Source organism: Salminus brasiliensis, chromosome 10 (genome assembly GCF_030463535.1).
Source record: "Salminus brasiliensis chromosome 10, fSalBra1.hap2, whole genome shotgun sequence".
Classification (NCBI taxonomy): Eukaryota; Metazoa; Chordata; class Actinopteri; order Characiformes; family Bryconidae; genus Salminus; species Salminus brasiliensis.
The window spans coordinates 21664627-21912460 of NC_132887.1; the positions used below are offsets into that span (position 1 = coordinate 21664627).

At 40.0% G+C, this 247834-nt stretch overlaps 4 protein-coding genes across 8 annotated transcripts; 1 reads left to right on the top strand and 3 right to left on the bottom strand.

The window, feature by feature from the left end:
* Positions 1 to 229: 229 nt before the first annotated feature.
* On the bottom strand, positions 230 to 63500 carry bahd1 (bromo adjacent homology domain containing 1). Of its 5 annotated transcripts, none has more exons than XM_072689692.1 (7): positions 63206 to 63500; positions 16563 to 18221; positions 11185 to 11558; positions 9180 to 9339; positions 6408 to 6487; positions 5999 to 6090; positions 230 to 4612 (listed from the first exon to the last, which is right to left on the bottom strand). In XM_072689692.1, the coding sequence occupies exons 1-7, from the start codon at positions 63297 to 63299 to the stop codon at positions 4426 to 4428; spliced, it is 2646 nt and encodes an 881-aa protein (XP_072545793.1). In that variant the 5' UTR covers positions 63300 to 63500; the 3' UTR covers positions 230 to 4425. The 5 variants fall into 5 exon arrangements, with proteins under 5 accessions (XP_072545793.1, XP_072545796.1, XP_072545794.1 ...); XM_072689695.1 differs by lacking the exon at positions 63206 to 63500 and adding an exon at positions 62592 to 62635; XM_072689693.1 differs by lacking the exon at positions 63206 to 63500 and adding an exon at positions 23093 to 23623.
* A 6121-nt stretch (positions 63501 to 69621) lies between these two features.
* ivd (isovaleryl-CoA dehydrogenase) lies at positions 69622 to 87122 on the bottom strand. Its single transcript, XM_072689702.1, has 12 exons — positions 86829 to 87122; positions 85664 to 85753; positions 84456 to 84507; positions 81723 to 81892; positions 81336 to 81429; positions 76763 to 76893; positions 76536 to 76632; positions 76313 to 76406; positions 76123 to 76204; positions 72738 to 72842; positions 72535 to 72607; positions 69622 to 71317 (listed from the first exon to the last, which is right to left on the bottom strand). The coding sequence occupies exons 1-12, from the start codon at positions 86955 to 86957 to the stop codon at positions 71184 to 71186; spliced, it is 1251 nt and encodes a 416-aa protein (XP_072545803.1). The 5' UTR covers positions 86958 to 87122; the 3' UTR covers positions 69622 to 71183.
* Positions 87123 to 89378: 2256 nt separating this feature from the next.
* itpka (inositol-trisphosphate 3-kinase A) lies at positions 89379 to 117170 on the top strand. The gene is made up of 7 exons (XM_072689703.1): positions 89379 to 89818; positions 103881 to 103977; positions 104130 to 104343; positions 109675 to 109879; positions 112150 to 112251; positions 113193 to 113264; positions 113399 to 117170. The coding sequence occupies exons 1-7, from the start codon at positions 89411 to 89413 to the stop codon at positions 113633 to 113635; spliced, it is 1335 nt and encodes a 444-aa protein (XP_072545804.1). The 5' UTR covers positions 89379 to 89410; the 3' UTR covers positions 113636 to 117170.
* A 640-nt stretch (positions 117171 to 117810) lies between these two features.
* ltk (leukocyte receptor tyrosine kinase) lies at positions 117811 to 195519 on the bottom strand. The gene is made up of 29 exons (XM_072689704.1): positions 195264 to 195519; positions 169828 to 169917; positions 165696 to 165845; positions 164425 to 164650; positions 159137 to 159276; positions 155769 to 155909; positions 152603 to 152752; positions 150530 to 150630; positions 149927 to 150087; positions 149645 to 149739; positions 147660 to 147749; positions 146933 to 147107; positions 143418 to 143568; positions 141297 to 141428; positions 140847 to 141003; positions 138518 to 138700; positions 137284 to 137382; positions 135012 to 135164; positions 134251 to 134364; positions 127778 to 127964; positions 126694 to 126784; positions 126530 to 126594; positions 125072 to 125201; positions 123506 to 123603; positions 123284 to 123376; positions 122405 to 122506; positions 122078 to 122212; positions 121818 to 121908; positions 117811 to 120814 (listed from the first exon to the last, which is right to left on the bottom strand). Exons 1-29 carry the CDS (start codon positions 195316 to 195318, stop codon positions 119843 to 119845), a joined length of 4527 nt encoding a protein of 1508 aa, XP_072545805.1. The 5' UTR covers positions 195319 to 195519; the 3' UTR covers positions 117811 to 119842.
* Positions 195520 to 247834: the final 52315 nt, after the last annotated feature.

Genomic DNA, 247834 nt, shown 5'->3' on the forward strand with positions numbered 1-247834 from the left:
CAGCACATGCAATCTTCAATCACATGCTTATGGCGTGTTATTACAGCAGGGTGCAGGTAAGTGTCTCTACAGCTACACTGTACATTTTGGATGTGATGCCATGATGAACAGACAGCAAATCTTGTTACATTCGCCTACAGTTCTGTTCTTCCAGTTTCCATTTTGGAGATTTGAGGTGTTCCAGCCTTAGCGAGTATAACGAGGAACATAAATAAAAAGCACAAGCATGTGAAACTCATATATTATTTATTCCATTTAAATATTTTCCTCTTATAATATACATTTCTATCTTAAATAATACAAACGCGCTGTGCTAGGACTGTAATTTTTCCAAGAATGCCCAGTACTTCCATGCTGCATTGAAATATATATCTGTATACACACACACACACACACACACACACACACACACACACACGCGCATACACTCACATCATTGGAGGAGCAAAGCGCTTGGAATTCATAGTGAGTTTTTGTACACCACTCGGAATGAACCTCCCACCTCCTCCTCGCTGCCCATTCGGAACAGAAATGTACACTTCTCATCCTGGAGCGTTCTACAGAAGCGATGACGATTCACAATGCTGAAGGCAGTTCAAAACACTCTGATTAAAGAAGAAAGACTATGTTAAGACTTGTTTTTTTATATTAAGGTTATATATGGCGATGGCGCAATGTAAGGGATCATCCTCTCTGAAAAGTCTGTCTCTATAGGGCAACATGAGCCATGTGCTGCGAAATCTGATTACTACAGAATATACAAAAAGCTCCATAGAAACTCCAGTACTGGGACTGTATCCCACCAGCATTTACCACTGCATGTACTGTGTGAATATGTCATGTTGTCTGGACTGTAAATCGAATATTTTTCACTTTACAGTGGGTACCAAAATCTGCAACCATCCTCAAAATCTGGTATCATTTGAGAAGACTGTTTCTATAGGGCCAGGGCAACACGATATACGTGCTGCGTTATGGGAATTCTGATCTTCAGGAAGTTTAAATACTGTAGTGATGCGATATTGCTTAAGTCTTATCCATTCTTGTCCTTGATGAGGAGTTAAAATTTCAGGACTGTGTTAAGCAGATGCTAATCCTCTTGGTCATTAGGTGCTAAATGAACAGCATCATTTTGCAGAGGGTCTTGATTACTACAGAATATACAAAAAGCTCCATAGAAACTCCAGTATTGGGACTGTATCCCACCAGCATTTACCACTGTGTGAACTGTGTGAATATGTCATGATGTCTGGACGGTAAATCTAATATTTTTCACTCTACAGTGGGGTACCAAAATCAGAAACCACCCTCAAAATCTGGTATCATTTCAACTCAGAAACAAAATAAAAAGAGAGAATGAGAAATTCAATTCAAGATTCTGCACGACTTCTATATATGCAAATGTAAGCAAATGTGTTACAAAAGCCATGTAATCACCCTTTAACACAAAGCTCAGATGCATTAGGAGTCTTATCCTTTCCACTTAAGCTCAGTGTAAGGTGGATTTGATCTACTAATCAGAGGCTTTTCCAGAAGCGGGTGTAGTCCATGCAGCTCAAGTGCAAGCTGTCATTAAAAGGTGGGACAGAAATACTAAGAAATTTAGATTTTTTTTTTTAAGATTCTGCTTTTCACTGAAGTTATGTAGATAATACAGTTGGTGTTAAAAAAAAATAAACAAAAAATGAAAAAAGTAATAAATCAGCACTTTCACAAGTGGTTTCAGTCATTTGAACCCCTCTGTATCTGCTAATTACTTATACAACCATTGTAAAACCACTACTTTCTGTGTAAATGTTTATATTAATTCTAATATTAGTGTTTTACTGAGTACATAAGGAGCTTTTTAACTACCAAATGCAGTGACAATTTTACTGCAGTCTGCTTTTTTCCAGGAGTGCAATAGATCAATCATCAAATATTGATTTGAAATATTTGTCAATTCCAAGCATCTGTTGGATGCTACTAATTCTTTTAAACAATTATCTGCTGATTCCAATATGATTCAGCTATCAATGTGCTGCCCAGACCAGAACAGTTTCATTGCAACACCTATATCTTGAAAGTACGGCATGGACTGTGTTTGCAATATACAGAGACAGGCATTTCACTCATCCAGTGATCCCGCTCTTCTTGAATAGCGATAGAAACATTTCCAAAGCAAAGAGTAATTTGTCAAAATAAAACAAACAAAAGTTACACTGACCTTCCATGAGAAAGAATACTTCTCCACATCCAGGAAAAGCTGTCTGAACTGAGCAAAAGTGGAAGCATTTCTCCCAACAAACAGAACAGTGGATGGAAAAGCTGACAATGGACAGACTAGAAATTTGCGATTTGCGTGCGCCTGTATACATTTTGGCCAATACCAGCGAAACGTGGGCATCGGACACGTTGAAGGGAGTCGGTTTTACTAAACTAGTACAGAAATCACATTTCTAGCTCTAGCACAACAATACAAGATTGACTGATTAGATACTCAGTTCTTTGAATAGTAAAGTGGAATGGATCGCCGAGGACACAAACACGGTGCTCAAGTTGACATGTTAAGTAGTTACTGAATAAAACCCACGACGGGAACGTCCTCCCGCACTGCATAAAGGCCGAACACGGGGAAGAAAGAAGGCATGCCTGTTAGAAAAAACCCTGCTAGTCTCTGTTCTTTCTGCATCGAGTTCCACAGCGACGGCTGGATATGGTGCAAATTCACTGAGGAGTTAAGCGGAGTGAATCGGTTTAAAAAGGCTGAGAGAGTGACCGCCAGAAATCCTGCTTCGCCACACCTCGGTAGTTAGTTACTCGACTCGCTAGAAAAGAAAAATCTCAACCCCCACCCCCTCCCCTCCCCTCCACCTCACTTCACCAAAAGGGAAGGGCTCATTCCAGTCCAGTGGCGCCACGCGTCCAGGTGATACTGCAGCCTGGAAAACCGGCAAAATGTGTGACGAAGAACTGCAGCTGATATTTTTCTGGCCTTTCAATCCTTCCAGAGTTCAACTCAAGGCCATTTTTATCCCTTTAACTTTTCTATTTCAGCAAGGGGAGAGTGGGAGGGGTCACTATAGTGCAATGAGAGTCATCAGGAATGGCTTTTAGCACAAACTGCTGCGTGGTACGAAACGAGCAGGGCAAAGGAAGCAAAGAGCCACGAGGGGGAAAAGAAAAGAAAACAAAAAAAAAATCAACCTCTGATGCTGTTGATTCTTCTCATAGCAGACTATCAACTATTAAAGGCACAAAAAGACCATATGAAACAGCTTTTTCATATCAATCTCACGCACAAAGCGATCACAAGTAAAGGGGAAAAAAAGGTGGGGGGTTGAGGACGGGGGGGGGGCGATGGCACGTACTGAAAGCAGGAGTGTTTTTTTCCATCTATTCACACGCTTGGAAAAAAAGAACAGCGTAACAGAGTGCCTCCCTCGGTTGGTAAATCTAGAGACGTTAAATTCTCTCTGTTCTGTATTTACACAAACAACAAATACACAGTATTTTCCCTCCGTTTAAAGATCAGTAGCAGGTGAAAAAAGTTGTGCTGATTGGCCCAGCGATAAGAGTAGTGCAAACTAATGACGGCCAGAGGGAGAGGGTTCATATGTAGCGGCGCAGTGTGAAAAGCTTTGGTTTGCTGGGAAAAGGCAGGATGTGAGGTGGGGAAAACGGGACACACTCTTCTGAAGGGTGTAAGGCAAGTCCTCATGAGTTACAGTAAGATGAGAGTTCGTTAAACAGACCTCCTTTTCATTGGTCGACCGACAGAGAAATTAGCCAACTTGCTTGCTGAGGAACCCCTGGGATATTTGGTCCACCACAATATATGTCTATGGTCCACCACAGCCCGGTATGACAGATTGGTACACGATTGGCCAACGGGTCGACAGACAGATCTGATTCAAGAAAGGAAACACTCACTCTTGGTCTTTCTACTTAACTATGGAACTTATTCTCTTCTTCCAAATTGCTCTAAAAATAAATATATTTCCACCTTATATCTATAAATAAATAGCTCTACAGCCAAGAAGGGCACATTTACAGTCAAGGAAAGAATATTTAGACCTCTAATGTACCTACAGCTTTGATATATTGTTTTTCCACACGCACACACACACACACATCCAGCAAGTATAAAAGATACCTATCAACAAATCAAATAAATAAAGAAGCAACTTCATTGACTGACAGATCACATCTTGGCCATCGATTTCATAGTTGTGCTCAAAACGCCATTATGCTAAATCACAAAAGGACTATTCCTCAAATCTCTTTCAGCTCGTACAAGAATGCTGTGGAAAGATCAACCTAACGTTTGTCAGTCCTGTGTCCTCTCAGGAATTCCCTTGCTAAGTGCGTTGATTGTGTCTTCAGCTTTTGGACTCTGGGTTCAGTGTATGGCTCCGTGTCGTCAAACCTGTCCTCTCGCCAGTGCTACTGCAGGTTCTTCAGCAGGCGGCCGTAGCGGAAGTCGTAAACGTGACGGCAGACGAACACCAGGTCCGGGTCCACGTCGGCTGGCACGCGGCGATGAGCTGGAATGGTGTAGTTGAGAGCGGGAGGGACCAGAGGGGCACTTTTGGGAAGACCCTCCTCGCGACGCTTCACCAAGGCACAAAATCTAAAATATCAAGTTACAACATATGAACATGGGGATGTAAATCTCTGAGCTCAATACTGGAATTAATACATGATTCAATGATTCAATTGATTCGCTCCTAAATGGAATCAGATGAAACAGATTGATTAATTTTTACATGTAATAATATAATGGGATGTAATAAGGTTGTTATCGCAATATTGACCTTTGCAGTACTGATGACTGTTAACTGCAAACTCTAAGAAACGAAGAGGCTCAAAGGGTTCTGTCGGTGATGCTGAATAATTCATCATTTTATTTTTGGTTTCATAAAGAACCATTTTTGTAAAAGAGAGGTTGGTGTGATGAAAGGATTTAAAGGATTCTGGAGAATGTTGATATTTGAACTCAACAGCAAAACACACACACTCCTCCCTTCAGTGTTTCTTCAGAAGCTCCATCCCTCAAACTCATGGCCATTGTAATTCGCTTTAGCTATGTAAGCGTTAGCTACAAATGCCGCTGCTAAGCAAAGCAGTTGTGATTATATATCACAAACATTCACAAATGAGCCAAAACGATACTGACCAAATTCTGAAGCAGCAAAAATAAGTCAATGTTACCAACCTATCGAGCCTTTCTAAGCACATTGAGGATATAGTCGTATCTTAAAGAACACCGGCACGTTTCGTTAGAAACAGTGTAATTAATCTGGTGTACCTAGATGAAGTGTAGCACTATTTGAATAAAAATCACTGTACTACATATGGGAGAGTATCTGGATGATGTTTTTAAAGAATCTGTCGTGCTAAATAATCTGTATCGTGAAAACGTTTTTAAATATTGTGATATCATATTTTTACCATATTGCTCAGTTCTACCTTATATGTTCTACAAGAAAGAAAAGATTGATATATTGTGATATTTAGTTTTACAATACTGCATCGATTCTCAAAAACACAGTATTGATCTTTGAAAGTTTACATGAGTGGCAAGCAGTTGTTCATTTTATGCTGTGTTAAAACCCCGACCACTAGATAGCAGTGTTGTACTCAGTCTTCAGATCTCTGGCTGTGTAAAAAGCCTGTGTAAAAAAATTCTCTTTTACTCAGATTTTCTGTATATGATGCTGGGTTTTTTATACTATGAGCATTTTCCTTAAATTTGATAAAGAAATTACAATATATCGTCTTGCTTATGGTATCACAATATTTAAACTTATTATACGTATTGCAATATTAGGTATATATACTTATACACTTAATCGTAACCCACAAATCACAGGATTTATGTGAACAAGGTGTTTAATAACAAGGTGTTTATTATAATGCAAAGCATTTCAAACCATCACAAAAGGTAGAAATAAAATAGTATATTGTGATTAGATATCATGCAGCCGCAACATCACTTCAAACACGTGGGACTTACCTACAATATTGTGCTAATGTCAAGACGTAGCACTTATCCTCAATGCACGCTACGCTGTTCTCGTCCTGATGTCGGGATGCGAAAATCTCATTCTGAAATCCCAGAGCACAGATAGGAAGCAATGATGCTCAAAATTTCAGCATATCAACCAGAGCAGACAAACAGAGCTGGGCACATGGGTGTCCAATTTCAAAACCACTCAAAAGAGCATTGTGACCCGACTGTTTAACGTTTTTTCCCCTAGCCGTGGTCTCCAGGGCTTATTGAGCGCAGAAAGCTTGCGCCGCCTACTTCCTCTCTGAAACTCATAATCAAGGGAAGTCAAATGTTTACACTTCTTTCCCATGGAGAACCACTCTGGGATGTACCACATTGATATTTTTTTCTTTTTCTTTTTTTGCCAACTCACCTCACAGTGCATGCTTGGATTGCGGCCTCCCTGAGTGTGCTCTGGACGGTAGTACCAAAACAGACTCATCATCAGCTCCCCTAAGGAGAACCACAGCACAGTAAAGCATATCAGACCAGTGCAGACATTGCTATAAATTTCCCAATCCATAATAAATAGGAGGTTTCCTATTCTGCAAACATACTGCTTTCAACCAAAAATGATGACGCCAAAAAAAAAAAAAACAAACCTGACAAAAAAACCTGAAAAAAACAAAACACAAACAAAACAAAAAACAAAAAAAAACCACTGTTGTTGCTTTGAACAGTCAAAATATATCAGTAAAAGTTACATTATACAATTTTATTTCAGGGTGACTAGATGATTATAAATATTCTATTATTATTATGACTATTATTGATGCAGCTTGATTTTTTTAAAACTTGTAAATAGTCACCCAGCCCGACCTGCCGGAAGACTGCCTGCTGAGGTCCCCTCTACCTGCATGAGACCAGCTGCCACCTACCAGTCCGACCAGCAGGACCACCCCCCACCACCACCACCCATGCCAGACCAGCGGCACACCCTCCTACCTCTGCTACCTGCCTAATGACCATGTTAAAACCTAAATGGACTCTTTAATTATCTGCCACTATTAATATTATCACTATTAACCATCATTACTCTCATTACTCTGACCATCACTGCCATGACTACACAAGTTATAATACTATGGACCCTCTTGATATAATACTGGGGGTCTTAGCTTTTCATGTCTTTTTATGTTATTTACTTTTTTGTCTTTTACTAGTTACTGATTGTGTAAAGTTGTTGACAACAGTTGTAAAAAGCGCTATACAAATAAATTTGACTTTACTTTTATTAGCCTTCTATTGTTTCTCAATCATTCATAAGCGTTCATTTTTATAAAACATAAAACATACATACATATCTGGGATGTCTACCAACCCACAAACTGTAAAAAATACTCTTTGTGGGCAGCTTAGGGAGAGTCAGTGTGTTTAAATGTGTGTGTGTGAACACAAGAGACACAAAAAGAAAGAAGCGAGGGAGAGACAGTGAGAGACTGACGGAGAGAAAGAGATGTGAACTCAAGGTGAAGTAACAATTAGCTAGCTGGTTGAAAGAGGGCAAATAAGAACAAATGTAGAAATAAAGTGAAGGAATTTGTGCAGTTATAATGGGTAATGAAAAGGATGGGAAGTGAGGGGTTAAGTGACCAGTGGTTCATTAGCATTTAAAGGAAAAGGCACCTAAACTCTCTATTTTGAACAAGGCTGTTTAGACAGGCTGAAAATGGATGTTGTTTGTGCTTGATTCTTTTACCATCTTGACCAAAGAACGACACAGTAGAGCTGGGAAATATATCATAAATATCGATATATTCAAAACCGAGATTTCAGATCATGCTGTTTTTAATGTTACAAATTAACAAAATGTCAAAAAAAAAAACCTAACTGAAACATTATAGTTTGGGTATTTCTTTCATATGACTGGCAAGCTGTCATCATATTATATCAAATATTGCCTATATCAAATGGGTTTTTCAGTCCAGCCCTATGTCACAGACTTTTAATTATGAGCCCAGAGAACCCTGCTGAATTGTGGAAAAATGTCAACACATCTTGTTCAGAAATGTAGCCAAGCTGACTATGTTTGATGACGCCTGGATTTTGACTAATGCTAGTTAGCTGCCTTTACCTGTCCAGAAACACTGAAACATCAGCATTACATTCCCCATCATCTCATCCTCCCCCTCTAAATTCTACCACTGCACAATCTTCCCACACAATGCCTTGCCAGAGTGGTGTTTTTGCTCTCTTCTCTACGCTATAATTACCTGCAACTGCTCCCCTAATTTCAAATGCTTCCTTCACCTGTTAGGATTCGAGACAAAGGGGTGTAATCATCCTATTGGAATGAGGAGAGGTGCCTCTCAGCTAGCATGATGGAAGATTGTGATAGTGCAGTGCGCCCTCAATTTGACAGTTTTATGTGGTTTTTGTGCACCTCCCCACAACGCACTCAGAAACATTAGTGGATTAGTGGAAATGGTCACATAGAAAATATGACAGATGCACGCAGACTGTAGGAAGGCGAACATTCCTATTAGATTTTTAGGAAATATGAAAATCAGAGTTTATTTGATTATAAAAAAATCAGAGCCAATATGTTGTCTTGTACAAATAATCGTACATTTAGAATATTTCGGAATGTCAACACTATGCCTCACCCCTAGTTGTTAGCAGAAGTGTCTAATTAGCTTAGCGTTATTAGCTTGCAAGAGATAAATGTTTTAGTAGCCTCAAAAAGAACTTTTTTTTTTTTTTAAGTGTACCATTGTGTGGGATCTGGCCTTGTTGCATTTCATGACAAATGGATAAGTAGAAACTTTACCAAGAAGACAGTGTCACTGATGCAAAGCACAAAAAGCTTCAAAAGCACAAAAGCTCATTTGAAAACAAGAGCCCCCTTTCAGAGAATCTTTAGACTGCTAAACATGACTAAGTGAGTAAGTATGTAAGTGAGATACAAGCCAGGTCCATTCTAATATCTAAAAAAAAAGCAAGCATTTAATGCATTTTACAGTAAAAATAATATTGTATTAAGAATGATAATAAATCAAGTTCTTCTTTCACCTGAAAAGTTCTTGTTACTAAGATTTGAGGGTTACTTAGGACAGCAAAGACTGGTCGAATATAAAACAGGCTTAGAAGAAGGACTCCTGATTTATTGTATTGGGGGGTTAATAATATCCTCTCGTGTGTGTACCTGACTCGGGGTCCTCCCAGAAGGCGGAGACTTTAGCCACATACGGGAGGGACTTCTTGCGAGGGCCAGAGCGCAGCAGCACAGTGTCTCGCACCCTGATCACCTCTCCGTCTCGCTGCACTCCTTCATAACATCTGCGCAGTGCTGGTGACTCCTCACCCTGTGAATCATCATAACAATCATCATACCAATCATCATCATCATCACAAATAATAAATAACTGCACACAAACAGCAGGCACATTATTATACTAGTATTGGCCTTTTTTAAGCTACAGTTGCTATTCATTTGGGGAAAACTACTCTTAATACTAAAGCCTTTTGTATTGAAAAGATGAAGCTCAGTATTGCACAACATAAATAAATAAATAAATAAATAAACAGTTTGTTTTTTAAGCAAGTACTAAAATTGCTCAAATATGATTAGAGTAAATCTGAAAAAAAAAAATGCTGAAAAAAACCCCAAAAACATTTATGCAAAACAATGATTACAAAATTAGGGACGCCCCTTTCCCAGCCAGTGGAGGGCCTGATCCAGGCATCATCTAAATTAGACTCCAACATGTTTGTGTGGGGTTTTTTTTAGCTGGGTCGCCGTAGTAGAAGTGCCATAATCAAACATCATCCACAACAAGCATCAGTAAAGCACCTTCTCGTTAATAACAGGAGTTTCCTGCAGTTTAACGCAAGCATAATGCCCCCGAACACACTGTAAAAACAAACTCCTGCAACGTCATTCACTCACAATGCACAACTGGTTAAACATGTAAACATCCTGCTTTACCGGTGACTGTGCTGTGAGCAGCTTCAAGCTTTAAAGCAGCATTTATCAGTGCGGGAGTATGGCTCCTGTCCACATTAGAAAAACGAGTTCATGCTGTTTTCACAACACTATAAAATGGCTATTAAGTAGTCCATAAAAACCCGGTGTATAATCAATATTAGACATATTATAAAATAGTCTTTTAGAGGACTGGGCTAGAATGGTCACATTGTGCACTTTGAACAAATTGAGTCATTACATGGAAGTATTAACTGCCTGCCCAACAGTGCTTTCCTCTATAGTGTGGTTGCATTTTCTATGAAAACTCAGACCGGATTGGATCTGTGCATATATAGAGGGATACAAAGGTTTGGGCACCCCTGGTTAAAATTCTAGAAATTAAGTAAGAATACTTAAAGATGAACTAATCTCTGAAAGTAAAAGTATTAAAGACTGAACATTCAATCTTTATAATGAATTATTTTTGGCACATTTGTTCTCACAATTAGGTACTGCCACTCAGCCCACCCGTTCGCAATCCCCCCAGCACTAGCAATGCTCCCATTCATGTGAAGCCAGTCACAGCCTCTTTTTGAACTGCTGCTCAGAGGAAAGCATCGGGTCCTCAACTCCACCACACCAGCCTGCTAACACTGCCAATTGTGCTCTCTCTGACCTCGGCTACTGGTGGCAAAGCCCCCCCCCCCTTTTTTTTTTTTTAGCTTTTTAAGCAAGATTACTGTAAATTCTTAAAAAAAAAGGAACACCAAAAAATTAGTTACCTAAGAATTTCAGCTTGTTTACCAAGATATTAGATCCTCATTAGCGTGGTAGGGTAATGCCTTGTTTACAATGATTGTTAGGAAGGGCCAGGTGATTTCAAAGACTCACCCAACCTTATCCCCACAAACAGCAGCCATGGGCAGCAGCCACAAACAGCCTGGCAAAAGCCCTATTTGACGGCAAAAGGCCCTTAAAAAGATTTAGCAGACTGTGGAGTGGTGGTGATGTTAATAAGTCCTGACCATGCAGGATGCTTTTAGCCTTTTTTTTTTGGTTGTAAAAGATTGAAAAAAAAAAATCTTACTTAAAATATTAAAGAAAATGTTTCATCTTTAACCACAGACGTTTTGTAAATCAGGCCGAAAAGTTACTCTTGCTAATCCAAATCTATGCTGAGTGCTACACTCACATCCGCCTCTAGTTTGCGCTGTGGTTGAAACAACAGAACTGGAGTACGTACCACTATGAATACTTCCTTTTCAGTGGCGGAGCCCACAGGCAGCCAGCCGTTGGTGGCCCGCCGCCGGCCGATTTTGGGCTGCTTGGCGGCGGGGCTGCCGTGGCCGGCTCCCAGCTGGCCGTCCTTCCTGTGGGGGCAGGCGGCAGAGTCCCGCATGCCAGAGCGCGAGCTCCCGGGCGCCTTGGCACTCTGAGGGCACTCGCGGCCCACGCGCAGCTGGACCTGTGGTCGTCCGGCATCAGGCAGGGGTGGCTGCAGGTGGGGTACAGGCTGAACAGCCGGGGGCACGCTGGGAATGGGGCAGACAGAGAGGGGCAGGGCTGGGGACATAGGGATGGAGGGACTGTGCTCGTCCAGAGGGTAGGAGTAGTCCTCTACAGAAACAGGTAAGTGAAAGCTTGTGGTTAGCATGTTAGACTCTAATAATGGCCTAATAAGAACAGAAAAAGGCAAAAAAGTCTAAGACCACTGGTAAAAATACCACATTTCCAACTGACAAACAAGTCATTAAAGGAGAAGTTTACCCATATCCATCCCTGTCATAAACATCTGCAGATTTATTAGGTTTGTCTCCGCACTGCAAAAAAATTGGCTTCTTAACTAAAAAATGTATTGAATAAGTAAATAAGTAAACTGTTGACAAGATAAAAAAAACAAGAAGAGGTTTGGTGTACTTAATTTCATGAATGCAAATGCTAGTATTTTTAAATAAATGAAATTCAGATCAATTTACTTCTTTAAATCCGCACTTAAATATGCATTTCTTTTGGCAACATTTCCACACTTTTTTTTTTAATACATGAAAAAAGACTGAAAAAACCCTTTTAAAACACTTTTTGTGAAAAGTAGTTTTGAAGTAGACAAATGGCTCCAGTTTTTGATTGGCTGCAAACAAAGCACACTCACAGCGTTCAAAGCTGGTACAGGAGATAATTTTATAAACAAATAATATATATAAGTATACATTGTATTATAGAATTGGGACACCCACTTTAATATATATTTAAACATAGGAATATTTCATCTTTATGTGAACAATATTGGGAGTTAGAGGTAACATAACACACACAACTGAAGAAATGTCTTAAAAACATTTATAAAATGTTATTAATAGAAATGTCATTTTCTCGTGATGCAAAAGTTAAAACACCCCCAAACTTATTACTACTTCAATTGCCTAAAGATGGAATCAGGTGCGGTTCATTAGCACTTCAGCTGCAGATGATTAGAACATAGTTAGAAATGATTTTGGAGGAGCCAAAGGCAGAGCACAAGATGCATTAAGAAGTCTCAACCCTAAAATGTCTTCATCTACAGGTAACACGTATCACAGCAGATGTTAAAGTACAGCATCTACCATCAGAAAGACACTACGCAAGTTTGATTTCCACGGGGGAAAAAAGGAGGAGGAATCCCTTGCTGAAAAACTTTCTCTTGGTCAATGTTTATGTTATTATAGCCAGGAGGGGGAAATACCAGCTATTAGGGCATAGGGTGTTGTAACTTTGTCCTCACTGGAAAATATTATTTTTAATAATTACATTTTACAAATGCTTTTAAAAAGACATTTCTTTTGTATGCGTTTAGTTTTATTACCTCCATCTCCCAATATTGTTCAAAAGAAGATCAAATGTCCATATGTTTAAATATATGTGTGTGTATAATTATATATAAAAAAGGTAAAGGTGCATGTATTTGTTACTGTACAGTGTACACTGTACAGCAAATGTGTCCTCCGCATTTAACCCATCTGTGGAAGTGAACACACACACACACACACACACACACACACACACACACACCAGGGGCAGTGAGTACACACACACCCAGAGCGGTGGGCAGCCAATTCCAGCGCCCGGGGAGCAGAGAGGGTAAAGGGCCTTGCTCAAGGGCCCAACAGTGGCAGCTTGCCAAGCCCGGGAATCGAACCCACAACCTTGTTATCGATAGGGTTGTGGGTTCGATTTCCGGGCTTGGCAAGCTGCCACTGTTGGGCCCTATGTATATGTAGGTGTACTGAAGTATCCAGTCACAAAAGTCTGACAGAAGTCTACAAAAATCCCAGTCTACAGAAAATTTCCTTCAGAATTGTGGCAGAAGGACGAAACTGACGGCCAGGGACCGTTGGCGGCTTTTAAGACTTGTGATTGAAAATGCAGTGATGAGCTCTAGAAGCAATTGTGTGTAGCCTGATCATTTTTGTGCAATGTCATTTGCAGGAGCCTGAAGTTACTACCACCTTAAACATGCAAGGATATCTAAAAACCGGGGTACATACAGCTGTTTTAGGTAGTAAAAATGCTCTAGCGCTAGCATGGATCAGCTTTAAATAAGGTCTTTAAAGAACGCCTCCTGCTACTAAATACTGCATGACATGTTTAACAAAGAGTCATTTGGGATTCAGCTGCATGTGCAAATGCCCCTATGTGACAGAGTGAAATATATAACTATGTGTAGAAGTAGCATATATGGAGTACAGAGCAATTTAAGCCCAAGAGCTGCACACACTGTAGTTAACAGAGTAACAGAGTTACAGAGATTTCCTCTGGTCTAGAAACAGTTGTCAGATTGAGGCGGAAAGGAAGATAAAACATTAGACACTTTGACCTTCTGGGGGGGGGTGGGGGGTGGGGGTCTTTAGGAAGAGCGTCTTCATCTATCTTAGCCAAGACAAGGGGCACAATTTGTGTGAGACAACTAGGACTCATCTGATAAATATTATAAATGGTTAAGTGTGAAATCAGGTGAACTTCCCCTTTAACATTTTCCATGTCACAATGTGGTCTCAGACTACTGGAATCTCCTTTATGCAAAACACACGTTATCAGCCCTGTGACATTTTCTTTTTATATACCATTTCATATTACCATTTACCATTTCAAATGCTAGCTGCTCTTTACCACTGGGAGCATTTCAATAAAAAATTGGTCCAAAATTACAAGGAATAAAACCTTGTTACTTTAAGTTACACTCAAAATGACAAATGATTTAGCCTTAATCTGAAAAGTTACCATTCTGGAAACGTGAGACCCAGCAATACAGACCAAATCGACACTGCATTTTGAAAGTGGCCAAGAGAAAATAAAATAAACGGCACCAATTTGCTGCAACACTGTCAGCCTAGGAACAGGTGGATGCTGTGAATCATCAAATTTGTTGATGAAACACAAGAACACTTCAAATGCCAAAAATACATGCATGAATATATCATTAAAATGTAATAAACAAGCAGATACATGAAACCACCGATTCCTGGCCCCAACAGCTATCACTTTGCTCTTGAAAATTTGGGCCCTCGTGTCTGTATGACACTTAAATGGAAAAGAAACATCCCAGATGGTAATTGGATGAATCAGCTTCTGAAATCATCATGTGGCGCATGTGATGGTGACTCTGCGCAAGCTAACGGGGAAGGAGGAAAACGATCAGGAGCCCCTACATCATGTATGCAGCCAGTGCAGCTCTGTAATCAGCAAGGAAAGCGGAGCCTCCTTTTAGTAGCTCTTTAAATAGCTGGGAGTGTTAACCTAGCAGAAGGCTGAATTAATAGACCTCTCAAGCGGTGACCGCGAGCCCAGCGATGACCCACAGCCGCTCATACGGCATGAAAATTGCGCTTTCTTAACCTCCAGACATGTTCTGGCCTTTTGCCAATGCATGTAGACCTCAAGCACGTCCATCCTCGCCATCCGGAAATTCAGTGGAGAAGTCAAAGGGCTCCGACTGAGGCTATGGAAATCAGCTTAACAGTTATTTACCTTCTTTCAAAGAACCCCTCGAATGGAGCCAAAGCAATGATACACTATTTCACTCCATAATCACACTCCCTTTATGAGGTCACGAGGGCGATGGGCAAACACAAATAAGAGCTAACGACAAATGAGCTGCGGATCAATCCTTTCGGAAACTGAAACGACCCTGATCGCTTGTCCTGGCCTCTCGGCGAGGAAACTGGCCAGGCACGAGAGGGAAAGTGCAGCTACTGCACATTCACTCAGCCGTGAAGTCTTCGTGTTAGTACAAGGGGGCTCGTATGCCTGCAAACAAGGAGAAAGCACTGGCGGAGATGTGCGCTAACCGCTGTATGATCTGGACCGGTATAATGGGCGAATAAAAAGGCAAGGCTGCAAGGAAATTACCACAAAACGTCTTGGCGGCCTGTCAGTCAGTCAGTCAGTCAGTCAGTCAGTCAGTCAATCTCATCATCGATTTAATGGATGCTTACATTTAGCATTCTGAAGCCCACTGACTTTTTCAAAATACTTAGAGGCCATTTATTTATTGAGGATGTCCTCAGGCTGGAATACGGCACTCATTGGCTGACGTACTCTTTCATTAGACTGTGGCGCAGAGAAAGTCGAAATCATCTGAACTTTTTTTTCCCTTTTTTTCGAAGGCATCCTTCGGATCATCTTTTCACTGCAAACCTATATGGCTCTCCCTCCTACTGGGACTGCATTCTTCCTCTGTTATCATTCAAATACATTGAGTCGGCTCCTCTTTTAGTGCTGAAACAGCCCCCAGTGTGTAGGCAGCTGTGGTTTCTACCTCCATGTGAAAGGCTTCTGCAGAGAAACTACATCAGTGCTCTGCCACTGTGATGCGGAAAGCTGTAGTTAATAACTGCTAAAGTCCTGCAGGCTGCTGCATACAGTGTGTAGGTATGTATGGTGTTAAAATACACACAGTTTATGCTGCTGTGGAACTCCTTGTTCGGCTACGGTCAAACTTCCCTGGCAACGAATGGGAGTAACGTGAGTACTGTAAGTATTAAGAAAGCCCTCAAGCGTCAGATTACCAACTGATTAACAACAGAGAGTGAAAAGTCAGGTTGGATAACCCAGCCCGGGTGGTTAAAAAGCAACGAGGAGAAATCCTGCGAGGCTTTCGTGGCAGTGCTGAGGTCGCTAAAGCTGTTGAGAGACCACAGCTGCCATCTTACAATGAACAGCCAGTTCAAGTCTCCTGCCAACAAAAATAACCAGCGTCCTGTCCACCTGTGGCAATTATTCATATTCAAACCAGCCGTGAAAAGACAGCAGTGAACAGACCGGCACGGTGGAGTGGCTGCTTAAAGGGGCCGAGGGATTTCATCATTAGGTCGCAAGTCATTACTCTCTTTACAAGTCTATGAAAACATCTCAATGGCTTTTATTTTTTTTTAGTTTAGCTTTTTGTGTCACACAATGTGTCGGGGCATGCCTTGGGACTTGCCAGTTTAAAGATTGTGCGAGCTAACTCTTAAAGCTCCCTTAGAAATAGATCCCTATCCAGATAGTAATTAAGAGTGCATCTCTAAGGCATTATGCCTCACTAAAGGCTGATTCTATTGAGATGATAAAGGGGGACAGATTTTCATCCCAATTGCCTGGTCTTACCCATCTTGATTTTGTGGCTGCAGCTGGAGCATCCGCCACTGAATGAGCAGCCCCTGCTAGCGATGGGCTGCGGCGGTCTGTAGGCGTAGCTGCTGATCCTGCAGGGTTCCCCGTAACAGGTCCCAACAGAGTTGCAGTATGCTGGGTGAGGGATGCCTGAGGGGTGGGAAACCGGCGAGGGCAGTAGTTTGGGTCTCTGGATGCCAGTGGGGCACAGTTTGATTGGGGACACAGAGGGGGGAACATGTGGTCCCGGACTTGTGCTCACAGGTAGCGTGGAGGTTCCATGGTGGGCGATGTGGACGTAGTAACCAGGGTAGCATGAGTATGGGTGGGTGCCTATGGTCAAGGCAGGATGTGTCAGTGCATGAGGGGATGGAAGGAACCCCTTTACAGGTGGTATAGAATGTTCTTCCGATTCAGGATAGGCCTTTTGTCCAAGGTACAGGGCTAGCCGGTGGCAATATTCCACAGATCTCTCCTGGGAGCAGCAGTAACAGGAATTTACATCAGCCTCGGTTTTCTCCTCTTTTACAGGCTTCAAGGAGTAGCCCAGCATGGACCTGCATTGGTAACCAGGCCTAATGAAGCCATGGCCCCCAGCTGTGCCTTCCCACATCGCTTCAGATTGGAGGGCTTCTTTCTTGCAGAGATCGCAGCACTGTTGCGATACCTGCAACTTGGTGGACTGGCATGGTGGACTGTGCTGCTGCTGCTGCTGCTGCTGCTGCTGCTGCTTTTTCAACTTTACCTGGGTCTGTTTTGTTCTTATTCCTCCATTGCCTGGCTTGCAGTCTGTTTTCGCTCGCCGCTTAGCTCCAGAGGAAGTGCTTGTTAGTTTCAGCAGGGCGGCCGCATTCAAACCCGCTAGACGTCTTGGAGCTGGACTATTCAGACTCAGTTGGTCCACGTGTTCAGATTTTGGATTCGCCTTTTTGGCTTTCTTGGGATTTTTACTTTGCTCCGTCTCTCCGGGATGCGCACGTTTTCTCCCTTCTTGTCCTTTCCTTGAACCATCAGCCTCTCCTTTTGGAGCTTCAGAATCACCCTTTGGAGGATTTGCCTGCTTTTTGGAGAGTTTTGATGCCTGCTGAGGGTCCTCTCGGAATAACAAAAGACTGTTTACTGCCTCTGCATTGAGAGAGGCCAACCGTCGCTTGCGAGGCTCCAGGAGAAGCTCTGTATATAAGGCAGTTTTGTCAGGTTTCGGGTTGCTTTTTGGTCCAAGCGCTTGCTGACAAGCTTTGCAGGTCTTCTTGCGACACTTGCAGGGTATGAGCTTTCCCTTCTTTGCCTTCACCTTGCGTTTGCCTCCCTCACTTTTAGACAAAGCCTTCATGCTGCTTTTACAAGTCCCGCCTTCCTCTAAGCGGGTCAGTACCACACAGCAGTTTAAGGTGCCCACTTCACTCATTCCCAGCCTCCTCCTGAGGGGATAAAGCTTCCGGTCTCTATCTGCACTTTGCTCTTTTAGTTGCGTATCTCCTCCTCTTTTAGAGGAACGTCTCTTCGTCTTCCTTTCTTGCACTGGGCACTCTGGCCAGGCCCTGCCCATGGTTTCAGCATGTGTCTGGCACCTCACCTGCTTCCTGGATTTACTCTGATATCTGCATAAAGAATCCCTCTGCCGCGCATGGGTCATCGGAGTCCATGCAGATTCTGCAGGGAGAAAACAATAAAATGCACAAATTGCGGTGTTGTGGACACAAAAGGCAACATGAACACAGTGGTTACTTCATTCAAATTATGCTTTCTGTTATAGCTTTGGCTACTGGCTTCAACAGTTGATACGGCAGACTATGCAAATTACGGACGGATCTCATGAGCTTAGCTTGGTCTGCGTTTTCAAAACCTCCAGTTAAATATTCTGCACATTCTCTAACCCACTCACACCTAGAAATGCACATACAGCTATAATACAGGCCAAATAGGCCTTTTTGCATTGGTTAATATTCCTATTTGTAACTGTATGTCAAGATATAGGCTATTACAGTTACAATCTTCTGAAGTTTGAGACTCTTCCAGAGGCATAATGTTCATTAACAATATAACTGGGCTTAATACCTTAAAAATGCAAGGTATGCAAGTCACCTTTATTGGAGACTCTACCTCTAGAACCTCTAGAATAGAACATGCATGCTTTTTAAACAACTAATAATTTCAATATGTAGCACAATTCACATCTGACATGAAGTGTAAAGACCTTGCACATTGCGATATATATATATATATATATATATATATATATATATATATATATATATATATACACACACACACACACACACACACACACACACACACACACACAGCAACAATTAAAAAAAATACATGGATTTTCACCAGATTTCCCCAGAAGGCATTGACCCAACACATTATAATTATTAATAATGCATTGTGTATGCCAGGGAAAATGAGAATTATGCAGTGTCACTATTGGGCATGCGCACATTATATTGTACAACCCTACTACAGTCATGAAACAGCTCTCCACGAGTAAAATTAAGTGTGTGTGTGTATATATATATATATATATATATATATATATATATACACACCCTTCAAATAAACACTCTAGTCCATAAAAATGACATACAAGAAATGCTGCATAGAAGTCTGCAAACCCAGAACTCAAGGTCCTAGTTTGTTTGCTTTATGGCTAATGCAGTCTATTGTCTATGCAGGACTCTACCACTGGGAGCCACTTGTCACCAGGACAGTGCTGTAGGCATAAAAAACAAAAACTACACACATTCACACATTGTAAGCTCCATAAACAATGCAGGAATCTACAAGATTGTACATGTATTGTGTAATATTGCACATATATGCAAACCACTGGTTCACAAAGTGCATAAACAGACATTCAGAAGTATAATCATATAAAGCTTCTTCTTAAATGGCCTATGTGTGAACACACCAATAAACCATACACCCACTGGGTGCTGTATAGCTACATATCTTCAATTTGCTTTCTGGATAACCCCATTATTACCATTAATTTAAGGGTCAAAATTAAGGGTCATTCAGGGCATCTCGTTTTAAGCCTGCACATACTGTGCAAATAGGTGCCATTTTTAAAACCTGCACTTAACAGCAATCCGAGGTGTACTTTAAAAGCTAAATCTTCCACATAAGTAGCTTAATAATATTGGACAAGGGCACACGGCAAGGCTAGATTTTCTTCGGATACAAGCATGACTGTTCGGAACGAATTCGGTGACGTTCTGTGCAAAGTTAAACCCCTTGAAGGGGTTGGCTTTTTATACCTTGGGATTTATTGATTCGTTTAAGGACAAGCCAAGAGTGAGGGAAACCACCTGAGACATTTTAGACTAATTTGGCTCCATATGAAATGTAAAACTACCTCCTTTGACCTATTGACATGTTCTTAACACTAGCCCTCCAATTCTATAAAGGGAATTCATGTCCTTGAGCTTTTCCAGGGCAACGTTCTGGCTCGACGCAACAGCCAGTGACTTTTGTCATCCTTTAGATTAGACGTGGTGTCCTTCGGTGTTTAATTAGCGCAGTCTTTCCAACGAAACCTAAAGCCTAAACAACTTCAAAATCGGCTGTAATGTAGTCTTTTAGCCCAGCAGGAGGAATACCCCACTGGAGACGTTTAATATGGATTTCAATTAGGCGGTTAAGGAATCTCAAAAGAACCCTGTCTGAAATACAACACGACAACACAACAGTGGGAAAGCTAAACATGGCCAGGAAATGGCTTCCAAAGAAATGATTATTCTGGCATTTCCCTATACCATTATTTTTCAGCTGTCCTCTTGCATACTGCTATTTCTGTTCACTCAGCCATGATGACAAATAATGAGGAGTAGGAAATCTATGGTTCGAAGAAAAACGGCCTGTACTTCACGAGGTTATTAGACAAGTGATTTAATCCATAGTTGACATTAATGTATTGGAACAAATCTCGCAGCTGTCTGATTTACGACCGTGGCAGGGGTAACGTTTACTGAAATACGAAACTCCACTCAGTTAGCAGCTGACAAACCCACAAAAACACTGAGCAGAAAGTGGCTTGCAGTTTTAATCGCCGATACCCCTTGGCTTTCTCTGAAGTTCTCTAATGAACCCACCTTTGGTTAAAACCACTGCAAGAGATCAAAACTAGGTGTCTGGGTGTGTTTTGCTGTGCATGCACCCCTGCTCTAATGACTGGGCTTTTAATAAATTGACTATAAATTCGTAGACTAGTGGGTTTTTTTTTTTGTATTGGAGAGTTCTTTGAGAAATCCCACAGAAGAACCATTCCTGGTTCCTTAATGCACTATTTTATGAAATAATGGGAGCGTTAAATGTGAAGAACATGAGACCATGTGCTCTTCACATATACATCTCTTTTGTTCTATGGGTTCTACTAGAGAACTTTATTTAACCTTAACTTCACTGCGAGGGTAACAGGGTCCAGGGGGCACAATGTTTACAAAGCAAATATAGCCATTTTACTTATTATTCAACCCCCCCAATGAACCTACATTAGTTTTAGATGTAATGTAATCTGAGTTATACATATTTTTTAATAATCTATCCTAGCTCAACATGTCAGGTGTTAGGCAGTGTAGTCATAATCATTTGAATCAATAACTTTGTATGATGTAGCTATTTAAGCAAACTTGGATCGGGACACATTATATCAAGTTTGGATTTTTGGGTCTCGTTACACACTGAGAAACTACAGGTGAGCAATTTCCTGACACTTCTTCGTTATTGCGATAGATTATAGGCCTCTCACAAAGCATTTCTCTGAGATATTGTGTATATATCGTCAGTAGTTAAAGAACACTGACCGACGACATGATTTATAAAAGATAGAGCACAATCAGCCCTGATTATATTATTAGTGCAGCACAGTGTGTAAAGCACTGTTTATTTTTTTTGTATTCATACATAGTTATTATTGATATCATTTTTGAAAGCTGCACGGATTTGATATTTTATCAATTTCATGCCTTCAAAAAATAAGTAATAGGTAATACAATGTTATGTATCAGTTTTCACCTTTAGCGTCCACCCCTACAGGAACCCCCACCAACAACACTGTATTGCTGAACTCCTGCACTTCAGCTTCGGCCCTGGTCTGCAGTCATAAAACGCATGAAGTGGAAACGTTGAAATAATTCAATAGTTCAAGTGAAGCACACGCAACCCAAGAAACACTAATTTCATAATTCCATGCAGACATACAGTAATGGATGTTCATATCCAATTAACCACTACTCTCCTATTCCAACTGCCCTGGTTTTATTCCAAATTACAAAAGACAACTGATATTATCCAGGCCAAATCCACCACCACCACCACCCCTCCCTCCCTCCTCCTCCTCCTCCTCCTCCTCCTCCTCCTCTCCCCTTCCTCTTCCTCTTCCTCTTCAAAATCTTGTTCAGTTTCTAATCAGGCGTGCTAAAGCGCCCAATCCACATCTCGAAGGTGGCCAAATCTGGTAGCTAGCACACACACACACATATATAGACCCATTTGGAATCTGCGATCCTTTTGTTGTATGCCATTAAGAACTGTTGCCAAAATCTAGCCCACTGGCTAGTGAGCTCTTTTGGGAGGCTGTCTATGGAAGCGATATATAGAAGTGGATGTCTGCATGTATCCGGCTAGAGTGCTAGGTCTGGGAATACTGGGAATACTGGGAATATTGGGAATACGGCTCCAGAGACGAAGTAGCCTAGTTGTTCTGACCTCGGTGCAAATTGGAATTAACTTTGAAGCAAAGTAATCTGCTGATCTCCCCCCCTGTCCCCCCTCAGTCTCTGCATCTGGCTGAGAGGAGGAGACGCAGACGAGAGCCGCGTGCTCTTGGCTTTGATTAAAATAATCGTGGGGTCTGGAAAGCCCACGTTCTGAGACCTGAAGAGGAGAAGAGCTGGGCGCAGATCACACAGGGCGTAGCACTGGACTCGAACTGTGCTTTAAATAAAATCACGTTTGGGCTCCAGCACACAATCTCAATCTCCGTCCAGCACCAGAGCCCCGGCACCAACACCAGCATCGCCAACAGCACCACCAGCACCACCAGCACCAACAGCAGGCAGCCGCACCAGCTCGCTCAACCAAACGAGAGCAAATCCCATCCATCCAGTCCGTTTTCGCCACCAAACAAACACCACCACCACCATCATCATCATCATCCGACCACGAGAGTCGACCACCGAGCTGAGGAGGCTGGCTGTCGGTCCTCGTGCACTCACAAACCCGCGCGGCTCGACATAAAAAAAAGAGCAGCTCTGGAGTCCAAACGCGAGCCGTTCAAGGACTTTCCAAACCCAACAAAGCCACAGGCTAGTGAATGTAGGCTATGTACTAACGTTTCAGACGGGTTATCTCTCTACTCCAACCACCCCTTCCTCCTCCTCCTCCTCTTCCTCTTCTTCCTCCGTCTCTTCCACCACCTCCACCACCTCCTCCTCCTCCTCCCCCGGCAGAGAAACAGCAAAGCAAACGCGCATAAACATAAACCAACATAAACCCCATTAGCAAAGCTCTCGGTTTACCTCACAGCCTTCACCGTGTCGGCGGAGCTCCGAGCGAGAGGGGCATCGCGTTCCGGAACACGGGGGGGGGGGGGGGGGAAGTTGCTCTCCTCTCGGCGGCTAAAACGACATCGATGCTCGGCGGAGAAGCGAAACGAGGGGAAGCAGCAGCTGACAAGACACGTTGAAGCGGTGACCTACTTCCGAAGTAGCACGCTCCGGGTAACGTTCACGAAAGCTGCCGCGGCGCCGGGGACCGCGAGAGAGCCGCTACGCTCTCGGTGGTTTTAAGGGGTTGAGTGTGAACGGAAACCGAAAACGGAGGAGAGCCGAGCGGAGCTCGTCAGTTGTTAACAGTTTGCACGTAACGGAAGGGTCGGGGAGCCGCGCTGTTACGTAATGGACTGCCAATTCAGCCTCTCCCAAATCTCCGGAGACTCCGAGGCTGAGCCGGAGAGTGGCGAATCGATGACGGAAAGAGAGAGAGAAAGAGAGAGAGAGAGAAGGAGAGAGAGAGAGAGAGAGAGAGGAGAGAAAGAAAAGTTTGGGCTCGTCAACTTAATAAAGTCTAATTCAGAGAGGACGAGAGAGAGAGAGAGAGGACGAGAGAGAGAGAGAGAGAGAGAGAGAGAGGGAGGACGAGAGAGAGAGAGAGAGAGAGGGAGGACGAGAGAGAGAGAGGGAGGACGAGAGAGAGAGAGAGAGGGAGGACGAGAGAGAGAGAGAGAGAGAGAGGGAGGACGAGAGAGAGAGAGAGAGAGAGAGAGAGAGGGAGGGAGGACGAGAGAGAGAGAGAGAGAGAGAGGGAGGACGAGAGAGAGAGAGAGAGAGGGAGGACGAGAGAGAGAGAGAGAGAGAGGGAGGACGAGAGAGAGAGAGAGAGGGAGGACGAGAGAGAGAGAGAGAGAGAGAGAGAGAGAGAGAGAGAGAGAGAGAGAGAGAGAGAGAGAGAGAGAGGAAAGCTGCCACCGGCAGCAACGCCCAACTTCTCCCCTCCTTTTCCACGGTGTTCAGCTGCAGTTGGGAGTTTTTCCTCTGGAATAAACAGAGACACTCACTGCCTGCAAGATGCTTCATCAGGATTCGGGCATGTCTCCTAATGTCTCCCAATGTCTCTCAATGTCTCTCTCTTACCCCCTTTATCCATACTCTGTACACCCCCTCCGCTCTCATGTATAATAACCCCATTCATCTGCATCACTGCTCTTATCACAGTTCACTTGTGTGACTGAAAGCCAGCCTGTTCCTCTAAAAATACACGCCAACATTTGGAAGTAGGTGGCTCTAATGGGAGAGTAAGCATGGAGCCCGCACTCTTACTCCAACTCTACAATCGGCAGAAAGGGTTCTTTCACTAACAATAATAGTGGAACCCTTTATGGTGCTATAGAGAGCCGTTTTTTTGAGGAACAGGGTTCCTCAAAGACTTAAAGTTCTCTGTCCTGAACAGCCGACCAACTAATCGCATGGTTCTTCTATATGCAGCCATTGCCTTTCTTAAAGACTTTCCTAAAAAAGATTTTACAGAACCACAAACAAGAAGATCAACATCACAGAGAAGAACGTTTAATCAGAGAATCAGAGAATCATGGCTCTCCAGAGAAACCTTCCATAATATTCAGCCAGAAAACCTACAATGGGGTGTGGGGGGTGTATTATAGCTTGATACTTGATGGCAGAAATGCACATTTCTTTGTGATACAAAGTGATGCCCACCAAAGTGGTGTAGTCCACCAGGGGTGCATTGAAATCCTATAAGCTGATCTCTCATTTGATATTATTGCAACAGCAGCAAAATCCATTAGGCCCAGACTACAACCACTCCAGGGCCATTAAGTATAAATGTTTGTATGCAGGCCAGTGGATCTTAATGTTCCCCCCCAAAAAATATGACAATAAAAACAAAAAAGGATGCTGGAGCAGAACACTCTTGTCTTGTCCACCCTGCCGTGGTCAGTGACATCTCACACTCGCTCGGTTTTCTCACACCATCTCATTTGCATATGGCCTGCACGGCTGAAAAGAATAATGAAGAAATTTCAGTCATCGCTGATGTCCAATGGTAACCACATATCTCCATTTTTATTCGTCCGTTTTTGTTTGAAACCCGTAGCTGCTTCTGTACACAGTGTAAGTCATTCTGGATGAACAGAATACTTTGAATAAACTCGGATTTTACAGTATCGTCTGTTCAAAGTTAAGACCATGTTTGCCTTCTCTTGTAAAGTCAACATTTGGGAGACACATAGTTTTCACCGGACAGTGATAATATGCACTCCTCATAAAGGGTACTACAGAGGGTTCTTTTAGTGATGCCACTGGAAATCACTTATGGTTTTAAAAAGAACCATGACTGAACCTTCAAACTGGTAAAGAACCCCTAGAAGGTTTGTTTTCTTATGGTTTTCAAAGAACTCTTTTTTTTAAGTTTAGCGTTATTTGTAAGTAGAAAGCAGAAAGTGTAGAAATACTACACTGGGACTGCACCTATACACTCCACCTTTACATCAAGTGAAGGTTCTTCCCACAAAGTGGTTTGTCAATGGCCTCCCTCAAATAAGCCTTCGTAACATCTTGGACACTAATATATATATATATATATATATATATATATATATATATATATATATATATATATATATATATATACACACACACACACACACACACACACACACACACACAGTATTATTATATACAGTATAAAAACATGCATCTCTAAAATTATGACTTTACAGAAAAGTACAAAAACAGTATAAAAAAAAACAACTTCAGAGCATTTCTATTGGTCCATTCATCCAGAATGATTTACACAGCGTACAGAGAAACTACAGGGTTCTAAAAATGTATGTATATATATATATATATATATATATATATATATATATATATATATACATACACAGCCCCACTACAAAACCTTCCAATTGACTTGCCACATCTCTTCCATTAATTTTATAAATTCCAGATCCCGGACGTAGATAAATTTTGGATCGTTATGGAATATTCTGCTTTAAAAGTACTAAGCAGTCACACTGTGAGAGAAAAAAACAGAAATCCTGTATGTTTTATCATGCATGGCAGCCCTCTGAATCATAATCAAATTGAATCGTGAGGTGCCTGGAGCTTCCCACCTCTAGTAATCATTATTACAACAAAACAAACTGTTGAACAAATACAAAAACAGCAGCACTTCCGCTACACAGCCTTCAAAATCGGAGACTGCTGGGTACACAACTGGTTTCGTTTTACACAAACATTAAAAAAAAAAAAATTAACATAAACAGCAAGAAAAAAAAAATATAGGTGCTGTAAACGGTTCTTTTAGCAATGGCTTTTGGATCCATAACAAATGATGATTGTAATAGAGATGTGTAAAGAACTGTTTATGGGTCTATAGACCCTTCACTTCATGTAAAGGTTTGTAACAAGTTTAAAGGTTCGTTACACTATGGCATTGCTCAGAGAACCAGTTGCAGCACATTTAGTTTTGAGAGTACACATAAGCTTTTTCTTCACACTTGACATAAATCTACATATTTGTATTTATTAAAGGTTTATAGGTAAATTTTGTTGTCATTTTACCTTAGTAACTGCTACAAAATCTGACGCTAGCCAAAAAAAATAAGCGTTTAAGTGCGAAAAAATACTAAAAATGTGACTTAAAGCTGTAACTTTACATGATACTAGCTTTATATGGTACAGAATGCCAAGTAGCGCTTTTTACAACTGTTGTTGTCATAAAGCAGCTTTACATAATTAGTAATTAGTAAAAGACAGAAAAAAAAATAAAGTAAGAAAATATGGAGGATCCAAGACCCCCAATGAGCAAGCCAACAGCAACAGGGGCAAGGAAAAACTCCCTCAGAGCTGGAGGAAGAAACATTGGGAGGAACCAAGACTCACAAGGGAAACCAATCTCCTCTGATCAGAACTATTTATAAATTATTGATAAAAGTTACCAAACCATCTATACTATTGAATGGAATCAATACTACCACAGCCATCACAGATATAGGAGCCTTCAGCTGAGGAACTGCTGGGTGTGGCTAGGGTACACTCATGGCCTCCAGAAGACGGACCTTAGCAACGGAGTGGGCGGCATTAGTCATCCGATTTACCATAACATACTGCACTCATATCAAGCACCTATCAAGGCCCATTAGCGCTGAGAGGGGAAAGGGCTCTACTTCAGCTGCTGGCCTTCTTGCATCCATTTGATGGTAGGCGAACGACTGTAAAAGTGAGCGAGTGAATGAATGACTAGAGATTAATGAGCGAGTGATTCTGTTGCTGACGTGAGAAATGCGTAAGTGTTTTCGAACTTTGATCAAATAGAAATGTAGGAATCGCAGAAAAAAGCGAAGAGTCTCATTAAAGGTTCTGTATGTGATCCTTTGTGCTACAAATGCTTTGTTTTTAGCCACTTTTGTAACTTTAGCCCCGCCTCCCTCCTCCCGTTCGTGTTCTCAACACACCGTTGCAAAGGCCAGAGAAAGCGGCTACTAAGCACAGCCTAGTATAATGGAGCACTTACATAAGGAGCCACCGATTTCGCTCCTGTTTTCAGTTCATTAATTACTGAGTCCTGCCTGTGTACTCTTTTTCCTGCAATTCCGGTCTTTACCTGACTGCTGTGCTGCCGCGGCTATCCTGTTCCATTTTCCGAGTTTTTTCCAGTGGAGGAATATTAGGACGGTCGCTTTCAGCTGAACGTTTCGAACTGCACGTGCAGCCAGACCAGCTATGGAAAACAAAAATAATAAACAGCGAACAACACAAACAATGATACAACACAAACACTTCATTCTCTGCGTTCTCTCCACTACCTCTTTACATAGAAAGGAATGGTTTGTTGCTCTATTGATGTTTAAAGTGCCGGATAGATCATCTTTCGATTATCACACAAGTAGCCTTTTAAGTCGATCTGGTTAAGAGCTTCAGCTAAATTTTGTAAATGTATCTTTGCTTTAAACCACTTTTGGATGCTTTCTGAAGTTTTTGCTGTCCTTTATTTTCTCAGACACAGACCCAACAAAGATCGAGTCAACTTTTTGCCATTAAAACTGGTTGAACATGCGATTTCTATATTGCCGGCAACTGTAACTTGCCAAAAAATAAAATAACAATCACATGATGTTCTATGTGGAATGATATCAGATATGACTTTTTCTCTGCTGTTTTGTATTCATCCCATTCAAATAAAAGAAATAAACATGTGAATATCAAAGCATTTATAATTATGACCGATTTCTGAAAGAAGTGCACTATATTCCTAAATATTCTTTCATTACACATCAATCAACACCTCCAGCAGCACACAGAGAAAAGATTAGATGAAACATCCAAAACGGCTGTTGCTCTTCGGCCTGCGGAGAGGTTAAACCACAGACACTAAAGACGCGTAACATCATACTGTGAAATATAAACACACACAAGTCTAGTCATGATTCTTGACTGTAGCTCTCCCATACAAATACAGATTTGAAGGTGGCTCTTCTGATAAAACCAGTTACTTTCAGCTTCCACCGTGCTGTGAAGGCATTTATGACCAAAATACACGGAGTCTAAAGTAGGCAAATAACCGAATGCAAATCCAGAAATCAGAAATGAACAGCTTATACTCTCTAAACAGACACAAATACAGATACCAACAGGAGGCGAGCAACGTTTGCTTGTTTTGTTCAGGCCTAATCTCCAGATTCTCTATACAGTGTGCTTGCTCGTGTGTATCTTCGGCTGCCTCTCAGAAGTCTGGATGAATCTTCAGATCCTGTCTGCTTTCCTTGAATTTTCCTTATCTGTATTCCATGATCACAGGTAACATAACAGTAGTGCTGACTAACTTACAGATCCAGGCTACCAGATCAGTTAAACATGTCTTTCCATGTCCCTTTCCAGCAGCTTCATATACTCCATGCAATCCATACACTATGTGGCCAATAAATAAAATAAGGGGCCCAAATTAAATAACTGCTTTTCCTGGCTGTTTCCGATTTCCTACACATGACTGGCCATTTCGGATTTATATGTGTGTGTGTGTGTATATATATACACATACATACACACACATATAATTATATATATATATATATATATATATATATATATATATATATATATATATATATATATATATATATATATATATAACACTGTCTGTTTGAACATTGTTTTGGCTATTTTGGCATTTGTTAAGCTTTAAATTTAACAAACATTAATTGGGAAAGCATTAACAGTAGCGTTAAGCTGTTTCCGGTCGAGTAGTAATCAACGGATGAGGGTATTGCCCATTACTAAATACAGCCATAATTCAATCAAATACACTTACCAGAGTATCCACTCTATCAACATTAATTACGTTCTCCAGCTGAAAAGCCTTTAGTCTCGTCTTGTCATTTCTAAAGAAGCAGCCAATAAAATAAGTTAATCAGAACCGGAGATGCAGGGCTGAGCGGTGGGACAAATTTACTCATGTTTGTGATTTAAAATGCTAAACTCCCTTATCTTGCTAATGTCTACAGAGACCTAGCGGTAGAATTAAACCAGTCAGATTATACTGTTTATTAAACTCCTTGTTCAGCTCAGACGTGCAGAGTCACGCAAATGTTTTGAACTAACATGCTGGAGGTATATCTTCCAGATATCTTAACGGCCCTCCTGCTGGCTGTGCTGAAGCCCAGTTAAGTTTTTTTGAGAAATGCTGAAGACCAGCAAACATTCTGTTCTGTTAAAAAAAAGAAAGAGAAGAAAAGGTGACCGTCACAGAATTATATGAGGTTAGATGATACTGATCGGCCAATCACAGAGAAAACTGCCCAGTTCCGGTCACCAGCCGATTGCTCTGTGCATCTGCATGATGCAGTAGTGGTCAAAAGATTTACATACACTCAACATGGGCATGAATATCATGGCAACATTGGGTCTTTAATGATTTCATTAAGTGTATATCGTTCTTTTTTATTTTTTTTGTTTTTCTCAAATTAATACAGGGTGAAAAATATACATAAGCCCACCAAGATAACTGATTATATAGTTCCAAGGTCCCAAAATGTCTTAGGCCTGCCATGACCAGGTCCTCTTAACCTTCTGTTAGTGCTCATGATTGACTACAGCTGGTAGCTTTTCTGTGCCCACATAAAGAGGGTCTGTTGGACAGCTGTTTGACTGGACTTATCAACACACAGTATTACTGGAAAGTGCAAGGAAGTGGAAGTCTTTTGGAGCCATTTCTAAATACCAGCAGATTTCAAGATCATCAGTTGAAACAACTGTGTTACGATCTAAAAGTTACAGAGTCTGAAAAGCCTGAAAGAAAATTTGGTTTGAACTGAAGTAACCTTGAGAAATTCAAATTAAATAACATCACATGATGCTCTACGTGGAATAATATCAGATATGACGTGGTTGGTGTGGCGCAACAGATAACACCACTACCTGCCACTGAGCTGCTACACCATGTGGGAGACTGGGGTTTGATTCCCAGTCTGGGTGACTATGCAGCGCTACACCAATAAGAGTCCTTGGGCAAAACTCCTAACACTACATTGGCTCACCTCTGTAATACGAGTAACCTTATAAGTCACTCTGGATAACAGTGTCAGCCGTAAATGTTAATGTAATGACTTTTTTTCTCTGTTGTTTTGTATTCATCCTATTCGATTTCAAGAAATAAACATGAATATCAAAGCATTTATAATTATGACAGAAACATCCAAAACCCTTGAACTGATGAAACCCCACTCATGAAGCTGTACCAGACATGGCTTTTTAAAGGAAACCGTTTATATTTAGGGTCAAACTCAAGCAAATTCAGCCACCTCTTCAGAGCCTTTAAGTGTATTTTCAGAAGAACAGGCTGATTTGACACACGCAAGTGAACTGCAGTAGCAGCAGCGATGCAGATGAACGGGGCTCAGCGAACGTGGTTATTCTGCACCACAGTGAGATGACTGAGAGAGGACACTGACATGCATTTCACGAAGGACCAATTATGAACTTAATGCTGAATGTGCAGAGATGACAGGCAGGAAACACAGGCTCATACTATCATCCAGCGTGTCGACCTAATCACATCGCACACTCTGACGAGCAGTCTGTGCAATTAGGATTCATTAGCTTTGTCAGCATGTGACAACAGTCAGTGTAACATTCCGTCCATCTGCACGCTGACATTTGAAGAGCGGAGCTGTCACTTTACGCGCCGCTCCAAAGGTGCTAAGGTTAACACCGTGAGTCATCCCCCAGAGTGCTGCCGCCCTACCCTGACCGACACGAACTCAGCGGGCAAAGGTTCAAGCGAACCCCAACAGCTGTCGGCAAAAGCACCTCATTACCAGCAATTATACACCTGAAGTCAGATCCCCTTCAGTGCCGCAGAGGCGTTGATCTAGATAAAAATGAACATCGTGACTATTTGAGCTCATGCTTTGAGCTCCTGCTTGCTCACTTACACACCAGCTTGTTGAACTATTGGCTTGTGTTTTCTTCTCTTAAAACCGCAACAGTGGAAACCTTACAAGGACTTGTAAATGCTAACCAGACACAAAACATATTTCCAGAAATTTAACTGACTAGTTATTCCATTTTGCATCCAGTGAAAGACAGCTGGGTACCATGAGTAAAGTACACTAACTGCTATGTATTTGGCATTATCTCATAGATGTACTTATATATTATATATTTTTATTACGGATGCACCGATACGACTTTTTCTCTTTTCCAATACCAAATCCAGATTATCAACTCTGACTTATATACTCGATAGATGGCTATAAATCCTGATAATCCTGATAATAAGAGGAACAGCATGTACTGGTTTAGTATCTGCACATCGGAAAAGCTTCAGAGTCTATGAATCAATGAAAATCACCACAATGCAGTAAGCAAGTTGGGAAGCATAATCTTGCTAAGCTCAACCAAACAGCTTTTTATTTAGTGTTTAAAATTCACATTGCATTACAAGTACACGTCTGTATGTAAAAAGATACCAAACTTCAGTGTGTGGCCTTAAAACAAGCTGCTTAAACTCTTAAACGTTTGATTTTAGAAGCAAAAACACCACATGGAAAGAATAAGAGCTAAAAGTTCCACTAAATGTCTGTTTAATGGTAATGGTAACTATTTAAGACTGGCTGTTTACTGATTGTTTAAACGTTTGGTTTCATAATGTATGCAAACCAACATTTTCTATGTAAAAAAGTATGGCGTCAGTAAGCTTTATGGTATTGGTGCTCTCTATAGCCAATACCGATACTGTTTTTAAGTGCCAGTATTGGCTCAACACTAATTTTAATATATACACACATTATATATTCAACATATTAATTCATAAAAAATGCTGTATGTTGTGTTATTAATTTTCTCATCACAGATTGGAAGAAAAATACAAATACTAAATAAAAAACCTGTGCAGCGCTATCAATATTGAACATTACTTCCATTGGAAATCATGTTGAACTCATACATAGTTCATTATATATATATATATAATATATATATATTTATTTATTTATTTTACACACATATCGACATTATAATCGGTCTTACATCACACTATTTCTGATAAAGGTAAAGCGAATCATATCTGTTTAGAGAGGCATTCAACCCTTCCGCAAGTTCAGTCCCACTGGTGGGATCTGCCGTGGCTGGTCCCTGGATAGTAGAGCCCCACACTGGGTTTTGAACACTAAACCTAGACATTTCAGCTACAAATGTACTGCAAAAATCAGATTATAGCAGTAATAAGCTTCAATTATCCGTCTACCCTGTCTTTTGGAAATGTGCATTACTGCAGTTGTGTAAACAGAAACGAATGCAGGCTTCTTATGAAGCAAATCAAAGTACTTCTGCATTAAAACACCGTCATATAATGACAGATTTCATTTAACTGTATTTGTATGAAGCTTTTTACAACTTGCATCGTCACAAAGCAACTTTACAGAATCCGTGATAAGAAGACATGAAAATCTAAGACCCCCAGTGAGCAGCCAAAGGCGACAGTGGCAAAGAAAAAACTCCCTCGGAGCTGGAGGAAGAAACCTAGGAAGGAACCAAGACTCTCAAAGGGGAGCCATCCTCTTCTGGTCTGAACCATTTCTAAATTATTGATCAAGATCCCCCACGTAAGACTGTTCTACCGCTCAGGTGTGCAAAACAACATATTATAAACGTAATAATCACAATATAGTATAACGTAATATGATCATAGTAGTGATGGTAAGAATAATGGTGGTTAATGGTGGTAATAATAACAGTGGCAGATAGTTAAGAGCCAATGTAGACTTTAACACGGTCACTCACAATTTTTCTGATGAAAATTATTTTACAATGACTTCCAGCATGTCTCTGCCAATCAGAGCCCCACTAATCCCTTACTCCTGGGAAATGTTCCTCTTTGTCGGCCTTGCTTCTGGTATAAAACAAGCTTGCCTATTATGTGCTGTGAATATATGAATATTTTATGCAGTGTGCATTACCACGTGCAGCTGGCCAGCCAAAGCTGAACCACGACTGAAGCATAGATGACTCACTACTTCCTATGTCACTTCCCACTACACAGGTAATGAAACTATGGCTTGTACACCCAAATGGTGCAGTACATAATAGTTCCATTAGACACATAATGCCCTATATGGGCGCAGACGTCATTATTCAATGACTTATATAGGCTACTTATAGTATACACTGCACTGGGAGTAAGGAGCCATTTGCAATGCAGCCTACGTTTAGCTGATGCAAAGGGATGATGATGAGCTTATTCTTTATTTAATAGTGAAGACCAACCGAGAGAGACTTTAATAAGTGAGAGCCTGGACTTACCTGAGAAATCTTTAACTGGTGGCAAGGTGTAAATGGAGTATGAATAAATCTAACCTAGAATTTATCCAGATATGGAATGGATCAGGACTGGATCAAGTGTTCAGGGCTGGTTCAGGGCCTGTATAAACATCAGCTTAACTGTTAATAGGTAGTCCGTAATGCTGCCATAGGCTGGCTGTGTCCCATCATACAATCCTTTAGTGGAGTTTAAATTCTCTCAAGTGCACTTCTTTAAATTGCTGTCTATAAAGCAGTGAGCACTGCCACTGAAAAGCTGCTCCAGTCTCCACAGTGCATGTGCTATTTTTAAACATGCAACGTGCATTTAAGTTAAAAACAGGGATGTGTATTCTGAACAACCTGTGAAAATGCTAAATGGCAAGGTGACTAAATCTAACCTAGAACTTATCCAGATATGGAATGGATTAAAAAGCCTTACAGATACAGAGGTCCAGGGTTGAGTAAACATGCATGAAGATTAGCTTAACTGCCACGCGTTGTGGCTGGCTGTGTCCCATCATACGGTGCCCAAAAAAATCCCAAATTACTGTTTTTAATGAGGGTTCGCACCCCGCTGGCACTACTCTCTGAATTCAAGCACTACTCAATTTCTCGGAGAGTCCCAGCACCACACAGCATTTCTGCGATCACTGTGTCAAACCAGACCCACAAACTCATGTCATCTATTATGTGCTTTTATGGTCTTGTTCTGGGTTGAATTCCCTGAATTAGCCACACACTTCGTTAAATTGTTGTGAGCACTGCCACTGGAAAGCTGCCAACACATTTCTAAACCATCCATTTAAGTTGAAAACAGGGACGTATGTTCTGAATTATGTACATCCTCTAGCTGTGTTGAGCAGAGCTGGGAGACGATTCCTCGAAGAACACTGGATGTTCTTGAACATTAGCTTATCTAATTTAAAAGTCTTAAATCCCTTCACTTAAAAGCACATGCACAATAATACGTATAGCTACTGTGCATCTCCTCTGATACTCTTGGACCACTGGACTGGACATCAATCCCCTGTAATTCCTACTAATCCCTCCTAATTCATACTACTAGCCATAATAGTGTATGTACTTCTTAAATACTGTAAATTCTATTGTTTACATGGAGCCACCATTGCCCCAAACCAGATGCTTAGTGAGTGTTTAATGTCCCTCAATAAAATAAATTATTAATATAGTGCCTGGTGCATGATATTTTGGCCTAAAACCATGACATCGTAGGGAGGTATAGTACATGCAGTACAAGGCATTGCAAGGATAGTTCTCAAAAAAGAAAAAAAATAATAAATGTTTATATATAATATATTTTCTATGTCTGTAAATGTAATTACAGACAAAACTGCAATTAGATAATTTAATTTGAATTAAAAAGCATGTCACATCATGCTTTCATGAGTACATCCAAGGTATGGTCAATAAAATAATATGAAAATACTGCCCATGTAAAATACCAAACACAATTAATGCTTTTAAACTGTTCTTGTTGCTTGTTTGACAGTTCCAAATGATTAAACATTAGAAAAACGAAATATTGTAACACATATTTTGCCACTCTGTCCACCCACATATTGCCCTCTGTGACTAAACAGAGCTGGGAATCAAATCTGAAAGAGTACAAGGGGTTTGCTTTGAGATTTTGTATGAGGTTACACATTACAAGCCCTTACACTTTCATTTCATTAGAATTAGCATTAGAACTGTGTTTAGTAGTGTCTAAACTTAGAGATATATTTGAATTATTAGTCTATTCAAACTAGCTGAGGTTTTTCCTGGGTAAATAGCAAAGTAACTTTTGTAAATGTAAATGTAGTCCACTCTCCTTCCACTCTACTCTGTCCTTCCCAGCTTTAACAACTATATGAGCATCCAATGAGCAACAACAGTACAGCTGTTGCTAGTATAGCTCGGACACACATGAATTCTGCTTCTGTAAAGCCCAAAAAAGAAAGGATGAACCATAAACAACCTTGAGCCCAAAGAAAACAAACATGACCTCGAACAGCTTAAATAATTCTCAGAAACTCAACGAGAAGAGTAACAACAAACATTTACAGTGGTTCCAGCAGTTACTGGAGCAGATCACTATACGGCCTACTTTTTCACTCTTTTGCTGAACTCTACTGGACCAAACACGTGTGACACCACAGTAAACCTGCCCAATGTGGAACAGCGAGTTGCCTCTGTTAGCTTAGAGTGAAAAAATCTATTTGAGAGATTTGCTGCACAGTGAGGAAGACCAAAGCGGATGAACAAACACGCCTGTGTTTGGACCAAACCATTTGGAACTGGTTTGGCTTCAATGTATCTGACCTTTAACAAACAAATGATGCAGTGCAAGTTATATCATCATGCTGTGTCGCTAACGGTGAACACACCACCAGAAGCCTTTGTTTTATCTAAAAAAAAAAACAATGTGTGTGAATATGAGGATGCCTGCAGAATGCAACAGAGAAGGGACAGTAAAGGTACAATCCCACTGCAGCATAAAGGGAACCAAATCCAATCATTTTACCTATATATGTGCAGACAGGACAGCCAAATCCCTTTAGCAGGCCCCAGCACCAACATTTATAAGAGCAAACAGAGCTAATTACTGCAGACTTGTTTCATTCATTATTATTTTAAATAATAATTAGTATTTGAGTTCAACAATTATGTAAATTCAAGTCATGTCCAAAAACCCTTGTTTGAGAGTCTACATCTATGCTCCATAAATGGTGCACAGTGCTTGGGCCCTGATGATTGCCACCTGCACTCTAATTGGAAGACACTCATAGTGGTTATCACAGTCTAGAGATGGAAAATAAAAAAATTAACTGGTTATGTATCAGAATCTGCCAATATTTCTCTAACTAGCCAATCCCGAGAGGCGATCAGATCATTTAGAATCAGAATCAGAATCAGAATCTCTTTATTTCACCAAGTATGTTACCCATACAAGGAATTTGTCTTGGTGAGAGCAACACGCATGACAAGTAACAAAGAAACACAGAACACAGTCTTAAACTAAAGGAAAATGACACTCAACAATAAATAGGGTAGGGGATAAATTAAAAAAAAGTAGAAAGTACTAAAGGTAATAAAGGTAATAAAGAGCTGAAAAATATATTTACAGAAAAGAAAAGGACATCTGTACAGGTGTGCAAATAGTCATAGTGCAAAATAGGCAGGAACTGCAAGTAAGTTACGTAAGTTATGGGTTACAGCAGCTCTGTAAAAGGGTCCTCTGTCACAGGACACTGCAGTTCCTTGTTCAACTGCTACTCACTACCACTGTGAGTACACACTGTTTGATCACTAGTGTGTGTGTGTGTGTGTGTGTGTGTGTGTGTGTGTGTGTGTGTGTGTGTGTGTGTGTGTGTTTACTGCATGGATGGGTTAAAGGTGGAGGCCAAATTCCATCATCAAGTTCCAACACAAGTGGTGAACATGGTTCTCTAATCATTAAAGTCCTGTTGTACTAAACTCCCATGTGCTGGATCCACCACTAACCAAATACCCCTCTGTAGAGTACATCACTCAACCCAGTACAGTGAGTAGCCGGATACAGCAACACGGCTGCTGAAGTCAAGGATGCAGTTTTTCTGAGCTGAATTACTCACAGATAGATGATGACTGGTCGAGGGCAATACGCATGTTAGATAGGGAGTCTTGCTGTTTGCTAGGCTATGTGTATCATGTCTGTATGTTACTCCGATCCCGAGTTATGAATCCTAGAATACCTCAGGAATCGGGGTTCATTGAATGGATCGAACCCATCGATCAGCCTAATGATCCGATACCCGATCCAGCTAATTTTGTTAGTATTGGGACTGATATCGGATCCTAGTATTGAATTGGCGCATCCCTAATTGTCCCCAAAACCACTGGGCGGTCCATCTCTACCACAGTACCCATAGAATTAAATATATGTTCTACATCAATTACAGATGAAAACTAATTCTTAGTTGGTTGTCATGCTTAGTAAAAATGCATGGAAGACAAGCGTCCAGACTTTTTTTCTGTCCTGGCACCAAAGTGGTGGAAGGAACTTCCCCTGGGTGTCTAAACAGCAGAGTCGCTCGCTGTCTTCAAACGCAGACTGAAGACCCACCTCTTCAGAGAGTACTTGGGCGAATAGTAGAGTGGTCACCTTATTGACTTGTGTTTAGTAGTGTCTAAACTTAGAGGTATCTTGGAATTTTTAGCCTTTTCAAACTAGCTGAGGTTATGCTTGGGTAAATAGCAAAGCACTTTTGTAAGTTGCTCTGGATAAGAGGGTCTGCTAAATGCCTTAAATGTAAATGTAATTAGACTAGTTTCATTAGATGAAGAGCAGCAGAAGTAGAATAAAAATCACTATCTGAATAGTAGTTTTTAAGAATCTGTTGGTACTGGTGTTTTTAGTCTGTGATTACGTGCATTGTGATAAATATTGTGTATCGCAAAAAATATGATATAGTATTTTTACCATAATCGCCCAGCCCTTTTCTGTAGTTGAATTACCTAAGAAAACACAAGACTGGATTAGACAAAGGCCCAGTTTCCCAAAAGCATCTTAACTGGTAGAGAGAGAAAATTCAGTGCGATTCCTCACCGACCATTTAGGAATGATTTTTGTGATGAGATGCTTTCTAGGAGCGTTGTCCGAAGCGATATTGGCCAACCCTCAGCATTAAAGTACATGGATTGGACTAGAGAGAAAAAAAAATGCATCACAACATACCTAGACACATTTTCCCCCGTATGTGATGCTGATAAATTTTTAGATAGTCGTTTATCTGAAATCTGACTTCATTCCTGCTAACAGTTAGCCTACTGATCAAACCAGACTAATTACACAATTTGCCCTGCAGTCAAAGACAGACCTAGCAGCCTACTAGTACTTCTACTGATTTACTGTGGAAGACTGAAGGAGTGCATGTGCACGTTCATTTGTTTGGCTGTGTTGGCCCAGACTTGCGGATGACAGTTTGCCACCTCTGATCTGACAGGACATGACACAGGAAGCCTTGTTAGCTGTTAAGCAGCCTGTCTTCAAAGAGACGATAGATGTGAGGCAGCATGCCTGGGAAAAATGACAAGGATGACTCTTTCTGAGCGTATTAACAGATTTTGAGAAGATTAGAGTAAAGAAGGGGGAAAAGTCTAATTTTTAACAGCTTTCGAACACTTCTGGTAACAGGAAAGCAGTGCTCGTAAAACCTGGACTCTCCTGCAGCTCGGTGAGGACAATTGATTTAAAAAAAAAAAAAAAAACGAAACAGAAGCTAGGACTTTCTCTCTTTCTTTTAGCAGGACATTGTGTTTTTGGCATGTGAGGCTTTGCAGGCCAAGATCTTGGATGTTTGCAGTTCGAGGCCGGGGTGCCTCCGCCGCTTGGAAAGCATTTTGCGCGGCTCATAAACAGGATTTACCGTCCTCTCAGTGTAAACACTTGAGAGGCGATAACAGACTGAAGTGTTCCTTGCTATCCTTTGCATCCACCTTAGCTGCACGCCCGCAAACAGCTGAGTCTGGTTTAAATGACCACCTTCTTCACCCTTCTTCACTCACACACACACCCCCCAACGCCACTTCCTTTTCTTTCTCTAAACCCACTAGTACACCTCACAGCTGTGGTTTTGGAACAGGACCAGGTTAAGCCTGATGGCTTTCAAGATTAGCCATACGAAACAAATTATCACTCTTCAAACATATGCGAGAGCTGGAAACCTCCAAAGCCCCCCCCCCCCCCCCCCCCCCCCCAAAAAAAAAACAAAAAAAAAAAAACAAAGTCTTCAAGATAATGAAAAGCATTCTGCAGTGGCGCTAACCTCGCTGAAATATTAGCGCAATGTAATGGAACGGCTTCTGATGCAGCCTAAGGAATTTCTTGCCCTGGAGGATTTCAGCTGGGATAAAAGCTAGGGAGCTAATGCGAGTCAGTGGCTACAGGCAGCACCAGCACAGCGGGGACCGAGATCACCTAAGGATGAGGACATGAGACAAAAAGGCATGTAAGCAAACTGTTCAAATGTTTTTTTATGGGCAATAAGAGTTTTCGGCTTGTAAAATCATCATTAGCATAAAGTCAAACAAACATGACTTCAGTAAAAAGTAAAAACTAACAGGAATCATGTTTTCAACAAAGCAGGTTAAAAGGCTTTGGAGGTAGTCTGAAGAACACAGGTTAGGGTTCATATTTGTCCCTGGTTCTCTCAACCACTGCATACATTTGTTTAAAATGAACCAGCAGGCAACCTTATTTATGTTGGTGGTTAGGTAGGTAGGAAGGCAAGTAGGCTGGTTTAGTAGGTAGGTAGGTAGGTTGGCAGGTTTGGTTGGATGGTAGATACGTAGGTACAGTAGCTGACTGGTTGGTTGGTTGGTAGGTTGGTTAGTTTGTAGGCTGGTACACTGCAGATAGAACAATTTTTTTCCAGATTTGTCCCTGATGTTCTCAACCACTGCATACATTCGTTCAAAATGAACCAGCAGGCAGCGTTACTTATGTTGGTTGGTAGGTAGGTAGGCAGGTAGGTAGGCAGGTAGGTTGGTCAGTCTGGTAGGTGGGTAGATTGGCTGATTGGTAAGAAGGTAGGTTGGTTGGTTGGTTGGCTGGTAGGTAGGTTAGTTTGTAGGCTGGCATATAGGCTGGCTGGCTAGTTGGTTAGTTAGTTGGCTGGCTGGTAGGTCGGTCTGGTAGGTGGGTAGATTGGATGATTGGTAAGCAGGTTGGTTGGTTGGCTGGTAGGTAGGTAGGTAGGTAGGTAGATAGATAGATATGTAGGTACAGTGGCTTACTGGTTGTCTGGTTGGTAGGTAAGTAGGTTAGTTCATAGGCTGGTAGGTAGGTTGGCTGGCTAAGTGGTTGGCTGGTAGGTTGGCTGGTAGGTAGTTGGATTGGTATATCGCAGATAGAACACATTTTTTTCTTCCAGATTTGTCCTGGATGGGCTCAACCACTAGATAGGCTGATTGGTAAGCAGGTAGGTTGGTTGGTTGGCTGGTAGGTAGGTAGACAGATAGACAGATAGATAGACAGATAGATAGACAGATAGATAGACAGATAGATATGTAGGTACAGTGGCTGACTGGTTTGGTGGTAGGTAGGTTAGTTTGTAGGCTGGTAGGTAGGTTGGCCAGTAGGTAGGTAGGTAGGTGTGAGTACACCAATATATTTGTCAGAAGACCTTCCGTTTCCTTTTAAAATCAACATTTTCGATGGGATACTTTACTTCAAAATACTCCCACAAATGCAAGTCATTGACTGCAAACAGGATGTGTAATTTTCCTAACAAAAGGACAATTCTCTCTTTCTGTAAATTTGCATTTTCAGTAGACACTCTTATCTAGACTTACGATAGAAGGCAGTGCAATGTGGTGTTCCAGCTTGGACAGGGAACCGAACCCAGCTACCCAACTGCTTTTTGTGTCATGGCCTGGGGCTTTCATTCAGTTGTTAATATTAAGACTCCTAAGCTAAACCTAACCTAAACCGCCTGCACTGCACACACACGTTGCTTTTCTCCAATAACAATCCTAAAATATCAACCAAATAAAGGTAATCTGAGACTTACTTCCTTAATACATGTTCAGCTCCGTATTCCTGCTCTGGGAGTAAATATGAACTCTGAGCTCTTTCCAGTGTAGGCCTGATTTTATCACTGATCCAGAATCACTGGGTTGTGTGCCAAATTCCTGAGCAGGAAAATCTATTCCCACTTAGATAAGACTAAAGAAGCACTGTGCACTGAGTGGAATTGGGACAGGAGTCCCAGAGCGTTTAATTGGCTTTGCTGTCTCTTGGTGGGTAGGATGCACTGTGATGCTGGCCAGTGCAGGCGCCGGTGAGCTGAAGTAACAGAACTGGTAGTTAGTGTTCCCCTCCAAGCATGTTCAGCTGTCCAATGAAGTGATTGACTGTGTTCCTGGGACTTGGAGGAATGCTAACCATGCTAACCATCACCCTTCCAGCAGTGGTAGCATACTGTGATAGAAATATGTTAATAAAACCTGAATAAAACCAGTTAAAGTGTTTGTTAAAAATGTTTTTGTCTGAACTAAGGGACTACCATTACAGTAAAGGATTTTAATAATGAAACCCCTTAAGCATCATGGGCATGGGAAGGTGTTTTGAGTTTGGGCGCTGACTTATTTTTTTTTTTTTTAGCAGCAAATGGTTACATTTGTCTCTATTTGGATAATATATAATAAAAAAAGAAAAATAAATAAATAAATAAAACAAATAAAAAAAATCTCTCTATATATAGGCTACAATAACAGTGAAAGTAAACCATAAAATAAAAACAACAACACAGCATAGCCCCTGGCTGGCGGTTATCTATACACTGCGTGCACAATTATTAGGCAAGTGAGTATTTTGACCATATTATCCATATACTTATATATTTTTTAACTGCAACTTGAATAAACTTGAATGCTTAATGGTTTTAAGCATAGCAGGTGATGTGTGTCTGTGTAATTATGGAGGGTGCGGCCTAAGGAGGTCAACACCCTATATCAAGGTGTGCACAATTATTAGGCAGCTTTTTTCTTTAGGCAAAACGGGCCAAAAAAGATTTAACTGACACTGAAAAGTCTGAAATTACCAAAAGAGGGATGCAGCACTCTTGAAATTGCTAAGATATTGGGCCTGATCACAGAACCATCATAAATTTTGTTGCCAAAGATTTGAGAAGAATCAAGCATTAAGCTACCAGGAACCCGTTATCTCCCAGTTCTGTCATATTCCAGAACTGGAGTACAAGAAGTACAAGATGTTCAGTACTCAGAGACATGGCCAAGGTAAGGAAAGCTGAAACCCCACCACCACTGAACATTACACATAAGCTGAAGCATCTAGACTGGTCCAGGAAATATCTGAAGACTTTTTTTCAAAGGTTTTATGGACTGATGAAATGAGAGTGACTCTTGACGGACCAGATGGATGGGCTCGTGGCTGGATCAGTAACGGGCACGGAGCTTCAGTTTGAGTCAGACACCAACAAGGTGGATGTGGGGTACTGGTATGGGCTGGTACTATTAAAGATGAGCTGGTTGGACCTTTTCGGGTTGAAGATGGGCTCAAAAATCAACTCCCAAGCTTACTGCCAGCTTTAAGAAGACACTTTCGTTAAGCAGTGGTACAAGAAGAAGTCTGCATCTTTCAAAAAGACAATGATTCTTCTGCTGGACAATGCTCTACCACATACACCACCAAGTACTCCTCTGCATGGCTAGCCAGGAAAGGCATTAAAGATGAAAAACGTATGACATGGCCCCCTTCCTCACCAGACCTGAACCCAATTGAGAACTTGTGGGTAATTTTTACACGGGAAATTTACAGTGAAGGAAAACAGTACACCTCTCTGAAGAGTGTCTGGGAAGCTGTGGTTGCTGCTGCACAAAAAGGTCATCGACAACAGATCAAGAAACTCCATGAATGGAAGGCTGTTACTGTATAGAGTGGCTATATCGGTCACTGATTTTTTTTTTTTAATGTCAGAAATGTTTATTGGAAAGTTTTGAGTTGTTTGTTTATAATTCTCACTTGAGATGAAAATAAAAAAGGGGGATGGGTAAAATGCGTGTTTTTCATTTAGCTGCATAATAATTCTGCACAATAATCGATATCCAATAACTGTGCACATATAGATATTCTCCTAACAAAGCCAAAACCTCATGTTTACTTTCTTAACCATTCCTGTTTGAGGTTTGTTACCATTTTGGATTAACCGAGAGCACTGTAGTTAATGATTAATACAAATAATCCTCAAAAATAAGACTTGCCTAATAATTGTGCACACAGTGTAGGTGTTCATATTTTGAAATTGCAGGATTTATATGCTGTAAACATGACATTTATTACTTATTATTTACACTGACAGCAAAGGCTGCTAAACCATGTCAAGACCCACCAAATCCTAAGCAAGATAAACATTAGCTAACAGGATTACAAGTTATCCTCTCATCTCCCCACACAATGTGAGGTGTGGCTGGATGAGAACGTACTGCAATCTCACAAGCCTTAAAAGATGCACACCCTTATCAAACATAGCTGTATGTATTTCTGTCCTCCAGATTAACATTATCAGCATAACTGCACAAATCATACGGCTTTGGCTTTACTGTAAATTGAAAAGCCAATTAAAAGACTACACACACACACTACACTAAACGGTTGTCTACATTAAGCTAATTGTTATTAGGAATTGAGACTACGAAGGGAGATCTCCTTAAATCACTGAAACGCTAATTCTACTGTGAATGAACGCAACCCTGGGAGCCATTGGCATGATTAAAGTTGATAACTGCCTTTGTTTGTTTAGGAAATATGGAATGTGAATCAAAATACCAGAAATACCCCCCCCCCCCCACACACACACACACACACACACACCCCGAAATACCCCAATGTACACCTCAACAGTAACGCTGTTTATAAAATACACATGAAGACCAAGACCAAGAGTCATTTAGCCTAATTCTGTCAAATGCACCGTGGAAAGAACCATCAGAGCTTACGCGAAGCAAAGGGAGATGTAGTGCCCGGCTACATTCCACGTTGTGTAAATTTGTGGTGGTTATGGACCATTAGTCCAAAAGTCAATTTGCTGCACATAAGCTTCCTGTTAGAAGAGATCACTGACGATTTGCTGAGCTCTTTATCTGCCCGTTCATACATGTTTGATTGACTCTTTTCCCAGAGGGTGGTAATCCACGTTAAACAGAACTTCTGTCAAGTCAGCGGCTCAGAAAGTTTGATCTGCAAAAATGGCTCTTGATGAGGTCGCTAAAAAACTGAATCAGAATCAGAAATACATCCCAGGAGGGAAATTGCAGTTGTTTCAGTTGCAACGGAGTAAACACTCTATAAAGTAAACAATCTATAAAGTAAGCACTATAATGTATAAAGCAATATAAAGTTTACACTACAAAGTGTAAAATGTAGAACAAGGAGAAAGATTCAAATATGTACATGTTTATAAATTATATGAATATAATAAAGTGGCAGGAACTGTCATAAATATAGAGCATGCTGTATAAAGTAGTTCAAATATTGCACCTCTGAAATTAATGCACATATGAACAGTATCATTTGAGTATTTACTGTATATAAAAGGCCAGTGGGGTTTACTTTTGTTCAGTGTATTTTTTTTATTATTCAAGTTAATTAGCCTTCTGGTTTTTAGCCTTTTGGATGCCATATCTACACTACATTACCTAAAGAAATTCCATCATATAAATGTGAGGCCAATGAAAATCTTACAGTACTAAAAGCTTGCATTGTACACATGCTGAAACATATGCTATTATATTCAATGTGAAACACAATAAGCAATGAACCTATACAAGTCCCAGTCATGCAAAATATATATAAATCTTTTACATAAAAACGATAACATTAACATAGAAAGCAGTGGCTTTTACATCAATGTGTCCATCACAACTCTCCAGAGCTCCTCATGGGAGTCTAGTATTAGTTATACACTGCTAAGGGAACACTTAAACAACACAATATAACACAATATTCGCCACTGGCGCTCTGTGCTCTTCACAGATGAAAGCAGGTTCACACTGAGCACATATGACAGACGTGACAGAGTCTGGAGACGCCGTAGAGAGCGATCTGCAGCCTGCAACATCCTTCAGCATGACCGGTTTGGCAGTGGGTCAGTAATGGTGTGGGGTGGCATTTCTTTGGAGGGCTGCACAGTAGTTATGGTAAATCAGGTGAGCTTTTTGTGAGAAATTTCTTGTTCCTTTACTGTATTTACATTAACCTGCATCAGTTCTAATGTGATCTGGTGTTTTTACTGTAAAAAATCTTATTGCTGAGATTTTTAATATTTTTTGATATAAACATGCCTTGACAATTATAGAATGTAAAAACCAGAGGCCACATCTAGGTGGATTAGCATTACAGAGAAGTCTAAAATATTTGCAGAGGGTTAAACGCAGTGAAGCGAAACCAGCACAGATATTTGGCTCAGCAGCTACAGCACCAGGCTGTTGATGACAGGGTTGTGGGGTCGATACCCAGGCACAGCAACCCTAACCCTCTCTGCTCCCCAGACACAGCAGCGACTGCGATGTGTGCTCACTGTCCAGTGTGTGTATGTTTGCTCACTAGTGTATATGTGTGTGTTCACTGCGGTTTGGGGAATTTACCATTGTATTTTATAAATCTAGCCCAAGTTTACCCCCTCAAAAAGCCTTTGGACCACCAGCGGGCCGAAAGTCTAAACTTCTACTACTAAAGGATAGCCCCACTGGTTTGTACAGAAGTGTGTAATAAGCCTTTCTGTTCATAACATCATTCTGGGGATAACATCCAGAAGAAAGAAAAATCCTGAATGCCCAAGCCAATCCTCCAATCTAAATTCATTACAGCTGATCATCCAATAAGACAAGTACAGACGATCGTATTGTAGGCATCTCAAAGTATCATCGCAGATGACAGCCAGTGCCAGGAGGAGGGTGTGTTACAGTGTCACGGTTTTACGGTTAGTCACTGTGTAGGATCAGATGGTTACCTCAAATTGGATGTAGACTATATTTGTAATCAGAGCTGCACAGTGGCCACCAGCTGTGTGAGAGAAGCTTGTTCAACTTCACTAGAATCTAGAAAACTTTGATTTAGAATATCCTTGCTCTGCTCAACCCCTCACCTCTCCAGCTGGAAGGGACACTGGGTCAGTGTGGTCAGCCGGGGGAGGATGTTAAAATGTGGTTACTTTGGATTGGCTGGTTAGGCCAGCTCTTGTTTCAAACCGTTATGGTCAAATAAAAAGAGGACCTCTGAGTTACACTCTGAGAGACAATCCCAGGGGGTAGAGATTGCTAGGGGCTCCTTGCTAGGGGCGCTCTGACTTTCTCTCTTTCTCCCTCTCTAATTTACCCACTTTGATTCTTCCTTTTATTCTCTCCTATTGTCTACCAGGTTATTCATAATGTTGCCTCATTTACAATCTACAGTATGTGGTAAAAAGCCTCGTTACTGCATTGTTTACTCTTCTAAACGGTGATTAAAAGGATAATGTCATGCAAACCCCTAATAGTTCCCATGTGTTATTCTAGTAACATTATTATATTTACAGATGGTGTAGTCTGAAAACAGCACTAGTGTCTTATAACAATGGAATATCATTAGCTTGGGTGACTGTATGAAAAAGTCTCTAATCTCCTTAAAAAAAAAACAACTGTAGCTGTTTTTTTTTTTGTGTGTGTTTTTTGTTTTTGGCAACCGACAATAGTTATCCCTTTGAGAACTACCACCTTCTTATTACTGACAAATACCTCAAATAAGAAAAGATCAATAAAAATAGGCAATTTAATGTGGAAAAGGAAAACATTTTTTAATTTATTGTTTATTTACCTTTTTTTTTATCGTTTTGATTTTCATAAACAAGATACAACCCTGTAGGTTAGAAATGTACTCTGTCCCTAAAGAGCTTTCCCTCAGAAAAATAAAGGAATCAAATGTGCAATTGGGCCTCAAGTTGCTCGATAGATTTAAAGCCCTATATGGATAGGATTAGTTTTACATGGGGAGGTGGGGTAATGTAATTATTACCAGCTTTACAACAAGCCGTAAAAACAGCATTGGGTTATATTAATCATGTGCAAATTGACATATCCTGTGACTTTTCTTAAGAATGAAGACTCTAGAGTAGGCATTTAGTATTGTTGTGCATGGCAAAGTCAAATCCAGAAGACGAGCCCAAGGACCCCCCAGAGGCACAGCGCCTCTGCCAGCTATAAGCAAGTCATTGTGGAGCACAACTTATAGCCTACATATGTAATATGAACATTTAGCCGCTAATTTAAATGTAATTATTACTATTAGTGGGTTACGAGGTTGGTTAATGTCATGTTTTTTTGGAGGCGACGGCAGCGTGTAAATCAAATGGCCACTCCCCTCTCAGTCATTTATGCTGAGATTTCTTATCCTGTGCAAATCGGTCATCATTTATTTACATTCGTCCTGTAGTGAAACTATACTATTCCCCCTCACAATGTAAAACTAATCTCATTAAATAGGGCTCTAGACTAAGAGTGGCTCAGCAGACTCTTAAGACTAAGATCGCAAATTCGAATCTTAGATCATGCTGCTTTGCCATCAGCAGCCAGAGCCAGAGACAGCACAACTGGCCAGCAGGCCAGCACTGTGGCATCTGTGGCCTGATCAGAGCTGGGGCTTGGTGATGCTAAAATTGGTGGCAGTTTGAAAAAATAAATAAAAACGGTGGCTGTCTGAGTTTGTAACATTGCAAGTGATGGGGTCCTAGTGAGTGGGTGGGTTAACTGGCTTAGCTCAACCTGCGGAGATAATTGGGTAAAAATCTTTAAAGGAAAAAGTGGTGATGCTCTTATGGTAAAATATTTTTGTGCTATATATGGTTGTTCAATACCATGACAATGTGATATTCTCAAACCACAACACCCTAGACATAGGATACCTAAAACAATTCACTGTATATAACCATTTTTAAAGGTTCTTAAATAGAGCAGTCTACAATAGGGTTTCCACAAAGCTGAAGAACCCTTTAACCAAGCAAACAACAATTTAAGCATTCACATAGTTTTTTTAAGTTGTCATGGTTCTGCATAGAACCCTTGAAGAACTCTTTTTTAAGCATAGGCTATGGAATGGAAATACGCTGAAAGGATATGCTAGTACAGAACTTACAGGTACAGGACCTACTAGAAATGTTCTATAAAAGTGTGACCCTAACATTTCAATCTGACAAAACATCTATTAAATATCAATTATATGTAGAATGAAAGGTCTTTATCTCTGCTTTTCTGTTTTTTGTCTTCATGAACTGTCCTAGGTCGCACTCTGTCTTTATCCCAAATAAATCCTTGCCCCTCTCATCAGTTCCAGCTCTTTCAGCTGCATATTAATAATCAAGACACAATCTGGCTATTGTTGGGATCATGCAAAAACCTTAAAATCTTCAACATAGCAACTTAACAGGAGGCAAAAAAAAAAAACTCTTAACTATCAATGGAAGTTAATGTAATGTAAATTGTGTGACAGCTAAGTTTGGGTAGCAACATAATCCTTGCAACTGCATTATGTAACCATAATACAACAGTAACTGATTACTGTGAAAAAGAAGGGGTGTCAAACGTACAGTCCGATAAATGTATAATCTGGCTCACCAAATAAATTCAGAATCCATGCTCTCAGCACAGACTATTTCATAGAGCTCAGAGCTTATAAGAAGAAATCCACTCTCCCCAAACCACACTGACCTAAAGGACAAAACAGAGAGACAGTCAAAATCCTTGCCATGGCATTACGCACGACAGTAATCGATTACTGTGAAAATGTAGGGGTGTCAAACACACGGCCTGATAAACTTAGAATCGGGCATTTCTATTTTTCTTCATGAACTGTCCCAAATCCTTGTCCTTCTCATTAGTTCCAGCTCTTTCAGCTGCATATTAATAATCAAGACACATCACCAAACTAGACAGAAGACCTTGAAGACACTTTTGATGCCATATGCCATAGAATAAAGTGAACATGAAAAATAAATATGCTAGAATTTCCAAACGGTTGATCAGTTTTGGATAAAAATACTAAGCTGATGGGCAATTAGTCACACCATAGTGACTGTGTCTACGTATTTCTGAACTGAAGTGTTCGAGTACGAGCCAAAAAAAAAAAAAAAGGTGTTACTGTCAAAGAACATTGAATTTTTGGTACACAGACATCTAGGCAAGCCAATCCTCTGTGCTCAAAGAGCATCCAACAGTGAAAGCAGAGTAACGGATTACATCTTTTTAAAGACATTTCCACTGTAATTGCAAAACCAAACTTATTGCAGAAAATGGGCTTTATGCTCCAGTGACTACCTTTCTAAAAGACTCTCATATATAATCCCTGACAGTGCACAAAGCACAAAGTGATGGTTTCTCAGAAGTCAAACCATTGGTTTTTATTTGAACTTACGCTGGCCGCACTGAGGACTCACATAATAAACGCTCCGGTTCGGCCAATCCTAATATTTACAGGGAAAGCAATACTCTTGAGTACCCAAAATATTGGCAGCTCCTTATACTGCAGCCTCTGAAAGCAATATGCACAGAGAACGAAAGCTGTTCTAATCTTTGTTCAAGCTACTTGTTTCATTTCCTCCTGGCCTGAACTTCAAGGTTGCCATCTACCTAACGCCACAATTACTGTGGCTTCTTATTCAGTAAATCTGCTATCTGTATGAGGTCTTGGAGAGCAATATGTACCAACATTTCATCCGTTTCTTTTCCATTTCAGTTTCATCTATGCGGCGTTTAAGGGTGAGCGAGAGGATGCGTGTGGAAGGCAGAGCTGCACAATATGGGTATTGTTGGGATCATGCAAAAACCTTCAAATCTCCTACATAGCAACTTAACAAAACATACTTACCATCAATGGCAGTTAATGTAAAAAGATGCTATTAAGTCATTCTGGAGCTTTTCTATTGGACCATTCATCATAAAACTGCCAGACTGAAATGATCTAAAAAGAAAGGGAGATATAAGGTTTTTTTTCGGTACCCGATACAGCCTGATAAATGTACAATCTGGCCTGCCAAATAAATTCAGAATCCATGCTCTCAGCACAGATTCATTCATTGCTCTATAGAGCTTAGCCTCTTAAAAGAAGAAATCCGTTCTCCCTAAACCACACTGACCTATAGGACAAAACAGGGAGACGGTCAAACTCAAAAGCAGAGCCAATCAGAATCTCTATTTCAGGCGGGGACAGAACAACAGAGAGTCAAACCCAGGGGTAGAGCCAATCAGAATCTCTATTTCAGCTGGGGGCAGGAGAAAAAGAGAGTCAAAACCAGAGGCAGGGCCAATCAGAATCTCTATTTTTAGCTGAGGGCAGGACAACAGAGAGTCAAACCCAGAGGCAGGGCCAATCAGAATCTCTATTTTTAGCTGAGGGCAGGACAACAGAGAGTCAAACCCAGAGGCAGGGCCAATCAGAATCTCTATTTTTAGCTGAGGGCAGGACAACAGAGAGTCAAACCCAGAGGCAGGGCCAATCAGAATCTCTATTTCAGCTGGGGCAGGACAGAAGAGAGTCAAACTCAGAGGCAGAGTCAATCCGAATCTCTATTTCAGCCGGGGACAGGACAGAAGAGTCTTAAACTTCGAGGCAGAGCCAATCAGAATCTCTATTTCAGGCGGGGGGCAGGACAACAGAGAGTCAAACCCAAAAGCAGAGCCAATCAGAATCTTTATTTTTAGCTGGGGGTAGGACAACAGAGAGTCAAACCCAGAGGTAGAGCCAATCAGAATCTTCATTTCGGGGAGGGATGGGACTTCTCCCAAACAGTGAAAGCAGTGTGACTGATTTAGTGAGAGAACTGCTCCAGCTCATTACTCTGGTCATAAACGAATATGAACACACAGTGTGTGGAACTTACTAAATGTCCATCACAGCAATTTTGGTTCCATCAAGAAGCATTTTGGTAAAGAAGCCAAGAGTGTGAAGAACCTTTCACCTTGGTAAAAAACCTGGACTTCTTTAAATCTTGAAAATGTTCTTCACACTCTCACATCTCCTTTACAAAAAGGTTCTTCATGGTTCTTCTTTGGCATCACTCAAAGAACCCTTTACGTTTTAGAGTGCGTATTAGACAGGACATGTGTTTCAGGGGGACATGAGGTTAATTGGATTTTTATCCAGTGTCTTTTCTGCAATATGTTATCCTAAAGTAGCAGAAAGTAATCAGATTGCGTTACTTTAATATTAGTAATCTTTTGTATTATGTTACCATTACATTTCTGAACAGATGATCAATAATCTGTAATGGACCCAACCCTGGTGTCTGTGATCATATATAAATGCAATGTTGGGAAAACAAACTATTGGAGCTATTGGATACTGTAATGAGGATATGAGAAGTAATAAATTGCTAGAATTAATCTCTAATATTACAGATGTGCAGTAAATACAGAGATGTGTAGTTAAAAGACAAATCTAAGCCAACACCATAAACTACACCCCCCATTCATTACTGTGTGAAAAACTGAAATCACAGCTGCAAGAACATATTTGTGCACCGAAAGCCTCATAATTTCTGTTAATTACATTAATACAGATTATATATTTAGACATTCCAGAATTATTGGGTTAGTTATATTACCCCCATCCCTAACTATTGTTCAAGATTTTGAAGATTAAATATTCATATGTTTAAAAATGTTAAAAAATAAATAAATTAAAATAATGGCCTAATTCTTTTCATGAGCATATGGGTGACTTCACAAGTAAAGGCAAAAATGTCCTTAACTCTGAATAAACTCTTATTTTACATTAACTTCCATTCAAAGTCATTTAGAGCATTTCTATTGGTCCATTCATCCAGAATTATTTACACAGTGAACAGAGCAGCCACAGGGTTCAAACCATGCAAAACACTAAGAACGGTCAAAAACGGAGATACATAGTTTTCACTGGACAGCAGCGATATATAACATTTGTCTGCTACTAGTTTCAAATATCAGTTTCTATTCATCTGCTAAATTTAAGACATTCTGGAGAAAAATAAAAACACAACATAGTGAATATGCCAAATTTTACTTTCCCCCACCCAAATATATGAAACCAGCAAATAAACAGTTATTACGTATTAAAATGGGCAGATTTGTAGCGGGTGTGTATTTATTTTATTTCATTTAAATTAGGAGTAATCTGACCAGAGGTGCTCCAACGTTCCCAGAAAACTGTACAACCATGTTTGTTTTGCTCCGTTGTGACAGCAGCCATTACTGCTTGACACATTTTGCACACAACTGTGGGAGTGAGAATAATCACCACAAGCATTTTCACAGGCTAGTAGTTAAGGACAGAGTAGTGTTTGAGCAGTGTGTGTGTGTGTGTGTGTGTGTGTGTGTGTGTGTGTGTGTGTGTGTGTGTGTGTGTGTACGGACAATTTGCAATTTGCTCTGTAGCAGAGTTCAAAACCCCTTCACATGTCTGCTCTAACATATGTAATGTCATTTGGTCAGTTATGTCATGGCAGTCCCTGCAGTTTGTTGATTATTCAGATTACAATGTTGATGAAGAAAGGAAAAGATGAATTCTGAGGCCCTCTTGGAGGCATATTGGGACACCTGCTCATTCGGCGTTTCTTCCCAAATAAAGGATATTTCAAATAAATGGGGTAATTGTCTCTACTGTGCAGGGAAGGCTTTCTACTAGATTTTGAAGCATTGCTGAGAGGATGTGATTGCATTTAGCGATGTTAGTAAGTGTTAGTAAGGTCAGGATGTTGGATGACCACCACCCTAACTCATCTCAAAAGTACTGGCTGGAGTAACGGCACTCCAAAGAACACAGTTCCACAGGGGCTTTATAACCTTCTAGCTCTGCCTGGCATCAGGCATAGTGCCAACAGGTTCATGTTTATCTGCTCCAGAGAGTCCTATTCTATTGGCATTACTTCTCTACAGAAGCAGGGCAGGCTGTGTGTGTGTGTGTGTGTGTGTGTGTGTGTGTGTGTGTGTGTGTGCGCACATTTGCACATCTGCGTCAGCAATGGGTGTAACTCAAAGTAGCTGAATACGTTCATTAGAAGGAGCGTCCACAAATACAGTGAATTTTAAAGACATCCAGATTCCACAATCTACACAAGCTCAGTGCATTGGAGTTATTTTCATGCAGAATTCTATAACTCCCTTTATATATTGTCACCATCATACAAAAAGCATCCATTTTTCACATTTCGACATAGTGTGTTGTTCTTTACATTGCGTCCAACTTCCACAATGAGTGGGCCAATAGAAATGCTCCAAAATTACCTGGAAAATAAGAGAATTTGTGTTTTTATTTAAAAGCACGCTATGCCGCAAATTTCTGTCAGGTGTACCGTTTTTCTATTCATCGGGAAAAAAATCAAATGTTGACAGATTTCTTTTATTAATTTAGTTTTATGTTTAACAAGAAATAAAGAAGCAGGATGATGCTGTATTACTGTTTAAACTGAAATAAAAGAATTAACACATTTTGTAATTAATACAGGCGTGCTGACTGTCTCAAAATTCCACACATCCATATGGCAGGCATATATGTCTGCAATATCATCTGTAGTGTCTCTTATACTGATTAAATGCTCAAAAATATGTTCCGATATGGGGGAATGATGATGAATAGGGGAATTTTTGGTATTGAGCCACATCCGATTAGACTGACAAATGGACAAGCGCCAGGTTTAGCTTAACCAAACTGCAATGTGAAAGCAAAACTAACCAGATGAAATGTTTACAGTAGAACAGAAGCATTAACTTGGACTTTCAGGTGTGAAAATGGGAAAACAGGGGAAAATAAGATAGAGAGGTAGAGAATAATGGTCTAATGACTGGGGAAAACAATTGACCATTTTAATGGGACAACTGGAAAACTGAAGACTGTGTGTTTAGGGTTGAATCACACTGATGGATTTTCTCAGCTTGATGTTGATGATTTAGTCGCAGTGGTCCTCCACAGCAGATCTGGACAAGAAACTGACCTAAACACAAACTGTTGCCAAAGACCCCAGAACAACCTCAAACATTTTACATAAACACACACACACACACACACACACACACACACACACACACACACACACACACAAGTGTTTTAAAGACTGAGGGCAGATAGCTGGTCAGCAGGGCTTCCTATTATTATTCTGAAATGAGAAGATTAGTGACAATCTTCAGATAATATTTGCTATTATTATTATTAGGTTTTGATTTTTGGTTGTTTTTTCATTATCTATCACTCTAAGAACCCAATTGACAGAGATAACTGATCAATGACAGAGCCTCACTCTGTTGGAGGACATGAGAAAGGTGGAATTGTGTGTAGATGCTTATCTTAAGCCCACAGCTGAGGATTGTCCGATAGGAATACCCCTCAACTATTTTCATATAGGACATGATTGGATTGACTTCTTGCTCAATTTATTTTAACTTCATTAATTTCACTTCAATTATATCTTATCACAAATCCTGCTTTGTGGTATACCCCATAAGAGTGTGTTAAGAACCCTATAGGAGTGTGTTAAAAGCAGAACAGAAAGCTGGAGGTCTTTAGGCCTCTACATGACCCAGACAGTACACCCAGCACAGTTAAAAATAGGCTCAAAGAACTCATGCTAAATGCCTGTTTAGCAACTTCATGTCCACAGGTGACAGCAAAAAGTAGTCATCAAAATGTCATGGGTGACGCAGGAGTAGTACCCACTGGAGAACCGCTGAGGGAAACCCATTTTTAAACATGAAAAAAAGGGGACAAAGAAGCTTGTAGTAAACCACCAGCTTTATGGTGCAGTACAGTTTTGGTGCCTGTTGGAACTACAATTAAAACATGCGTTTACAGTTTTTCTTTCTTAGAATAAATACAAAGAAAAGCAATAGAAAAGGCAGTGATTTTATGAATGTTAATGTGTTTCTGTTTTTAGAGCTGTCCTCATGGCACACTAGTGAAGATGGAACTTGTTGTTTTTACAGTAGAGAGCTCACGACTCACTTTGCAAAACATCTAAAAGTAATATTTTCCTGGAAAGTCTCCCGCATATTGATAGCGGCTCCATGATGCTGATCATTATATATATATAAAAAAAGATTCCAGCAAATGAGCGTGACACAGCTACAAGACCTTAAAAGTTGTACAAATATAACAAAGTCTGGCTGGGATTTCTAAATTGAGTGAAATGTCCAGGATTTTGCATTTATTTCAATTTAGCTTCTACATTCGAAAAACGTAATCACAAATTTAAATATTGTAAAGGCAAATGTAAATAAACTCAATGTGTATGCAATGTGTATAAACTTTATGTAAATGAAAATGTAAATAAACAATGTAAATATTATAAATGCAAATGTAAATAAAATGTAAATAAAAGCAAAATTTTAAAAAGCCCATGTGTATAAACTCAATGTAAATAATGTAAATGCAAATATAAATAAGTCAAATGTAAAAAAAGCCAATGTGTATAAATGCAATGTAAATAATGTAAATGCAAATGTAAATAAACACAATCGGCACCAAAAGCTTCAAGAGTTAAAAACAATAATTATTTCAGTCACACCCACAGTTACGGCCTGTCAAGCGTTCCAGGAGGACTGAACAGTGTCCAGTCAAATAATTTTTATATACGGCTACCAATTTGTTTTGTTGTTGCTTTTTTTATATTTATTTTACTCGTGACACTTGCGAGTTGAAACATAAGGAGGTAATTGGTTCATATTGCCTATTAAGGTTATTTATTAGTCTTAATAAATTATTAAATGTGTTAATGTTCATCATCATAGCTGCATGGTTTTAGAGGTATTTACTCCTCCCACCCTCACACATACGACTGTGGTAGAGTGTACGACTTAGGCCTATTTGAAGCCCCCCTGCCACAATTTCCCGACCAGGGTAGACGCCTAGCGACCCAACTGTCCTCTTTTTTTAAAAACCAAAACATGGTCACCCTAATCTAGCCTAAGGATACATAGTGGTGTTGTTTTTTCTAAGCCAAACTTACAAGCCTTATTTAGGTGCCCAAAACTGGATATTTCGATTGTACTCCAGTGGAACCTAAAAAAATCTCCTTCTAACACACAGGCTCCTTTGAAAGGTTTAAGCCGTAGCCGTATCTAAAATAGCCATATTTTTCCTTCAAACATCTGCAAACTCACTCAGCGAAAGGAGAAGCCGAAGCACTGCAGTTTGGGAGGAAAGCCGTAATGTGGACAATGTAGAAACATACCTTCAAATGAGTGTTTGACATGGGCAGACACATTCCACCCACATGTTGTTTACCAGCCTGCTCCGGCACAAAAAAAAAAAATAGGCAGCATGAAACATGGACTAGTGTAAAAAGCAAACAGAGAGAAGAAGGCTGACTTATTCAGAATACATATCTGTCCGTATTGTGGAGTTTTAGAAAAATATATACACACCTAAACATTTTATCTTGGGAGCCAGATGTGCTGTTCTGCACATTTCTGTAATAGAGATGTACATGAATTTGAAGAAGAAACTGAGGCTATCCTCAGTTAAAAGTTTACTACATAAGCTGGTCATGTTCTAGACGACACTACTGTGACCATGACCAACTAAAAAACACACCAAACACACACACACACACACACACACACACACACACACACACACACACACACACACACACACACACACACACAAACACACAAACTGTAGGCCCAATTGGTTGCATAGACCTTAGATGTACCGAACATGCAGACAGCTGGATAGCTAGCTAGCTCAGTAAGATTCTCTTTAGCTCAGCAGGTTGCTCAGAGTTGAAGAGAGGCCGGAGGCATGTTAGCCTTGTGATTGGTCAGGGTTATGCCGTTGCTTTTCAAGCTGCCTGCAACAACATCGCAGGAGAGAGTGCGGCCAATTGTGCTCCCTCAGACTCCGGCTGCTGATGGCAAAGCGGCATGGCTCAGGATTCTTCAGCAGCTTGTTTAAAGGCCACACACTGACGTTTAGTCCCTTTTTACATAGAGATGTGTACCTGAATGTGAAACTGCTGCGTAAGCACTTTTTGTTTCTAAACTGCCATTTATTTCACTGCTCTGAAATGCTGAGACGCTTTAAATGTGCAGTTCCCCAACCAGTAAATGCTGTTCTTTCAAGCTTATTATGGCTTTTTTGGGATAAGATATAAAGAAAAGTACAGCCTTTAAAAATGGAACACTACAAATATGAGAATTTATTGCCATCTTTTATGGAACCAAAATGGTTCTTCAATGGAATCACTCAAAGCACCCTTTATAGCACCTTCATTTTTAGGAGTGTGGGCGGCGTTTAGACTCTGACCAGCAGTATCTTCTACAGTAAAGCCAAAATGCTGCAAAACATCCACCCAGAGCTCCATGTGCAGACAGGGGTGTACAAAATGAGAGAATAGGTACTGTCTCTGAAACGTACTCAATTAAGCATATACAAAAAGTACATACCATGAAAAAAGACTTAAAAGTAAAAATCAAAAAGTATATTTCACACTAAATGATTCAGGAAACTGAATCATTTTTTTCCCTTTATCATTACAGTAAGTTTAATTCACAGTAATAAGCTGATCACACTCCACATAACCCACATAACTTTTTTCAGACAGTCCTGGAAAAACAAGTTAGCAAAGTTAATTTAATGTAATAATTTAATTTTACAGCGATTAGAGTATCCTAATAAAAAAAAAGAAAAGAAAAATGACAAAAAAATGCTTGTGTTCTTTATGATTGGTGTCATGGCGTGCTAGGTCAGACACAGAGGGATGAACACTTGCAGAGATGGAATTAAAGCCAGTTGTTTAGGGCAGAAGGCAGAAGAAGCAGCAACTATGGGGTACAAATGTAAACACAACACAAACGTGACAAACATTGGGGGGGGAAAGGAATCAAAAGGGGGCACGAAAGAAATCCTGCTGGCAGAACCTGGGTTAAACACGGGTTAACTTAAGTTGCGACTGCCACTAAAACAACAAAAGGGGGAAGAGCTGGGAGACCAGCTACTAAGCGAAAACGGTAAGGCCGACCAAACCTGGAACTGCAGCGTGCTGCCATGAGCCAGGTCGCCAGTGAATCCTGACAGTGAGCGAGCCTCGCCTCGCAGAAAACTTCGATAGCAGGGTGACCTGCTCCGAAGCTGACCTCAACACACCTCTAGTCATACGGGGAACCCCTCGGGCGACCTCAAGGTTCCAAACGATAAATTTCTCGGCATTGAACCATGGTGTTGAGGCTCCTTAAGTACCCCCAGTCCCAGGTGAAACACATGAACCAAACAAAAGGACAATGAACAATCAGAACTGAATCATGAGTCGACACACGTGAAAAGAACCAAACACACATGAACACGACCATGACGAAACTAAGGCGGAAGTCCTTATTTGGGCCTGTGGGCGGCGGCTAGGGATCGCCCCAGGGGAGGGCGCGATGACAATTGGTAACAAATACTCTCAGTTAGGGCTGTGTATTGACAAGATTGTGGCAATATGATAAGTATGGCGATACAGGAGTTACTATTCTACAAATCTATTGTAATATATTCGATTTTTTTTTAATATATAATAACATACACCATCAAATGCATTAAAAAAGAAGAAGAGTTTAAAGAAGAGCAAAAAGACAAGCTGACCTTGTATTCAATTAGAACAGTGGGATCTGAAGGCAGTACAATACTGCTATCTAACACTGTCTGCCACCAATCTTTACATGTAAATATTCATTCAAACAATGACTGTTTATGAGAATGAATAGAGTATTGCACAGCTTAATAGCACAATACTTTGATAGATCTAGATTTCTGCCACCTCTTAATGCCTAAATTAAACTTAGGGCTACAGAGATACTGTACTTTGTCCTTTTTGAATAAAATTAAAACCTGAGTAAAGTCCAAATTGACCAAAATACCATTAATGTATACTAACAAAATGCAATTAGCTCAATCAAAACATTTTCAATATCAATACAAATCAATAAGCAGATTTTCTTCTTAGATTTTAGGATCCATGAAGATTTGTGATGAAGATTTCTGTCAAAATTCTAACATATTGGTAACTGACCCATTCTCTGACTGATTCTAAATAATAAAAAAAAGCCTTCCAACAAAGAAGTGTCCCGCGCTCAGCCTTAACTACATTTTACACTCACTGAGCACTTTATTAGAAAGATCTGTACACACACTCATTCCTGCAAATGATCTAATCAGCCAATCGTGTGGCAGCTGTGCAATGTAAAAACAAAAAAGCACGGAGATACGGGGCAGGGAGAAGGTAAACATGAAGAGTCCTTCTACCATTGTGGTGGCAAATGAGGTACGAGTGATGGTATGTAATTACAGTGTGTCATCAAACAACATCAGTAGAGCTGTAACACCACTGACTGTACGAGCACTGACCGGGTGACTAGACTCCAGCTTTTCTACAGTCACACTGTATGTAGGACATTACAAAAGCTGCATTCACATTCTATTTCCATTTCAACACCTCTTATATTTCCACTGTAAAACCACTGACATGCTCTTTAAAGGTGTCAGTATTGCAGCAACTGCTCAAAAATATGAACCAGTCTTTTTTTACCCAATAATCCATATAACAGTCTTTACTAGACCCAGAGACACACAGGTGAACCATATAGCACAGTCTTTACTAAGAGCGAGAGACAGACAGCTGAATCAAATGACAGTCTTTACTAAGAGTGAGAGACAGACAGCTGAATCAAATAACAGTCTTTACTAAGAGCGAGAGATAGACAGCTGAATCAAATAACAATCTTTACAAAGAGAGAGAGACGACTGAACCGTATAACAGTCTTTACTAAGAGAGAGAGACGACTGAACCGTATAACAGTCTTTACTAAGAGAGAGACAGACAGGTGAACCATATATCACAGTCTTTACTAAGAGCGAGAGACAGACAGGTGAACCATATAACAGCCTACACTAAGTCATGCAATAGTTTTTACAAACACAGAGAGACAGACAGGTGAACCACATCCCAGTCTTTACTAAGAGCGAGAGACAGACAGCTGGACCATATGGCACAGTCTTTACTAAGAGCGAGAGACAGACAGTTGGACCATATACCACAGTCTTTACTAAGAGTGAGAGACATGGTATTCAACGTAATGTAAAATGTAATGTAAAGTTAAGGTAAAGGTAATGTAAAGGCGTACCATATACCACAGTCTTTACTAAGAGCGAGAGAGAGACAGCTGAATCAAATAACAGTCTTTACTAAGAGCGAGAGACAGACAGCTGAATCAAATAACAGTCTTTACTAAGAGCGTAAGAGAGACAGCTGAATCAAATAACAGTCTTTACTAAGAGCGAGAGACAGACAGCTGAATCAAATGACAGTCTTTACTAAGAGCGTAAGAGAGAGACAGCTGAATCAAATGACAGTCTTTACTAAGAGCGTAAGAGAGAGACAGCTGAATCAAATGACAGTCTTTACTAAGAGCGAGAGAGAGACAGCTGAATCAAATAACAGTCTTTACTAAGAGCGAGAGAGAGACAGCTGAATCAAATGACAGTCTTTACTAAGAGCGAGAGAGAGACAGGTGAACCATATAACAATCTTTACTAAGAGCGAGAGATACACAGACGAACCATACAGCAGCCTTCACCAAGTCATGCAACAGTCTTTACAAACACTGAGACAGACAGCTGAACCATATAGCACAATCTATACTAAGAGTGAGAGATAGACAGCTGAACCATATAGCACAATCTATACTAAGAGTGAGAGACAGACAGCTGAACCATATAGCACAATCTATACTAAGAGTGAGAGACAGACAGCTGAACCATATAGCACAATCTATACTAAGAGTGAGAGACAGACAGCTGAACCATATAGCACAATCCATACCAAGAGTGAGAGACAGACAGTTGAACCATATAGCACAATCCATACCAAGAGTGAGAGACAGACAGTTGAACCATATAGCACAATCCATACCAAGAGTGAGAGACAGACAGCTGAACCATATAGCACAATCCATACCAAGAATGAGAGACAGACAGCTGAACCATATAGCACAATCCATACCAAGAATGAGAGACAGACAGCTGAACCATATAGCACAATCTATACCAAGAGTGAGAGACAGACAGCTGAACCATATAGCACAATCCATACCAAGAATGAGAGACAGACAGCTGAACCATATAGCACAATCTATACCAAGAGTGAGAGACAGACAGCTGAACCATATAGTACAATCCATACCAAGAATGAGAGACAGACAGCTGAACCATATAGCACAATCCATACCAAGAGTGAGAGACAGACAGCTGAACCATATAGCACAATCTATACTAAGAGTGAGAGACAGACAGCTGAACCATATAGCACAATCTATACTAAGAGTGAGAGACAGACAGCTGAACCATATAGCACAATCTATACTAAGAGTGAGACAGACAGCTGAACCATATAGCACAATCTATACCAAGAGTGAGAGACAGACAGCTGAACCATATAGCACAATCCATACCAAGAGTGAGAGACAGACAGCTGAACCATATAGCACAATCTATACCAAGAGTGAGAGACAGACAGCTGAACCATATAGCACAATCTATACCAAGAGTGAGAGACAGACAGCTAAACCATATAGCACAATCTATACTAAGAGTGCACAATCTATACCAAGAGTGAGATTCAGACAGTTGAACCATATAGCACAATCCATACCAAGAGTGAGAGACAGACATCTGAATCATATAGCACAATCCATACCAAGAGTGAGAGACAGACAGCTGAATCATATAGCACAATCCATACCAAGAATGAGAGACAGACAGCTAAACCATATAGCACAATCTATACTAAGAGTGCACAATCTATACCAAGAGTGAGAGACAGACAGCTGAACCATATAGCACAATCCATACCAAGAGTGAGAGACAGACAGCTGAACCATATAGCACAATCCATACCAAGAGTGAGAGACAGACAGCTAAACCATATAGCACAATCCATACCAAGAGTGAGAGACAGACAGCTGAACCATATAGCACAATCCATACCAAGAGTGAGAGACAGACAGCTGAACCTTATAGCACAATCCATACCAAGAGTGAGAGACAGACAGCTGAACCATATAGCACAATCTATACCAAGAGTGAGAGACAGACAGCTGAACCTTATAGCACAATCCATACCAAGAGTGAGAGACAGACAGCTAAACCATATAGCACAATCCATACCAAGAGTGAGACAGACAGCTGAACCAGGTCCCCCTCTTCCCTGAGAGTGAGACAGCTCTCATTCAGAGCAGCTATTGCTGACTCCGGGCGCAGCAGTGACAGTGAGCCTGACAGGCTGGTGAAGTTGGACTTCAGCTGGAGTTCCAGGTTTTTCCACACAGACACAAAGAGAGCGGCGTCGAGACCCGTGATGGTCAACAAGAGCCAACACCTCCATGTAGAGGCTTCCCCCGCCAGAGAAAGTTCTTCATTTCTGACAGGGCTTTATTTATTTATTTATTTATTTATTTATTTATTTACTGCTGTTATTTTCAGGGATCACGAAACTCCTCATCACGACACACAGCAGTGCTCTGGAGGCAAGCGGACTAGTTCAGCCAGTTTGAACAGAATCGCGCTGTCAAACCAGACCTCTCACCCTGCCTCAACAACAGACCCTGGACTCGACGTCTGTTCTTGGCAAAGAGGAGCCAGCAATTCCCCGAAAAACACAACTTCGCCACCGTCCAGTGCTCAAACTACAAAAGCCCAAAGACAGCCTAATAAACTGCAGAGGCGAGCTGTGCAGCTCGGTCGCCACTCTGAAGACACCCACACTTGTCATTCGCTCTTACCTTGCCTTGCCTTCCTGGGTAGGTGGTAGACGAGACTTTCCAGCTTCTGCGAGCGCGTGGAGCTCCGGCTGCTCAGCGCAGTGTTTCGGTTCATCCACAGTTTCCTCTCAATCCTCTTCGACGGCTGTTTTCCATTCACTACCGCCCGGATACGCAGTTAGCTCACCTCCACCGGTCCGCTCTCATACCTGCAGCCAGCAGACGGACACTTTCTCCGTGCTCGTTTTCATTTTTTATTTATATTTTTTTTTTACATAACAGCACCGTCCGCTCCCTCGGTGTTGACGCATCACATGTCAGGACAATATGGAGTTTCTTAAAGGGCCACGGTGGCTAAAAAAAGAGCATCGACGGCCAACAAAGTGTGTCTGTCAGGGACGTCTGTTTAATGTGTAATGTTTAATATGTCTGTTTTTCTCACTACAGGGGCTAATCCTGCGGTGAAGGGTTTTAAGCTTTAAGAGTCTCTGCGTGTTGAAGGCAGAGCTCTCGCCACGGTGGTGGAAACTAGTGGTGGTGATAGGAAGAGTCCGGACCGGCCAATGACTCTAAAAACTAGATTACAGAAAAAAAAAGATTATTAAATAAAATAGTTATAAATACACTGCCTGAAGCCTGAGACACGTTTTACAACTTTTACTTTACTTTACTTTCAGTTTACTTTAATTATTTTAATTAATTAATTAATTAATTTATTTATTTATTTATTATTTCTGAGGTTTAGGCATAAAGTATAGTAGATAGATAGATGTAAAAAAAAAAAAAAATTAAATTAAAAAAAAAAAAAAAAAAAAAAAAAAAATATATATATATATATATATATGCATTTGAAACCAACTGGAGATGAAAGACAGTGCAGTTATGAAGAATAAGGAATGAATAATGTGCCGGAGGAGTGGGTATGAGGCAGATGACAATACTGAATAAATATGTGCATATATTGATATTTATATAAGTGTCAGTAGTGTCCAGGAGTGCATGTGTACAGGATGTACAGTAAAGTGTAAATAGTGCAGATTAAACCTATGATTAGACATAAGAGACTCAGTTCTCCGGCCCCACTGGGAAGAGAGGATGACGGATGAGGACTTGAGTCTCTTACCAGTACCAGTCAAAAGTTCTCATTCAATGTTCTTATTTCTTTCATTTTCTTTTGTCCTACATTGTAAATTATTACTGAAGTCATCCAGACTATGAAGGAACACATAAGGACACATAAGTGTTCAACAAAGCAAAACACTCTGTGAAGCCTTTAGGTGGGCTATTATCTGGGGTGCTGTCAATTTGCGGTTTCTGAGGCTGGCAACTCTCTGATGAACCTATCCTGTGCAGCAGGGGTAACTCTTGGTCTTCCTTTCATGGGGTGGTCCTGATTAGAGACAGTTTCATTATGTTCGATGGTCTTTGCGACTGCACCTGAGGATGCTTTTATAGCTCTTGAAATTTTGTGTAATAGAAGTGACTGAGCAACAAATGATAGATGTTAATGGTCATTTTTCTTGACTTAGTTGAGTAGTTCTTGACATAATATGGATTAGAAGATTACTTAGATAGGGCTCTTCACTGTATACAAACTCTACCTCTTCACAACAGGACTGATGGTTTCAAACACATTAAGAGGGCAAGAAAATCAAGTAGTTAACTCTCGACAAGGCACAGCTGTTAACTGAAAGCCATTCCAGGCAACCACCCCATAAAGCTGACTGAGAAAATGCCAAGATATGCAAAGCTGTCATCTGAGCAAGAGGTGCCTGCTTTGAAGAATCTAAAATATAAAACATATTCTGGTTTTCTAAACCCATTTTTGTTTACTAAATAATTACTAAATATGTTTTTTTTGTCATAGCTTGGATGACTTTAATATTATTCTACAATGCAGACAATTTTAAAAATAAAAAGAAAACACTCAATTTAAGGTGTGTTCAAACTTTTGACTGGTACTGCATGTTCATGGTGGAGTGGAGCAGGGCATGCAAGGCATTGTATGGCAAAATAGTCCTCACCTTTTTTTTCTGTTTTTGTTTGTTTGTTTGTTTTTACCAATGTCAACATTACATCTTCATGAGCACAAATATATTTAAAAAATAGGAATAAGACAATTTGATGAAACAAAAGATGTTTATAGACTGTCCAAATTTGAACGTATATTAATGTGTCTATTATGTACATAGAGAGTATTAAGTACATAACATTTTCAAGTTATTTTGAAGTAAAAAAAAAAAAGATAACTTTGGTGGCCACATTAACTGCCATTCATATTTTGGTCAAATGTAAATAGCATACCAAGATCTTTTTATGGGCCAATCGCCAGGCTGGCCCAAAATGCATGTCCGTTATTGTTTTTTGTCAATCAAAAGAGTTTCAATGCAGAATTTGTACAATCCAGAATTTACAGGTCTATCAACAACACCAAGCCACCCTGGGCAAATTCTGCCTGCCTCAATGCCTCTGATACTGCCACCACCATGCTTAACAGTTGGGATGAGGTTCTTATGTAAAGATGCAGCATTTCGCTTTTCATTTACACCAAAAAGCTTTATTTTGGATCATTCTCTTCCACCATCCTCTTCTCTTTGCTGTTCTTCCATGCACAACCAGTCTTGTTCAGTGTTTGCTGGATGGTGACATAAAAAAATGCTTCTCCTATGCTATTTTCACATGCTTTTTCTGACAAGATATTTAATTTTGTATGATGTTGTTGTGTGTTATTGTGAAATAAAAGTAAGACTATAAAGTCACAATTGCAGAGCTTGGAGTCGGAGACGGACATAAAGGCAAGTCATTTATTAAACATAAAAAACAAGGTAAAGCAAAACAAGAACCACAGAAACACAAACGAACAAAAGAACACACACACACAAGAGACCAGACCAGGACCACTGAAACTAAGGGACTACTTATACTAAGACCAACAAGTACCAGCTGAGACCACAAAGGAGGCACAGGTGGTAACACTAATGACCAGGCGGGGCTAAGGAGGGCTCAAGGAGCAAACACAGAGCCATGTGCTAAGGAGCACATGGAGGAAACCAAAACAAAGTGACCGACATGCACAAATAGGACAGAAGCGTGACACATTTGTAATAATTATTATACTTTTTTAAAATATAGTCTTGGGATTAGATGAAGATCTGATCACTATTCAGCTCAAAATGTATGCAGAAATACTAAAATGTGAAGGACTGTGTATGCTAAAGAGGAATTCCACAGGTTTTTTGTTTTAAAAAAAAAAAAAAGTAAAAGGATAACTTGCTTGTCCAGCAGTAAAGAAAGTCCTTCAGGGCTGGGTTTACCAAAAGCCTTTTGGTGCTCAGTACAAATATCAGCTTTAAATGGTAAAGTGAGCATTACACTAGACTGTTTAGCAGTTAACCGCATGTTTAATGCCTATAAAATCTTCTGGTTAAAAACATAGACACAGAAGACACATCTATATTAACTGGTGGTTTTTGGTTAGCCCTTTTCTTAACCCCTATTTTTTATCGCCACCACAAAAAAAAAGTCATTAAGTTTCTCTAAAACTATCATTTCACACCAAATGACTCTAACCGGATTTCTTTGGGAAGTCTGAATTCTGCTTGAAAGGCTGGTGGAATGGAGTACACTGCAGGTTCTTCGGATTACTGCACTACTTCAACCAGCGGACGAAATCCGAAACCTTCAGCACATACGTCTTTGAGAAAGCTGCATTTAGAATTGTTTGGGGCAGGTGCTGGTGAGGAGCCATTAAGGAGGGCTGCTGTCTTCTGAGGCTGTGCCTGCTGAGAGATGCATGAGGGCAACAGCTCCAGTCCAGCATCAGTAATATGAGACGGGAGCACATAAGGAGCCAATACCCCAGAAATTATGTCTGTAGAACGAGGATAAAAAAGAACAGACAGAGAGCTAGAAGTGCTGACAACAAAATAGAGGCATTGGAGGAGCGCAAGAGCACCAAGAACACGTCAAGGTTGTTGTTGCAGTCAACATTTCACCAAAATACACGAGAATACCATATCTGCAGGCAATTTGGAGAACTGAACTAGCTAGAATATGACAAAGCAGCACAAATAGAGACAAATAGAGTGATTTTTCTTTATGTAATCATTCATTATGAAAATCCTACCTGAAGAACATGCTTGAGCACATTATTAATTTATATTTGCATATATATTTATAGTAGTGTTTTTATATATATATATATATATATATATATATATACTCTGGAACAGTGGAAACGAGTTCCTTGGAGTCACAAATCTCGCTTCTCTATCTGACAGTCTAGCAGTCTAATGGCCGAGTCTGGAGAATGCTGGAGAAAGTTTGGTAGAGGAGGGATAACGCTATGGGGTTGTTCTCAGAATGGTTCTGGTGGCTTTTCCAGGCAAACAGGGTTATGCAAATAATGTTAACAAACTGGGCTGGGCCCGTTTTTCACAGTGTGGTTAGCTAACTAACCACATAACCATTCAGATAGAAGGTGTGATGGCTTAGGGACTTGCTGATATGTGACCTTTGTGCTGCAAGATCCAGGGTTTGTATTTTATGTATTTTTATAAATATACTTTATACTTCCAGTACAGAAATTGGTGCAAGCAAGTACAAGGATAGTTGTCCCAAGTGCATTGATCATTAGTGTGGTGACAAGTACACTTTAATGTACTGTAGTCTAATAAATTTGGCATTCTTCAGTCAGTCACAGCCCTCATCCAACGTCGCTACTGCAATGTTAGCACAGCCCCCTTGCTAGGCTCACCCAACAGTGGCATCGTAACATTAGCCTGGCCCAGCTCGCTTAGTGGAAGCTAGCATTACATTTGCGAGGCCAAGAGCAAATTGCAGGGTTTCTGTATTACAAGACAATTTGTAACAGCAGTGCTGGACTTCGTTCATGATTTTGCTATTTGCTATATTGTTCATTATTTAGCTATCCATTAGCATAGTGCTAACTGCATGCCGAAGTCATCATACACTCACATCAAACCCCACTGAGTTAGTTTCACACAGACTTGTTTTAAGTGGATTCCAACATTATTTGGCATGCTACATCTATAAAATTGCACTCTGGGCATAGTTTAAGACAAGTGTGGTTTATGCAATGCTAACGGACGAATTACGACTTCAGCAAGTTAGCCAACATTAGCTAGCTACAGTATCCTAGAAGCTGTAGTTCAAGACTAAATAGCTGCCATATAATCATTACGAGACGCCATGCAATTCATGCAAGTCATATTTGTGTAAAATCTTGTAATATTAATCTACTGTATCTCTAAGTATCTCTAAGCTTGTCTAAAAATGCATGTGGTGGCTCAAAGCACACCTACTGCAGGGGGAGCCCAGGAGCGAGAAAGGACAATTCTCGCATACTGCTGCTTTAATGGGGATGAACTTTCGGGATGAATAATTCCATCATTGAGTAATTCAGAGAGATTAGATGTGAAATGCTTTGTTCCAGAGAAACTTACCAACTCCTCCTTACAGAAATCTTATGTAATATATAATATATATTGGTGATAATATATAAGTATTATTGGTTATGCTTTGGTCAGTGTACTAATTTTCTCTGCAGGAATCTCTATGCCCTGAATTTGTTTTAAAAATGATTCTACCATTAAACAACGTCTCAGGCTTCAGGCAGGGTGTATGTTTCCATTTCCATGTAAATGATTTACGTGAGGTAGCTTTAGAGGCAATGAATCCTTCAGACATCTGGTTCTTATCACCTCAGTTCTGGCTCGGTAGGATTCTCAAGGTTTAAGCATTCCTCATCAAACCACATTAAGTGTGTTTGTTTACGTCTTATCCTTTTACTTATACAGGAATATTGAAATATCGGTGGAATTCCATTATGAGTGCTGAGTAGTTTATTGAACTGCAGGGGAACTTCATAGTACATCCAGCATTTATCAGCATAGCAACACATGAAGTGTTTTAGCTGCTGAGGTGTGACCGATCAAACAATAAACACAAAAAATGAATCAGTGACTAAACTGATTCCTCTCTTCATAAATTTAGGAGTAGAAACAGGAATCTTTATGAAGTGAACATACTCCGGAACATGCATGCATATACCATAATCAGTATATGTAACTGATTAAAACGTATTTATTTAGGGCTTCAAGTCATCACTACAACCCAAGGATCACTGGGTCGTGCTGGGTCATGCTGCCTGCCAGTCTGATTGGCCTTTTCCTCCCTACATCACCTCAGTGTGATGCTGGCCACCACACTGCATCAGACCTGGGTACATGTGTGGGAACATGTGATCAGGTACGAGTGGGTTGCATAATTATAATAATCTAAAAATAGGGATGTAAATTGGGTAAGAATTCAAATAAAAAAATAAATCAAGTCAAAGTCGAGTCGAGTCAAAGTGTCACTAGTTACTCCACACCATACTAACGTTTTCACACCCCACTAATATGCGTCAATAACACTTTGATTTATTAACACAACAGTTTGATTTATTAAGACTCACAACAGAAAGACACTAAAGATGCACTGAAGACAGACGTGCTTTAATTCTTCACAAAAGAACATGTAACCAATGTGATGTCAAACTAAATTTCAGATTCAGCTACATAATACATTAAAGGTGTAATGATATACAAAATTGTTCACAACTAGCAATCATATCAGGGACACCACTGGATGTCCATTCCCTATATGCACAATTTCCTACTATAGAAACACCCAAGGCAAAGTTTGTGTAGTGTGAGCAGTATGTTTTTACAGGGCACAGCTCATTTCAGGAAATACTATCACTCAGTAAGTGGAAACTCAGTAACGCGCAGCAGGTCCACTGATCTATTCACCCTTACCCGGCATATAATGCAGATATGAAATAGAAATACAATCACCAACCCTCCACCTGAAGATCTACACCTGCATGTTTCACCGCCAAACTAAATCTAACACACTTTATTCAGTTAATCAAGGACTTCTCAAAGCAATAATCAGACAGATTAATAAGGGGGTAGGGGGTCGATTAGGATAATAGATAAAGGGCTGCAGGTAGACAGCTTCCCAGGAGAAGGGTTGGTGACCAATTCTTTAGAAAACTGACACGTTTGGGACTTGAGGTACTTCAGGACAGGAGGTTGGAGACCTGTGGATTACAGGAATGCTCCAAATACTTTTAACCTAATCTCAATCTGCTGCATCTGTAGCCTGTGGTCAATTATTACTGACAATAATTTCAATGCATTTTCTTGTACTAACACAGAAAACCTGACGTGCTCATTAAAGAAGCCAGGGGGAAGTTGCTGTATTCATACAGTAATCATATTTTGTATCATTAAAAAAAATAAGAGTTGAACGGATCAACAAAGGAAGCTGTACATTTTGTTTCATTGGTTATTTTAGAGATTGCCTGTTTTGTCAGGGGGAAGAATTTGTGGTTAAACATTAAAAGGTACAAGAAAATCTCAGGGAGAGCAAAATGAACCAGAGCAGTGTTGCTCCAGTGTTAGGAAGTGGAATGACGCATCATAAGAACACCTCAGGCAACAAAAATGTTCATGTCTTTCTTGTCATAAGGCCTGTATTGTTTTAATGACTGTAATTTTTAAAACATTGTTACACAGGTCATATATTTCAAACTAACTTGTATTATGAATATTCATAACGTTACTGTTACATTTTCCACTTTTTGACATAATATCTTTTACATTGTGTCAAAATGTCATGATGAATTGACCAATGAAAATGACTTTTGATGAAAATGAAAAGGGTTTTTCTTTCTCCTATTAAGCAATCATTTTAGAGCTACAAGGTTTTTGTCTGAAATTAATATTTAATTTTGAGTCAATGGTTCTTGTCCAAGTAGAAGAAAATGTCTAAATTATTGTCTGTGGGGACTGAACTGGATCCCCCCCCCCAAAAAAAAAACATTTATCCGATCCAGCGTTAGATCTCCACGTGGCATTTGTAGCTTTTTATTAGAAGAGTAGGACTTCGTGTAAGGCATTGACAAACAGCTTGCCATTTGGTTGTGGTCCTATTTGAACATGGTGTTGAAAGCCCTGCCAATGACCATCCTTCGAACCTCGCTGGTGCCGGCGCCGATCTCATAGAGCTTAGCGTCCCTGAGGAAACGGCCCATTGGGTAGTCATTAATGTAACCATTTCCACCTGTAGGTACAAACACAATCAGGATCATGGAATAAAGAACTAGGCAAGTACAACCCTGCACTTTCTGTAGTGGGGGAGGGGGGGGGCAGTGGAGGGAGGATTGGGTGGTTGAGTCTACTTGGCTAGACCTAATTGCCAAAGGGCATGTTTCTCCACAGAACAGTCACTTTAACTACCCCCTTTGTTCCCTTATTAAATATTTTATATACAGAGCATTTCAGTGTTTAGTTACGTAGTTTATTGTAAGAATTTCTTTTCCCATGAACATTTGATTTAGTCAGAACTTTAAAAAGCTATGGTGTAATCAGCCAATCAAAAGTCGAACTACTACTAGTAGTACTACTACTACTACTACTACTACTAATAATAATATCATAATGTTTAATTGTGTTTATTGTGTTTGATCATTTATAGATGGTTCCTAATTCTGCCAGTGACCAAGTGCGGGTCCCCCCCCAAAAAAACAACAAAAAAAAAAAAAAAAAAAAAAAAAAAAAACTACCTTTCTACCTGGAGAGCTAAGAACTAAGAACTATCTGGAGAGCTACCTTTCTGCAGTTGTTGGCTCTAATCCAATCCCACACACCCCATTTAGCCAATCAAAGACTTAAAAAAGCAGTAAGTTGGATCAGGTAGGGCAGATTAGGTTTGGATCCAAAGACTGTGGAAAGGTAGCTCTCCAGGGGCAGGTTTAAAGACCACTATAGAACAAGTTAAGTCATCTCAACTTATCGTCATACTTTTTATAGGCATGATATCGGTTTGCAGCACTGGGAGCGTTTAACCAGAGCTGCTCAACGACTGCATTTCTACACAGTGGGATTCAATTCACAAGTGCAGTATTAATGCAGAATCAGATCACCCAACATGCTTAAAAGTTCAGGTATGTTCATGTGTGGCAATCTTAGAGACTTGCTCTGATTTTCATTGCAATTATTTAATGAATTATTATTTTTTAAAATAAACTTTTACGTTTTCTTGGGTGATGCTGCAGCAGTCTGCTTTCAACAAATGAGCACATGTGTAGCCACTGATGCAGCTCGTTATGTATGTATTCATAAAGTCATTCTTAACCAAGGCTGCATTTGCGGTAGTAGTCCCTGGTGAACCCTAAAGCTGGAAAGAATAGCTACTGTCTGCAGAAAACCCACCGACCTGGAAAGTACACAAAGAGATATGCTTTACACTTCCTGCAGCGCACACTGCCAGACACTCACCCAGGCACTGAATTCCGTCCAAGGCAACTTGAGTCGCGTTCTCAGCACAATAAAGGATTACCCCAGCACAGTCCTACAACAACACCACAAATCAATACCGCCGCTACGGAACCTGGAACTGCTGCATGCTTCCAGTTCAGGGGCGAAATAATGATTTGCAAACAAAGTAGTCAAAGAGGGACAATTGTTTTAAATGCACTCACCATGCCGCTGAAGTGGCCTTTGTCGCAAGCCCGGGCAACGTTGTATACATACTGACGACATGAACTAAGCCGCGTGTACATGTCAGCCATTTTTCCCTGCATCAGCTAGAGGATATATAGAAAGGATAAGCATTATTATCCAAGCTCATGTTTAATAGAGAGGGGAAAAAGGTTCTCTATCCCGGGGGGAGGGGAATCTATGCACTGTAACATGTTTTTTTTTTTTCTCTCTAATGCACTGGATTCAACACATCAGCTCTTCGCAAAGCCCTTCGTGAACTGAATCAGGTGTGTTAAAGCCAGGATAACACTGTACAGTCCACTGGTCGCAGAAGACTATAAAAGGAAATCCACTGATTAAACCCTTAAAGCACTTTCTGTACCTTCATCTTTGTTTTGTAAGTCATTTTAGTTCTTTCTGTAAAGAAAAAAAAAGGAGAACATGTTCTTTCTCACATAATTCCAAAGGGCTACAGCAAAAAGGAAGTGTGGAGTACTTTGGCTGCTATTGTAAATGTCATTATTAGCCCTAATTAGCAGCTGGATGTCAAAAGTCAACAGAATATTCTTCTGTGCTTCGGATATTCTTAATGCGTCTTAACCATGCCTACAAAATTGCTGCTGCTGGACATAGCCAACCAGCCCCTACCCAACTTCACTATTACAAGAAATATATATATATATATATATATATATATATATATATATATATATATATATATATATATATAAATGAATTAATTAATAAACTGCCAAGTTGCTTGAATATACAAAGCAATTTTAGTCCCATCAGTTAACTGCCGATGTTCCCAAATCAGGTAATACTATTCAAACTGTAAAGCTCAGGGTAACTCAGGGTTATCTGAATCCTTCCGTTAATTTCACTTTCACTCAAGCCTGAAGTGGGATGGGATGGGGGTTAACATTTTGCCATCTGTAGTATACAAAAATAATGGCATACATTATATAGTAGGCCTATATTATTAAAAACCTGAAATGTAGTATTAAAGCCCATTATACTTGAGTACTTGGTTAACCATTCAAGGGTGAAACACATCTTAATTTACATTTAATAAATTAATAATTAAATGATGTCACCAAAAAAAACCTAAACAAAACAATAATAAAAACAAGAATACTTTAACGTTTCAAGCTAATAAACTAATTAATTTTATTTAATTTAATTAATTAATTTTAGCTAATTAGCTTAAATGATAAGAGCTGTAACTACAATACAAGGAAAAAACATACCAAAAAATCTGAAATTATTTAAGTCAATTCTTGATACTATACTCATTTTAATTACATACACAATATATTGTAATGTTGACAAATCAAGACAATGTTTATTTAGAAATAACTTACCAGCAAAGAGAAGCATAACTGGGTCACAAGCCACACACGGTCATACTTTCCATTTTACACTAGTGATTACACTTATACAAATGATTTTTATACAAATGGTTTAGGACTCCCCATATCACATGAGAATGAAGTGCTTCCATGGTGACGCTAGCATATGCTTCCTCCAAGATCCGAGAAGCCAGCCAACAGTTTCATTTTTCAATTGCTGCTACACAACGTCACTGGACAGCTTAACACACTTGAAGGACAGGACTAACTGGCATCACTGGGGATCTACCTGTGCTGCTATTTTAAAGGTTCCAGATCATGCACATTGCGCTTACATGGAAAAGTCAGACTTGAATGTTGCACTCGACCGCATTGTCCTTAGGTTTCAGAAAATGCATACAGACAATTACTTTCTACATTCTCCAACAACAACAACAAAAAAAGAATGTAGAAAGACTGAATGCAGGTGGTGTAACACCAAGTTAGAGATTTATACAAGATATCTTCAAAGATGGGCTGTGTGAATATTTTACAATCAAATAAAAAGCTAGACAATAAAGCTAGACCCTTTTCTGTAGCATTCTTCACAATACCATTAGCAACAGCTAAATACTCTTTGCCATGGTTGACAAACATTCAAGCCTACATATATATCCCCTGAATTAGTATCAGTTAGCAGAGGTCATCAAGGTGCACAAAAGTCAAGTTGTTGAGCCTCTCTTACAAAATAAATACCTAGAAGCAAATTACAAGCAATAGTGACTGAAAAATCACTAAGAAACGTTAATGAAACTTCCAGAAATATCCATGTACATACATTTCATACAGAATTCTAGCCTCATCATAGTAACGAGACAGCTCTTATTGATATTCGTTAAATATACCTGTTCTACCACTCCTGTGTCAATGCTGCCGTTGACATCATTAACTATTAAAGATTTAGATTTAGACTTGTGAACTAGTTTGGAATCCCCAGTCCTAAAATGGTTCTTTTCATATCTGCCAGGCAGGAACTAATCTGTCGAAACAGAAAATCATGTCTCTGATAGTGTGCCATTGACCTTTGGTGTCCCCCAAGGTTTGATCCCTGAGCTGCTCTTATTTTATTTAAATAAGCTTCCTCTGGGCTCATTCCTACAAGACTACTGGATATCTTATCACAGCCATGTAGACAATACTCAGATTTATGGTGGCCCTCTTCACCTTATCCTCTCCAGTCCCCTTGACTCACTTTGTAAGTGTACTGAGCACATCACTAACTGAATAAGAAAACAAAACATTGCAGTCAAATAAAGATAAAACAGATTATTTTACACATAAGAAGAACAGACTAGCTGCCTATCTGGATTCGAGAGCCCTCAAGTCTAAAGAACTAGCGGGTAACCTTGGCATACTAAAACTATATAAACAATCAACAACACTGCTAATGTTGAATAACTGTTCCAGCCCTCATTTGAACAGAGCTATCAAAACCAGGTTTGCACATATTTCCCAGACAATACACGTTATATTAATGCAACTACAAAACACTGTGAACCATTGTTATGGACATTTCTGAGAAATCAGATATGTGGCCATCTCAGGCTGACTATTGTATCTGATGTTAGGTCGGTATCCAGTGAAAAAACACATGCTGGCACATCATTCGCTGAGGAGAAGAAAAAAAAAAAAACTATAGACGATGGCAGGTTTACAGTCCAATGCTGTACCTATTAATTCTAGGAAGTCATCAGCTCATTCGAAGAGGCAACACAGCCAACACAAAATCTATCTCAGCCATTCTGGATAACAAAACATCTGGATAATAAAATATCCCTCTTGTGCAACACCACAGCTGTCACCTAAAACAGTACAGCCCCTAATCTAAAAAATAAAAAATTAGGTAAAATTCACAAAATCAGAGGAGATCTCCATTCATAAAAATTCAACAACTGACACCTCATATCATATGGTATCAATTAAAATGCAAATCACTTGCCCTCAGCGTATAAAATGAAGCATTTCTGATGATAAATTGCTAAATCCAACTCACCTGGAAGAGGCCGATCTTTTGTCCAAATGCTTCTCGCATATGCAGATAGGGAATAGCGTGATCCAACACAGCTTGCATAATGCTGTTAAAAAAATAAATAAATAAATAAAAAGCCCAGAATAATGATCCACAGTCTACTCAACAGAACACAAGAGTCTGTTCTAATGCAAGTCAACAGTGCAAACATTACCCTATAGGTCCAGCTGAGAGCACTAGTCTCTCCAGGTCCAATCCGCTCATCAGCACGTACACACCTTTGTTCAGTGGGCCCAAGATGTTCTCCTCTGAAATCAGCAATGAACTTTATACACAAAGACGTACAGCAGCAGACGTACCAGAAGTACAAGGCTCACAGGAGCAATTCCACTTTGTCAAAAGCACTTCACTGCCATCATTTGCCTTGACACACACACCTGGAACCTTGCAGTCCTCAAAGATTAGCTCACAAGTGTTCGAGCCCCTCATTCCCAACTTATCCAGCTTCTGTGCAGTGCTAAATCCGGGCATTCCCTTTGAGAAACATTTAACAAGGTAAACATTCAAAAAAGACATCATTGCTGGGAGTTACGGAGAGCCTCCCAAGCAAAAACAAGACGATTTCATGAGAAGTAGGTCGGGGTTAAAGCCATATCTCACTAACCTTTTCTATAATGAAAGCAGAGATGCCGCGGGCAGCTGCCTCAGGGCTTGTCTTTGCATACACGATGAGCACGTCTGCATCTGGCCCGTTCGTAATCCAGAACTTATTACCATTCAGCACATAGTGGTCACCTAAAAGGGCACAGCAGTATCAAAGCTAAAGAAGGGGGGGTATATGAGGCAGCCCATCAGGGGCACAAAAGCGGCAAGAGGTTTAAAAGCTACAGTGATGAGAAACAATTCCTGAAAGGTTTAGTCATGCATTCATAATCATATCTATGCAGAAACTGGAATTAAACCATTAAACTAATAGTTCAGCAAAAAAATCTAATTTACATACTTTTTTCTTACGCCCAAAGCAGCCAGGCTGCCAAGACACGTTTGCTGTCTGAAGGGTGGTTCTTCAGTTTTGCACTGGAGCTAAAAGGTTAATACTGCTAAAACGAAAGGAAAGCTTTTACGCACTAATTAGCATTTTGTGCTGCTTATGTGGTGTCTGAGTCCCAGTGTGGCATACTGTTATCTGTAGAAATGGACAGAGGTACAGAACTGAAAGCCCAACAGCCCCACATCATGCGGTATGAGTCTCGACGCTACATAATGCCATAAGGTAGCTACATCAGCTCATAGCTCCAGTAGGTAATAAATGAGCTCCATAGCATCATAACCACAGTGTCATAAAGCAGGTATATAGGCTCATGATCCAAGTTCAAGTAGCGTCATTAAGCGCTAGGTTAAGCACGTCATAAAGCAACTACATTAGGCTCATAACCAATCATTCGTCATAAAGCAACTAGGCTTAAACCTCATTAACGCCCCCCCTCTCTATAAATTACCTAAATTTGGCAAGCTTGCCTCATGAAGCAGCTACATGAGCCTCATAACCACACTAGTCCATTAAGTAGCAATATTAGGCTAATAGCTCCAGTATGTCATAAAACAGTAGTATTAGAGTCATAACCCCAATACATCATAGAGCAGCTCCATTAACATTGTACCTCCAGTATGTCATTAAGCAGCTCCATCAGCAGCGCATACCTTAGGCATGTAGGCATGTCATAAAGCAGCTACATCAGCAGCTCATACCTCAGGTATGTCATTAAGCAGCTACATCAGCAGCGCATACTTCAGGCATGTCATAAAGCAGCTACATTAGCAGCTCATACCTCAGGTGTGTCATAAAGCAGCTCCATCAGCAGCTCAAACCTCAGGTATGTGATAAAGCAGCTACATCAGCAACTCATACCTTAGGTATGTCATGAATCAGCTTCATCAGCAGCTCATACCTCAGGCATGTCATAAAGCAGCTACATCAGCAGCTCATAAAGCAGTTCCATCAGCTCATATCCCAGGTATGTCATAAAGCAGCTCCATCAGCAGCGCAAACCTCAGGCATGTCATAAAGCAGCTCCATCAGCTCATATCCCAGGTATGTCATAAAGCAGCTACATCAGCTTATAACTCAGGTATGTCATAAATCAGCTGCATCAGCAGCTCATAACTCAGGTATGTCATAAAGCAGCTACATCAGCAGCTCATATCCCAAGTATGTCATAGATCAGCTACATCAGCATGTCATAAAGCAGCTCCATCAGCTTATACCTCAGGAATGTCATAAATCAGCTACATCAGCAGCTCATACCTAAGGTTTGTCATAAAGCAGCTCCATCAGCAGCTCATATCTCAGGTATGTCATAAAGCAGCTCCAACAGCTTATACCTCAAGTATGTCATAGATCAGCTACATCAGCATGTCATAAAGCAGCTCCATCAACGTATACCTCAGGTATGTTATAAATCAGCTCCATCAGCAGCTCATACCTCAGGTATGTTATAAATCAGCTCCATCAGCAGCTCATACCTCAGGTATGTTATAAATCAGCTACATCAGCAGCTCATATCCCAAGTATGTCATAGATCAGCTACATCAGCATGTCATAAAGCAGCTCCATCAGCTTATACCTCAGGAATGTCATAAATCAGCTACATCAGCAGCTCATACCTAAGGTTTGTCATAAAGCAGCTCCATCAGCAGCTCATATCTCAGGTATGTCATAAAGCAGCTCCAACAGCTTATACCTCAAGTATGTCATAGATCAGCTACATCAGCATGTCATAAAGCAGCTCCATCAACGTATACCTCAGGTATGTCATAAATCAGCTCCATCAGCAGCTCATACCTCAGGTATGTCATAAATCAGCTCCATCAGCAGCTCATACCTCAGGTATGTCATAAATCAGCTCCATCAGCAGCTCATACCTCAGGTATGTCATAAATCAGCTCCATCAGCAGCTCATACCTAAGGTGTGTCAAAAAGAAGCTCCATCAGCTCATATCTCAGGTATGTCATAAAGCGGCTCCATCAGCAGCTCATACCTCAGGTGCGTCATAAAGCAGCTCCATCAGCTCATATCTCAGGTATGTCATAAAGCGGCTCCATCAGCAGCTCATACCTCAGGGGTGTCATAAAGCAGCTCCATCAGCAGCTCATACCTCAGGTATGTCATAGAGCAGCTCCATCAGCTCATATCTCAGGTATGTCACAGAGCAGCTCCATCAGCAGCTCATATCTCAGGTATGTCATAAATCAACTACATCAGCAGCTCATACCTAAGGTATGTCATAGATCAGCGACATCAGCATGTCATAAAGCAGCTCCATCAACTTATACCTCAGGTATGTCATAAATCAGCTCCATCAGCAGCTCATACCTCAGGTATGTCATTAAGCAGCTACATCAGCAGCGCATACTTCAGGCATGTCATAAAGCAGCTACATTAGCAGCTCATACCTCAGGTGTGTCATAAAGCAGCTCCATCAGCTCATATCCCAGGTGTGTCATGAATCAGCTTCATCAGCAGCTCATACCTCAGGCATGTCATAAAGCAGCTACATCAGCAGCTCATAAAGCAGTTCCATCAGCTCATATCCCAGGTATGTAATAAAGCAGCTCTATCAGCTTATACCTCAGGTATGTCATAAAGAAGCTCCATCAGCAGCGCAAACCTCAGGCATGTCATAAAGCAGCTCCATCAGCTCATATCCCAGGTTTGTCATAAAGCAGCTCCATCAGCTCATATCCCAGGTTTGTCATAAAGCAGCTCCATCAGCTCATATCCCAGGTATGTCATAAATCAGCTGCATCAGCAGCTCATAACTCAGGTATGTCATAAAGCAGCTACATCAGCAGCTCATATCCCAAGTATGTCATAGATCAGCTACATCAGCATGTCATAAAGCAGCTCCATCAGCTTATACCTCAGGAATGTCATAAATCAGCTACATCAGCAGCTCATACCTAAGGTTTGTCATAAAGCAGCTCCATCAGCAGCTCATATCTCAGGTATGTCATAAAGCAGCTCCAACAGCTTATACCTCAAGTATGTCATAGATCAGCTACATCAGCATGTCATAAAGCAGCTCCATCAACGTATACCTCAGGTATGTTATAAATCAGCTCCATCAGCAGCTCATACCTCAGGTATGTCATAAATCAGCTCCATCAGCAGCTCATACCTAAGGTGTGTCATAAAGCAGCTCCATCAGCTCATATCTCAGGTATGTCATAAAGCGGCCCCATCAGCAGCTCATACCTCAGGTGCGTCATAAAGCAGCTCCATCAGCTCATATCTCAGGTATGTCATAAAGCGGCTCCATCAGCAGCTCATACCTCAGGTGTGTCATAAAGCAGCTCCATCAGCAGCTCATACTTCAGGTATGTCATAGAGCAGCTCCATCAGCAGCTCATACCTCAGGTATGTCATAGAGCAGCTCCATCAGCTCATATCTCAGGTATGTCACAGAGCAGCTCCATCAGCAGCTCATATCTCAGGTATGTCATAAATCAACTACATCCGCAGCTCATACCTAAGGTATGTCATAGATCAGCGACATCAGCATGTCATAAAGCAGCTCCATCAACTTATACCTCAGGTATGTCATAAATCAGCTACATCAGCAGCTCATACCTAAGGTGTGTCATAAAGCAGCTCCATCAGCTCATATCCCAGATATGCCATAAAGCAGCTCCATCAGCAGCTCATATCTCAGGTATGTCATTAAGCAGCTCCATCAGCTCATATCTCAGGTATGTCATAAAGCAGCTAAATTAGCCTTGGAGTTCCTGTAATCAGTACATATTAGGCTCACAGCAGGAACATAAAGTCATAAAGTAGTTCCATAAAATAAAGCACATTCCCATAGACTATAAATGTACGTAAATATATTCATGACTAATTGTATTTTTTTTTTATCTCACATGATAAAATACATATTTTTCGGGTTAGCTTTAAATCGCTAATACATTAATGTGGCTATTTTAGCCTTGTAGCAAAACAAAACAGATAAACACAGGGTAAGGGGAAAATGACAGTCGATTAAGCTGGTTGGCCAGCATGACCAGCCTAACCATGCTGGTCCACCAGTATGACTAGCTTGATCACACGGTCTTTAGCCAAAGCTAAATTCTTTGGGCATAAATCATTCCAAAAAATAACCAAGGACAAAGTCAAGGTCTATTGTGGACGATAACAGATCCATAAAGCAGAGTGGTGGATGGGAAGGGCACAGCTCACCCTCTTTCCTTGCAGTCAGCTTCATGGACACCACATCAGATCCAGAGTTGGTCTCACTCATGGCCAATGCACCTACATGTTCTCCTGTTATCAACTGGAAGAAAAACATACAGCGAATCATGCTGTTCATGCCTCTTCGTTTTAATGTACAGAGGCTAGGAAATCTTTTTAGAAGGTGTTATGAGAGCAGTCTGCCTTTCTGTTTACTTTATCATAATTATCATTTCATTTTAATGAAGACAGACAGATGGAACACATCTGAACATCTGTCTACATTAACAAGGGATACAGAGAGAACTGTGAACCTTGTTTAATTTGCCCTAAACATTACAGTTCACGCAGCTTCCCTCATACAGACAAAAAAAACAACATTATTTAAATTCCTACCTTCGGCATGTACTTCTCTTTCTGCTTCTGGTTGCCATTGCGCACCAGCTGATTGACACATAGATTAGAATGTGCACCATAGCTGAGCCCAACAGCTGCAGACACCCGAGACACCTCCTCCATCACAATCACATGATCAAGGTAGCCCAATCCCGTGCCTCCATACTCCACTGTGGGGAGAGAACATGGATGAAGAGAGAACAAGCCTTACCTTGATGACTTCAGGTGAAATCAGGTTACACCAGAGAACTTGTAGTGAGGAGAACTACCGCTGGATTATGTCTTTTGGTTTCTTTAGATGCTAGAGAGTCCAAAATGAATAGGTCAATGTGGTGAGCATGAAGAGCCAATAAGAACTCATGAGCCCTACGACTGTTCAAACATAGCCACATATACATAACACATTCATAAAGACTCTCTCCCGCTCACCCTGTAGTGTTCCTTAGGTCATTTTTTAGTAGAACTGAGGAACAGGAAGAGGCTGGGCTTCTCACTGACTGGCTTTGGTTAAACTCCAAAGATAAAGATTCCAATAGCTGTTGTATAGACGCATGAATAGAGGGTATGCATGTAATGTCACAGTTGGTGGGAGTCACTGCGGCCAAGCCCACTAAGTGGCAAAAAGACTGACTGTTTGGCAGTGTTAGAATTCAGAGCGAATGCCGCCAAGTACCAAACCATGGGGAAGAGCTGTTGTGTGACTGACTGTGCAAAAAAGATTCAGCAAGAATTCAGAGCTATCCTTTTACAGACTGATGAACTGCTGCAATTCGTAGAAACAGCTGGAATCCAGGCATCAAAATGTGTAGGAGCTCACTACTTGGTGATGTTACAGTTTAAAAACAAGCAAGGGGAAGGGAAAAAAAACCAACAAAACAAGCCCACCATAGTTATCAGCTTACCAACGTGCTAAGTTGAATAAAAATGGAGAGCAAGCAAACCTGGATGAACCAGTTACCTAAATGTGCCTGAAAACAGTCGAAAACACTCCCAAGACCATTCGCTCAACTCTGTGTTCTCGGATATGAGGTTTTATCCTTTAAACAGATGTGATTTGAGCCTCTTTTAGCTGAAAGTTCCTGGTTACACATTAATATCCATGGACTATGGGTTTTTTAGTCATTTTGATGGATCAATACAGTCCAACTGCCTTTAATTCGAGCAGATAATCGCTTGTTCCATTCCTGGTTTGGCCATTTCTTCAGGTAAACGCAGCCATGCTGCAGAATACTTTGCCCCTCAGTTCGACTGGCTCGAGTCGTCGTTCCCTCTGGCATCAGTGGCCAGTGCGAGAAGTCAATTCTCTGTTAATCTTCACTACAGGGGTTCAAGTACATCCCACAAAGTTAGCGGTTTCTGAGATGCTTCCACCCTTTGCCTGATACCCTATTACCATGCCTTTTTGGACATCAGACAGATCGTGTCCATTACAGTCATTCTGAACACTGCTACAACTGACTGGTGTGCACGCATTTTTAAATGTGCAGCAAACATATGGCACCTGTTGCGTTCCTGGTCGAGTTAATTCCAAACCAGGGGTGTGGGCATAATATTCAGATATGATGTAGACAGTAGGCGAAAGGGGATAGCATCTCAGAAACCACTAACTTTTTGGGATGTTCTAGAGCCGCCATAGTGAACACCTAATTACAGTCCACGTTTTTGCTCTAGATGTAGCACTACTTGTTGCCAGTTTGGATAACTCACGACTGTCTGGGGTTTCCTGAAGACTTTGCTTTAGGGAACCAACAGTGATGGAACCAAGACGGTGTTGTGACATATCCTATCCCCACAGACACATCTCATCCCCTCTGACATCATCTTACAGAAGGACCATTTAGGACCCAATACGTTAGTCAGCAGCTGGTCCACCCCCTTGACTGTATTAGCTATCATGCTACTAGTTAGCCAGTCAAGCTTATTCCCCTTCAATGGTATTAGCTAGCATGCTTACTGTTTAGCCAGCCAAGTTGCCCCCCACCTTCACAGTGTGTTTAATCTAGTGGTTGTTGTTTTTCATTTTATCACTTTATTATTTTATATGGATCCCAATTACCTGCTGATCTTGCGCAAGGTTAGCTCGATAGTGGACAGCAAGTGCATGATAGCTAGCTTTGCCTGTTGGTATCAGCTTTATACGCCAGCGTAGCAACAACAATATTACATTGTTGAACTTAAAAGCTAATATGTGATCCACATTTAATAAACAAAGGTAAATAACAATGCTTTATCCAGAAAAAAAAATCTCAGCAATGATCAGTAAATCTTAAATTTTGATCTGGCTTAAGTATGACAGCCGCGTGAAGATGGCCAAATAATCACGTAAAAGATTTTAACCGATGAAACATTTGGGGGGATAGGATGTGTCCAGGGGGAAAGAATGTGTCACGACACCGGCTTTCGATAGAACCCTCGGAGTACCTTGCATTAACATGCGTTTCATGTATAGATTTTATATCATTAAAATAAAGCCTAGTTACAGAAAATGCATTCCATTTACACTTGTGTTGAATATGGTCCAGATACATCTGCATGTGCTCAGAGCGTCCAATAGCAATATGATCACAGTGTGTCCTAGGAGTGTTAACATCTGGCTTATCCTGTGGTCAAACTGGAACGTGATCCAGTCACCAAAAACACACATGTTGATGCAAGGTGTAAACTGCCTCTTTAAGACCCTCTCAGATACACGTTCTTCCACATCTGACCAAAATAGCTGAGAAAATCTCTTGCCTGGAGCTGTGATCCCAAGCAGTCCGAGTTCACCCGCCTCCTTCCAAAACTCCTAAAAAAGAAGAAGTTCACTTAAATTGAGTTTCACCATCTGTGTGCAAGTTCACATGTAGGGTAGTTATAAAGCAAACATTTACCAACACATTTAAGCATGACTAAACTAAAAAGTGGTGCACCACTCAAGCCAGTTCTTACTAAGCTTTTAGCTTAGCAGCTACCAAACATATTACACCACTACCTCCTGACCGGGTGTAAGTGCTAAGTAAACACAAACCACTTGAGTGCCTTTTCTGGACATTACCTGGTGGAGCTGTATGTCATTTGTATAGATGATAAACCAGACTTTATCTTGCCAGCCCTCCTATTACAAAGTCCAGGTAATGTCCAAGTGAGCCCATGTTTGAATAGAGCAGGTCACTTTCTGGAGAATTCACAGTACCTAAACCAATGCATAAGATCTCCCGTAGTAAGAGGGCCCTGTGGCTGTACGCTAGATGTGTGAAAGGGAAATTCCTGGAGTTCAAATGTGAAAACAACCACAGAGACCATGAAGAGAACACACACGAAAGTCTATGTTGATTACTTAAAGCAGAAAAATGCGAGAAATGGGCGCCCCCTACATTTGGGAAGAGTAATTCGCGCTTTGAGCCTGCACTGATGGAGGCACTTTACACGTGCATTTCTGGACAAGCTGGAAGAAACAGAACAGTCACTAAAAGTGAAAGAAGCATGTGGACTGACACGGTAGAGTAATATTACAAGATCTGATACCAATATGGTATGCAGCATTATGCAGAGGTACGCAGTTCTTGCAAGTTTTGGCCTGTCTGTTTTACACAGTGAACTGTGCACTGTGCCGAGCCTGGAATAGCAACGATGGAGACGTTATTCTCCCTATTACAGGCCAGTGGAGCAGCACAATGATTTTATAGCTGTTTAATATAAGGTAGAAACGCTACTTCAAGACCATGTGAATAATGTTACTTTAATTTAGTTGCAGCAACTACACACAAATACTTATCCCCCTAGGCTGCGGTTTCACCATCAGCCCTAATCAGTACACTGTTTAAAACGTTCAGCTCCAAACTTTCACATATCTTTTATTTACATTATGGCATTTGAGAGTCAAAGAACCCTTTGTAAGTCCTTTACAGCAAAATGTACAAGATGTCAAGAATGCCAACAAGGGCACTTGCGTGGTAACTTACCCTCATGCGTGGAAACTCATTTGACTTGTCAATTTCATCAGCATAGGGGGCAAGCCTTTCCTGACAGAACCTCTGAACTGTCTGTCTGAGCTGGAGAGAAGAAAAAAAGAACATCAGCGAGTGTTGACCCAGCTGCTCCCAGCAGGTGAATTTAAACACGCAACGCCGAAGTGCCTAAGCATCGACCCCAATGGTGACCAGAGTTGCAAAGGTGACCGTAGAAGAAAAAGCATCTGGCAGTTCATACACACTGCAGAACGTGGTCACAAGCATCTACCAATAGAATGGATGGCTCTGGGACAGCTGCACATGAGCCTGAGATTCAGCATACCCAAATCTAAAGCCTTATGTGAGGCAGTGGAGCTGCATTCTCGAGATGGACCACCACCTAGTGTAAGTCTTCTCAGAAGAGTAGAGGCTGTTGCTACAGCAAAGTATGGGGGGGTGGGTGGGGGGGTCCCTAATAATATCTCTAATTTCAGATGAATCAGTAGTCGGGCAGGTGTCTACATACTTTTGGACATACCGCCTTGAGTTTTTTTCTCTATTCCCATTTGGCAGAAGCATATTTAAATATTCTAAATATCTAAACATACTTTATGGGCACCTAATGTCACCTTTAAATGAATGGAAAGGTGCTTCGACCAATCAAAACCGTCCGTGCGAACACGCCCCCCCCCCTTACTCCACCAGGACCAGCATCAGTGTCGCCTCTCTAAAGCGAGTCAAACTCATTTTAAAAGACATTAACGGGGTGTAAGATGTATAAAAAATAAATATAATTTGCTGTTACATTTGATAGCATCCGCTCAGAGCTATTATCAAATGATGTACAAGGTCACGCGTGACGTCACACATAGGCGCTACCTTGCAAGCCAGACGACAGTCCAGCAGTCCTGCAGAGTTTCTGAAGGACCTGCATAAGACACCCCCCCCCCTGCATAACCTAACATACCTGATATAGCCATTAAAGTATATAAGCAGGTGCTGAAGCCCAGCCGTTTATCTAGCTAGCTGACTAACTAAGCTATCAACACCACTTCATTCAGATGCACACCGTGCCTGCAGATGTAGCTAGCGGTGTGAGCTATGTGCTCCATGCCGGCCCGTGGTTCTGATCAGAGATCCCGACACTCATGACAGTATTTACTGAGGCTCTGTCTACCTGGATTTGCTCATCTGTGAGCCCGTTTACGATGTCGTCCACGGGAATAGCTCCAACACATCCACGTCGAGGAACAGAAACAGCTGACAGTCTTTTTGCAAGTCGTAAGACTCCCCTAGCAGCAAACATGGTGGAGCAGCAGGGGGGTAACAACTGGGGCAATGTTTAAAAGCAAGTGTTTAGAGCAGCCGGTCAATTACACAACTGTCTTACTGTAAACACACACACACACACACACACACACACAGCCTGCTAAGTAAGAGCTCAGACTTCTCTTATTCTGCCGCCTCTGATCTAAACACCATACATGTATACTGCCCCCTATTGAACAGGAGGAGGTCGCTTCTCTTCTGGGGTCAGAAAACTTGCAAATGAGTGAATTTCGAGGTTGCTGTGATTAGCATGAGTGTGGGTCACGTAGACAGGTCTTGTAATAGCTACATAACTATTATAACTTCATCATAAGAGAATGGTTTTATACACTCTTGTGAAACAAGTGCTGCGCTGAGTGAAGGGCCTGGATTTTCCGGAGTCGACTCTGACTCCCGACTCTTACCGCTGGAATGAATCAATGAATCATTATTGAACATTTAAACTCGTTTAAAGTATTTTAAAGTTCTATTAATTATATTATTCATATTATTAAAGTTTTATTCCGTTGAAAAAATGTTTATTTTCCGCTTTTCACGAAACTGTCTTTTCGCCTTGTTTGAATTTCTCGTTCCACCTTAAATGGGTCTACAGGCGCCTGAACGCTGCATCTGCGACCCGCATGGGTGTGGGTGACGTAGACAGGCCCTATGGGACGTAAATAACATAATCATAAGATAATGATTTTTTACACACGTGTATATTTATGTTAGAGCTGATGCAAAAAGTAGTAGAGCAGGGGTGAGCATGGTTGTATATGGTTGTATTTGAAGTTTTCGAAGGAACAGAATTAAAGTCATCACGTGGGACTGTCTCTCTTCAATGTCTGTTTAATTTTCTATGAGTTAATTAGTTAATCTATTAGGTTATGATATCCTATATATATATATATATATATATATATATATATATATATATATAATGCACATTAAATAACCTCTAAACTATGTTTCCTAACTCCAACAGCACAGTACTCAAGCAACCAACCCAACAAAGTGAGTACTTAAGTGCGAAAATTAAATACATTTTATATAATATAAAACAGTTATACCGACCCTACCGTGGACACACAGCCGTACACACTTGTTTTGTCACCTAATTCAAAGTACATGAAGGAGACAGGGCGCAATAGGACCTGCGGGAGGCGCTGTTGCTTCTGCTCTGTTGCTTCCTGAACTGCTGTGGCTCTTTGGCTGCTGCGCTGAGTGAAGAGCCTGGATTTCCTGGAGTCGACACCGACTCCAACTCTCTTGCCGCTGGAGTGAATCAATAAACCATTATTAAGCATTTAAACTAAATTATTTAAAATAATTTAAAGTCAATTTTTATTTTGTTAAAATACGTTTTATTTTCCTCTTTTCACGAGGCTGAAGTTGGCTTATTTGAATATTTAGTTCCACCTTAAATTGTGCTACAGGTACCTTAACTAGTGTTCTGCTAGTAAACTGCTGCACCGTTTAAGGTGGAAGGGGAAATTCTGAATAAAAATAATGTAAAAAAAAAAATTATTATTTACATGTTTATTCCTATTATTTGTAACCCTGATTTTTTTTTGGTTAAAAAAGAGGTTTCTGGCTTTCGAGATTTCGAGATTTGATCCTGTTCATCTTGGCTAGCACTAGCTATTTTCAGATGGACATGGCGAGTACATTAAGAGTTTGACGAGAAACCGATAATGTCGTTAACCGCTCCCTATTCTTCTATATCTCTGTTCAATATTTTACAGTTCCTTTAAAACTCATCTAAAGACATTTTATATATTTTTTGTTCGACACTATATTCTTAAAGTGCTTCTAAAATATTGATATTCGTTATTATTAATTATTATTATTATTATTGATATCATGAGTGCCAATTGCCCCAAATAATCATAATTAGGTCACTTTTTCATCTGTTGCTGCTCTAAACAATCAGGGCGAATATTTAGGGAGGCTAATTCTCCTGAGGAAAGCCTGCCCCAGACCCCCACGCGTTGAAGAGTTAGCTCCCCTCTCTGTAAATCCGCCCCTGCTCCTGGTCAGGGCTGCTGCCTCGCGCGCAGGTGCTGATGAGGAAATGAGCGCGCGCTGAAGAGTTGTGTAAAAGCCAGCAGAGCAGCAGTCAGGAAGCAGCGCGCGACACAAACACGGAAGAGCCGCACAGAACGCGCCGCGCCGAGCTCGAGCGCCGAGCTGCAGCCTCGTCTGATTAGCGCTGCGCTGCGGGAGGCGAGGGGGCAGAGGGTGCGTGAGCGAGCGGAATCCGCGCACCACAACCCGGGACCACCCCTGTGACTCGAAAGAGAGCGCGTTTAAAGGCACGGGGTCGAAGGTTAATGAGAGAAGTTTGTGCAGAGAGTGAAAGTGGCAGGCTGCTGAGGAGGGTGGGGGGAGGTGGAGGGGGAAGGGGGGGTCAGAAGGAGTGACCTGTGGCTCGTCGCGTGAAGCAGCCAGATGCCCAAAGAGAGGCGGAGGTCTCTGAGGGAGGCCGTGGCGTGCAGGGCTTCTCCTCTCGGGGACGGCGGGGCGGGCAAAGAGCGCCACTTCTCCACCGAGCAGTCGCCCATGGAGGAGCAGGAGGAGCAGAGCCGCGACATTCCCGTGCAGAGCGGGCCTGGCAGAGGCGGCCTCGTGCCGCAGGTGACCATCACGGCGGCCACGGACGGGCAGATGGAGCAGACTGAGCTGGACGCGGACATGGACGAGGTGAACGGACCTCTGCGCCGCAAGCTCTCCAACTCCTCCATCTCCTCCACCGGCTCCTCGGCAGGGCTGGAGGAGTCTGAGGACGACATACTCAGCGATAATGAGACCAAGAGTAAAGGGATCATCACTCTGGAGCATCTGGGAGACGCTGGAGAGGTGGGTTGTTGCACTTGTAGTGGGGGTTGTTCCCCACGGCCATCGTGTTGTTCAGAGCGTCTGTGAGGACCCTCTAGATTTGAGTCAGAGAGGATGTGAGTAAGTTAAGTGTGTTTGTGAAGAGTGAGGAGCAGCAGACTGACAGGGAGTCCAAGGATCTGCGGTTTGATTTGCTTTAGGCTGCTTGAACAGCTCGAGGGCAAAATATCTTACATACAGTAAAGTGATTTTCTGGATCCAAAGAAGAGTTGAGAACTCAGAGCTGCTGAGACTGTGATTGGAGGAATTCACGCTTTGTGTGTGGTTAGAGGAGTGGATGGGGAACCTACTGAACAGTGTAAAATACTGAGAATATACAGAATAGTGAGGAGGAGAGATGGTGAGGTTTTACAGCAGTGGAAACACTGGTAACATGCATGCAGGAAAAAAGATCAGTGGGAAAATCTTAAAGTGGGAAAGTTAGAATTATATAAACGAGAGGGAACCTTTGCTACAATAATACAAATGATGGAGAACCTTCAGAACAGTATAAAAGGAACATTTGAACATTGTAAAGACATGACAGACCGAAGGACTGTGAAAATGTGGGGAACCTTCAGAACTGTCTGACAAGATGGCAAGCTTAAAAACTGTGTGATGTGCTGGAAACCTTCAGAACAGTATAGAAAGCTGGGAAACCCTAAAGGACTTACTAAAACATACTGGGAACCTTCAGAACCGTGTAAAAGATGACAAGCTTAAAACCTTTGAGGTTAAAAAAGGCAAGGAACCTTCAGAACCGTGTAAAACATTAGACAACGTAAGAACATATTGGGAAGCTTAGGTTGTAAAAATGGCAAACTAATAAACTGGCAAAAGGTGAGGAACATTCAGAACAGTGTAAAAACATTAGAAACCTTAAGGACGTATTGGGAACCTTCAGAACCGTGTAAAAGATTTAAGCAAGCTTAAAAGCTGTGTGACGTGTTGGGACGCTTCACACAAGTGTAGAAAGCTGGGAAACCTTCAGAATAGCGTACAAAGTTACTTACATGAGGAAATTTAAGTACATACTTGGAACCTTCAGAACCGTGTAAAACATTAGACAACGTAAGGACATATTGGGAACCTTAGGGGTAAAAAATAGCAAGCTAATGACGATGGAACCTTAAAGAGTTGTGAAACCTTCAGAACAGTGTAAAAATATTAGAAATCTTAAGGATGTATTGGGAACCTTCAGAACCATGTAAAAGATGGCAAGCCTCTAAACTATGACAAAGGTGAGGAACCTTTAGAACAGTGTAAAAAGATGGCAAGCTTAAAAACTGTGACGTGTTGGAAACCTTCAGAACAGTATAGAAAGCTTGGAAACCTTTAAGAACATACTGGAAATTTAAGAACTTACTGGGAACCTTCAGAACAGTGAAAAGATGGCAAGCTTAAAAACTGTGAGGTTAAATAAGGTGAGAAACCTTCAGAACCATGTAAAACATTAGAGAACTTGAGGACATATTGGAAACCTTCAGAACCGTGTAAAACATTAAAGAACTTGAGGACATATTGGGAACCTTCAGAACCGTGTAAAACATTAGAAAACTTGAGGACATATTGGAAACCTTCAGAACCGTGTAAAACATTAGAGAACTTGAGGACATATTGGGAACCTTCAGAATCATGTAAAACATTAGAAAACTTGAGGACGTATTGGGAACCTTCAGAACTGTGTAAAATATTAGAAAACTTGAGGAGATATTGGGAACCTTCAGAACCGTGTAAAACATTAGAAAACTTGAGGACATATTGGGAACCTTCAGAACCGTGTAAAACATTAGAAAACTTGAGGACATATTGGGAACCTTCAGAACCGTGTAAAATATTGAGGACATATTGGGAACCTTCAGAACCGTGTAAAATATTGAGGACATATTGGGAATCTTCAGAACCGTGTAAAATATTAGAAAACTTGAGGACATATTGGGAACCTTCAGAACCGTGTAAAACATTAGAAAACTTGAGGACATATTGGGAACCTTCAGAACCGTGTAAAATATTGAGGACATATTGGGAATCTTCAGAACCGTGTAAAATATTAGAAAACTTGAGGCCATATTTGGAACCTTCAGAACCGTGTAAAACATTAGAAAACTTGAGGACATATTGGAACCTTCAGAACCGTGTAAAATATTGAGGACATATTGGGAATCTTCAGAACCGTGTAAAATATTAGAAAACTTAAGGACATATTGGGAACCTTCAGAACCGTGTAAAACATTAGAAAACTTGAGGACATATTGGGAATCTTCAGAACCGTGTAAAATATTAGAAAACTTGAGGACATATTGGGAACCTTCAGAATCATGTAGAACATTAGAAAACTTGAGGACATATTGGGAACCTTCAGAACCGTGTAAAACATTAGAAAACTTGAGGACATATTGGGAATCTTCAGAACCGTGTAAAACATTAGAAAACTTGAGGACATATTGGGAACCTTCAGAATCGTGTAGAACATTAGAAAACTTGAGGACATATTGGGAACCTTCAGAACCATGTAAAATATTAGAACACTTGAGGCCATATTTGGAACCTTCAGAACCGTGTAAAACATTAGAAAACTTGAGGACATATTGGGAACCTTCAGAACCGTGTAAAATATTGAGGACATATTGGGAATCTTCAGAACCGTGTAAAATATTAGAAAACTTGAGGACATATTGGGAACCTTCAGAACCGTGTAAAACATTAGAGAACTTGAGGACATATTGGGAACCTTCAGAACCGTGTAAAATATTGAGGACATATTGGGGAACCTTCAGAACCGTGTAAAACATTAGAAAACTTGTGGACATATTGGGAACCTTCAGAACCATGTAAAACATTAGAAAACTTGAGGACATATTGGGAACCTTCAGAACCGTGTAAAATATTGAGGACATATTGGGGAACCTTCAGAACCGTGTAAAACATTAGAAAACTTGAGGACATATTGGGAACCTTCAGAACCGTGTAAAATATTGAGGACATATTGGGAACCTTCAGAACCGTGTAAAATATTGAGGACATATTAAGAATCTTCAGAACCGTGTAAAACATTAGAAAACTTGAGGACATATTGGGAACCTTCAGAACCGTGTAAAATATTGAGGACATATTGGGAATCTTCAGAACCATGTAAAATATTAGAAAACTTGAGGACATATTGGGAACCTTCAGAACCGTGTAAAACATTAGAAAACTTGAGGACATATTGGGAATCTTCAGAACCGTGTAAAATATTAGAAAACTTGAGGACATATTGGGAACCTTCAGAATCATGTAGAACATTAGAAAACTTGAGGACATATTGGGAACCTTCAGAACCGTGTAAAACATTAGAAAACTTGAGGACATATTGGGAACCTTCAGAACCGTGTAAAATATTGAGGACATATTGGGAACCTTCAGAACCGTGTAAAATATTGAGGACATATTGGGAATCTTCAGAACCGTGTAAATTATTAGAAAACTTAAGGACATATTGGGAACCTTCAGAACCGTGTAAAATATTAGAACACTTGAGGACATATTGGGAACCTTCAGAACCGTGTAAAATATTAGAACACTTGAGGACATATTGGGAACCTTCAGAATCGTGTAAAATATTAGAAAACTTGAGAACATATTGGGAACCTTCAGAATCGTGTAAACATTAGAACACTTGAGGACATATTGGGAACCTTCAGAACCGTGTAAAAGCTGGCAAGCCTCTAAACTATGACAAAGGTGAGGAACCTTTAGAACAGTGTAAAAAGCGGGGAACCTTTAGAAACCTGTTTGCAATCGACTGACATCAGTAGTAAAAACTCCTCAGTATGGCTGGGTTCTGTTTGTCAGATAACATCCCCTCTTTCTGATCAAACAGCGCTTGTTTGCAGTTATGGGAAACACCCATAAGATATACCTGCTGTGCCCTGAATCATTTCACAGAGGGAGCCTCGTGACGCAAGAGCTTGCTCCCTAATTAGCATTACTGGCACAGAGGGACAAGGTGGAGTGACACCTGCGTAAGCACCGGAGCCCCACGAATCATATTAAACTGACACACGTTGAGCTGTTTCAGACCTGTAATTAACCAAGTATTTAGAAACCAAACCTCTCTGTAGTTGAATATAGATCATCATCGTAATCATTATGATTTCCGAGAATTTAAGCTATTATTATCCACAGCAGTAAACCAGCCAAAACCTCAACGGAGGAGAACTGTACTTCAAGAATGTAGGAGGTTGGTGGACCCTGTTCACAGATTTGCAGCAGCATTTAATACTTCCTAATGGAAATCATAAAATAATATTTCATTAGAAGAGTGCCCCGCTGCGCATCCTTTCATCTGCCGAGCGCCGACAGTCGTTCTGGATACAGCCACTGCGCATCGTGCGCTGTTGCTCAGTCACATCCATAGAAGGCCTGAGCTGTCGGTGTTCTTTAAACATGCGCTGCCTCTCGAAGTTCGGAAGGCTCGTCTGCACAGTGTCCATGCCAAGCCTTCGGAGAAGTTCCACGCCGCCTGCTGAATGAACGGAGTGTGTTGATCCCTTAGTCATGCTGAAACATTCCACCCATGGGAGGAAAAACAGCGAGCCGTGTTTCTTTTTTTTAAAGAGTGCTCCAGACGAATGGTAATCTCAGCGGTTTCTACAGACTGCGTAAGGAACCCCTGACAGTGCTGTGGCATATCTGCTGCAAACAAACCTTTAGCCTTGTGACATTTAAGTCAAAGCCACATCGTGCAGCAAACAACGTTTTCACTACCTCTTAAAAGGGGAACAACTTGAGGCCTGTTGAAATGTCGCTCGGCTGATAATCACAGTGATTAGAACGGCTACCCTTGATATAGTCCACACTTCATTTAGCTCTCTCTGTTGCACTAAACCTTTCTATTGTTTTAGTTGAACTTATTATATGAGGAGTCTGCAGAATCTACTGTGAACTGCCGTCTTAAAAAGGAGCTTCTTCAGGAGTTCTTCAGTACAGGCTTAAATGGTTCTTTTTTATGTTGGCAAACCTCATGTTCGTATATGGGTCTTGAAAGAACAGTAATTAGAACAGCTTCCCTTGATATGTTTCACACTCAGCTGAGTGCTCTTCATTCAGCTCTTTTCATTATATTGGACATTTAGACCCCTTGAACTATTTACATGACAGGATTATATTATTATAATATTAATATTACTATGGACCTTCAGGACAGTGTAAAAAGTTGGGAAACCTTCGAAACAATGTAAACATTGGGGAACCTTTAAAACAGTGTAAAACATTGGGGAACCTTCAGAACAAAATAAAAAGTTGGGGAACCTTCAAAACAGTGTAAAACACTGGGGAACCTTCAGAACAGTGTAAAACATTGGGGAACCTTCAAAACAGTGTAAAACACTGGGGAACCTTCAGAACAAGGTGAAAAGTTGGGAAACCTTCAGAACAGTGTAAAAAGCTTGGAAATGTTTAGAACATTGTACAAACATGGAAAAGGTGTATATATATATATATATATATATATATATATATATATATATATATATATATATATATATATACCTCTCTTGAACTCCTTAAATAGCAAGGTTATATTATTATTATATTAAAATTACTGCAGGGGCCTTTTTAATATGCAGGCCTTCTTTATAGGCCTCGTTTATATTGTTCTCTAAAGAATCTTTAAAAAATGGTTCTATATATCCATACAATGATTGCTCTCTTATTAAACCCCCCTTTTTGTAAAAAGCTAAGTGTATATTACTATTGTTAATATTGTTATTGTTGTGGTACATTATAATACAATTGTTACATCTCTTGTTTTCCTCTGAAAATGTAGCCAAATTAAGTAGCACATGCAAACAACAACACCTGTTTGTATAGTAACTGGATAATGTTTATAGTATCAACAAGACCATATGTCAGCCTACTGTCCTGTTATTTATTACATTTACTTCTGTTAAAGAAAAAAAAGCAGTAAACATATCACCCATCCTGAAATTATGTTACATTTCATCCTAATCGTCCACCCTTACTAGGAGTTATTCAATAAATAAAAATAATATTCTAATAAAATAAAAAAAACATCTCAAAGCTAATACCACAGTGTGGTGTTGTTTTAATATACCTGTTTTTAATATTCTTCTCCAGTTAAAAGAGAATTCTCAACATCTCAGAATGGTTCACACTAGTGGTGATAGGAATCAGCTGTCTGAAGAGATTAACGCCTCTGAAATCTCCCTCACATTGCATGATGCCCGAAGAACTGTTTTATGAGTCCTGAGATCAAAACAGAGAGGTAGATGCAGGGCATTGTAAGGCAATATAGACTAGAAATACACTGATACAAAATTGGGCTTTGAGTTGATACAGCGTGATTCAACTATGTTAGAGGTTACAAAGGAATCAAAATCTTGCCAGACCAAGCAGTCGTGCTGAATGTATGTGCTACCGCTTAGCCTACCACATTTCTGTCACGACCCACTTTTCTACTGGTGGTTTTGGATAGCTAGTACAATGGCTATATGTGGTTTTTCTCATTGCCACTCGTGGGTCCGATCACCAACATATTTAGTAGTAATTACTTTCAGTAATAATAATAAGTAATAACACAAAGATGAGCTGGAATTACGCAATATCTGCTAAGATCAGCTGAAGGAAATTGACAATGGAAAGCCCCAAAAAAGTAGAAGAACTAAATACACGTGATTGTATTAAGTTATTTATTGATTAATCTAAAGGATCTCCTCATGGACACGCTGTACACATGCATCTGTTGACAAGCTGAGAGATACAGAACCTACATCTGATGTACAAGGACTGAGGCGGCAGAGTAATATTATAGAATTTTACACAAATATCAGTCAGGTTATGTAGTTACTACAGCATTATCCAGTTTTGCAGAAGGTTTTGTGCAGCTCCACCAAAGTTCCTACTGCAGTGTAGTATAGTATTTGCTGCACTGGCAATGGCAAGGATGCCATTCTCCCTGTTTTTCCTCTCAGTTTTTTAATAAATTGATTATAATACAGTAATATATAATAATATAATACAGTTTTTTTCCTTTTTCTCCCAATTTGGTACTGCCAGTTAACCCACCCCTTCATAGCTCCACCTAGCACAAGCAGTGCTCCTAACACAAGGAGGGTATGGACTTCTTCAGTACATGCAAAGTCAGCCATCACAACATTGCCAGGCAGCTGACAGGCTCAGAGGAAAGCACTGTTTCCCCAGATCAACAGACGCCTCTGCAGCCAGTTGTGCTCTCTTGGACTCCGGCCGCTGATGGCAAACCCCCGATCCCTAGGCCAAAGTGGTAGCTCGTTAGAATTGTTACTTTATGTCTCTTTAAGACACTGTTGCGAGTGATCCACAGAACACTTTATAGGACTGTGAGCTATGGATTAAAGAGTGGGCCCACATACAGCTCTTACGCTTGACCAGTATAAAAGCGCACATTTATTTAGCAAATTTTATATTTATATAATGAAGTTTTAGCACAGTGTGCGTTTCTTCTCCTGCTCGTAAATGAGGCCGAGGTGACAGTCGTGCCAGGCTAGAATGTTTTCAGCGAGATGAGCGCTGCCGCTGGCCTCTTCAGCAGTTTCACACTTCAGTCTCAAGGTGTGATTGGCTCACTCCATAGCCGTGTGGCGATACACTGGTCATTGAGTTGAGAGAAACACCACAGCCTGTGTGAAAGGCTGGACATAGCACCTTCCCTGCATCTGTATGTTTACTTTCAAACATTTGCTTTACTGAAACAACAGAGATTTCTGAAGAAAGGCATTTCCTCCCAAGTGCTCGATGCAGTATTTGCCGCAGACAAACTATTTTTTGTTGTTTTATTACAATGGCGTGGCTTTTTGTTCCCCTCCCACACAAGATTTATAGCAGCTCAAGACTTGGTAATGTTTGCTTACAGAGTCAGATACGACTGTGCAGTTCAATATTTGATTATGGGTGTGTTACACTTCTCTGCATTTACCATTGTACAATGTTCAGGTTTAAGGTTGCGTAAGCCTTGGCTTTTTTTTTGTTGTTCAGCCTTGTAGGCTGAGTAGCTCTTGTCTCCACATACAAGACTACTCTGTGGATCCTGTCCAAATCCACCTACGACTGTGTGTTCACGAGGAGTAGACATGATCTGAGAGAAAGGTGACTGGCTACACTCAAAACAAGCAAATCAAGGGTGTCATTTGCCTTCACAAACTGAAAGTATGTTGCAGTTTAAAGGGTGCATTTCCTAATTTTTTGTGTGTGTGTGTGTTGTATTTCTCCCCTTTTGGGTGGGGACATTTGGGTGGATCTTACAGGGCTACACTGCTGAATAAAGAAGTGGATGTATGTAAATATGCTTTTTTTGTAGCATCATAAAAGCAATCCTTTGTACCTTTTTTCCTTTTTGACGTAATCTGAATATGGCTGTTGACTTTACATTGTGTAGAAATTTCATGATGAATGGACCAATAGATGCTTCTAATGCTTCTGAATTATTTGGGGGAAACAGTATTTTTACATTGTCTTCCATTTAAAGTTGAGAATGTTTTTCTTTCTTCTGGAAAGTTTTCATTTTGGATAGACAAGGTTTTTTTGTATGACAGGGATGATATGTTTGGTGTGGCGCAACAGATAACACCATGTGGGAGACCAGGGTTCGATTCTTGGTCTGGATGACCTTGGGAAAGACTCCTAACGCTACACTGGCCCACCTCTGTAATATGAGCAACCATGTAAGTTGCTCTGGATAAGAGTGTCAGCTCTTAACTCCATAAATGTAGATCTGTAATAAATGGCCAGTGCAGCAAATCATAGTATGTTATGAACATGTCCAACTTTTCACTTTTTACAACAGAAAGGGAGGAAAATGTGTCTTTCCATGACTACAGTCCTTAAATGTTGAAGTTTCTACCCTTTTTATTCTACACATGCTATTCTATACTTAAGTCTAATACCCCTAGTATGTTCCATTTGTCCCAAACATGTCTTAGTTGACCATCTGCATCCAGGGTAAGATGATTTGATTGTTCTTCAAACTATTCCTTTAAGGATCTGCCCATTAGCTCCTATTACCAGCTAACTGTGTGCTGTTTGAGCGAACAGGTTTTCTGTGTCTTTGTTTAGGGAAAGATGCTACAGATGCAGCAGATAAAGACTGGAATGAAAAACACCGGAACGTTCCTTCCACGGTCATATCTGCTGTTTTTCCAACCTTTTGTTCTGAAGCCTGCAACATTGAGCTACCGCTGTGTTCGCAAGGCTGTTGTAAGAAGAGCGAACAGTGCACTCAGCACTTCAGCTGCGGCCTTTTACTCTAAACACTGATGTGTGTCGGTATGTGTGTTGAGTGTCTGTGTGGGGGTGTGTAGGAGTTTGCGTAGGAGTGTGTGCGTGTGGAAGAGAAATGGCATTTGAATTCAGGAAGGCGATTCTCATGTCTTTTAAAGCCGCCTGCAGGGTTTGGACATTACAGAATAAAAGATTAACACCAACACGCAGGGCGCGTAAACAAGCATGGCGTCCTCGCAACAGGTTCTTGTTTGTACATGCTTGAATCCACAGCACTTCAGCCCACAGAGCTGTTAGAGTGTTGTGACAGAACACGCCCTCAAGATATCATCACTTGACATTTTAGAGCTCCAGCGAATTGTTTGATTTGCTCTTTAGCAAAATCGAACACTGGTTAATGAGTTCACACGTTGCACATACGTCTCTGACAGGCTTCAGAATCGCTCACTGGAACATCTAGGGTTTCCTGTTGAAATGTAACCAGGCTTATAAATTTACATGCCAAGGTTTTGGCCAGAATACATATTTTTGTTGCTTTCTGTAGTGAGCAGAAGTAAACACCATGGACAGACAACATTTCCAGCATGTTAATCCACAGTTACTTGATATGTAGTTGACTTCTGCATGTGCAAAGGTTTGGACGCTAAGTCAGTACTTAATAAAACCCTCTTGGTTTGTTTTAGCTGAGAGTGAAAGTGGAGCTAAATACATGTGTTTCATAATTTTTGAGCCATGACGTTGAAATATCTGCCTCCCCTTAACCTCAACAGTGTCGGCAGCACAGCATTGAAGAAGAAGCTAAATTTGGGGGGGTTGGGGGGGTGGTGCTAGACCATATAAAGATTTTAGCAGCAAGGGTGACATCTGTAAATAATAGAAGGCTTCAGTTTACAAAGCTTGTTGAAAGCAATTATCATCAATATCAGTGTAATAAGATAGCGGTAGTTGGCTGTACACAAGATTTCAGTAGGTTTGGGCACCCCCAGCCTGTAGTTTAAATAATTATTAGTGTTGTTGGACATTTAGTTTATAATCACCAAGCTGGAGAACCTATTGTACAAGGTTCTTCTCCAAAATATACACTAAATGTTTCAAAGTTTGTGGACACCCCTTCTAATGAGTCCATTCAGCTGCTTTAGGTACCATTGCTGTCTATTGCCTGTAGAGGAGTACTGTCAACAGAATACACTCAAGCAGATGAACATGAACCTGTAAGCACTGTGCATATAGGTGTGGGCTAAAGGGATATAAAGCCCACCCCCCCAGCATAGAGCTGTGGAGCAGTGGAACTGTGTTAGCTGGAATGATGGTGGAGCTCCATCCAATACATTTGGTATGATTTGGGGAGTTAAGGATTAGGTGGGGTGCTGATCACCCAACATCCTGGCCTTACTAACGCTCTTGTTACAGAATGCACTCAAATCCTCACAGCAAGTTTAGAAGAAAGCCTTCCCTGGACAGTAGAGATAGTTACTCCAGCAAAAGGATAATTGAAGTATAATTGTTTTTGTGCCCTTGATTGTCAGACGAAACAATGAATGAGCAGGTGTCCCAATACTTTTGTCTATATAGTTAGCTCTATATAGAACAAAAAGGTTAAAAAGTCATAGATCTGTGTTTTTTTTGTTATTATACAGACCTTAAATTGAAGAATTGAATGTTACACAATGTTACAAATATGAGCAAAATAAATGCAGTGCCATCTGTCAATCATTAAACGTCGACACAATCGTTGTCTCTTTAGTCCAGCACAGTGGATCTGAAATAAAACAGTGACCATGGGGTTGAAGTCGCTAAATCAACAAGAACACAGTGTTACAGATTAGCAATAGCAAACAACCTGGCAGGGCATGGAAGACAACCGTGTTGAATCATGAAGAAAACCTCTTAAGCAGATCTCTGATGCAGGCATACATGTCAAAGATGGGGACTGTACCAGCATTACCTCAGAGGGCGTACTACAAGATCAAGTCTGATAAGTCTCAAGACCTGAAGAACATGGTTACAGCTTGATTAAAAGTACAAGAAAAGGCCTGTAGAGTTCTGGGACAAAGGTTTATGGACATATGAGATGAAAATGAACCAGTAGAGTGAAAGGAATGAGGAATGTGTGAATGTGTGAAGTGTCTATTGGCTGCAGCCTTTAGGTAGCCATTGACTGCAAAGGATTTGCATCTTAGGACTTAACCTGATCATTTTATTCAGTAGTATAAACATTATTTTCTCTTATGGCCTTCTCAGATGTCAGGGTGGAGTAATGGGCTGCAATTGATGTATGGTTCTTTTAATGTTATATAGTACATTGCCTCTAAAAAGTATTCACCCCATTGGATGTTTTTCCCCTTTTATTGCTTTTGTAATTGGAATCATGGTCAATAAAATTGGTCTTCTTGTTTTTTTTTACAAAGATTTATAAAAGAAACTCTTTTATGTCCAAGTGAAAACAGATTTCTACAAGGTAATGTAAAAGGTAAAGGTGCTGTGTGTGTCCTCTGCATTTTACCCATCTGTGTAAGTGAACACACACATACTAGTGAACTAGGGGCAGTGAGCACACACACAGCGGCCTTGCTCAAGGGCCCAAAAGTGGCAGCTTGCCAAGCCTGAGTATTGAACCCACAACCCTGTCATAAATAGCCCAGAGTTTTAACTGCTGAGCCACCACTGGCCCAACAGCCCAGCTGTGAATGTGTGTCTGTTGATTGTAGTGTAAAGACACCTGTCTGGAAGCTCCAGTCACTGGTTAATCACTATCCCTGGCTACAAATACACCATGAAGACAAACGATCACTCCTTGCGACTCAGGGTATAAGTCAGGGGATTAATACAAAAAAACTACAAAATACCTATGACTACTCTGCCATATCCATCCCCTGACTTATAATCTTCAATAACCTTTTCTCTGAGCTGTGTCTTTTGTCTTCATGGTGGTTTTGTAACCAGGATTAACCTGATTAACCAGTGACTGGAGCTCCCAGACAGGTATCTTTATACTACAATCACCAGAGACACATTCACTGCATTATATTACTATAAGCCCCAATGCCTGGACCTCTGAATCTGTTGAATTAGGCCAGTCACTTTAAAGGGGGTGAATATTTATGCAAACTCTTTTTTACATGATATATTTTTGTTTAACTGACATTATCTCCGTTTAACTTTTTTTTTTTTAGGTTTTTTTTGTGAGCAGGCTGTGAAAATGGTAATGAAATTATTAAGTGCAAAGCAATTGCTATGCTGGCACTGAATATTAGCCGGAAAACTAAACAGCGCATGTGATTAGCTGAAGTGCCAAGTGTTTCTGTGGCTCATAACTGCTGCCTGTGTCAAACTGTCCCAGTCGGATAGTCACGTAGGGAACATTGAGCCATCTTTAGAAGACGATGTTCACTGCTGAACATGGCACATTTCACAGGAGCCTGTCTCCAAGGCTTTAATGCGCTAAATTACCAGAAATTCCTACAAATATTTACATCATTTCATTGCATTAATACTGCCTGATCGTGGGTGGGCAACCTGCTGCTAGACAGCTACCGGCTGCAAGGTAATTCCAGGCTTAATTAAAGCATGTGATCCAGTTCATCAAGGTTTTTTAAGAACAGCTGACCATTAGATCAGAGTGTCATAGCAAGGTTAGGTTGAGAGTTAGTGTATTGATTGGTGTGAAATGGCAGAGCTTTATAGTAAAGCTGCATTTAATGTTCAGTAATATGACAAGTTACACTCTTTGTTACCTATAAACCCGGTGCAGAACCCTCAGGGCCTACACTGAGGGTTCTCTGTCACTGGTTTGGATAACATTTATTATCTGCAACTTTTAGTTTATTTTAATGTATTTAATTTAGTTGTATTTAAACTATTTCAGGTGCAGTGCTACTTTTATTTATTTATTAAGCAAAAGGGTTTTAATCTTTAAAATCTTTAATCCTTAAAATCAAAACATCCAGTCAGAATAGGGTTCTCTGGTCAGATATCTAGGCAGGCACAGCTAAAGTAGCTGTCCCATTGGTTAGGACTTAAGGAGCTGAACAAAAGGACTGATTCACCAGATTAACCAGCAAAATTAACCTCTTAAAAAGCCTTTGGCCGAGAAGTCGCAGGTCAAAAGAAAAGAAACCTTTATTGCCAGAGAATAGCCCCACCAGTTTTTACAGAACTCTCTGTAGTTACTGAGTAATACACCTTAGTGTATAACAAACCTTTCAGCGTTCGGATTAAGAACCGAAAGTGTAATCAACTAATCACATTTAATTTACAATGATAAGAAAACATAATTCTAGATCTACTGAAAGGCCTAGATATGTCACTGACTATGAGTTGGAGCAGTAGCCTAACCAGGTTTCAGTCAAATAGTAGAACTTTACTGCGAGAGATATTGTTAGGTATAGATATAGGTCTAGATGTTAGTCATACATCTGATACAAAATAGACAGAATTACATCACATAGCTAAAACTGTATAAAACATGTACTGTACATATTGTTGTATATTATATAACATCACAGAACATAACATTTCAGAACTAGGAAACATAAGAAAGTCTTTTTGAGATTAAGTAAGAACTTAAGGTCTGTTTTCTAGCGAGTGTACTGTACTGTGTACTGTGTAACGAGTTAGCCATGCAGTTAGCATGATTTTGTAAAGCTTACATTGGTTTCATAACTACATTAGTAAAATAAACCAAATGTATCTTGGCTGAATGACTACATACTATTTGTCATCGATTTTTGACCAAACCATTGCTTTAAAGAGGATTTGAAAAGTACTGCTTTCTGTGTCTCAACAGGCCAAGCCCTGGTGGAAGCTGAAGACTGTTGTCCATTGGCCTCTTGTAGCCTCACAGAGGAAGCGGCTATCTTGGGTCCAGCTAGCTGGTCATAAAGGTATGACGAATTCATTACAAATAGAGAATTCAGTGCCATTAGACACCTAGGAGTGGGTTTGATATCCTCAAAAAACTCAGCGCTAGCATCTTCATGGTTGCTACGTTGATGAAGTATTGGAACTTTACGCCTTGTCTTGTCTTTGGCTGCAGGCAGCTTCAAGGCGGCTGAAGAGGGCACTATCCTGAAGAAATACTCAGAGAACGAGAAGCTGTGTTTCGAAAGCTTGACAGATGACGTGCTCCAGCGTTTTGTGCCTGCCTACCATGGTGTTGTAGAGAGAGATGGAGAGCTCTTTCTGCAGATGAATGACCTGCTGGTCAACTTCGATGGGCCGAATGTCATGGACTGCAAGATGGGAGTGAGGTAGTGTCTTTAAACGACACCCATCTGTAGATAACATTAGGTGATAGCTTCAGTGGTGATTGAGGTGGTGCTGTGGATGCAGCCCACTCATGACTTAATATTATTATGTAAATCAGTAACATTATTTTATATTATATTAAATATTATATATTAAATTCAACAGTTAACAATTTCAGACTAACTGAGGCTCAAATCACACCCATTTATAAGATAAAACCTAATGCCTGAGAGCACAAAGTTGAATGAATGATCTTAGGAGTGTTTTCAGACGCCTTCAGTAGACTGTTTCTTCCAGCTTTATCTCTTACTTGATCTTGATCTTTTTAGCATGTTGCTAAAAAACTACAATGGGCTTGTTTTTTTCCCACCTGTTATCAGAGCGTGACTTCACCGCAGTGCCTAAATTACAGTTGTTTCTGCAAATTGCAGCAATACATTAGTTTCTCTTCTCTTTAGCTTTCAGCAGTCTTTAAAGGATAGCTCCGAATTCCTGCTGAATCTGTCAATTGCACAACAGCTCTTTCTCACGTTTGTGGCATTCACACTGAACGCTAATGCTGCCACTCTGTGCATACCCTCTATTGGTAGATGAGAAAAGTTATGAGCTTGGCTTAAAAAGACAAAAAAAGAGTCTGAGAGATGAACCATTGCTCCAAATGGTTATTTGAGTTGTCACGGTTTCACATGGAACTAATTTGTTAACTAAGGAACCCTTAAAGAACCTGTGAAAGGACTGAGATGAGTTTACTGCTGTCTTCACTCTTTAAATAGTGCTTAATACACCCCCCCATCTCTGTGAAAAGTGTCTGACTGCTACACATACACATGAGTAAATAAGAGATTTCCATCGAATCACTAGTCAATGATTGCAGATATATGATCACACTACCCTATTGCACAGGCTTAGCTAACATGTGCCACTCCTTATTCCACCACAACGGGCTAGATGGTCCTATTTTATGGAATCCAACTCCAATCAGTAGGCCTGAGCAACCAATCGATTATACTGCTCCCTATCACCTGACACCTGAGTCACTGAAGCATCATCTATGTCAGTTATCACCAATATCCGATGACAGGAAAACAGGCTGCAGCTAGATTGCTTTATACAAAATTATATGGCATGTATGCCCTAAAATAATAACTTCAAAATTGTTGTGGTGCTCCACTGACTTGTAATGGGGAGAGTAGTACTTCTACTGTTGCTACTCCGGTCGCAGCACGCTGCTAACTAATGGCCCATGGACATCGGTGTGTAGCCAGTACGCCCAGCGTCAAGATCACAAAGTTGAGTGAATGGTATTAAGCATTCTTTTTCAGGCATGTTTAGTAGACTGCTTCATCCAGGTTTGCTTGCTTTCTCTCTTACTTGAACTTAGCATGTCGCTAAATTCCCAGCTACAGTGCACTCGGTGGGTTTTTGGTTTTCAGAGCATGACTTTACCACTCATTGAGCTCCCACAAGTTTCGGTGCCTGAATTCTAGTTGTTTCTGTGAATTGCAGCAATCCACTTCTTTCACTTGCAGTGATAGTTCTGTAATCTTGCAGCTTGCTCACAAATACACGTGTAAAGCTTGTCCTTTAGGGTGTCTCAAAGCGTGAATTACACTTCCTGACTGTAGGGGGAGCCCAGGATCAAAAATTGCTAATGGTTCTGTCTTTATGCTCTCTGAAAACTACTCTAAGTGCAGATACCCTCGTGCAATAAACAGCAGATTATAAATCCATTCATACACCAAGAGAGAATGTCTGTAAGAGAAAAGAAAGGGTGGAGGAGGTGATAGCATACATGTCTGTGGCACCAGCCATCATGATTGCAGTATTTAAACAATAGATACTGATAATGGGGCTCGCCCATAGCATATGGAGCTGTACAAGCTGTTCCATTATTACACTTGTGGAAGTTGGGATCTGAATACTGATGGATTTGTAGTCTGTCCAAAAGCCTGTTTGAGAAGCTGCGTTAACCCCTTAGTTCCTGTGACGGTTTTAAATTGGAAGGCTCTGAGAATATATATTAGCATAGTTTTAACAGTGTAGCCAGCACAGGTGTGTGGTTAGCTGAAGTAGGGATCTCCTCCATGCATGTTGAGCTGTCCAGTGATGTAAACAGCAGTTCTAACAGCAGTTTAGCCATTCTCGTTGCAGTGTTAGGGAGTGTTCAGTCCTGGACTGCTTTTTGAATGAGGCATAATACAGGGCATTCAGTCAGATCAGAGGATATTCACAAAAATCAGGCTTAAAGGAACAGTAACAAAAGCCTATTAAAAAGGGGGTAAAGAGAGGTTGTTAGGGGTAAAAAGAGATTGTTGTGTTTAAGCAGCATTAAGTGCAAATAGTTATTTCTTGCTCCTGGGCTCCTCCTAAAGTGGGAGACACAGAAAAGTCACAGGAAGTGAAAGAGGCATGTAAACCTTAGGGTTTACACAAATATGACTCGGGTTATGCAGCGTTCTCATGCATGCTTCAGCAGAGTTACACACTGCAGTCAGCAGTGCGCAAAGTCCAGAGTAGCAACAACCGTGCTGACTACAAGTCAGTGGAACATCGCACTGATTTCAGAGCTGTTATTTTAAAGGCAGACATTCTGCATAATGCTGCTTTAAAGTGAATTGGGACTGATTTCAGAACACAGAACTGCACAGATTTAATAAAAGCCCATTTTTCTTCCCTATATTCGAATATGATGTTGCAATGCTCATTGAAAGGCACAAAGTGTTGGATGAGTCAGACTGGGAGTATATTTGTGTGTATGGCGGGTTGCTTCAGCCTGCTAAACACCTGTTCAGGCTGACGGTCTGCTTCCTGTCGAGGCAGAGGGTGGGGCTAAAGCTGATCAAGAGAGAGAGGGCCCTTCACAGCCAACTACCGAGCCACATGTTTCCTGTGTAACACACATTCTCTGTGTTTTCACCAACACACACACATACACATAAGCGCGTGTGCGGGGCGTCCCTGAGGGCTTCCTTCTCACACACTTCACACATCTCAGAGACACACACACACACACACACACACACACAAACACTTACAGTCGTTTCGTCTGAGGAGTCCCTAGCTGACTTCCTCTTTTCACACACAGGAAGTCAAGAAGAGTTCAAGAGCGAAACAGAAAGCCACACAAGGATACAGCAAAAATCAAGAACCTCAGAGTACTCCATTTTAAACAACAGATTGTATCTACTCAGTCTGACCCTTATCTGTTTTATCTAGAAGTGTCTATTATCCATTATTATGGCTTCATACACTATAAAGACAAAAGTATTGGGACACCTGGAAAATCACAGGTATTAAAAGAGTGTATCCTGCTTTTGTTGAGAGTAACTGTGTCTACTGTGCAGGGAAGTCTTTCCACTAGATTTCAGAGCATTGCTGTAAGGATTTGGTTGCATTCAGCAACAAGAGCATTTGCGAGGTCAGCATGTTGGATGATCATCATCACACCTCATCCCCAACTCCCCAACTGATCCCAAAAATATTGGATGGAGCACCATCCTTCATTCCAGAGAACACAGTTCCACTGCTCCACAGCTCAATGCTGGGGCCTTTTTTTTTTTACTATACCCACTAGCCCATGCCTGGCATTTGGCATGGGGCCAAGAAATTTGTGTTTATCTGCTGTAGAGAGTCCTATTCTATTGGCAGTACTTCTCTACAGGTACTAGACAAGCTCTGTACACATCTGTTGCACATCTGTGTCTGCAATGGGTGCAACTCAGAGTAGCTAGATATATTTATTAATTTCTTTCTTATTTGAAGGCCTTTTAAATGAGTGCAGTGCAGTGATTTCCAACGTCTGCCTATTTTTACTTCCTACTGAATACCATTTACTGTACTGTGAGTGATATTCAAGTCTCTCGTGCAGAATAGGTATAGAACATACCATAGTGCAGGGTCAGTAGACAAAACACGAGACAGGGTGCACAGACAAATACAATCAATACAAGTATAAATACACAATACATTCAAAAACATACAATTACAAATATGTGCAAATGTATGGTAAAGGCTAGGTGATTAAGGTCCAAACTAAGTTACTATACTAATAGTAAAATGGAGTAAATATGTAGGGCAGAGAAGAGTACACCGCTTATGTCCAGAGAGAAGTTCAGTTAAAGTGCAAAGTGCTAGATATGGTGAATGAACTGGAGGGATAAGAGTAATCAGTGTGTGTGTGTGTGTGTGTATTCAGGTTGACGTTAGGTGTGAGCTAGGGGTCAGAGGAGATGCTGATGGCTCTGCTCTGGCATCTCTTGTTGTAGAGGTCCTGTATGGGTGGGAGGGCAGCTACAGTGATGTACCACAGTGGATCAGTAGAAGTCACGGAGAAGCAGTGGTCTCAAAGTGGTCTCATAAAAAGTGTCCAATTTAGCAGGGAGGGAGGCGACTGTCGACGCTGATGCGCAGACCTTGCTCTTGTAGACAGTGACTCAAATCCCCTCTGGCACAATGCAACTACACTATATGGACAAATGTTTGGGACACATGCTCATTCGTTGTTTCTTCTGAAATCAAGGGCATTTTATCCTATGATTCTGCTGTATACATGTATATGTGATTTTGGAGCATTGCTGTGAGGATTTGATGGCATTCAGTGACAAGAGCTCCACTGTTCAATGCTTGGGGGCTTTGTACTCTTGTAGCCCACAGCATTAAGCATAGTGCCAAAAGGTTCATGTTTATCTGCTCTGTTGACAGTACTTCTCTACAGGGAATAGACAAGCTGTGTGTGCATGCATGAGCACATCTGTGGTGGCAAATGGGCACCAACGGAGCTGAATTACTGACTTTTCATATCCTACTGCTTAATTGCGCTTCTAAAGTAATGACCTGCTGTAATTTTAAGTTTTGATTTAAATGAGTACATCCTAACACAAATACTTAATAAATAAGTGTTACATAAATAAATATCAATATCAGCTCCATTGCTGCTGTTATGTTAATTCTCATAAACAGAGGAATACTGCTATCAGTCCGAACAGTTGATAGTCTACCACTTATCACTTATACGTTAAAGAGCATACTTTTTAACTTTCTTTTTTCATCTAAACATAATATCACATCTAATGATAAATTGTGTTTATAGTACAGTATCCTAACTGTAATTAATTGTGTAGCAAGCTCTGCAATTAATTCTGGAGCCTACATTTAAACAGCATTGCAAAACACCAATAATTACTTCAGATGGGCTTGAAAATGCTTCACCTGCTGTGAAAGGATTCATCAGATCGCTCAGCAGGCTTCACACCACGCTTCTTCTCAGCAGCACGTCTTTTAGTGACTCACCCCTCGCTGATTTTTTTTTTCTTTTTTTTTCCCTTCCTCGTCAGAACGTATCTGGAAGAGGAGCTAGTGCGAGCCCGGGAGAAGCCCAAGCTGCGCAGGGACTTGTATAATAAGATGCTGGAGGTGGACAGCGAGGCTCCCACCCCTGAGGAGCAGAAGCAGCAGGCCGTGACCAAGCCACGCTACATGCAGTGGAGGGAAAGCCTCAGCTCCACCAACACGCTGGGCTTCCGCATCGAGGGAATCAAGGTACCTCATTAGCATAGTTTCCACTGGGGGGCACGGGTCCTACCTTACATTGACGAAACACACAGGCGTCATCTGAACACTTACATTCCTTCCGGCTTTCCTTAGTTTTGTCTGGCACATGACCTCATTAAATATGGGCAGAGCCGACTAGCAGGTGGATCAACATGGCTACCAGATCAGGCAAAATTAAAGGTGCCAAAGAATGCTGGAATTTTGGGGTATTTAAAAAATGGTTTTTGATGTAGTATTAAAAATACAAATATTATGTGACTTTGATAGGGAGAGGGGGGGCAGATACGAGTTTGCAAGCCTATTTACAACCCTGTTTGTCTGCATGAAAATGAATCACAGTGCATGAGAATGAATCTGATTGGCTGGTTCCTCCTTCATCTTACTGGACAGTGCTACTGTGCTCTTTGTGTCCTCTCGACGTGATGTGTAGTGAGCCAGCTGAAGAGATTGTAGCTGACGGTCTAGGTTAGCTTTTAGCGTAGCACCCACTCACGTCTGAGTGGGTGTGGCGTTTTGGGTTGTCACGCACCACTTCTATTTTCCGTCTGCTGACACTGATACAGGCAAAGCCACAGACGCGAGGTCTTGTTTGCATAGCACAGTCTTATCCGATGTTTATTCCGGATTTTCGTTTTTAATAAAGACACAACAAGAGGTTTATGATGTGTCACTTCCATGTACCAAACTCTCATTATTCAACTATGCCAAGATAGGAACAGTTGTCCAGGGCCTTTTTAAGGAGAGCAGAAAGAAAAAAATCATTAAACTATTCAGGCCTGGCTGTAAATGTAGTTCTTCATAGTGCCTCTTACTGCTAAGACCCAATCTACATCCTTTACCAGCACTGACCGAAAGCAAACATCTGATAGAGGTGCTTCTCCTGCAGGGTAGCGTAGTGGAAATGGGATGCAGCAGTATGAATTATTCAGTGCACATAAGCTTAAATGTCAACACATTGTAAAGACTGCGCTGCAAATATTGACCTGTAATAATTGCATGTATGTCAGCTGTCTTACTGCCTTTCCCTCGAAAAAGCAGAAACTGTTTATGTGAGTAATTTATACAGATACAATGCTATTCATGTTAGTAGTAAATAAAGCTTTAAATAGATGCTATTTAGCTGCAGATAAATAATGAGTACAGTGATTTTAATATACTCATTCTGAGCACCTTCACAGATTCTAACCATTAGAAAATAAATAAGAAGCATGTACAGAAGGATAAATAAAAAGCTGCAGACTAGATCCTTTTACAGAAAATGATGCAAAATTCATTGTATTTTTTTCCAAAATTTCATTGTATTTACAAATCAGGTTATAACTGTATTTAAAAAATAACTATGACAAGTGATTGCAACCTTTTGAATGACAGTGTGTGTACAGTATGTACAGTACTGTGGAAAAGTTGTATAAAAAAATGTGATGACGCCAGAAAACCAAGAATCACGTTGCATCACCAAGACTGTTTAGTCATAGCACTCCCTAAAAGTCTCTTTAAAGACACATTAGAACGTATAACTGTGGACCAAAAAACATTGTATAAAGGTGAAGTGTACTTACCTTTTGTTCCTATTAGAATGGCAGCACTGTTGAGGGCTTCCTGTTTTAGGAGCCAGATGGGCCCATGGCGATCCTACAGAAGAGAATCAGTGCATATATGAGCCTATAGAAAAACAAAGAATTTAAAAAGAAGCTAGCTAAAAATATATACCGATCATTACTTTAACACTTCCATAACTTTAACACCGCAACCTTCTTTCTGCACTCATTGTCCATTTGATCAGCTCCACTTTCCACATAGGAGCACTCTGTAGTTCTATAATTACAGACTGTAGTCCATCTGTTTCTCTGCATACTTTGTAAGCCTCCTTTCACCCTGTTCTTCAGTGGTCAGGAACCCATAGGACCACCACAGAGCAGTGGTGTATTATTTGGGTGGTGGGTCATTCTCAGCACTGCAGTAACACTGACATGGTGGTGTGTTAGTGTGTGTTGCGCCGATACGAGTGGATCAGATACAGCAGTGCTGCTGGAGTGTTTAAACACTGTGTCTGTCCACTTACTGACACCCCTACCTAGCTAGTCCACCTTACAGAGGAGCATGGCTTGTGTTGATCATCCTCTAGTTCTTTATCAGTGGTCACAGGATGCTGCCCATAGGAGGCTGCTGGCTGGATATTTCTGGTTGTGTGTATAGATGGTTGTTTGTTGTTGTTTGTCCTTGATTAAACCTGCTCAAATTTGTCAATGAATTTCCAGAAAGCCGATGGAACCTGTCACACAGACTTTAAGAAGACTCGGTCGAGGGAAGACGTTACACAGGTCTTCAGGGACTTCGTCAACAACAACGGAAACATCATTGTACGTATCAACAGCTAGAACAACTGGACTAGTCAGATGCAACAGCTGAACTCACATTCTGATCAGGATTTCCAGGCGCCACTGTGAAAAGGCACCGGGTATATTTGATGAATCAGCCAGTGCATTTTTTTTACCCAACCCCGCCCACATATGTGCCATTCAGATTTGAACTGGTTTGGCCTGAGTGGATTACATTGCTCCGAAGTCATTAGATTTACATTTACATTTAAGGCATTTAGCAGATGCTCTTATCCAGAGCGACTTAAATAAGTGCTTTGCTATTTATCCCAGGATAACCTCAGCTAGCTAGATACCTCTAAGTTTAGACACGACTAAACACAAGTCAGTAAGGAGACCACTCTTCTATTCCCTCAAGTATTCTCGAAAGAGGTGGGTCTTCAGTCTGCGTTCGGACACCCAGGAGAAGCTCGTTCCACCACTTTGGTGCCAGGACAGAAAAAAGCCTGGACGCTTGTATGGACGCATGGATTTTGAGGGATGGTGGGTCGAGCCGAGCCGAGCCGTACTTGAAGCTCGAAGGGCTCTTGGTGCGGACCGGCTTTTGACCATTGCCAGACCATTAGGATTTCCCATTATTGCAATTTATAAATAAGGGAGGATTAAGAGTGCTGGACTAGGACCAGTCATTTGTACATTTTAAATACATGTTACTGGGGACAGGAACTAGAACTAGGACAGGAAATTAGATGCAGACAAACATTCCTACCACCACTGACCATGAAATGGAGAGACCTGTGGAATTAGGGCAGATTGGTGAAGGTTAAGGTTACCATCAACCCAAAACAACAACACAAAACAAACCACGGTTTCTAATGAGGTCTCGTGCTGCGTTTTATACACTGAATGCCTCCTGTGTCGTCACAACACAAGTTATTTAATTGTTTCATGCTGTGTTTCTGCCTCAAATCTGCCCCTTACAGAGCTCCTACATTAGGAGGCTGGAGGATATCAAACAGACTCTGAAGGCCTCAGAGTTCTTCATGAAACACGAGGTAAACTCCCCATGATGTAGTTCTTTCTGTACGTGTTTTTGGTTTGTAATCGTCTCACAGTGCAGCTCGACTGAGGTATTTGAAGCCCAACATGTACCAAACACACTAGAGCCCACGCTGGCTTTGTTTTCAAGGTCATCGGGAGTTCGCTGCTGTTCATCCACGACCATACGGAGCGCGCAGAGGTTTGGCTCATCGACTTCGGGAAGACCACGGCTCTACCAGACGAACAGACGCTGGACCACTGGAGCCCCTGGCAGGAGGGGAACCGAGAAGACGGATATTTATGGGGCCTTGACAACCTCCTTCATACCCTCACCTCACTAAGCACGGAGTGTACACAACTGAGTGTTCGCACAGAGTGTTCCTAATGAACCCTCCATCTAGTCTCCTGATGAGTTGGAGCGGAGAGAAGGACCTTTTCACAGTGTGCCATGGACAGATGTGATGTCACGACCCCTCTATTCACAGGGTTTGACTGTAACTTCACCCAGCTTGTAAAGTCAGACTAGTTTCTGACTCATGTGTTTGTCTCGACTCATCTCTTAATGAGTCATTGTTCAGCAGAGCTGGTCTTAAATTCGAAAGGGTGCCTCTTATTTCTAGACATTAACTTAGTGTTAGCAAATCCCACCGCAGTGCACGAACACTGGAAACTTACTGTCAGCATCCACAATTCATAGAATCCAACAGCTATTATCAACACTATAATTACACCTCAGGGCTCACTGAAGACAGCCAACAGCAGAGCATGTAGTTCACCATTAGTCTTAGTCCTAGTTGTTTTCGAGGGAGCGGATGATGGTGAGAAGAGATGGTAAAAGCTGGTTGCAGCATTAGCTTTTAGCCTAGCACAGATGCCTGCATGCTGTGTTTGAGCTCCCCTTCTGCGGACTCTTCGCTCTGGTTTGCGAAGAAACCTGTATTCAGATATCTGGCGGTGATGTTTTGTGGAGTATCAACACCATATTCGCCCCCGAAGTGGCTGTAGCGTTTTATTGGTGTTGCAGCTTTCGTATTGACAAAGCTTTCACTGGTGGACTGGGTTTGGGATATACATTTTGGGTCAAGACAGTTGTGAAACTAATTTGGGGGTTTTCGAATGGGCTCGTCTTACAGGGCTGCTTTGGTTAAGCTGGATTTCCTTTTTGAAGGAGCAGTGTTTGAGGTTCGAGGTATGTCAGGTTTATGTACTGCACTCTTTTTATTAAACTATGGCTAAGATAAATGCAGTTCTCCATTCTAGGGCACCTTTAGGTACTGAGTAGCTACCTTGCAGGATCTATTAGCACAGATGCTAAAGTGTGTTAGGCTCTGTTCCTCTCTTTTTGGACTCTTTGACTAATTGCAACACAGTTCAGATACTGTCAGTGACATAATGCAATGACATTACACCCATAACGGAATTAATAGCTTAATTACTCATAAACAAAGGTCACTACGTCTGTTAAAATAGCCAGTGAGTTCCAAAGCCTAGACAGTTTGTCACACATACATATTTCCCCTTAATATGCAAGCTGTGTGCAAGCTAACACTCACATTGCACATGAATTCATTGACGTCACAATTCTGGCAACCACACCAAAGTACCCAGCACAAAGCGTGGTGGCTAAGTTGCTGTGGCTATATTTACCAACAGCTCGAGCTTCTGGTTTTAGTGTTGAGGTAGTGTGTAGTTTATAGTAGTGTGGACTTGCTTGTAGAAGGTATTGAGTAATGAATGATTGACTGGCTGAGAAATGTACATAGAACAAACTGAACAGGGTTTGGGACATTTCTGACATTTTAATTGCTCCATAGGCAAAGACTGCTTTAACCCAGAGTTCCTGGTTTGGGCATGTTGCTGGCTGCAAAAGTCATGCCCAACCTCAGGCCTGTGAATAAAAGGCCATTCCCACGAACATGAGTAGGCACGTTGTTTTACGAAATGCTTTGAGACTTACAGATTTAACATGCCCTGGCCGATAGGCCGTTACGTAGTATTGTTCTCATAAGGAAAAGAACTCGCCCATGGCAGAGACTCCTCACCTAACTATCCACCAAAATCAGGTAAACGTGACAGCGTGCATCATAGAGAATGTGCACTCTATCAGTCCTGATATCTAATGCAGTTGCATTGTTTAAACGCCAAAGTTTACAAAAAGCCAACAATCAATAACCCACACCAGCACGGCCATACCACGCTCCTCCCTTCTCCCAGCTCTCGTCTCATCAGTAGTCTTCTCTTCAATTTCAAATTTCGCTCAGAATATCATCAGAAAAGCGAACCCAGTGCTGTTAAATCGAGCCGAATCCTGGGCTGGTTGCATCGTTAAGGCCCTAGCAAGTCCACTCACTACACCTTCTTCAGCCAAGAACAGCGCTGTGTTTTTCAGCCTTTGTTTTTTCAGCTCAAAGAGGTGTGAAATGAATCACTTGTTTGTGTGGCCTTTTTGGTTTTAGCACAAATGGAGACAAAACAATGCTTGTGATGACTGGTGTAATGTCTCTTGGCGGGTGTGCACTGGCTGAATGCTGGATATGACTCATGAGCAAAGTCCCCGCGATGAAGTGCGCTTGGAATACGAAAGCATGGCAGAATGCACGGTAGCTTAGTCATCCCTTCCAAAATTGTGCGCAGTGCGGTAAGACTACAAATAATAGCTAAATGCCCAAGCCACTAGAGCAATAACTGCTGTGATGCATTTCGGGCCCCATAAAAAAAGATATTACACTGGGCCCCACCACTCGAACAGTCTTGCCAAAGTAGTACATTTTTAGGGTCCCTGTCAGTCACAGGCCCGTAGAATCATCCTAGCTCTCTCTCCCCCCATGCGGCGGCACCCCGGGGTGCTGTAGGGGCTGTAGGGGCCTTCAGCCTTTCCAACCTGCCGCCACCCGTCTCAAGCACTCTTAAAGCTGTTGTAGTCCAGTGGTGATGAAAGCCAGGCACGAGATCGACTACCTGTCCCACGTCAAACCGAGTGAAATCAAACTGCACTGACCCCATGGACACGTTCTGGTCACCCGTGTCTTCATTTTGTCAACGTTTTGCTTCACTTCATCGGTTTTGGAGGACTGATGTCCAGCACGGTTTGGACGTTTCCCTGCTCTGTGCTGTTAAAAGGAGAGTCATTAGCATTAGCCTCATAGTCCTTTCAGGAGGTTCCATATGACTGGTCATGCTAAAACCTCCTTGGAGAACTTGATAACATGGATTGGCCGGCTGATGGCACCATCTTTGACTTGGAGGTCACCAGCCTCTCAGGGCTGTTGCTCAGTCGTTGTGTGTTTAAAAAAGGTTTGAATTAGTAGAAGGAAACTAACAGGATTAGAGGAAGAAGGGCTTTAAAAAATGTTGGATCCCCGTTAGGGTAGATTTAACCAGCCAAACACGGCCCTCTTCTACAGAACCTGGTAATTATCTGGTGAAGTGTGTTTGGGCAGGAAAATCACCAACTGTGCTGGACTCCTGCAGGACTGCCACTGAAATATTTAAAAGTGTGGGTGGGTGGGTTTACATAGGTTTGTGGGTTTTGATGACGAGGCCCCTGAAGATGGGTTTTTTTTTTTTGTTTTTGTTTTTTTCCTACTTGAAGATCAAACTAATATGCAATGAATCAGTATGTGAACAGGAACTATTAGTGTTTTTACTGATGATTTTAGAGGTTTTTGCAAAGAACGGTATTTGTGAGTAATTGTGTTGATTGATCTGAAGACTTTACTAAGTTTCTGTGGTGTTCAGCATTAAGTGTGAGGACATGGGAGGAGATTTTTGCATTTCTGTATTTCTATCAAAGTATTTTCCAGGACAAATCGGACAAATTCTACCTTGAAACACTATGGGTTTTAGGGATCAGGTGAAAGTATTTCTTGTCACAGAATGTATATATTTTAAAGTTTCTCATAAAAATCATGAAAAATGAACTGTTGCCCTGTCTTTTTTAGAAAAAAAGGCCATCACAGGAATCAGGTGAAGTTTATCCACTCTGGGTTTACTAATGAATTGTAGAAGGTGAATGGATAATGGGATGCTGGGATCGATGTATATATGTATAGACAAAAGTTTTGAGACACTTCATCCATTGTTTCTTCTGAAATCAAGGGTATTAAAAAAAGAGTTCGGTCTCTACTGTCTAGGGAAGAAGGCTGACTACTAGACTCATTCCAAAAATATTGAATGAAGCACCAACCATCATTCTAGGGAACACAGTTCCACTGCTCCACAGCTCAATGCTGGGGGGCTTTATATCCCTCTAACCTATGCCTGGATTTAGGCATGACGCCAATAGGGTCATGTTTATTAGTTCCAGAGAATCCTAGTCCATTTATTCTATTGGCAGTACTTCTCTACAGGGACTAGACGAGCTGTGTGTGTGTATTTGCACATATGTGTTGCAGCAATGGGTGCAAGTTGAAGTAGCTAAATGTGTGAAATAGAAGGTGTCCCCACAAACATTTGGACATCCAGTGTATATAGGCTCTACCCATTTACCCTTTTACACTTTATCACAATCAGAATCATAGCTTTTAATAAAAACAAACAGTTTTTATTTCAGTGGTCTAGGATCACTTAGGAGAAGCCCCAGATAGCTCCCTCCTATGGAATAACATTTTTTCCAGACTTGGAAAAGAACCAAAGAACTTTCCAACAAAATCTACTTTGCCCTCTTGTGGTTACTGAAGATGCTGCAAATCCTCTCATAAACTGTAGGCATTCTGCAGCCTGTTGGCAGTGATAAAGTTACAATAATCAAATAACCAAACAAACAGTGTACATATGAAAATACTGTGTAGCTACATACTGTAATTGTTAGTCCAGAGTAAAATCTATATGGATTTCAATATGAACGTACAGTGTTCATTTTCCTGGTTAAAAGTAAAGGTAATTCTATCTATCGTCCCAATAAAGATGCAGATGTATCTGTAATAAAGAGAAAGAAAGATGCAAATGAAACAAACAAAATAAGTCAAACATTTCTTTGCAAGTATACGGCGTTACAGATAAGCTACGAGGTTCAATATATAGTCTGAAAAAGTCCACTTTAAATGGCAGCTGAAAAATGTAGAACTAAAAGGATTATCATAAATTTCAGAAATACTCGACTTTAGGAACTTTCACATTCTCTAATGAATTCCTTGAACTTGTATAAAGATGGCTTATCAGTAATCCCTGACCATACCAAACAAAAATCATCATTCAACAAGTGTATTTTACAAATATATAAAACAAAAAACTAAATTCTGACTAATTTGAAATGTTAAATCTTTCTGTTCCAACAAGAAAAATGTGGTGTTACTCCAATAGTAAATCAATTCTGATGTCATTTCACATCATATGAATATCAATAACAAGCCATATAACATCAGATAAGATGCTCACTGATTGACAGGACAGTGTTGAATAGTACACTAAATTGTGTGCTGCCTGACTGTACAACACCAACGTGTTCAATCACAGTCAGAATGTGGTGAGGAATTTGAAGCCACCCACGCCACGTTGTGCAGCTTTTAAGTCAGAACTAAAACACTGCACAACACGTGGTAAGTGTGTCGGGGGGAAAAAACTAAAGAACTAAATTATATAAAATATGAAATAGAAGTCAACTTTGAAATACTAGGAAAGTAACATCAAACAAGTAGGTCTATTATACAAAAGAAAACACATCACACACTGGTAGTGCATCTTATTTTCTTCCCAAAAAGCAGCCACAACAATCCCAGCTAACGATGTGATGCCCCCAAATCACTCTCAAAACCACTGTCCTTACAGTACTCTGAGCATGTTATCCACTAACACACCTCGAACAATGAGGCACCACATTTTACCAAAGTGTTGGCTTCCAAAATTAAAACCAGACAAAACAAAAAGAACAAAACACTGTCCAATTTGTGGAGGCTTTGGCATTATTTTCCAGTTTAACTCCCATTAGCATCAATTAACCTGCAATGTCAAAAGCATCTCTTTCTCCGGCATCTATTTGTCTTTTTAATCCAATTCAATTTCAGTAATCATTTCCAATGCTTTGTTAAATACTCTCAGTTGCAAAGCTGTAATTTGGGTTATGAATCTGAATCACTTTTGTAACCACGTGGTGTGGGTTTTAACATTGCTGCCTGTTCTTTTGTCTAAGGAAAAACCTCTCTCAGTTTCTCTCGACAAGCTCTTAAAAAAGCTTCTCTGGACACTTTCTCAAAGAGATCATTGTCTATGCACTGATCTAACTCTAATGCTGGTACATTAAAAGATTGTACAGGGCATTTTAAAATAAACTCGTTTTCACAGTGTTGACTGCAAATGACAATCCAGTGTAAATGAGGCTGAGGGGCCAAGGACTTGCTATTAGCTTTGTGCAAGTTCTAATAGAAACCACCAGCCAGTAGAACCTTCATGTGTATCATCTCTACAGTAGCAATGCCGAGTGTCTGTTCTTCAGCAGGAACTCTCTGCCTCCTGCTTCCAAAACAATTCCAGTGTACAACATACAAAAAGATCACACAGAAATGTCTGCTGATTCATGGGGCAACCTGAATGTAATGAGGTGCTGGGTATTTTTCAGTATACTGCGGTGCTTTAGTCAGTGCGAGAATCAGAAATGCTACACAGGAGTGACGCTAAGGTCTTCGGACAGCGAGAAGCCTGAGTCTCTGTCCCGGGTGGGTTTCTCAGGTTTGGTATGCCTCCTGACATCTTCGTGTCCATAGCTAGCGTGCCGCTTGACTGGTGGTTTGTGGGTGACAGAGGAGGAAGCAAGGCCCAGAGATGCTAGTGAAGAACGGGCCGCAGAGCTCGTGCTAGGCTCCGGAGACCTGGCAACTACTAAGGGCAAACTCTCAGCCTCATAGCTCTGCTCATCGTAGGCGTAATTCACGTTGCCGCAAGGGAAGCTCTGGAGCTTGGCTAAATCCATGACTGCAGTGAGGGGACCCCCAGCAGCGCCGGCTGGACCTTTCCGTGACACGAGACTAGAAGGTCCCGGAGAACTGGAGGTCATCTGAGAGGGTGCAGGAGATGCATTCGAGCATGGGGAAGTATTAGCTTCTGTTCCAGAGTCGTTGTGCTCCGAGGTAGAGGTAGACATAGGCAGGGCGGTGGAGGACAGAGGCATGGATTGGGTGTGGGACAGGGCTGTCTTCCCCCGCCCAAAGCTCTCCAGAACCCAGGAACCATAGGTCGGGTTCCACAGGTTCTTTGTTTTGTTTTTCAGTTTCTGGCTGCCTGAGGAGGAGCTGGATCTTGAGCATGGCCGGTGCTCGGGAACCTGCAGCCAGGAGCCTGAGCAAGTTCCAGCCGCAGGGACCGGCTCAGCCCAACATGGCTCTAAAGCTTCACGGTAGGTGGCCACCTCCTGAGTCATCTGGGCAGGTCGCTGTAGCAGCAAACGGGGTTTGTGGACCTGAGGGACTGGGGTGGAGATACTGGGCTGCAGAGGTGCATCCTGTGTCAGGGAATGGGTCACCAGAAGAGGGGTCATACTGCCAGAGCCTTCTGGACGAATCACAGTGCTGCCCTCTTCCTCCACAGCCGGCCCATACTCCACTGGGAGAGGTGTGTTGATAACGTCAGGGTCCTGGGCCACAAAAAAAGGAGAGAATTGGTAGGCAGTTAGGGTTTTATGTTCAGCCCAATTATAAATTATTCTTAAAGCAGTGGTTGATGAAAATTCAGATTAACATAATAATTTGCCCCATAGTCTGAATTTACACATCATCATCAAAGTCCTGCTTAGCAACCCAAGTTTACTTCTTTGGTTTGGCACTGGAGCTATGAAAATATTGTAGCTGATAAATTAAAGAATTTGTAAAAGTAGGCTAAATCAAGGCTCCAGTTACTACTATTTCTGCTATGCAATGAACTTTTGTCCATTTATATTAATAACAGTGTCGTAAAGGGTCAGAAACCCCAGAGTCTGTTTAAAACTAGTTAACAACACAATTCTAACTGGATGATATCAGCTTTAATTACTTGTTAGATACATTAGCCACACAGCTCCAGTGAAAACTAACAAAGTCAATTTTAGCTTTTATATGTATAACTTTATATTGTTAATATTTTTTGTATATTTTAAGAAGTTAAAGTCAGGAGAACTTAAAATGACAACAAAATGGATTTCACAGCAAGCAATGTTTAGTCAAATGTTCTCAAACTCACTTTTTCAGTACGCCACCTCAGTTAGGCTAGTGACCCCACCCTAAATGTGTTAAATCCTGCCAACACATTAAGACTCCCCCTATCACATGATGTTCCCATTCTGGGGGGAATGAGTCTTTCTTTCACTCTTGACCATGAAGGGCTGTGGCATCAGATTTAAAACTATGACCTCTTAGCAGTTAGACAGATGCACCACTCTAAAACCCTACATTTACTGTGACTTGTGCTCAAACTTGTTCTTTATGGGAATAAGTTCGAATCGCAGTGACGCCACAGAACTGAAGAAAAGGACACCTCGCTCATTTCAGTGTAGGGACACTATATGGTAGTATAATGATATGAGGAAACCGTAAGTGAGACAGATTTTTAAGCTGAACTATAACTAAAATAACTCCTGCATTATTACATAAAGAACTTTATACCTGAGTGCAATAATTGATCCTTTCCAAAATAGTGGAGAAGTTTGGCCGATGCTCTGGGCAGTGCTGCCAGCACTGTGTCATGATTCGATACCTACAATAAAACAACAGAATTTCTCATTAAGCATCAAAAGCATGTACATAAACCATACTATTATGGAAAAAGTGTTAAACTAAAAGCAAAAGCATCTTGTATGACCTGATGTGATCTAAATGGCATCATGGGAATACTAGGGGTTAAAAGTTTAAATGCTTTTGCTTACACAGGCCCTGGGCAACTCTTAGGAGGATCCATACGTCCTCCACTTGTCACAAACTCCAGTACCTCCTGGTTTGTTTTACAGGGATAAGGCATATAGCCCAAGGAGAAAATCTCCCACAGCAGTACCCCAAACGACCTACAGAGGGAGACAAATCACACACAATACAACAACACATCTGATCACTACAGAGCATGGATGAGCAGAGAAGAAAAGCATTCAGTTATCTTACTTATGACTTAAAGCATTCAAATTGTCGCAACACATATTTAAAGGTCAGAAAAAAGAAAACAATAAAAGACTACTTCTTCACAAAAACATTTTTTTTACCAGGTGTCAGTCTTGCAAGTAAAAATGCCCTCCAGGAAGGCTTCAGGTGGCATCCATTTGACTGGCAGCATAGCTCGACCACCTTTCCTGTAGTAACTGGCCCTATAGAGAAGTCATGGATTGGTATGGTAAGTAAAACTGCTTATTATGACATATGACATTTTCATTGTACAGCTTTTAATTTGGCCCTAAGATGGAAAACTGTATTTTCCATGGCAAAGCTGAATAATTAGAGTAATGAGAGTTCAGTACATGGACCTGACATAATGTGAACCTAAAGATGTATTGCACACAAATGCAAAGATCACTTTGGGAGAATGTGGTGTTGTTTGTACTTAAGTTTCAGTTTTTTTACTTTTCATGAACATCACCTTAAGACCCTGGTAGTTATCAGAAAATGGGCTACACAAATTGGCTTGTGATTACAGCTTTTCACATGCCACTGCTCACAGAGGGGGATCTCAAACTTAGCAAGCTAGACAGCTAGTGCTGGAAAGATCCAGCTATGTGGCTTTTACCATCTCTTCTCTTCAATGTCCACTTTCTCGAAAACAAACTGTACTAACTTAGAATAGGGCTAACTACATATTAGGCTAAAAGCCTAATGCTAGCTGACTAGCTACAATCTCTTTATCTAACTGGGGCATCAAGACGACACCAAGAGGACAATGAGAGGACACTATCTGGTAATGATTACAATGTTCTTGTTACAGTGCTAAAAAACAAAGCTATGTTATGCTATGAGTGCTTTGCTAATTGGCTTATGTGAGCTGTTGCAGTCTCGTAAAAGCAGAGCTCATCATTTTTTCTAAATGATAAAAGAAAATAAGAAGAATAAGTCCATTGTATTTTTAGATGGACAACAGAAAACGAAATCACCTGTATATGTCTCGGGCCATTCCAAAATCTCCTATTTTGGCCACTCTCTCTGGACCAGGACAAGTCAGCAGGCAGTTCCGAGCAGCAATATCTCTAAAATAGATATAAATAGATATAAATATTTTGACTCAGTAATCACTATTAAGCTTAAACATACAGTCTGAGAGAAACCAGAATTTATTTACTGTGACACTGTACAACAGACAAACAGTGTTTAAGTACCTGTGAATGAAGTGGTTCTCTTCCAGGTACTGGCAACCGAATGCAATGTCTCTGGCCATGTGCAACAGCTCCAGCATGGTCAGGGAGGAGGGTTGGTTCTGTAGGAGCAGTCAGCAGAAACTGTCAGATTAGCTTAATACACAGTATGCTCAATAATCCCAATGACAGCACACTCTCTGTAGGACTCTACCTCTGTAAGTTTCAGACAGATGTGCTGCATAATAGCATTAAGCAGTTAACATCGTATCGCGCTCTATGACTTTGGTCTACTAAAAAATGCAGAAAGCTGACCTCTATTTTAGATTAGAATGGCAAGAGGAAAAAAATCTAAGTAGCTTTGAAAGAGGATATATATTATTATAATTGGGGCAGGATGGCAGCAGCTTCAGTCACAAAGGCTGCTCACTTGACTCGAGGGATAACGTGATATCTACATTTAGATTGCCAGGAAAGAGATCAGTAATTAGGGTTGGCAAGTATGTCTGAAAGTGTACATTTAAAGACCATTCCACTCGAGATGTGGAATTCAAGTCATCCGTCATCATATTCTCTATTCTCTATAGTGATCCAGGTCCAGATCCGCTAGCTCTGTTATGCTGTGGGAGTCATTTTGTTAGCACGGTTATTCTAAATGATCAGCTTCACTCTATGATGAAACATGTAATCCAATCCTGATGGGACTGGTTTCTTCCCGTTTCCAAAATGCGCATATATATATATATATATATATATATAGGACAATTATGAATTAGTCACAATTATCAGATCTCAACTCAGTCTAACTATAGGAGCTTTTGGACTGACATGTTAGACAGTAATTTCCTGCACCATCATTTTTTTACCCAATTTTCCTCCCCAATTTAAGGTAGCCAAATTACCCAATCCACTCGTCAGTACCCCCGACACTGATCACAGGGTGAGGACTGACACATGCCTCCTCTGACACATGCACAAACCAGCAATCACCAATTGCCGCCAATGCAACGGCACGGGCAACCACCGCGTTGCATTGCCTAGTAGCCCGCCAGCATCACACTGAAGTGATGTGGGGAGATGCAGGGAAAACAAGCCATCTACCCACCCAGGCAGCATGAAGTCACACCATCAGCTTAATGGTTGACATTTAAACACTGCATTAGACAATGACCCAAACAAATTCAACTCTGTCAAGAAGAGGGGTCAAATATCAATGGCTACCAAAAGCAAATATTCAACCAAATATTAGATGTGCTGTATGCATATTTCTTGAGACTGTATATAATTTTAACCTTATGTTAAATTCAGAAAAGCCCCAAAAATCTAAACTTGCACCAAATTCATGTTGTAAAAAGAACCGAAAAAGAACAGCTTAAAGAAAGCTCTACAAGCTCAATACTGCCTTGACATTCATGTCCATGATCCATAGTGCATGTGGATGTTGAATAAACATTTCAAACATTGTGTGGCAACATTACTTCATAGGAACATATGTATGTCCAGGATAAACAGAACAAAGTAACTGACAAGCAGAGGAAATGCACACACATTCAAACTTGAACAAACTATACAGACACTGGAGACACTTACAGCTTTGGGGCGGTTCTGTCTCAAGAAGCTCTTCATGTCTCCTCCAGTCATGAGCTCCAGCAGAATGAAACGGGGCAGGATCTGCAGACTGACTCCGATACAGCGTACTATGTTCTGATGGTTAAACTTACTGCAAATGTAAACACAGACCATATGCTTAAATTTACAATTACAACAGATTTTATTTGGCATATTTCAGGCAGATTGGATTTTTTTATCCCCACATCTATGGCTTTTTAAACTCTAACACTATCCTTAGAGTAAAGACCAATTTACTTAATGTAAGATCTGATGTTTTCAGAGCTTTGTGGACACAAATCTGATAAATCTGATCTTACGTGTAAACTGTTATATACGTTTTTTTACCCCCAGACAAATTTACTGGGACACCTGGTCATTCATTGTTTCTTTCAAAATCAAGGTTATCAAAAAGAGTTTGTCCTCCTTTTGTTGGGGTAACTGTCTCTGCTGTCCAGGGAAGGCTTTCTACTAGATTTTGGAGCATTGCTTATGGCTGTGTTCATATCACCTGCTTGAAGCGGTGCACATGTAAACCAGATCTGTTATGTTTTTGTTTTTTTTTTCCTGCACATGCAACATACTTCAGTATTCATACTACTCCAATAATGAACATCTGAGAGCCGTTTAGAACAATGATAAATTATACAAAGGCTTTTGGTAATACTACTGAATCCCGACTTGCTTCCTGTTCCCTATGTAGTGAACTACACAGGTCATGTAAATAAGGGGCTTTGATGCACTGTTTGTGTACCCAAGCCTCTATGTTCATGACCTAAGTAGTTCACTATCTCTCTAGCTAGGAGGGAGCCATGTCATGTTGCATGTTGCATGTGGTTCATTCACGTGACATTTTTTATTTGATTGAGCACACTGGGCAGATTCAGAGCGCAGGTGCATTCGCTTTGCAGACAGATATTAATGACTTATCTGCACAAATGAGAATTAAGTCAGAAAGACTGGATCCAAGCAACAAAAAAAAAGAAAAGAAAAAGAATTAGGCAATGAGGCACTGAGGCAGTCTCAGTTCTGCCTCAGACTAAGACTACTGAAGAACACTAGATGAGCCATAAATGGATGTAAAAAGGTTACTGTGGTTAAATCACTGCATCCAAGGTTCTTTTACATCAAGAGTAGTTTTAGTAGGCTAGAGTCAAGTCGTAATGACGTCAGCACCTACACTCCATAGTGCACTTCATAAACGTCTTGAATGAGGGAACGGAAGAACAGCTGCTGTCTAATTGAAGAGGATGCATTAACTGGACCTCAATAACAAGAAACATCTGGGAAGTGAGTAACCAAAACAAACACAGAAATTTCATCCCCTCAGGTTGTTCTAGCTAATGATGAACTCAAATGTCTCCCTTCTTCCTTGCCTGTCTTGCACATGTGCAACACAGAGGTGTTGTGTGTGTTTTTATGTGTGTATGTGGAACACACCTCATAATTAGTGCCTCCATGAGGAAATCCATCTCATCTTGTTCAGAACAGATTTCTGGAAGGGTCTATCATACAGGAAAGGGGAGGGAATACAGAAGGAGTTAAGACCTATCAAATGCAGACCAGAGTGTGGCCACACAAACAGATCTAAGAGTGATACTGACCTTGATAGCGACCTGCATGGCTGTGTTTTCTCCATTCATACTTAGAACTTGGCCCTCATACACTTCTCCAAATGCACCGTGTCCCAAAGCCCTACAATGACACCAGTCCCAAGCATTAATTACTGAAATGTTACATGTGACATTAATACCCACAAGACCTTTTGTATCTCCAACCAATGAAAACTAAAAATATAGTTGTCAAGTCGTCAAAATGATTAAATATGTGTTACCTCTTGTTGAGGACGCTGTGGCTTTTTTTTTTTTTTTTCCCCAGACAAAAGTATTGGGACACCTGCTAATGCATTGTTTCATGAGATCTTTCTTTATGCTGCCTTTGTTGGAGCAACTGTCTCTACTATACACGAAAGTCTTTCAACAAGATTTTGGAGCATTAATGTGAGGATTTGATGGCATTCAGCCACAAGAGCGTTAGTGAGATTAGAATATTGGACCTCAAATCCAATTCCCAGATGGTGATTGGACCACCATCATTCCAGGGAACACAGTTCCACTGCTCCACAGCTTAATGCTGAGGGGCTTTATACCCCTCTAGCCCACACCTGGCATTAGCCATGGTTCCAATAAGTTCATGTTTTCTACTGGCAGTACTTCTCTCTAAAGTAGCTGAATGCATTCATTAGAAGGGATGTCCACAAACATTTGGAAACTGCTTTACTTGGTATATTTCACCAGCAGTGAAAGGATGAAGGCTAGCACATGCTTCCTCTGAGACACTTATAGCCAGTCTTACAGCCATATAAGTGTTTCTTTTCAAACTGACTCAATGTCACTGAACAGCTGAATACACCTGGAAGAGAGCACTTACTGCCAGTGCTAACAATTCTATCACTTCGGCTAACAGACATCCACGCTGGGTAACGTCACGCAGAGTGATGGAAAAATCCTACCCACCCATTGGCAGTTTTTCTGCTCTTTTGGACTTCTGGCCACAGCCGGCCATGGCATCACAATGTAGCGATAATAGGGCCAGTGCTTACACTGTTGAATCCGAATGTTTGGCCTGTAGTGAATGAAAAGTCATATGCCATGCCAAACTGTCATGCCGCAAGATGAGCAGAAGCACCTGAGCAGAGTGATGTTCTTGCGTGGAACCTCCTTCAGCTCACTCAGTGAAGCCGCCTTGCCGGCGAAGCAGTAGTTGGGATTGTAGTCAGTCATGATGGTGGAGGAGCGGATCTTGCTCAGCTTGTATTCGGGGCTCTGCAGGCGCACCCGCACCGCGTGCAGGTGGTTCTTCTTGCGGTAATACACTGTAGAGACAAACAGCACAGAGCCAGAGTCAACAAAGAGGGGCCGAAAGACCCACATTCCAAATGAATTACAGTTAAGACTGTTTTGGCATGAAATTAAGGAGGTCTACAGTTTGAAATGTGGAAATGGCAACATGCAGCTAAAACCACACTTTAAGTTGAAACTCTTGAGCCCAAGCTTTATTATTCAGTCACTAATCTTAAGTGACTGTGTTATAAAGAAAAACTACTCCAACACTACTCTGAAGTGTGGCCTCAAATACAGGCCCTTATGGGCTAGGAAAGCATATCTGCCTAAGATCTGAATAGAAGTCCAATAGTAGACCAACTAAAGTTTCCAGTTGCACAATAATAAAAGGGATGCAGTTTAAAAATATCCTCATAGTTTTAATGCTTACATTTATCATAAGCCTCTAAATGAAGCAAAAAAACAGAGCCCAGAACTGCTCTGATTAAAGGTTTGGCAAAAAAAATAGTTTGGCAAAACATTACATTTACAGTTTTCTCCTTCACCCCCAATGTAGTCGATCAGCCAAGACATAAGTAATAGAAGCCCTTACCAATTAGCTTCATGCAAACCGCATGTCTAAATTATCACACACTGGCCTTAAGCTGTTGTACATGGAGACTTGCAGACTTGCTGTGTGACACTACACAAATTGTCACCTTAAAAGACACCTTAAAATACACACCATTAAAGCTCCACACATTGTTGCAAACATTCAATAAGTCATGGATATAAGCTTCCATTGCCAGTTATCTACATTAGCCTTACATTGTACACTCTTAAAAAATAAAGGTTCTAAAAAGGTTTTTTTTTTTTTTTTTTTTTTAAAAGGGACTATTTTTGTAAAAGAATTGTGTATAAAGACACGTGTTTCGAGATGTTGATGTTGGTTCTTTACACTCATACCTACACCTCTTTTACAAAAATCCTTCGTTATGGATCCAAAAATGGCTCTTCTTGGGCACTTCTTTGGAGTGTACCTCCAGTGCCAAAGTACAGGAGCATTTTCAGACCACCAAGGTTTTGGCTGATCGACTGCATTTGACTTTTTTTTTTGCTTTGTCTGGGTTTGGCGAAGCGCTTGCCCTCTCCGCTGGCAGCTGGGCAGGAAAGCACTCACCCTCAGCAGTGGTCGCCCACGTCCCCGATGCAGGTTGGTAGTCTGCCTGGGGAGGGGGTGCTGCGTGCAGGTGAGAGGTCCCCTTTGCCGTCGGGCTGCTGGCGCAGTGGCGCGAAGCGAAGCCGGCAGGAAGTTGACCGAGGGTGGGGAGTGTGGGGGTTGGGGGTGTGGGGTAAGAAAGGAAGGGGCGCTGCCCGAGCACAGACTACCAACCTGCATTGGGGAGAGCTCAGGGGAAAAGACAAGAGTTAAATACCAACCAGTCCTGCAGTGAAGGACCCTGAGAAAACCCACTCTGCACATTTTGTAGGATTTCAGAGCACCATGGAAGCACAGAAACGACTGCACTAACCACCTTTTCTGGCTGTTGTAAACCATGTATGCTTGTTTGAGGGAATGCTCAGCATCTGTACTCTACCATACATTACCATGGGTTTCATGTGCTAATAACAAAAGCTGCAGAGCAGTTGCTGAATTGTGAAAAACAAAAGTTTTAAATACATGTTTATATACTGTAAATTCATCAAACTGCATTGTTCAGAACTTTTTGACAACATGTTGTGTTGGGAATGAGAGGTCTGAAAGAAAGATCCTAAAAGAGTCCATGGTTTGAACCCTGTAGCTGCTCTGTACACTGTGTAAATAATTGTGGATGAATGGACCAATAGAAATGCTCTAAATCACCTGGGATCATTTTTTAGTTTACACTGATTTCCATTCAAGGTTAAGAACATTTTAGCCTTCTGCAAAGTCACCATTTTGGAGATACATGGTTTTCATTGGACAGTGACGATATTAATCACCCTCAGTATCAGCAGTTCTCCTGCTCTCCTGTACTTAAAAAAATAAATGCACAAGGGGTTTGATAACAAGCATGTGGAAGTGGGGCTTAGTGAGGAGCGGGAAGGGAAGAAGGCAGCCAATCAGAGGCTTTTCTGCTTCATACGTCAGCCGTCACAACCACCAGAAGGAACGTCAAAACACGAACCACTATGTATGTGGCCACTCACCACAACGTCATAAAGAAAAAATTCTCACTATTTATATAGTAAGTAATATATATCCTGGGGGTGCATAAGACAATGCTGGAACACCAAATGTGTAATTTATCAACACTAAATGTGTATTGTTAGACAACTCTCTTGTTTAAACAAAATGCTAATGTATGTATATGAATGTGTTTCTACACCAAATACGTATTATTAGTTTCCATTAGAGTTTCAATGCACTTTTGATTGTTAAAGGGGTTTTAGACTCTCAATATACTTCATAAAACTTGTTTTATGAAGTATATTGTTTTGCGTGAATCATGATCTTGTAAACCTTTGAACTTTACGGTAAGGACTTGTTATGGAGAGTCTTTATTTATCTGTCAAAGACTTAAACACAACATGGCATGGCACAGCATTCTACAGTTAGTGCACAAGTCACACTGAGGATATACGTAACAGTCCAACATAGTTGAGTAGCTCATATATTTATATCATATACAGCAATAAAGCATTTATGGTGATTATCATCCTCCTAGAGTGAGGTCACATCACATGTACATATAATCAAGAGCACCCTGATAGTCCACCAGGCATCGTTCACACTAACTCACATTTCAAGGGTTTCTCTGGGGAAAAAAAGTTAACCTTGGTGAAAAAACATTACATTAATTCACAACTTATCTTCCAACGAGAGATGTGAGCAAATACTTGATGGACTTCTGTAGACATCTTTCATTACCAAATCTAAGTGCTTTGGATGGCGATATTTTTTGCTTTGGAAACAGTATGCAAAATCCCAAACCAAATTTACACTTTTAAAAAAGGGACTTTTTAAGGGTTCTTTAGCAAAGGCAACGGTATACCAACTCAAATGGTTCTTCATATACCTAGATAACCTATTGTAGATGGTGCATTTATAGAACCTTTAAAAAGGGTTCAAAAAGTGGGCAAAAGGTTCCACCATTGTTACCAAGTTACCATGTCGAAGAACCCTTTTTAAATTACTGTATTGTCGATAAATCTGATCGTTGTTTTTTACATTGGAAATAGACCCACAGAAATGCTCTAAAAGAACTTACATTTAACATGGCAACAATATAGAACTTTCAGATTAGAGTACTAAAGCTTTTCATTAACAAAAATGGCAGTACGCTGTTTTTTTATTTTTATTTCCAAGGCTGTGATGAGCAGTGCTAGTTGGACAAGCTGTATCCAAATGTGGGTGGATTGGTTGACAAACTGACGCTGGCGTTACACCTTAAAGAGACGCGTTGATATAAAATAGTAAGCATTAACAAATAAAAATATTATCATTACCCCTCGCCCATGGTAAAATGAATGTAATGACGCTTGTGGCTTACTGCTTCCATGAAACACCTCTAACATACAATTCTGATAAAATGCAGATAAATCCAATAATAATAATCTTCTAATAATCTTCTTCATAAAAACACATCTTGAGCCAAGATCGAGAAACCACGGACCAAAAGACAGAGAGGCCCAAGAACTTTCAGTAGAGCCATTATTGTGCATTCAAGTCATTTTTATGTACTGTTTAAATCCTGAATATGCATCAGCCAGACATACGCTGACACCACTTCTAATTACAAAATGTGTTCAGCTACTTTAGGTTGCAGACATTGCTGACAGAGATGTGCAAATGAGCACATCTGCTTGTCTAGCACCTGTAGAGAAGTACTGCCAATAAAATAGGGCTCTCTGGAGCAGACATGAATCTACTGGCACCATTCCTAATGCCAGGCGTGGGCTAAAGGGGTATAATGCTAGTGCTCCATCCAATACTTTTGGGATGAGTTGGGGAGAGGTGGAAAGGTGACCATTCAACATCCTGACCTCATTAATGCTCTTGTCACTGAATGCAATCAAATCTTCACAGCAATGCTCCCAAATCTAGTAGAAAGACCTCCCTAGACAGTAGAGAGAGCTGCTTCAACAAAAGTGAATAAATGTTTTTTTTAATACCCTTGATTTTGGAGCAGGTGTCTCAATACTATACTCTACGCTATACATAGCGCATCATAACATACCACTGCATAATGTACAAACATTCACTTTAAAAGAAGCCTACTGCTATGATGCTGAGAATGTGTGCAGTCATAAGTGTGCATACATTTTGCAACAGCTTTGAATGCAGTGTGCTGAAATCTTAAACTTTTGTTTGCTGATATGTATGGAGCACAAAGAATGAAAAACATGTCAGATAGCCCCATTCTCTTCTCTTTGTTTGTTTCAATCAGGGTTCTATGTAGGTGTAAGCAGAACCATTCCCTTTACTAAAGAACCCTTTTAAGGGTGCTTTTCGTTGTTGTTGTTCTTTGGTAAACATGGACTGAATTAACCAGAAGTAAAGCACTTTGAATGATTACATTTGCCAAGGCAGGGTCGAACCTTGTCCATTCCACAAGATGCTCACATTCATGGGTACAGTGCATAGACACCAATAATATTCCCTCACCATCCTATACTGGAAATGATTTTCGTTTAAAGCCCTTGAATAACATTTGTTTTGAGTAAAAAAAAAAGATATAAATAGCAGCAATAATAAGGATATTGGTCAGCCAACATTGATACAGTAGCTCTTTGATGAGACTATAGACAGTCTGGAAAGAATTTGGCTCTCTTGTTCATTCATACATAAAGCATTAAATAAAAAAACTACTGTTTAAGGTTAATAGCAGTCACTTTCTTAATTCCCTAATCATTCCTTTTAGCAGTAATGCGCAACGCTACCTCATAAGGTACGTTAGTACTGAGCATATCTCTTCATCAGATAAGACACAAAGCTCAACTGTTTTAACAGCTTTCTTATAATAGAGCAAACATAGATTTCCTTTCTCTCAACTGGAAGGAAATGTACTGAACGGTCAATACGGAACTGTAAGAGTTTATAGGAGAAGAGATATGTATCGGTTGGTTACAGGGAAAACTTGCCATTAGTATGTAATTATTATGGATTGAAGGTTAGTTTTGTGGTTAGCTTTAAGCTATAGACTTCAAATTAGGTATTAGGTAGCAAAAAGGGCACCATTTTAGCCAGACCATGTTCATGGATGCTGATGTGTTGCTATTTCACTCTACTAGAGGTTTTCTTCATTTTCAAAATTTTGTGTTGAAAATGTGAAATTTGCTCTGGCTTCACGTGGCTGCCCATGTATTCCTGTCACAGTTTTCTTGTTACTTATGTTTTTTAAAACCCTTACTGAAATGCTTAAAGGATATTTTCCTGTTCTTAAAGATGCAGTAGGAAAGCCATTTTCTTCAAGCTTATTATGGATCAAAATTGAGAGTGCAGCAGAATAGACCTTTATCACAGTTACTGCGTCGCCATGTCCGGCTCTGAATAGTAGCGTAGGAGCACTATGGTCTTATGTTAACACCAAATTACATCTCTGAGTGAACAGAATAAGGACCAGCACTTACTGAGCATTTTTTGGCAGAGAAAAGGTTTGGCAGGTTTAACTCCTCCCACTCAGTCCATGTAAACATTAGCAACATTAGAGAACGCCCTGAACACGACAACTAGCAAAGACACACAGCTTCGTTTTTCTACTTTAAACTACTCACCAAGACATGGCACTGAGGGGCCTGTTTCTCAAGGAGTTGCTGATAACAATTTAAATAAATATTGAAAAAACTAATGTTGAAAAAGTAACATTAATCTTCAAGATTAGTATTTTCAGTTTAAATTTTTTATTAAATTTAATGGAGTGGAAATGCTGGTAAGTGTGTTTGGTTAAATTATAGAGGCAGGAGCCTCAGCGACTGTTTACAAAACAACTGGAAGCCGCTTAGCGCTACTATTTACGTGTCCGCAAAAGTGAGCGAGGAAGTGTGATAATGGTCTATCTGGATTTTTTTAAATGCTGCTATAAATCGGCACTTCCTTTTGTGTTTTTGAGGTGCACTTTTACCCCTAAATGATAAAGAAGGAAAAAAATATATGATCTATTTCTAAGGTCACTTCTCTCAGTGTCATGTTTTTGGCTTTTCTCATATGCAATCTGCATCTGATTCCTCAAAAGATAACTCACTCTTTCCCTGCAGGTATCAGTCATTCTGAGGAGTCATTATGTAATGGGGATGGTTGTGTATAGTGTCAGAGGCGGTGGAAGGTGGAGTTCACGCAGAGCTGCAAGAGTCTCTTACTGAGTGTGAGGCTGGCACAGGTCAACAAGATGCCAGTCACCACAGTGGACGCCACAACTGCCAGAATCAGAGACAGGGATGGGGGTCCTTCAGCCACAGAACCTTGCGTTTCTACTAGTGGATCAGGGGATACAGAAAAGAGAGTACGACAGTAAGACGGTAAAGTGTATGACAGTAAAGCACAGACAGAGCTAACTGAAGCTACCTGTCAAATGCATAAATAATTACTGGATCTTTAAAGCTGTGTTTATTGCCATTTTCTATTGCATCAATTTTTTCTTATTTCCTCGCTATTCAATTATCTGAATATTTTACTCAAATTATTGTAAATGAATCTGCGTTTATTTCTTTTTTTAAACTCAATATTAAAGCAAGTACAAATTCGGACAAAAAAAATCTTCTTATATGTATAAATTTATATTGTTTTGTAAAAAACAAAATATAGATTTTGTTTGCAATGAAAGGAAAAAAACTCAAATTGTGTTTTGAACCTTAAACCTTGAAAAAACTTTTAATTATGTAAATTACACTAAGTGATGATGAGGTGATAATGAGGTTATTAATCACTAAATAACTTTCTAAATGAACAATTTGTAGAAATGTAATTATGAATTGTGAATAAATGCATTACCTGCATGCCTCTGTAAAATTTAAACCAGCATTACGCTATAAAATACTTTTTATATTAATATCTCACAATCCCTAGTTGGAAGTCATAATATGGCAATCAGTAAAAAAAATTGCATGGCATGATTAGGTACCTAAGCAGGTGACGTTGTCCGGAGCAAGCACTTCCTCGTTGTGACACAGACAGAGAATGAGTCTGCTGTCTTCATCTCGCTTACAGCTCTGAGTCTGACAGTGGCTGCAGTTCAAGTGCACTTCAATCTCAGCCTCCCCGTGACTCTCCATGGCTATGGACAGCACAAAAGAAACAAATCAACCAACTGTTTCAATGGTTTCATTGAAACTGTTACATTTGTTTGGTTTTGGAGGAACTGTGGAGATCAAGATGAGATCTGGGAGACCAAGAAACCCTTTTCTGCTTGTATGAACTGCTCGTTTGCTGGTAATAGGCATATTCATATACACCCCCAGAGTGGTGGTGCACTGTTTCACTGTGCAGTGCTGTATAGGGCTCTTCATGAAAGCCATTTGAACTTGTCACAAAAAATCAATAATTGAAGTATGCTACAGAACATCTAGACAAGCCAGACGAGTGTAGGAAACAAGTGCTGTGGACTGATGAACTTTCTGTCCACAATTAGCAGGAAAAAAGGCCTAAATTTCACACAATTGTAAAGCATGGGGGTGGATGTATCATGCTTTAGGGTTGTGTTTGCCACAATAGCATTATTGCAAGGGTGGATGGAAGAACAGATTTCATGAATTACCAGCAAATCCTGTAAAAACCTTTTGTTGCCAGGCTGAAGCTGAAAAGAGGATAGGTACTACAACAGGATAAAGACCCAAAACACACCTCAAATTCTACCACTGACTAAGAATAGAAACAATATAAAAGAACAGAACCAAAAGGCCGTAATAGTTTTAGAAATTTGTTAGGCCTTAAACAAGCTTCTTATTTTGCCAAGGGTGCCTAAAGCTTGCCATACAACTCTATAGTAAACCTGTTCTGCTCCCTGCACCTAAAACATTGTTTGATATTCAGTATTACATTATCTGTTATAAAACCTAACAAAACATAAATGTTACACCTGGCCTTTCCAGATTCTTGAGCAGTGATTATTAGACTACAGTCTGGGTACACAAGGTTCTCAACGAAAGCACAGGACAGTTGTAAGTTACATTCTGGAGCACTCTGACAATTTGTATGAAGTTTCCTGACACATAGGGAGCAGTGAAGCTGAGCGGTTTTCTGGCAAAGTGAGATTAATGAGAGTGCGAGGGAGGAGAAACAGCTGCTGAGCTGCTGAGTGTGTGTGTGTGTACATGTGTGCGTGCAAAAAGAGAAGGTGATGGTGAGCAAATGTGTGTGTACTTGATTGCACATGTCTGAATGTGTGAAAGTAAAGAGGGGTTCTGAGGGCAGCTGTGTGTCAGAAGCCGAGGTGTGTTGTGGAGTAACGTTTTCCTGATGGGGGAAACGTTTAAAATGAACGAATGATCAAACAGCACAGAAGCCATCCTGAGTAACTGTGAAATGTCGACTTCACAGAAGGAGAAAAGAAATGGAGGTCTAAAGGACAACTGTCAGATTCACATTATGTCGCAAACAAACTTGATAATTTTGTCAACCCTACTGCACAACATGAACATATGACTCATGCTTTTGTCTTCGCTCTAATAGACTATTGCTGTAAATGTCATATTTACTGGAGTACCCATTACTGACAGGTTACATGCAAAATGCAACTGCTAGAGTACAACTTGCACAATGTCATATCTGTTCTTGCACCGGTCTCTTCTAAATACGAGTCGAACATCTTCTGTTTGTTTTCTTGAAGCTGAAAGTGAGTTTGCACATTGCACAAACAGTTTGCAGTTTGCACAAACTCCTAAAGCAAACACCTCGAAACCCATTTATTCACTTTAACGTGTGATTAGTATTTCCGCTGTTCTGATCATTTATAGATATTTTATATGTATGCGGGACAGAAATTTAACTGAAGTTGTTTAGTATTACTAATAATACTATTGCTATTATTATTGTTGTTTTTATTGCAAAAAATGACTATGGCAAACTGCAGTATACAGCTTATCAGCTCTAGCCTTCCACAGAGGAAATCTGGAAAAACCAGACTTCAGAAGCCCTGCTCGTAATAGACTGTGCCGGCATTTTTAATGAGTTGCATGAGGCCTTTTATTACACAGCACAAGATGCATTTGCCACTGCCATGTCTTTTATTGAATCACTGTGTGGGAACGTGTGTGTGTTCCTGTGCATGTGATGCGTTCCTGTTTACTTGTGTTGTGTAAAAGCAACGACCACTAGCTGACCAGGTAAACAACAAGCCATTATTGTAATATATAATGAAATCATTTAGAATTACATATATGCTTTCAATCTCACACCTGCTAACGGCTGCAGAAATATCTCTCCTGAAGGGTGGATAAAAGAAATACCATCTTGACCATCTGCTGTAATGTCATCAATGTGGGACACATCACCACCTAAACAGAAGTGTGGGGGAAAAAAAAGAATACCATGATATTTCATACTGTCATGTCCGACTGAGCACTGTGAAATAAATGCAGTCCACATACTTGATTTTAATCTGAAGCTGCATTAACTTTCAATCCTATTTGTTAAATCAGGCTCTTCTGGCTTCACCTGGTGCCCCCGATTCCATTTGCAAGAATTACTGTGTCTATCAGTTCTAGTTCATGCTACCCGGGTCACTCTAGCTTCTGCTACTGGGCCCAGGTCTGAGCTAGTTCCGGCGCCTCTGACTGCAACTCCAATTCTGGTTCTAGAAGAGTTCTAGTTCTTGTGCTCAGAGCTGGTCCTGTTTCAGTATATGGCTCCAATTGTTCATGAGAGGTTCCTCCAACTTCATGTCTCCTGATCCCTACGTATCACAAGCCCTAATTTGCACCAGTTCCACCTCCACACGTCCACACCTTAGCTCCGGCTCCATGCCCCCCAAACAGCTCCTGGTCACTTGCTCTAGTTTGTTGCTTTTTGGGTGGTTTCTGATCCAGACCCAGACTCCAAGCCTGGATGTAGCCATGTCCAGAATACTGGGAGTTTGTTAAAGTCTCTAAAGACTGCACATTCCTCTGGTCTTGCTGTGTGTTTTGGTTGTGCCTCGCAGGGGTCTGTGTCCTTCCTCTGTTTCACGCTTTAGGGGCATTTAATTAAGTAGACTCTTGACCTGTTCTGATTGCACCGCACATGGCTAGGCCACACTTCATACTGTTTACATTGGGGGCATGCCACACCAACAGCTAAGTCCCTCCTGGCTCTGCCCTTTACCTGACATAGATTACAAGACTCAACTGCAGCTCTTCCCTTTTTTCTGTCAAGGGCTACTGGAATTTTATCCTTATTTCTTCTGAAAAGCCTTTTTTCTTTGAGAGCAGAAAGACCTTTATGTGGGTAAGTGTCTATTCACTAATGGATGAGCAGCAATAGAAGAAAGATGCCACCATGTTCTTTGTTAACATAGAGCTCTGAGGTATCTCTTGGCAGGCGGTGTTAAAGCATACATTTCTCATCAAATCATTACAGTGCATTAACAGGGTGTGTGTGGAATATGATGTGTTTTTTGAAATCACATCACAATGTTTCCATCAGTACACTGACCTCTGTATCCTCCTCCACCGCCTCCAGCAGTACACGCACCTCCTCCACCCCCAAATCCTCCGAACGTTGCCCAGCCAAGTTTGGACAAGGCCTGGGGACAGGAAGAACCCCCTTCTGCCCCTTCGACCAGAGACTTTCCTGCCCAGATCAGTGTAGTGGTGTCCTTCCATCCACCTCCCCCTCCTGCACAGACCACACACATGCGCACACAAGTAAGGTTAATGAACAACTCCCTGCCCATACTGTTCTCATAACTGTCCAACAAATTCTCTTGGCCCTGGACAAAATAAACAGCATGTGTCTAGAAAAGTCCCAAAACACCAAACTGATCTATTGACCTTTCTGTCTCAAATCACACAATCATTTTTTATCTTTTTTATACTGACAGTAGATTAAATACTGAAAGGCTTTCATGTTATTAGAAACATAAAAGCATCTGCTAGATTATTTACCCACAGAACATCATTCATTATTAAGTGGACTGTCATAAGATCCTAAGGCCAAAACCACAGAAAAAGAGTTTGGTAAAATGAAAATTGCTGCTTAGGAGCAAATGGAGTGTTTCAGAAAGCATATACAAAACAGCTCGAGTAGAGCATAAGAAATGAGAAAAAAAAAATCAAATGAAAAGAGTGACACGTTCCTGATCATTAGCAATCACCTGACATGCCTCGCAATTCACTGATCATTTTTCTGTGTTGCCTAGAACCGCAGCAAAATTATTTTCAGACTGCGAAACTACTAGTTTAAAGGACCCATATCCTGCATATTTCCCTAAGGGTCCACTTACTGTATCTGTGTGTTTTTTCTGTCCGATTTAGAACTAGTAACAATCTATTTTTTGTCCTCTCTCATGCTTTTCCTAATTTGCCTTTAAGAACAACAAATGTAAATTATACACACTTTTCTCATTGTCCATGACAGATGGACCCAATATAATTTATTTTACCCTGATCTTTGATTTACAGAGAGCATTATTAATATCATGACATGCTGGATTACTGACCTCTGGAGAAATCTGGTGAAAATTCTTATATTTATTAATATTGCAATACACATTGCAGAACAACACAATATTGCAATGTATCCCCGCCCCACACCCCCCCAATATCATGCAGCATTCCTTTCCAGCCAACTTCATTTTTTTTTAATCAGCAGAAACCTTGGAAAGTAGGTTTAGAATACAAGTCAGAAAAAGGATAAGAGTAAGAGTAGTTAAGAGTAGTATACAATGGGAATGGGAAATGTAGTAAACACGCACATTTCCAGCAAATCCTAATGCACTTGTCTTTCATAACATAAAACTAGAAACTCAAAATCAGCCATTACTTAGTAACAGCCATTTTGGCAGAAATCACAGCTTATTTTGTATCAGCTAAAAGTATTTCAGTTAGAGTTAGAATCTTTCTCCACTCTTTTTGTGCAGAAGGCCTCTGTTTCAAAAGCTTGTTTAAAGTCTATCCACAATTTTCTATTTCTCTTTTCTTTTTTTATTCTTTTTCATTTTGAGGTAAGTTTCCAGCTTAAGCCCTTTACCACATATGGCGCTTTTCCACTGCATGGTACCTACATTACCCTACTTGACTCCGCTCTATTGTTTTTCATTGGGTAAATTTGGCACCTTTAGTATGTGCCCGCTCATGGTTCTAAGTGAGCCTAGTAGGGACTAAAACATGACAAGCTGTAGTAGTGGAGAACGAAGCAGATACCAGGTACCAAAAAGCAAGCAGAGCAGAATAGTGTAGTTACAATGCAGTGGACAAGCGCCAATAGTTTGGCAATTGCATCCAGGTATCAGTGTGGTGTAGAACACAGAGCTACTTTTGTATTTAGAACAAAACAAAATTGCCATTTTCAGTAAACTTCCATGTTCAGTAACCGGAAAGCAAGATACTATGCAGTTGGTGATGTATCTAGTTCTGATTTTAGCTTAAATATTTAAATTCTAAAGTTAAAGTTAGTCACTGGTTAAGTCATTTCACATATTTTTTTATATGTTTATTTAGATTTGCGACAGAATATTTAAGCAAATGAATAAAGATTTTTGCATTTAAACTTACCGTGATGAGATTTGCGACAATCTACTCTCCTGTTGTAAGTCTTCATCAGATATCAGACTCGTCTTTACTGATCGACTGCATCTGAGGTAACCTTTTCTTTTTTCTACACATTTTTGGCTAAACTATTAGTCTGAAATGTTTTGGCCTTTTAAAACTGTAATTACTCAATGACCCATCAGAATATCAGGCAGATTTTTCAACTGGTAATATAATCAATAGTGGCAGCCCTAGCTTGGCTTGTCTGAGAATGAGGTGCAATAGATGAAGACCTGCTGCTGCAGTTCTGCCGTTGACCCCGGCGGCCACTGTGTCATTCTCATACTGCTCCAGAGGGATCTGGTCCGAACTGCTCTCGGGCTCCTCCAGGTATGCCTTCCCTCCCCCGCCCGCTGCAATCAGCAGAGGCACAGGCTCCCCGTTCTCCATCTACACCCAAGCATCCCAAAAAAAAGAAAGGAGAAAGAGAAAAAAAAGTTGTTGTCTTTCCTCAGAGAACAACTCAACCCACTGTTATCATCCCAGACCATCCCCACTTCCATCTGTGGCCCAGTTCAGACGACTCCAAATACTTTCAGTATGTCTCAAAAATGCTTGTCTAGACATACACTGAGGAAAAGGCTGCTGTCCACATGCTTTCCTTTAGGCAGTGTCACTCGGTTGAGGGGATGTGTTTGTGGGGAGAGAAGTGGGGAGAAAAGGAAGAAAGGAAAGACGTTTACCCGAAAAATGAATGTAGCTCCCCCACCGCCACCACCGCCCCCGGCCCATTCCATAGCAGAACCGTCTCTGTCAAAGTCGTCCTCAATGACGGACGACTCACCCAGGCAGATTTTGTGGGTCAGAGGGTTTCTCTGCGGGACAAGCAAAAGGGGACAGGGAAGGGAGATGTAAGCAGAATACAATCGGTTTTGCAGGCAGCGTAGAAAATAATACAGTTGGAAGAGGTGATATTTGCCCCTCCTGACTGAGATTTAGAGGCATAATGTACACAAAATAATTGGCCACTTATTAAACATATTAAAATACTAGCAATTTATTTTATACATTTGCTGTGAATACAATTTCTATTTTTACAGCAACTTCTCTAGATTCTCTATATATACTTCTATAGAGTGCCCATTTTGTCAGGTCAAGATCAGCAGGGCAAGCTATGTGCGAAGTGTTCTAAGTAGCCATGTTATAACATGCAGCCTGATCATCCTATAATAATCTGACTATAGAAGAATAATAGTCACGTGACCAGACTGCAGAAAATCTTTACCCATAAAAGTCTAACCCCAACCAATACACTGGCCCGACTAGTACTGCTAAATGTGGAATTTAACCCAAACCTGCCTCCAAATGCTCCTATAGACTACAGGGTTGGAAGAGAGACAGAGAGCATGAGGCAAAATAGGCCATACTAACTAGCAGTTTAACCTCAGCAGCGATGCTCTTGACCTTTTGTATGGCCAAGATCAGGTGGAGAAGCAATAAGTATTCTAATATTGCAGTAGTTCACACCTGGACGACCCATGCATCTTGATAACAGCATATATACAGATAGGGCTTACGCACATAAAAGCATTGATAAGACTCCAAACGAAGATTTAGACTCTATCAGCCAGATGTTTTACCAGATGTTTTACCAGTGTAAACCAACCCCTTTCCAAGACAGTCAACAAGCAAAACCCCTACTATAACAGTGCCTCTGTCTGCTGTTCTGCATGTGGAGAAGGGACCACACCCTTTAATTAAATTCAATAGACTACCTTAAAAACACACCGCTTTGGTTCACTATCCTCACTATGCTTAATTTTTTTTACCTAATTATTCTAAACAGTCTTCCTGTAAGCATTAACTGCCATAAAGAAATTAACAGCACCATGCAAAATTGTGATTTCTGCAGCACCAGATATTGAATGTTGTATATTGGAGCTGATCTGGGTATTACTCGCACATTACAATGAGATTTCTATCAGACTATGCAAAGATAATTTGGCTACCAAATATGAATGTATTTTTTCAAAATCTTAAATATAGTCCACATATCAGTCACAGGAAACTACAAGATGTAAAGAGGCGCTAGAATATAATTTCTTCTTTTCATATTCAATTGAGAATCCAAAATCAAAAAATGATTTTCAAGAAGTTAATTTTTTAATCAGAACTGTTATGAGTGATTTGGTATGGATATCATGACCCTGCACTTAGTAGTGCCCTCTTACTACGAGATCTAAAGAATCTAAAAAATCTAAAAAAAAAGGCAATTAGTCATAGGAAATATGGCTACATTGATACCATCTGTGACAAAGAAATGTAAACAGTGAGGAAAGGGGTTCACCACAATGTTAGTAGTTTAAATACTGTACGTCTGGGCCATTTTACAGAATAACTTTAAATAAGACATTTTTAGACAAGTGTAATATTGATTTTTTCAGTTGGCATGTCGATTTCCTTGACAGCAATGTACTTAGTCCCCCTGAACAAGATGAAACTCTCCATATTTGACTCCATCCAAAATGATGAAACAAAAGTTTGATCGCCAATGTTATTTCTGATTTTACGTCTAATCAAGGTATCTCCAAAACAGTAACTTTAAAGAAAAAACATTCTAAACATGAACTGAACTGAGATTCTGCAGCCAGTTTGAACCATTTTAATCCGTTTAATGCACATTCATAAAGTCTTCTTTTTACCAGGGATCACGTAATGTAAGAAAGACACCACTTCAAATGCATAGACTGAATTTTGCTCTTTCACACAACTGGCCTTTTGAGCTGCAGGAGATCTTCAGGCACAGTCAAGTAGCACCTGACTGATATTCTTTTGTTACTCTTGTGAATGGTAGCCATGCTCACCCCAGGACAAGCATCTTCGCCTTGGTGACCAATCAGAAGGTAGAGGAGATCCCCTTTCTCCAGTGTGAAGATGGCTGAGATGATGACCCCATGAGAGCGCTTGTTGTGATTTTTCGCTCCTTTGCCTCCAGCAGCTCCATAGGCTGAGATCCTGCAAGCCAAGTGAACACACAGTCAGTATTGACAGTAGAATGGCTGTTGCACAACCTATTATTTGTTTTTTGTTTTTTTTACATGGACCAAAGAAATTTCATTAGCCTATCACTGCATTAGGTCCAGACCATACCTACACATACACTACACCGTTCAGTTTGGAATCTGTGTTTATTTAATAAAATTCAACAAAATAAAACCCAATTTGGCTGGCTAAATGCATAAAAAGTAATATATTCGTCCTGTGCATCTTACTTTTGTAAAAATGGTTAATCAAATCACGGGAAAAAATTGACAGAAGATTCTACATTATACTGTTTACAAACTTTCAGCTGTTTGCAATAAACCAATCAAACAGGAACCATTTAAATAGCTTAACACGACTAACAGAACAAGTGCTTTCTCCAATAAAGTTCAACACAATGCATAGCCAGACACCAGCTTCTGCAGAATTCCTGAGAAATCTTAGCTCATTCCTCATATGGCCTTCAGTTAACTAATAATCATGGTTCTGACTGTGACAGTCACTCCTTCTGAAATCAAGCCCAAGTATGCTTGGGATAACTTGTCCTGTTAGAAGGTCCAATGACATTTTTGAGGCATGATGTTTTCTCCTAGGGTTTCCTGATAGCTGATTGAATCCATCTTGCCTTCCAAAACACTCCAGGTTTCCAGTGCCAGAAGAAACAAAACAGCCACAGAGCATCACCAAGCCACCGCTATGCTTCACTATAGGCAAGCTGTTTTTTATGTTGATTCTTTTTCCTCCACACATACCGTTGATTCATAGGCCCATTCTTTCATCTCTCCATAGAACAGAGTCCCTCTGTGGCTTAACTGTACGGTTTTGAGCATACTGGAGCCGACTCTTCTTATAGAAGGCAGTTGCAGCGAGCAAACCCATAAATATTAGTGGACTGGAGGTCATTGCCCATGAGGAATGGGCTTTGGTCCTTAGAAACTCCGCCAGAAGCTGGTGTCTGGCTGTGCATTGCGTTTGCAGCATGAGGATGCTCTACTAAGTCCTACAGACGCTTGTCCTGAAGGGGCTGAATAATTCTGAGACTGCCGTCGTCATGGAAAGTGGCATTTTGTGTTGAATGTGGAGAGAGCGCTTGTTAAATTGGCTGTGCTGAGCTATTTAAATTGGTCTTGATTGATTGGTTTACTGCAAACAGCTGAACGTTTGTGAATTTTGCAAATGAACCTAATTTTCAATGGGGAATAGTTTAAATTGCAATTGTAAAATGTTTTATACACAAATTCTGATCCAGTGTTTGAATGTAGTTTGACAGTTTTAATCTTAAATCCTCAAACTCAATGGAAAAACACTAGATTTGTGGTCTGGGTAATGTCTATTGCTTGATTTCAATCTTCAGTGTTGATGTACAGAACCAAAGGATGTTTTGCTTACAAATGTTATCTGGTTTGAGAAGACAGACCTAACAGGAATTCATCCAAAAAACTATGTGCTGCTGGAATTAGCAATAGCACTAGCATTAACATGAGATGATATTTATAATTAGCCTGCACTGGCACATCCATTATACAAGAGGAAAGAGACCTTAATCTCCAGGCGCATCAAAAAGATCAAGCCTATAGTATTGTGAGGGAACACCAGCTGTGATTAGCACCAGCTGTGACTTAGGGCACATCAGAAAATGCATACATCACACTTTGGAATACTTTGACTAAAGAAGGGAGGAAAGGCTTGGTCATCTGTATCACACACTTGCCAGAATTTCACATGACAGTGCTCTGTTTTTAATAGGTGTGTGTGTGTGTGTGGAGGGGGGCTTAAAAGCTCAACAGTCTAGTGAGTGAAAGCAAAGAAGTAGCCATCTGTCTTTCTCTTCGGCTAGTTTCTCGCTCTTCGCCTGCCTCCCGGCACATCTTAGCAGCGTCTAATGAGCTCCCAGGACTAGCCTGGCAATCACAGCAAATCGGTTCAAAGGCTTCGCTGCGGAGAGGCCAGATTAAGTAGAGTGCAGAAACAGATTAATCTATGCCTTCAACCAGTGAGTCATGGGTCCTCACTGTTTTCAAGAGTGTGTGTGTGTGTGTGTGACTGAGAGAATGGAGAGCAATAGATAGAGAGAAGAGAAATGTGAGTAGGACGAAGGCTTATTTCTCTGTAGTGCATACCCTCTAAACCCTGGTTACTGTGACAATCAATCTTGACAGTTTTGAAGGAATAAGCCGTGCCCACCAGCCACATGATGTGACATTTAGGCAGATAAAGAGGGGGCGTGGCCAAAGCAGCAATGAGCACACTTAACCATTAGAGGAACAAAGCATTAACTTTCTTGACGTACTTGTTTCTTCCCTTTTAAGTATTTAAAAGCATGAGCGCCTGTCAGGCTTCGCCCCGTATGCGCTTTCCTTGGTTTTCACATCCCTGTTTTCCTGTGTGTGTCATTCCCAGTCTGCATGTCATTGTTTGTCTTGGTCTGCCATGTTCCTTAAAGCACAAGGTTCTGTATTTATGTTTGAGTCCCTCTCTTGTCCCGCCTACTCCTTAGTGCTTGCAGGCTTTCCTGGTTCCTCACCAGCATCCCCTTTGTTATCCCGGTCAAAGTGTTGCCAGTTTGTCTCTGTATATGTAGCCCTTTGTTTTATGCAGTCTTTGTCAGATCTTTGTGTCTTCAATGTGTAAGTTACCTCTATGCCTTAACAGATGTGTTATGCTTATTTCTGTTTGCCAGTCTGTCTTTTGTTCATTTAGTTCAGTTTGATTGTTTCAGCACCCATGTTTGATACCCATGTTTTGACTGACATTCTTGTTTTGTTCTGTTAAGGAAAGGCTTGCCTTTACATCTGTGACGCCCCCCTGTTCGAATGAAAGAAATGATTGATTTTCTAAAAGAACTTATATCTTATAAAGGACTTAAAAATTCATTAAGACATTTTTTCAACAACCATCTACCTGGGCATAAAATTTGTCACCTTGCATGTGTAAGGTGGTATTAACTTCGGGTTCCTGCAGATGGCGTTGCATGAGGATAACTATAAATACCTACCTAAGAGTTCTTGGGCAAGACTCCTAACACTATATCGGCCCATATCTGTAATACAAGTAACCTTGAAAGTCACTCTGGATAAGAGCGTCAGCTAAATTCCATAAATGTAAATGTAAAATGTCTACCAGCAGTGGCAGAAATCCCAGTCTCAACAGCTCTGGGAGTTGCCCTTAAAATACAAATTTTACATTTTCCTTTCACATTTGTACATTTTTATAGATTACTATTTCATGAAGTGACAGAAAGCACATAAAATAGTTCATTTGAGATTACAGTGCAAAAACAGAAATTAAATTTCATGCCAAATCTATTCTCCAAGCTTGGTATTAGTTCTCTGCTTACTTGTATCGGTTAGTGGCAGGAACCCTCCACATCTGGACGCCCCGGAGAGGACCTTCTTTTCCCACCAGCACACTAACATTGGTGTTGCGATAGGCGCTGTCACACTGAGCTTGAGTGGGACCCCGTGGCCCACTGGCCCCACAGGAAGTGAACCACCATGCCATCTGAGACTCCTCTGAAAAATAATGCTAATAATGATAAACAGTCCCCTTGTGGTTCACATACCTTATGAAAAAATACAGCACTGTGCAAAAATCTTAAATTACCTGAAATGGTTAAATGATTTACTTGAGCAGAAAAAATTTTTAACTTTGTTGTGTGGCTTAGTGAGTAACAACAATATCCTCTATTTCTCGTCCAGGCTAAAACTCTACACCAGTAAGAGTCTTGGGGCGAGACTCCTAACACTACATTCACCTAGCTGTGAAAGATAACTCAAATGTAAGTCCATCTGGATATGAGCATGAGCCAAAATGCTGTAAATGTAAAATAATATAGGTTTGATTTGGCTTCTCCTCAATCCAGCTCAAACTAGGTGTTAAAAATTCAAACACGTTATTATCACACGTCACATGAAGTAGAGGCTTCATGCTTAAATAAAGCTCTAAATATATTTTTTAAATGATGTTTTTCCCCTTTTTTGAGTCTCTAGCTGGAGAACGTCTGTCCTGGCAAGAAACTTCATTACAAAGGTATTGAATCAATCCATCCTGGTAATTCACTGTACCTGATACAGAAGGCTCAGGAAGGGGGCTCAGGAAGTCCAGCTTGCCGATGGAATCTAAATCATGATGTTCAAAAAGGAGTGCATTCAAATCTGATCAAACCAGGCAGAGAGAGAGAGAGAGCATGAAAGAAAGAACAAGAAGAGAGAAAGAAATAAAAGGATTATTGCATTCGGGTTGAACATCCTATCCCAGACATTTGTAGTTGCTTTTCCATTTTTCTGCAGATAGGATGATAAATCACAAAAAATAAACTTCAGGAAAACAGGAGGTCAGTGAGCTATGATTTGTGAGATGCTTTCAAGCATATGGGCCTGAGTTATTGGATGCGATAACGGCTTGGAAAAGGGAGGGAGTATATAAGCAGTAGAGATCGTCACAGAGTTGTATGAAAAGAGGCGAGGAGGTCAAAAGGAAAGCAGAAGATGAGCTGCGATTTAGGGGACATAATAATCAGATATGAAATTCCGGAGATGAAGGCTCAAGACTACAAACAGTGATAAATAATAAAGCTTAAATTGTGAACAACAGGACCACCGGCGTGTGTGGCCGACCGCGGAATAGAAAGCAGGTCTTCGGTTTAGGTCCATGCCAACCTTTCTAAGCCCCTTGCGAATGCTAAACCGCAGCGTTCCGAGAAACGTTCAACCATAGCATGCATCTCGTCGCCAACCGGAGTTCATTTCGCGATGTTCTACCTCAAGCATGAGAGTAATGCAATGGTGATGCGTAATGAGCAACCTTACAAGAATTACTGCATTGTGAGATGGGAACGCGAATGGAAGAAATGTTCTTATTGCTCTTCCCACCTTTCAGAAGCAATCAAGAAGTAGCTACATCATAAGCTTAGCGAGAGACGCCTCCCACAGCTAGCTGAAGATAAAACTGCATATGCAAGCCTTCCTTTTCAGAACTAATTTCTGTCTCCGACTTGAAACGCACCAGAGAATTTTACGAGTTTTCTTTTAGTCTGAAATAAGGCTGCACCACATGTCGTTTGCTAATGGTTACTTAAACGTTAATATCTCATACGAAGTGTTTCACAACATCTTCATCAATCACAGATGTGGCTGTGGGAGTTCGGATAAATTGGATTATTCACAATGCACAGAATAGTCTTTACCTACATCACATTACATCAAAAGCTTGACAATGGGTTTTTAGCGTAACGCAAGGAGAAGTGTAACAATACATTGTATATCGCACAATATCGTTTGATACGAGCCTCTCGATTTAATACTCCCAGGCATTAAACGATGCATTTAACAGACATTTATAAAGTAAAATAAAGTTGCTTGTATTTGACAATCAAAAGCATGGTTGGAAAGCACACTCCTTCACAAGTGTATATTAATGTGAGGCATGTGGGTAAAAGTAGTGTAATGGATCACAGATAATGTTCTACTATCACCCACAAGCCAAAATATGGATCGTCCTACACGCTTTAGGACACACGTGAACCACTAGTCAATTGCCACTACATTTAACTATTACAGTGTGGAATGCAGTTTTACAGTTTTACTGCAGTGACACCATACAGACTGAGCAGATGTCTGTCATGTGAAGGGAGCATGTGGATATAACTGTTACGGTTTGTAATCATTGTGCCAGAGTTGTATTTTTGTGAGGCGTGGGTGTCGCATATGGAAACAGGCTGAGTGTGTAAAAGAGAAATCTTTAAGTCAACTTCAGAACGACGGACTCCACTATTAACTGTGGATGAAGAAAAAAATAGAGCACAAGTAAGAGGCAATCGCTCCACTCAACTTGTACATCACACAGACAAGCAAGTGCTCCAGAATTCTGGTCAGGTCTAAAGGGTTAATGTAACCCTTGTAAAAAAATGCAATGAAATGATCACATAACGTAAAGGGCAGCTGGCATTTCCTAATGGAGTAAATAAATACAGAAAGAAATCGGTTATGAGTTATGAGGTTTTCTTATGACGCTGATGGTGTTTTTGTGTGTGTTGTGTGCAAAAGGTCACCTGTGTCAAAACATGCAGCACTTAAAGAAATGTCATCCAGCGCAATGTCGGCCTTCGCGTCTGCGGCCCACAGAGCTCGCACTTTTAGGTGGAACCTGCAGTTAACACAAATAATGCGGCAAGGGATGAGAACATTATGAAGACAACATCTATTCAACCTACATTTATTTAGTTTGAGAGTCTAATTATAGCCAGAGTCAGCTCAAAACATGTGACCTATAGTGACAGTCAATTCCATTTCTTTTTACTTGGTGCCAAATTAAAATTCACCATCTCCATTACCCTTTTAGCAGGTCACTGATTTGCAGAGTGACGTCCTGCCAGTTGTCCTTCCACTGTCCAGTTCTTTCCCACACTAAAGGAGTCGCTGCAGTACCATTTTCTTCCACCGACAGCAGCACTGTGCCATTAAAATCCCCGTATAGATACAGGGAGAAGCGCAACTGCATATCAGAAAACAGCGGATTAAATCTGACACAATATCACCATTCAAATTACACAGAATGATTTATGAACAACACAGGTAATAGTAAATGGCCTCAGATGGGCAGAACATGCATGGCTATCTAAAAAAGCCATTTGGCCACAACTGTGGGAGAATACCTGGTGCTGACTTCAAGCATAACATGTAAAGTGAGTAGAGTAAAGCAACTAATTGCAACCTGATGGTACGAAACACCAAATGCAGTCAAACAGCCAAGACATGTTGGGTATCTGACATGTGCTTCCGTAGCCTACAATGGAGGATGCTAAGCTAATGGACTTACACTGGCACCAATACAAGCCAGATTCTTAATGCATTCGCTTTAAAAAACATGAAAAGGTTGCTGACTTTTTTTGTTGCTGGTTTGATTTTGTCTGACTAGCCACTGTCTCAACTCTCACCTGGCAGTCTCTGCTAGATACAGTTAAGGGAAGAGCTGGGCTTTGAATGGATGCTTCGTTGCCTTTAGCAGTACCTCTGACCTTTAGGAACAGGAAGTGACCTACAAGACAGAAGAAGACATGAAGAAGATGTTTCTCATCTACAGACATTGAGTCAAACTAAAACAAACAAACCTGTCATCCTAAATGTTAATCAAATAACGCCATAACTCTCCATATAATTAAACATAAATAATTGGGTGTTTCTATATTTCAATATATGGGAAGTTATGGAGTTTATTAAACTATAGCAAACTGAGTAACCCACTACTTCTAAGCATTCACGCTGTTTGGTTGTAAAAAAAATAGCTTTTCAAACAACATTTGGCTCTTCAGAAAAAAGTTAAAAACCCTCAGATACCATATACCAACTTTATAAGCATTCCTGAAAGCACAGAAACAAACCTTCAGACCAAGACAAGCTTAAAGGAAGAAGCAAGCCTAACTATTTTTCTATGTTCTAGAGAAAGACAAGAGCTGACATGTTTCCACTCTAAAGCTGCAAAGCAGATCTCAGCTGGAGCAACAAAGCTGGACACCAGCCGGCTATCTCTAAACTGAACGACTGCCCTGCATGCACCAAAACCTTGTCTGACTTGCCAGAATCAAGCTGAGATGCATAATACTGAAGTGCACTCTTAAATCACTGCAATTTTCTCTGAAGAATTTTTCAAGGGATTCCGAGTGGTATCTACAGAACATGCCAGTATTCATCTGTGGGAAAAGTCCCATTAGTGACATTCATAACTAAAACTGCAGGTTTCCATTCTGCGTGAAATTGGAGAAACACAGGGATCAATTTTTCATTTTGGAGGGATCCCTTTGAGACCTTATGTTTCTTACTAAACTGATCTTCCTCTACCAAGAGCTGAGGGATGGGCCCATCCAAGAGAATTAGATTAAATCTGTCACAATATTGGTTCTAGATATAAAACATTTGTCTAATATGTTGTATAATATAAGACTAAAATACACAGTATTTAAATGAACTGCCAACTCAGATTGGTCATTTTCCTACCAAACAGATGATAATCCACCAAAATGCAAAACTCCTCCCTCCATTTCCATTGGTCCATTTATTATAGTACAAAAAATGGACATAAAAGGTTTTTGCAGGGCAGCAACGATATACTCTTTTCCATTACTGATACTCATATTGGAAAATTGATTATATGTGATATTGATCAGATATTTATTTTAATTACTACTACATTTTACAAAAGTAGAATACATTTAGAATGCTTAACCTACTTGAACTACTCTCCACAACCCCACAGGATGACACAACATGACATCACACATTGTGAGTTTGTGCTACTTCAGACTAGATATGTTACAAGACTAAATTAGATTCATTCTTTTTGCCATCTATTTTTGTTACCACCTTCGTTTGTTAAATTATTTATTTTTACTTACTGATGTTTACATTATTTAATCAATTAACAGGGATAATTTATTAATTCATTTATCAATGTCATTATTATATACAGTTGTATATACAGCACTAGCCAGTCCAAGTTTTTGCTGTGTTCTATCTCAAGCCCACCTGATGTAACTAATGAAGCCCTTGGTTTGCCACCTGATTTGCAAATGTGTGCTCTTGTTCTATTCAAAGTGGCATTTTGCATTGAATGTGGAGAAAGAATTTGTTCTATTAGTTGTGTTAAGATACCTAAATCTGTCTTGTTTGACTGGTGTATCACAAACCGCTGAAACTTTTGCTAATAAACCTAATTTCCAATGGGGCTGAGTAACTTTATAACTGAGCAACTGTATACATAATGTAAATGTGCCAGATGTAGCCAAAATGGCAGATTTTCACCTGCACATGTGGCACATCAATAGTTCAGTGTCTGATTCAAGTTTTTATGTTGATTAAAAATATATATTATTAAAATAATAAAATATGCAAAATATAATATTTTTAACCAGTGTTCTCCACCACTGTACAGTGGACACCACTGTACATATAATATTAATGTAGGTGCTTTTTCTTGTTAGGGATAGAATTGTAGTAGGTTATTAATGCAATACCTTGAGTGTTTTGGAGTGTTGCTCCTAAAAGATCAGTGCTTTCAGACAATTGTTCACCACTGGCCAACTCCCAGGAAGACTGTCTATCAGATGCTGACCACCCGCAAGACCCTGACTCGAAGGAACAGTATGAGCCCAACGGCAGTGTTCCTGCAAAGGCAAATTACATACAAATATATTTGGAGCACATGTCACACAGTGAATGGATAACTGAAAGAGAGACCCACAGTGCACACTACTCATACCAGACACATAGCTGCTCCAAGCAGGGCTGCTGTGATTCACCACATCACAGTGATTTGCATATTCATAGACAGCTCATTTTTGGTTTAACCCTACCAGCATGTTTTCTGAGCACAAAAGAAAGATGTGAAACCTGCAGGCTAACTTTGCTCTTGCTGAGGTTCTCGATTAAACAAATCACACTTTAACAGCCTGCCACAGCAACACCTTACTGTGTGAAATTTTCATTTATTGAAGAGGAAAAATATGCTAAACACACCTTGCCAAATCCACACGCTACCCTTTGTAAGGATGTTTTTGCATTGCGCACACTAAGCGGTGTCTACTTCCAGTAAAATGAAAATAACTGCAGCTAACTGCTGCTGACAGCAGGGGAGGTCTAAGGAAAGTGGTGCTTGTTATAGCAGCCAGGCCACGCAGTAATGCTAGAATTTGATCTTCTCAGTCCCCTTGGTCCTACAACTCTGCTGAGACTTCAACAGCCCTGCTCAGACGCTTCATCACTTTCTGGAAGTATTCATTTCCTTTCCTCTGTAAGTGTGCTGCATTTGGACTACACTGAATGATGAGCAATCTTCTTTCAGTACATGGCAGGTTTTGAGCTAAGAGCAAAAAGCACCAGCACAGGGACAAGGGCATGCACACATGTAAAATGAAGGTGCTCTAATTAAAGAGTAAATAAATATCCCAAATTATTTTCAGACAATGTCTTTTAGTTTGAATTTGTTTGTTTTTTTTAAAGCCACAAAACACTAGATAGTTATCAAGTTAACATCACCATCAAGTCAAATCTTTCAAATAAAGGTGCTTCAAAAGGTTCTTTCAGCGGTGCCACAGAACAACCACTTTTGGATCCAAAAAGAACTATGTGTAATAGAGATAGTGAGTGTAAAGAACCTTTAAACTGATAGAGAACCTTCACATCAAGTGATGTTTTTTCACACTCACACATCTTTACTGACTTCTTTACTTCTTTATGGCATTGCTCAAATAACCACTGAAGCCCACTTAATTTTAAGAGTGCATATTAGTTTTATCCATTATACAACATTTAAAACTGTGGTTGATTTTTCAACTATGTGAATACTGCATTATAAGTGGACCAATACATGTATCAATACATAAAATACTGCATTAATATACATTAAAATCAAGCAGCATTTTTTCTTCTCCTGTAAAGTCTCCTTTGTAGATACAAAGTTTTGTTATGACATAAAGATACTTTAATATATGTGAAAATACCTGTGGTCAGTACCAAGTCTTTTTTCAAATTAAGACACCTTTCTTGTATGAATGCCTACAGCCATGTTACTTCATTCTCAACAGAACACTCTGACAGTGCAAGGGATGCACTTTCAGGTTGGCTTATCCTCCGCCTCTGGTGAAAGGATTAACAATTTATCATGGCCTAAAACTTTAATACAGCTAATGTGTGTGGCACACAGCCTGCCAGTAACTATACGGCCCCTACTCACGCTGTCCTGCCGCACCCCTCTACGCACTTTATCTGTGCATGCTCATTGAAATTCAAATGGCCATAAAGTAATCTTGCGTATCTTAGAAGGATTAATCACTCATAGGCACCTGGCCAAATAAATGCTTCAACTTTCATAAATTGCAAATCGCAATCACTTCTCATGTTCCTTAGGGTGTGCTAGAGCTTTTGATGAAATGTAGGTGTAAATGAATTACACACTCCCTTGACCATGGGAGATAAGGAATGTAGTAGAAGTGAAAAGCTTATTGACTAATCAGATTACTGTGTTAGCCATATTCACCAGCCATGCTTTTAAAGAGAAGGTATGATTCAGCACTTACACTTATGGCATTTGGTGTATTCTTATCCACAGGAACTAACATTTGAATCATGTTACACAGAAAAGTGAATGTAGTGTTAGGAGTCTCGCCCAACTACTCTTATGGCATGGTGTGTTTTTGAGGGCAAGGAATTAAACCCTATTTTACCATGGGAAAGACAGTGTTGTTACCCACTACACCAACCACGGTATATATCATACTATAAAAGAGGTTGCACAATCTGATATTTCTGGCTTCAAACAATCAATCAATAATTTACCATTTCATTATTTTGCTTTGGGCAGATGTGACAGTGTGTTTAAATAGGCAACTGTTTTTTTTATTAAAGAGCAGATTATGTTATTAATTTTGTGACTCTGGCTAATAGTGAATTGAGTGTTTCATGTGCATTTAGCCACACAGTGTGAGCGTCAGGTTAATAAAATGGCTAATAAATTACCAATTTGTTTGTTAAGAAATCAAATTTGGAATCTTCCATAAAAATCTCAATAAAGGCCTATTCACACCAAGTAAGAGTTTTTTTTTTGATGAAAGAAATGAATGAAATTTTTAACATAGTGGAAGCTTCATGCCAAGTCTGATGAGTTGTCGCCTTCTGTGCTCTGTAAACGTGGCTAGAAACTCCATAGCTCTCATAAATTTCTGCTCTTTTTCTGCAGTGTCGCAGTCCGTCACTTTTGGAAAGACATCCTTAATATACGTGATCATGTTCATAATTTGACATGCATTATGGTAGTAGTTGGATAATGTGTGAAAATGCCTTAAGGCATAGTTTTATTATTTCTATCAACTTTTTAAAAAACTCACTGTGATTAACCCTCAAAATAATCAGCAAATTATCCAACTACTACCATAATCCATAATTGCAAGCTAATTAATTACATGTGCTGGTTATTATTACAGGATCAAGCTGGGTTTCTCATTTACAGGCACCATCTTAGCTTGGTGTCATGAACAAAGGAAGGTATTTTTACAAGATCTGGTAACTTTCTACACTGATTAACCCTCTCTCACCTCAGGGCTTATTAACAGACATTAGACAACATTATGTTGACAAAGGCCCTCCAGTGTCAAAGAAATCCCTCAAAATGTTTCCCAGACTCACCACAGATGAAGCCCTCATCCTCCCCCAGAGGGCAGTCGGCATGGAAATCACACACTCTGCTTTTGTCTACGCAGCCCCCCAAATCACAGTGAAAGCCTGAGTGCTCCTCACAGTCAGGACCCAGCACTAAATCACCACTCTCTGACAGGACCCAGAGGAAGAAAGAAGAGATTTCGTATAGACATCACACACATGCATGAAAGTGAGAGAATTAGGACAGATTTTCAACCAGGAATATAACATAAGAGTCCATATGATGTTGAGTAATAGATCTTAAACATCAAGGGGTTGGCCAACAGAGCAAACAAAGCTCAACAGTATCTCTGGCTCAACCAACCAACTTGTTGCCAAGTCATAACTATATCACACCATATATCATAACAGCTTGAACTTTGTTGCACTCTGGTGCAACAAACATTGGCTTGTCAAGTGGATGCAAAGACCAGTTGCTCAGCCTGTAGAAGGGGTGCAAGAATGCTCTGCTGTGATGCATAATATTCAATGAAGTGGACAAAAATGAATACCATTTGGAATTATTTACAGGAAACCATCTTTATAGTTCATAGGGATATATCAATTGGGAATTGTGGGTTGATGCTATCGATACGCATATATGTCGGTACTGTGCATGTCCGCTGATTTCAATACATAAGGATTTATAAAATGCCTAAAAAGCTGAAATATAAGATTTAATTCTGTTGGGTTATAAATACAGTTAATTAAACAAATGTAGACATTTTGTTGCAGCAGCTCAGTGACATCATACGGGTCTTCTGGAGTACAATAAGTATGTAAAGTACATAAAACATTGCTAAATCTAAACATTTTTCCAAAACTGATCATTTTAAAAACAAGAATTTGCCAATACAGATGATTCTTAAACGCTGATAGTTTCATTAAAGTATCTCTTTAATGAAACGATCAGTGCTCAAAATATATGTATTTTTAAAAACAAACTTCATTTCCATAAAAGGAACATTTTGTAAATAACAACAAAAATTTAAAAATTGATTATTAGTCAATTCAATAAAAAAATTATGTAACTAACAAAACCGACAAAGGAAAGGTTTCCAGTGTTTTTGCTGACCAACCTACTTGTACTAGGGCTGCACAATATGTTGTTTCAATGTGGGCATGCAGGACGTGCAATGTCATGCAAGGCAAATTTTATTAAACATACCAACATTTTTGTTGCTTTATGCAAAAGGATAATTTGCTTTGCTTTGTTTTAATTTTCCTTGACAGATATACCAGATTATATCTGCCCAACATCATTACTTTACACCAATCCTGAATACACAGAGTGCATTATTAATATCCTGACATGTTAGATCATTGACTTCTATCACTGACTTCTATCATCCACCTCTTTTTTTTAACATTGCAATATATGCTGTAGAAAAAAATCTACTGCAATGTCAGTTAGGCCAGTCAGCATAATTACGTTTTCGACTTATTGTACAATGTATGAACATGACCTTAATTATTTTTGCTGACCTCGATACTGTCTGTTGTGTTTACTTACTCTCTGCATGTATTTTAGCAGAGAGGTTAGTTTTAGTCAGTCAGTTCTGTTCTCTCGTTCGCTCTCTGTCGAAGGCGAGGACGAGTCTAGGCGCAGAAAGCAACATCTATTGTGTAGGAAAAGAGCTCAGTGAGCGCAGTGACCGATATATCAATAATGGCGCTCCATACACACAGACCCCCCACAGTTTGGCAAGCAAGTGAACCATGGATTAACTGTGAAAGTTTAATCCTAATAGTGTGGAATACAGTTATTCTGTATACGTTTATAGCTTGTATTCCAGCACAAGACAAACTGAAACCTTGTGACGTGTGTGTTGCATCTTTTGTGAAACAACAAGTGTTGTGGAAGGGTTCCAGGCCGCCAAGCACGCCGTATCTAACTTTGCGTATGGCTGCAGAAGCGCTGTTATATTTCACGTTAGAAAATATGTTGTCAGTTCTTCATTTTTTTTGCCATATGTGACTCAAAACTAAGGAGTCTCTTGGGAAAGCAGAGTGAAGACTAACCGGATACACATCACTCAGAACAGTGAGCATCACAACACAGCAACTAATGGCACATATCTTTATCCGACATATGGTCACATTTCTGAAGTGACATGATCAATGGAGAGCAAAGTTTGTCTTGCTGGATCAAAAAATGATCCATGATCCGTTCTGAACTGTGAGTTCTGTGATCAGATACACCCCTAGCGAAAGGTGAAGATGTGTTATTCGAAGCTAATAGCTATTTGTCCCTAAAGACAGCATGATTCTAGCCAGGAAGTCTGGAAGAGTAAGTCCAAATGGACTTCAATGTTACATTCCACAGCTCCGATGTGGGAACAGCCAGGAAAGGCTGGTAACACACCTTAGTGCCAGATACCACAGTGCACTTTGTGTCTACATAGCTATGCTGTTGTAGCTAATTCAGAATGCTGAAATAACCGTGGACTTCTCAGAAAAAGACCTCACCTTGATGGCAGCATTTGTCTCTCTAAAATCATAATATGTGCATCTGTGCCAATGGTAGCGTCATACACCAGCAAGTTACCCATTCTGTGGGGCACTGATGCACCCCCTATACCATGACAGATGCAGGCTTTTGGATTTTAGTCAGTCTGGATGGTCCTTTTCGTCTTTGCGATGAAGAATAATTAATGTCCATGTGGACTTCCTGTAGAGCACAGCACACTTTTCCACTGGCTTTTGCTGTAAGATGAGCTTGATGACTCTGGTTAGAGAACTCTGCTGCATTTCCTCATATAATTGATGTACGGCTTGTGTAATAGTGTTCCAGGTTGCAGGTGCAGCAGGACTGTGGACTGTGGTTAGTAACAACTCTTTTCCCAAGCACTCCCGAGTCCATGAGGCTATATTTATCACAGTAGCATGACGGTTTCTCATGTAATGGCGTCAGAGGGCTGGAGGTCGTGCACATTCAACAGTGTTTTTTGCAGGACTTGCATTTCACCGATTGACTTTTTGTGCTTTTGTCAGTTAAATAAAGGTTCAAGATAATTAACAAATCACAGATTCTTGTTTTTACTCCATTATACAAAAAATCTTAACTTTTCTGCAAATGGACTTTGTACATTACACATTTTATTTTAGGTATATGTTTTTGGCCCAGTAGGAGCTCCATTTTTACTGTCTATGAAAACTGATTCTCCAGTTATATTTGTGTATTTGCTAAAATAATTCAGAATCAAATCAGATTGAAATGTGGTGAAATCTGACATTTCAAATTGTTTCCCAAAGAATTCAATACAAATAGTTAAATGAGAGATTCACACCCCCACAAGTCTGCAGCCAAAGTTACATAATTAATTTTATTTGACAAATCAATAAAATAAACTCACCCATATCACAGTCTTTCAGTTTCAGTGAATCAATGGCCAGTATTCCAACATCATGCCCACTACATGAAGTGTACTGCACTGTCACCTGGAAAGGCTCGTCCAATCTACCAACTGGCGCTTCCAGCACATTCCACGATGCCCTGGTTAAAAACAGATTAAAATTACATGTGTGTAAGTGAATGTAGTTTTAGGCACTTTTATAAAAAAGGCTAATGTTCCATCTTAACATGTTTTTGATTCACAAACACAAACCCTAAATGTGCTGCTGAGATATCCACAAGCTAACCTTTAAGAGCCTTTAGGCTAACCCTGTATAATTTTATTCAACCTCTCAAAATGTTACACTGACATTTCAGAAAGCTGACACCTTGCTTAGATTTGCTTCTAAATTTCTATGACCACTTCTTAAGCAGTCCTTTGTACAGAGATTGAAGCTCAGCTCTATTTCCTGCCTGGAATCTTTAAAGGCTAAAGACAGAAAGGCCCTGCCATATGCCTTGGAGAACTCAGCACAGCACTCAAAATCCTGTAATGCTTAAACCCCTGTATTAAAGGCCTGTCATCACTGCAACTCCAATGCAGAATCTCATACAGGCTCAGAAAGTTTTTCTTTAATTATATTTTATTTAATATGTATCCTGATAATTATATTATTATGTATACAACCCTTCAAATTGGCACCTTTCTGTCAATGGCAGACTACGCAGATCTCAATCTGATCTGAACAGTGAACCTTCAGAGGTCTTGTAGAGTTCATGCTTCAGTGGGGTGGAGCTAAAGGACCGGCAGCATATTTGACAGGTGATCCCAATGCTTCAGCTCATGTTGTAGTTTCAATTCTGGTGTATTTTGTGGTCATGTACTATTAGTGCCATTCACTTTATTCTCAGTCAGGGGACTGTTTTCCATGAGCCTATGTCTGTTAATGTGTGTTTCAAAAAAATAAGGTTCACCTAACCCAGCACACTGAATAGCAAAAAGTACACCGATTACAGCAGTGACTATAGAAAACATGAACGGCGCGGTTCTATTCACTGTCGTTCTATGGAAATAAAGCCAAACCAGTCCACCATGCTGTCAAATTTGCAACCAGAGTCTGCGCAATAGAGACCAGAGGGCAGACTTGATGTGCTGTTTTGTCACTGATGGGCGGAGCTATACATCATACTGCAACCAGCCAGCAGGCGCTAGACCTGCCATTGCTCCACTTTTGAAAGATGTTGTGCCTTTGTCTTCACTGCTAATTACTGCAACTTCTAAAGATTAATGACATCTACTTTTCAGTGTCCCTACATGTGTGTTTTCAGAGCTTGTCAGTTTGGGTAAATGGGTTATGAAAACAACCAAAACAAGTGATTAGTTACTGAGATTATCCAAGAGTAAACAAGAAAATAAATCAAGGCACTGAGCCTCACTTTACAACTAATTTGAAGCTATCTGGAATTGAGTTGCACACAATTTGTGTAATAAGAATAATATATTGAGCTTTCTGTTCTAGTCAAATGAACATGCAACGTGGACTTTAGTCTTCATCTGTATTACTTCAACCACAAAGTATTTAGGTTTTTAAAAAAGGCTGAAAGATTTATTAACTCCATTATTATATCCCATTACATGGCCCAGCTTCTGTGCTCATTACACAAGAGTATGCATTTTTGCACATTAGATTTGGTTTCAAATGGCAGTTTCCAAATTACAGTACTAGCATAAATGCATTGTGAGAAGACCACATGTTTCGCTGATGGTTGTGACAGTTAACTGTAAAAGTAAAACATGAAAACAAGAAAAATGGGCTGGAGTTCTGGGCAGTTTATGATTTGCTATAGAAAGCCAGATGTTTCTTTCCAAAGAGCCAAGAGATTGCCAAGAGAGTATATAGGAGTAAATGAAAGATAAAGTTGCAAATATATAGGCAAAAACGTAGGCAATAGCTTTGTTTTTTAAACCTTCAGTTCAGGACAGTCACTGTTGATAATAATCTAGTAATTTTGATTATTTTAAGAATCAAGTGACAATTAAATTGTTATAAAAGGCCAAACTAAAAAAAAGATTATAAAAAACAAGAAACTATGCACTGCCTTCCAAAATGTTCACAATATTTTACTGTTAAACAAGGAAGTCTTTAAAAAAGACTTGATTAAATTTTTACTCTGAAATATTAGGAGAAAGTAAAACTGCCAATTAATCACTGCAGGTAAATATTTTTAATTGTTTATTTAATACAAATAAACAGATTGTATAGACAGCCGTACTACATTTCATGCACAACTCAATTAGAAGCTTTTTAAAGCAATGTGTTTTCCTCGTCAACTACAAAAGCTTGAGGCAATAGGGACAGAAAAGCACTTACAATAGGGATAGGTAAGATGGTCATTTTTCACAATCGACAGCTGCATGAAACTAATGATATAAACCTTTCTTGAGACTACATGAAAACCTTGAGTAACCTTGAGTAACCTTCAGACTATTGACCTTTATAAACTATTCCAAAGCTGTCCATCTCCTTTTATGTCCTTCATTGCCTTCAAACACCTGTGCCCCATGACTCACACATCAACTGCTTAACCATTTTCCCCACCGTTTTCATGTTGGATTAGAAGGTCTTCTTACACTGTGGTCTTTTGATAGAAATGTTAATCATCACTAATAATAACAAGTAATATGCATTAATAACCATAATATCACTGTTGGATTGCATTTACTTTAAAATACGTTCATTTGCAGTGGTATTTTTATTATTGTGAACCTCCCTGTTTATCATACAAAGAGTTTTGCAACACCTGAAAACAATGTGAATGCTATAAAACAATGTACAGCATCCACGTTTCATAACTTTACCTTTGGTCTGTTAAGTCATTCTGGGTTGTGTATCAGCTTAACCTTTACCATCATCTACACAATTCCAGTGTGTGCATCAGTGTGTGCAATCCGATTTGTATGACACAGCACTCCGGGACCAAGCCTCAAACCTGTTAGGCACTGGGCCACACAAGCCTCGACCAACGTCCCTCATCTTAAATAGACAGTGTGCTTAAGTGCATTGGCTCCATTATGTGCATAAAGCTCCTTTCCAAATTGCATTGCATCACAACCCATTTCTAGCCCTCTGTCAAAGCCAATTATGCACAAAGAAATATTGGTGTCCACTTTTAGAAACAGAATGCTTTCATCCATCTCTGAGTAGCTTTGCCCAACACAATAAAATCAATATTGCGGACATTTCCATCAGAAAAGGCACTGAGAAGACATTCGTCTTCTCTGTTCATAGAATAGTGGCTGCATCTTGTTCTTCTGCTTCACAAAGCATGTATCAGTGAATTCCTGCTTGTTTGAACAACTTGCTCTGTTATACATCCCTATATATATATATATATATATATATATATATATATATATATACAAATAACCAAATCCAACAAAAGGGTTCATATAGAGTGACTAAGACATATTTCTATTATACAGGCAATATTTAGCATTTTCATTGGAAAAGGTCCATTTTCTCAAAAGCACTGGTGCTTAACTTTAAAAGATCAGTGCATATATCTTGAAGTATTTTGCAAATATTGTTACTAGGTGTGGGGGACAAATTTGATTCTTAGATGTACCTTGATGTGGATGTCGTGAAAAAAAATGTGGATGATGTCAAAAAATGACATAATAATTGACAGAACGTAATGTTGACGAAACACAAAAGGTGAAAGTCAAAGTGTGGAAGTGCAGCACTGGATGGCCTGTGGCATGCATATAACAGAGACACAAGATGGATGAGTGAGAAATGCCCTCTGCATTAAAAGCTAGCATATGGAAGCGCTTTGGCTCTGGTTGGCTGCAACTACAACCGGGTGTTTTTGTTGCTGCCAACTAAAGGAGCATCGAGGAAGCAATGTCAAAGCTTCCACCCTAAGCGACTTTACTCTTTTTACTTTTTTCAACTTTTTACAACTTCAATTGCCAAGGATTTGTGTCAGTATGTAGTCAATGAGAACATGGCTTTTATGCTATGTTGCTCACTTTCGAACCTAGATACAGCAGCGTCCAGCCCCAAAGATATTTTGCTGAAACAGCGATCCCCACACTCTCCAACATACCCAAAACCAAAGTCATGGAATCAGTGAAGAAAATGGGTAAATAGCTAGAACATGTAATGCGTGAACATCCATTACCACTAAATCTTTTGTCACCGCAACTGCACATTTTATCACCGATAAATGGCAGTTAGAATCTTATGTGCTCCTAACAAGAGCAGTGAATGAGAGCCACTGGGGTGCAGATCTTCCTGCAAAACCTTCCAGTTGCCTTGCCACATTACTTCCATTTGTTTTATTAATGACAGATATTGGAAGTAAATTAATTTAAATTGATTCAAATATGGATGCCTACAAATGCTTTACTAGAAAGTACCAAGTAGAGTCACACAGTGAGAAACAAGAAATCCTGTATAGAAAATAGAAGATACTTCAGTATGTACCGATCATGGTTTTAGAATCTCATCACAGTCCTCTGAATCTAATCGTGAGGTGCCTACAGATTTTTACCTGTAATAATTACATAATCTCTTAGGTTTGACCCTGCATATTTGACATGTTTCAATTTGTTTCAATGAGGTAAGAACATGTAAAAACAAGACTGTGTGTACTACTATGGGCCGACTGTACTAAAGCTTTTGAACCTGGTTTAGGTGCTTGTGCTCACATCTGTCCCCATATCTTTTCCCCAAATCATAAGACAAAATCCTTTCTTCTACCTACAAACAAATAGATAGTTAAAAGTTCAGAATCCAAAATGTCTTATGTGTAATGAGCCTTGAAAAATTATACATTCAAAATATTCTTGCTAATGAGACCTGAAACTAAGGGTTACAATAATAGGCCATGTTTCCACTGTAGAGCCCTGTAGGCTCTTTCTGTTCTGTTTCAGCTTTGTTAGCTAGAACTAAATCAATATTGTGGTTAGCGTAGCGGTAAGCTTGCCAATGAAACTAATGCCGATCAACTTCTCAGTGTAAACATTTAGCAGTTGTTAGTTTGATGACTGCATTCATTTATTTGGTAACTTTTTATCTGATGGCTTTCAGTTCTTAAGTAAAGAACAGTGAAAAGAGGCAATCATCACAGCTGTCAGAGGAACAGTTTAAAGCAATACTTTTCAGCATATATAAGTGATGTAAGTTCAGAATTTATAACAATCATCGGCCACTGTGCTTTTGGGCGACTGAACAACTCAGTAAGAAGTTTCTGTTTAGAAAACTCTGAACCAAAGTCACAAGAAAGTCATTAGACGATGCTAACCTGACTCCATCCTCTTCTTTGCTGACGAAGGTCAGTGAATGGATGACAGCAGACTCTGTGAGTTTTACAGACACTGACAAGTTTCCCTTTCTTGGCTCTGGCTGGAAGAGCGCCAGGTGGACCTGACAGAGCGGCCCACTGCTCAGTACCACAGGACTGGTGATGTGGAAAGAGCAACTCCCAGAAACCCTCAGGCCTGAGTCACGCTTCAGAACCAGGAAATGACCTAGAGCAAGAAAAACAGAAGAGAAGTCTTACATAACAGTTCGTTTCGGTGCAAAGCAGGAGTGAGCAAATTTTGCAATATTTTCCACTATCTGAACAACATGAAATACTGATACATCAAAGACAATTATTAATAATACACAATGAAACAATAATAGATTCATAAAATGCACTGCCACATATACTGTGATGTTAAGAACAAACCTGTTTGGCACAGAGAATTACTGGCCTGTTTTTCGTAATACCTAGCACTATATCACCTAAATGGGTCTTTAGCAATTTACAACTCAACACTGTCCTACAAAAAATACCATGTGAACCAGTATGATGGTAAATTTGCAGCTCCACACAGTTTTCACTAGCACTGCCACTGTTTGTTTTTATATATATACATGTATACATGTAGACGGTGCAATTTATGACCACCACAGACTAAGACTTCACCTCTGTGACATAAATTTTTCACAGCACAACACGGATAACAGTGAGTTTTATCAATCTGGCCCCTACATTCAAACATTTCTAGTTTCTCATTCATAACATACATGAATAACCAGCAGATAATGACCCCACATTCAAGTCAATAGAGAACACTGCAGTATAGCTGGGCAATATGACAATATTTAATCTCATTGTGATCCATTTTGTTATGATACAATATTGAAAATATTGTTAGTGCATAATAAACCCTGATCAACTGCAAACACTAATCAACTGTTATTAGACAGGTTTAATTAAATGAACTGCAACAAAAATCACTGTGTTCAGTACGGGAAAGAATCTGAATAGTAGAATCTGTCGCTACTGATGTATTTAGTCTGTGATTACATGTATCGTGATTAATATTGTGTGTCGTAAAAAATGTTTTATTGAATATTGCGATATAGTATTTTTACCATATCGTCCAGCCCTACTTTGCTGTGTTATTACAAAAACGACAGAGTTGTTTTTATAAGCTGGGGGGCAAATTGGGTTCTTATCCAAAAATACAAATGTCTCTGAAATTAAAGCTTTGACAAGCACTATAAAAAGTTTTGTACCACTACCTTTAGCGTCTCCAACAGAGTGATCTGTGATTGGCTGGGCACCCCGTCTACCGGGCCTGTGTTGCTGTGGCGATGTGACATACCAGTCTCCACTGCTGCTGTGATTGGATACACTCCAAGAGCATGCAGATTCAAAATCGCAGGAGGTAACTGCAGGGGTGGATGAAGAAGAACTACATTGTGAAGTATACGTGTAAAACACACACTTGGAGAAGTTCAGCGTGACACTGCAGTCCAGCTATAAAAAGCTCAACTGTTGCTCTGCACTGCAACCAGATAAAGACCATTGGTTTGGATGTAAACTGCAGCTCTGGGACAGGACTGTCCCTACTGATTGTGTAATCTACCTCTTATTATTCTTAAGAAAGAACCATAAAACATTCAAACCAAACGAATCTCACAAAATGAATTCAATGATAAATAATAAACTACACATACACATCTAAAATACTTTATTAAGAAATGTATACAGAGACATGAAGGCATGTGTTAATCAGACATTGTTTCCTACTGTAAGGGAGACCTGTAGGAGAATTAAAAGTTTGGATTATCATTATACAAATGTCAATTTTAACTGACAGTTTTTTTTAACTCAGTTGTTGAAGTAAGCATGTACATACACTACCTAGGGCCACCTAGCTTTTTAAAATGTTATATAAAATATATGGTTTAAATTTAAAATCATTTTTGTTTTTTCTTTGCAAAGAATACATAAAGGTGAAACTGACAAAAATAAGTGCAATAATGTTATATTGCTGTGATGTCATATACAATTATTTAACCTCTGTGGATGCAAATTTTCTGTGCTGTGCTGTTAACAATAGGTTTGGAAAAGATATCCTTATTTAGTCAAAAACCTGCTCTTATTAACTAAGCAAACGTTTTGATGAATATGAAACTGAGTGTTATCAAATGAACCTAAACTAAAATCAAATAGCTGCAGCTAGTAAAGATAAAAATCAGACTTAGAAATGTTTAGATAATGTAAAAAATCGATATGTATTACCCATCTGATGTACGTCAAAGTGTAGAACTTCAATATTAAAGCAAAACAAATAAAGTAATTTCACCATTACATGTTTTAGATTCTGCCTGACCACAGCAATGCCTGTTTATTCCAGCTCTAGTAGAAGCAGTAGAAGTCACGAGGTGAATAAGACTGATTCTCATTTAGCACTTCTCTGTTCATTTGACAGACAACAGCACCAAAGCCAGTAAACATTCTGTGAATGTCATGAAACTAATTAGTGGCTGGACTTATCTGACCAAGGACACTGGGGAGAAAAAAAACACGTTCCACATTTCTGGCCTGTTAAACACAGGCAGAGAGACACAGTCTCAACTGCAGTGCTAATGAAAAGCAAACAGCCTCTTCAAGAATAAATTATGTGAACAAAGACATCCAAAACACATTCTCTTTTCATTATCCAATCTCTTATGCATACTGTTCTGCACACTGTATGTTTAACATCTGAGGAAAGAACAAATATTCGGAATACATGAGTTTTTCTCCATTCATATCGTTCTGCAAACTGAAAACTGTTTGCTCTCAAAACAGTTCATGCAGCTAAAACAACAGAGTTTACTGCTGAAGGACATATATGAGCATCTGAATCATTGCAGTAAATCTATGTCATCTATGGGGAGTATTCAAATGTGTCACAGAAGAAACATCAACATCAAAGCCATTTTGTCAGAACATCTGGCAGCCTGTGTGCAAATTGTGACTGTACGTTTTTTCTGCCCTGCAGAATACAATACAGTGCTGGTGACTAACTGGTAACTTAATTGGTCCATTGCTTAGATATATAGTACAAGGAAAAAACTTTTAATTGCTTGCAAACTTTTGCATTATCTGGAATTGATCACACTTGTTCCTCCTTTCCAAAAATGATTATTTAAAGCATTGGTTCTCAAACCAGTCCTCAAGGCCCACATTTTTCCGAGGTCCCAACCTTCCTCCCCTCACCCCAACAAAAGAACTGTCTGGGTTCCCTGTGGACTGGAAAAGTTGAATTAAAGATGGTTCTTCTACGGCGTCAAGAACCCTGCCTGGCATTTACATGACCCAGTTGTACAAAGAAAATAATAAATAATGATAAACGTAGCCAATGAAATTTCACTTCACTTCATTACCAGGCAACATAAACATAAAGAGAAATGTTTTATGCTGAAATAAATTGAAAATATAACATAGGTAGCTAACTGTGTTGGTTTTGCCAGAACAATCATTAAATAAATCTTAAAACAACAATAAATGTCCCACTAAATGTTTGGTCATCTACATATTGTATATGACTATAGATACACTTTAATACCTGTTTTTTTTTTGTTGTATCTGTATTAAGACTTGTAGGAATAGAAAAAATACGACCAACAGCCCCCTTAGCCATTCTACTATGGATTACTAACTACTGACAAAATAAGTAAGTACGTAAAATAAATAAGTAAAACGTTTTACTGTTCATAACTGTATGACAGCATGCAAATACAATATTGCATCTGAGAAATTCTATTAATTAATTCTATTATTATTGTATACAACTAAACATACAATTTCTACACATTTTACACATTTAATGTCACATAAGCAAGCTAACATATCTTTTTTTTGTGAATAAAGTAAGGAGTTAATGTGAGCTAATGTGAGCTAACACCCCAAACAGGTTAAGGGACTAGCCCTGGTCTAGCATGCAAACCGCAAGTTAAGGTCTAATGGTCTTATACTTTGAGTAAAAGGAACAAAAAAGTAATGATGTGTTTACTAAACTAAAGCCTAAAATAGGCTTCAACATTAATGTAAATGTACCAAACTGTGTGTTTAGTGACATTTGTTTACGTTTAATGTTTAGAAAAAGAAAGTCTGTGGTCAAAGTAACTTTTTTCCACACAAAAAGACTTTTGTGTCATCATATTTCTGACACGTTAATCTCAAACATCTGTTTTTCTAATTCAGAAAAAAAAAATCTTTACATTTTTCTTCAAGGCCCATCTAACTTGATTATTTAACCCAAATAAATGAGAGAGGGATCAAAGAAATCTCTTGGAAGCATCTTTAAAAAAAGCCACTGAGCAGCTATTCTTTTCTCCAACAAGGCCTTCCAAAACCGTTTAAGTCCCAACATCAAAATCAGAAGAGACAAGAACATGTCAGTTTGGAAAAGGGAAATCATGTCTGGAGGGGCCTGTGGTTGCCGTGGGCGACTATGATGGAGAGGCCGTGGAGTCGAGCTGTCTTTAGCTGTCTTTGGAGTCATGTGAGGGTATTGATGAAGAGAGGCCACAGAGAGACCACAGAGCCCTATGGGATACTGCTCAAACACTGCCATGGAAAATGAATCGGCCGGAACTCCAAATTGATTTGACCGCTTGCTTTAGTGGGGTTATTCAAATGACAAACTACATTTGGGACTGGACAAAAACAAGAGATGGTTGCAATTTTTAGTCTACCCAGTCCTTTGTAACCCAACAAATATAAGGAGATATTCAGATACCAATAATAGTATTAAAAAAGATACATAGCTACAAGTTACAAATTTCTTGTTTACATAGACATAGACTTTTAATACAAGATAATACAATTCTTGAAATATAAACAAAAAATAAGTATTTGTAATTATATATTTATTAATTAAATAATTGTTTTTAAATGCTATTTAGCGTTCATTTTACTTTCTTTATTAATAAGATATTCAGTGTTTTTCCATCTAACTTCTATCTATTACACAAGAAATAATTCTGACACATTTTCCTTTAGTTATTAAACTAAACAGAACACATCACTGACATACTCATAATAGAAGCCAATGGGCAGGTGCTGAAAAATCCTCCCATTGGTTTTCTTTATAATTGTGATTTAAGATACCAGTTTTCTGTGTCTTCGGGAAGAGTCAAAGAAATGATTGTCCTTGGCAATTTACCACATGCCAGAAATGCAGCAGAAGAAAAAGATAAGAGTTAAGTTTCTCTCCATCTGTCTGCCTCAAACATATGTAAAGACATGTGGAGCAGAGATTTAAATGGGTATAGTGTATTTGCAGGCATGTAAACACCACTGATGAAAGGACAGAAATATTCTCAAGGAGAATATCGGTTTGGTCATGCAGAAGTGAGGAAGAGAGATGTGGTTTACCTTCCACTGTACTCGAGTGAGGAGGATATAACTGTGCCGGAAAACTCTCCTCCACTGTTCTGTCCAACAGAGTGTGACTGGTCCTGATAGCTACAGAGAAATAAATACAGACAGAGAAAAACAGAGAGATGGAGGGATAAATTATGTTACAATCTCTAAGCTTATATGAACATTTAAAGGAAAAAACAATACAGAAGGAGGCCTTACAGAGAAATAAATGTATGATTATAGAATTAACACACAGAAATAATATATAATGACCATAAGATCCAGTATAGCATTGGTAAGCAAATAGAAATGCACTGTGTGTGCAGCAACTCTGAGCCCGTTTACACCTGGTCACTTCAAGCGTCTGAGTATCAGGATCATATCTGGATTAGGTCAAGTATTAACGCACCCAAGACACATTTAAAATAGATCCAGTCCAAGTAAACGCTTCCGTCTCTCCAAGACGCATTCGAAAAAACCACAGTCTGCCCCAGTACAAATAAAACCCCAGTAATGATTGCAGCAAAACGAGAAAATTTGCATTACCGGAGATGCATGTGACTACCCAGTGTAAATACATGTGGTCTTATCAAGCAATCTTATCAAGATACACACCAAATGCTAGTCACATGAAGTGACCAGGTGTAAACGGTCTCTGTGTTTTCCTTTAAGCTGTTTTAGGGATCTCCTAAAACTCTTGTTGCTTGTTTTGGTATCAAAATTAGGTTATTTTGTCCCTTAATTTAATCTGAGTCTCCTAAAGCACCCCATATAAAACAACTTTCAAGCAGTTCACCAAACCAGACTAACTTTCCTTTCATGGGGATAGAACTGAAAACACTACTGATGTCTTGGAGGGATTTTCTTCTATTATGTTTTTTTTAAAGGTCGATATACTTGAGAAACATTAATAATAATACAAAAACAGCACATCACCTGCTGCCCTAGTGCTTCCTTTACTGAATGTCAGCCTATCTATATTTGATCTACTTCTTTAGGGTCCCAGCAGATTCCCTGGCTGCCTGCCTTTTCTTAGCTGGAGGCTAAGGACCCCATCCTGTTTGCTGACAGAACATAAAATTTCTCTATTTGAGTGGAAGCAGTTGAAACTCCATCCCGGCACCCCCTGTCCCGCCACTATTCTCCATGCAGAAAAACTATCCTTGAGTTTCAATAACATCAGCTGTAAGCAATTAAAATGTAAAGTCTTTGGCAGGGCACTTCCCATGCTGATCGTGGTTGAAGAGACTAGGGATCAAGAGAGCCAGGTTGTAGACTATATAATTGATGTCAATTCATTTTAGAAATGTAAGAAAGTGTGGTACTGCCTGTTTTTTCTTCTTCTAAAGAAACATGAAGACAAGCTTTTGGACAGCTATGAAGAACAGGTGAATGTGTGAAAGTGATATGACGTTTACAATGCCATTTGGAATGAACCTTTTGCATGAAGTTCAGTACTTCTTTGTAAATGTATGTGATATCAGTGGGCACCACTCACTCATTTGTAAGCTGAACTGAGAAAGAAAGGAAATAAAAAGCTTGGGACTTTTCCTGCACAAAACCACTTGGATAAACATCCTAATCTGGTTAGGGTGTTTTTTAGTTCATTCCTATCATGGTAATACTTCTGAAAACAAATCTCCCAAAACAGGAAAACTGCCATTAAAAAGTTATTTCCATTGTGTTACAGTATTTACATATGGTATTACTTTGTCTTAGATGGTTCAGAGGACAAATGTAGAAACGCTGTGATCTATTCACTGGCTGGAGATGAACATCCAAATCCTGTTGACACTGTCAAACCCAATGTGCCGTCTGAAATGCAGTCTCAGACGTTGGCTTTATCCCCTTAACTCATCAAAATCTGCTACCAGAGTAGTGTGCTAAACCACTCTAGACCATTTGTGAGATTATTTCAGTGAACGAAACAGGCTTTATTTCAACTGATGCGCCGTGCCTTTGCCATTTACCAGCCAAAACAAAAGCTAAAGTTGGCTTCTATTTCTAAACCTCTAGTCCACCTTATATAAAAAGTTTAGCTTAGAGTTAGCTTAGAGTCTTGCAGTAAAGTGAAACAAAATACTGTAGTTAAAGAGTTAATTAATCTAGAGTTAGAGTACTATAGTACTATGAGTACTAGAGTACTATGGTCACCTTATTGTCTTGTGTTTAGTAATGTCTAAAGCCTAAAGGTATCTTTAAACTATTGGTCTATTCTAACTAGCTAAGGTTTTCTTGGGTAAATAGCAAAGCACTTTGTAAGTCGCTCTGGATTAGAGCGTCTGCTAAATGCTGTAAATGTAATCTATCAGAATTGATTTAAACTCTCCAGTCTTCTATTAAATGTATGAAATGAAAAAAATGTTACGAAAATAGTGATTTACTGGTATTTACTGTTTTGTATTAGCACATTTTACCTAAGTTGTGCGGCTCAGATTGGATCTGTATCGGCTGACAGTCAGAATTAAAAGACTTGATCGGGACATCCCTAATTTTGATTCAATGAAATTAATATTAATAGCAAATTAATAGGAAATGTGCTCTGAAATGTGCTTTAAAATATGCTGAAAATGATTCCACCTTATTTTGTTTCCCATGCACGATCTTTGCACTTATGTAATTATACTATATATTATATAATATAGAATTTCACTTAATAAAATAAATAATAATAATAAAATTAACAAAACACAACCTGTGTTAAATCAGCACAACTAGTGTAACATTAATACTAACACTGGAACATTTGCTGTGCATACATCAGTGGTGGACAAAACAAGAGGTGGGAAAGAATATGGTGTTGTTAAACAGAGACAATATTATGAAAGACACAATTAAGAAAAAAAATGAGAATTGAATTAGATTTTTTCATTAACAGTTCTTGATTGTTTAAATTGAGAGGTCACTTTAGGTATATGTTCTCTAACATTGGAGCACTTGAGGAAGCTTATTTCTACAGCCTTGCACTTGTTACATATGGCATTACTTTGTCTTTGGCTGATTTGAATGCGATTGTAGAAATGCTGTGATATTTTCTTTAGCTGGAGAAACGGCTATTTTGAATCACATAATCAAATTACTGTACATTATGGGGCGTCTGGAACTTCCACCTAGCAGCCCCGTAGACACCAATCAGAAACCTGAGTACAGCCGAGAACACAGCCATTTGAGAAGAAAATGAACTTTTCAGGGAAAAGAATCATATCAGGAGTAAGTGATATCCATTATGAAACAGAAAATGTAGTGTTATCCAAGGATAATTATCCATGATTGACTGTCTAAGTGAGTTTTTCTTACGTTACCTGCCGCTTTCCAGCTGCTCAGCTCTGCTTTTGGACTGCTCGGCTCAGTAAGCGGTATGATGTCATTTGCTTATAAGAAAACTGATAGATTACTTTCCTTCTTTCCAGATGTAGAGGGTGATTTTAGAATTTCTGCAATGTTTTCTCCTAAGATACAATCCCGTCACATTTACAAGGTACAAATCTCCAATCTTTTGCTTAACCTTAAATAGCTGCACAGACAAAGCAGTATGTTAAGCTAACTTTATGGCATGATAAGCAATGTCATGAGAGAAGAATTATCTCAGTTGTATAGTGTTACGTCACCAACAGCATAAAATCCCAACCATGAAGAAACAGATAAAAACACCCAGTATTTCACAGTTTCCCTTTATTTGGAGCTTAAGGGTACTGAGTCTTAAATATGTCCTCTGATGAAAGGAAGTGGATCTCTGCTCTTAGCAGACTGACTGCATGAGGCCGATAAAAATAGACATAAGGCCAATTTGGAAACAAAAGTCACTGAGAATTAGCAATTATATGCATCACACTGAAGAGTGTGAACTCAAAAGGGAAATAAGCCAAAATAGACTGATATATATTACTACTACTAGACTTTAGCCCCCAGGGTGCGTCATGTGACAAAGAAACCATGTGGTCTCTACCCTCAACAACACAATGATAACTTGTTACTGACCAAAAAAGGGAAACTACTATAATAGCTGGCCATCATTTTGGACAAGTTAAAATTTAATTACCCCCCCCCCCCAACAGAATGTCATCAAATAACAATAACATCTGTATAGCCTGATGATGACACATAGTCACACTGCTGACATTTAGACTGATTTTTGTGGTAGAAGCTAATCTTGTGGTAGAAGCTAATCTTACTTGCTCTAATTTTTTGGAGGAACTGTGAGGGTAAGAAACCTTTACAGGATGTTACACAAATCCTGATATGGGCTTTGTGGGCTGATGCCAATATCCGATGCTTTGGGCATACTCTACCTGCTGCTACCTGTTCATCATCAAATATTAGTCTGAAATATCAGTGGGGGTTGGGTTAGTTTTCTGACAGTATTTTTGTTAGTCTTACTACATTATTGATCTCAAAAACAACAAAACAACAGAATATAGTATTCACTTGTATAAGCTCACTATGAGGTTTTAGTCCTGTTATTTTTTGATGTCATCCATGACTGCCATTAAGTGCCATTAACACAGCAATGTTTAACAGCACAACATTAGATTAGATGTAGACAGTTTACATGTCTGTTTAAACCAGGGGTCAGAAATCCTATTCACAAAGGGCCGGCGAGGCAGCAGGATTTCATTCCATTAAAGTAGAAGCACACGTGACTCTACTGGTTTAATCAACTAGTCTCAGTATTTTCAACTCATACACACACACTTAAAAAAAAACATACTATGTGCAATACCCCCCCACGTGCAATTAAGAGCCATTTGCTGTAAATAATATTGTTATTGCTTTTTAAATTCTTATTTATATTGTGTACATAGTGTAAATTATTTATCTACATTTTTGTAACTGAGTGTCTTGCTATCCCTTTCTGCTGCTCTTATCTTATCTTATCTTAACAACTGGCTAGTTAAACAGATGTGCTCCTGCTTGGTTGGTATCCAAACCTTTACGGGTGAAGCCCTTTACGGATAAGACTGGTGACCCCTGGTTTAGACAATCACTGAAATAACTAAAACTAAAATCTTACTGAATTCTTTTAAATATTACTGAATAAAAAGTGAATTAGCATTAAACTTGTGCCATGCTCAAATTGATAAATCAATTTAATTTCAATGTTTATTGTTAGCACAATATAATATAGAAAAAAATATAAAAGCTTGATTTAAATCATAAAATGATTTAATCATGATTTAGTCTTGATGTTTTTAGACTTATGTCTGGTGACTGATCGTGTTCAATTTACTAACCAAATCCTGTTGTTGACCGTTTATTTTTCCTCATTTCTTGTCCATGTTTACTGAGCGTTTTCTCTACTCTCTGAGGAGGGCAATAAGGGGGTCTTTAAAATGTGAGAGAAATGGCAAATGTGGCATGAGATTGGCATTGTTGTTGTTATGCAACATAAACTATCTGCAGCAAACTATCTGCCCCAACAGTAAAATGAATAAATTACCTCATATTTTGTTTCATGCTTTTTTTCTGAATTTTATTCTGATTAGTCTGTGCACTCGTTGTCTAATTACAGAGATGTGTGAGTGTTTTTTTCAATGGTTTAAAAAAAACTCACTATTACAAACATTGGTTCTTTATAGATCCAAGTGTGATTCCTCTATGGCATCGCTAATAGAGCCATTTGTAGCATCTTTATTTTTAAGACTGTAGATGGAATGGGATTTGTGCTATTACTATTACCAGTGTTTCTCAGAGATGTAGTCCCATCCGAATCCACCATGTGAGACATTTTTACGGACTGTGAGCTCACGTATCAGTAAAGAACCTGGCAGCTTGCACATTCTATAAAACAAAGCACTGAAATAACTCCAGGTTATATTAATCCCATGTGAGTTGCCATGCAGTAAATGCTTCCTCGTATCCTGTTGGAAACGAGTCTGTGAAGTTCATAAGCATGGAGGCACTCAAAGAGGCTTTTAGTTGTATTCTCTGGAACAAATTAAACTGTGACTGTGCCGTTCTCCATCTACTGTACAGACATTAAATGTAAAGTGACAGAAAAAAGAGGATTTTCTGCAGCAAAGGTGACTGTTAATGTAAATTGTAAGTTAGTTAATGACAACGCTAATGACAGTGCATGAAAACAGACAGGTAAATTGTTAGGGGAAATAAAATGATTCAGGAATTAGGGTATTACATTAAAATTATAATCGACAGCAATTGGCAAATCAAATACCACCACCCCCTACACACACACACTGCCACTACATTTTACATTACATTACTACCTTCAAATGGAAAACTCACCCCATCCAAATACTATCTAGTGTTAGCTTGGTGAAAGTAAGTACACTCTTGACCTCGGACTGGACTTGAAGAATGTTTTGGTGCAGAACTCACAGATTCATCCTTCAGCAAGATTAAAGATATCACCCAAGTGTCAGTTCTGGCTACTCTTCTAATGTTACCATGCCAAGACAGAATAAGCTGCTTCATTAGCATATGTGACAGGCTCTGATTTGTTTCCAAGCCATGTGGCGTTTAGCCCACCTGTTTGACCAACTTTGTGAGAGGAAGCACATCTGACAAACACACAGCTGGGCTCAGTTAGCCACGTGACCCATCACCCTCCTCTCCGCGAACCTGCCAACACGCCTCACTGGAAAGCTGTCCCTGTTTTCGGGGAACATCCAGAGGATTATGTGCCCCGCAGACTCATCTGCCGAGCAAGTGTCAGACCCTGATGATGATAGGCTTGATCATCTCAGGAGTGTAGTGGTCTGCTCAACACTTCTATAATAGGCCTATTAGAAAGGATACATTAATCTTTAATAAGCTATAAACCATTAGTATTTTCTAACATTGCGTTTGGAATGTCTTTGGTGGTCTGGCACATGTATGCTAGGTGTTTTTTATAGATTATCATTAAAAGTAGCATTTAATGAGCTCACACTGTTTTGTGAATATAGCTAGACTGTTAATCGTTTCCATCTGATACAGAGGGGAAAAAAAAGTTAGAGTGTAAAATAACACCCTTTATTATACCCTTCATAATACCCTTCCTAGTAGCCTTGACACAGTGGGCAACTTCAGCACTCGCTGAGAGGCCAGGTTTAGCATATGGGCATAGTATTCTACATGTAGGAATTTTCCAACTTCAGCAGCAACAGCTACGTTGGAGCGTTATCAGTAACTAAAGCTAAAGCTGTTCCTCTCACTCACTGTTGGAAGCACATGAGACGCTAGCTGCCACCGATAAAACGTAAACAGTTACGGTGACATACAATTATGTGGTAATGGATGTCCGAACAGACAATCAAATGAACAAATAGACAAGTGGACGAATTAATGAGCAGAAATGGATTAGATATGAATTTACTCACTAGTTACTCATGGACTGAAAGGATGTGGAAAACAGAGCTTTGTTAAAGTTGTGTGAGTGGAACACGCCCCATCAGCCTTGTGATTGTGAGAGTATGCTTATGTGAGCAGTACTCAAGACTATCCTAACCTCACAGTTTGCATCTAAAGGGGAAAAATACAGTGTTATATATGGGCTATTTATTGGTTGATAAAACACATACTTTGTACATGCATGTTGTTTGCCCTCAAAAGTAAGATTATCCTACTTGGTAAGAAAATGTTTATTTAGTGATGTTTTGGGGCTGTTGGCGGGCAACACAGACTTTCAACTCCCTCCAAAGGTTTTCTATGGAGTTGAAATACTGTTTTTCCCCACTGTAAGTACTCAGAAGTAATCAGGTTGCTTTCAAATATGAGGAATGAGCCATGGTTCCAGGCAAATCAGCTACAAATTTCTTTTAAATTACTCCTGATCTAAATTGATGCCAGGTATGGACTCAGTTTCAGAGAACAAATTTACCTTGGTTGGGAACATCATCCACATCTAAGGTGAGATCCTCAAATGTAACACATGTAACACCTATCCCTGGGTCTTATTACAGCCTACACAGCATGCTTCCTCTGCGGGGAACCGCAGCGGTTATTTTTGTCCACAACGTCCAGAATTGATTTTTTCCTGTGACCATAGCGCCCTAGTTCAGTTAAGGCTAATCCTGCTTCGAAGACACAGCAATCAAACCGGGTTGAAAGACAGAGAAAAGGCCTTTGTGTAGTGTTGTGAAGGGGTGAAACTGACACTAAAGGCACTATGTCAGAGATTGGGCCACATTACAATGTATTAGGAAAGAGACCAGCCTGAAGGCAAATTCAAGCATTTGCCTTCAGTTTTGCTCCATTCCATGTGTGACTGCAGTGAGTTCAAATCCATCTCTCTAGAGCATAATGTTTGAGGTGTCATGCTCTTATATGCATTAGTGTTGTTTATCCAGATGAGGCCATACATTTTACAGCAGGGCATATCTTTATATACATTATGAATTGAGTAAGCCACTACCTAAAAAACTTACAGCCTTCTCCTGCTTATTCGGCCTCGGTTATTTTCATTTTTAAAGTGCTAGGCAGCTGCTTAGAGGACACTTGGCTGCTAATGTTTGGGACAAAGTTTGAAAAATCAGAGTGTTTGTAAAGCTTTAGAAATTATCTGGGCTTTCCTAACAATGACTGCAAATTGAGCCCTGTAAAATAGCCCTACAAGCTAATTAAGGTCTGACTTAAGTTATGTCAGTCCTCAAATATACTGGGGTGCCCAAACATTTGCATGGGGCTTTTTTCTTTTTACACTAAATCAATACAAAGCAAAAACAACATGCTGATATTGCTTGGTGTTGGAATGTTGAAAAGATTCATCTTTGACTTCACGACTTTTGGAAATTTGACCAGGGCTGTCCAGACATTTGCATGCTACTAACTTATCATTTAATATGAAGCCTAGAATAAGAACATACAATAAACAAATATAGAATTTCCCACATAGGTGTTTACATTATTCCTTGAAGCAAACTTATCAGTTTTAAATTACACACTCGCTTTCAAGACAGCATTGGAAGCCAAGGCATATGACTAGAAAACATATGCTATTTTAGAAATAGACTATTTCTATTTTAAAAATAGACTGTTTCTAGTGAGGTGATAAGAGAAAGGGCAGTAAAGGGATAATAAAAAAAAAACAGCTTGTATATCAACAGTTTAAAGTACAAGCTAATTAAGTATTGAAAGCGCTTTTCCATCAGCTTCCATCAGGCTTTCCAAAATCCCACAGATTCAAAAACCCAAGAACAGCAGCCTTGTACCAAGTATGTAATACTTAATGGCTTAAGAAAATGTGCAAATATGTGGGCTTGGCTGTGGAGTGTAAAATTCCCTGTGATAAATGGGACAGCTCATGAAACCAAAAAAACACACATGTGTAGCGCATTCGTTAAGGTTATTAATTACCCAAAAGAAGCTCAAACCCAACAGTAATGATTGCGATTCACCAACCATTAGCACACTGGTTACATACTTGGCTGTGTGAACAGCAAAATGGAACCACACTGTCTGCACAAATGTTTTTCGTATCAAGGCAGTTTGGTATGGGGTTTTTCGGGGATGTCACATAACACAAATTTCTCAGGTGTTTATATGGATTTATATGGATGGTTTATAAGGAAACTAAATGCATTGCCTGGGACTCATTTCACATTGTTATAAATGCTCACAACTGAATACTGGAACCTTTAATCTATAAGGAAACAGCTGCTAATATGGTGCTGATACCTATATCCTTCTTCTGACAGGTTGTGATTCATATTAGCATAGGATTCAATAAAAAATTGTCATTTACCACTACATGTTCTGCAAGCATCTGCAAGTACAAAAAACCCAGACCCAGAACCTGGCCTGTCACTTCTTTTTATTGGCTTTTAAGTAACACTGGATTTTTTCTTTTGGTGGCAGTTGGGGCGCACTTTCCTCAGGATAAATAATTGTTAGAGTAACAATAGCCAGAAAATGCATCAAAAGCATGGTTGATGCACAGATCAGATCTGTTCGTTAGATATCATAGATAGAATCAGCTTCTAACTAACAGATCAAGTACTTCGGTCAAGCAACACCCACACAAGCGTATCTGAATACACAGACCGAACCTGACCTGACCTAGCAATTCAGCAATGCCAGTTCCACTGTGCCCTTCACACTCTCACTCTGTGAGTTTACTTAAATAGTTCACTCATGCTCTAATGCATGCAAAGCAAGCCATCGTCTCTTTTCAAACTCAGGTCCCTAGCTCCACCCCACAGCTAACAGATGCCTGTACTGGCCAATGATGAGGAAGGGAGAGCACCATGTACCCACCTGGAGAGAACACTGGGCTACAGTGATAGCGGATTAGACTGCTAAGCCAGTCGGAGCCCAGTAGTTAGCTAGCTGACACTCACCAGTGACTGCATTGGACTTTAGGTAATGTTATTCTCCTCATTACACACACATTCGCAGGCACATATCCCCAGGACCAGATAATCCACATTATGTTTCACCATGATTGCAGTTATTGATTACAATCTGCACTTATTGTGAGCTTATTACAGTGAGCCTGAAACATGCAGAAATGTCCACGAGTTATTGGTCAGCATGATCGTCTGTGACTGATTGGGTTATGGGCAAAAGGCTTGCCCTCATTAGTGCTAGCACTGTTTATAAAAATGGATGGTTATTATTACAAATTATGTAAAATAATAATAATAATAATAATAAAAATCAGATCATTCAAACAATATTCGGAGGATCTTTAACTGATTTGAGAGATAAAAAGATTAGATTTGGGTGGGATTTGTGCATCAGGTCTAAATCATATTTGGGCAAGATATTGGACACCTGGTAATGTGAACGCAGCTCTATTACAAACAGAAGGAATTATTTTGTAAAGTTCTCATTTTTTTATTTTTTTTATCTGACTCCATGTGTAAGTATAATTTTACTGAATGTAATAATACATACCAATAACAGACTCATTTGCAGCATCATATTTGTGGGATTAATGAAGATTAAAAGAGTTCAATTTGAGATGAAGCAGCATCTCAAGCCTGTGTCGATCTGTGAAAGAACTCATTCTGAAGAAACGATTAAAGAGAGTGTTTACTAGAAGAGCCTACATGCTACACTCCGGCACTTAATAACACCCACACCCTTCTGACCTTCCTCATCTCTCTGCACTCAACAGCTGAGCTCATACAACTCACCATATCAGTCACTGACAAGTGAGATAAATATAAAAGTCAATACTGCTGCATTTGAGCAGTGTTTAAAAGACTGACTCTGATGGAAGAGGAAGACAAAGAAGTATGTCCTCTTATTATATGACGACTTTCACAAACCAAGAGATGAAATGAAACTTTTGTAATCTTTCTAAGAAGATGAAATACACTGGCAAGCTCAGCAACACTGTATTTTTGGTGAAAAAAACGAACACTTCACAGCCGCTTGCCACGCCAAGAACACTGTCAAACAGGTAGAGCCATACTGCCTGTAATTAAAAGACGTTTTTATTTAAACAAAGAGGGTTTTATTTCATGATGCCAACTGGTAAGCTCAGTAACAAAAAGGTCAGATTGGACTAATAGAAAAAAACTAAAAGTTCTAGGACAATATTCTTTGGGTGGAAGAAAACAAGATTAACTTCATCAGGGAGAAGGAAAGGAGGGATTCATGAAAAAAAAACACATCATCTGTCAAACATGGTGGAGGCACTGTTAACACAGGTATGTATGGCTGCCAATAGAAACAGCAGGACACATTCTGTGTAAGTGTATAGCGCTATACTTCCTGCTTATATTCAGGCAAATGCTGCAGAACTGATAGGACAGTGCATCACAGTACAGATAAGGGCTCAAACAGCCTAAGACAACCCAATGGCACAGTCCTGACCTCAATCCATTTGAGTTTTCTGCCTTGCTTTTTGCCGGACCGCCTAGTGAGGCAATTTCCCTTACTGACTGGCTGAGTGAGTGAGCGACTGACTGACGAAGAACTGCCTCTTCTTTGCCTAAAGGACATTTCCTCATACTAAATTAAATGAAATGAAATAAAACCAAAAAACTACAATATTTGTCACTGACACATACAAAAACCGTTTGTCATGATAGTTATATTAATTGTAGTTGACAATAAAGTCTAGGGATGTCCCAATCTGATCCATTGACTGGGGATCAGGGGCCGATCCAGGCACTGCATTATTTAAGGTGGAACGCAAAGTCTGGTAAAGAGGAAATCTATAGCTCAGAGCTTCACTGTAAATGAGAGAGCAGCAGGTAAAAAGTGTGTTAGGTGTTTTTCTATTGTTTTGTCCACATTGCCAAAAACCACATGGTTTGTTGTAGTTCTGCACCCACACAGATATTTTATCCCATTAGATCCATTTGGGTAGATCTAACATTCCTCCTATCCTGTCTTTACTCCTGATTTCTGCCTGGTTAGAAATCCAACTATGGTGGAAATGCTCTGCTCTAACAGTGAGAGAAATACGCTCCTTTCTTTGATTCTAAACCAGCTCTGAATGGCGCATTCAGAACCAAGGAGAAGGCTAATGCTAAAGCACACATAAACTAAGTGATCTGACTGCACAATTGTAAAGGGTACTGGGACTGGAACTGGGATCTGAATAGTCAGGTGGGTCAGTCAGACTGGATGGTAACATTAAACACAATAGAGTTTAAAACAAAAAAGAAGTTGCTCCAAACAAAGTAAATCAGATTACAATTCAGTCTGATTTTAGAAACTGGTATTAAAAATAGTGATTTTACTACTGTTTACTAACGTGGATCAGCACAGCTTACCTGAAAAGTGGGGCTGTATTACTTACAGAAACACAAAGATCGGTATCGGCCGATAGTCCTTGTTCGGGACATCCCTAACAAAATCACATTGCCCTGTAGCTGCATGTGCATTTCTGAGATTTAAAAGATGCAATAAAAGAACGAGCAAATAATTCGGGGTCTGTAGTGCCACTGTTACAAGCTGTGCCCCTTGAAAGAATTGCTGAGTGCTTTTGTGATTACTGACATCCTCGAATGCGAGAGCAACTCTAAAATGTCAAAAGAAAACCAAAGTGAGTCTGGTCTGTGTCACTCCAGATGCCAAGAAGCAAACAAGCACGAGTTTCTTTTGGCTGCTCTGGTGTGAACTGATTATATAGAGGGCTTTTGTTCAAAAATCTCTACAGTCCTCCAACCTGAATGACTGCAGAGATGGCAGGTCTGGACCACCAACTTACAACACAGGTAGTGTTTCATTTGGTTTCCAGCCAGCAGCAAAACCGCTCTCAACTTCTGGGCTCTAGTTTGGTGAGTATGTAGGCTATTGTTCTATCCAGAGAGGGCATGGTAAAGATCAGCTCAGAAAGCTTGACCAAAAAAACAAAATGTATTCACAGTTGTGGTTGGGGGGAAGAGGGGGGAGAGTTTGCATATGCTCAGCTACAGTTCTAAAGACCCATTCATGGGCAATGAATCAGGCTTTTGGCATTTCCAAAAAAAAATTAGATCACATAATTGAATTTGTCCTATAATTGGTTGAAGCTAGTCTTGAGTTAGCAAATGTAAAGTGCGTCTAGAATGTTCTTCTGTACATTAAAAGGCTGTTACACAGAGACGGTCTGTCCTTGCATTCACACCAAGCACGTATACATGTATACACACACACACCGAGAACAGCATTCACTTTATGAATGCAACTTATTATTAACAGTAGTTAGCAACATGATATTCTAAAGCAGACCAAGGAGACCAAGGACTGTAGAAAAACAGCAAAAACATGGATAAACTATACTGCATATGATCCCACAAGCACAGCAAAAGACAAATATTTAAAAAATTCTGAAAATAAAATATCAGATGTTTAAACACAGTAGCACTAGGGTTGTATTCACCAGTATGCACCAGTATGTGTATTCGTTCCAAGTTGTTGCAGTAATGGGGTTACAGTTTGGTGCATGCAGTTGTACGGAGGACACATGGTACATGCTTTTAACCTTTTACACTACTCGAGCATAAGGGTTTAAGGTAGATCCGGTAATCAGTTGTAAACAGTTGAATTTGTATGGTATTGTGGAAACTGTAGTGGGTTTAGGAGTTTTGCTATGTTCACTGCAGTGATATGGTAAAGTTATATCACAACAGCTGAGAACAACACTGGCTCTAATGAGTATGTCGGACATTTTTCTCTTACTGTCCGAATTCAGAGGTGGAATTTGAACATGACTTTGAGAGCACAATGCACTCGTAATTTATAGTAAACATCATAGCTCACTACATCAGCTGAATGTGGACCAAAAAGCATTGTGAGTCTCATTACAAAGCAACAGATAGCAGAGCGAAATAGAGCCGATGATGTTTGCTCAAATAAGCAGCCACTGAAATCTGTACATTTCAGATATTTTCCTAAGTAGCTTTGTGTTTCTAAGCAACATAACGGTTAAAGGTTATTCCATGAAATGCTTATACTGATTCTGAATATTTTGTACATGCACAAAGCTTTAAATACGGCGCAGACACTCATATGTACAGTGCTATACTAATGAGGGAGTAGGGGTCCATTTCAGCCACAGCTTGTGATTTCTTTGGAACTGCTGCAGAGAGAAAAAGAACACTATGACCACGTGTGGAATGGTGTCAGTAAAGGCAGGTAAAGCAAAAGTAAAAAAAAAAGTCATGTATGGACATTTGAGATGATTTGGATATGTTATCGACAACCAAAAACAGGAAACACCTCAAACTTATCCAAGACATTCATGTAGAATTCACGAACACAGAATTCAAGATGAGTTTCATTAGTTAACTTTAGGTTTACATTTCGTCAAATTGTTCATATCCTGAAGTTTTACTGTTATAAGTTGTGATGTGCGACGCCTGCCTTACTTGTAGTAACAGGTTGAGTAAGTTTCATAACAAAGTACTGTTTTCTTTAAATACTTAAATGCCACTGTTTTTGTAATATTAATATGTTCCATGTTATTTATTATAACTAAGCAACATGCAATTTCTTTCTATATTTCAGGCTTGGTTGTGGTATTAAAACTGGTATCAAGAATCATCAAATTTCAACCAAACCGACAACCAAATCTGTCTGGTATAGATGTCTGGTATAATGTATCTAATGTCATAATGACATCCCTAATAGGGACAGTAGCATACAGGCTAAAATGTAGCTATTTGAACAAGAAGTGATTTATGCATAGGCAGTAAAAATGAAGTTATACCAACACACATCAAAAACAGGTAGAACATAGTTAGCTTAGCAAGTTGGAAAATTACTGCTTCCAGGATCACAATAATACAGATGTTTAGATCTGATCATTCTATTAAACTAATATTCGATGACATACTTACTGTATTCCAGAAGAGGAGAATGTTTGAGTAATGTTATTTTTACTGTATTGTACTGCATATTACACATCTCTATAGTATTGATTCAGCTCAATTTGACTGCGGCTTCTACATTTATACATGTTTATGTATCAATATCTGTATCTGCACTGGGAGATATGTCCATATGAATATTGTGTTTATTACGTTTTTTAACCACCAAAATACGGTATCCTGTTTTTCAATCCTGTTTTAAGTAACAGCACAGACGAGTAAAGTTCTGTCCCTTTATCTTTTTGATAGCGGCTGGTTTCATTTAAGCCCTGTTCCTCTGCCAGATCACTGCACAGTGATTATTCACCACATGTTAAAGAAGAGCCATCAAAATAAAATGCTTCAAGCTTATACAGACTTTTGTAAGTTGTTGCTTCCAAAGCAGCAGAACTGCATCATGGTATACTGAATTAAGCTTTTTACAGTTGTAAGCAAAGAACTGACAAAATTATCATATTGTCACTGTCGTAACAAAACCTCATATTTCTGATTATAGATGATATCTCCTGGAAAAGAATTTCGACCCCTTTTAGGAACAATTTTTCAGGACTTTTCCAAGAGAGTTTCCATGAATCGTTTTTCACAGAAAGTCACAGTAGAATAATGTGCATTACCTGACATCCTTAGTATCAGTCAACACAACACAGTCAACACAATTCCTGCGCCTGACACTGTAGATAGTGTTCTGCTCCAAGTTGTTTAGCTGTCCAATGATGTTGTGTTAGTGGCGGTTTGAACAGATGTGGACAGAAGGCTTTATCTAATTCTCAGGAAGCAAATGCAAGCCTTCACCCTCTTAGCACTGGTTGCAAGAGCACATCAGAACCTTATGATGTGGACAGATGAAACTAAGATTGAACTATTTAGAAAGAACACGCAGTGCTACATCTGGCGTAAAAAGGCACTCCACATCATCATTAAAATATCATCCCAATCTGCAAAGTATGGTGGATGAAACATCATGACTTAAGTCTGCTTTGCTGCATCAGGGCCTGGGTAGCTTAAAATCACTGAGGGGAAGATGAATTCCCAAGTGTATCAAAAAATCTACAGGATAATAAGAGAGTGCCTGTACCTCAGCTGAAACTCTGTAGACGTATAAATAAATAATAAACACAAAATATAAATAACACAAAAAAGTATGATCTTGCTGGTATTTACTGAATACTACCACTTTAAATATTAAAAGAGTGTGTTCAATAAATACCTGCAAGATCATATACATTTTTTGTGTTATTATTTTAGGCACATTATATTTGTCAATACTCTTGACTTGGATGAGGATGACATAGTAATTTAGAAAATCATAAAATTCCAAACGATTCACTTTTTTGTCCCAGCAATGCAAAATTTTTGTATATAAATTTATACAAATATTGTGTCAAACCACCAAAATATTATATATACACATTTCATGATACATTCTTATGATGACCACTTTAGACAAATGTCTAAACTTTTATTTAAATGAAAAACACCACACACAAAGAACACCTACAGCTGTGATTCTTTGCACAACTCTATGAGACATTTTTTTTAGGCCTGGTAACCTTTAGAGACCTTATCAGATTCATTACCAAAGAGGTAATATCGTTTAACATAGGGGGAGTCTTCAGACATTAAATTATTAATAAGATTTTATCCTGGCCACATAAAACAATTGAAACTGCCAAATATTATATATGGAACATGATCGGAACCGGATCCAGCTTGCTTCAGGTCTAATAGCTGGTTTGTTTGCAAGCCTCTCTACAGCTTATGTCATCTGTGTCAAGCAGGGCTGATGTAATGATAATCTTCATCTTTCATTGAATGAACCTGTGTTACTAAAGCATAATAATTTCCGCAAAATATGCGCTTCAGAAATGTCCTCCGCATCAACAGGTGTATCTGCAACTAGACAATCCAAATCCACTGACGAAAACAAGTGCCATTCTTAGCGAGTCATTCGATCCAAGTCCATTATCCATCTGATCCAACACTTCCATGCATTTAAAATGAATGTCATCATTGTGCATATGCAGAGGACATTCAAAGACATGGAAATTACTACAAAACATCTGCCTGATGAATCTCACAACAGTCGTTATCTGTGTCTAGAGAACATGCCAATATTCACCCTCCATATGCTCCATAACGTCATGTAGACAACAAGCAGGATCCTTTGGATGTGTGCCAGGAATGTCACATTTCATTACCACACTGAGGAATTGATGAGGGAAACAGTCTAATGTGTTTATAATAGTGTCTTATTATAAACACATTATACTGAAACTAAGAAAGAAAACGGCAAAAAAGCAATAAACAAAGGCATGTGCTGAAATGAACGAAGGTTTGGAAGCTTGGTCTTTAAGGTGATATTATTGGTGTTAAGAGACAAGAACCAGCACCACAATTGAACAGGGGGTTAGCAGAGTTTGTGTAGGATCAGTAATTAAAAGGCCCATGCTATCTCTGTTTTCTCAGTCACATGTTCCAAGCAAAATGCTCCTGGTTAGGCACTCCTGTGTCAGAGTGGGAAAGTGTAAGGTACTTACTTGTAAATTATTGCTAAACTGTCACATTTCACAATGCTGTAAAACCATAAAACTGATATTTCACTGATTATCTACTCTGTAAATTTCCTTAACCTTCTCGTGACAAAGCATAAGCAAGAGGTCTTCAAAAACCAGCGCTTCCAACAATTTGTTTACATCCCTAGTTACCTTACATTACTACGTTTTTGGTAATCGGATCATGTTAGGATTAAAATTACTCAATGAAAAGCCAAATGTAAATACATCTAGGATGCACTTTGATCAGATAAGACTGGCCACCAGTGGTCAGAGTCAGATCTTATCTATCACATTCTACAACTCTACATATATATATATATACCTGCATATGGGCTACAGCAGGGATGAGGAACCTCCACCCTGTAGGACAAATACAGGCCCCCGCTCATCCATATATGGCCACATATATGGCTATATGTTTGAGCCTTTATGCAAGCAATGTTGGTACTTCGCCACTCATTTCAGTAACTCATAACTCATAGCAGACAAACTCATAATGAAGCATATTTCAAATAAACCAATCAGCTCTGAAAACCGTGATTGGAGGTTCATCAAATTAGCTTCATCTTTCTGTCATCAAGTAGGTCTGTTAAGGGCTCTGAGTGGTCCAGCGGACTAAGGTGTTGCTACCATGAATTGCTGTTTCAGATCTCCGGGCATACTGACAGCCCGAGAAAGAACTATCGTAGATAGATGGCAAGATGGGTAGATGGCTCACTCTCTTCGAAACATCACTTTAGTGTGAAGCTGGCAGGGATGGGCTGATGCATCTGATGCATTTTTCCAAGCCCGTCGGCTGCCCAGTGACAATGCACCAGCGGCAGACCTCACCCTACCATTGTTGGAAGTATTGCATGTAAGAAGAGTACTAACAAGTGTGTTAAGAAATTGGCCAATTAAAAAATGGGTAGAAAAAATGGGCCTGTTAAAGCACAGAAAAATCGATGACAGTGAAGAGTCATCTCTTTCAAGAAAAATGGACAACAGATTTCTTTTTTGTAGAATTACCACTCTGTAAGAAATGTTAGGAGCGTGAAAATGAAGGTGCTCAAGAATAATTTGCTAACACAGCAAACACAACCCTAAAAGGAGCTGCACAGTTATGTGGTGAGTGAACTGATTCCAAAGCAACTGAGGCCGTATTCTGAGGGCAAGTGCTTGGTTGCTGCCACTCAAGTTCTAGCTCCAAAAAAGCTGAAACTGTTCCAGAACGTTACCTTTTTTGTTGGACCGTGTCTGACCGCATTGGTGATATGGCACAGGATATTGAGAAAGAAATGATTCTGTCATGGATTTCGAGTTTTACACGCTGGCTTTAGACGAGATGACAGATATAACAAACACGAGCCAGCTGGCAATTCTTGTTCGTGGAATTACAGGGGATTTTTAAAACAAGAGAAGATTTACTTTCATTGGTCGACATGCACGATACAGCCAGAGGTGGGGACATTTTTGAGAGTCTAATAAAAGCAATTCAGTCCTATGGTTTATCAATCAACAAACGAAGTGGAGTCACAACAGATGGTGCATTGGCAAAGGGTTGGTGGCACTTCAAAAAAAAAAAAAAGGAAATGACACATGATGGTCAGGATCCAAGCAATTTAGTTACATGTCACTGTATCATTCATCAAGAAAATCTTTCTTCACAGTCACGGTATATAAAAGTTTTGATGGTGACTGTTGTTTCTTGCGTGGATGAATAGCCTAAAAAGTGCTTAAGCTTGCTGTAGTTCTTCAACAAAAAGGATTAGTGACAGCACAGTAATAATATCTACTTTCCATAACAAATAAAATATGTTCATTATCATTATTATTTTTTCAGTATCATTATGTATAGATTTATATATATATATGACTTTATTTGAGCTCTAGGAACAAATGATCTGCTGAAAACATTTAGATCTAGAGGTAGCATTAAACCCTGCCTCTCAATTTGCACCTCTTTGTGTTTTCGATTTTCAGCCAGGTCCATTGACAGTTTAATTGAACCAGGCCAAAAGTTCCACATTTATGTACTGTGTGTTCAGGCAATCACCTTAAATTAAAGACCAACGTCTCCGCAAAGAGAGTCCTCTTCATCAAACTGGCTGCAATAAATAATCACTTCACAAGATTAACACTGAGAAGCAGAGGCATTTGATACAAACAGAGCCCAAACTAAAGTGGCACTTAGACTGCATCCCATCAAGCTTCAAAATGTCCCAAGCTGCCATGCTATGGCTGCACCAGAAAGACTAAAAACAAGAAGTTTTTAAGTTTTTCTTTGATGTTTAAATAGTATGTTTATGACGTTGGTTGGGGCAAAAAGATGTTATTTCACAAGCCTACAAAACTGAATTAATCATGCTTATCTTCCGTGGCTGGTTTATAGCACCGCAATAGCTCAAAGGAACATTTTTGTAATTATTGTAAGTCTTACTGGATAGTGTTGCTGTCCTCAGTGTCCTTTTGGCACAGTGTGCATTTTGCTAGCTAAAAAGACTGTTGGCGGTTGGCTGGGATAACTTTTAGCCTAGCACCTTCTCTCTGCACCATGTTCCTCCTGTTAACTATTCAGTTTTCTCTGTCGGTCTACAGTTAGCTTTTTATCGTATTTATAGCTCCTCCTTAGGAACTCAAGAGATGCTGTACAACATTTAATGGAAAATAAAGGGAAATGTGGAGAATGACTCAGTCAAGGCTGCCACTAACAACTATTTTTCTATCAACTAATCTATTGAAAATTTAAATGAAGTCAAAACTGTAAATAATGGTTTACATATTAAGTGCAAAACTGTAGGTTTAAACAAGAGTTTTAGCTTAATAGTCCTATTATCAAAGTGTATGTGATCTACAGTGTTTATGCCATTCCCTACACAAAAAATGTGCTTAAAATAATGGCCAAACAGTGTCATTAGATATGGTTTATATGCAGTCAATCCCAGAGCACACAAACATACACACTGGCACTGTCAATCTTAATCACGTATTCACTGGAAATTGTAAGGTAGCAACCAGAAAAAAACATGACTTTATTAACAAAAGCATTTTGCGGTTACAAGAACAACAGATTTAAAAAGCTTCCCTACCAAAGGTTAATAAAAGTGTGTTCATACGTATTGTAATGTATACAACGCGGTCAGTCCATGTGATGACGCATGTGTGTTTTCTCTTTAGCTGCTTGTTTACTGTGTGAGAGCTGCTGTGGTATGTCTTTGTACACTGGTCAAAACTTTGCCCAGTGTACAAACCACTTTTTTTTCTTTTGAATGTTTTGAATGGAGCAGACTGGACTGGAGCCAGAAATGACCCATGGAGCAGTTACATAGTGTTAATGAGGAAAAGCATTTGTTACATGAACTGAAGTGTTTTAGAGACCTAAAAACCTAAAGGCATGAAAAAAGGACAATGTTAAAAAAGCAATGCAAAGCAATGTTAAACTGATGCGTCGGCATAACATAATGATGTTAATGAAGTTACGATGTGACCGTCTACGGTGACTAATCACGGCAGCAGCAGATTTGGCGTTCATGGTGGACATCACAAGCTATCTGCCAGATCTCAATGTTAAACTGCAAGGGCATAACAAGCCTGTGCCACAAAGAGTCCAACAGAATATGCAAAGGAATGTGCTGATTTGCTAGAGATGTTTACCCAAAGAGTTCAAGATGTGAAAGCAAAAAAACAAGAACTGCAAGAGGTAAAAGGTAAAGGCCAGGCACAGCAAAATGGACCTGTGGGATTTTACAAATAAAATATAAGTGCTCACGAGTTTCCAAATTTGAGAAAACTGTTTGGAACCACATACCGCTGAACTAACTCACATCAACCTGAAGAACAAGTTGCGCGTTGCCACAACATTGTTGGCCCCAGATATTCCATATCTGGTGAGGACCAAACATTCTCAACCTTTGCACTGAAATTGTGATAAGGCTGAGATCAAGTTTACCTCTTTTTATACTATCCATGTATTTATTATGCCCATATTTGTTGCCTATGTTATTGTAGTCTTTGGCGTGTGACCGGATATGTAAATATCACTCTGGCCCCCACTGGAGAAAAGGTTTCCCACCCTTGCTGTAGACTATACTCTAGTGTATTGTAAACACACAGGACCCCTGCCTCTGCTATATCCATGGTCAAATATCTCAATGAGAACATCTCACATCAGTATTTAAACATGAACACTGATACTCTCCCAAGCAACATCAAATCAGATCTCTTTCGGCCCCCAGTTCCGACATCTGCTTATTTAATTACACTAAAAGCACAGGTCAAACCATAACAAAGCACTGAAGAACTATGAAATACAAAGCAGACACAAGGCTGCGATTGTCTTTATGTGTTTTCTGTGGAGAAAATCTCTCAGCAATCCGTAGAAAAACAGGACCTGACACATGTGCTGAATCCTCATTTGTTATTTTGTTATTTGACTCTCCACTAGGTCTACAGTGTCTGCTCTGGGAGAACCTGTACATGTTGATAGTAATGCAAATAAACAGATGAATGTATTGTGGTCAGCTTTTTCAACTAGGACTCTATCTGTTTTTATATTGCTTATGAATTAGTTTCACAGGTTTATAAGATCACTGTTTTGCACGTTTTGCAGTCCTTTTTTTAAATTAAAATGTTTTATTTACTATGTAGTGTTAACAGAGCTTGACAAATACATTTTAACACATACAATATTTTAAAAATCTATGCAATCTACTTGACAAGAATGTGCCATCTTTTGCTGCCATAGAAAAACAACATTTGATTTCCTGAAGAACCTTCCAATGTATGGTTCAAGGACTATTTTGTAAATACGATTTACGAGATTTATGTGAAGAACAATTAGTTTTGGCCATTCATTGCTTACAATTAGCAGACTGATTTTGAATCTATATTTGATGATGTATTTATTGTGCTCTGGAAAATCAGAATGTTTTAGGTGATGCTGATTACAGCACTACAATATCTGTATTTTCGACATTTTTTAATGTATTCATTTTATTGCTTTTCTAAACCTATAGACAAAAGTGGTACATTTCTTTGCAATTTCCAAAAAAATTCAAAAACTGGCATCAGTTCCAATATCAGTGCATCCCTATTTCCAACCCTGATGATTTGAATGCAGTTTTTTTAAAACATGCAGTAAAGTCTGTGCAGCTCTATCCAGTAAATAATCACAAGATTAATAAAACATAAAACTTCATAACTGTAGGCACAGACCGCCGTTACTCCAAAAGCAAAAACAAATGACCTGTACCTTTCCTATACCTCATTCCGTTTTTATTGTTTGGACATTGTGTGCTAAATGTTCTTGGCAAAAAAGAAAGTGTTATTTCTGAATGAAAAACAAAAACTTTTACACATCTCTGGCTCCAGCTTCAATAACCCCACTAACACAATATTCTTCTAGTTGGCGTATTGTTCATTCGAGATACGACTCTGTAATGACCCTCTTTTAACCAACACATTTAAAAAAAAAACTGGAAAAAATTTTTATGGCCCATGTTTTTTGGACTGGTCATTTGGTGAACATCTCGGGCGTCTTGCTGTTCTCCACCCTTCTGCAATAATTTAAAACCAGCATGAAGTGTTTTTGTGGGACATATATAGCAGAAGACATTCTTTCAGAATCCTCCAATGAGACAGAAGTTAAGCTCTTAAGCCAAGTGTTTTATAGCCCCTGGTTCTAGGCCATTTTTATTTCATGAATAGATTTAAAGAGTTATAAAGTCTAGTTACATGCTTTTCTGAGGCAGAGTGTTAGCTGAATTGACTTTTTATTGGCATGTATAGTTAAAGTAGAGGATAGGACACAAATATAACATCACAATACTCTTTCATATTCACATTTTCACAATTTCACTATCTTTGAAATGAAAACTTTGGGATATTAGTAGTTATGTTTGAGATGTTGGAGCAGACCTACTGTAACTCATCTTAGAGGTGGGCGATGTGACAATATTTGGTTGTGAACATTTACTCAGTTCTCTAATCTGAGTATATCACGAATATAACTGAGTATGAATATCTTCAAGTACTTAAATGGGTCTCCTTACTGCAGAGACACTACTGATCTCCTGCTGTCTGAACTGTGCTGAGTTAAACCTACTGCTACATGTCAGTCGATATTTATCTTTATTATTATTACTTAATGCACTCATTGCACGGTTATTTCCACCTGACCTGCTGCTGTTATTACAGTTCACTCTCCTCTGACTGTAATAATAGTTTATAATAATATTTTATCTAGTCTTACTACCCAGCAGTGCATTTGCTGCTCTTGTACATACTTCATATATTCACATCGGCCCTGCTTACTGTTATTCCTTGTTTGTTATTAATAGCTCTTCGGTAACTTTCGTTGTATTTATTATAATGATGAATGTCTGTTCCTGTGTGCAATATGTACAATACTGTGACACAGAAATTTCCTTCAGGATCAATAAATTGCTATCTTATACCCTCTTATCTTAAAGAAAACATAAAGACCAACTACATGTTTCACTGCAAAAGGCGCATAACTAGACCAGGTAAATTGTAGCTGGTGCATTTTTGACGTAACCCCCCCCCCCTTCCAACAGTACCAAAAAAGTACCAATACTATTAAAATATTTTTAAATGAACTAATTATACTTTTTCTAATGAAACATGGGATTACATTTTATAATAATGTAATAACGATACCCACAATAAACCTAGAAAAGTATAGAGTAACATAAATGATCACAGTGATGATAAAATATCACACTTAATCAGGATCTGTGGATCATGCGGATGCTGATGTCTAACTGATGAGATCTTTCTGAGGGTTAGGGTTAAAAGCATGTTGCATCATAGAAGTATTTACAGCCTGAACAAATCAAGGTCCTGTCACATTACAGCTAGAACCCAAAACCAGTGTTCCCCACTTTCTGTTTCAGTTCAGCACCTGTATGAAAAGAATGATCCATCAAGCCCCACTCCACAGAAACACCAGCCTGGCTCTTCCAGTTCAGATCTGTGACACTGCTGAGGTTTTCTTAACTTCAGTGGGTTAATGAAGAGCATACGAGCTGAACAATATTATACAAGAAATGACTATAAGCTTTAACCCGTCCTGGTTTCGTGGAAAAGAAACTTAGTTAACATGAAACTCACCTTAAAAAATGAACACACAGTCTAGCGTCTACTGTAGCGTTAGCTAGCTAGCTAGCTAGTAGCTAGCTAACTACCTTATACCGCTATCTAGATAGGTCCCGCGCAGACGGTGAGACTACTTACAGTTCAAATAGATTTCCACACTTTTATAAAAGTGCAAAAAAAAATGTGTGGTTGTGATGAAAAATATATCAAGCACTAGCTCGAGCGAACAGAGACAGAGCTGAGCTACTGAGCGCAGCGCAGAGCAGCGGATGAAGGCATCAGCGCTGAGTGCTGACCTTAATTACCCAACCGAAATAACCGCTGCGCGTTCAAATAACGCGGCGCGTGCACCGGAGGCTAGCAGCACTCGCGCCAGCTGACTGAAACTCAACCGTCCAGTTTACCAGCACTGTAAACACACCACACGGAGAGGGCAGCACACCTGACAGCGAGTTGGCGCTACATCTCGACTTACGAACCTTTACCCAACTTTCAATCCTTTTCCGCAGTCTCAGCGAGAGAGAAAAACACATGCTCAGCGCCTCACCTGTTAAAATCAGCCAGACAAGTTTAACTGAAGTCAGTCCAGTCCAGTAATCCATGGCTCCCTGCGGAAAGGATCCTGGAAATAAGTCGCAGCCAAGCTTTGTCCACTTTTGTTCCCGTGGGGTGGGGGAGGCTTGAAGTAGTCAACGGTATGGAAGCAAAAGTCAAACGAATCTGGTGCTCCTTCAGCATCCACTTCCAAAGCTTCTCGGAGTTGTCCGCTTCTCACAGAGCTTCGATGGGCTTCATAGTGCTGCTGATGCTGCAGCCTGTGAGCTCTGACTGGAGCCGCTCTTCTCAACGCTCTCTCTCTCTCGCTCTCAACCCCATGCTCCCCCCATCTCTCTCTCTCTCTCTCTCTCTCTCTCTCTCTCTCTCTCTCACTGAGAGAGGACCACTCTCGGTCCTAATGCCAGCCGAAGCAGCTCTGGTCAAAGCAGACCAGAGAACACCACGCCAACGGTGACTTGAGGCTTATTATTATTATTATTATTATTATTATTATTATTATATTACCTGGGGAAAGTAAAATTAGGCATGGTCTGATTCATATCTAGAAAAATATTTTACCACTGTGAATATTTTAATTATATTTGGACAGAGCCCCTAGTCTAAAGTATTTATCAATTTATATTTGTTGATCAAGTCAAAGGACTGAGTAGACTCCAAGTAAAATTTGTGGACAGTTTTGTGACGTCGACAGACGAAGTGTCGTCTTTGTGGTGCTCTTTTTCCAGAATTTGACCAGTAATTGAACCGTTTATTCATTCAAATGAGTTGTCTTCTATATAGAATCCATAGGTGTGTCCCATTTCAGAGGCCGCATCCTTCAAAGGATGCAGTCGAGGTGTAGCCTGCAAAGTCTACGTAGACCAAACCATAATGAGGCGGATTTCCTGTTTGCATCACAGTAATGAAAGTTGCAATAAAAAGGTTGTACCAGGGGACTCTAATGCAGCTCTAATGCATGAGAAGAACGTTTTTCTCAGCCACATATGAAGGAGCCTTGAAAATGTGACAAACTAGTCGCCTATTATAATGCCTTTAATCAGCCCTTATATACAGCCTCCGAATGATGCAGCCCCTGAATTGGGAAACGCTACATATCTGTCTCTCTCTCTCTCTCTCTATGTATATATATATATATATATATATATATACAGTGGGGGAAAAAGTATTTAGTCAGTCACCAATTGTGCAAGTTCTCCCACATAGAAAAATGAGAGAGGCCTGTAATTGACATCATAGGTAGACCTCAACTATGAGAGACAAAATGAGAAAAAAAATCTGAAAATCACACTGTCTTATTTTTAAAGAATTTATTTGCAAATAATGGTGGAAAATAAGTATTTGGTCACCTACAAACAAGAGCAAGATTTCTGGCTGTCACAGACCTGTAGCTTTTTCTTTAAGAGGCTTCTCTGTCCTTCACTCATTACCTGTATTAATGGCACCTGTTTAAACTCGTTAACAGTATAAAAGACACCTGCAAGACACCACAACCTCAAACAGTCACCCTCCAAACTCCACTATGGTGAAGACCAAAGAGCTGTCGAAGGACACCAGAAACAAAATTGTAGACCTGCACCAGGCTGGGAAGACTGAATCTGCAATAGGCAAGCAGCTTGGTGTGAAGAAATCTACTGTGGGAGCAATAATCAGAAAATGGGAGACCTACAAGACCACTGCTAATCTCCCTCGATCAGGGGCTCCACGCAAGATCTCAGCCCATGGGGTCAAAATGATCACAAGAACGATGAGCAGAAATTCCAGAACCACACGGGGGGACCTAGTGAATGACCTGCAGAAAGCTGGGACCAACGTTACAAAGGCTACCGTCAGTAACACACTACGCTGCCAGGGACTCAGATCTTGCAGTGCCAGACGTGTTCCCCTGCTTAAGCCAATACATATCCGGGCGCGTCTGAAGTTTGCTAGAGAGCATCTGGATGTTCAAACTCGTGTTTGGAGGAGAGTGAATGCTGAGTTGCATCCAAAGAACACCATACCAACTGTGAAGCATGGATGTGACAACATCATGCTTTGGAGCTGTTTCTCTGCAAAGGGACTAGGATGACTGGTCCGTGTACATGAAAGAATGAATGTGGCCATGTATTGTGAGATTTTAAGTGCAAACCTCCTTCCATCAGCAAGGGCATTGAAGATGAAACGTGGCTGGGTCTTTCAGCATGACAATGATCCCAATCACACTGCCAGGGCAACATAGGAGTGGCTTCGTAAGAAGCATTTCAAGGTCCTGGAGTGGACTAGCCAGTCTCTAGATCTCAACCCCATAGAAAACCTTTGGAGGGAGTTGAAAGTCCGTGTTGCCCACCGACAGCCCCAAAACATCACTGCTCTAGAGGAGATCTGCTTGGAGGAATGGGCCAACATACCAGCAACAGTGTGTGCCAACCTTGTGAAGACTTACAGAAAACGTTTGACCTCTGTCATTGCCAACAAAGGATATATAAAAATCAGACAATGTGATTTTCAGAATTTTTTTTTCATTTTGTCTCTCATAGTTGAGGTCTACCTATGATGTCAATTACAGGCCTCTCTCATCTTTTTGGGAGAACTTGCACAATTGGTGACTGACTAAATACTTTTTTTCCCCACTGTATATATAATCATTATAAAGGCACCTGTCAAGGGGTGGTATACATTAGGCAGTCATATATTAGGTCTGTCATTTGCAAAACTGGATGTATCCAACATACTGTATTAACTCAACTATTTTGAGTTCATATTTGTGGCCATTTTCCAGACTTATAATAATTGAGTTTAGTTTGTTGCCATTGGCAACTAGGTAATAATTGGCCCATGCAAGCGTTAAAGCAGCACACACAAAAAAGAAACTGCACTGATGTTGGATTTACCCATTTTTCTCATATTGATGCCTATCAACAAGCTCAGTAACTCAGAGCTCAGAGTCAGATGTGCTATTTTAATAATAGACAGAGGGTTTGTGTGTGCACTAAAACTTATTTGAGTACACCTTTCCCATTGGCCTTGGTACCATCTATTTGCATACTGGGCATGTCTTTTCCCCTCACTCGTCACAAAGGTGTTGGTAACAGTTACATTTACATTTAAGGCATTTAGCAGACGCTCGTATCCAGACAGACTTGCAAAAGTGCTTCACTATTTGCTAAGAAAATACCCTTAGCTAGTTTGTATAGACTAGGCACTACTAAACACAAGAGTCAGTATGGAGACCACAATACTCGACACTACACTTCGCTCAAGTACTCTTGGAAGAGATTCAGTCGATGTTTAAAGACACCAAGCGACTCTGTTGTCCAGGCTACATTTTCTTAGCTACACAGATATATTTTACATAATAGTTGGCTGCCTGACCTCAGTGTCTTATGCTACAGGAGCAAGGTTTCTGTACTGTGAAGTGAGGCAGTTAATTTAATGAATGTATTAAGACTTTGTGTTATTCTAACCTAATGAATTTGAGTTGTTCTAACACAATATTTAGTATTTTGAGTGGATTCAACCTCAACGTTTTCATTTGTTCAACAAAGCTTAACTCAATTTTTTTAAGGCAATGAGTTGCCTCAATGGTTTTACATTAGGTAAACTTATCCAGGTTTACAGTGTAGGCCAGAGCATTTCCAAAACAGTAGTGGTCAGTACCTACCAAAAGTAGACCAAGGAAAGACAACCTGTGAACTGGTAACAGGGTCCACCAAACATCGCTAATTCCATTAAAAGACTCTCTCAGACTCTCAGAACTTAAAGGATCTGCTGCCAGATGCCACAGCATGCCTTTGGGTAAACTACTGATATTGAAATATGGAGTACATCACATAACTACTGTTTTATTCTGTTTTACAGCATTCTGAGTGAACTCGAGAGACTGTTGGGCTGAAAATCTAGAGTCCTGAGAATCGAGACCTATTGTTACTCGAACCAGTCCATCTGGCACCAGCTATCACTGAGATCACATTTTTTCCCATTCTGAAGATTAATGTGAACATTACCTGTGGCTGTTGGCCCATATCAAAATGATTTCATGCATTCGATATGCAAAATGATCGGCTGATTAGATAACTGCATGAATGAGTAGGTGTGCAGGTCTTTTAACCTTTTGCTTTTGCAAATCTGGCTCCTCATGGCTCCCAGTGTAAATGTACGTAACATACGTCTTATGAATATTTTACCAAAGTTTAGGAAATGTCCACTGTATTTCTCTCAATGTAGAATAGGTGCTCCTAAAAGTATGCCAGGTTTTTTATCAACATAACCATAATTAACCCCAAGGCTAACATGTTTCCGCCCTCTTTTTGAGCCTGAGCAACCTGGCAAGCTAAAGCTAACTTAAAAAGGTATGTATATAGTTCACTCACCCAATAATGCCAATATTGTGTGTGTGCAATTTCTGGATGGCCATCCAACAGGAAAGTAGATAAAGGCCTGACCTTCTTTAAGGTATTATTAACACTGGATATGTTTTTTAGTTGTGTCATCTACGACATGACCAGCATATGTAGTAAACATTTCCCTGAGAATAGCTTCAGTAACTTCACTCAGAAGACAATGGCACAGATTGAGGGGTCTGCTACAGCGTGAGGAGAAGCCTGGCTAAAACCCTAGCATTGAAGAGTGGTTTAGCTGGGTATAAGTTAGCCGGGCTGGTCCTTACTATATGGGTAGGGCGAGTGTCTTCGTAGTGATGTGAGAGAGAGCTGTGGCCTACTAGTCTTGTAGCGATGCAAGGGAGAGTCGGGGGTTAGCCGGTTCTGAGAGGGGGCAGAGGGGGTAGAGCTAGGTCTGTGTAGCCCCATGATATGTGTATATGGGCTGGTAACTTCATACAGATATCACAACCTCAGTGAACCCTAGCAATCTGTGAAATCACAACAAACAAAGAAGTGTAACTCCTGTAACTTGGATGGTAACATTTTTCAGAGCTTACCAATTTGCAGGTGTTACCTATCTGTCGATCTAAAGAGGGGAAAGACTTTTTTTCAGCTGCCTTTTAAAGCAGTGAATGTCATTTTCTGAAAACTTGAAAAGTGCTTTCAGACGCTTTGGGTCACCACAGTGAGGGAGGCCAATTCTTTGTGACCTGATAGCAACTGCACAACAGGAGCTCCAATCTAGCATCATCCAGTAACTGCAGCAATCTACACCAAAATAAGTCTAGAAAGGTGAAAGCTACTGGAGAAGCAGACTCCTTCAGACTCCTCCACATGGCCTATTGATAATTTCAAGGCTATCAGTGCCAAAGTGCCCCAGGGAAATTCAGGGTTACATCACAAAAGTTGCACTCATGCAGTCTTTCTGCATTCTTTCTGTGGTGATGTGAACCAGCCTTAAGGACCAGAGTAGTAAAACCCATTCATACAAACAAAAGACATACAGCTACTCATTCTTGTTGGCTACATGTACAGAAGCTATAGTTACTGTCATATCAAAGCGTCATATTAACTTCTAGTTATTCTAAATGCCATAAAGCGTTTTGTAACACCCAACAGTCACCCACATCTCTGTTCAACATTCTGAAGACAGTGCTTTTTGGCTGGACTGCCTAGCAGGCTGGCCCAGAAGAGGCAGTCTCACTTACTGACTGGCTGACGGATGCACACGGACTGCCACATTTGCCTAGCACACATTTTTTTCATACTGACGGTCTGAGGATTACATTTTGCCACTGAAGGATACGTGCTGCCGAAAGGAGATCTTAGGTAATCTTAGGTAAGTGGAGGTTGTGTCTCCTTGCTTGAAATATTGTTGTAAAGGGAAGTGGTGCAAAGACATGATGTACATCACTACTGCAGCATTAGGATTGTTTTCATGGTGTTAGCATTGCTTTTGTGGCATTAGCATTGCTACTTTGCCCAGCATCCCACTTCAACATTTCAACCGTCAGCCTTACCCAGCATTACTGGGTCTTACCCGTTACTGTGCCGATAACATCACTATCGCAGCATTAGCTTTGCTGCCACAGTGTTCTGGTCCCTTGACATATAAAGACTAGTAAATGTATGGTCTGCATCTTAAGGCTCAGGGATCAAGGCTTGAGACTTTTACCAGGCAGGGTAACATGAAAAGGTACAGGAAACATAATAGATGTAATTTTATGCTACAGCAGCCTTTTCACCATACAGAGCAGACATTTTGGCCTACACTGCTAATTGTTGAAATGCCATTGACGATTGGCAGCCAGTGGTGTTTCGGCAAAACTAGGCTTGCCTGCTACTTAAAATGCAAGACCTTATTCTTGGGCTTCTATCATCATCCTTATATTACAGTTCCAGTTGTATCTGCAACCAGATTGTACTTTACATTAGTGAGAACAGTGGTTCCAGACCTCTGACCAGTAGCACATTAACATAAAGACATGTTGCATTAAAATAAAGTGCTTTATTGTGTGTGGGTGTATATAGTCATATGCAAGGTGAGCAGTCAGCAAAAATGCCCATTTATGCAGTCACATGTTAGACCTCCACCATCCTTTTGTACTAAACCCAGTGAACCTCTTCTGTTTGTGCTGCTGCCACTAGAAAAGGCCCTGGTAAATGACGTCATTGTGCTATAGCCGTCAGTTATGCCAGGTGCAAAAATGAGACATGTCTGGAGATCTACGGACTGCACATCTGCCGCGTTTTTTGTCTTCTGTCGCAATATTAGTGGCATCGCGGCCCTTTAACCTTTCACTTAATAGTCAGCTTCCTGCCTTTGATGCGTCAAACATAGCTGTCTGTAGATCAAAGGTATCTTTCAAATGTCTCTCATGCAGCATGAAATTGTGCCTCTGGCTGTAAAGGCCAGCACGGCTCAGATGTATAGTTTTGAGCAGTCATAAGGATTTTGTTAGTTGAACAGTACAAAATCACGTTACCTATCAGCACCCATCTTAGAGATTGCGCTACATACACCAATCAGCCAGCCATATCATTAAAACCACCTGCCTAATTTCGTGCATACCCCCTCCATGCTCTGACTCGTCAAGGCACGAACTCCACAAGACCTCGGAAGTGTGGTATCGAGAAGTTAGCAGCAGATTCTTCAAGTCCTGTAATATAAGAGGACAACCTTCCATGGATCACATCAGCGATCTTGTCCCCTTGTCCCTCTTGTCACAGTGGTTAAGACTCTTATGCTTGTGCAGTTTTCCTGCTTCCAACACATCAACTGTTCACTTGCTGCCTAATATATCCCAACCCGTGACAGGTGCCACGAGATAATCAATACTATTCACTTTACCTGTCAGTGGTTTTATTGTTATGGTTAATCGGTGTGTATATATATATATATATATATATATATATATATATATATATATATATATATATATATACACATATATATGTATAAAACAAGAATGCTCTTAAATTGAAAGGGGTGTAGAGAGATGGGCTTTTTGTTGCCTAAAGATCCTTTCTTTGTGGAAATGATGTGGTCATGAATCAAGTGAAATCAATGCACCACTCATTTCAGTATAGTCGTAAAAAGCCCATTATATTAAAAAAGTGAGGAACGCTTTCATGGCAAGGGCCTGTTTGACATATTATTATTATTATTATTATTATTATTATTATTTGTATTATTATTATTTCATAGAAGAAACACTTTTTTGTAATCGAGAGGTGACCATTAAATTGATTTAAAAAAAATTGTTTTGGGTCTTTTAAAGATTTATTACACTCACACATCTTTATGATAACCAAGGTTCTTTATGGAACCAAAAGTGGTTCTTCTATTGCATCACTCAAAGAACTATTTGTAGGACCTTTGTTTATTATAGGAGTGTAGTAAGTAAGTAGTAAGTGCTGCAGTGCAACAGACAACACCACTACCTGCCAGTGAGCTACCACACCATGTGACTGGGGTTAGATTCCCTGGGTGACTATGCTGTGCTACACCAATAGGTTTCCTTGGGGAGACTCCCAACACCACATTGGCCCACCTCTGTAATACGAGTAACTTTGTAAGTCGCGTAAGAGTGTCATGCATACTGTGCATTTTAACACAGTACCTAAAACTGTAATTGTTATTGCAGTAATAATGATATATACTTAGTTAATAGTAATTGTTGTTGTATAATGCTGATGTTGTTGTAAAAGTCTATGAGCGTTTTTTTTTTTTGTGGCTTGGCTGGCTGAATGGAACATGGAGGTGGCACAGTAGAGTTGGACTCCCAATCAGTGTTGATCTGACACCATCAATCCATACACATGAGCGTTTGTAAAAGAAAGCAACAGGCGTTAGATTGTTCTTGATGGGACAGGACACAATCTGTGAGGCACAACAGCGTACGTGCAGAGTGCCTCAGTGCCCACAGTGACTCAGGAAAAGGGAGAGCACAGACATCAACACCCCTCTGCCCCACTCTCCACATACCTGACATCTCCAGAAAGCATCTACATCTTTTCTTTAAAGCAGCATTTTGCAAGAATATGTTTTTTTTTTACTCCTGAGCTCCCCCTACAGTCAGGAAGTGTAATTTGTACTTTTAGCCACCCTTAAAGGACATGTGTTACACATTACATGCATTTCTGGACAAGTTGAGAGATATAGAAGCATGTGGATAACACAACAGTGTCTCGGTCTGGTCATTTGAACTTTTGGGTATAAAGCCCCCCAGGATATATTAAATGAATGAACAGGTGTCCCGATACTTTCGTCCATATAGTGTAGTTCTGAATTCTCTGAGGACAATCAGCCTCATTTTGTACTTTGTGGGAAGTAGGGGATTTATATTGCTTGTTGTTTTCTATAGACCTTCGACCCAGTAGAAATCACTCCAAAACCTTATGACAGCTTTATTTTTAAGAGTACAATTTTCTTTACCCAAATTCTGTTTGGAAAAAATAATGAGGACAAGGTCAAAAGATTACATTCTAAACAAAGCACACTGGTACATAAGCAGAGAGCCACCGTGACTGCTCTTGTGTTTAGGTACAAAAGGTCCTCCACATCAAGCTTTTTGGTTTAATTATTTTCATTTCATCACCCTGACACTGCACACTGCTTTGGAATGCTTTTAAAAAATGTGACACTTGTCTGCACTCTGAATTCTAGTCTAAACAGATCTCTTTCAGAGGTGTGTAAGTTTCAAAGTTCTATGGAAAAATGTCCCACAAAGGAGCCTGCATTCTGAATACTACCTAAAATGGTCCACAAATCACTACATTTAGTCAGTCATTGTGAACACCAGACAAAAACATAGTCACACAGGACATAGATGTTAGATACCACTCTTCCATAGCAGCTCTGGTGCTCTGCCAGACCCAGCAAGCCTTGAATGAAGGAATGCAGATGATAGTGTTTCAATTAGATAACAGTACCTGTTATTTAAACATTACTGGACTCTGGTATTGAAAAAATACTGCTTCACACGCTATTCACTTTGTCACAATCAAGTTAAATGGGAGTTGAAGAGTAAGTGAATTGGGCCTACTATGGATTTTTTGTGCCAAAGGTTTTAGACAAATGATAAAAATCTGCAATGACAATGCTGGGAATTAGAATGAAAAGGATCTGTGGAGAATGCAAAATATATACATTTTAAAGATACTTGACTACTTTATTAGTCTTTGCAGATATTGGACACTCATTTTGGTTTGTATTGCGTCAGTCTGTGCTTTCATTTGCTCCCTTTATGTAGATTCTGCTGATTCACACTTTTGCTTTGTTTACTTACTTGCTTCAGAGTTTGGGCAAATTGTTCTGAGTGTGTGGGTCTTAGGAGAAGGCGTTTACCTTGAATCTCTGAATACTGGTCAACTGATTTAGGAGTGACTTGCGGTCTGAAACCTCGCCTGAAACCCTTTAATGTGTTTGCTAACATGACGGAACAAGCAGGTTTAGGTACACGGCAGCAGATAAACTGAATGTGACTAACTGCTGATTTTTTTGATGATGCATTCACTCATTGCTCTTTTTTTTTTAAAGTTTTACCCCAGTTGAAGCTTACACGGACCACCTTGTCCGGGAACCTTGTTGCCTTATTTACCACCTCCAGTGACCATACAGGTGCACTTTGTAGTATGTGGGGGTGATCATCTCTGCACAGCAGTGACATGGCAGTGTAGTGTTTGTGTGTGTTGCACTGATACAGTGTCAGAAAGCAGTGCTGCTCTGTCCACTTATTGTCCACTCTATCAACACAGCAAGCTTGTTGGTCTACCTTGTAAGATATATGTATATATACACTGATCTCAGCCCAGCATAGACAAAACTCCAGCAGCACTGCTGTGTGATGCACTAACCTGTCAGTGGCACTGCTGAGTTGAGAATCCATCACCCAAATAATACCTCGGTGGTCTTTTGGGGGACCTGGTCATTGATGAAGTGGGTAAAGGCTAACAGGAGGACAACAGTCTGTAATTCCTAAATACAAATTGAAGCTATAAAGTCAGTGGGGCTGGTAAAGTCTACAGAGCCCTGCTGTTACAAACATACAAAGGTGTACAAAAGTATGTGGACATCTCACACCTATGTGAGCTTGTTGGACATGGCGTTTAAAAACCATGGACATTGATATGGAGTTGGCCCCTTCTTTGCGACTCTTACAGAATCCATTTTTCTTGGAAGGCTTTCTGAAAGAAATTTGAGAGTGTCTGTGGGAAATTGGTCCCAATCAGTCAGAAGAGCATTTGTGAAGTCAGGTACTGATGTTAGACAATCCTGGCTCACAATCAATGTTCCATTTCATCCAAAAGGTTTTACTGGGACTGAGGTAAGAGTGCAGGCCACGGGAGTTCTTCCACACCAAACCATCAAACCATGTCTTTATGGACCTCACTCTGTGCACAGGAGCACAGTCATTCTCTAATGGTTTTAAGAAAAGCCTTCTGTGAACTTCTCTCATGACATTGGAAGAAAAAAAATCACATAAAATTCCTCTGTATGCCGTAGCATTAATACTACCCTTACACTGGAAGCAAGGGGCCGAGCACAAACCCTGGAAAACAGTCGAAGGCCATTATCCGCCTTCCATTAAATTTAACTGCTGGCGCTATGCGGTCCGGTAGGCTGTATTCACCAAACCGAAATTTGTCCATTGGACTGCCAGAGAGTGAAGTGTGATTATTCACTCCAGAGAACACAATACCACTTTTCCAGAATCCCAGGGTGGTGCTTTACACCACTCTAGAAGATGCTTGGCTTTGTGCTCAACGTTCTTAGGCTCGTGCACAGCTGCTGCTCGACCATGGAAACCCATTTAATGATGGTCCCCATGCAAAGTTATTACACTGAATTTGCTTCAAAGGTGAGTGTTACAACAGAGGATTATCTGCCACATGCTTCAGCACTCAACTGCCAAACCCCTAAACCCACACTTTGCATAGTCTGCTGCTTAATGCCTGAGCTGTTGTTGCTTCTAGATGCTTCAATTTCACAATAATTGCACCTACAGTTGACCAGGTTGACCTTTGGCAAAGGTGACAGCCTATTCCAGTGCCACATTTGAAGTTCCTGATCTCTGCAGTATGGCTCATTCTACTGCCAGTGTTTATCTATGGGGGCTTGCATGGTTATCTGATTGAATTAATTTACCTGTTGCAATAGGAGGGGCTGAAACACAGGAACGCAATCGTTAGGATGAATGCTCATCTGTCTGTCCATCTATTTACCAAAATCCTTCAACATACAAATATTTATCCGATCAGAACACAGTATTATACAGTACATATCAGTCTTACAGGCACAGTAACAACAGTAGCAACTAAAAAGTTGAGATTAGACAAGCAAACCGTAGCCAATCAGTATGCCATTTAAATTCTTCTAATTTTACTTAATTTTGGCTAATATTAAATATAAAATATTATATTTACTTTTATCATTTATCAAATTATGTAATTATTTTATGGTCATGACATTAAGTATTTATATTTTTTCTAATTTCCCTTTTTTTTTTTTACCTCTTCTAAATTGCATTTTACATGTGAGTGCACCGTCTACCCCATTTTCTTTTAAAGCACTCTCTGAAGCGCTTAACATTATCAAATGAGCTGAATTTAGGTATGCATTTAAATAAGATTATTATTATTATTGTTACTATTACTCTATAGTTACAAAATGTCTTTGGGCAAAATAAACACATAATGTCAACAAAATCAAGACCAAATTTTTCGTCCTTGAATCACCCCATCTACACCAAACTGCCAGTACGTACTCATTGTACTGCCATACTACTTTACCAGTGCAGTAGGCAGCAGTTCTATGTCTATATAGAAAAGTGGTACTGTATTTAAAAAATAAAATGATTCATCCATTCACCAAACATTAGAAAACTGACTGTGAACACTGGTTGTCATGGTATCCTTGGATATACCTGGGTGAAACATGGTCATGGAGCAATTTGAATTTCATAGAGTGCCTCAAAATACTGGAAAGTCAGCCTGAACCCTATCGTTCATGTCGGGACAGGTCTGTAGTGGGTTCCTCAACACTATCAGGACCTGACCTCCATCTGACTGTATCTGTCCATCTCTCAGGATGGTTGCAAATTCAATAAACAAATTGAGTTAGCGCAATGTCATTACTTTAAATTGTCCAAGACTTAAACCTTTGTTTTGAGCCTCATTAAACCTAAATTGCACCCCTCCAACTCCCCTTTAGATTAAACGGGAGACGGGGTTGTTCCCAAACATCCAGGTTCTTTCGGTAAGTCAACCCGGAGCTGCTACACTCTTTTTGTTTAAAGGTTAAATGTCTTAATTAAAACAGCATGATTTGTCTGCAAGATACTAACAAAGGCAGGTTCTCCTCTGGATATTGTTTAATATATGCGGCTGTATGAGAACGTACTAGTCCATGCTGCTCATTTCAGATTCAGATTTTCAGATTCTTAAAAAAGCTTAAACATGAAAAGGACTGTGAAAATACTCCTTTAGGATTCAAATCCCCAAATGATACACCAAAGGAAACACAAACATTTACTTCAGATGTGCTACTGATACTGAACACTCCTAGAGGACCAAAATTAGCTAACCTGCCATCTGCCACAGTTCCTGGCCATCAAAAAAAGTTCCAAAGGGTTCTATGGCCAATGGCACAGAATCATTTTTGTAAACACGCTGTAAAGAGTTTATTGTAATTTGAACCAGAATAATTCCATAAATAGGTTTTTACAGTGTTCCCTGTACAGTTCTGGGAAAGCATTTACAGTACAGATGGATTCCATTGTCTCAAAGAGCCTTTTTTACAGCTACTGTGTCAGCTCTACTCACAAACAATGCAAGTTAAATAAGGATAGATAGATAGATCACTTTATTTGTCCCACAGGGAAAGTCAGTTTTTACAGCAGCAAAATCAAACAAGAGAGCAGCATAATAAAGGCACTTAAGGATGCTTTACTTTCAACAATGCTGTCATACAATTTGCAGCAATATATTAGATACGCCTATAATGTGTTCCTAAAGAGCTAAAAAGTGCAAGGCGTCCAAACAGGCCTAAGAAATTTGCTACGTTCATGAATCATATCATGTCTAATATAACAGCCATGATCTGCATACTAATACACATGGTAAATGCAGGTGTGACAGCATTCCTTTAGAGCCCTAATACCCATCAGAGCTGCAAAGAAATATCTAATACTGCTCTAATACTAATACTAATATTAATACTAAAATAACTCCTCCAGCAGCCTGGACTGTTGACACAAGGCAAGCTGGGTCCATGGATTCAGACTGTTGCTGCCAAATTGCAAACCTTCAAGCCAGGCTAAGTCTTTTCAGTCTTCACTTGTCCAGTTTGGGTGAGCCTGTGCCCACTGCAGCCTCAGCATTCTGTTCTTGGCTGACCGAAGTCAAACTCGAGAATTACTTAATGGACCCAGGAGCGCTTGCTCCACGAGTTCTATATGTCTGGTCAAGTGTCAAGGCTGTTTTCAAGTCTAGGAACAGCCCAGCGAACCGATCTCTGGTCCTCATAAAATCGGTGGGCTGAGGTCCGCTTCAAGTGGACTGTCTGCTGCATGTGTAGAAGCTATCTGCTCCCGGCACCATGTTTGGGAGTGTGTAAATGGTGTCTTTTGTCACATGAGTGCTTCAGTTTATCACCTGCATGACTAAAAGCCTTCTGTTATGAGACTGGCTCTTTGTTCGCAGGTGTTCTTGCAGGGAACTCCAGAAAGCACTGTTCTTTGCTGCAGCAAAATATGTCAAATCAATAAACGCATCATCCTAAGTCCTGTCATTTTGCAAAATTTGCACACAGAAAAGCGGCGTTCGAAATTGCACTGTCAATCCGCGGCTCAAATGGAATTCTTCAATGTGAAAGTCACTGACTCAGTCAGTGGAAATTGTGACTGGTCGTGTCCATATGTCGGACATACACATCCATGCATCACCATGCATGATAACAGTTTATTGAAGTATGCTATTATATTCATGCCATATCGTCCACCCCTTAGCTCTTCTATAGGGTACTGACACCATCACTGTTCTTGTCAGTATGCAACTTGTCATCACAGCAGCTGGCTGAGTGCAACTGTCTTTCTTTTTCTGATCCTCCATTAGTATGAAATCTGATTACACTACAGATTAAAAATAAGAGCGAGCGAGAAAGAAGAACCGGCGCTCCATAATCAGCATTAAACAGCAAGCTCATGATTATAGCTTCCACCTACTGTGCATCTTTTAATGTAATAACTAGCTCCTGCCCGGTGCTGATATTTCGCAATCACTTGAGCCATTTCAAGACAACTGTTATACAGACATCTGAAGTGGAGGGGCTGCCATGGGCTCAGCATGGGGCCACAGCATGAGCCAGGAATTTAGACAGTCAGGCTGCTGCGAGAGCAGAACAGGTGAACGTGTTACATCAAAGCTCTAATAGTCTGTCCGCTCTGCTGTCTTAGCAATGTCCTTGGGCTATTTTTATACAGGACCAGGCATCTGTGTATAGACAGAAAACCTATAAACCTATATATAATCTGATATCCAGGCTGATGTGTTTGATATCTGTGGTTGATGAAGCATAGTGGGTAACAACACTGCCTTCGCTATGGCAGACTGGTGTCCAATTACTCAGCCAGGACGGCACACCACTCTACACCAAAGAAAGTCATTGGGCAAGACTCCTAAATAGAAAGAAGCATCAGCTAAATGCCATAAATGTGAATATCAATTTCTTAAGTGTAAGTAGGCAAAGATCACATAATGGGAATTGACATGCCTGGCCTAAAGCAGTAAAAGCCCATCAGTAAAGCAGTAAAACCCAGTTTGGACATAACACCAAGTACAGGGAGATTCATTGATCAATTAGGTTGACTAATGTGGATAGAAACAGATCCAACAACATGGCCTCTTTTTGTTTTAGTAAGTGGTTCAGATTTCACTGTAAGATTCCATTTTTCCACTCCAGCTGTTCCTTTATATCCCTTATACGGTAATGTAACAGTTGATTGTAATGTGTATTAAACTGCAGGGGGTTTTGGGAGTATGGTTACTATTAGTCAATATTACTGCCAGAAGACATAAGCAAATAATGCTTGTTTGTCTAGAAAGAGTCATTTTTCTGACTCATTCCACTCAGCTGCTTGTCTGGCATCACTGCGCTGCCAGATTTTTTTCACAACTTGTAATATGACTGCAACCACTGAAAACGTAGCTCTCAGAGAAAACCATATGGATCATTTACACTCCCTTTTCTTTCTAAACTCTAAGCTAAATAAAACTTCCTATTGCAGTTTGGATCCTGGCACAGCCGTTTCTCTTTTCCTCTCATCCATCCCTGTTTCAGTTCATTCCTCCACATGAAAAACTTTTGAAACCTACCCTCAGAAATTGGTTTACGAGATCAAGAGATGCATGGGATTTGACCTGCAGTCAGCCATTAGTCTCAGGTCTTGCTCTGCCACTGAACTGAAAAAGAACATTTTACACATTTTTCATAAAGTTGGCATAATTCAATGGCTTAAATGTAAACAATGTCATTTGAAGCGGTGTGCGCTGGTAAAAATATTGACTTACATTGTTGAATAATGACTAAAGAAACATCTACAGCATTAAGGACTCTAAAATCTACCTCAAAGACTGTTATTACACAAAATGGTTATGGATATACTGCCTAATGACCAAGACATTATTCTATGCACTGTTTACTTGAGGTGTGTCGATACGGTCCACAAATGAATACGGTAAAAGAAAAGCAACATCTGTGCCCAAGTTCTACTGAAGATACTGTAACTTGAAGGCGGCGCTTAACACACAGTGCAATTGCATTGAATACTGCAATTAATAGAACAATTATTCTCCACTATTAATTGTCACATGTTTACCAGTTTACCACAGTTTTTCACTGAAGTCTTAAGATAAGATAAGATAAGATAAGAAAATCCTTTATTAGTCCCGCAGTGGGGAAATTCTCAGTATCACAGCAGAACGGGATAGCAAGACACTCAGTTACAAAATGTAGATAAATAATTTACACTATATACACAATATAAATAAGAATAATAATATTAATACACAATAATAATAAGAATTTAAAAAGCAATACCAATATTATTTACAGGTTATTGCAAATGACTCTTAAATGTTCATCTTCATGTGCAATTTAAGACCTAAATGTATGTATGTAGACCCATGCTTCAGTTCTTTGTCCTCAAATAACATACGACATATTCATTTCATAGCAGTTACTAAATCATATACAGTAATTAGTAAATACATAGCAGTTACAGAATAACAGGTTTTTAGCCTTCACTCTAAGCTCTGAAAAGGTTAGTAATTAAAAATAGCCTATATTTGATGCAACAGTATATATAGAGTATATATAGAGTGATTAAAAAAATGTAAACCAGGAGTCTTGCACTCAAACTGGCTGGGGGCCACTAGCCAGACAGTATTCCTCAAGGAGGGCCAGAGCTGTCAAAGTGGTTCAAGTAAGTCTTTTTGGAAGTAAACATGACTGTCTTTTTACAGTCATATAAAAAGACCACCCCATGAAAACATTTGCATTTTTAATTTATTTGAACACATGAACATTTGCTATAAGATTGCTATATTTGCTAAACCTTGCTATAAGATAGGGAGGGAAGCCTGCAAGCCTGAGAACACCATCCCAACTGTAAAACATGGGGGTGGCAGCATCATGTTGTGGGGTTGTTTTGCTGCAGGAGGGACTGGTGCACTTCACCAAATAGATGGCAGCATGAGGAAAGAACATTATGTGGAAATTCTGAAGCAACATCTTAAAACATCAGCCAGGAAGTTAAAGCACAATGACCAGAAGCAGACCACCAAACTGGTTACAAAGTGGCTAAAGGATAACAAAGTCAATGTTTTGGAGTGACCATCACAAAGCCCTGATCTCAATCCTATTGAAAATTTATGGGCAAAGCTGAAAAGGCATGTGCGAGCAGGACGGCCTACAAACATGGCTCAGTTACACCAGTTCTGGCAGGAGGAACAGGCCAAAATTCCTGGCAACTATTGTGAGAAGCTTGTGGAAGGATATCCAAGTCATACAGTTTTAGGGCAATGGTACCAAATACTAATGAAATGTATTTAAACTTTTTTGACTTTGAAGAAAGTAAATTTAGTTTTTTATTATTTAGTTTTTTAGTTATTTAGCAAATAGAAATAATTTTGGTAATCCTAATTGACCTAAAACAGGAAAAGTTTAGTGTATGTAAACTTCTGGTTTCAGCTGTTCAAGGCTGCCTTTTCTGGGCACAGAATATGAGCAGCCTGAAGCTTGCAGTCCTTCAGAAACTGTCTCTCTGTAAATGAGCAGGGATGCTTTCGCGATGAGCTCGCTCACCACCTCAGTGAAGCTAAGCCAGCTGTCTCTCCCACTCATCTCTTTCATACCTAGCATACTGATATACATGTTTAGCTGTGTAACAGGGGTGCACAACTCCAGGCCTAGAGGGCCAATTTAGGGCAACTATCAAACTTTTTTGAGACCAGCCCTCCAGGACTGGAGTTGTGCACCCTTGCTATAAGATAGGGAGGGATAAGGATTTAAGCCATGGGTTAAATGAGGGGCCATATGAAGCTGCCTCACAGGCCAGATGTTACCTACGGGCCGGTAGTTTGAGACTCCTGTTTTAAACCAATGTAACAAACTTCAGGTTCAGGTTCAATTTAGATTGATATTTGGAAATTTGTTTTCTGGTTCTACCTCTGCTTATTTTCCAGTGTAAAAGATCAATACCTCTAATTACACAAACCACACTAAACTAAACATTGAAATCCTATTTCATCCAAACATCTGCTCAAAGGCAAAGATGAGTGTAGTCATTGTTTTTTTAATCTGTTCTGTAGGTAATACAGTGCTCTTTCAAGGTTTCAAAGAACATGGCATACTAGTAAAAGGCCTCTATCTGCATTAACTGAAATTGACATAAAATGTGTTCCAACACTGTACTTATACTGGTTATATGCTGTGAAAATAATTGTGCAACTGAGCAAACTACATCTCTGCAGGAATGTGTTGTATATGGCAGTGGGCTGCATTGACTGGCACTTCATTTGACCGCATGTGGTTTAATCGCCTTTGTGTATGTGGCTCAGGGGCTGAATTTGATCTGACTCAGTTCAGTACAACAGTTTCCAGGCCAAACTCTTCCTGACCTGAATATTATGATGAATGAACCAATGACTTTTAAACTGCTATTAAACTTTACCACACTATGTATTCGACACTGTCTCCAACAAATGATGTAACAGTTAGCAATAACTAATCTGCTATCAGAAAACTGCTATCAGATGTAACCTACTCTTCCCAAACGCTTGTGGCCTAAAACTGAGTGCAATGTTAATGCCCAGTCAGCAGGAACCACACTGAGCAATGGGGAAAACAGTAACTCGCTCTTACAGCCATTAACAACAAGGCTTGGTGATACGATATTTTTCCATACCAGGTAGACTTAAGAGAAAGACAAGAGACTGATGGTGAATAAAACACTAGTGAGAGACACTCCCAATACGCAAACAGATGAAGCCAAGAATCAGTGGGAAAGATGAATGTTTTACTCATCAAGTCTGCACTGACCAAACGCTAATAAATATAACACTCTGTATTACTCTGAAACAAGACAGCCAAGTTTCAATTATTTGTTAAGTATAATCAACAAGCGAGAAGTAATCAAAACCCATTACAGGTTTGTGTTTAATTAAAATAGTGAGCGACACCAGTATGTTCAGCTTTCAATGGCAACAAGCTAAACTTACCTGCAACTTGAATATCCCATTTGAATATCCAGAAAAATCTAGATATTTTATATCTATATAGTTGAGTATATAAAATAGTTGAACAATCTCATTATAGTTGAGCAATATGAGATTTATCCATTCTTGAATACAATAGACTAGAATCTCCAGTTTTATCATTTTCACTTTTTGAGATAATTTGCCAAAAAAACATTATGCCAGTTTCCTGATGTATGGGCCAATAGTAACACTCCAAAATGACAAAGATTTTCTACAGATTAAAAAGGTTTTTCATTTTTTTCTGCAAAGTTTGGAAGGTTTTGTGCACCAGTAACAATATATATACACTGAGATTGAGATTTCTGCCTGATGTCTCACAATACCTGGCAGAAAGCTCACAAGACCAGAACAATTCCTTCTCTTTTATTTGACTCGATTGACTTTGGCTGTTTTATGGCTTGGGCTTGTTTGAGTTAATGCTTTAAGCATATCTTTAAAATGGGTCAATTCTATTCATATAAACAGAATTAGCTTTGCTTATACAACAGAGCATGCCTCTGTGGCATAGGAGCGTCATTGTACTTTAAAATACATATCATAATAAATAAATCTTATTGAATCTATTAAACCATTTCAGCAGTTTCAGTATAAGATATGTCAGAAAATGAAAATGTAAAGAATGTTTAACCACAGTATCTCTATTTCTGCTTACAGACATAAACGTGGTACTGACTGATTAAATATTTAAATTTGAACCTTTGAATAACAGTCTTCAACTTGTTTCAATATGTTATGAGCTAGAATTAAAATATAAATATAAAATATAAGAAGAAATCTAGGAGGATTACATTACATTTTGCTACTTATACAAATGCAAATCAGTAGCATCAGTAACAATTGGCTTCACTGGCTCATTCAGTATGGATGGCTGCATGTCAGTAGTCAGAAGAGCAACTTGGATTACATCAATTCTGGTCATGGAGGGCCAAAGTCCAGCACAGCTTGTTGACTTCCCTGCTCAAACACAGCTTGTTCAAAGAGTCAGGAAATGACCAGGTGTAGCTGATGTACTAAAGTAGGGTAATTGCCCTCCAGGACTAGAATTGATGACCGTCGGTTGCATAGTGTCATTATTTACAGCCAGAGCTGCAATCCTGCATCGCATGTGTTCATTTACACAAATCTTAATCAAAACAGAACAAGTATAATTAACAGTAAATTAAGCCACGGGAAACAAGCTTTCATCCACACGCCATGAGCACATGCACAGTGTGATTAATCAAGGATGTTGTTCTATTAAAGACCAGCTTGCAGAGCCAACACTGATTTATGCCAAAAAGATCAAGTTCCCAGCCCTTTAGATTGCACATCAGCTCTAATTCTGCAGAGACAGAAATCAGAGCCTGGCCTATCCAATAGCCTGGCTGATTCTGCATAGCATGATTTTGGGCGGATTTACCTCCTCCAAAGACTAAACAATGGACTATGATTAAGATGTAGAAGGAGCTGTAATGTCCAGAAGGCATTCACTGGTGTCAAATTCATTCCAAAAGATGATTGCGTTTACCTTTGTAAGGATAACTGGAGCCTTGTTATTCCCATAAAGTTGTTCATTCTGAGCTAAGGGAAGATTTATTAGCATGAAATGAGCATGAGTGAGTATAGCGATATGCTATATTGTGAAGACTTGGGACCTATGTTCCCACTATAATGAAGAAGCAGATTTCTCCTGGTAGGAAATGTACCTCACATATAATGTGAGTGTCTCTGTCTTTGACATTAGACATCAAAGTGAGTTGGAGTCAAATCCATATGTCAGCTCTTTTTAACATGGTGATAATTTCAATAACAATACATGCATTATTAATAAATGTGTAATATATACAACATATTATAGTATATTATATTAGTGACACCCTGCAGGAAAAGAACAAAAACCCTGCACCTAATAATTGGGGGTTACACATAGGACCCATTCCCTTCAGCCATATTCTAATCACCCATAACTTTGCTAGCTCTTCACAGGGGTCATCATCATTACACACTGCCCTTCTCCACCCAACCTCAGCCCCTTTTTTCACAACCACTGATTAGATTTGTCAGCTACTTCTGAATCCAAATTTAACCAGCAAAGATTTCGCTACGACCCCCCGACACCTATCTCTACTGGTCTGATATATGCCTGCCACCCTTTTTTTATTATTTTTTTTATTATTAATACCTTTTATTAAAAAAAAAAAGATTGACCCTCATTGAATTGGTCTGTTTGAATCAGTATTGAGCAGTGAGCTGTGCTGTGTTTACACACCGCTTGGATTCAACACAGTTTGATTCAACCTGGGAATCACTCAAATATTTTGGCCTTTTCTTAAAAAAAGATTTGATATAAATAATAAATAATTATAATAATTGTGCCTTTGAACATGTTTACATATATTAATTTGCAAGACTGGGTAGTACAATTTCAGTATCATTTGTAATCCAGACAAATCCGGTTCCAAGATGCTGTATCGCTGTATACAAAATCAATTTGACAGCCCTATTGTCATTTTAGCATTAACATTAAAAGCAGACATTAATAGAAAGAGGATTCCAGCTCAGTCTGGTCTGTATACAAACAATACACTGTAATGTCAGCAGTTTATTGTAGATACATCAGTGCAATAGAAATGCAGGCTATTAGCACTGTTTGCACTGTTTAATGAGCTTTATTAACCCCTTAACGCAGCAAGGCTTATTACACCCTCAATAACTACAGGGACTTCTGTACAAGCTGGTGGGGCTATTCTTTGGTAATAGAAGACCATCGGCTGTTTTCTCAACAAGAATTCATTTTTGACCACTGGTGTGATGTTTAATTTGATTTTTTATTATTTATTATTATTATATACAACAAACATTCAGTTTTCTATCTTTAGCTTTTTAGAAAATTACATCACTTTAATTTTCTATCTGAAAGAAAAAAGCTATCAGGAAATGTTCCCCCTGCTGTGTCATTTCCCATAAGTGTTTCTTATAATTTCTTGCAAAGAATGATGCAAAGAGTCTGTCTTCATATGTCAGATGCTAGACTGAAGATAAACCCTCTTCTGTCTTTGTAAGATGTTTTGAATGGAGAGGAAGAACACTCACTGGCTCACTACTTTACTGTCTCTGTGCTTTATTTATAGCCTGGCACTCTAAATGTCTTAAGATATCTATTTTGCTGTCATTTCTTTATCTGTCGTCACAATAGTTTTCTTTTCATTTCTCACACATCCACCAATCAGCCATTAAACCCACTGACGTGAAGTGAAAAACACTGATTATGTGGTCACAATGGCAACTGTCCAGAGGTAAATTAGGAAGCAAGTGAAGTTCTTGGAGTTGATGGAAAATAGGCAAGCATAAAAATCTGACTCACTTTGACAAGGACTAAATTGTGCTGGCTGGAGAACTGGGTCAGAACATCTCCAAAACCGCAGGTCTCGTGGAAGATTCCTGGAAAGCAATGTTCAGTACCTATCAAAAGTACTCCAAGAATGGACAGCTGTAAACCAGGAACAGGGTCATGGGCACCTAGGTCCCCGTCAAGGGTGCAAGGGTGGCTATGTCCATGCCTCAACAGGCTGTTTAGACGGCATGGGAAAACGTACACAGTTTTATGCAGATGTTGAAAAGTGTGTTTTATAAATAAACCTGCCTTGCCTCGGCTTATAGCTCTCTCTGTACGGATAACAAGTCGTCTACGGTTTTAACCCCACAATTACTGTTACAGTGGTGCTTCGTATAAAAGGAAAATGTGAAAAATGGTCAGTGTGCACTTACTCAAACTTACTTATACTTTAAGGGCCCTAGACCCAGATTAAGTCTAGTTCTGCACTTCATTTTACTATCAATGGAAAATCTCCTATCAGAATGCTTTTTGGTCCAGGACAAGGCTTCTTCCCTGCCTGCTCTCCTTTCTTCTCTGCTCCTCACTGGTTCTCTCTCCATCCTTCCAGATTCCTCTCTGTGATCCCACAGATTTCACCTTGACCTCAGCAAATTCCTTCACTTTAAGCTGCAGGGTGGTGTAAAGCTTTGTTCATGGTCAGCTCCTGTCTGTCTCTCTCTCGATCCTCTTTCATCCTCTTCCTTTCTTTATGCACTTCCTTTCTCATCTTCTGCAGCTTTACCTGCCTCTCCTACATCATCATTTCTTTCTCTCTTCTCCACTCTAAGTTTCTCTCCAACTTTTCGCCCATCGTTCCCCTCATCTCCTCTACCTCCATCATTTACATTTTGTGACAGACCATTCTTCTCAGCTCCAGCTCCTCAACCTTTTCCCTCTTGCACTCCCTCTTCTCGCATCCTCCTCCTCCTTCCTCTCCTTCTCCAGTTCATCCAGTCTCTCCACTGCCTTCTCTAAATTGACTCATCTACCATCTCTCTTCAACTCTCTCCCTCTCCCTGTATTTGTTTGTCTCTCCTTTGTCTTTCCCTCTCTCTGTCTCCAGCCTCCTCTCTCCATGATTTCCTCTTTGGCTCTCTCCATCTCAGAAAACCTCTCCTCCAGCGTCACCAGTTCATCCTTCCACATTTGCTCATGCTTTTTTCATTTCTCTTCCTCTGTCCTCAGGTTTTATATTTACAACATGTTCATCATGTACATTTCTTGTCCCACTTAAAAAGAACACAATATAAATGATGATTAATTTCTTTGAGAATCCTGCAAATCTTTGATGATTGACTTTTTAACACCTTTTTAGTCACTTGAATTCTATCATTTTAGCCATTTTCTTGGTAAGGAATGAAAGCAAAGCATTGGGCCTCATTCACCAATATATTCCATTGATGTTCTTATATGTGTTCTTAAGAAATGTCCTAACAAAAAGTCTAGGTCATATTCATGATGTGATTTTTAACCGCATAGCTTTTTATACATAGCTCTTATTAATGCAAATTAATTTATTTTCAATTGAGCAATTAATAAGAACGAACAGCTGGTAAATAAGGCTCATTGCAGCCTTGAGAATGACATTCAGGTCAAGTTGAGTTTAGTCGTAGCCTGTTGGGAAGAAGGGGACCACCCCTCAAAATGACTCCGTAGGCAGTGTCAGAAGGGTTCAAAGGTATTTCATTATAGATATGAGAATACATGCTTTAGACTCAGCAAGGACATGAAGGTCATGACAGTATTGTGCTTTTAATGATTTCCAACTCTTTTGTTGCCCACTGTACTGCCCACCAACTGAACCTGTACTGCCCACCAACTGTTGTTGATGTACCACAGAAAAAAAGTTATTTGACATACAGTTTCGGTGTAGGGTACATATAAGCCCTGCCTAAATAAAAGGTTGCTCCACAGAGGCACTTGATGGCAGTTTGGCATTGTATTTTAAGAATAAAGGCTCTGGTCATTGGATACACCTTCAATAACCCTAGTGACTTGGAAGTATGTCTGACCTCATTCTCATCCTACTGTAGAGCTGATCATTTGTGCATTCTCAAAAGACAAAAAGTTGACATCTTCTACTGGCCTAGCTCCCATCATTGTCTGGACTCTTGACTCTTGAACCATTAACCTATTTATTGCTTTACTCTCATCAGCAGCAAGTCAGAATGTTGCAAAGCTAAATGCTGCCATCCCTGTCTTACAGGTTGCCAAGTCTTTTCCAAAATATCCAATCACTGCAGTGAGTAGTAAGACAGCTGATGAAGTAAGACAGCTTTGTACTTTTTGAGAAACATTACAGGCCACAATAAGCTAAGCTTTGGTGAGATCTTTGATGGCATGGGTCTTAGATCTCCACCTGGTCATGGACAGGACAGCACACCTCATGTAGGCATTGTCTTCAAAGATGCCAGCATCACCTGAGGAACGATTAGCCTTATTCTGAAGGGCTTCTTGTGATGTTGGCCTGTCCAGATCAGTTGTGTTGACAAGACTGAGAATGTGTGCAGTGCATCGATGGTGTGAAAAAAAAAAAAAAAAACTTCGGCTCTTGTTGCTCTTGCTCCTCATCACAAATCACACTGACAAATTGCCCATTGTCTGTGCTTTCCATGTCGTCTTCTAATTCTAAACCTAAATATTGATTAAAAGCTTTGACAAAATTGCAGCCATTATCTGTCATGGTTGTGCTAACTTTGCACTGCACTTACTTTGCCCCGAAATCTCACATGAATCTGGCTTCCCAGAATGCTTTCACATGCCATTGCAGACGACTTTCTCTCCAGCATCTCTGGCTCAATCAAATATAAACGCACACGAAGTTCATATGATGAGTCGTCCATGAGCTGTTATGTGCACTGCTCTGAAGTCATTGCTCTTATTCTTGGGTATCCTTTTTCAATGCGTTCAGTGTTTCAAGGTTTTCCTGCATATTGGTGTCTTTTGCTTGTTGATTCCTGCAGTCATCTTATAGAATAGGGCATTTTCTACAAATGAAAAGACTTGTACATCTTCAGTCAGAAATTTTAAAATTAATGCATTCATCTTCTTCTGTCGGTTGCAGCCAGTGTTGCTTCTTTTGGAAAAAGAAGTCCACATGATGCAGTGGCACTGCCTTCATCATTTTCCTCATCTGATGTTCTTCTGGTTGGTATGTTCTGCATGAAAAGCCAACTGAAGTGCAAATGATTAGGAACATCAGGGATGGTCTTAGATGGTTCATTGTAGATGATCACCTGACATTCAGCTAACATTCAACTAAACATCTATTAAGTAAAACTGAACTCTATGTTAACAATTTTTAGGTTAACAATAGGGTTAGGTGTAGGGTTACATTCAATAGACAGTCATTTACATTCAACGTAGAGTTCAGTTGCATATAAAAGACATTCAGTTGAATGTTAGTTGAATGCCAGGTGAGCATCTATGGCGCATCTACAATGGACCATCCAAGGTGATGTATATCAAAAATTGATATTCCAAATTGTATTAGAATTTACAATGTAATGTTGTAATGTAAAAATGGATGAGCGAAAAATCTGCTTGCTAGATGGTCTTCTGGTTGGTGTCAGCTTCACATGTGTTTGCTTCACTTGTATTGATTCATGTTTGTTTGGTTCATGTGTTTCACCTGGGACTGGGGGTACTTAAGGAGCCTCAACTCCATGGTTCAATGCCGAGAACTGTATCGATTGAAACCTTGAGGTCGCCCGAGAGGTTCCCCATATGACTAGAGGTGTGTTGAGGTCAGCTTCAGCTCGGTATCCGCATTCAGGAGCAGGTCACCCTGCTAACCACATTATCAGCGAGGCTCGCTCGCTCACTGTCAGGATTCACTGGCTACCCACATCCCAGCATGGCGACCCACGCGTGCAGCAGCACACTGCCATTTCAGGTTTGGTCGGCCTTGCCGTTTTCTCTAGCTGCTGGTTCCCCAGCTCACCTTGTCTATGTATTGAGCGCTGCTCTAGTGCCTGCTCAGCTCCCAACTCCTCCCAGTCCCAGGTTCGTTATGTTCGTTCATGTTTTTGTCCTTTCATTGCTGCTCATGTTTTTCGTACGGTGTTTGTGTTCGTTAAACCCTCTTGCATTGGATTCCATCTCTGTGAATGTTCATCCCTTAACGTCTGGCCTAACACGCCATGACAGCTGGCAGTCCATTTTTTATTTCCACCCAAATCGGAAAGGGCAAAGCAAATGACTCTATCACAACTTCACAACTAAGGATTTGCTTCCATATTCAGTGGTTAAAAACCAGGACGTTTGTGCTATGTAGCACACTTTGGAGTCGAGATGCAGCATACAGTCACCAAGCTATTTTACTGGAACAGCAATTCCCACACTCTACAACGAGACCAAAACAGAAGTCATGGAACCACTGAAGAAAATGGGTAGGATAACTGTAACGTGATGTGTGGACATTCATAGCCACAGCATTTGGTAGCTAATAATTTATGTGCTCCAAACGAGCAGTGAATGAGAGCCACACGGCTGCACGTATGACTGAGTTGTTAAAGAACATAGCAGAGGAAAGCCCACTGTGTCAAGGCGTTTTCCACCGCAGCCACACTGCAAAACCTTCCAGTTGACTTGTCACATCACTTTCATTTGTTTAATTGATTAAAGATATTGGAAATAAATTTGTTATGGATTGTCGCAGATACAACAAACAATAAATCCTGTAAAGACAAATTTTTAAAAATCAAGATGTTTCATTAATAGCTTTATAATCTCATCACAGCCCTCTGAATCAAATCGTGAGGTGCCTAAAGGTCCCCACCCCTACCAAATAGTGTCACAACGTATAATAAAGAGTTGTGTGGCTAGAAGCAGTTCACCAAAAACACAGCATGCATGTTGTAAATTGGCTGGTCTACTCTTGGTGATTTCTTTGTTAGCTAGACCTGCATAGCAAGCTATCCACTAAGCTTACAATGCTCACTCGGTAGGCAATTTAACCAGCGACTTTAGCTGGACAGAAATAAGATGTTAGATGTGAAGGCTTTGGAATGCAGGAAGAATTTTTTTTTTCCTAGAAAGCAGAGGTTGCACTGCAGTGTAGTGGTCTCCTTTCCCCTCTATTAATGTTAAGTGATCCTAGTCTTGGTGTTCAAAAAGCTCAAGTGGTGCTCTCAGCCTTTGGAAGTTATGCATTAAACCTAAGCTACAAGAAGCAGAGATTCAGTGGTTAAAAAAACAAGTGGGTCAACACAGAACCCATAACTGCAGTCTAATGCCCACACCTTCTTTTAATCACAATCATGCATTCTAAACATCTAAATCAGGTCATAGTATGAAATAGTTTCTGAAAGCCACTTCTAGGCACCAAAACTGCATTCCATTCAATCTATTAAATATATTTTTCTATTTGTGTGCTAGCACAGTTGATTGTCTAGAAATTTCCATAAGAGCCCTACTGAAGCAAATAGTTGATAGTCAATTATGGTTAAGAATAGGGTTGAGCATCACATTTACTTTCAGTATACACCATTTTTACCAACATTAGAGGCGTTGCTGCCTGCAAAATGAAACATTTCCGTGAAACAGAATTGTGAATGATGCTTGCAGAAGGAGCAGGAAAAATAGGCTTGCATGATGGGTTTGTGAAGTGTACAGCATAAGCACAAAGCATAAGTGATTTGCTATGGACTCTTTGGCTCTTTTCTCATTTCATGAGAAGCCATAAGCCGTGACTGCAGAGTTTAGTCAGATTTTAGCCGATACTCTGTTTGTTGACTCAAGATTCTGGGGCAGTTGGATTCGATGGCCAGCAGAGAAAATCGAGTTATGTGTAAGGGCCACAGACTCTAGATTTTTGTCCTTCTGATCGAGATTAAGGCTAGCCGAGGTACATCAGGTGATCAGTTTGGACTGAATCGAATCATTCAATAGAAATTGTTTATAGCAGAAAATGTAAATACCGCAATAAATAAAGGAGTGTGGTAGATGTTTTTTAATGAATTAAACAGAGTGGGGGAGAGAATTCAAGTGTCTCCACAACATACAGGAAGGAACAGTCCAGAACAAGACTTCTGACTGGATCTCTGACTGGGAGCTCATCCACTACTAACAGGACAGCAAATGTATCATTTAGTGTGTGGATCTCCAATATTCCAATCGCCAAAACATTGCAACTAAAAAAAGGGCCTGAATAGTGTGTCTCAGTCTTAGGGAAATCCCAAATGGATCCACCCCATTTGGACCCATTTGCCAAACAAACCTTATTTAGGTGAGAATATTTCAAACTGTGCTTAACTGCTGGTGTAATTCTGCATGTATTAAAGACACCTCTCAGCTAATTCAGCTCTGTTATACACACACCTTGTTGTTGTTTTTTTTTGCTGCAAAAACGCACTCGAAATACATTGATGCAGGGTAGCTGAAGTCGGAGATGGCGGCCAGAATGTGATGTCACTGCGGCGAGCTTCCCGGGTGATGCCAGCAGCCTGATCTCCATTTCCTTCTGAGGCGGCTTAAGTGTTGGCACAGAAAAGCAAGCAGGCAGTAAAAAGCCATCCATCAATAAGAAAATAGTCCAGAGGCACAGGCAAGGGGTCAACTATTATCTTAATTGGGCACAAAGCCATGGAAAAAATCCCAGTTTCATATATAAAGAATGATGTCATCATAACTTTATTCTTATTACACAGCAGATTTATTTAGAGAGTTTGTTTTTTTGTAGTTTAGCTTTTCAATGTTCTTTTCTTCCAGTTGATATTCTTCCTAATTGTTTTTTTACATGTTATATATACTTTATCTACTCCCTTCTCAGATTATAGCATGGTAAAAACTATGAAGAGAGAAAATAGGGGCTTTGAGGAGTGTAAAGTGATGGTCTGTTGGCTTGGCGGTGAAGGTGATTTGATATTACACCCTACACCCCAATTATGACTCACATTACATTATATCTTTATGTTGACATATAAATGCTAATGGACTGAATACTAAGTTAATTCTGTTTAACATAGTAAAAAGAGAAACTGGAGTATATATATATTCACCTATAGTGGCATCATTTAAGGGGTGGAATATATTAGGCAGCAAGTGAACAGTCTGTTCTTAAAGGATTTTAACACTTCATGGGCAAGCATAAGGATCAGAGACACATTGACATGATATGGATACTTTAAAATTCAGCTTTATTTGATTGTATGTTATAAATGGACTTAAATTGCACTCCATGAGTTCAGGAAGCACTGTGGCGTGCAGTATAGAGTGACTCACTGTCGAGAACACTTCGCATCTATATAAAATGTCAGCATCACATCTGAAATTGAATTTCAGGTTCAGACATGTGGAGAAATAACAAGCTGAAGCACACAGCTAAGCTACTTTAAAATGCTGTCCCCCGACTGGTCACCTCGTCAAATACAGACACTCATTAGCTGTCATGCATTTATAGTTCTTCCTCTACAGCTCCCCTGTATTCGCTGATGGAAAAGACAAGCTGAGTGTAGAAGTGTAGAAGCCTAATAAGCATTAGCTTTTAGCAAAGATATTAACATGCTACACCAGACTCTTCTGCACTCACTGGCCCTATTACTTGTTTACACGAAAGAAGAGATCTTTTATAGGTACAAACCCACACCTTTAAAAGTAATAAAAGCCAAAAGCCATGACATTTTATTGCCCGGTTCATTTGTGAGCGTATAAAAAAAAAAAACATGCATGAAGAAGTTTAGAAGAGACATTAATGGTCAATTAGCCTCTGGATACCCTTCAGTTTTTCCACCTTTTCCTCCTTTTCCTCCTTTTAGCCCAGCATGGAACAGTTTTTTGTCAATAAAAAGTGATTACTGTGATTAGAACATGCTGTGTAGTGCTGTGACCTGTTAAAACAATGTTTAATGAAGAAAACCATTAATCGAACTCTGTCTAACATCACGCTTCATTTAACTGTGAAGCGTCAGCTGCCAGAGGGCGTAAAGATCAGTAAAAGCGCACAGCATGCCAAATGAGTCCACTGAGAGTAATGCAATGAGTAAAGCAGTGCTGTTGTCTGTTATCTGGCCATTTATTCCCACTATGGGAGAGGTAGTCAAGCTGTTATGGTTCTAATGTACACACACATTACTCAGCGTGTCCTATAATAGGAGTTTAGGTACACACTGTATCTGTTGAGTGCCTTTATCTACTCCCTTCTCAGAGTTTAGCATGGTGAAAGCTATGCAGAGAGAAAATAGGGACTTTGAGGGGTGTGAAGTGATGGTCTGTTGGCTTGGCAGTGAAGGTGATTTGATATCCCACCCTATTGAACACAGAATTAGCTTTATTCCTGCAATTATGGCTCACACTCAATTATATATTTTTATTGATATATAAATTCTAATGAACTGAATACTAAATAAATACTAATAAACTAATAAATTGGCGCTGTCGGAACAAAACCCAATACTGCCAATATTGTTGTAACTTCAGAGGAGAGACAAAAACATGTTTGACTTGTAATTGAAGTTGATTAATTAAATTAATAGAGCAAATCTGGTTAACATAGTGGAAATAGAAACCATTTCAGCCGAAGCCATCGAATAGATTCCACTGTTTCATATATAAAATATGATGTTATCATTACTGCATTCTCACGCCAGATTTATTGTGCCAGACTTATTATACCAGACTTTTTGAGAGTTGTGTTTTTCCCCAATATATATATATATATATATATATATATATATATATATATATATGGGCAAGCATATGGACCAGAGACAAATGTACATGGGCATAAGCTAGATTACTGTGTCAAAACATCTGCAAAACATTAGGCAGGTCTGTGTGGTGTTCCCCAAGAAAGTTCTTTCAAGTTTTCCAAGAAAAGTAACACTGTAACCCACCATGACCACAGACCAACATGCTCATATACAAGACCAGACAAAGGAAGGCTGAAACAAAGAGGTCCTCATAACAATGACAAATGAGAAACACCTGGGACTAACAAGGGGGCGTGGCTAGGGAGGAGGAACAGGTGGGAGCACTAATGAACAGGAGGGGCTAGAACAGACAAAAAACAAAGTCATATCTATGTCTCCATATATGTGTGTGTGTGTGTGTGTGTGTGTAGAAGTTGTGATACTACTACCAAAAGGGCTGGTGCATACCAGTCGAAAGTAATTTTCCATATATATATATATATATATATATATGATTTAACATTATATTTGATAGATTTATTAACTCAGTTCTGGGTCATCCTACCCAGCCAGAGGACCACTTTGTGCTTCCTAAAGGCTCTCTTGGACTACTGGTCCCGGGTGGCTGTGGATCACTGTGATCAAACTGGATATAATAATAATTGCATATAGCAGCACTCTTCTTGGTGTGGTTTATTATTATTATTAGGATAATTCCATAATTTCATGTTCTGCTTGTACTGAGCCATGTAAAATACTGTTAACACTGGAGTTACAGTATATTTTTTCATGTCTGAAAATAAGAACAAACAGATCAAAATAGTTATTTATAATACGTGCTTCACTGTAGTTGATGCTCATACTTAATGAGACTCTAGAATATTTTTCTGTCTACATTAGAAATTAGCGACATTAAATAAACATTATTATTGTGCACGTTACTGTTCCTCCTATTTTGGTTGTGAAATTTAATGACTTGAAATTCAGTGTACTTACATTTAAAAATTATTCCATGAACATAGTTAATATTTTATAGATCCGGAGCCAAGATACTCGTGACTGGACTATAATCGCTGCTGTTTAAGAGCATGGAATCTGGAAAGGCGAGATGGTTGAGGACACTGGCTGCTGCTTGCTACATTAATCTTTATTTTTACTGGCAAAGTCAAAACTAGGGCAGTTGCAGTGGGGAGCCTGTGAATTATGTTTATCAATGTTGTGGACCTGAAGCGCATTCCTGACTTGCCAATAAATGTGCTGGAGCAGGTTTGGATTACTTTTACAGGAAGTGTGGGACTTCTTATGGTAGCCATCTGGAAAAAAAGCAGGTGTGTTTGGCCATTTAACTGGGTTTTAACTGCCTTGAGATTACATGACAGGCACTCGTGTTCAGTTATGAGGTATTTATGGGCTGTTGGGTCTCAGATGTATCCAACATGTTGCAAAAATAATGTGGATAGAGCAATGTGAAACCTCCTCAGCTGCAAAGTAACACAGGCTTTTAGTTCATGACAAGCTTCTGGGTATTTGGATAAGTAATTGAATGATTGAATGTGTGGTGTCCCTCAGGGTTCCGGTATGTTCTTCACATGTACAGTTTCCTCTAAAAGTATTACAACGGCATGGCCAGTTCTACACTGATGACATTTGGGTTTGTGATTAAAAAAAAAAAAAAATAAGATGACAGATCAGCTTTCATCAACTTTCATCAAATCTGGCACCTTTGGAGTCAGACAACCACACTGTTAGGTGAGTAAAAGTACAAGAAGAGGTAGTTTTAAAGTAAATTAAAATAAAAACAGCTACATTTAATTTTGGGATGCAGGGCAGCACAGTGGCACCACAGGTATTACACTAGTCGCACAGTCTGTGGTTATGGGTTCCGTCCTCGCCCAGATCACTGTCTATGAGGAGCTTGATCTCCGGGTACTCCGGATTCCTCCCACCTCCCAAAAACACGGTAGGTGAACTGGCCATGCTACATTTATCCCTAGGTGTGAGGTATACCTGTCTTGCTCAAAGATTCTGGGTAGGCTCCCACCACAATAAGAAAAGATGGATGCATTGATTTGGATGCATATCCCAGCTAGGGCTTCCATTCCTGGGAAGATCAGCAACTGTTTCCCCCTGTGAATAATCTTTCTAACTGTAGAATGATGGACTTTGGAGTGTTTGGTAATGGCCTCATACCCCTTCCCAGATTAATGGGCAGTAACAATTGCTTCTTTAAGATCATTGCTGATGTCTTTCCTCTTTGGCACTGTGTCAACAGAAACCTGAAAGCTCCAGAACAGCAAACTGCAAAAAGGGCTGCTTTTATAGATGTGGTCAGACTTCCATTTGATTAGCAGCATCTGGCTGCTACTTAACCTATTCATTCCTATGGAAGCAGTAAGGGTATACTTAATTTTTCATACACTGCATCTGTATTTTGGCCTGGTTTTTGTTAATTAAAAAATGACGTCTTGTAATTCATCATGTGTATTTACCTCATTTTAAGACCTTCTGCAGACCAGATGTTTTTTATTATGTCCTACAAAATAAAACCATAGAATTCCATAGGAAATAACATAAAAGGGGCAGTCATTTTTGACCTGGAACACGAAACTAGCATGAAATGAATACAACAGGAGTGTTCAGATGTTTGTCTTTGGCCAGACTAAACTTTTCCATTTTCTTACCCATATGAAGTTTTTTGGTCATTGTTTTGCTGCATTATGACATTTCTCTGTAAATGTTTCTGTAGATGATTTCTTCATTCAACTGCTACCATCATGAACCTCCTCATGAACTTCCTCCACCATGCTTGACTAATAAGCTTGAACGTTTTAGATGATGAGCAGATCACTTTTGTCATCACTCTGGTTTGAGGTTAATTGTGGTCTCATCAGCCTATAAATCTTCCATCTCCATATTTTACTACAAATTCCAATATGGCCTTCAGATTCTCTTCTCTGCCTCCATATTTCTGCTATTTGTGAATGGTATGTGAATGTGATAGTTTCACCTCTGTCCTGAAGAGGGTATTTAACTTTATTCTGTTACAACTGCTGTTTTGCGTGACCGGCCAGTGGTTTCATTTTCAGAACATTACAAAGTGAACTGTAGTTACTCTACTACTTTTTTACCTTTTTTCTTTGCTTGACCTCAGTTGACCTCACATATCTAAGGGACTTCAGACTGCCCTCTGTAGTGCTGCAGAACTTCTACTCCTGCACCATCAACTGCATCCTGATGAGGAACATCACAGCCTGGTTTGGGAAACAGCACCGAGCCGGAAAGATAGGCTCTCTAGTGGGTGGTGCAATCAGCTGACACATCATCCAGACCGAGCTCCCTGGCCTGCAGACCTGCAGATTGTAAAGGATCCCGATCATCCAAACAATGGTGCCTTCACTCTCTGAAGGTCAACACAGACTATTGGGACTCCCAATGTGGACAGGAACCAGGAACTACCGCACATACATCACACAAAGGGCACATTTTACTGGACGTTAAACACTTACTTACACACTTACTTGCAGTTACCCCCTGCTCAACTGCAGAGGATTAGTTTGCACATTTGCTCATCTCAAGATTGCACATCAAGTGTACAGTTCTTTCATATTTCTATATTGTGTAAATTTTGATGTATTTGATATTTTTCTTTGTTCTATTTTTATTAAATTTTATTTGCTGCATCTTTGTGGTTTAAATATTAGTTCCTATTTCAAAGCATTTCACTGCTTGTTATATCATGCAAGACTATGTATGTGACAAATAACTTTAGATTTGATATGGTTAACTTCATTTTTATAAATGTTTCAAACTAAGAGTAGACATTCAGATTGTTCAGAATTTAACAGGGCACACCTGTTAGTCATTTCAGCCAATATTTTTGCTCAGTTGACAAATGGACGTGTTCAAATAACAATGAACACATCTCTTGATCTCTAAGCCAAATTCATCAGTGAAAAACTAAATGAAAGTGTTGGCCTTACCATTCCAGTACTTTCAAAAGAGACTGTAATTGTATCCTTATACTCTGTTGATATGCTGACGACACACAACTAAAGTAAAGACTGAAATGAAGTCATTCATTCTTTCATACAGAAACCTGGTTCAGTGTATAAAAGATTTCGAAGACTACATGACAAGAAATGTTCTCACTTGGTCAAGCTTGCAAAAGAAAGCTAGATAGAAGAGGCAGACACGGTTCTACAGACTGTAGTCTATCTGTTTCTTTGCATACTTTGTTAGCCTTCTTTCACCCTGTTCCTTAATGGTCAGGAGCCCACAGACCCACCAAAGAGCGGTAGGTGTTGGGCCATTTTCAGCACTGCAGTGTAAATGTGTGTTTTGCTGGTACGAGTGGATCAGACACAGCAGTGCTGCTGGCGTTTTTAAACACCTCAGCATCACTGCTGGCCTAAGGATAGTCCACTAACCAGAAGTTGGTACCAACCAGAAAACCACTGATGAACTGATGAGCTTCTGTCTCTGACTTTAAATCTACTTTCCATCACAAGTGGACCAACTAGGTAGGAGTGTATAATAGAGTGGACAATGAGTGGACACAGTGTTTAAAAACGCCTGCAGCACTGCTGTGTCTTGATTCCCATGATGTAACACAAATAATTTAAAAGAGGCTGTTGGAGTTGCAGATTATTTTCCATTTCTAAGCTGATATGTTTTCAAACTTTAACATATATTATTACATATTAGTTCTAACGTCTTTACTTTAAATAAAAAGCAAAAGGAAATTCATGATATGCACCCTTTAATTGAGCAAATGTTGTACTGCATGCATTTGAAACCATGTATTAAAGCTATATTCTTCTAAGACCAGGTCAACGTAAAGCCTGAAAGACATGAAAATATGTTTTTTACTGTCTAGAAAACAGCAGGCCATCAGACTATCATATCTAAAGAATTCCAGCCCATCAGCCCCAGTCTATCAGAAGCTCTTCCAAACAGGCTGTTTTAACTTTAAACTAGAGTAAACAGCCCAGAGGGATTTCAGAGCAGACCGTGGACTCTTTTTCCATCCACATTTCCATTTCATTCATTCTTAATCACTGATGCCCTGCAGAAACATCCACAGTCAAGTGTGATCAAATGCCGGTAGCTTTTCCCAACCACCCATACCTGATTTCATCTTCCACAAAGAGAGAAGAAAAGGGTTCAGAGGCACCACGGGATACTGCACATCAGGAATGTCAGTCGACATACACAGAAAGAGAGAGAGAGAGAGAGAGAGAGAGAGAGAGAGAGAGAGAGAGAGAGAGAGAGAGAGCGCAATGTGAGCTCTCTCATGTCAGACCTCTCATGTCAGACCGGCATGGCCCATTGCTTAGAATCGTCAAAGAACACAACACTACCATAAATGTTCTGTCTGAACACTCGACCTTCTGAGCTCGGTGCCGGAAGATGACACATCACTGAAGATGGCAGTAGGCAGCTTATTGGCTTGGCCCTGCTTTTCCAACGAATGAGTTTCAGCACCTGGGTAAACATGCTTGCTTCTTCCACATTTCATAGTGTCTTTACCTTTCAGACACCAGTAACTTTACCCAGGAATTTCCATTTTTAGGGGGAACCCATCCAAGCTAGCAATGTTTTTAAAAGGTTTCAGGAGAGTTAGCCTGTATTATGTGTTACATTAATAATGGTCCAGGAACATTCTGAAAACAGCTAAATGTTTCTAACACAACACACAAGTATTTCCAATGCTAAATGTATTAAAGTTTAATCACATTTTTCACAGCAATAATCTATGATTCATTCTGATTAAACACATAGTTAAAATGCTAGCTAGCACGTTCTTGAATTTGTGGGTGGGAGAACAAATAAATGTGTGGTATGCCTAATAAACTGGCTGGAGGAATATGTCGAGCACTTTAGCCTCGAACATGACGAAGCTTAAACACAGAAGCTTTAATAGAGAAAATGATTACACTTTTTAAGAGATGATAAATCACTGGGATGAATTAAGTGAGCTAAGAGAGGAGCAGCTGTGTGTGTGTGTGAGAGAGAGAGAGAGAGAGAGAGAGAGAGAGAGAGAGAGAGAGAAATAGAAAGTTGAGGCCAAACTTGGTAAGATGATTTATTTCAATTACAAAAAGTCAACGTGTTAAAGTTTAACAGATTAACCATGAAAGCAGATTAACCATGTGCGTTAATGTTAATGTTGACAGCAGTACTAAAACACATAAAATACAATACAATAGAAAATGATACATAATCACACTAATAAACACTATTTAATGAATGCGTCATAAAACATTGTCCAAACTTAAGAAGTTAAGCATTTATTTACACATAAAATAATAATAAATGTAAATAAAAATGTTCTAGGAACATCCAGCCCCTTTCAGTGGGTGTGGAATTTCATGATGAATAAACCAATAGACAATATAATATTATATGAATTTAACCTTGTTCCAGGCAATGATACTGTATAATTTTAAAATAGTTTTCAGAGGTTTGAATGAAAACCCCAACATACAATTCTAAAAAAAGAAACACAAAACAAAACAGAAATGATAGGACACATGCATTTGTTGACAAGCTGAGAGATACAGAACCAACACTGGAATGTGTGGACTGACGAGGTACATGGTTTTACACAAAGATGATGTGGGTTACACAGCATTATGTTCTTGTGAGAGGTCTCTTACAGCTCCATCAAAGTTAAATAGTGCAGGAGCAGCGTTCCAGCATGGAGCGGCAATGGCAGAGACACCACTCTTCCTATTACATTACGTTCCTTATTAAGTCAGAGGAGCATCATAATGATTCTGAAGCTGCTTTTATTAAGGTACAATAGCTACATGATGTTCCTTTAAAGATTAAGACGATTACTTAATTTATCATGCAGATTCCTCCTTTACAACATCCAGAGAATTCAACCTTTCCTCCTCACTCATCTAGGTGCTTGGTCAGTCTTTTGTCATTTCAAGACTTGACTTCTGCAGCTCCCTTCTGGCTGGCCTTTGCACTAATAGACAGCTGAAAGATTCCTGAGATGTAGAAGAGAGTCTTACACTGGTTTTATCATGAATCTTATTTAGCTGAAGTGAATCAGTCTGACCAAGAAGGCGTTTCTGGACGCCTACATTGCTACATTGTAAACTTCTGATCCGGTTAGTGTTGGTTTCACTTTGCACATTTAGTAAGTGCACTGAAGAACTTGACATATAGCATGACATATCTACGTCTCAGGTGGGCTGCGTCTCCCTATACTTGACACTGATTGGTTTGTAGAGGGGAGTTAATCTGACATCAGTGCATTATCAATTCAGAAGATAGTCTTTCTGGGAAAGAATGAATCAGCAGATTCACTTGGTAACTTTGTCATCATACTGCCTAATATTTAATGCCATTTAATGCCTAATATTGTACCACCAGCACAGGCAACATTAAGCACAGAACTAGTTATAATTTGCCACATGAACACTCGTCTCACGGCATTTATGTTGTTGTCGTCAGATATTATAGGGCCCATGAGCTCTGATTCGCATTTTTACTTCTTCTACATCTTTTCTTTTTCTATCATTTAATGGGTGACAGTAGTCAGACTCAGAAGGTCTGGGCCAAAAAGTGTGTGTGATTTAGTCATTTTTAATAAAATGAAAAATAATAATGAAATATTTCTGAGACTGCAGTAGTTTATTAAAAGCAGAATTGTGTGTTAAATTTGGAGAAACCACTTGTTCCATTAGTTTTGTTGAGCTATTTAAATATTAAGCCATCATGCTTTTGCCAGGCTTGGGCCATTTTTGACATCGAAACTCAAAGGCAGTCAAACCTGCTGATTCAGAATGTAAATGAGAATCATTGCATAATGGACCATGTGGTCAATTATGTAATTGTGTAATTATTTGTAGGCCTCCGCGGCAGAGGTGCCCAACTGCTTGTGTAACATAGATACTTCAGCTGACCGGAGACCCTGACTGAAACCAAAACATCGCCCTGAAGATCTGCTAGTGGAGCCGCGGGCTTGTTCATGTGGAGGTGGAGAGGCTCACGCTGGCTCAGTGGGCTCTGATTAGCCCAGACATTCGGAAGGTCAGGCTGAGAGCGACCAGGCAGCGCCACTAATTGGAAGCCTCAGTTCACTAACTCCGAAAGCGTGATCTTGCCAGCAGCCTCCCTAATCAACATTAAGCCATGTGCTAGGATCGATTGCGGTTGCCTAGGGGAACATCCGGCTAGCCGAGAGCCCTCATTGTTGTGTCTCCCCCTCGATGCCATTTTTCCTATTCATTAGGCTGCATTAACCCCCTGCCTGAAGGCAGGACCTAACAGGCAGTTGAGGGTCACAGAGGGGAAAATGATGTTAAACAATTATCCAATTAACAGCCTCTCATCTTAAAACGGCTGCCTGAGTGTCGACAGATCGTGTTAAAAAGCTGTACACAGCTAGACTCTCGGCCGAAAGGGTTCTGTATAGGGCTGAGAATGTTTCCTTGTACTATGTACAAGTATATGCTACATCATATACTTCAGGGTTCTTCAGTAAAGACAATAGTTCACTGCTGAACCATGACTACATAAAGAACCATATGGATGCTTGAATGGTTTTGAAATGGTGGAAAACGGTTGGTTGAAGGTTCTAACAGCATCTATACCCCATCCCCCATATAAAGAACCCTTTTTGTAGAGTATAGAGAAGGACCATGGATCCATTGAAAACCATTGACCTTTCTTTTTTTTTTTTAAAGTTGGTACGAACATAGAAAAACTGACTAATACAGTGGAAAGGCTACAGTGATGTTAGCTAAAAGCTGACATGTGGATGAGGAGGATTTGCCAGTTGGCTTTCAGTGAGCTCTGTGTATGTGTGTGAAAGAGAGAGAGGGGGGTGGGGGGGTGGGGGCATTTACTGCTCTCACTTGAATTGCTCTGAAGTGAGGTTTCATACCGCTAATGCAGTCTGGACTTAAAATCTACTTTGTGACATGCTGGATGACTCACAAATACATACTCCCCACTTCCCAGTCCCCTCTCAAACAGTGTCCAGTGATTTGCTGCAGACTGCCGATTGGAAATGGGCAGTCTTTGATTTCATCATTACATTTATTTATTTATTTATGCACTTATTTAGTGAAGCACGCATCTTGCAGTCCTTTTAGAGAACTGAATATACTCCCTTACCGCTGCATCGAGTTCAGATTGGCAGAGATCAAAGCACTCCCACAGCACTTGCATTGGCCTTGCATCACTGAGTCAGTGACCTGCGTCAGCGTTTAATTGTTTACCGGTTATAAAGGCTAGCTCAGAGAAATGGGAGGAATTTCCAGAGGCCGCCGAGAGTAGATGTCCTATAAAATACAGAAATGTGTGTGATGGGGTTAAAAGAGAATGCAACATCCGATGAATCAGTGTAATCAGGATGTTACAACGTGAAAATCGTTGTTCCAAAGCCCATCAGAGCTCCTCTTCACCCATTTCAAGTAATGTTCGCATCAACATCTCCGAATGTCACGGATACCGATGTTCATTTTTGATTACCTAACCTGACCTAGTTTGTGGAACAATAGCACCGAGATTAAACCCTAGAGCCCTTCCAATGTACTCCGACACTATTCCATGTGTTTTGCTTGAGGTCAACCTGCCCACTCCCACCGATGAATTTCTGGATTCTTGAAAGGTTCAATCACACTCCCTTGTTTGTTCCACAGCTATGCTAACCAAGCTAATCTGACAATCAGCTTTCTTTCAAGCTGAACCCACAGGCCTTCAAATATCTCAGTAGGCCACAGTTAAAAAAGCATCGCCCTCGTTATAACTAGTCGATAAATAATAAAAATGCCTCAAACTACAGAACGAGAGCGTGAGGGAGCGAGCAACAGACAGTAAGTGTGAGAGAGAGAGAGAGAGAGAGAGAGAGAGAGAGAGAGAGAGAGAGAGAGAGAGAGAGAGAGCAAGCACACTCAGTAAACCTCTCCTTCCACCACATTTGGAAAGCCCAATGCTTTTATCATGACTAGGTCGTTACTTTTGATTTCCTGCTCTGGGTGCAGTTCAGACAGCAGGCTGTGTGTGTGTGTGTGTGTGTGTTTGTGCGTCAGCTAGGACCAATGGGGCCAAGCTGGTCCTCACTAAGCTGCGCAGAAAGATACGTAGGCAGGGAATTATCTGGTCATTGCCCATGGTCCACATGGTCATATTGCGGAGATGTGCGTCATGCAGGGTATGATCCACCCAATCAGAAGACCCCAATAAGTCAAAGCAAGTACATGAACAAGTGCTTGATTAGGGCACTGGGTTTCTCTGGTCATTAATATAATAATCTGGATCTGAGCTTTTTTAGAAGCTTTTCTTTAACCTTTAATTGCAGACTTTCTGCTTCATGTGCTTCTCTCCCTCAAACATCAATGGTCCAGAAGTGCCGGAACAAAACATTACCTTTAAGAAAAGTCATATAGAGTTCAAAGTTAAACTCAGGAGACATGGGTTAAAACGGGGCAGTGACTGTTTAGAAACAACGTCATTGTAAATTACCGTAAAACAGAGGGAGACCTTTGCGTCTACTGGATTTGCCTGTCCGCTGATGTTTCCGATGAAGCTGCCACGGAGCTGCTCTCTCAGTAGGACTCTACGTTCCCCTTCCTCCTTAAATGTCATGTACCTGCACTTATGTAATCCGTGGCCTTTAGAATGGCTCCTTTAATTACACCCGTAATGGTCTTGATCCTTGACATCCCAAGGTTCCAGACGACAGCTGGTCCCATCTTGAAGTGGGTGAAGATGATCTGATTGGTAGCACATGAGAACATTTTAATGGAGTGGGACAAATCTCCTCTACATATACATTCCAGGCCCAAAGTACAAAAGCAGGCAGTATTTCAAAAGTGGTTTATGGCTTAATTAAGTCAACTGACCTTTCCATGCCCCGCCCACAAATGCAGCCCTTTCATAGGCAGTGGAGCAAGGCTGGACAAGCTTCACACAATGGCCCTGTCCAGATTTAAGCTGGAAGTGTACGTTTTATGTAAGGTGTCGAAGGACAGGTAAAAGGTGTAAAGGTGTAAAGCGTGCAAGGAGTCAGATTTTAGAGCAGAATTAGGGCCTCACATCCCTGACCTGTATACAACACTGCTGCTTAAAACACCAAATACTGCAGTTTCTGCTATTTTCCCTGTGCTGCTGCTGGAACGGATACGTTGTCAGCGGCAGAAAATCATTTCAAGGATAATGAAACGTTAAGATCACAAAACAGCAAGTACGTTTTTCTCCTAACTTCAAAATTTTCAGACACATCACCTGCAAAATCATTCAGGATAACAAATTCCACTCACACTTACAGAGATTTTCACTATTTTATGGTTGCTTTATGCGAGGAACTTCACAGGATCCCACTGGAACATTGGTAATTGCCTTCACGAAAGTGTGATCTGATGAGTTACGAGAGGGGCTAATCAAGAGCTCACAGGGGGCCACAACATCCTAACCATGACAGTCGCCTCTTTGTTCAAGATATCATAACAGGTTTGTCTGGTCTTCATTAATAAAGCCTTTACCGATCTTAAGCCTGGATGCTTCTGGGAGATAATCGCATACGCGCCTAGGCACCTCGCTAGCTAGCGTCGTCTCTCGTTAGCTCACTGCCTGTCTGTCCCGAGTCCTGGGGGAACGGGGTTAAGGTCTCAGCTTATGTTTATTTGCATTCAGATGGTCTTTACTAGTTTTTGGAGGTTCTCTGTGTGTAGTTTAGAGTAGAACATGGGCTGTTAACCTCACACTCCCCAAAAAACAAAAAAATGGTCACAGGGTTATCAATTTATATATTTTTTTTACAGGGCACTGAATAGGACAACTTAGACTGACAAGACCTAATCCCAGATCAGTATTCACACTTTAAGATGCTTGAGAAATTAAGGCTATGATCCTACAGTGTGTCATTTCACACGCATACAAAAAAGAAATCATGGCAAATTAACAGCAACCTTTACATTTCCATACATTGACAAGAACAGTTGCGGTTGCGGGCTATAGATTTTCACTAAGATGAATATTGATTTGAAATTTTGCCAGTTATACAGTTCAGTAAAGCTTGTACAATTGTGAAGCAGTTGCTGTGAATGACCAGGTTTGAATTTTCTGCTAATCCAACATTTTTCAGCTTCTCTATATGTTGCATCTGTCAATCCACTGATGACCACAAGCAAAATTTTCACCAAGTTCCCTTGTACTCAGCGTTTATTCAACTGCCCACTGGCGTCTCTTATGAGCGTGTTTCCAGTTAATGGCTTCTAAGTACAGGGAAACACATCACAATGACTGTCAGGCAATCGATCAGCCACTCTAGGTGCATCAGACAGAGATAAGATCAAAGAACACTGGTGTGAGAATTGGGTGGATCTGATCAGAACTGCAATAAAATGAAATGAAGAATCAGGCAGTCGTACACCAATGCTGCAAAAGCTAGTGCAGAATCCACTGTTCCACATTACTCTCCCATATCTATAGAAAAAATACTGACTTGATGTGTTCGAATATACAATTATAATAAAGCAGTTGCGTTTGGTGCTAATTTATTTATGTTGTTGATTATCATTTTCAGTTTGTGTATTTTTTTAACCCTCCTGTTATGTTACGGGTCAAATTGACCCATTTTTAAAGTTTGAAGATAAAGAAAAAAAGAAAAGAAGAAAAAAAGATTCTCTGCATGGGAGTCCTAGCAACATTACATTCTGTCAGGCAAACCTTTACAAAAAGAGAGTCTGAGAGTCTTTCATTTATAATTTTCATGGATACAACAGTCAGCCAATCAAAATAAAGTGTGTTGGGACAGGGAGGGGCTTATGTAAGTGACTGGGCTTTTTATAAAGGGGTGTATTTGTTAAATGGTGGCGTAGCAAGGGTTTCACTCCTGATCTGAGTGAAACCTAGTGAAACCTATTCTCACATAGAATTAAAGCTCTGTACAACCATTTCAAATAATAAAAATCTGATTGAATCTTGACTTCAGAAAACATAACAGTGGAAAAAAGTGACATTCTGCCTCTAGTATGCATTCATGGAACCTGTGTATTTGGTGCAAACATCAGCATGTTAACAAAAGCACAACACAACGAGACAAGGCACAAATTTTTGCAGTATCTGTTGCGCATTTGTGCATTTTCATGCATATGACCCCGGTTTGTTACACAGATGGATTTCTTTAGTGTGTTGCATTCTGTCATGTCCAACAAAGGCCGCCTTGCTCATGGAACATGCTCTTCCCTTCACTGAAACCGGACAGAAGACTCAATTGCACAGCATGTCGGAGCGGTTCTGTTGCTATGAAAGTACTGCAATGTCCTTTAATGAACTCTCAGTTAGAGTTAAAACAGCATTTATGCGCCCTACAGTTGCATGAGCCTGCGCTGAACGGGTAAGCACGCTCTCAAATGTACTGCGGCCAGAGTTCTACTCCGTGCTTTTAGATTTATGGCGTCAGTGGGTAACATTCAGATCTCAGGGGAGGACTTGGGAGACTGTGCTTTCCCTGATATAATTCTTTTCTGACAGAACAAATAAATCACTATGGCATAACAGAAGCACAAAGCAGAACCTCGGCAGTAATTACTGAAAGTCTGTTCACACACAAAGCGTAAAAGCGCGTACAAAAGACCAAAACGCAGCGGTATGATTGAGCGTCCATTCCCCAGCAGAAGCTGCTTTATTTCTGTATCAATTACGATGGTTCACATTCTATCACAAGACACTCAGGCTTGATAGGACTGGTTGACTCAGAAATGTTGATCACTAAAACTAACAATTCCATGTGTAGTTCATTTAGGCCTCATCAACGCCCAAGCCAAAACACACATCATCCATCATCTCGGCGAACAAGCAGTTTCAGGCACGGGGTGATGCTAACAAGACACCACGGTGACAACAAAAGACTTCACCACCGCCCATTTATGTGTGTGTGTGTGTTGTTTAGCATACACAGCTGTGCATGTAATTGGTTTCAGGCATCAGGTATTTCTTCATGAGAGCAAGAGGCTTTTGATTTGTCTTGTGACTTGACGTGGGCACTTGATGGATTACAATCAGTCACTTAGCCAGAAGGTGAAAAAAGGACTTCACAGCAAAGATTGATCCGATTATGCCTTCAGACATACACAAGAGGATAAAGGAGTCAATACACGTCTAGCGAGGTGATTCCTAATAGCCACCAGGAATAAACAGCTTCTCTCTGACTCATTCTTTCTCTTCTTGCAGTTAGCATTGCGTGACCAGACAACTTCAGCCTCATGTTCTGGATCCTTATTGAATCTGTGTTTTTTGGCCTAGTTTGATTCGCTGGTCAGTGAAAACACAACATCAACAGCCTGCTCACAGACAGGTTCTTCTACTTTCCACCTCCAAAGATGAAGCATTTGGACAAGTTACCCACAAAAAGACATGTTTGCCCAAGGATGATCTACTTCAGTTATTGCCATTATCTGCCATTAACTGTTTTTTTCTTTTGTTTAAATATATAAACAATATAAAATATAACATACACACACACACACAGTGTTGAGTTTTTTCAGACTCAAGGATGCTTTACAATAGCAGAACATACAGTTCTCCATCAGACAGGGATAATAACTCCCCTAGACCATGGCAAGAAGTCACATAGCTGTCCCAGATGGGGTCCTTATGAGTGAGAGAAAGAAGGCCCTCAAGATCTCAAGAAGCCTGAGAGCTGCGATACAGAATCACTCAGACCCTGTCTACACCTGGTCACTTCATGTGAAGAGTCTCTGGATTGTATCCTGCTAAGATTTTAGGTAAGATAAGATTATTATTATTTTTTTTAGATTCACACTTTTACACTTGGTAGTTAAATGCACCTCTGCTTAGTCAGACTGAAATCAGATTAAGCTGTGTGAGACGGAATAGGCAAATTTGCTCGTAATGCCGCAATATTTACGGTTATTGTCTCAGTTGTATTGGGAGGGCTTTTTGCTGTTGAATGTGTCCTGGAGAGACATATTATGCTGCTATAACATGTGGCTCAGATGTGCCTCCTGATGTGGTTTGAGTGATGCGATTTGTATCTGTTTTAAATGCGTCTTGGGTGCGTCTACACTTGCATGTTTATGTGGCTTGGCCTTCTGTAGATATCTTCTTGATACTCAAGATGGATAAATTGGCCAGGTGTGAATGGGGATATAGACCCCTTTTATACCTGGTCACTTCACGCATCTTAAGTATCAGGAGTATATCTCGATAATGCCAATACACATAAAAATGCCAGTGTAAAACACACCCAAGCTGCATTTAAACCAGATACATGATTCACCAAGAGCATATTTGTCTAATCAAGAGTAAATGCATGTGGAGAACATTTACCCTTAGCCAGCAGGAAAACACACACAAAACAAATTAAGCTGATATACAGTACAGCGATGGCCTGTTTGTGCCAGTGTACTCGCATCAGAACACAAGCACAATGTTTATCCATCCATCTACACGGTGGGTCTGGAGCCTATTTGAAATCATTGAGCACAAGGCATCACAGCGTGGCACACACACCCATTATCCACAAGCACACACACACACAATCGATCTGCTGCGCCATGTTTCTGCACAATGTCCATCTTATGTTTAATAATAATAAATTACAAAACCATATTAGATACCATAGAAACCATAAGTTCTAACTAGACAGATGTTTAAAGACGAGGACTAAGTGAGAGTGTAATTGTGCTTTCACGCTTTACACAGCTGAGAGATACTGAAAGTGAAAAAGCATGTGGCCTGAGGTGGTAAAGTACTATTACAGGATTTTACACAAGTATGACCTCACAATATTATACACAATATACACAAACGTAATCAGGATATGCATTTTAACAGTCTACAGTTCTACAGTCGAAGAAAACAAAATCTTAATTCAATTGCCTTTGAAAAAGAGGAGTGGTGCTACAAGGTGGTTAGTGCAGGTACAGATTTATACAGAAAACCTGATTTTGCTGCACATCTGTTTTTCTGCTTGCTTGTTTTTGGTCTCCTGTGCTTCTAGTCAGAATGTCTCGAGTTCAATGTGGGTATTGTCAGCGCACCAAGAAGTCTCCGGAGCATCATGTCCTTCGTAATATAATAAGTCGCACTAAATTACTACTGGCTAATGACATTACGACCTGGTGACACCAATTTAGTCTGCTTACGCCAGGCCTCCATGTTTTATAGCACCCTTACTGTTCATGTACAGGGCACAGCCCCTCCAGCTGCTCACAATAGGAACTGCACCTTAGAGTCAGGGTCAGGGTGGCCAGAGTGACCAGAATGTGCACAAACACAGAATGTGCTGGTTGATGAAATCAGAAATACAATCATTAACATAACCCATCTGAAGGGAATGCTTGGAGGTTAGGCTAGATCACAGCCTCTCCTCAACAAATTCTGGGACCAAATGAGGGAGTTTAAGCTGGGTCACTCGTGAGGTCATCCAAGTGACAAGCGCAAGGAAAAAATGTGACAAATGGGAGAAAGGGAGGGACAAGAAGATGAAAAGAGAGGGGGAGTGAAAGCGAAAGACACGTTTGTGCGCAAGTCGAAGCCACAAGAGCACCATTGAAAAGCTTTTTGAAAGATGTCCATAGGGACAGTCCAGTCTCGCATATACACACACCCAGTTGTCACTATGAACTGCCTAAGCATCTGGCATTTGCACCAACAGCAACCAGAGAGAAGCCCCCAAGTACCTCCGGGGGCACGAGGCCAACAACACTGGGGCTTAATCATGCACCACTCCTGTAGCCTGTCAAGATCTTGTTTCCATCACACACACACACACACACACACACACACACACACACACACACACACACACACACACACACACACACATACACACGTATTGCAGTCTTTGTAGGGCTTGTCTACCGGCTTCTGTGCCACCCTGCTAAAGAACTGAATTAGTGAAAGCAACTTTTCCATGGGTGCCAACCAATGATTTTTCCAAGGTTATCCATGAACATCTGGTCCCCACAAAGAGCTCAATACACACAAAGACAGATTCATGCACATAAAATAATGTCATTTAGACATTTAGCCTCTAATGGGCCCCAGCCATGCACCCTCCCTTCGTACAAACACGGGCAGGAAGGACCGTTTGATTAGATCATCTAATGAGTGACAAAGAAATACTGAGAAATACATAAAACTATCCACTGAAAACAAGCCAAGCAATGCTCTTAAAGATGAAATCCAACATCCTGCTGGAGATAACTGCGTTTTCAAGATGCATCTGGGGACATAAAGTCCTTGTATGTTGTTTAGTCATGTGACACAGATTGGCCCTTGAAGAAAGAAACTGAAGTTGCTGATAGCCTGATACAGGCTTTTTTGTTTGTTTTTTCTCATCGTGCCCCAAAAATGAAACGTGGTGAGTGTATGAGAACTCATAACTCTTCATAAATAATAAGCAACTAACCACTGGTTTTTATCTCCGCCTTATTTATTGTTAATACATATCCACAGTTCCTGGCACTACAGTTGGAATTCATGTTTTTAATTTGCCCCAGAGCCCCTCACTCAAAGCACTCTTGAGGGTGGAAAAAGAAAGGAAAATAAGCGAGAAAGCTGAATCCCAGTCTCTCTAATGCGGGGACTACTGGCCATATCCACTTCAATAAGGGCTCTATGTGATCCGCCTCTACAAGGTATAAGGTGTCACACTGACAACATAGCATCAGCTTGTCTTGGGCAATCTATTTTTTACCAACTCCCATATCTTAAGAGTTCAGCAAGATGTCAGCTCAACCGAATGAGAAGGTTACTTTCAAAGTATCATAGTTCTTTTAAAAGATGGAAAACTCCTGTAGTTTTCTTGGACTCATCACACACTGATTATGCTAGCGCTTGACAACACATCCGACATGATTACTTGCATTGAGTTAGAAGTGCTCCAGTGGGATGCATATCTTGCTGAAGCTGTGAGCGTAATTGTTTGAATTCAGGATGTGTGGAATGTCGAGTGAATTAAATCTGATGGAGTTTAGCTCTGCTGGGGAACCGGAATGCCTGTCCTGCGTCAGGAGGTGTCCGTGCAAATTGCAGGACTTTGGTGTTGCTCTTAAAACAGATGGGTTGAGAGGTAAAAGGAAATGAGCAATAAGCATGGTGCAGTTTGCAGCTATTTGCAGTTAAGAGAAACTTCACAAAAGGGGCTTGTAAATGTACTCCTGTACCTCGGCCCACTGTACGAAAGCATAACCTTAGACCATATGCAGTTTCCTTCTTATTCGGATTAGCTAGAGTTTCTAGCCGAAAGCTGCTACTATGGGGGTTTCCTTCACTATTGCGGTTATTCCTCCTCCTCCTCCTCCTCCTCCTCCTCCTGCTGCTGCTGCTTGTACTACTGCTACCACTACTATGGTTACTTCCAATACTACAGATGCAGTTTCTACTATTACCACCACTAAAACTGTTGCTTTTACTACTACCACTACTGCTTATTCTACTAATTCAACTGCTGCTTCTACTACTACTACTACCACCACCACCACCACCACTAAAACTGCTGCTTCTACTCCTACAACTGCTGCTTATACTACTACTACTACCACTACCACCACCACTAAAACTGCTGCTTCTGTTACTACAACTGCTGCTTATACTACTACCACCACTAAAACTGCTGCTTTTACTACTACCACTACTAAAACTGCTGCTTTTACTACCACCACCACCACTAAAACTGCTGCTTTTACTACTACCACTACTGCTTATTCTACTAATTCAACTGCTGCTTCTACTACTACTACCACCACCACCACCACTAAAACTGCTGCTTCTGTTACTACAACTGCTGCTTATACACTACTACTACCACCACCACTAAAACTGCTGTTTCTGTTAATACAACTGCTACTTTTAGTACTACTATTGTAATGCTGTTGCTGCTTCTACTAATGCTACATATACAACAAATACTACTACAACTGCAGCTTCTACTCCTACTACATATACTACAACTGCTGCTTCTACTACAACTACAACACCTGTACACCTGCTTCTTATACTACTACTACCACCACCACTAAATCTGCTGCTTCTGTTACTTCAACTGCTGCTTATACTACTACCACCACTAAAACTGCTGCTTTTAGTCCTACAACTGCTGCTTATACACTACTACTACCACTAAAACTGCTGCTTCTGTTACTACAACTGTTGCTTATACACTACTACTACCACCACTAAAACTGCTGCTTATACTACTACTACAACTGCTGCTTATACTACTACTACAACTGCTGCTTCTACTACAACTGCTGCTTCTACTACAACTGCTGCTTCTACATCTGCTGCATCTACTACTACTACTACTACAACAACTGCTGCTTCTACTACTACTACTACATATACTACAACTGCTGCTTCTACTGCTACTACTACATATACTACAACTGCTGCTTCTACTACTACTACTACTACTACTACAACAACACCTAAAACATATAAAGTACACCTGTAAAAATATACAGTTTTTAAATGTACAATCCAAATTACAATCCAAAATTAAATTACAACTACAGTTAATTGTAAAAAGTCAAAATGTCCATGCACGCCTGTGTGGAGGGCTGAGGGACTTGCTGTTCATTTTATACTTGTAGAAGTTGATTGGGTGCAGGGTGAACAACCTGAGGGCAGGATACAGTTCTTCCTTTATTTAGTTGTCTGTAAGTGTACTACTACTGTAGTTTTCTTGTAGAAATAAGAGGGGACAGTTTGCCAACCCTCCTCTTCCAGGACATTTTCCATGAGCATTTTAAAAGCACATACATATGATTTTATTCCGATATATTTATATATTCTGAGCCTCACTGACTTCTGTAATAGAAAAGCAAGCATAACCTGACAACCAATTTGCAAATGTTGTTATCCTCCTAAAATACGTTTTTCGGATTACAGTGCTATTGTAAATGAAACTAAATGAAATTAGCTGCAGGGACAGGACTGGTTATTTGACATAATGACATAAAAACTCACCTTAGCATTTGTTTACTTACCTGAGTACAGGAATAAAGCATGTGCGCTTTGAATTAAACAAGTAATGGTTTTCATTTAGCAAGAATGGATGAATGCATCCAGAATGGCAGACCGCTAACAGGCTAAACATGTCCTGCAGTTCGGTTTAAGTGAAAGACCTTTACTGACTAAAGGACATATATACAATTCTTTTAAAATACATATTACCTAATATTTAATTAAACATTTCTATCCAAAAGAGCACATTATTGGCTACGTTATAAAGATCTGCATTATCTGGATATTTCCTAAGTTTTTCCGGATGCATGGGAACTCTAACTGCTAACTGCCGAGTTAGCTGACCTCATGCACATGAAGGTCATAAACAACAGTGATTGGTCTCTTGGGGTCAGAGTGTTGCTTGTCCTGGGGCACTTTACTGCACAATCAGTGGCTCCCTGGTTTAAGGAGGAATCAGAAGCAGATGGGAGCACCTGAGTGCAGCTTGTGCAACTGCTGACCAGAGCGTTGTCAATTGGACGTTGGACGAAATCGAAGGCTCGATTAATTCCAAGAGCCTTCTCCCAGTCTTATCACGCACAATAGTTAATCTCGACTCCGAAAGCCAAAATGCTTGAGACAAGTCTAGAAAATCAATTTCACAGCAGTTTGTAGCTAGCAGCATTTGACTTCAATTAGGCTTGTAATGGTTTTGCTCTCAGTGGCCCCAAAATTGATTTACAAACCGAATCAAGAATTTGGCGGCCCATTAAACCCCTAACTGAAAGTTGCAGATGAGTTTGAACGATGAACACGAAGCGGAAAGGGTTGGTTTGGCGGAGGGTTACTCTTCCAGAGAAATCACGTGGTCCACAGAAGCCAGAGAGAAACTGTGCTGCCTAGCTGCAAGACAATATAGAACAGATGTCAGCTGAGTAGTGTGACTGGCATTATCGCTGCTCACAGGAGGGCTTATTGTCTTCTCTTACTGGCCAGCGTATCATCAGCATTCCTAAGGGGGCAAAACAAAGAGCGCCACTTACATTTTTTTCCCCTCTCTCTCTCTCTCTATTACGAAAACGGACGACTGATGGAAACCGAGATGGGAACTATGCCATCATTCACTCAGCGTGTTCATCTTCAGTTGCTGATAAATGGCAACACATGGAATGATGGTTTAGGGGCATACATGCTCTAAGCCAAAACATAATGATAAAATGAGGGGATATCTAAGAAGCAAGCTCTTCTATTGAAGCTTCGACCTGAAAGAGGCTGCCTAAGCATAGATTCTTTTTTTAGGAATGATCACAACACTGGATTTTCACATTTCAATACTTCAATCCTATTGATAGCATCAAAATCAAAACATTTTTGATACCATGTTATGGAGGGATCTCCAGTAATTGGCAGTTTCATGCTGAATTAAAACAAAAAAAGAAACAAACAAACAAAC

Bases quoted from the DNA above. Each gene is read 5' to 3' on its own strand.
- bahd1 (XM_072689692.1), bottom strand. From the start codon at position 63,299: ATGAACCGAAACACTGCGCTGAGCAGCCGGAGCTCCACGCGCTCGCAG. The intron at 9,340-11,184 runs GTACGTACTCCA...GATGATTCACAG, and splicing joins AAAAGGAAGTATTCATAGTG to GGTGAGGAGTCACCAGCACT. The intron at 6,091-6,407 runs GTGAGTTGGCAA...CTGGGATTTCAG, and splicing joins ATCCAAGCATGCACTGTGAG to AATGAGATTTTCGCATCCCG.
- ivd (XM_072689702.1), bottom strand. From the start codon at position 86,957: ATGTTTGCTGCTAGGGGAGTCTTACGACTTGCAAAAAGACTGTCAGCT. The intron at 85,754-86,828 runs GTAGACAGAGCC...TCTTCTCTCCAG, and splicing joins TCACAGATGAGCAAATCCAG to CTCAGACAGACAGTTCAGAG. The intron at 76,205-76,312 runs GTAATGTTTGCA...TTTTTTTAACAG, and splicing joins CTCTCAGCTGGACCTATAGG to CATTATGCAAGCTGTGTTGG.
- itpka (XM_072689703.1), top strand. From the start codon at position 89,411: ATGCCCAAAGAGAGGCGGAGGTCTCTGAGGGAGGCCGTGGCGTGCAGG. The intron at 89,819-103,880 runs GTGGGTTGTTGC...GTGTCTCAACAG, and splicing joins ATCTGGGAGACGCTGGAGAG to GCCAAGCCCTGGTGGAAGCT. The intron at 103,978-104,129 runs GTATGACGAATT...CTTTGGCTGCAG, and splicing joins CCAGCTAGCTGGTCATAAAG to GCAGCTTCAAGGCGGCTGAA.
- ltk (XM_072689704.1), bottom strand. From the start codon at position 195,318: ATGGATTACTGGACTGGACTGACTTCAGTTAAACTTGTCTGGCTGATT. The intron at 134,365-135,011 runs GTACCTAATCAT...CTGATCCACTAG, and splicing joins GGACAACGTCACCTGCTTAG to TAGAAACGCAAGGTTCTGTG. The intron at 122,213-122,404 runs GTAAAAAAAATG...CTCCCTCTGTAG, and splicing joins ACTTGCAAGACTGACACCTG to GTCGTTTGGGGTACTGCTGT.